Source organism: Micropterus salmoides, unplaced genomic scaffold (genome assembly GCF_014851395.1).
Source record: "Micropterus salmoides isolate LMB-PRFRI ecotype aquatic unplaced genomic scaffold, ASM1485139v1 Ms_hic_scaffold_10, whole genome shotgun sequence".
Taxonomy (NCBI): Eukaryota; Metazoa; Chordata; class Actinopteri; order Centrarchiformes; family Centrarchidae; genus Micropterus; species Micropterus salmoides.
Window position 1 is genome coordinate 10,924,178 of NW_024040041.1, and position 208,924 is coordinate 11,133,101.

General features: G+C 41.2%; 10 protein-coding genes across 14 annotated transcripts; 3 read left to right on the forward strand and 7 right to left on the reverse strand.

Annotated features, from left to right (window-relative positions):
* Window positions 1-23,597: 23,597 nt before the first annotated feature.
* Window positions 23,598-30,167, reverse strand: desi1a (desumoylating isopeptidase 1a). Its single transcript, XM_038695911.1, has 6 exons — window positions 29,974-30,167; window positions 29,685-29,706; window positions 29,026-29,095; window positions 28,341-28,450; window positions 28,030-28,152; window positions 23,598-27,102 (listed from the first exon to the last, which is right to left on the reverse strand). The coding sequence occupies exons 1-6, from the start codon at window positions 30,062-30,064 to the stop codon at window positions 27,012-27,014; spliced, it is 507 nt and encodes a 168-aa protein (XP_038551839.1). The 5' UTR covers window positions 30,065-30,167; the 3' UTR covers window positions 23,598-27,011.
* Window positions 30,168-30,725: 558 nt separating this feature from the next.
* On the forward strand, window positions 30,726-44,061 carry flii (FLII actin remodeling protein). Of its 2 annotated transcripts, none has more exons than XM_038695860.1 (31): window positions 30,726-30,879; window positions 32,137-32,247; window positions 32,973-33,044; window positions 33,231-33,311; window positions 33,511-33,758; window positions 33,881-33,984; window positions 34,238-34,413; window positions 34,523-34,680; window positions 34,950-35,034; window positions 35,597-35,744; window positions 35,873-36,003; window positions 36,112-36,219; window positions 36,412-36,516; window positions 36,714-36,893; window positions 37,148-37,230; window positions 37,446-37,520; window positions 37,775-37,858; window positions 38,001-38,172; window positions 38,524-38,631; window positions 38,761-38,952; window positions 39,297-39,395; window positions 39,641-39,730; window positions 39,837-39,976; window positions 40,274-40,496; window positions 40,671-40,825; window positions 40,963-41,023; window positions 41,130-41,258; window positions 41,616-41,722; window positions 41,862-41,967; window positions 42,090-42,155; window positions 42,245-44,061. In XM_038695860.1, the coding sequence occupies exons 1-31, from the start codon at window positions 30,817-30,819 to the stop codon at window positions 42,377-42,379; spliced, it is 3,795 nt and encodes a 1,264-aa protein (XP_038551788.1). In that variant the 5' UTR covers window positions 30,726-30,816; the 3' UTR covers window positions 42,380-44,061. The 2 variants fall into 2 exon arrangements, with proteins under 2 accessions (XP_038551788.1, XP_038551797.1); XM_038695869.1 differs by lacking the exon at window positions 30,726-30,879 and adding an exon at window positions 31,960-31,980.
* A 499-nt stretch (window positions 44,062-44,560) lies between these two features.
* llgl1 (LLGL scribble cell polarity complex component 1) lies at window positions 44,561-89,059 on the reverse strand. 3 transcript variants are annotated; one of them, XM_038695899.1, is made up of 24 exons: window positions 88,740-89,059; window positions 86,010-86,107; window positions 72,741-72,822; window positions 72,489-72,628; window positions 72,191-72,337; window positions 69,185-69,347; window positions 68,828-68,960; window positions 67,373-67,427; window positions 66,627-66,781; window positions 66,241-66,461; window positions 64,314-64,381; window positions 63,058-63,232; window positions 61,624-61,728; window positions 59,550-59,842; window positions 58,927-59,077; window positions 58,689-58,827; window positions 57,586-57,899; window positions 57,237-57,428; window positions 56,996-57,068; window positions 56,564-56,678; window positions 56,031-56,095; window positions 53,578-53,713; window positions 53,388-53,470; window positions 44,561-46,826 (listed from the first exon to the last, which is right to left on the reverse strand). In XM_038695899.1, exons 1-23 carry the CDS (start codon window positions 88,818-88,820, stop codon window positions 53,392-53,394), a joined length of 3,180 nt encoding a protein of 1,059 aa, XP_038551827.1. In that variant the 5' UTR covers window positions 88,821-89,059; the 3' UTR covers window positions 44,561-46,826; window positions 53,388-53,391. The 3 variants fall into 3 exon arrangements, with proteins under 3 accessions (XP_038551827.1, XP_038551819.1, XP_038551811.1); XM_038695891.1 differs by having other exon boundaries at window positions 44,561-46,818; window positions 68,828-68,963; window positions 88,740-89,058; XM_038695883.1 differs by having other exon boundaries at window positions 68,828-68,963; window positions 88,740-89,057.
* A 1,013-nt stretch (window positions 89,060-90,072) lies between these two features.
* Window positions 90,073-133,487, reverse strand: myo15aa (myosin XVAa). Its single transcript, XM_038695844.1, has 65 exons — window positions 132,315-133,487; window positions 131,821-131,903; window positions 131,305-131,368; window positions 131,009-131,118; window positions 130,696-130,770; window positions 128,241-128,331; window positions 128,079-128,084; window positions 127,566-127,669; window positions 127,343-127,406; window positions 127,136-127,249; window positions 126,855-127,016; window positions 126,434-126,547; window positions 122,023-122,081; window positions 121,578-121,701; window positions 121,280-121,375; window positions 120,951-121,082; window positions 119,300-119,425; window positions 118,415-118,492; window positions 118,175-118,332; window positions 118,008-118,053; window positions 117,765-117,889; window positions 116,527-116,644; window positions 116,159-116,334; window positions 115,626-115,710; window positions 115,382-115,435; window positions 115,216-115,297; window positions 114,613-114,743; window positions 114,239-114,334; window positions 113,910-114,151; window positions 112,333-112,523; window positions 111,441-111,513; window positions 111,033-111,224; window positions 110,735-110,850; window positions 110,281-110,375; window positions 108,734-108,869; window positions 106,111-106,175; window positions 105,302-105,442; window positions 105,112-105,166; window positions 104,654-104,801; window positions 104,459-104,552; window positions 104,200-104,320; window positions 103,948-104,063; window positions 103,669-103,728; window positions 103,277-103,352; window positions 103,025-103,140; window positions 102,770-102,888; window positions 102,309-102,450; window positions 101,679-101,790; window positions 101,414-101,488; window positions 100,923-101,125; window positions 100,465-100,589; window positions 100,263-100,326; window positions 100,082-100,154; window positions 97,626-97,699; window positions 97,349-97,431; window positions 97,109-97,239; window positions 96,903-96,997; window positions 94,118-94,195; window positions 92,799-92,895; window positions 92,518-92,678; window positions 92,033-92,166; window positions 91,617-91,750; window positions 91,120-91,253; window positions 90,537-90,677; window positions 90,073-90,396 (listed from the first exon to the last, which is right to left on the reverse strand). Exons 1-65 carry the CDS (start codon window positions 133,470-133,472, stop codon window positions 90,295-90,297), a joined length of 8,145 nt encoding a protein of 2,714 aa, XP_038551772.1. The 5' UTR covers window positions 133,473-133,487; the 3' UTR covers window positions 90,073-90,294.
* Window positions 133,488-150,285: 16,798 nt separating this feature from the next.
* drg2 (developmentally regulated GTP binding protein 2) lies at window positions 150,286-156,443 on the reverse strand. Its single transcript, XM_038695923.1, has 14 exons — window positions 156,304-156,443; window positions 156,010-156,102; window positions 155,608-155,768; window positions 155,359-155,448; window positions 155,221-155,281; window positions 154,803-154,893; window positions 154,396-154,468; window positions 153,892-153,982; window positions 153,673-153,770; window positions 153,372-153,448; window positions 153,158-153,246; window positions 152,993-153,051; window positions 151,875-151,928; window positions 150,286-150,631 (listed from the first exon to the last, which is right to left on the reverse strand). The coding sequence occupies exons 2-14, from the start codon at window positions 156,071-156,073 to the stop codon at window positions 150,545-150,547; spliced, it is 1,095 nt and encodes a 364-aa protein (XP_038551851.1). The 5' UTR covers window positions 156,074-156,102; window positions 156,304-156,443; the 3' UTR covers window positions 150,286-150,544.
* Window positions 156,439-158,615, forward strand: gfer (growth factor, augmenter of liver regeneration (ERV1 homolog, S. cerevisiae)). The gene is made up of 3 exons (XM_038695948.1): window positions 156,439-156,804; window positions 157,361-157,575; window positions 157,705-158,615. Exons 1-3 carry the CDS (start codon window positions 156,604-156,606, stop codon window positions 157,865-157,867), a joined length of 579 nt encoding a protein of 192 aa, XP_038551876.1. The 5' UTR covers window positions 156,439-156,603; the 3' UTR covers window positions 157,868-158,615.
* A 2,008-nt stretch (window positions 158,616-160,623) lies between these two features.
* On the forward strand, window positions 160,624-166,862 carry syngr3a (synaptogyrin 3a). Its single transcript, XM_038695934.1, has 4 exons — window positions 160,624-160,959; window positions 163,441-163,675; window positions 164,254-164,399; window positions 165,118-166,862. The coding sequence occupies exons 1-4, from the start codon at window positions 160,858-160,860 to the stop codon at window positions 165,325-165,327; spliced, it is 693 nt and encodes a 230-aa protein (XP_038551862.1). The 5' UTR covers window positions 160,624-160,857; the 3' UTR covers window positions 165,328-166,862.
* A 4,388-nt stretch (window positions 166,863-171,250) lies between these two features.
* Window positions 171,251-183,831, reverse strand: znf598 (zinc finger protein 598). The gene is made up of 12 exons (XM_038695960.1): window positions 183,529-183,831; window positions 182,276-182,388; window positions 181,142-181,271; window positions 177,689-177,900; window positions 176,114-176,331; window positions 175,893-175,989; window positions 175,456-175,643; window positions 175,146-175,218; window positions 174,163-175,058; window positions 173,423-173,588; window positions 173,144-173,291; window positions 171,251-172,863 (listed from the first exon to the last, which is right to left on the reverse strand). Exons 1-12 carry the CDS (start codon window positions 183,700-183,702, stop codon window positions 172,486-172,488), a joined length of 2,793 nt encoding a protein of 930 aa, XP_038551888.1. The 5' UTR covers window positions 183,703-183,831; the 3' UTR covers window positions 171,251-172,485.
* A 2,169-nt stretch (window positions 183,832-186,000) lies between these two features.
* slc25a17 (solute carrier family 25 member 17) lies at window positions 186,001-191,938 on the reverse strand. The gene is made up of 9 exons (XM_038695972.1): window positions 191,697-191,938; window positions 191,251-191,311; window positions 191,079-191,145; window positions 190,520-190,671; window positions 189,262-189,378; window positions 188,982-189,130; window positions 187,897-187,992; window positions 187,649-187,734; window positions 186,001-186,329 (listed from the first exon to the last, which is right to left on the reverse strand). Exons 1-9 carry the CDS (start codon window positions 191,751-191,753, stop codon window positions 186,179-186,181), a joined length of 936 nt encoding a protein of 311 aa, XP_038551900.1. The 5' UTR covers window positions 191,754-191,938; the 3' UTR covers window positions 186,001-186,178.
* Window positions 191,939-193,926: 1,988 nt separating this feature from the next.
* Window positions 193,927-199,246, reverse strand: rpusd1 (RNA pseudouridine synthase domain containing 1). Of its 2 annotated transcripts, XM_038695988.1 has the most exons (7): window positions 199,091-199,225; window positions 198,767-198,920; window positions 197,981-198,200; window positions 197,764-197,887; window positions 197,516-197,618; window positions 197,160-197,261; window positions 193,927-195,086 (listed from the first exon to the last, which is right to left on the reverse strand). In XM_038695988.1, the coding sequence occupies exons 3-7, from the start codon at window positions 198,169-198,171 to the stop codon at window positions 194,674-194,676; spliced, it is 933 nt and encodes a 310-aa protein (XP_038551916.1). In that variant the 5' UTR covers window positions 198,172-198,200; window positions 198,767-198,920; window positions 199,091-199,225; the 3' UTR covers window positions 193,927-194,673. The 2 variants fall into 2 exon arrangements, with proteins under 2 accessions (XP_038551916.1, XP_038551909.1); XM_038695981.1 differs by lacking the exon at window positions 198,767-198,920 and having other exon boundaries at window positions 199,091-199,246.
* Window positions 199,247-208,924: the final 9,678 nt, after the last annotated feature.

Sequence of the window (208,924 nt, forward strand, 5' to 3'; positions counted from 1 at the left end):
GTTGGTTGAAGATACTTGAAGACGTTTCGTCCATCCCAGGAGACTTCTTCAGTTCTGACTGACTGGTAGGGAAATTCAGTCTTGATTTTTTTGAGATTGTTGATATTGCTATAACTAATTTTGGCAAATGACACTGACAATTTCACTCTTACATAAGCACGTATGAGGGATTCCAGCTCAGGTAATGGACATTACTTTTTGGTGAAAGTACACTACTATCATGACAAAGCATTTGTTACGGGTCTCAAATGGCGAGTATCACAGCAACAAATGATTAGTAGTTCAAAAGCTCTCCAACTCCCTGAAAACAAAGGTGAAGTGATCAGGTGAATGAGGATACGAACCATGCGTTATTCTTCCCAAACTTCCTCCCAATTTATTACAAAGTCTCAAACCACCGAACACATGTGCAAAACTTCCCTTGTGCATAAGTGTCCCCTTAAAGTGTCCATTGTCTAATTTGCTGTCCATTCTCTGTCCCAATGAAATTAATTGGTATGGTCCTTCTCTTGTACTCATTGTCAGTTCCATCACACTCCAGTGTGGAACATAGATGCAAATACTCCTTTCCAGTAAAAGAACTGTTTCTAAATCAACTACTACATAATACAGTACAATCTCCCGATACGTTACAAAACGCTCATGCTAGGATCATTTCAGCTGTTAAGAAATGGAATCTGTGGTTTTCACAGCGTACTAACCTGAAAACACAGGTGAAGTGATCGAGTGAATGAAGACACGAACCATGCGTTACCCTTCCCAAACTTCCTCCAACGGGAGGGCAGAAACTCCCGCATAAAAGGAAGTCCTGGCATAGCAACACCTGACACATTGGTTCCACGCTCTCGTTCCCCAATCAACTAAGGGTTTGTTCTATAACCAATATAAATATAACCCCTTTGGTCTTCTGCATTACCACTGGTATTTTACCTCTAATAACAGCAAAGAGAACAATAAAAAAAAAGAGATTGCAGGTTTACAATGACAATCATAAACAGTGGTGGTCATATGACTATAATGCAAATGTTCACACATTTAAGTGAACCACAATTTCAAAATGTGTTAGATAACTGTTAAAATAAAGTAGTCTCTTCTTTAAAGAGTATTTAAGGTATTTATGAAACAAGCTCTGGGTATGCAGGCTATAATATATAGCATTACTTATTCCAGTTTATTTACGTAGTACAGCCAACACAAAACATCACCAGAGTGCTTTACATATTATAATAATTTGCAGCATCCTCACACCCAGAGGTCCAGTAATTTTTGTTTCTGATCTGCAGGCCCGGTTGGTTTGGAGGGATGGCTCCCTATCCCATCTGCCAGATGGTAATAGCTCATACACGCTAAATAGGGGATTTGATACATCTCCAATAATCACCTGCCATTTCTTCATCAAACGTAACTCATAGGTCATCATCATGCAATTTTGCTGTTGTCCAACAATCTTACTGGACATATTTTGTAATTTGAGGACAGACGTTTATGTATGTAAATTTTGATTATATGTGAATGTGTGTGAAATGGATAGGAATAAAGGAAAAGGCAACAACTTTCTCTGCACTCTGCATTCTGACGACATGGATGATAGAGAGATGGAGGTGTGTCCTAAGAAGAGATAGGTAAAGATGAAAATGAAGAGATGAATGAGAACAGTGAGGAGGAAAATGAGGAATAAATAGAGATGATGGAGACGAAAGTGGGGATGGATGTGATGAATCTGGCCATACAGCATTAAATGGATGTGTGTGAGAGTGTGGAGAAGGTAGGAGAAAGAGCAATCTTACAACAAGGAGATCAAAACAAAAAATGGGGAAAGAAGACAGACCGAAGCAGGACGGTAAGGGAGAGGAACATAGGAAAAGGAAGGGAGAAAAAAATCAGGTAAAAGATGCAGAGAGCGAGGAAGACGAGAGTTCCACAGACATCACGGTGCTATTAGATGGATGTCCTCCATCAATCCGCTCCATCCACTGCTTCATAAACTCAATTAAACTGCTGGCCTCCTGAGGAAGAACACTCTCTTCCTCTATCTATCTCGATCTCACTCTCCATTCCTCCCCCTCTAATCTGGCGGGAAAAATCTACCAGTTTGTGCCACTAACCCTCCGCTCTTTCCCTCTTCAACAGCACAGCCTGCCTCAAACATCAGAGACAATGTAACAAAGGAAATTAAAAATGTCCACAGATCATGTACTCCACCTTTTGTTGACCTGATTTATCATGACTTGAAGTAAAGACAGATTCAGGTTTTGCAACACTTATATCATTCTTAAACGTTTAATATCTTTGCTAGCTCTCTGTCAAAAAAAAAGTAATTTAAGGCCAAATTTTGCAGGTTATATCAAGGGACCTCCGTTTTTATTACCGCAGTGACAAGTGAAGTTCCACTTGCTTTCAGCGCCAGAACAACAGGGATATAAAAGAAAGAAAAATAGAGACAAGCACTCCGGACTACTTCATAAAAGGACGACAAGCCCCAATCAATGCTTTAAAGGGAAAATGATAGGAGATGGAGAGGTGGGCGGCAGACAGCACATAAAACCTGATGGATGGATAGAGCCAAGACCAACTGCACTGAATTAATTAAACTTGAGGAAATTCATGGTGATTGGACACATCCACAATTACTCTGGCTTGATCGTGCGTTTGTGAGTGTGTGTGTTGGGGGGGGTTTAGCTCATAATTAAATGTAGTGTGCTCTTTTAAATGAACTCTTTGGATGTAAAGTACCGCACTCCCAGCCAGTCAGTGATCATGTGGCAGGCCACTTGCGCTGTCTCTGACATGACCTGAAAATAAACCACACTGAGTGAGTGAGTGTCAGCTGGGGGCATTTGTTCCCATATGTTAACTTTTATTTCTCCAGTATAGCTTTGCTGAGTATGCTCCTGCAGCACCATTACTTCACATTCTTACTGTGCCTGCTGTTGCCCTCTGGATGGGAAATGAGGAAACAAAAGCTGTAATTGCTGGAACAGGGAAGTTTCAATTTTCCAGCCTGCATGAGGATTAAACCTATGTGGCTGAGCTCCTGTTGGCCTCCATGACTAGCCATTGCTAGCAATTTGGCTCTATGGATGGCAATGTTGTTCACTTGGTTGCTCTTGGTTGGTCCACTTTGATTGCTTTTAAATGTTGTGCCGACATTCATGGTCCCCAGAGGATGAATTAGAATGACTTTGATGACCCCCCCCCCCCCCCCCCCCCCCCCCACTTCTCCTCTAGGGCCATCATCAGGCCAAAATCGCAATTTGTTGTTTGTGAGCATATACCTACAAAATTAACAGAATCCATTGTCAACTGCTTATCCTGTGTACAGGGCCACACCTAGACAAACAACCACTAACATTCACACCTAAGGACAATTTTAGAGACACCAATTAACCCAGCCTGTATGTCTGGGAGGAAGCCAGAGCACCTGAAGAAACATGTAACCTCCACACAGAGAGGCTGGGGCAACCGGGATTTGAACCCACAACCTTCTTGCTGTGAGGCGACTCATAGCAAATTAAAATAAGCATGCTAACATGCAAAACTTGATGGTGGACATGGACATGGACTGCACATTATTCCTACTTAACATCAGCATGTTAGCATTGTCTTTCTTCACATGTTAGCATCCTAAAGTTAGCATTTAGCAAAAAGTGTTGGTGTGCCTAGCAGCCTGACAGAGCAGCCTGACAGAGCCGCTGGCTAGCAGTCTTTTTTATCAGTAAAGAGCGGTTTGAGCACTGAAATAGTAAATCTTTAGCTTCTACTGAATTCTCAAAGGGAAAGATGATTATACAACCTCAAAATTTAAAATGTTGCATTTGTGTAATTATCTGGATAGACAATCTTCTCCATGTAAAGTACTGAAAATAATTAGTAGGGGTGATCATCTAGGGGAGGTGATGGTGCGGTGGATGAGACACATGCTTTTGGTGTGAGAGACTCGGGTTCAAATCCAAGGTGACAAATCCACCAATATGTCCCTGAGCAGGACACTTAACCGCTGTTGCCTCCAGAGGTGTGCAACCTCTGATATATATAGCAATTGTAAGTCGCTTTGGATAAAAGCATCAGCTAAATGTAGTGGATTGAGTTTTGGGTTTTGTGAGTGTAATGACATCACTGCTTAACTGCAGATGCATCAACAGCCTCACAGGTTATTGTGATTAATGTTCACACAAACAGAAAACTGGAAATGGAGACATGAGCTGAAATTGACTCATTTTCAATTTGATGCTCACCTTAAATGGCATCTGCTAAAATGGCTTAAACAATTTAGAATTATATCACACATTTATCAGTACCTGCTGTTTATGTTAAACATTAAATGTATATCCCTCCTCTTCAAAGGAAAACAACTTGTCTTCCTACATTCTCTTATTTTGGTCTAACTCACAGAGCTACTAAATACAATATAAATCAATAAGGAATCACTAATAATGACATATGATTGAATGCTGTAACTCTTCATCACCACTCTCTCAGTTTTGCTACCTTGGCACCACTACAGACTCTCACCATTGCAGGTGCAGCAATTTTTCCACTCAGTTACCACCATTAATCTGCTTTATCTGAAGCTTTTATGTTCCCTCTCCACAATAACTAACCTGTGTACCACAGCGAATCAGTCAAGCAGCTCTGTAATAGTAACGAGCTAAACAATCAAAAGAACAAATAATGGCATCAAAAAACAAACAAACGGGGTATATACTGAATGATCTCATTCTAATTCTGTTTCTTACAAGTCAAATTCACAACATGTCAAGTTAAACCAACTGTTAGGACTTTGGTTTTGTGCTCATGTTTTTCCTGTGAACAGTCTGGTTTGGGATTTTGTGTTTCCCTTTGTAGCCTTGTTTGTTCTCTTAGTACCTGTCTTGTCTTGTATCTTAGTTTTAGTCCTGTCTTTGTATTTAGTCTTTGGTTCTGTATTTTAGTCTTTGTTCTGACTCTTAGTTCTTTTGTTCGGTTTCCTTCATCCTGTTCTGCTGTCATTTGTTCTGGTCCTTGTCCACTAGTCAGTCTGTTTTGTCCCTGGCCTGCTTCTACTTTCTAGTCTTGGTATGTCCTGGTGTTAGTCTTGCGTCAAGTTACAGTTTGTCTGTGTGCCCTGTCTGTTCTCCTGTGTCTTGCTTTGCTTGCTGTTTTACTGTGAAGTCGTGATCCATCTGTTTTATGTTCCCGGCCCGCTCGTTTGCCTCAGTATTTAATGCCTGTCTCTTTTCAGCCTTGTTGGCTTATTGTGGTTTGTTGCATGTAGCTTGTGGATGCTCTGTAACCTGTGTTTGTCTCTGCCTCGTGTTCCTGTCAGCTTGTGGATTATTGTTTCATCTTGCATTCTTTGAATTGTACTTTTGGACTCAGCCACTGTAAGCATGCTTGCTTTTTTGTTAATAAGTCATTGGACTTTATCTGCTCAGCTCTGGTGTCCTGCGTTTGGGTCCTCGACTAGCTCACACACACTGCAAACCATAACACCAACATTATTGGAAAAACACTCAAGGCCCCGCACACCCACAGATGTTGTCAATTACTCTTGCTGATTAGATGTCTTTTCAAGCTGACTGCTGGGTTGAGCTATGCTGCTAAGTTGGCTGAGCTACTCAGTTCTACATATTTATGTTGTACTCAAGCAGTGGCGGCTGGTGAAAAATATTTTAGGGGCTGTGCCATATCCAGTCAGTTTCAGTAACCGTCCTAATACAATTTAACACAAACTGCAGGATACCAGAGCTCTGTGAAATAGTCAGAAATTATTTAATGCCAATATTAAAAAGTTTCTTACACAAAGCGGTATGAAAAGAAAACACTCAAGTAAAGTACAAATACCTCTAATTTGTGCTTCAGTACAGTAGGCCTACTTCAGTTACCGTCCACCACTGGACATCGCTTCAGAGCTGCCTATAAACTACACAGCTTACCTCTGTAGCCAACCGCTGTTGTTCTCCTTGTCGATGTACCGTAGCACAAGCACCAACTGGCAGTTGGTTGAAATGTCAGTTGTCTCATCTGCCTGAATAGCAAGATATTTTTTACTTCCTCCAGAATGTAATCTTGAAGAACTGACAGCATGCAGTCCAAAAGTTTGTTTTGCACAGTCTTTGAGGTGCCTTTGAAAACAGTAGCTGTCTTAAGGTGCTCCTCCAACACACTGTCCAGCGAGGCACCAAGATCTACTGAAAACGCCAGGGTTTGGCCAGCTTAAAGGCCCCACAGAATTTAAGACTTAAGAAAGAAGAATTATTTTTGATAAAACGTGCCTGTTCTTATCCACCTCTTTTTTTGTGTTTCCTCACCCCAATCCTGTGGCCTTCGTCAGCCGTGTAGCGGTGTTAACTCTGCCTAGCATGGCTAGCTTCACTGTATTATCCATATGTGCCCTTGTACACTCTTAACACACTTTCTTAATCTTCTCAGATAAATGTTTGGTGCCATATACTCCTGTAACAGTCCATGTTGTATCCATCCCCGCTGTTTTAAAAAGCAAGCATGGGAAGCATTTCTACGATTGCGTCCAGCTAGCCAAGCTTTTCTATTGTACCAATTGCGGAAGAAGCCTTGCACATACGTTTTACCTCTCTCGGTAGCCTGTAACTGATTTTGATGTCAGGTTAAACATACATATACTTAAAAAAGTAATTGTTTATTTCAAAAATGTTTATTTTAAAAAGAAAAATCAACACTTTCCACCCCCTTGGAGGGCCAGCCGTGACTGTACTCAAGTTGAAAATAAATTGGCTTTAGACTAATACATGAAGAAACATTATTTTTTGAGCTGCTGACTACCATTACCATACACATTATAATCCTTTTGCCTGTTTTTTCTTTGGTTGTGCAGAATGTAGTCAACAAAAGCATCGTCTTGATGAATCTTCCATATTTGTCTGCATCTTTCCCTCGGACCCTGAATTCAACAAAAATCTATAAAATTACCTATTGAAAAATACAGTTTTCAAAAGTTGTTGATTGTGTTGAGTACTGGCCCAACCTAATCACTAATAGGAAGCGGTTAATCTGCCACAAAATGTCTAGATACAGCCATATCAATCAATGTCAATACGTAAGAATCATTATGAAGACTTGAGACTTAAAGCTGCACCACTCACTATTTTCTAAAACAACACTAGATCAAAATCAAATGACTGTACAAAATGTGAAAGTAGTGACAAACCTTTAGAGAGTCATTCTCTGACAACAGCAACAGCAGACAGACACAGTTAGCAGCTCGCCGGTGAATAAAGTGGAGCATTTAGCACCAAACGAGCCAGCTATTTCCCTCAAGAGTAAGCAGAGTGACTCTTGGGCTTACATCCATCAGGTGGTCGGCCACGTTGACTCCAGATAAATGCAAATGTTGCTCCTTGTCTGCTACATGTGTAATAAGACAACTGTTTGAGTTTATAGCTTGTTCCACCTTTACTGCTTTAACTTTAACTTTGACTTGTATTTTGTGACTCGTGATCGTCATCAACTGTAAAAGGTTTTAACAAGTATAACAAAGCAGGATGAGTCATTTAAGCATGTTCGGTACAGCCCTACAAGGTCCTGGAAAGATGTCTAAATCAGCAAAAATGAAAACATCTGTTCATGTGTACTGAGGCTGTGTAGGGGGAATCAGTGCTAATTCATTCAAAGCATCTTGCATTTCCTTTTTAGATAACAATTCAGCTATCATTAACAACACACCAAAACAGGTTGCTGCATTGTAGATTTGTCTTCAGTTTTGGAATCGGAATAAGGCACCACAGCGTTGTTGTCTTCACCTTCCTTTTTTTGTCACTTCTGCTCATTCCACTGAGTTAGGACATCAAGAATCATTGTGAGAAATGCAAGAAATCAGTAACTTAAATAGGAATACACAGTAGCTTTAGCTGAATAGGTAAGTGGGTACAGTCAAAATCAACACTACAACAAAAAATAACTCTAAAAGCATAGCTCATCTCAAACAAAACAGAGTTTGGCAGAATCCCACGGGGAGCTTTTCCTGTAACATTACAGAACACAAGTTAAAAGTTCGATTACTGTAGGCATGACTGCCTATAATAAATCAACTTCCACATTTCTTCCACACGTTTTCCATTAAAAGTGGTCTCTTTTATTTAACGGTACGTCAGATTAGATTTACATTTAGATTTACAAAGCACCATTGTTCTGATTCCCTCTGCAGGCCCCACCTTTTAATCAGCCACACTTGGCAATACATCTGGCACCTGTGAGCAGCTGAATTAATTTATTACACTCCGCTTTGCAGTTAGTTGGCCCGCCTCTCCCTCTGTTCCACAATGAACAGTTCGATCCCATTCACTTAAGTTTAAATCAGTTCTGTCCAACTGTCTTTGTGATTGCTGAATGGGAAACAATAATGCCAAGGCATTCAAGCACATAATCAACATTATTTTAGAGACTAAATGAGTCCCTCGCCACTCACAGTGGAGGTTTATCATGCAGAATATTCTGACACTTTAGCACTTCAATGTTCAAAACTAGTAAATAACTTGGTATTATACAAGTTCATTTTAGATTATCATTATCTGTGCTGTTGACAAAAACTACTGCAATGAAATGTAGCCACCATAATGTATAATGTTAATCTGATTCACATTCACTCTCTGTGAATCTCCAGAAGATATTATCCTTAAGCCTCAGTCAGTCTCTCTCATCTGTCTATCTTTTTCAACTTCTCTGCCGTCTTGTCAGTGTCTGTGTGTGTGTGTGTGTGTGTGTGTGTGTGTGTGTGTGTGTGTGCGAGAGAGTGGTTGGACAGCTGAGTATCTGTTGTTTTGGGGTCAGGTTGAGAGGATCTGACTGCTGTGTTGTGCTGAGTTTGGCTCCAATTAAAACAACAACACTTGACAGTATACTCCCTCGCTACCCAATTCTCTCTCTGTTTTTCTTTCCCTTCCTCTGTCTCTCTGTGATAAGATCAATCTTTCATGATCTAGGTTAGGAGGGAAATGCCACACTGCAGTAGCAAATAGCAAAAGGACACAGCAAAGAAAAAAAGATGAAAAGAAGAGTCAAGCTAATTTGGGACACGAAATATATGCAAGCAGCAGTCAGAAATGTATATAATGTGTAAAGGGTGAATCAAGTGGTTATTTATGTACATTTTTATCTACCCCTCAGGTCTGTTTCTTTGTGTATTATCTAATTCTCTTTGTGTCTCCTTCCTCTTATTCTTCTTCCCCAGTTATCTGTTCTCCCGTGATTTAGCAACTACAACTAGGCACACCAATTCTGTGGATTTCTCCAAAAGCCTGAAACAGAGTGCATGGTGTTGTAGTAAGAGTGATACTTTCAAAGGCACAAAAGTGTGAGGACTGAATTAAACCATGTGTTTTTCTGATATAATGTAAGCTGCAAATGATAGCAAACCCAGCTAACTAGTTTACAACCTACAGCAGAAAGTAACACAACACGTCCTCATACCTAAACGACAAAATCTGTGGATTGTCATTTGTCCCAAAATGACACATAAGACTGCTTTCCAAAATGACATGTATGAGGTTTGCAAGTACCAATACAGCAACAGACTTACCGGACCTTCAGTATGTTACGTAAGTCACGTCATCTAAGTCACATGACGTTTAACATGGGAAACTGTTGTAAAAAAAGTCGTAGTGTGGTTTTAGGAAAAGATTAAATGAGGACATTACATAAGTCATCCACAAAACATTATTTTACCTAAAACATGTCATCTTTGACTTTCTTTCAAATGGGACTAGAACCTAAGTCTCCTGAGTGAAGGGCCCATGTTTACTTCATTCTACTCCATCCTCTCTACCACTCTCGTTACAAGACAGTCCCTCTTCTACGTCACCTGACTTCTTCTGCCACTAGCAGTCATGGCCCAACTAAAAACATAAATATGGGTCACAATAAGCTGAGATATTGTCTACAACATACAATTATAAATTAAATGTTTTAGCATGAGATTATGCATATCAAGTGCACAACTCCTTTATCGCGGTTCTCCTTTTAAAAAGATTCAGTAAAAACATTAAAAAGAAATCCGGACACAGGATAGAGCTAACCGTAGCTAGCTAACTAGAGCTAATGGAATCTGCTCGGGACAGTTTTCATTTCAGCCAGCAAAATTGATGGTCTTCGGCGAGAATTGAGAAGACTGCTTTTATCCACCTTTTTCAAAAATTAAGGACTCATTGTTCCACATTTTTATAAATTGCCAGTGGAAAATCTGCCACCGTTATTTTAAACTGGATGTGTGTGGTGCAGGAAAGCAGTGGGGTTTAGCGAATGGTCAATTCTCTGAGTTGCAGAGTGAGGTGCAGAAAATGTGTTTTGGCTGCATAACAACATGTTTTTCCTGTTTTTATGTTATAACTTTGTGAAGTGAAGAAATATGTCCCCAAAAAGCTCAGACTTGGGATTCTTTTTTTGTGTCAGAATGCTGTGAGATCATCACTCATTCATGACTGCTGGAAGTCTTTTTTATATTCTTTCAAAAGATATCCTTTAGATAAATGATCATGTGGCAGGAGGATTGTGTAGATATTTTTGGCAACAGTTAAGACTCCAACTTATGTAACTTTTGAAATGTAACCATAATTTTGGAGGGGAAAATATCCTCAGTTTACATTAAAGGAATTCACCACTCAAAAGAGTGCAGAGTATCCAAAAGGGACAGATGTTCTCAAAAGTTGTTTAACATTACAACTTTGTTGTCTGTTCCCTATTTCCTCAGCATCCTTTGCCTCCATCAGCTAGAACTTCCCCTCACTGTTTCCTTCTTCTTCTCTTTTTTTCCTTCTCTATTTGGGGACATCTGCCAGTCTTTGAATGCATTCATTTAACCTTTTTAAACGTGTTTTTTCTTTATGCACTTCTACTCACTTTCCACTGCTTTGTGGAAGTAGTTTGTCATTGTCCCAATGTGTGACAGCCTTCCTCATAATTTGTCTTATCTACATTCTCTCCACATTAAGGTTTAACTCCAGGTTTTGTTCCACAGAGCCTTTAACCTTTTCAGCTTGACGTCCAAAGTAACTCCTGTAATAACTTTTCAAGGGTTGAAAAACACAACTTGCTGGGGCAGTCAAATACTGATCTCAGGCTGAGCCAGGTTTACAGCAGCCCTTCTTTCAGTTCTCTGCTGACCAGGTGAAACCATGTCTGTCAGGATGTTGTTGCATCTCGTGCCCTCGTCTCTTCGATGGACAGACTCCAAAACGTTCCATCACTGCCCACCTGTCTATGCAGATCATTACCTTGGACCTGCCTGTAACTGAATTAGTGTGTGTGTGTGTGTGTGTTTCATGTTCTTATATCCTGGTGGGGACTTTAACCTGAATGCACACTAACCCACAGGGGCTCGTGTCACCATGGGGACTAAAATTGAGGTCCCAAGAAGTAGAGACTGTTTTTTCACACCAAAGGAGTGAGGAAATGTTTGCAAAGTTAGGGCATCTTGGCCAGGCAAAGGGGTAAAGGACTGGTTAAACATTTGGGGTAATACACTTACTCTCTTGCATAGAGTCATAAGATTGTTCAACCTGGAAGACTATCTTAATGCTTCATTCATTCACAACTCTCTCTCATACAACTCTCTCTCAGACAAATACTACACCGTAGCAACGGTTACTATCCTGGAACCGGGCTTCGTCAAACCTCAGTTCTTGGACCAAACGGTGGTACTCACCGAGATGTTTCCTCGCCCACAAAATCTCATGAACCCACATACGGCGAGTCCATCCTCTCTCTCTCTACCTGCTTCAGCCTTCCCTTCATACAGAGCAAGGGCCAGAGCAAGTACTGTACTCTGTGTTGACATTTTTACATCCAGTAAGTTAGGTAGAACTACTTGCAACAAATGTATCATGGCAACCAAAGCAGTCGGAAAAAACACAAAAACCACAAAAACGCCCGCTAGCACTCCCTGCTGGGCGTTTTCTGAACAGCAGCTGTCATTTTCAGCTGGCAAAAAACGTTTTGGTGGACACGGGCCCTAAAGGCTGGAAACAGAGAAAACAGCTAGCCTGGCTCTGTCTAAGCTAACAAAATCTGGCTACCAGCTCCTCCAAAGCTCACAAATTAACATGTTATAGTTAGTGTACAAAAACGATAATTTAAAACCAACAAGTTGCGGTTTTACAGTTGCCAATTATTACTTGGCCAGGAGCAGTAATTCCCTGAGATTTAGATGAGAGCGGTATTGATCTTCTCATCTAACTCTCATCATGAGAGCAAATACGTGTATCTCTTTGTGTAACTCTCTTTATGAATATATACACCTTTAGACAAAATATATATTTTATGTTAGTTTTTAAAAGTAAGAAGTGGGATATGGTAGGATATTAGGGTTTAGGGATGCACCAATCCAAACTGTCGGATTGGTATTGGTGCCAATACTAATAACACCTGACATGATCAATCCACATTAAATACAGTTTCTTCATCAATATATAAACTTCTGTGGTTCAGTTACATTCATTCAGTCCTGGCTCGCTGCAAGTTCAGTTTTTAGTGCCAAATCAGTCCATGGCCTCATTTCAAATTGATAATGAGTTCCAACACAATATACAGATTTGAAATTTGCATTAAATTTACATTTACATTTACTCATTTGGCAGACGCTTTTATCCAAAGTGACTTACATTTGTGGAACAACATACAAGTATTACCCCGCATCAATACAGCAAGAGATCTATAAGTGACAATACATACTTAGAAGAGAGAGCAGCAATAAATACTAGTAAGAGCTATTTGCAAGTATGGCATCAATGGGGTAAATACCTAGGGAAAGAAGTGATAGTTAACAAAATAGTGCAATCAATACAAGAAGAAGAGCACCAGAAGTGAATGTTCTAGATTAGGGGTTAGAGGTGTTAAAAGAGGAAGTGTTCTCAGAAGAGATGAGTTTTCAAGAGCTTCTTGAAGTGGGAGTGGGATCCCCCTGCTCTGATGAGAGCAGCCGGGACTGAGATTACTTTGTACAGTCCCCTCCAAAAGTATTGGAACGGTAAGGCAAATTCCTTTGTTTTTGTTGTTTACTGAAGACATTTGGGTTTAAGATCAAAGGATGAGTATGAGTAAGAGTTCAGAATTTCAGCTTTCATTTCCTGGTATTTACATCTAGATGTGTTAAACAACTTAGGACATATCACTCTTTGTTTGAACCCACCCATTTTTCATCTTTTGATCTTAAACCCAAATGTCTTCAGTGTACAACAAAAACAAAGGAATTTGCCTTACCGTTCCAATACTTTTGGAGGGGACTGTATGTAGGGATGGCAGAGCCCGATGATGTTCGTTGGAGGAGCACAGTGGCCAAGAAGGAACATACTGTGAGTTTGTATAATGGAGTTTAGGTAGATGTGTGCGGTCCCATTAGTCACTCTGTGTGCAAGCATTAGTGACTACAATTTGATTCGGGAGGCCACGGGTAGCCAGTGAAGGTGGCTGAGTAATTTTGGGTTGATCAAAAACCAGACATGCTGCTGCGCTCTGAACGATTTGCAGGGGTTTCACCACACAAGCTGGAAGACCCACTAGGAGGGCATTGCAGTGGTTGAGGCGAGAGATAACCATGGCCTGTACCAGAAGCTGGGTGGCGTACTTTTGTTATAGCCTGATTTTGGTTATGTAGTATAGAGCAAGGTGGCATGACCGAGAGACAGCAGCAACATGGTTTGAGAAGGAGAGCTGGTCATCAGTCATGACACTCAAGTTTCTCACCACCCTGGTTCGAGTGATGGTTGAGGAGCCACTTTGTAGTTTGATGTTATGGTGGATAGATTGCTTGGTTGGAATGACCAAGAGTTCAGTCTAAGAGAGGTTTAGTTGGAGGTGAAAAGCCTTCATCCACGCGGATGTGTCCAGTCTGTGATCGTCTGGCAGAAAGGATAGGTAAAGTTGTGTATAGTCTGCGTAGCTGTGGTAAGAGAAGCCATGCGAGTGAATGATCGGCCCCAGTGAGGTGATGTAAATTGAGAAGAGAAGGGGCTCTAGCACTGAGCCTTGGAGCACCCCTGTGGAGAGGCAGTGAGAGGAAGACAATTGTCCTTGCCATGAGACACTGAAATGCCCAGAGAGTACAGTTCGTACGAGGTACGGTTCGAAGCACAGGAGTGCTTTGCCCGAGATGCCCATTGCAAAGATTGCAGGTAGCAGAATCCTGGGACTGACTGTGTCAAAGGCAGCTGATAGGTCAAGCAAGGACTGGGCTGCAGCTTTTGCTGACTTTAGAGCTTCTGTCACAGACAACAGAGCCATTTTAGTAGAGAGGCTACTGTTAAAACCAGACTGATCTGGATCTAGAAGGTTATTCCATGAGAGGAATTCTGAGGCCTGTTTGAAGACTGCCAGTTCGATAGCTTTGGATAGAAAAGAGGGAGAAGTGAAATTGGCCAATACTTCTCAGCTTGAGTACAGTTGAGGGAGGGCTTTTTGAGTAGGTGTGTAACCTAAGCCCTTTTGAAAGCCGTCAAGGTTCACAAAGCCAGAGAAGTATTTATTACATGGGTGATTGCCAGCACCATGGTAGGAGATACGGCTTATAGGAGACTGGTAGGAATCGGGTCCAGTGGGCATGTTGTGTGACGGCTACAGGTCAGAAGTTATTATATTTCACTCTCAGTGAGAGGAGTAAATGAGGAGGGTGAAGTGCCATTGACCTGGGAAGACAGGGGAAAAGATGTAGAAGGACTGCTACATGTTAGGCTTGGCGTCGAGCCTTTAGCACCAATGCCTGAGGAAGATGGAGAGAGACATTTACTGCTACATGGTAGGTTTCCCTGTGATATGCTCACAGAGTGGGAGCTGACCAGAGCGCGAGTAGACCGGTGGATTTAGGAAATTAGGCATTAGGAAAAAGAGAGCACTTGTATTTGATTTTTACTCTTTGTATTGTTGAGATATCAGGATCAATATTGAGATTATTGATTTATATCCCTATTAGTCTCGACTGAAAACTAAAGGGGACAGAGCGTTTGCTGTCAGGGCCCCGAGGCTCTGGAACAGCCTGCCCGAGGAAATCAGGTCGGCTGAGTCAGTGAACTCTTTTAAGTCCCTTCTTAAAACATACTTTTATAGGAGAGCTTTTCCCGATCTTATTTGACTTTATTTTATCCCTTTTATTTTATTGTATCTTACTAATTTTATATTAAATTTTCATGCTCTTATCTTTTTTTTTTTTGTATTATTCTTTACACTTGTTAAAGCACTTTGTAACTTGTTTTTGAAAAGTGCTCTACAAATAAGGATTATTATTGTTATTATTATTATTATTATTAGGGTTAACGGTTTATGTAATGACTGTAGTCATCACAATGTACATACTCACTAGAGTCTCCTCCAGGTCAGTTAATCACAACAAGAGAAGCTCCCAGCATACTCACAAGAGAGTTACCGTAATTAGAAGACCACTAGTTTGAGTCATGTTGCTAAAGAAATGCCAATCCCTTCCAGCAATACTTAAAGGACATGAAATGTTATGTTTGTGATATAACATAAGAAGAAGATAAGAAGATAAGGTGATATGCTAAGATTAGATGGTATGCACGTGGCTCCTCACTATGTGTGATAACGTTTCACTATTATGTGTGAAAGTTTGATTTACCCAGATAAAAGTGGAGGTTTGTATCTGTGATTGTTCGGCAGTTTTGTCAGTTTGGTATGACAGAAATATTTATTGTCACTGAGGCAGCAGCATAAACTCCTACTCAAAATATCTCTTGCAGAGGAAAGGAGAGCTGTTAATAATGGCTCACCAACAGCTAGACATAAAAGACAGTCAGTGTGAATATTTTTTGTTTGAAAGATCTGAACGTAAATGGTGTAGACCCTCTCTATTAATGCCAACAGAGATGCTACGTCTCTCTGTTTTGTATTCTCTGTGTATTGTGTGACTCCTCAGATTCTGTGACCTGACTTTGAATTAGAGCTATTTTGCCACTACAATATACACATCTTTACAATGGCCAGATACTTTATTGTGATAGTTGTTACCAAAATGGGTGAATTAGCAACTCTGGCATTAGAATACAAACAGACTTTCACAAACTGTGTAATTACAGGTACCACACTTGGCAGCTCTCTCTTGAGTTGTAGCATATTTGTAGCCAGTGTTTCTATAGTTGATCTCGCAGGACAAAAGAGAATAGAGGGTGCCGTTGTCCTTGCTCATTCTGTTTTCAGTGACAAGAAGGTTTTCTTTGAGGAGACATTTGTGGGAAGAATTTCTTTCATGAGGACTGCCAGCAGGCTGAACCACTCGTCTTTCTCTAAATTCCACAGAATTGGTCCACTCTCTCTTCCTCTGGTATCTCCTTCCTGTCAGAAATCTGATCGTCCACCAACTGCTCTCTTAGCCTGTCTGCATCAAGCCTCAGCTCAGGAAACATCCTCTATGTCCTTACAATATAAACACTTTTTAATACTTTTTAAAACATTGCACTATAATCCTAATATTTGTAATTTCTCTGTGTAGAACTTGTCACACAAGTATAATATAAATGGTGGTGAGCATATATAATGCTGCAATACAACACTAATAACTGGCCTCAATATGACCATAGAATTGATCATGGAGCTTCAACAAAAATGGGATTAAAAGCAAGGCTGGTGTATTAGATTGCACAGGTGTTAAATGTACAATAATACTTAGTGTAAATAATACACATATGATTAGATAGTAACTACAGCGTTATAATATCTTGCTCCTCACTTAATTCCTTTTCCACTGGACTTTGGACTGCATATTGTCTTTTAACAGGAGATGATGTCTATCTTCAGTGTGCCTCTACTTCAAACAACTAAAGCATCTTCACAGCCAACACTCCGGTGTACTCTTATCTGATGCATAATGAAGTGGAGGCTCCAGTGTCACATCTTTTCACAAGGTCTAAACTTTGTAGTGACACCTCCTAGTTACATGTTTCATAAGTGCAAAGGGATGCACATCACACAGCATGCACATCTGGTATGAGTCAGCTTGTGCAGTTTTCCTTGAAGATTTAAAGAACAAAGGTACTAGGCCAAAATTATAGTGTAATAAGGGTGATTTGCCATAGGTGGTCAGCCCGCAGCATTAGAATAAACAGAAACCTGCAGTGCCTTTGGCTTGTCTATGACTTCATATTAAGAGAACCTAAATAACATGTTTAAAAATCCTTGGGTCATATTATACCTTCCAGAAAAACACACGTGTGTTCGACTGAAATTACCACCATAACAGCTGCATGGCAGTGTTCTGAGCTGGTGCCATCAAGTGGAAAATGCGAGAAATGCAAAATTATAAACCAGCACTGCTTCTACTGAGGAATTTACAGCTTCAAGGCTTGTTCTAAATTTAGTAAGCCATATCACAGTTTGAATCAAAACAGTCTCTACTATGCCTACATGACTGAAACTGTCTTGATGTGACATCCAGGAGTTCCTTTTTGAAAATGTTAAGATTGTATTTGGTAAGGGTGATAGAAACACTTCATGTGATACAATACAGGTCAACATGTCCATTAACAAGCACTCATTTACATTTATTCATTTAGCTGATGCTTTTATCCTCAACCCTCAGCTATCGGGTAATTAGTGATACCCTCTCTTATCTCCTGCTCTTTATTCTCTCTTTCTTAACCTCCTTTTCTCCCCTCACCCCCTTCCCTGCCTTACAGGTCCACCGGCGCCAAATCAGGTCCCTGTAGACACAGACACCATCTCTGGGACTACACACTTCTCCTAATGAGGGACAAAATGGGTTTTGCAGTCTAGATTCAACTCTAACACCAGTGGATACCACTGTAGATCAATTTAGTTGTGGAAATGTGTGTGTACGTGTGGGTAGATAGCTACACAAAGGCAATTTCCTGTTCAGTGACATGGTTGCAATGCTGTAGATTCTTTGACCTACACAGGATATTTTCAAATAAATGAGTGGTTGGTTTTGACCGTGCATGTATGGATAGTATGTGTGCATGAATGCATTTGTAGAAAACTGTTAAAGGACTTGTTTGATATTTTTGGGGAATAACCTTAATCACTTTCTTGCCAAGAATTAGACAAAGAGTCCAATACCACTCTCACAAATGTCAGTTCAATATTCAGCTGCTGCTTAGCTTAACATTCACTCGCTTAAGCTATCATTAATACATTATATCTTGTGTTCAGTCCAAACAAAAACCGAAGTGTAAGAATGACATGTTGCAGTGTTTTGGGGGTTATATACTGGACCATTTCTTACTGCTGGTTGTCTTGCAAAATCACGGTGACGACAAGATTTCAGGAATTAGTCAGGCTTAAAAGCACCTGTAACACCACAACATGTCGTTTTTATGCTTTTGTTTTTGGACAGGGAGATATAACCTGTTGAGCACAATGAGCTGTAGAGGGTGTGGGTAGGTGTATTTTATTACCTTCGGACAGAGTAAGGCTAGCTGTTTTCCTCTGTTTCCAGTCTTTATGCTAAGCTAAGCTAACCGGCTGCTGGTGGATCTTTTTATCGAACATATGACAGAGATAACCGTGGTATCAATCTTCTAATCTAAGCTTGCGCATTAAAGCCAAGAAGCTGAAACTATTCCATTAAGTGATCTAATGATGATGAAGTTGAGACCACTGAAAGTTCAAAATAGTACGGGCACTTGCTCACACACATAAGCAGGCAGAAACACATGAACTCTTCGGTACACACGCAATCTCCAGATGGGACAGCCCAAGGACATTCCAGGAAACGGCTGAAAATGGTGACTGATGCGGCAGAAGGTCTCGAGGACAGTTCACATGTCCCTATATATATTTATGCATCTATGTATTTATGCAAGGACATGGCAGTTATCCTGGCCTTGGCTTGACATAGACAAGGAGCACTCAGCAGCTGTTGACCCAAGTGATTCCAAAACGGTGACCTGGCCAGCTGGTTGGACCCGTCCCCAGCTGGTTGCCTGTGGAGGGAGCTGACAAGTTGGAGCAGGAAAAAAAGGAAGGAGATAGAGGTGGTCTGAAGGGACAGATAGACATACAGCTTCAGAGTGGGAACAAAGAGCAAACAAAAGCAAGGATGTCACACCCTTGTTATCTTGCTTTCCACCGCAACTTAGTATCAAAGACTGACAATGTTCTTTTATTTAAGCCTTTATCTAACACGAGAAAATATGTTTCTGCATGAGCGGAAAACAAAAATGAGATATCTGGCTGTGAGTGTGTTTGTGTGCATTTGACCGTGTGACAAAACAATAAAACATGACAGACAAAAACCCAATGAAGTGCAGAAACGCTGGTTGTTTATACTTTTCCTTTGCATGAGTGCTTTTTTAAAACTTATCTTTAAAAAACCCTCTAAGGAGTACTTAATAGCTGTAAAGTCTAAGCCCATTACAAATACAAGGCAAAAATGGGCAATGGAATTTGATAGAGGGCAAGGGACAAAGTCAAGAAAGTTGGAGGAGGAGGCGAGCAGAGAAATGAGAGGTCTGGAAAGCGGAGGAGGTGCAGCCAAGCATAAACTCCCCGGGTAATTAAGGATTTTGAGAAAGAAGAAATCAGGAAGGACGGATGAAAGGGGAGGAAATGGGGGTGAAACAGGTGAGAAATGAATGAATAGAAAAAGAGAAGAGGTAGAGTGAGGAAAAAGATCAGAGGAATGAACAAATGACAAATGAGCTGAGATAGAAGAGGATGGAGATGGGTGATGGGTGAGAGAAGGGAAGAGGAGCAAAGGAAAAGAGGTAGAGAGTAAAAGAGTGAAAGAGTGCAAAGAACGATATCCTCATTTCGTACATGCCATAAGAGGCTGCTGCAACGAATTGACAGTCATTCAAACTGACACCTACATCAGAGATGAAACCATGTCTGAGCAAGCATGACTGGACAAGAATAATCATCACACTTACTGATGTGGCTTACAACATTTAGCCAGACTCATATGAGACCGAATTTAAATTAAATGTAGAGACAACCATTGTGACAACACAAGGAAGTATCTGTGATTGAGAGCAATACATATTTAAACAGATTATTATATCAGCCAAGTTTGTTCTAGTGCCTTGGTTAAGAGTGCACAAAAATCTGGTTCAATAGTGGATATCTTATTCTGGTTTAGCTGCATGAGATAGTTTGACTGGTTTGTTGCTTGAATTTGGTTTGACTGAGCTTCAAAAGAGATTTGAGAATCAGCAGTGCATAGTGTTTTTCAAGCGTGCAGATTTGTAAATGAGATTAGGGGGTGTCTTCCTGCAAAACACCAGATGCAAGAAACGTGACAAATTGTAAATTTTCAGTTACCCAAAACTAAGAACCTGACACTCTGCTACTTTGCAGTGCAAACATTAATTATTCCCTGCTCAAAGTGGCAGGGTAACCTTCAAAAATGGTACATGAATCCTTTAATAATGCATATCAGTGCTAAATGAAACATTAAGCCGTGGGGATGTAGTTCTCCCAGCAAAACCTTCAGGAGAGCTCACAGAAATGCAGCTTTTAAACACTTACCTGCTAAAAGCATTCCTCTTTTCTCTCACACCTACAGACATCAACACACATACACACGCACTTTGAGGACACTGTTATGTAGCATATCCAGAAACACAAATCAGGACCTCTTGATGGAACTGGAGCTGCTGTTAAATCAACTTCTCCATTCATTTGCAGTAGGGGAGACTGGGTATAGTTGTAACATGGGGAATGTTGTAACTACACTAGTTCTACCATTTAGAGATAAGATAGGAGTCATGAGATCCTTTCAGTATTTACCTGCTTCCTCTCCAATCAGGCATGGTTGTTGTCAAGGCACATTCAGAATATATAGAGAAAAAGAACAAATGTTTATTTTGGTTTTTTTGTTAGTTTTGTAGATTTATTTAATTATGTACATTGTAGTAGAGTTTATTAAGTATACTATTAAGTAAGTGTGTTCTAGTAGACAAATTTACATACACGCGAGTCATCAGACTGAGTCTGTTACAGAGAGAGAGAAACGTTGTTCATTTATTTCTCTACAACTGTTTTTGAAGCATATCACATGGTGTGGCATCTATTTTGCTTCTTTTGTCTTATTGTTACAACTTACCCCAGCATGTGTTACAACCTAACCTAATCAACTCACGAGGTATATGATATTCTTGTAGAGGATTGAACTAGTGTCATTTGTAGTTTAACAAATGTGGGAACTGTAGCTAAAAAAATTAGCGAGTTATATAGCTGCTAAAGCAAAAAGTGTTACAACCATACCTGGTCTCCCATGCCACAGTCCATTTAGGCTGTGTGGTGAACTTCTGAACTACTGACTCACACTATCTTCATTGTCACTGAGGCTGTTAACTATTTTTCCTATTCATTTTATAAGACAACTTAAAGCTTCTTTAATACTTTTTGCCATGTTAGTGGTACGACTCTATGGATGGCAATGTTGGTCTATTGGTCCCATCAGCTTCAACTGTCCTTTTTATTTAGTGCTAATTAGCAAATGTTTGCATGCTAACGTGCCAAACTAAGATGATTTGAACAGGGTAAACATCACAATGTTAACATTGTCACTAGCATGCTGAAGTTAGCATTTAATTGCTAGCATTTTCAACACATAAAATTCAACAAATAAACCACCTACACTCCCTGCCCTGCAACAAACATCAGACAGGCAAAGTTAGCGACTAGCTGGTGAACTTATTTTCAGCAACGGATATTTTCCTCAGGAGTTGGTGGAGACCAAAAACAGAGCTAGATGCTGAGTGAATATTGGATTTGGAATAATGTTGCTTTGAGTCTGCTACATGTGCATATAACCAACTCTTTGCTTACATGTTCACAATATCTACTTTATCAGATGAAACTATGTCAATGTTGTGTTTATGTCTTGCTCTAAGTGGCCCAAAAATTAATGCAGGTATCAAAATTGCACCTAAACACTCAAATGTACATCTGTGCTTTATTCAAATGCAACTGATATATTTTGTAGGCTATATGATCTAACTTGCTAGTGTTTTGAGGACAAATTAGCTGAACTGTATGACACTAGGCTTCTAATATTCAAACTTTACATCAGTAATTATAGTAAAACAAACTTTGTACCACTGCTAGAATAGAGCCTAGGAAGAGACGCCATGTCACCCCTATGTGTCATGGAAAGATTTGTCACCCCAGCAGGACGGTCACTGTGACTCATTGGGTTTTGTCACAGAGGTACTGCCATGCTAACAACTTTGGCCAGCCTGACAGTACCCTTGTAGTTGGAGAGAAGGTTAACGTTTGTCAAGTGTCACGTGGACACTCATAATTGTTCTACTAACCAAGCTGATTCAGCTACTCAGCCGCAGGGATCAAGGACAGGCTAGGTCTGTCTGCATTTATTATCTACTCTCTCGTAGGAGGGGTGATGATCTAAAGGCCACGGACCAAATCGGCTTCACATCTGTCTGCACAACAGTTTTGCTGCACAGTGAGATATCTGCCATCTGGAAAAGTGATACTGTCTTTGCCATCATATGACTTATACCACAGAGTTCAGCTGACAAAATGATGGCACGGCATGCATGGACAAGAGCTAGTATATTTTTGTAATGAAATTGAAATTACTGACCAATGATGAAATTTAATTGGTTCTATACTCATAATATATGTAAAATGGTATTAGCTGCTTTCTATTAACCTTTCGCTTTTCCCAGTGTTACTGAGCATTCACTTCCTTTAAAACACACGCACACTCACAATTTACTCAAGTTACTCAATACAACATTGTCAACGTTCATTGCTGGCTATGGTGTTTTGATAGCAATGTTTTGATATAGTTCCTGCTTGGTCCTGGGTTTTGAAACTGCAACCTTCTGATCAGGATCCATCTCTGTCCTGAAGACGGATCCCTAGCTAGAGACAGAGCAACACTGTCGCTTTGTGGACACTCAAAGAACTGCAGTAAGGTCATCACAAAGCACTGTGATAATCTTAAAACAGGTTGGTCGGTCACAATGTTAGCACCGAAACACTTGAGCATTGAAAAAGTTGATGAAATAAGAGTATGACTTTTTTTGGTATCTTTTGTGACTTATTGATTGGATATTTGTGCAACACTATGCATGCGAATTATATTTGTATGTCTATTCATATAAATTTATTTCCTCATAACAAGGTAGTTAGTTATTATCCATATGAAAATGATTAGATGATGTCATTTGTCATTTTACATTAAACAATGTATTACACCTTTCCTTCCTGTGGGTATTTGTTTGAAGAAGACCTCTAGATGGGTGAAACTGTAATTCCAGTGTGTGGATCCTCCTTGTATTGCAATTGCACTGATTTGTTTTTAATCCAGCACCTACTGCTAAGGTAGTTTGAGTAGTGCATATGACAAAAACTTCAATTCCATTACATCTCTTCTTCTTTCAACCATTGATTGTGGGTTTTTTTTTTTTACAGTAATAAATGATCAAAGTCCTCAAAAGACCTCAACATCTCACAAATTTGTATTTTTCTGAAACTTTGCAAATATTGTAGTCTTTACAATAATTCCACCAATGTGTATTTTTGCACAAATGACACATTATTTTTTTACTTCATATGTGCATGCTGTAAAAAAAAAAGATGCATGTGCACAGAGTTGCGAGTAAATAGCAAGAAGCTATTTGAAATGTTAAAAAATAACACCAGATATTCTCAAATTTGCAGTCAATGGCTTTATATGTAGGTAGAATTACAAAAACAATTACACAAACCATACAAACAATATGCATAAACCTATCTGTTTTAGTTAGATTACTTAAATAGGGAATAATATCCAGAACTATTGCAATTTCACATTACAGGTAGCAGCCAGCAACGACATATATCAGAGCAACAAAGGGGACTTCTGCAGTTATACATTTCAGCAGTCTTTTAGCATGTCAGTTAGTTAGCAGAAGGCAAAGTAACAGAACCCAGATTCACCTGAGCTTTCTAGCCTCTGAAAGGTTCAGTGTGTAACATTTAGGAGGCTCTATTGACAGAAATGCACTACGATATACATGACTATGTTTTCAGTGGTGTATAAAGACCTCATGTAAAGAACCGTTATGTTTTTATTACTTTAGATTGAGCCATTTCTATCTACATACACTGCGTGTCCCCTTACATGGAAGTCGCCATGTTGCACCGCCATGTTTCTACAGTAGACGGCTCTACAGAGTGCCTTTTGTCAACTGGTTTATTAGAAGAAACATGGCCAAATGGAGAATAACATTTTATTATTTAGCACAAGAGCAAGAGTGTGTCAGACACCGTGGTTTTGGAATAATGAGAATCTTTTTTTTACTCCTAAAATCTTTATTGTAAAAAGAGAAATAAAGCGTACATGGGACATAGGGAAGTATACAGAACTTTGATTTGCGCAAAATCATGTACTGCAAATACATATTTTGCAAACATGTAATTTGTAATATGGTTAGTTTGCTGTCCAGGTAGAGTAAACTAGATGTCTCCGTGTTGTTTATATGCTCTAATAATGCTAATCCAACACATCTTTGTAGTAGCGTCCATGTTGATTCCACATTCCGACTTAAGAGCACATGAACACACAATGAAGTCGGGAGAACGACTTCACAACTCGGGAAATGGGACCGTCCGTGGAGCATGTAAATGCACCATGAGCCAATTTGTTGCAATTCGTAGCCCTCACCGCTAGATGCCACTAAATCTTACACACTGAACCTTTAAAGGGAAATTAACATAAAAGTAGCCAAATACTTAGTTATTACTACATCATACAAATGTCAGTTTAAACCTTTTGAAAAATAAAGTTTTGTATTGTTGCACATCCAATATTCCTGTGCAGATGCACTAGTGAAATGACTGCAGAGTGAAAGATGGATGATGCAGGAGAACACTATGATAGTTAATGCTGGTTTAATCACTCTGTGAGCTCTCTTGTTTTTCTGTGCTTCTTTCATCCATCACTCTGTTCAGGCTCATGAGGTTCAATATGGTTCATGTGTGTAACACTGTCTTAGTCAGATTAACCCCCAAAAAACAGTTGATCTATGCATTATCTTTAAATTAGACAGCTGTGTGTTCTTTCTGGTGGCAGAGTCCAGTGTATTACGCACTGAGATTTTAGGCTATGAGTATTACTGGATCCAGATGTTGTATAATCTGGAGGATTTTCAAGTGTCTCCTACAGTTTCCTGCAGAATTGAATGCATTGTTAATATTAGTGAGTTGAGGGATCCTTACTACCTCTGACCCCTTTTCACCTCATTTGTGTATTATAGGATTTCTGGACCTTCATACAGTAAGCCAAGTGTTAGATTTTGAATGCAGACTGCGTAGGACGTTACCATCTGTGCTGTACGATAACCATGCCAACTCCCAACAGTGTGACTGTAGCCAAGCAGAGGGGAATGAAGGCACAGAGGTGTATTGTATATCAAACACACTCTGGTGGCTGTTAAAGGACTCAAGCAGGTTGTTATTAAGTTGATAATACAGCATATGGTCAATTCTACATTTAAAAATCTGTGGATGTGCAGTTGTTTAGGATTATCTACATGGCAACTAAAGCATGTGTTTCTCAAAGAATTGTATAACAAAATACTTCAACGATCAGCATCTCCCTGCGGAGCTGGTAACACGGGCCAAGAGGCACAACATATGTCATATAACAGAGCTGTGGTGCAGTTCACTTTCAGTTATATCAGAGAGTAGATTTAATACCAAAATACCATATTATTGATTCTGTCTGACCAAGAAATATGTTTCTGTTTTTTAAAGGCCAGGATTGCCTAGGAAATTGTTTTTACAGCACCTGGAACTGTTTTTTGTGCGTTCTTGTTGCCTTGCATGACATACACTTTTGTCTGCCATCAACAAATGTCAACAAGGGTTTACTTTCATACACGCAGGAATAACTGCATTTACAATGAACTGTCCCCCAGTACTGCTATAAAGATATACACTCAACATGTTTTTGTATGTTATGTTACAAAAGATGTGATAAATGGAATGATAATGTGAGGTACAGCAGGCAGGCGAACACAGAAATGCTGAATTGACCAGAAACAGTAAAGACACATATTACAGGAAGAAAAGGATTACTGATGGGAACTTAACTACAGGCTACCAAAAGTCAGAAAAGTGCAAAATTAAAACATGATTGACATTAAAAAACTCTCTAAGATGCAACCATCTTATTTTCCATCAACCTGAATCCATTGAATTGAATATATTAAACATATCTATGCAAAGTGTACACTTTGTTTAACACTAAGATTAATTCCATTGTAGTCAGCAGCAGATGATTCTCACTGCAGACACCTGATGTTGGTAATAATGTCAGTGGTGGAAAATGAAAAATAAAAGTGGTTAAATAAACATTGCAATACCTAAAACTGGTGAAAATAAAAAGTAAAGGAGCATTTTGTACCTCAGTACAAAAGTTAAGGTACTAAATAAGCTGGCTGCACTATGTGCAAGAGGTATTTTAATGTTGTATGTGGTTTACAGCTATCGGATAAATGCAGTGGAGTAAAAAGTGCAATATTTCTATGTTGTGGAGTAAAAGTAGAAATTAAGCTGAGCTAAATTAAGTTGCATCTAAATATAATTACAATATATATATATAATAAGTACCATTTCACTTCTGAAACAGTTTAACTGGATTTCTGACTTTCCAAAGACTTGTTTATAAGAAGGCAACATTCATCAAAGTAATTTTTTTGTGTAGGAAAGTAACTGTTTTTATCTGGCTATGCTGCTAAACCCAAAATCCCATCTGTTTTTGAAGGGCTGATCAGTGCATCCTCATGTGATTTGATGCTAGATGCATCCTCAAACTTCAAGATCTGTGAGATCTCCCTAAGTAGTATCGATAAACCTATACGTAAATCTATAAAACTACATTTTAGGGAGGAAATTATGTTAAATTATGTATTTTAAAAATTAACTGGTCAGTAATCAGTTATAGCTTCCAAAAATGCGGTCAGCTCCGGTGCTAGTGTGTCATTTATTTACAGAAAGAAAGACAATAAGTTTGAGACTCCTCACTGACTGACTACAATGGAAGTGACCTCGGGAACACTCTGGGACTCTGCTGCTCTCTCGGGTTACATGTTTCTTCCCCCGTTGATGACGTTGCCTCCTGGAGGGGCGATGTGGATGGAGTCTAGAATGGGCCGCAGTATCTGGCCGAACGGCCTAGAGATGGAAGGAGGAGATTTGATTTGATATCCTAAACTGAATCATAACACCATCATTGCACTATTTTTTCCCATGTCACTGGTATGAACAGATGGTTTTCTGTTTTATGGGGGGTTAACCAGTGATTTTACACTTTAAAACACCTAATTTGTTTTGGCTCCTACAGTGAATTTTAGAGTCACAATTGTATAACTGTTCATTGAAGGCCTTGTCCGAGGAAATATCTGAGAAAACCCCCACATTTAATGTGACATTTAGACACTATGATCCACTCTGTACACTCTAAGTCTGCTACCATGTATTGGAGCTCCTTTACAGATAATTATCGATTGTGAAGCAAACTTTTGAAGGCAGGTTTGGAATTTGGAATCCATCCAGGCAGCTACCACATAAGCTGTGGGCCTCGTCATTGTTACAGCAGCAACTAGTGCTGCCTGTTTTCTCTTAAAGGCAGATAAGTCACACTGGGTTTGTGGTAGAACTCGTGTCTGCCCCTCTGACTTGCCATGTGATGATAAAAAAAGAGCTCTATGTGAGTTTTCACAACAGTTCAGCACTGTGGAACAAGTCCAGCTAGTGCACGGTAAAAACTCCTCCGAGGGCTACATCACATTAACTTTTAAATTGTGCAACTTCATTCAAGATCGCAAGAAAGCATACTGAAACAGACACAGAACACATAGTTATAATAGTCCATATGTTACATAATTTAGCTCTACTAACAATACATCACAGTGCACCTGAGAATAGGGAATGAATGACCATTTTAAGTGTAAAGCCAGATTTGTTTAGATTTTATCAGGACACAGGCGTGGTCACATGGTGTTTGGTTGTCAGCGGGGACATATTTTTTAAAACAAGCAGAGACCTGACCTCGACCTGATGGAAGGTATGGGCAGCTGAAAGACTGAGTTTTACACTCACGTGGAGAGGACTTCAGATGGAAGGTCGGTGATGTAGGAGGGGATGGACCGTCCTGTCAGGAACTGAGCCACCTCGTTGGTGAAGGTGTTGCAGTTGTGCTCGAATAGACGATACCTGTCACCTCTTAACCGAGAAAGAATGGAAGTTAATGCATCAGATAACCGCTTTCATGCATTGTGACCGTTGAGTAAAAATGTGTTATTTTCACATGCGTGTGTGTCTGCCTTAGGACGTTATATTTAATATATAATCAACTGCTACCTTTCCTGTATGAGGGAAGGAAGAAAAATGTTGTGAAGAAGACACTAGACCTGTATGAGCTTTCTCCCAGGGAGGAGAGGTAATCCATGAAAATCTCCTCAGACACTTCAGTCTCGCCCAGCTCTACCACTGTGTCTGGAGGACCCAGCATGGTCCCACCCTGACAAGCAGACAGCAGAAAAAAAGAGAGAGACAAACTAACATGTTGTAGGTTTTTCTGTCTTTTGGTGCAGTTTGTGGACAAATTAAATAAAGGCAGCCTTAATCTTTTAAAAAATATTCTGGAAATGTAGGAAATCACAAACTGAAGTAGAGGTAATTCAGGTAGATTTAAAATGTCATCACAAAAGAACACTTGAGAGCGGGAGCATGTGAAATACTAAGTTGGTGATATGCCTACAGGCCTTCTAGTAATTGGCAGCATCTCAAAGCAATGAACTAGAAACCTGATAATGTCTTGCTTGTGCCAAACTTTTAGTACAAACAACAAACAGCCCATATGAATTTTGAGAGATTTCGTTTTAGCAGTAATGCACAATGACAGCTGAGTGATACTGTAGGAATCAAACCAAGAACTGTTCAGGTGTTAATAGGTCAATGTGGCTGTTTCACCCTCTTGGGTTTTTACATCTCATGTCCTCTGCATGTGTCCAGCAGTCTAAGGTAGATAGTCTACAGTTCCTTCATGAGCATGTGTGAAACAGCTGGGGGTCAGTCCCCTTGTTACAGACTTACCGGTGAACAGCTGGAGATCCCCTCCCCTCCAAAGAAGAACTCATCACCGTATGCCACTATAGCTGTGTGCCTGGAAGAAAAGCACAAAGTTATCACAGGGGTAAATTCAAGTCTGAATAACCCTATGTTAGTGCCAGTGCCAATGCCTCTTTAACAAATAACAAGCCACAAAGCAAAGTTAGTAAGCAATTAATCATTACAGTAATTGCAGATTGGGGCAACTGCTGAATAACTTAAATGGACAAATCAAGCCTTGTAGCCTATAGATCCCCTCTTGATTAATGTGTGATGTGTTATTTTGTGACAAAGTGTTGCAAGCTACTTCCTTGGTGTGTCCACTATCCTACAACTGCCCTTGTCTAATTATGCTTCAGTTTATGATTTCCTAAATTGGTCCCAAATTACTTTAGGCAAAATTCAGAATAAAACAAATGAACATGGACATAATTAAACACACTGACACTGGCTGTTTTTAGTATTCTGTTTCTTAGAATGGATTTATTTCCTATGCTATTTGCTGTGGGACCAGAAGTGAGTCACAGGCCAACACCTGCTGGACCCACACATTATATGAGAAGCAGTGTTTTCATGACTCAGGAGGTCTGACTTTTAGGTCCCAGGCAAGCCAGCTGTCAAATTAACAGAAAGGAGATTCATACCAGATGCCATCCAATTGCTTTCCTGTAACAAAAAAATGGGGAAAGTAATGAGAAGAAGGTGGAAGGAGATGATCTTAATTAGCTCCGTGGAGCTGTACCTTACAAGTGGAGCAGTTTGTCAACCCGCTATAACGACCTTTGTACCTTCATTAGGATGTAGGAACATAAATCAGTTTAAATTTCAAGGCACGGTCGAGAAGGCATCTCTACCCGGTATATGTCACTTATTTGTCCCAAAGGCCAGGCTGCATCGGGTTTTCTGTCTTTTTTTGATCAGTAGGCTACTTACCTAACATGATAGGACTGAGGTTGCGAGCCATTCCTTTCGACAGATCATAAATATACAGTTGTACATTGAATCGCGTAGCATTTTTATCCATAATGTCAACGCCAAAATAGCTTGTTATTTTCTGTTGGCTGGCTCGCTGACATTTAACAACACAGCTGACTGGGCGGTTCTTTGGATGACGTCATTGCGTATTAAAATACGTACAACACTTCCGATTACTCTGCTTTCAAAATATACACTTTCTTGAGAAACGCACATACAGTGCACTGTTAGCTTTCGTTAGCAATAGCTTTATTTTGAAAGAAACCGGTCCATTATCCGGTATCGCCCTCGCTATCTCTAAATGACTTGACAATTTAATTGTAACCGCTGACTGCGGTTTTGTTGCATATGTGCCACGATCAAAGAGCTTGTCACGAAGAAATGAGCAACTCGATATCCTACTAGCACAATCAAAGCCCCGAGACTTTAATCTTATCAATCTAGTGCCCACATTAAGAAAATGGAAATATTTTGTTGAATAAAGGCCATATTATATAAGCATATTACTTTTAAACTGAGACTAACCGTCACACATATTAAATATTGTAGCAGATTAACTAGCAAGTCCTTGTTTAAAAGTGGGACACCCAACCGTGGGTGTGTCGTAGTCGCTGGTGACCACTGGAGGGTGCTGACATGTTATTAAAGTCTGTGGTCCACATTCCGAAACAGAGGGTGGCGGTAATGCGCATAAAACACTGGGTTGTTAACTGCCATTAAAAATCAAAAGAAGAACAACAGTCTGCGCTTCTGAACAAAAATAGACAGTCGAAGGGGCTGAGCAGCTGACATCAACCAGAAATGGCTGCCACCGGAGTTCTTCCCTTCATAAGGGGGGTAGACCTCAGTGGAAACGACTTCAAAGTAAGTATTTTAGGCGGTTACGTTGCTGTTATATTCGCTGATCAAGTAACACGTTTAGCTTGCTAGCTAAAGCTAATGCAAGTTAGAGACTCAGAGCAACAAACGGCCAAAGGCTGAACTGGTTACAACACTAGCTTAGCTTAACATTACTAGCATTGGGCGTTAGCCAGTTGTCAGATGTTTGACATGGACAAAGTAGTTAGCAGTGTGGTCTCGGCCACAAGCGTCCTGCGTGAACAGATTTCTGATTAGGGTTAACGTTATGGGTTTGTGAAGGGTACTTCTGTACTCTGTTAGCTGTTGGATAATTCTGGGTAGTTTTATGATACGGGAGCTATTATATCCAACGTCACTTAATTAAGCTAGCTAATTTAACTTAGCTTCACTGTTGGCTAACTGTCAGAAGCACTAGCTCCGTGTCAGAATATGTCAGCGTTTAAGTTAGGTAATGCTACGGCCCAAAATAATAACTTAAGCTAAGTTTGTAGAGTTTGTTAATGTCGTCATACTTGTATGTTTTGACACACTTTGCGAGCTTCGTTTGTAAGACTGGGGGCTGGCAGCAGTGACAGCTGGGATCATCTGGCAAAATAACGGAACTATTTCTGTAACGTTACTTAACTCTAGCTGCCCAGTCAGTATGACAATACAGAACTTCAAATAAAATGACGAAATATATTGTTTATCTGTTAGTTAGTGAATGGCTGATGATTCAAATCTGATTTCAGGTGTGTAGTGTATCATTTCCTCTCCCAAATTGTGTCCTAGAATTCCTGTAATTTACACTATTCCGGTTTCTTGTGCGACTGTAAAAGATCACATAGACTGAAAATCACAGCTGGCCAGATGTTTGATGCATTTAATCATGCAGCTGAATTGTAAATAACTGAAGTTGTCCCATTTGTGCTTTCACAATTGGCATCCACCCATAATGACAACAAAGGTTATGTCAATCTAATTTTGTATGTAGACACATACTTCAACGTTATTGTTCTCATACTGTTGTATTTAATTTTGTTAATTTGCATTTAAACAGATCTCCTCATGTTATGGTATCACTTCACAAAGGATCTTATGTGAATATTTCAGATTCAAATGATGGTAAATACATGACAGTAACATGTTTTACATGCAATGTCAGCTGAGTTTTCTTTGTACCTTCCACCAACTCCATCACAATATTACTGATGTCAGTGGTAATTCTCTTTCTCCTCTTCTTCTTCGTCTCCCACCTCTCGCCCCTGTCTGTATTTACAGGGTGGGTACTTCCCAGAGCATGTGAAGTGTATGAGCAGTCTGCGATGGCTGAAACTGAACAGGACGGGACTGTGTTACCTCCCAGAGGAGCTGGCCTCTCTGCAGAAGCTGGTGAGACATCGAGGGATATTAGCAATTTATAATTCATAACATTAGTAATGCTGTTGTGTTATCTAATCGGTCTTCAGACTGAGACTCTTCTTATTTTATGTTGTTATTATGTTTTTACCACTTATATCAGTGGTAGTTTTACCACTACCGCAATGGTAGTGCTGATATGAACCTAGATTATCTAGTTTGGTGTTCCATATGTTACTGCATTGTTGATGGCAGTGTTGTTAATCTCTGAGTCATAGCATACCTTTTTTTTTTTTTTTACATGATGTGTGGGTAACTGAGGATAATCACATCAGCAGACTGGTGCGTTTCATCAGTGAACCCTCACCTGATTAAGGACACACACACAGTCCTACTTTAGTCCTCTATCACTTATAGGATTATCTTATCTAAACCTCCAAAGCTGCAAATCCATGGTAAAAAGATGATCTGTGCTAACATGCATGACATTACCAGATGTAGGTACATAAGATTAGTCTGTTATCATAGCTAGGAGTCACAGTGTCTGGGCTGTGTTTACCTGGATTCTGCTTTGATTTTTATTCTGATTTCAGTTAAATCATTTTATATAGAGACAAATGGACATCTGTGCAAGTGGTACATTGTACAGCAGTGACCTTGTAGGGCATGTTGATGGGGTTTTAGATGTGTTTATATATGTTTTGTTTGGCCAGTGTATTGTATGTGTACAAAAAACGTCCTTATTTTCCCTTCTTTAGGAGCATCTGTCAGTGAGTCACAACAGCCTGACCACCTTACACGGAGAACTGTCCAGCTTACCAAACCTACGGGTAACTAACGCCCACACATGCATAAGAAAATGCACATTATTCCCACGTACATGTTAGTATTTTTAATTTCAATCTGATGCTTTGACAAGTTCACATGGTTTTCTGGTCTAACAAGTACGGCCTGTTTCGTCTTGTACCAGTGTATAGTTATAAGGGTGTCCAAAATGTGTTTCATTATGTGTGCAGGCGGTGGTGGCCAGGGCCAACAACTTGAAAAACTCTGGAGTCCCAGATGACATTTTTCAGCTAGATGACCTCTCTGTGCTGGTACGTAAAAATCTCACACAATCCCTCCTTCTCTTCTTATCACACATATTGAGACTACCTACCCACACTTATTCCAACATGCTTCCTTTCCTTTTTTTTTTTCTGGTCCACTGCACATCACCTTACCATCTTTTTCAGCTGGTTATCTAACTTTACCGTCCCAAAAATAACTCTGGTGGCTTTCCTTCTCCTCCTTCAGGACCTGAGCTACAATCAGCTAACCGAGATCCCCAGAGACCTTGAAAACAGCAGAAACATGCTGGTGCTGAATTTGAGCCACAACAGCATCGACTCCATCCCCAACCAGCTGTTCATCAACCTGACAGACTTGCTGTATCTGGACCTGAGTGACAATAAGCTGGACAGCCTGCCGCCCCAGATGAGACGCCTTGTTCACCTGCAGACACTCATCCTGAACAACAACCCGTTGATGCATGCCCAATTACGGTAAAAAGACATGACTTTGTTTCTTTAATGTTTCGTCACACCTTTACCCAAACAGACATTCCCAGGTCTCATATTAGTCCAAATTTAACTCTGACTGTCTCTATGTATGTGTGTCTGAGCAGCCAGTTGCCAGCAATGGTGGCTTTACAGACTCTCCACCTGAGGAACACCCAGAGGACCCAGAGCAACATGCCCACCAGCCTGGAGGGACTGACACATTTAGCAGGTAACACACACACACACACACACACACAGACCATTTATTTAGGGACCTGACACCTTTTCCTTCTTACTTTTACACCTTGGCACTTGAACATGTGGTACTTTTATTTTTTTAATTAAAAAAAGACAACAGAAGAAAATATGGTCCTTTTCACAAATGTGTCACTTTATGTGTATGCTCATATACTGTCCGTCTGGGGAAACAAACACTGCTTCTTACAAACGCATGTCCCCTCTGTCCCTCCTGTCTCTCCCAGACGTTGACCTGTCCTGTAATGACCTAACTCGGGTGCCAGAGTGCCTCTATTCAATGGGCAGCTTGAAGAGACTCAACCTGAGTAGTAATCAGATCTCAGAACTGTCCCTCTGCATCGACCAGTGGACTCAGCTAGAGACACTTAACCTGAGCCGCAACCAGCTCACCTCACTGCCTGTAAGGACTACACTAATAATTACACAGTTGTCCCTAGAAGCCACTTTTTGTTTTTACTACCAGTAAAATAAGATGTCTAACAATTTGCTTGTGTGTCTCCTCCTACCAGTCTGCAATCTGTAAGCTGTCCAAACTGAAAAAGCTGTATGTAAACTCTAACAAACTGGACTTTGACGGGGTTCCACCAGGCGTTGGCAAACTGTCCAACCTCACTGAGTTCATGGCCGCTAACAACAACCTGGAACTTATCCCTGAGGGCCTCTGCAGGTGAACGTAGCACACAAACAAATGCACAGATTGAGGGTGCTGTGATTGATGAGCCACCACTGCTTGACGGATATTTTGCTGATACGACACTGACACGTTGAATTACATTTTTGTTTTTTTACCTCTCGATCGTTGTTGATTCTGTCATCAGTTAACGTGTATTGTACGCAGCTAAATTTAACAGATAACGAAATGTATGGGTAATAGCAGATAATTTATACATGACAAAAGAGTCAGGTTATGTCAATATGTGGTTTTGTGTTGTCTAGGTGTGGCAAGCTGAAGAAGCTGGTGCTGAATAAAAACCGCCTGGTAACGCTACCTGAGGCCATCCACTTCTTGACTGATTTAGAGGTACAATACTAACGACACTTGTAAAGTAAAGTACTAGTAAAGTCAGATAATACTGGACTCAAACAGCATTTATAATGGGTGTATGGTGGATTAATGTGGGTTTGATCACCTATGTAAAAGTATCAAAAAAGAGGATTAAAATAACCCGACTGTACTCTCCCTCATTACTGGAGAGAAAACATTACAGTAAATAAAATAAAAGAAATGGCATTATCTTTAATAAGGTAAATGTAATATTATGTGACATTAAACATCATGAGATTTTTAAGATTGTTACTATATAGTGATGTTGCAAATTAGATCAGATAATTTAAAATATGTTAACACAGTAAAATGAAAATGCAGTACATTTCAAATTTCTGTAGGAATATTATAGGAATAATAAGATAATAAAAAGAAGATAATAAGAAAGATATACAAGCAATTAATTAAAAGCTAGTGCTCTGTAACATCAAATTGTTTGCTTTTAATACGTATCTTTCATTAAATATTCATTTTATCTCTACAAATTGTTACAGAAACGCACACAAACCCTTTCCCCGTTAATGTATCTTTTCTATAGATTCTGGATGTGCGTGAGAACCCCAACCTGGTGATGCCTCCCAAACCAGTCGACAGAGGAGCAGAGTGGTACAACATTGACTTCTCCCTTCAGAACCAGCTCCGTCTGGCCGGGGCCTCGCCTGCTAGTGTAGCTGCTGCTGGAGGAGGTGTGTGGAGCTATGTGTACAGCTTGTACATGAGTGTATTGTAATATGCTGCGTAAGTGCCTTTTTGTGCTGTTTTCAATACAACTTTTCCCAGAGACTTTAATCTGTATCTGTGTATGTGTATCCAGGAGCCAGCCCCCGAGATCCCCTGGCGAGGAAGATGAGGCTAAGGAGGAGGAAGGACTCTTCTCAGGACGATCAGGCGAAGCAGGTGCTCAAGGGCATGAGTGACGTTGCACAGGAGAAGAAGAACTTGGAGGTAAGGAGAAAGATAAGGGAGAAGGACGTGCTAAACGGGCCACAGAAAGAAGGATAAACACAAAAGGGTTGCTCTGCATTTTATATACCAAGAAATCTTCTTTCGCAGGAAAACGGGGATTTGAAATATGGTGACCTAAAGATCCGGCGCTGGGACAAGAGTCTAGAGAAACCTCATCTGGACTACTCTGAGTTCTTTATGGAGGACGTGGGCCAGGTAGTGTGTGTGTGTGTGTGTGTGTGTGTGTGTGTGTGTGTGAGAGTGAGTAGAGCTGTGGCATTAGTCTATATATCCCAGGCACTTCTTTATTTCAATGTGTATTGAGGATCAGTTGCATCAGATTACATTTTTCTGCTTTGCATTGTACAGATATCAGTATACAGTCTATTCTGTTTCTCCCTCCTACAGGTTCCAGGTCTTACAGTGTGGCAGATAGAGAACTTTGTTCCCATGCAAGTGGAAGAAGCTTTCCACGGCAAGTTCTATGAGGCTGATTGCTACATCATCCTCAAGGTAGCGCATCTAATCTGCCATCACGTACAGGAGAAACATTACTTATGTTATCATGAAACAAATTGGATTAATCAAACAAAATTATTTTTGGCTACAGCTTGAACATTTGTAGGTTTACATGTACATGTGCTTGGACCGATCCCCTCCTCCCCGTAATTCCTCTGATCTTTCTTGCATTCTTCTTTTTGCGATTGCAGACATTCCTGGATGACAACGGCTCGTTGAACTGGCACATCTTCTACTGGATCGGCCAGGAGGCCACTCTGGACAAGAAGGCTGGCTCTGCCATCCACGCCGTCAACCTCAGAAATTACCTTGGAGCGGAGTGCAGGACGATACGGGAAGAGATGGGAGACGAGAGCGAGGAGTTCAGTGCCGTAAGTAGAAACACACTGTCCATACAAGCAAATACTGTGTGTTATGGTGCACACAGAGATTAACACACAAAAAACTAACATTAAAGAAACTTCTGATACTTTTATCAATTTAAGCTTAGCATAAGTTAGATTCACTCATTCATCTTTCTTTAAAGTGCATATTCTTTTCTTGGATGCAGAACATGAAACTAACCTCTGTACCTGTATGAATGATTAACCGCTCTGTGCTGTTGTGAATTTTATCTTGTGTGCAGGTGTTTAATAATGAGATCTCCTACATTGAGGGTGGAACAGCCAGTGGATTCTACACTGTGGAGGACACGCACTATACTGTCAGGTAGGCCAGAAGGAATTCTTTGTCTTATATTATTTATATTTGGCTTTTGTTATTGTTATTTCTTCAGAGCCATGTTTGCAGCTTCGCTTTGAAAAGCTGCACATAAATGTAGTTTATTTTCTGCCTGAATTAATTTTTTCAGCTTCTTGCACTTACAGCTATACTTAAATGATCAGTCAGTGAAGTGAAGGTTTTAATCAATGTGTGTCCATCAGGTTGTACAGAGTTTACGGCAAGAAAAACATCAGACTGGAGTCTGTGCCTGTGAAGGCCTCCTCCCTCGACCCTCGGTAACACTCACACACCCTGACTGCTTTAAATACTACATGACGCACACTTGCATATTTTGCCACACCCTCCAGCACTTCCCTTAAAGATTCAGGTCTCCTGCTTTCATACCTCAACTCTCTGTTTGACATAATCACTGAATTTGCTGTAGACCTGCAGTTGATTTGTTCCTTACTTGATCCTACTGCTATTTTATATACGTACTGTACACAGAGTCTCTTATAGTGACGTGTCCGTACCATTCTCTCTTTGGTAGCTATGTCTTCCTGTTGGACACAGGGCTGGAAATCTTTATCTGGAGAGGAGCCAACGCTACCCTTAGCAGCACCACAAAGGCCAGGTAAGACACAAATCAAGTGCTACTTTTTCTGCCACTTGGTAGGGACACAATTAAACATTAAAAAAAAAAAAAAATGAAAAGCGAGTCCATAAATGTAGCGATGCAAAGCTTTGTTTGATGTGGATTTTTTTTCTCCCATCAGGTTATTTTCAGAAAAGATAAATAAGAACGAGCGTAAGGGGAAGGCAGAGATCACGACCCTCGCACAGAACCAGGAGCCTCCGGAGTTCTGGGAGGCGTTGGGAGGACAACCAGAAGAGATCAAGAAACACGTACCAGATGACTTTTCTCCTGTCAAACCTAAACTATACAAGGTATGTTTTTTTAATAGCCTTTATACGGATTTGGATTTGATACGGTGTCGGATTTATTCTGTTTTATCACATGCTTGACATCCCGTGTAACTGTTTTTGTTAATGGTCAGTGATGATGTACTATGTGGGATAGGCCTAATACCAACAACACATCCTGAAAAGTGACTTTAAAGTTACCAAGTCAAACTGGTTAAATATGAGTTAACAGCAAGTGTCAGCCATAAAACTGGTCCAGCTATTTCCACTGTGAGTTTCTGTGCAAGTGGTAATTAACAAGGTGAAATGAGGGGAGCACTCTTAAATGTTATGATAACAAATAGCGTTGCTAATTCACTGATGTTTTGTGTGTAGGTGGGCTTGGGTCTCGGTTACCTGGAGCTGCCACAGATTAACTACAGGCTGTCGGTCGAGCACAAAGACCGCAAGATCAAACTGGACACCCTGCCAGAGATGAGACTGGTATGTTTTATCTGCTGCATAATCCCAAGAACCTTCCTCCTATCTTGTCTCACTAACTCATTTTCTACTTCACTTTTGTTATTTTTATTTTTTTTACATCCTGCTCTCCTCCTTATTTCCTCTCCTCAGGTGCAGTCCCTGCTGGACACAAAGTGCGTATACATCTTGGACTGCTGGTCTGATGTGTTCATCTGGATCGGGCGGAAGTCTCCACGTCTCGTCCGTGCTGCTGCCTTAAAACTGGGTCAGGAGATCTGCTCCATGCTGCACCGGCCCAAACACGCCAGTGTCACACGCAACCTGGAGGGCACAGAGTGTCAGGTAACACTTGACCTACACCTAACCCGTAGCTTCAACTACTAAAGATTGTGGGACTGAAAAATCCATGCAGTCTTTCTTCTCTGACAATGTTTCTTATTTTGATTATATAAATACAACTGACTGGCCACTTGCACACTCACAAATAAATGTACACACAAAATCAGTAGTACTAGTAATTAAAACTCTTTCTTTTTTATTATGAATACCAAATCAAGCGCAAAGATAAACATATTGGTTAAATAAAAATTTTATCCTGTATTGTACACACTTCCGCACTTTGTTCAGCTGTGTGTTCAGCACCTTTGTCTCACACCCTCTTTTTATTAATTTCTCTTCTTCCTCAGGTGTTTAAGTCCAAGTTTAAGAACTGGGATGATGTGCTGAAGGTGGACTACACCAGAGCAGCTGAGACTGTTCAGCAGAAGGACAACCTACAGGGCAAGGTCAGTGAAGTGGGTGCAGGGTTTTTAAAATAAAATGATAATAATACTTGGATAGCATGCTACCAGTCCAGTTGCTCATAAAATAGTTAGTTGTTCTCAAAGTATTCATTGTGTTTGAAGATAACATCATGTGTTTTTAAATAGACATTGAGAAGCTTCAGGTAGTATCTCTTTTTCCAAACTAGAGATATGTCCAATGTTAGCTGCATGTGTCAGTAAGTGTTTATCTGTGTTTTCTCTCCCAGGTGAAGAAGGACGCTGAGCAGAAAGACCAGATGAAAGCTGACCTCACAGCTCTCTTCCTTCCCAGGCAGCCAGCTATGGCCCTCACTGAGGTAACAGCACACACACAATTATTCTTCTCCTTTTTTTTTTTTTATTCACTAAAAACAAAATCTTCTTTTAGCCTCCTCCTCTTACATATTCATCTTTTCTGTCTAGGCTGAACAGCTGATGGAGGAGTGGAATGAGGACCTGGATGGCATGGAAGGATTTGTGTTGGAGGGAAAGAAGTTTGCTCGCCTGCCTGAAGAGGAGTTTGGCCACTTCCACACGCAGGACTGCTACGTCTTCCTCTGCAGGTAGGGAAGTGTGTAACTGTGCACTGATAGCTAGAATCAATCTGAGGTGGAAATCTGGGGCTTGAGTGGATACATCAAGCCAAATGTATCACTTTAATTTAAATTTAACATCAAAAAGTCATTTTTTAAACAGAATATTACAGTTTATGGAGTGTACAGGGCCTTACCTTAGCTCAGTTTTGCATTTGTGCTTAATAAAAAATGTTGATTGAAAATTGTGAGAAGTGGCTCCACTGGCTTGATACTGTTCTGTCAAGATGAGTAATGTCTTACTCTAATCTCACTCTGCTTTTGTAGATACTGGGTGCCTGTGGAGTATGAAGACGAGGAGGACAAGAAGAAGGAGGGCGAAGGTGGTGAAGGACAAAAAGCAGAGGATGAGGAGGACAAACAGCCTGAGGAGGACTTCCAGTGTGTAGTGTACTTCTGGCAGGGCAGACAGGCCTCCAACATGGGCTGGCTCACATTCACCTTCTCCCTTCAGAAGAAGTTTGAGAGTCTCTTCCCTGGAAAACTGAAGGTGTGTGGAAAGTCCCATTCTTTGAAGCTCTTGCACTGCCGTTCAGACTTGGCGTTGAAATGCTTTTATGGTCATCATAACTCAACGTATGTTGAGTATAAGCCTGACCACTTCTTCTTGTGGTTTAAGCAATATTGTGCTCAATTAACAACTACAGCCCGTCTTGCTGTTTAGGTGGTGCGTATGACCCAGCAGCAGGAGAACCTCAAGTTCCTGTCTCATTTCAAGAGGAAGTTCATCATCCACAAAGGGAAGAGGAAACAGAAGATTGACTCTGCTCAGCCCTCCCTCTACCAAATACGCACCAATGGCAGCGCACTTTGCACCAGGTAGACATACTGTAGTACTATTATCACCTATTATCAGAATTACACACACCAGCATTGTCACAAGTACGGGCTTCTGTCCTCCACTTGATGTAAAAAAATAAAAATAATAATAAAATGTTTTGCCTGTCATGTCTTAGGACCATCCAGATTGGAACAGATTCCAGCAATCTCAACTCAGAGTTTTGCTTCATTCTCAAGGTTGCTTTTTTAATTTATTTTTATTTACAATAACAACAAAATAATTTCTTCTTTTGAACTGTTTTAAATAAAGTTCTCTGTTGGGTTTCACTATGTTTTTTTGCAGGTTCCATTTGAAAGCACAGACAATCAGGGCATCGTTTACACCTGGGTGGGTAGAGCTGGTGACCCCGACGAGGCCAAACTGGCCGAGGACATCATGAACTGCATGTTCGACGACACATACAGCAAACAGGTAAATAGGCACGTGTTCACACATTAGTAAAATGTTACATTAATTCTATGTGCAAATACTCTCAAGTATAAATTCCCCCATCACACACACTATCGCTTCCACACACTTCAGCCGCTTTCATCTCTTAATCTTTAGCTGACAAATCAAAAAGTTGTTTGCACTAATGAAGGGAGACAGTAAAAGTTGAGGACAGGCTGTTTTCTTTAAACAGCACACTATTGTATGTATAAAAAAACTGAGTTAAGAGATACTTTAGCTTCTGTTAAATGTCTCCCATTGTTTTTATGTCTCTTATCAAATAAAAGATTCTGCATGAATGTGTATTTTGTCAAAGTGATTAACCAAATTGTCTCCTAGGTAATTAATGAAGGGGAGGAGCCAGAGAACTTCTTTTGGGTCGGGATTGGTTCTCAGAAGCAGTACGATGAAGATGCAGATTATATGAAACATGCTCGGCTCTTCAGGTAAGTGAACATTATCTGTAGGTATTATTTAGTGGTTAGTTAAAATACGTGTGTGGGTGTAGAACTATATAAATTGTTTGTCTGTATTTATCTGCCCTCTCTCATATCACTCTGCCACTTTTTATTTCCCCTCCCTCAGGTGTTCGAATGAGAAGGGTTATTTCTCTGTGTCGGAGAAGTGCTCAGACTTCTGTCAGGACGACTTGGCTGATGATGACATCATGTTGCTGGACAACGGCAAAGAGGTAACCACTGATCATAAATTTGTTTGATCCAGTTAGATTATAATATTTCACTCATTACAGTGTGATTGTTTTGTTTGTCATTCTTTTTTGTGTTTCTACCTCCCTTCCTTGTTTTCCCTCAGGTGTACATGTGGGTCGGTACTCAGACCAGCCAGGTGGAGATCAAACTTAGTCTCAAAGCCTGCCAGGTTAGTGAGAAACTGCATTTGTTGTGTATGTGGCATATATCCATATCATACACCTCACTAATCCCTCTCCTCCTCCTGTTCCTCTCCAGGTTTACATTCAGCACATGCGCTCTAAGGACCCTGAACACCCCAGGAAGCTGCGACTGGTGCGGAAGGGAAACGAGCCCCACTGCTTCACGCGCTGCTTCCACGCCTGGGGAGCATTCAAAACTCCACCCGCATAGACAAACACACTCTGAGTCACACAGATGCAAAGAAACGCTCACAAATACGTGAAAATGATTCGCTATTCGCCATGCAATTTTCTACCAGTAAGATGATGTCTATGCCTAAACCCAGCTTTATCTGAGCTCTGATTCCTTCCCTCCATCCTGCTCAGCACTGCTGTTCAACAGCCTCTTGACCAACAGGTTACTGTCAGTCTGCCTACAAAAACATAAAATCTGGACAGATTTAAGTTTAGCACAACAATCAGTGAAAGTTATTCTGGCCAAGAAGCTGTTGGCTGTTTCCTGTCTATGGAAACAAACGGCAAATTATCACTTTTTTTCTATACGCTTTTTTTAGCTGCAAGTCTGAATACTGTTGTCAAATGAAAGAAGAGAATTATGTTTTGAGATAAAATAGGTCTAAGGTGTACAGAGGCTTTATAAAAACCCAAAGGGAGGCGAATTTCCTAACATATCGATCTGTTTTGCTGCTTTCAGGTGGCTTGTGCTGCATGGTCAGTAGGTTTCAGTGGAGCTGACTAAAGTGCTCATTACTACAGGGGTCACCCACATCTCCATGCTTGGTGCCATTTTGCACAGCTCATTTGACTCTGTAAAATCAAGCTTTTGCTGCCCTAAACTGTTTGTATTGGGGTTTTTTTTCATCATTGAGGGACTGAACAGAAAACAGCACTATAATTGTTTTTCTGAGGAATTTTGGTTAATACATACTTTTCTGTTGTGCGGACTATACATGGTATGTTTGTGTTTTCCCCCATGCGCCTTCATTGAAATGGGGACTGCCCCTTTCCCACAGTCCACGTGGTCACTGTTCTCACCTCCTCTAACTTGTGCACTGATCTGAGTGGATCTGTTTCAATCTAACGAAATATGATTTTCATGTAAAGATGCTTTGGACAGTTATTTGCTTTTGCCATGAGAAGGTTAAACAGTTACAATTTATTTGGCCAAAGCAGTCTTGAGTAGAGATCAGGGTGCAAGTTATAGATCGTGAGACAGAGCCTTGTTTTATGTGTAACTTTAGGGACAGATGTTTAAAAGTGCGCTCAGTAGAGCCCAGGAGACTACTGAAGCTAATGTACTGTATTCTTCTGTTACAGGCTGCATTCAACTTGTCAAATGTTTATTTTCTAAGGATAAGAAGAAGAGTTTCCGAAATTTTGTGTTATCATTTTTGAAAAAGCAAATTAGACAATTTAGTCAGACATTTATTTTCAAGTGTTGCTTTCTTTTTCAAATAGGTTTCTTGTTCTGGAACAAAACACTTCACACACATTTTAATGGGAGATATTTTGAGTGTCATCCTAATAAATATAGTGGCCTCTGGTTCCTCTGGTCTGAAATCAGTAATTTGTTTGTATGCAGATGAGTTATGATCAGTTTAACCAGTGCTAGATCAGTGCCTCCAGGGTCAGCAAGAACTGCTGCAGTGCTTGTGATCATGTGACCTGTGTTGTCCAAGCAAGATTATCTGTATTCCCAAATGGCTTAAACTACCATTTGTTTCTTTATTTTGTGGGGTGAATTGTATGCCTGGTAGTGTGTTTGAGTCTTTTGCCCATGTATGTGTGTATATATGAGTATGTAATATGCACATGCGCCTGATGCCACCTGCAGATGCTTTATTTATGTATTTTATATAAAAATGTCACATCACAAATTAAACAAACGTAATATAACATGTTGGTTTGAGACCTTTTGAGTTGCTGGTAAACGGTTACCAGGCTGATCTTTCCCCGTTTCCAATGTTTATACTAAGCTAACTAGCTGCAGCTTAACATTTACCAAAAAGACATGAGTGGTTTCAATCCCAACATCTAGGTTAGCATTAACTTGCAGCAAGAAAACAAATGAACTCTGATTTTACACATTAAAGTTTGTTTACAGATCTTGTGAAGTACCACTGATGCTAGCTAATGCTAGCTGGCTAATGTGAACAAAAGCCTCACGTGGCTCCAGAGGGAGCAGGGTGAAATTTGACAAAATTGCTTTGAACTTGAGTCAGCATCTGCTGGGGAAGAAACTACAAGTTTGAAAATGAGAATAATCAGGCAGTGTGGAGAAAGAAGTGATCTTACCAGACCACTTGGCCTGCAGGCTTAAAGCTACATTAACTGCTACTAGCATAACCCACTTGACAGAACTCCATTTGTAGACATTCAGCAGACAACCATAGAGAAAGAGAGTAAATAATTTTATTAACATTCACAATTCTTCATCAGCCAAAATGCTAAATGATTCCTACACAAAAAACTGAATGACAGAGTAGAAACAAATTCATTTTAATTTTGGAAATCTTAAAAAGTAAATCGTGCCAGGTGTAGCATCAAAGGGTTAATTATTTGTGTGAACCACAGCACCAAAAGCTAACACAAAAGTAAAAAAAAAAAACGCATTAACATGACGATTCCTACCTGTTGCGCTACATTAGTTAATAGTGAGGTCCCTTTTTTACTTGATTAATGTGAGGTGATCAAAAAGCTTGAATACTGAGTGGTTTTTAAGCTCCGACAGCTTCTATAAAGTTCTAACGTTTCACTTTATCATGGGCTTGCTGTTATAAACCTGTCTTTTGTAAACCTAGCTATAGATAATGTATACATTTGTTTTTACACAGTAATTTATTTTTTTAAAAAGGGGTTAAAAATACTGGTGACCAAAGCTCTGCATTTAGCAAATATTACCCAGAATGCACCAAATCACAGAAACCCAAAAAAAGAAATCTCCTGGGTTCATCATAGTGTACACAGTACATTACGCTTAGCATTCAGACTGACTTTGCTTCCCTCGCCACACTTCCCTGAGTCCCTTCAAAAAGATTTCTGCATGAGTAACCTTAACAGGCGGGAGGACTTAACTTTAGACCCTTAAATTAACCACCTCCTTTACCTTCGCCCCCTTGTCTTTATTTTTGAATTACGTCAGTCCCGATTTTACCAAACTAGATCAGAAAATGAGAATAAAAACAAACTGCTCTCAAACGCTTATCACAGTGTACTCACTGCGTCCTCTGGGGTTGTGCTGGTGTCACCTTCATATCACATGGTCTCTGTGAGCAGAGCTTCCTTACGGTACACATGAGGGGACAGTGATGTAACAAGTTACAAGAGCGTTTCAAAACTGGAGGTGCAACCAGATGTTTCTCTGACGTCGCCGAATATGAGGCTGATTAAAACAATTCACTGCAGATGTGTTGTACCATTACACCTCTACATTACACTCTTTTGGCATCACTGCCCTCTTCCCATTGTTACACACGGCACTATCTGCCTGATAAAAAACTGAATCAAAGAGGTAAAGAATGTATTTGCAACTCAGACCATGCATTTAGCAGTAAGGTAAAAATATCACATTCTCTAAATCCGCTTTAGTCCTAAACACATCAACCTGCGTTTCCCTCACCAGCTGGTTCCCTTTGAAATCTGTTTGAATTCTTTCCTCTTGCATCCCCCACTCTATTTTCCATTCAAATATCTCTACAAGCCATACAAAACATATTTAATAAAGCATCAATATTTGCAGTACAAATCACCTTTATTATCCCATCTCAGTTTTTTTTTGTTTTTTTTAAACACCGAGAGAGTAGACAGAGAGCTGCTCAAACCTGGGTGGTGATGTGCTTGTGTGTGATAACATATTGGCTCACTGATTTGGAAACTGATTTAAGCACCATCTCAACCCACACAGGACACTGGGTGAGGCAATTCAACTGCCCTTAATGGCGCCTCGGAGGGGAAAAATACAAATGCTACAGCTGTTAAAACTCAAATATTCAAAATACTTCATTTGCTAGTCAGTTCATAAACAGGGGTCATTCACAGGGTTGTGGTGTTAAGCAGCGTGCAGAACAATCCAACACATCCACTAATATGCACGAGAAATCAACAAGCACATTTAGCGACTGGGTTCTAGTTCCAACTGTGAGGAGACCTCAGACCAATCCCAGCACACCACAAGACTGTGGATAGAAAAATAAAAACACAGAAACGTCACCGGTAGGGTCTCCTATGTCGATTGTAACAGCCCTTTCCTCAAAGGCTAAGCCATAGTCATCACGCCTGGTGAGCCATCAAGTCACCAGGGGAAGGCCCAAAGAGGAACGACGCATAGAGCATCGACATGGACGACAGAAATTCCAGTTTTCAGTTCTTGAAATCAGGATCATCGGCTCCAGGTCCATCCAGGCGCCACGCTTTGCTAACTAGGCTGTTTCCATGTGGGAGGCAATGTCATGTTTCCAAAGTGGTCATAGAAGAAGAAGTAGAGGGAGGAACCAGAGTCTTAAATGCTGTATTCCTTCTCCTCTTCCTCCCAGTTTGTGCCAGGTTAAAAGGAGAGTGCAGAGTGCTGGCTGGGGGCTCCACAATGGGCTGACGGGAGATGTTTGTGGTCCAGCACTGAAATCCGTTCCATCCAGACCACTTGGGCCCTCCCTGTAATACTTCAACAACAACCAGAAGACAGCATGAGCAAAGAACATCACCACTTTCATATTACGACAAAGCTTGTTTCAAAGACTAAGCCGTAGTGATCTTACCAGAGACTAACAGTGTAACGAAAACCACAACTCAGGAGTTTTTTAAAGCACAATAAACACAGCTTGTATTTGTATTTCAATAATGCACACATAAAACAACCCACAAAATAACGCTATGTAAAAAAAACAATGTTCAGTATTCTCTTTGTTGGCAAAAACACAAAATAGGGTCTTTTCAGTTCATTCAAAAAGTAGCTCATTCAAAGTAACAACAAATTCTTCTCAATCTTCCAGCAAAATCAATAATTCAATTAATCACAAAATTAAGGTTTAAGTGGCAACACACAAAAAATACCCAGCTGGGCAACCACAAAGAAAATGCTTTGGTGCACTTACAACCAGGCAGCCTACTGACAAAAGGATCCTGTTCTGGACATTTGGTTATGGCATTTTGGTGTTATGCCGGTAAGTAGTTGACTGTTTGATTTCTGCAGCAGAGGTGATGATTATTTGTAGAGTGATGCGGGATGATACAAACAGTACGGACCGACACTTGTGTAGGTGATTGAAAACAATTCATCAGGGGATTATATTACCTTGCTTTACACGATTACTCACAAGAAAAAAAAAGGAGCTTTTACTCCGCCGCAATCGAGGTTAATTCACTGCTCTCTTCTCTCCTGTCCTCTTCCCCCTTATTCACTGGGAGGAAACCGTAGTGGCTGTAGCGCAAAGCGATTCAGAGCGGGTGGGTGGGATCGGCGGTCCTCACAAGGGCAGTGCATGCTGAGTAACAGGTCATCACAAACTTTAGTTAAATAATTAAACTCAATTATCTTCTACTGGCACATTATATGTATACGGTGTAATTTACCTGTTGCTGAAACGATTAGTCAATTAATCAATTGACAAGATTAACTGATAGGAACCTTAATTATTAAATAACTGTTTAAGTGATTTATCAAACAAAATGCTTCAGCCTAGGGCTGCACAATTAATCGAATATTGATCACGATTATGATTTTAGCTTCCCACAATTAAATTAATATGATCGACTTTAAAATGCGTGCTCCACTCATGGAAAACTCTGCTGCATATCAAATCAAGCGCTACGTAAACTTTATAGCCAAGGGGGCGATTTGGCTGCACGCGCACCAAGTCCTTGGGTCCGCATGTGTCCGTTACACCACGGGCGCCAGAGCTGGTCAGATTGAACTGGGCAGGAAGTCAGACACAGTACGGCATAGAGAATCTGGTCATTTTTCAAAATAAAACACCCTGTGCATACTTCCGATCATAAATCAAAAATAACAGTTAAAATAGACTCAAAGAAATCATTTAAGTAGTCTACTTAATCACAGAAGAAGCACAAAAATCAAGCACTGATTACCAAATCAGCTAAATCTAAACATGTCAGCAAAATCAGGCAGGCAAAATGCTCTGATTCTGAAATGCTCCCTGTGGGATATGCAGCTGTGCAGACAACCGAACAAAACCGGGTCGCAGAGAGGCCATGCTGGTAAGCAGAGTACAAGCCATTGGTAGAAGCACAAAAGGACAAAATAACAAGCCAACAATGTGCTCAGCTCCTGCAGGAAGTTAACGCTGTGCAGAGGACGGGAAGAAACCTTGGCGCAGCAGTAGCTGGACTCCGTGGACTTTTCGGGTAAAATGTTTTTTATATTTTGCTTCTAGAAGATGATGCACATTAAGGACCAGTCTTATTTTGATGCAACGATTTGTACATTAGCAGAAATGCAGCACAACATGTATGTGAAAACAGCTGACTGTTTATTTAAATTTGAAAGTGCAATAAAAATATTTTGTCCTTAAAGAGGTGGCATTATGCTTTTTGGCTTTTCCCCTCTCCTTTATAGAGTTATATATCTTTTTTGTGCATGTAACAGGTTTGCAAAGTGAAAAAGCCCAAAGGGAGTTCCCATCTCCCACAGAAAGCTCTGCTCTGAACCACTTGAAAACAGCTCGTTTGTAGTCCAGCAGTTTCCATTCCTTCACTGTGACGTCACATTGACGTCACATTGAAAACGCGTCATAAAGCTTGCAAAGCAGCTAGTGGCTCGACTCGCCTTTGTTGTTTGGGTTTCTATTGTAGAAATGTTGTACCTGTAGCTGCTTCCAGGTACTTTTTTTCTTATCACCTCACCTCCATCGAGGTTCCGAGCGAGCTGAGGGATACTAAAATGTAACGTGAAAACACGACAGACTGCTGAGAATCGTCACTATTCACTGCATCATCATTGCGTGCGCCAGAGACCAGCAACAGAAAGTTTTATATTTTACAGTTTGAGTGTAATTTCATCACTAAATCCACTTCTGAGAAGTTTTGAGGTGAGAAATCAGCTGTGTAGATTTCAAATATTGACATCCCTCTGCTCCCGCCGTCACACAGACCGCTGCAGCAACAACGGCAGAGGAAAACACAGCTGGAAGGTTTTCATACCGCTTATCTGTCTTTACATTCTGAGGAATGCTGAAACGTTTTAACTTAAAAAAAGAGAAAGCTGTGTGGATCGCTGGTGTGTGTGTTGCATTGAACATTACATCGCGGCAGTTGTGTGTGGCGTTGCTATGACGACAAGCTACGTACTATCTCTGGGTACTCAATGGAAAACGGAGCAGGGCCGAGTAGAGTCGAGTCTATCGATTTGCACTATGGTAGCATTTTTCGGCAGCATAGATCGTCAGAACACCGGAAACAGTTCAACGTTTAGTCCTAAAAGACGATGCAACTCCGACTCTGTTTGGGCCTGGAAATTCACAATCACAACCTGTAAGTATGCTTTATTCGTTGTGAATTATATTTAAAATAAACACGGCAATGTAACTTCAGACTGTTCAAGTGCGGAGTTGTTGTAAACGTTGGCAAACACAGCTAAAGTTATAACTATAATGCTAACGTTACACCTGATGTGTAGGCTACTGAGCAAACGTTCAAATTGTTTGGCCAATTTTTATGTAAAATTGAGTTGAAATATGGTGATTTTTGTTGTGGTTTATGGTAAGATGTGGAGTAATTTATACCATCTGTTACAGTCGCAGTCTGAAGCAGCTTTGATTTGGATCACACTACCTTGTTTCTTATGACCCGCCCTTCTCTGCTTCTGATTGGCTAGTAGTCCTTACCTGGGAACTGCGCATGTGCAACTCCCAACAAAGTAAGATGCATCACTCTGTAGCTCAAGAGCGGGAGCGTACAACACATAGGGTGAAAAGAGGAGCTGCAGCAATGTGCAATATGAGAAAAATATGGTGTTTTTTGAAAATTAAACCATGTAAACCTGTTCAGGTACAACCCCTAATTAAGATTTTGAACCTGCAAATGAGCATAATACCACCTCTGTCCTTAAATCAATGAATAATCGTGTTCTCAATATACACTCACCTAAAGGATTATTAGGAACACCTGTTCAATTTCTCATTAATGCAATTATCTAATCAACCAATCACATGGCAGTTGCTTCAATGCATTTAGGGGTGTGGTCCTGGTCAAGACAATCTCCTGAACTCCAAACTGAATGTCAGAATGGGAAAGAAAGGTGATTTAAGCAATTTTGAGCGTGGCGTGGTTGTTGGTGCCAGACGGGCCGGGCTGAGTATTTCACAATCTGCTCAGTTACTGGGATTTTCACGCACAACCATTTCTAGGGTTTACAAAGAATGGTGTGAAAAGGGAAAAACATCCAGTGTGCGGCAGTCCTGTGGGCGAAAATGCCTTGTTGATGCTAGAGGTCAGAGGAGAATGGGCCGACTGATTCAAGCTGATAGAAGAGCAACTTTAACTGAAATAACCACTCGTTACAACCGAGGTATGCAGCAAAGCATTTGTGAAGTCACAACACGCACAACCTTGAGGCGGATGGGCTACAACAGCAGAAGACCCCACCGGGTACCACTCATCTCTACTACAAATAGGAAAAAGAGGCTGCAATTTGCAAGAGCTCACCAAAATTGGACAGTTGCCTTGTTACCACTGTGCAGGCTGGTGGTGGTGTAATGGTGTGGGGGGATGTTTTCTACTTTAGGCCCCTTAGTGCCAATTGGGCAGTGTTTAAATGCCACGGCCTACCTGAGCATTGTTTCTGACCATGTCCATCCCTTTATGGCCACCATGTACCCATCCTCTGATGGCTACTTCCAGCAGGATAATGCACCATGTCACAAAGCTCGAATCATTTCAAATTGGTTTCTTGAACATGACAATGAGTTCACTGTACTAAAATGGCCCCCACAGCCACCAGATCTCAACCCAGCAGAGCATCTTTGGGATGTGGTGGAACGGGAGCTTCGTGCCCTGGATGTGCATCCCACAAATCTCCATCAACTGCAAGATGCTATCCTATCAATATGGGCCAACATTTCTAAAGAATGCTTTCAGCACCTTGTTGAATCAATGCCACGTAGAATTAAGGCAGTTCTGAAGGCGAAAGGGGGTCAAACACAGTATTAGTATGGTGTTCCTAATAATCCTTTAGGTGAGTGTATATCAAAATAATCGTGATGTGATATCATTTTGGCCATAATCATGCAGCCCTAAGTGTTTAGATTTTCTGCTGTTCTACTTTTATATTGTATAATATCATAATATTGATAGTAAATTGAAGATCTGTGAGTTTTGGACTCTCGGTCTGACAAAATAATTATTTTGAAGACAATTTTATGGATAAAAAGAAAATGGATAAATTAAAAGATGACCGGCAGATTAATCAATAATGAAATGCCCTAATAAGCATTTAACAAAATCTAAAATGACTAAAACTGTATATAATATTAATACTTACAATCTCATCATTTTACAAATAGAAAATAAAGGAAATCAAGTACAGAATGTGCAGTTAAGGTGTATTATCTATATTTTCCAGATGGCACCAGCAGAGGGTAGCAAAGAATTTTAAAAACAGAAGCTTGTTGACAAACAGAGTGGGGAGATGTCAGCGACCATTACCTCCTGACTCCAGTGAGTGCTGAGAGAAATGCAACTGAATGGATGACTGCAGTTAATGCAGAGTAGGTAACCACTACACACGCATCACTTTGTACCAAGTAAAGCTCCCCTGTTTCAGTCACTTAAATGATAAAGACATCTTGTCATTACACAACCAAGATCCAACTGTGAGGACAATCATATTTCTTTTGCAAAATCTAGTAGCCCCCCCATCTCTTTTTCTCCAATATCTTTTTCTATAAAAAAATTTTTAAAAAAGCAACTTTGGAGGAAACTTGTTATAATGCTGGTAACAGCTGTAAAAAAAGCTGTTTGCATGGAGCCTCATAGTAAAGGTCAAGATGGTTCCGGTTTTGGATAAAGTGGATAAAGTGTCCTGTTCTACAGCAGGGTCAGCTAGAAATTTTTTTGATAACAAAATACAGAATAAAAAGAACTGCGAGGAACTGAATCTGGGCAAAATGGTACAGTGAATAAAGAGGCTACGCAAAGCCCAGTACAAATTGTGTGTGACCTCGATGGAAAAGTTTTCAGCTCCACTGGCGTTTCAAAGACACAGAGCGGAGGGAAAACAGAGAGGAGGGCTTGTTATTGGAATGCAGCACTCAGACAGAACAACTCTCTGAAGTTTCCACACTCTGGACCAGCTCCATTGGAAACAGGTGTCTGTGTGTGTGTGTGTGTGTGTGTGTGTCTGTCTCTCTGTCTCTGTGTGGGTGTCTGTCTGTGTGTGTGTCTGTCTCTGTGTGGGTGTCTGTCTGTCTGTCTCTGTGTCTGTCTCTGTGTGTCTCTGTGTGTGTGTGTGTGTGTCTGTCTCTCTGTCTGTCTCTCTGTGTGTGTGTGTGTGTGTGTGTGTGTCTGTCTCTGTGTGGGTGTCTGTCTCTCTGTCTCTGTGTGTGTGTCTGTGTGTGTGTCTGTCTCTGTGTGGGTGTCTGTCTCTCTGTCTCTGTGTGGGTGTCTGTCTGTGTGTGTGTCTGTCTCTGTGTGGGTGTCTGTCTGTCTGTCTCTGTGTGTCTCTGTGTGTGTGTGTGTCTCTGTCTCTCTGTCTGTCTCTCTGTGTGTGTCTCTGTGTGTGTGTGTGTGTGTGTGTCTCTCTGTCTGTCTGTCTCTGTCTGTGTCTCTGTCTCTCTGTGTATGTCTGTGTGTGTGTCTCTGTGTATGTGTGTGTCTGTGTCTCTGTCTCTGTGTATGTCTGTGTGTGTGTCTCTGTGTATGTGTGTGTCTGTGTCTCTGTGTATGTGTGTGTCTGTGTCTCTGTCTCTCTGTGTCTGTGTGTCTGTGTGTGTCTCTGTCTCTCTGTGTCTGTGTGTCTGTGTGTGTCTCTGTCTGTGTCTCTGTCTGTCTGTGTCTCTGTGTGTGTGTGTGTGTGTGTGTGTGTGTGTGTGTGTGTGTGTGTGTGTGTGTGTGTGTGTGTGTGTGTCTATCCATGTCTGTGCGCATCTGCTCATACTAGTATTATTAGTAGTATTATTTATAGTAGTATTTGTGTGACTTCAGGGGGCGATGTGCTTTATAGTAACTGGAACAAATACTCCACCTGTGTTTGTGTGTATGTTTCTCACCTGTTCAGTTAATGAGGATGCCAGTTGAACGTCCCTCCTCCTCTTTAATGTTCTTTAGGTTATTCTCTGCCTCGTCCACAGTGCTGCACAGCACACGCATAAACCACAAATTAGTTCTTGTCTATAAAGAAATCAAAAGGGTAGGAGCCCATTTTAAACCGTACGTGTACATATAAACGTGTCTGCCTACGTTAGAAAATCCCTGACGTCCTCCACAGTGATTTCTCCGGTGGAGTCGAGGGTGAGGTCAGCACAGCTGAGGGGGGAGTCCAGCGGGGTGTCCAGGAGGGGAGAGGACAGGGCGCTCGGAGGCTCTTCTGTTTGCCCTGTGAGGGAGAAACACAGAGTCAGTGGGCTGAAGCACGTGTTTACATATGAGTGACTGACAGTGGTGTGTGTTGCCACAGGACTCCAATTGGTTCTGAAATGTTTCCCAGTTATGTCAGATTGAGTCAATAAAATGTTGGGGAGCAGTTTAAAAACACAGCTTTATAATAATTTGGTTAGAGAGTGGATCCAACAAACAATCTGTCACATCTCGCTTGAATGTAATGAAGATGAACACAGATGCAGCACAAATGAAGATGGCTGAAATCTGAGTTGAGCTCAGCAGAGCACGCTTTCTTCATTTTTTAACAATGGTTGAAGCTGTGAGCCAAAACATATTGATTTAACATTAAAGTTTCTTTTCTCTTAGTTAGGTTTGCTGTTGCTTAAGTCCATCTGGTTTTTTTACATATCAAGACAAGTCTAAAACTACTCAAATTAATGTTTTTCTATTAACAAGGGGTCAAATGATTACTTGTAATGTACAAGCAGCTCTTTCCCTCAGCTCTATGGAGCTTTTCAGTGTCTTTTGGCTCATTGTTTTACTGTTTTGGTTCACTCTCACCCTTCCCATAGCATCATGTTCAGCCACAGCAGGCAGCTGTTTTAAGCAGAATAGTTCTAAAAATTCACTGTACAATACTGCTCAACACCAAACTGCTGACAAGCCAAGTTAGCTGGGAGCATCTCTCAGGAGTCGAGGGAGATCAAACCAGAACTAAAAGGAAAAGTAAATATTGGAGACAAAAACGACTCAGAATGAATGCTAATGTGTGTTAGATGTGTACAGTAAATAGGCCACTGTTGCTCAGTAGTTCAACATTACAAGGTGATAATAGGTGCGTTCGAGATGACAGCAGCTGACTTTCGCTGACTTGATAGTTAGAACGTTAGCTGCAGTTGACTGCAGGGGCGGGGAATTAAAGTCGTCAAGTCGGACACATTCTACCTGCGAGAGCTTACTGTGAGCTGAGATCAATGACTGATCTCACGGCATTTGCAAAGAAAAATGCAGCGCGACCAGGCAAAAGTGTGATTCCAACTTGGTGCAGCTGGGGAAAAGCAACTGCGGCCGCCAGACTCCGCACCTGCAGCCGCCTTGCTCCCGTGAGGTTTTAATGTCATGTGACATGGTGACGTTTTGCAGCGCCGACGAAAGTCGGACACAATTTCTAACCAGCATGCCTTATTTTAATTCCAGCATGCATCACGTTAAGTCAGCGCTGCGTAGCGCCGCATGAAGTCAAATCAGAATCGGCTTTATTGCCAGGTATGTGTACACATACGAGGAATTTGACTCAGGATTGTACAATGCTCATGATGTGCTTACTCATAAAAAATACCATAACACAATAATAAAATAATAATAAAATCATACAAACTACAGAGTAGACAACACTAATATACACACTATGAACAAAACAATATAGACATATTGACAAATAGTGCAGTGATCAGAGTGCAAAGGATGCAAGAGTAAACTATTATTCTCATTATGTACCTAATGTCAGCGTTGTATTTACAGCTTTTGCACTGCCCCCCAGTGGCCAAACTATAAATTAACGTTGGTTTTACAGAACACTCCACAAAAATCAATGTAGCAGAAGAGATATCTTTGTTATTCCACGTGTTTTTCCCTTGTCAATCCTTACATTACCCACAATGCAACTCCATTGCAGACAGTTGGTGTGTTATGCTAGTAAAGGCTAATGTCCCCCCTAGCCTCAAGCAGAGATGAGCAGCAGGGTACAGAGGTCTTTCTCACACTCACTGCACACACCACAGATTTTCATTTTCAGACTTGTGGTCTTCAGCCCCAACTGACGCCAACTCAAGACTCTCTTCACATATGCAATAGCTCTGTGTAAAATCAGCCAGTTCCCCATTAGGTATTTTGGATACGATAGTTACAGAAAAGGCAAATTCAAATATAGCTCCTAAAACACTGCCACAATTCTTTCCTCCTTTCCCTCCCTCTTAGCAAAAGGACAATGCTTTTTAAAAAACATTCTCTGTTGCCTACATGGATAGTTGTTAAAAGTCTGAATCCCAGGTGAAAGGCCCGCTAGGACATAAGTAAACCCTACTCTGGTCTCCACAGCAACCATCATTTCCTGCCAGGGAAGGAGGTGCTGGGCAGGAGAGGCAACTGGGGCATTCAGAATGGTTACCATGGAGACAGGAGGGGGACCCCTGCAAGGCCTGCTTAGAGTTTAAGAGGCTCAGAGAGAGAAGAGAGAGTGATGAAGAGGGAGAACAGGAGAGAAAAAGTGAGGGGGTAGGAGACTGAGTGACTGAGTGAGTGAGGAGACCTACCCTCAGCCTGACCCATCTGGTTCTTGTGGGTTCCGTTGGCCTGCGGCTGCGTCGTCGTGCCATCGCTGAGGAGACACATGAGCACTCAGCATTTGCTTTGGCAGTAGGTGGAGAAATAATAATAAAGCAATAACAGTAAAAGTATAATTTCTTTGGTTTCACGTGCAGCCGAGTGCCTCAGGCTGGTGGTAACCCAACAGGAATCTTTACCAACAGCAGGTTTAGTGGTTTCCAATGTGGGGTCCAGGGCACACTAAGAGTCCTAAACTAGGCTGGTTGAAGAATTAAGCAGAGGGTGCCTGAAATATTGCAAATTAATGGCCAGGTAGGCCTTGAGAATTTTCTTTAATCAATAAAGTATGTTAATTTGTCATGTATTTAATCTGCTGGATTAGCTAACAGCAGACATTCCTGTCTGATTATTTTAACAAGTTATGAAATGATTTCCCCCAATAAATATTGTATTACACATAGTGGCAGAGGATTCTATCCACATCACCTAACCCTGGTGTGTGTGCGCCTTTGTCTGTTACCTGGCAGGTGTGGGCTCTAGCGGTCGGTCCAGCTGAACAGAGCAGAGCGGTTCAGTGAGGACCTTGGCGGACAGGGAGAACCTCTCGTACTCTGAGGGAGAGATCAGGTAAAACCCTGTGTAGAAAAACAGACAGACAATTAGACGGTTACGACGTTGAACTTGTGATTCATTGGGAACGATTTTCTATTGTTTAAAAATAAATAAATAAAAAATAAATGGTGAACACTGCGCAAACTGTCTTAAGAACCACAAATGAATTTCCATTCACCGCCACTTTAATGGGATGAAGCAAGTAGACAAAATTTTTTGTTTGTGATCCGCATGAAATGACCCTTTAACCTGCCCTGCTTTGGCCTCTGTCTTGATGTGACCTTAAATGTCTGAATAAGAGATTTTTAATTTCATTTAAAATTGAGCATGTTTTCCTCACCCTGTCCGTTCTTGGTGAAGACGCAGGACGCAATGCCGCTGATGTCTTCTTTACGGATGCAGTCGTAGCGTACCTAAAGACACACAAAACAGGCATCAATTACCAGAACATCATGAAAGTGATGTAAATATACAAATCATGCACACACAAACTGTCAAAGACTTTGGTTGTTTTCCAACACACACACACACACACACACACACACACAAACACACACACACAATCCCTAAACAAACCCCACCTGTGGTCGCAGGCCAGGAATGTTGAAGAGGTGCATGTCGCCCAGGTTAGTCAGACAGACCAGTGTGTGTTCGCAGTAGTCTTCTTGCGCTGTGGAGCTGAAGACTACCAGGGCCACTTTCCTCACCCGACAGCCTTCGTGCGCCGTCAGCTTGAACTTGGTCTTAGCGCTCACCTTGGGGAGAGAGAACACCTGGAGAGAGAGCAGAGTGGGACATACTGGATTTAGAAATAAAACATTGTTGTCTGACAGGCTCTTCAGCCGAAGGAATTGAACTTTAGAAAGGAAAAGATGAGACAAAAATGAGTTTTATGTGTAATACAATATACTACAGGTTTCCAGCCTTTACCTTCAGCTGTTCCTCTGAGGCGATGAGGACAGAATGAGCATTGGTCATATCCGGAGCGATGGCAAGGTCTTGGGAGGCTTCGTATGGGTCCGGTAACGGTTTCCCCCGGCCGTCCAACACTGAGATCGACACCACGGGGGCCCTGTGCATCAGCTGGATCTCTTTACCCAATACTGCCTCCACACACACACTGCTCTCGCCCGCACCGCCACGCTCACACACACGCCCCGAGCCGACGCCAGGCACCTCCAGAGCGTAGGCATACACGCTGCCTGAGTTGGTGCCCGCCCATAATGTGGGGCCATGGTGTGTACCTGGTAGATACGGAAACACAGCACATACAGTCAGTGCTGTCGAAATGTTATTCTGATGTAATAAATTATATTCTCCCCACTAAGGCTTACCCCCTATAGTCGAAGATTTGATGCTTAGATGGGCGGAACCTGTTTCGACTGTCAATCTCACAGTCGAAGCTTCGCCGCGAAACAAGGATCATGCCATTTTGCCGATATGGGGGTGCTCAACGTCTGATTTTACATAGAACTACCAGTTTTCTCTCAATGAGTTAATATACAGCCTATTACAATATACATTTAAATGTTTAATGCTGTAAATAAACATGTAAAAAAAAAAAAAAAAAAACTTCCAATAAATGTTTTTAAAGTGCGTGAATAAATCCAAAATTGTAACCCTAACCATGGGCATGTGTGCCAGGTTTTCCGCACCTCACAGGACTTTCGTTGATTAACCACACAAAGAATATTTTAGCGTTTTTAAACAGCCGCTACTTGAAATTGACCCGCGACGAACCGCGGTGTGCATGTAGTTGTCGGCAGTGAGGCAAAAATTCTGCTGTCAATCACAGCGCACAAAAACCACACATGATTCGACTATAGGCAGGACTTGACGATTCTGATTCGACTTTGTAAATCCTTAGTCGGGGACAGCCCTCCCCACACACTTCTGCGATTTTCCTGATTCCAGGAGAAGTAAATGATATTGAGAAGTCCTACAATTTATTTAAAAAACACTGAATGAAGTATGTAGTGTTATATTCAGAGTTTCATATTCAGTTCATAATATCAGCAAGTAAGTGAACACACCGTCACGTAGGAAGGTGTCAGCGAAGCAGAGACATCGGACCACTCCGGACAGCGAGTCGTCTGCAGACCGGGGTTCAATCCTTCGTTGTACCGGGGCCACATCCTCCTGCTCTGCCAGAGCAGCGTTGGCCTCCTGGACCTGCACACAACGCAACACAAAATGCAGAACTCCAGTCAGTCTGCATGTTCTGTATGTATGTGTGTGTCTCTTACTGTCAAAAAGAGACGAGTCATATACCTTGCTGGTTGGTGTGGTGATGGTGCGTTTCTTTCCCGACACCCTGCTCTTGCGGATGCGTCGGAAGCTCTGTCTTAAGGACTTTTTCAAGGACTTGACTCTGGACAGGGGGCCCTCCATTGCCAAGGAGTCATTAGGGTGCAGGGTACACCTTAAGAGGACATAAAGGGCAGCATGGTGATGCGTTTTGGTTCACAATATGGTCAATGTGGAAGCTTATCTGCTTTTTACTAGCATTGGTCAAAAGAAATGCGATACACGTTGTTTTCAGCTTCTATTACTATCATCAAATTGTGACTGATGCTGTTGGAGCATGTGTGTGTTATGAACTGACATATGTGTATGTGCCAGTAATTTAATCAGAACAGAAGAAAAGAATTGAAGGAAAAGACTTGAAGGAAAAGACACTTGAATGGTCCGTAAAGATTAATGGTGCAGATGTATCAACCGAAAAATAATTTTAAATGCCATATCTTTCATCGACACTCTTCTCTATACCAAAACAGAAAGTAAAGGGATACTGAGGAGTAGCAGGGATTTAATATATATATTAAATGTTCCAAAATGTAAATTCTTTGACAACAATGAGTAAAAAACCTGAGCTTTGTGTTCATGTCTCAAACCTGGCCAGCACAGCATTTCGTCTGTGGTAGTCGAACAGGCCAAATCCGTGACTCGTCCCGAAAGAGATCAGGTTCCACTCGGCATGCAGAGCCACCGCTGTAACGGAGGCCGGCGGCAGGCACTGCACCAGCACCAGCGGCTGAAAGCCAGGAAGGAAGGGGGCGGGTTTAAGGCGCGGCTCCAGCCTGTCATGGCCCTTCCAAGTGAAGCCCTCCCTGTCCTGTAGCAGGTCAACCACCGACACGTCCACAAAGTGGTCCGAACGCTCGTCACTCAAACCCAGAACAATCACCTTGAGAGACAGAGGAAGTAAAGAAACATCATGGCTCATTTTCCTTTTTTTTTTTTTTATTTCAGTACCTGTTTATGTTTTAAACTATAAAAGAGAAATCTGCAGCAGGCATTAGTGTGATAATTAAAGAACATGGCTGACATGGCTGTCTGACAGCAACACTTTGACCCGTGTTGCATGACCCAGTTGCTCAAATTCTTAGCAGTGTAAATGTCTAGCCACAAAATGGAAAAGGATTTTAAAGAGAAAAAAATTATTCCTCATCACTTTAAAGAAACAGCAGAAAGGGAAGGTGGAGGTGTTGAAAAAAAGTTCATAACAAGTGTCTAACGGGTATTAATAATAGCTCGTTTATTATCAGTGGGGAGCTCGGCTGTACTTTTTCCTCTGTGCGGGGCTCACAGAAATTACAGTGCGCACTGTTCAAGTGCCTGAATATTCACTTACCAGGAGGTAGCTAAGTGCTTTTCTAAAGTGCTGCAGTCAGTGAATGTTTTTTTATTTGGTATGAATATTCATAGTCTTCATCCATATTCATGGTCTCCCAATAGATCATTGCAAATGTTATCAGATCCCCAGTCCCTTCCTCTATCAGGCCAAAGTTTCCACTTGTACACAGAAAAATCTAAGACTGAAGAGGAGTTTGTCATGAAAAATTGTCACTTCACTAATACAAAAGCTGCATTAGCAAAACTGTTAGTGTGTTGATTCTACTTTTGTTGTGGGGAGTGTAAACACTCAGGTACAGTCTGTGGGGACTTTTAGTCTTGTTAAAAATAATAAACTTCCACTTAGTCCAGCTACACCTATCGCAGCTGAGCAGCTATGAAATGTAAGAGCGCTTGTGTGATTGCAGCTGCAACTCTCTGCCTGCCAAGTTAATCAGCTAGCTTCATCTCATCCAGAGCAAACAACGCAAGGCTATTTAACTTTCAACTTAATTAGCCTCATTATTTGCATCATTAGCAAATTAACTGTTGGCAAGCAAAGATACAGTAAATTAAAATGATTTGATTGTTCTTCATTACCAACTGGCAAAGTGTGTATTGTATTAACCAGCATTATTTATGTTCTTAAGTGAGTGACTGCTGCATGTATATGGTATCTCGCCCAACAGTCTAATGACAGTAATCCATACAAATCAAATGATAACAAAACAGTGTTCTCCCACTGTGGAATTTTTATAGTAGTATCAGCAAAAAAGACTTCTCAATAATTATTTCTAAATGATAACATTTCTAATTCTATGTAAACTTAATTAAAAATGTAAAACATTTAAAAATATAGACCAAGGCTCATATAGGCGGTGTCCGAAATCCCCACTCATTCACGACTCCCTATGTAGGGAGTTGTATAAGTTTTTGTGTAAAACAACACTATTGGACACTACTCTGATCATTATTTCAGCACCGTAAATTATATCATTGCCGTCGGACAGTCAGTTGGTGAACTGTTTTTTTCTATCAGCGAAATGCATGATGGTATACAAGGCTTGGTTATTGACCATCGGATGTACACTACTTTAAAAAAATGCATTCTGGGATACACTGAGTGGACTATATAGGGTATAATAATTATCACTATACATTCGGACAGCACTACTATAGTCCACTACTCATTATATAGTCCACTATATAGTGAGTAGTGGGTGATTTCGGGCACAGCCATAGTCTTCAACTTGGAAAAGATTCTCTGTATTGTATCTTGTAAAAATGACCAAAAGCAGTGTGTGACAGAGCTCAATACATTCACGTGTGTGTAAAGTGTATGTACATCTTTACCTGTCCAGCAGTTCCAGCCACCACCAGTTTGTTGCTGTATTTGCACAGACTGATCTTCTGGATGCCCAGCCTGGGGTCATCGCTGTACGGGTCGAAACAGCCCACCTACACAGAAAACACACACACAAACACACACACACGTTGGCATTGGCTCTACATGGGTAGGTTAGTAGTTTATGGACCACATGAGTCTTTACGAGTGTTTTCTTCTAGACAATAAAAAAAAAAAGTAAACCTGAAACTTTCCATAACAGTTTTGTCTCATTCTAAATCTTAGATCTGGACCCACCACAAAAAAATTCAGATCAGGCAGACCAATGTAAAAATGCCCTTATGAAGCTCTCCTCCTTCCTTGACTAGCAACCTCTCTCTCTTCTTATTCTCTGCCAAACACAAAGGCAACCCCCCCCCCCCCCCCCCCCCCCCCCCCCCCTTTTCCCCACTCAGCAAATCATGTGCATTAATCTGTCTCTCACACACAGTAGGAATTTCAACAGAATCCCCTCTCACATGGGAGTTGTGTCTTGGCAAAACAAGGAGTAGGAGAAGTCGGTCACTAACACACACACAAAGAGTGGACTGATGGGTCTGGTTTTCATTACAGAGAAGGGGAAAAAAAGGGAAAGGCTCTTCATCCCATATGAGGGCCACATTCCTGAACATGCAGCTCTGTTACCACAGGATACATGAGGAAAGGTGGGGAGAGCCAAAGTGAGTGAATAGGAAGGAAAGAAGAGAATAAAGGGAGAAAACAGGTCAAAGGCTAATTGAATCCATTTTTACTGCTAAATGTACAACTCAAAATCAGTTTCTTCTCCTTTGTGTTACCAATTTCCTCCATTAATTTCTTAACAGATGCCTACTGAACCCACCCTAGTGAAGGAAAACAAAAAAAGGACAAAAGCACAAACACTGATATTAATCACCGAAACAGCCACACTTATGTCTCTCTTCACTATAATCTGTATAGCTAACACTGAGAATCATTTCCTAATGTAGAACCAGCTGATTTAAATATTTATCGAGTTTTTTGCTTTGTGACCCATATCCATTTCCTGTCAGCATCTACCAAAGCCGAACTACTCAGTCAGATTCCCTCAAAATGAAGTTCTGCCTCCTGATGCCAAATCAGTTTATTTAAATGTTATTCTGTGCAGAAAACAGGCTGTTAAAACAGAATCAGACTGCGGTTCCTTCAGAGTCAAGTTTTAATAACAAAACAATGAGGTGGGTCTGTCTGAAAACCAAACACATGAAAACAACCAGATGACAAAATTAGGCCACAGATGTAGTGTTACAGGACTGACTGTGTGTAAAACACAGATTGTTTTTATTCTCACAGCCTGTAAAATAAGGTTCTGTGACTGATCTCTAGAGGAAATACTCCTATTCTTACTTCAGTTCGCCTCCTCTTGTGCCTTCCTCAGTTCTCACCTTCCTGAAGGGGGGCCATTCCTCCTCCTGCTGCATGTCAGAGTCGTTGCCCGGGTCCTGAGGATCGTCGCTCGGGTCACAGTCGGTGTGGAAGACGTTGGCTGTGCTGAGTTTGTACAGAGGAGTAAGAGCAACACCTGACGCGTCCCAGAAACGAACGGTGCCATCTTCATGTCTGTAAAAACACGAGATTTAAAGAAATATATCTACAAAAATACAATCGTGATTTTAAAGCATGTCTGTGCAAATCATTCAAGACTGAGCAGGACTTAGGTATGTGTATGTTTTCCATTTTATTAGATAAACATAACACATTTAATACAGTCCAATGCAATAATTCTAAATGCATCTGCACAGACTGATAAACTGCTGACTGTGTATATTTTAGGATCTAAGTGTTATCTACAGCCACGTTAGCGGCTCTCTGAGGCTGCACTTCGGCAAATCGGTGCTTTGAGCTAAATGCTAATGTCAGGATGCTTATTATGACAATAACAGGTTAATGTTTAGCAGTTATAGTGTTTACCATGTTTAGCATCTGAGCTTAGTGTGTTATTAACATTTGCTAATTAGAATCAAACAAAGTGCAGCTCAGGTTGATGGGATTGTCAATAGTTTTGCAGGTATTTGGTAAATCGAAGTACTGCACAAAGAGGACATTTGACCTGAAGATAGGACTAGAGGTCCAATGCTACTACAATTCATTCTCTGGGGAATATGAATGTCTGTACCAAAATAGTGCCATCCATCAAGGAGACATTTCACTCCAAATGCAACCAGAGTTGCTAAAAACAATATCAACATGCTTTCTCCTCCTGGTGTCACACAATTTTTAGTTAACTTGTATTTTTGAGTTTTGTTTGAACTGTGGTATCTCCCAAATTTCCAGTCAATCCAGCTGTTTCACTTCTTTACACAGTTGTTTCTTGGTGTGCTATGCCAGTGCTAGTTCTGCCAAACATCTGTAGCTTTCAAAACGCTACCAGTTGTCTCAGGATTTCCTTATTGCCATGGTATTGCTCATAAATACTGGTTTTCAGAGTTTCAAGACAAGTCACATGAAGTCCAGTTTTATGCAGGATATCCATGTGGTTCACATCAAAAATACAGAAAAAAAAAATGTCAGCTTCTACACTTACTAGAAAGCAACTTATTTGTGTCATTAAAGAAAAATTAAAACTGGATCCACCTGCAGTGTGGACACAGCCTGTAAATGTTTATATATTCTGTATGTGTGTGTTTGTGTGTGCAGATACCCTGTCAACAGCAGCTCTTGTTGTTTGGGTAGAGGTGCCAGGTTTTTCCCTCCACATATGGGCCAACTCTGCACAAACAGACAGAGATTGGAGAAAAGTTTGATTCCATCATATTCCATCAAGCTGCAGCAGAAACATTTCCCTAACCCTTTCCATATGATCGTAACCCCAGCTCAAACATACTGGCCCTGACACACAGAGGAATGCCCTTATGGATGAGAATGTGGACAACACACAACGCTCACAACGCTTTTGTTGGGTTTGCTCTGTTATAGTGCCAGTCTCTGGTTTGGCCTCACACACACAGACAGCGATGATTTACAAGCAAACCAGCTGTGGGCCTGTGAGTGTCTCTTTGTGTGTGTGTGTGTGTGTGTGTGTGTGTGTGTGTGTGTGTGTGTGTGTGTGTGTGTGTGTGTGTGTGTGTGTGTGTGTGTGTGTGTGTGTGTGTGTGTGTGTGTGTGTGTGTGTGTGTCTAATCTGACACTGATCAAACAGCTGATCTAAGCTACAAAGCCTTTGCAAAGCCTTTAACTGCCTACACCTGCTCTTAAAGTTAACACACTAGCAGCAGCCTGGTGATCACACTCCCCTCGGTTTCCTCATAGCCGTTTAGCTGCCAGCCTGTGAGCTCAGATGTACTAGCAGCATGAGTAATAACATACATTTAAAACTCCACAATTTCACTTCACTTGTTATACACTTATTACAGCTCTCGATCCAGGAACAGAGGCAGCAGCTGAGCCTCGATATGACACCTGACAGATGTTTGGTAGAAATCCAAATAAAAGCCTGTAACTTGAATCTGTGAGCGTGCTGATTTGTATGTGCAAATAAAGTCACTGATTAGTGTTGATTGCTACATTTAAAGCATGAGCGGCCTGGCTATGAGCCATACTCTGTTTAAGGTGTCCTCAGGTTAAGTTGCTTACACGGATCTTGGATTTCCTGTAACTGAATATCCCTACTGCCATTAATAAACCAATTCACAGAATCATCCTGTCGTTCACATTGTCCTGCCAACAGCCACAGCCGTCCATCAGCAACACACAATCAAAAGATGTTGCTGCCTGCAAGCTACGTTTGATGGAACCGAAATCTGTTCTAATATTAGAAACTGAGGTCCTAAAAGAAATCTGTGCAATGTTTTTTGATGCTAAAAAAAAGAAAAAGAAACAAAAGACCAAAAGAAAATGGAGATGCATGAATAAATGACACAGCAGCAAAAGTCTTTCCCTTTTCTGCAATACAGGCGTTAACGTAACATATAGACAGTTAAAAAAATCTGCTTTTTTAAAAATGTCTGACAGTCAATGAAGCTGAAAAAACTGAAGCAGCTTGTGAAATTAGCAACTCAACCACAAAGCACTCTCTGTGACAAGGTCTATGTTGTAGAAAAAGATAACTTGACACTCTGAAAACTGTGTTTTGTGCTTTTGATTCCATAACGTATCGTATCTAATTACGATTTCATATGGTCAGATAATGAGTTTACTTAGGTTATTCTAAACAAGTGGACGTGTGAATTTATCGATTTATTGTTGAGTCAATTCATTTGTTTCTATTAATCACCTACTCCACTAAATGGTCGTTCAGTATTGGTCTCGGGTAGTCCATAACTACTGTCGTTACAACAGCCAGGAGCACTAACGAACCAGCGGTATCGACGATCCTGGCAAACGACCCCACAGAGGTTAAATTGCTGAGTTTCCCTACTGGTCGGTCACAAGTGAAGAAGTCCTTAGGATGAGGGACGAAACGTCTTCTAGTATCTTCAACCAAGTCCAGTTGCCCTCGACTTTAACCTTCTTTGGATAACTATGACCTGGATGACTGAGAATCTTCACAGACACCTCGCATCACCTGTTAAATGTGTCAGTATGTGTGGCGCCATCAAACTGTGTGCATATCGCAGTGTGCTTCTCACCCCATGTGTGTGTTGCCGGCCCTGCTGTGCTTTGCCAGCGTTCACCAGCCTCTCCCAGAGTTTGGGAGGGACGCTGGAGACGTGGAAGGAGCAGGTGATGGCTGAGGAGTGGAGAGGAGCCAGGTAAGGAGTGGGCAGAGAGGGCCACCCGGGGGTCTGGAGGTCAATCACAACCAGCTCCTCTTCTAGTAACACTACCACCGCAGACGGTTCATCGAACTCTGTAAGGAGGAGATGTGAGACAACATATGGACTATATGTTATACGTATACAGTTAGCCTAAAGCCCAGCTGAAAGAGAAACTGAAAGTAAATTCTGTAATCAAAAGGGGGGAGAAAACTGTGTCAGAAATCCATAGATACACACAATGCTAGCCAGCTCCTCACCTTCCTCTGGCTCTATGCTGTGGATGGTGAAGAAGTCAATGACTCGGGATGTGAAGTCGAGAGTGACGTGGTCTTTGTCTTGTTGAATGGTCAGACAGTGGCGGTCACCGTAGCTGGCTCTGGGCATCCCTCCGCTGTATAACAACACTGGAGAACTGGAACGAGGCACACAGAAAAGTTGTTTTATTCACATCAATTTTATCTGTCATCTAGAACAACATAGAGCAACTGTTTCTGGTGTTATTAGCCGTCCATATTTCAAATATGTTTATTAATGGACTGGCTTATTTTTTACTAAGAAATATTTTGTTAAGAACTTGGGAGAAAACCCAAATGAGATGTTGATTATGAGCCAATCTCCCTCTTTACTTTTTATTACTCTTATTAGTATCTTGCTCAAGTTCAACAAACAATCTTTCTTGGGGCAGGTGGAGAGAACTGTTGGATTTATGGGGGACATAAAATCCAGGTGAAAATGTATGTATGTATACATATATACACACATACACACACACACACACACACACACACACACACACACACACACACACACACACACACACACACACACACACACACACACACACACACACACACACACACACACACACACACACACACTTTCATTTTATATAAAATTTAAAAAGAAGAGAGAAAATGAAAAAAACTAAATTGACCGTCATATATAATGAATAAAAGACAGTGATAAAGATTTATTAGCACCCAAAATAAGTCAGACAACTCACCCCGTCTGTGTTGTCCTCCACAGGATCTTGTTGATGGCCTTACAGGGAAATGGACCTAAAACATAAAACCATGAACAGTGAAGTTAAAAAACATAGAGAAACTGGTCAGACTAAAACTAAAAAAAAATGAGTTGGGTAAGAAAAATCTAAAGCAGATGTGTTCAAAGCTTTAACTTTCCCACAAATATTCTAGATCGTCATCATCGTCTAGACTGACCCTTAACACTGACCCCATTTCTCGAGTCACTATGTATCACAATATGTCAGCAGTAGGCCTGCACGATATGAGGAAAATCTGCCATGTGTGATGACGATATGCCTTGCAATACAGAAACAAATACTGAAGTGTGCATATTAGCTATGCAGTTCAGTTACAGACAGACAGACAACTGTATAACATCGCGATTTATCACATAATTTTCTGCAATTATAAAAAATTCGATCACGATTAAATCGCAAAAAACTGAATAATAAATTCAAAATTTAATTTAACTGTACTGCTATATACACAAGAGTGTAATAACATGTGGTTTGCAAACACTAAACAAATAAGGTGCTTTTTACCAGCAGTATTCCCTTTACACAGTAGCAATAAAATATTTATTGTAAACCTCAACATTAATGTAATCAAATCAAATAAAAAAACCGAAGCTACTTGTCACTGCCAGGGCATTACCTTTTATCTAGCTTGTTAAAACAAGTTAAGAGTCCAGAGCCACGATCATAACCTGTTACTCAGAAGGGGTTAACATAATAAATATGTTTTCTTGTTTGTTTTTTTTCTTTTTTCCATAAACAGTCTATGTGTGCGTTCCCGTGAAACTGTTGCTGTTGTGCTCGCCACATGCACCCGCCCGTTGCCGAAGTTGAATTGTCTCGAACCTTTTGTACGCGACGCTCAGCACAAATCACTGGAAGAGGGACTGATCCTCGCTGTTTGTGAGTTTCCTGAATCTATTACTGTTACAAAATAGCTATCAGGACATCAACAAGAGGGAATTCGCATGCCAGAGCATCCCTGCAGGAGCGCTCGTCTCCTGTTCACCTGAGGAGCGCAGAGCAACCCCGCAGGTAAGGGGACTTCCCCAATACTAATCAGCATGCAGCGTGTAGCTATCCACTTCACTATGGCATTTGTTTGCTTGTCTTGCTTTTGTTAATCTAGAGAGACTAAAAAACTTGACATCAATCTGTCCTCCTGTCCTCCACCCTCCTGCTGCTGTTATTCACTGCCTGCAGGTAACGTTAGCGTTGGTCGAGACAGGAGTGGCTGGTTTGTCTCAGCCAGACAGCAGATAAGTTAAAAAATAACTTGTCAAATTTTAAGATTGGGTCCACGTTCACATCGCATTAAACACCACCCTCCACCAGACCTGGATGACAATGTGCGTAAACATGCCTCAAAAAGACATCAGCTGGGAAGCTCAAGAGACATGCTATGTATGCATTTCTCACCATATGGGATGTTGGAGGACACTGGCTGGTGATTGTAGGTGTTGCCATTAGTAACAGTCCACACGGAGTAGCCCCCATCGTTATGGGAACTGACAAACAATTTTCCAGAGCGTTCCCACACCAGGCTCTCCAGCTGCTGCGGGGGGGGGGGGGGCGCGCGCACACACACACACACACACACACACACAGCTGTCAGACCAGGTAGCATGAGCAGTAGAGTTACAGCTTACACACACACACACACACCATAAAACAATTTGAAAAGATTCTTAATTGCACCAGCATGAAATATTCATCATGGAGCATCGTCAGTAAAAAAGGTGCACCAACATGCACTACGCTCTGTAAACCAAGTACCTGCTTGCCCAGGAACAGCTGCTCAGCATGACGGGTGTCCAGGTCCCATAGGACCACTAGGCCCCGGCTGTAGCCAATCAGGATCTTCCCTGACTGCTGGGGATGTTCCTGAAGAGATTCAACTGGCCCCAAGGATTTTCCACATCTGTAATCATCCGGCAGGCTGGGAAAACAACACATTACCCATTAGCTCACATCTGTGATATTATATATTATTTATATTATATATATAATATTTGTGACCCAGCATGCTAGAAACTACATATGACTACAGGTCAAAACGAGGTGAAATAATTGTCTGTGAAGGAGCCTGCCTTGTTGACAGGGGATTAAAAATAATAAGGAAAGATAAAAGGTGGACCTATAGCCAAAGCAACAGTTTGAGCAACAGGCCATCATTGAATAGAGGCAGGAGAGTCATGATCTTTTTACTATTTACCTGTTATCATGCGACCAACGGTCCACACATAGGTCATGTAATGAAAAAGGTAGTAGGTGGACCTTTAAGCTTAGACTATTTTGTTATGTTCACTTATTTAAGCATGTTTAATGTTCATTTAAATGCATGTTTTGGACAGGGGCGTAGAGAGGAAATCTGTCTTAATCAATTCTGTCATACAATCAATTCTCAACACGGCTTCACAAAAAGTGAAAAGGGGAGATGATATAAGGAGTGGAGGAAACATTTGTGCATACTGATAATCCACTTGGTAAGTAGAACATGGGGAAACAACCTAAAGCAAAACTCCAAAAATATAAAAATGTATGTATGATATAATCAACACCAAACTCAAACCATCTGTATAAACTCCAATACCACCACAGGCTAATTATCCAACAACAACAGTGAAATAAACATCAAGCTGGAGCTGAGCTGCTGGAGTTTGTGAACTAGACATTCCTCTGAGGCAGAAGAGGAATGTAGAGCAGGACACACCCTCGAGATGTGAGAGGATTCCCTCAGCGAAGGACAGGGAGAAGTTAGAAGAGGACAGGAGAGGAAATGGCGACGAGAGACAGAGAAAGAGAAAAACAAACAAAGAGGGAAGGACAAGAAAGCAATGCAGCTTTCTGGTCGCTCTGCTTCAGATGAGGCAGAACTATCGCAAAAGAGATAGTCAGCCTGTGTGACACACACACACACACACACACACACACTTCTGACTGCTTTGGTAGTGCTCGTTGAAGAAGATCGTCTCCGGAAGCAGAGAGGCAGAAACATTTCCAACAAAGCATTCCATTGTCTCTGTATGTCCGTTCACAAGTATTTTTAGGGAATCCAGCATCCTGCTGTCCCGGTGATGAGCCTGTTTGTGTTGTTAGGTTGTTAGTGTATTCGTGTGTGTGTGTGTGTGTGTGTGTGTGTGTGTGTGTGTGTGTGTGTGTGTGTGTGTGTGCGCGCGCACGTTGGAGCTTCAGCTGAAACACTTCCCCAGCCGGAACACCGTGTTTTGGCAGCCGGTACAAAGCCTCACTGTCTAAGACCTCCCCTCCTTTGCACACACCATACAAATCACACACACACAAACGCACGCACGCACGCACTCACAAGCCTTATCAGGGCCATCGTTAGGCCTCAGTTCTGCCCACTTCCCTAAACAAGTTTGGTTAATGAGGGGTTTGGCCAACCAGTCAGGGCATCACACAGACGAGACGAATGAAAAAGAAACAACAGAGGCCCTGTGATACGCTGCCAGTGCATCAACACAGGAATGCAGTGAGGAAGGCTGCAGCATGACAAATAAGGAAACTACTTTTCTAGTGTGTATTTAAAAACACTACAGCGTTCATGTTTGTCGCACACAGATCATTTCATGCAGTTTTGTGTATGTTAATGTGATACGGACACATCACCAGTTTGTCCTGAAGGTCTGTGTTCCACTCATACGGTGTTCTGCTCAGATTCAGTGTTGGACTCATACATGGCTGCACACTAGGCTGCATGAATGTTGAAGGAACTAGTCAAAATAAAACAAACACCAGACAATATAATAGTCCCGTAGTAAGACAATTTAACGTCTTTCACTTAATGTTGGTATTGGTCCATTTGTGACCACAGTTCCTCTTTGTTTATGCTGTTGTAGTAGTGTTTTGGCATATTATGAATTGTAAGCCATTCCCCTTTGCCACATTATGCAAGTTGGCAATGTTTATAACTGACGCATCAGCAATTACAGCTACTATAGCCAAGTTCTATAGCCTTTTGTGTCAGGTTTAAAGCCCCTGAAAATTGTTTAATATTGTTTCTTGAGGACTGCATGGGTGTGGATTGATCAGTATTTGACCTGGCCTAGCAATAGAAACAAACATTTTAAAATCAAATGTTGCTAAATCCTGATCACATCAAACTAGTGTAAAGAGCACAGACAAAACCACAAATACAGAAATCTCATATGCAAATAACCAAAAGCTCGTGAGAAGAAACATTTCCAGGTCTGACAGTCAACATTGTTACATGTGAATTGGCAAGACAAAGTAGCAACTGTAGCCATTTCATTGTATATACTGTATTGTATTTTGTCCAAGTCCTTATTTTCCCCAAAATGTCTATTCCCAAAAATGTATTAATCAGTACACAGAGAATACTATTTTTCAGTTATATAGATGTGATATCTCTTGCTCTACTCGCCAAACAATATCCAAAATCTGACCGTTCTCATGGTCCCTGAAGCAACACGACCCCGACCTGCCTGCTGCTGCCAGCGTCAGGAGGGATATTTGTTTCTGCATGGATGTGTGTGTCTGACCTGCTCAGCTGGAGCTGTGAGTGAAAGAAACTGGAGTGTTTAGTGGTTAAAGAAAGACACACTGTGAGAGGGATGGAGAGAATGAAGACTGAGCTGAGAAGAGAGAAAGGGAGAAACTACATAGATTTAACATGGGAAGTATTTTACAAATGATCAATGGTCAATCCTTAACTTGGCTCTCTGTTTTATTTGATTTTACATTTTGTATTTATTCGTTGACCTTTGCTCTATAAAAGTAATTTACATTACACAGTCTTACCTCTGCGTGACCTGATCCTGGAGCAGTGTCTGGTTGTCCTTCAGGGAGAGGTGGGGCAACTCCAGAAAGTACACGCCCCCTCCCTCTGTTCCAATGCAGAGCAGGTCGCAAGACTGCAGCAAGAGGAGGACAGTCACCCGAGTGGCACTGATGAAGAGGAGTAAGAATGAGATGAGTGAGGCTGACATTTTTAATAAGGAACTATATAGAAAGGTAACTAATGAGTGCAATTACATTGAATGGATATAGCAAAAACAACTTTAATTCTAAAACGGTATTAGCAGGCTTAATAATGTACCTGCAGCTCTCAATTCCAGGCCTTCCTGGGAGGCTGTAGTTGCCCACTTCCTGTAGACTGACCACGCCCTCTCTCTTAACACCGGCCACCAGCTCCCACAGGTGAATCGTGTTGTCATCCAACAGTGACAGCAGGCGGCCCTATCACAGAGCAAGGTAAACATTAACGTCACTTTGGCCACCATGCTCCATCATTTTTTTTTTTTTTTTTTAAGAGTTTTTACATTCAGGAAATTAGTGGCACGGAGCTTACCTGTCCAGGCAGGAAAAGGATCTGTATGACAGCAGTGGTGTCTCTGTGTAGTCCTGTGAACTCCACACCAGGGGCCCCGTAGCTGGAAGGGTCCAGTCAAGGAAATTCACAACAAAGCAAACTAAAACTAGCCGCCTAGTCTTTACAGCCAGCAGACACACCAGATCCCCGATTCAGCTGTAAGGGTGCCGTGTGTGATACAAGGTGACATGGCAGTAAAAATAGCTTTTATTCATATTACAACTGCATATTTACACATAAAAATTTATCTATGATTCCCATCCCGCCACTCCCTTTGACTTCTGTTCCTGTCCTCTCCATCTCCCCCCTTCTCATTTCCAAGAGCCGTGGATTAAATAAGACTCATGCATTTCGATTCTGCTTTTCGGTTTTCCTGACTTTTTGCATATTTCAGTTGCGCTCTCAATTGAACTGCAGTGACCATTTTACAGTCCATAAAAGTTGCACTTATCTGCCAGGACTTAGCGTCATATTATTTGTTACACAGTACGTCAACAAAGCATGCAAGAAGAGAGTACTTCTCTTTACATTTCTGGACCATGGCGGACCACAGGACCCGGTGTTGTGCCGAAAAGTGATCGTCTGCTGAAAACTGATGTTTGGTAGGCCTACGACTAATATCTTTGTTTATATTTGGAAAATGGCTGTAGCCTAATTAACATTACTGCCAATTTAGATATAAAATGAAGACAATTTTGCAATTATCCTTATGACTCTGCATTATTTTACTTGCTGTGTAGCCCTACCAACCAAGCCATTATAATACCTTTAAATGGCCAAAACAACTCTTAAAATGCAGTATTTCACTTGCCAGAAAATGATTGAAGCCTTTTGTTATTGACTGAAAGGTTATTTCTGCCCTGAAATTAGTTGATTTCATTCAGAAGAGTTATATTTGGCAGATTATAGCTCACCTAGTACTTTTTATCTCTTAAAATACCTTTAAATGGCAAATACAACCCAAAAAAATGCAGTAGGCTATTTCAATTGCCAGAAAGTGATTGAAGAGACTGGGCAATACAGCTCCAGCAGACGGCAATCACTTTTCGGCACATGATCACTTTTCGGCACAACACCTGTCCCAAAATTTATTTTTTCAAAAATTAATAAGGTTCGAGCTTACCGATACTGCTATCGAGACTTGCGGGTCCTATGATGTAACGCTATGTCTCGAGCATCCAATCTGATTTAATTTGAAACGCAATGGATAAGAAAATCATCAGGCTGCAGTCTGCCTGCTCTCTGTGGGCTCCCACACACACACACACACACACACATGCAGCGAGAGGCTGCGCTGTCACGGTGGAATATGGTGAGGGTTAAGTTAGCTCCAAACTACTGTAACGTTAGTTGATGACGCTCGTTACTGTAAGTACGTGCAATAAAACCTTTGCAAGTAAAATGACAATAGTTAATCAATACACCTGTCTGTAAGGTAACGTTAAACATGTAGAAATGGTTAATTTAATCATCTCTGTCCTCAGTATCTCATCCTGTATGTTTTATACAAGCACAGCTAACGCTAGCTTGGCATTAGTCAAATGTTAAAAACAAGCTAAATAGAAAGCTGTCTGTCTGGAGCACAGACTGGTCTGTAGTCTTAAAAGCCAGCGAGAGAGGAGGGACTGATACAGACTGATGTTATTCTTTCTAAACCTCACTCACTACTTGTGATGTCAGATAAAGTTATTGAGTTACTTTGCTGTTGTAAACATTAATGTTGCTGCTCTAGAAACAACATTTAGCTGTATTTAAAATATTATATTAAAAACAACCAGGCAGTTAACATGTACACTTCAATGTATGTTTATTTATCGCAAGTGATATGTCATCTCAATATATAACGTTATTGGACATTGAATATTTTCCTCATCCCGTGCAGGCCTAACATTACCTCTTGCCCGTTGGGTCTGGTCTTACCAAATAACCATCACTAAATAATAGTAAAGTATCGATAAAGAATCGTATCGTTAAGCAGTCTCAATAAGGCTATCAATAAAAATTAACAATCCCCATCCCTAAACATGAAGAAGCATTTAGTTCAACACAGCGCGAATCTGAAGGAATGCGCCATGTTCACTGTGTTGCGGTCTCCCAGCTACAAGGACTCCCCGGATCTACCTAACGCTAACAGTAGCAACGTCTCACGCTCAGGTACAAATCATATATAAGCAGTAATTCAACTTCTATACTGAAGGTAAAAGAATGATGTCTACAAATTCCCCAGATACACCCTCTAGTACAGAAATTCCTGTGGAGGAATGTCACCGAGCTGTGACAAGATTTGTGATAAAGGGGTTGGAATCACTGAGATTAGATAATCCTAATAATCAAAATCGAGACAATTTAAAAAAAATACCCAACTCTAGAGCTGACCAATATTCACATAACCCATCGTATCATTTTTAACTAATTTAATGTGATGTGGGGTGTGAATGTTGGTCTCTAATAAGTTAAATATGATGTCTGAGATATGTTACTTTTCACCACCAGGAACAATATTTATTTATCTATACATGCCACTGTCACACTGTGTTTGCTGATTGATGGAGGTTCCCACCTCCTCTTACTGGATAAGATCCAACACTGCATTAGGCCACTTTTACCGTTCCTCTTGAAATATCATTTTCTCACCCTAATTATTCAGTCTCTCTCCTCTGAAGCATGCCACCAACACTGCCAGGGTTATCAGTCAGACTCCAGACTTACTTGTATGGTAGGACAGTTTGGTGAAAAAGTGACAACCAAATGTCATATTACGTCTGGCGGTGTGGAAGGCTATGAGCAGCTACCAATTACATCCTTATATCTCCTCCAGACAGTTTAAAGTCACCCCAACACAATTCATACACAGTGTTGACACATTATGTACACACGCTATGGACAGCGAGCCTTCCTCACTTACAAATCAGCCTCATCAACCCATCACCATGTTAACATGAAAACAAAAAACACACACCAGCAGGGCGAGAGGAATATCTTAAAGCATTCCTACTTTCTTCAAAGCTTTTTCTTTTAAAATAGAAACAGAAATAAAATGTGTGACTGAGTGCTACACTGAAAGTAGTAATTATGAGCTACAAACCAAAAGAAACACACTGGTTAGGTGTAATAGTAGGGGCGAAATTAGAACACTATAACAAAGCTCATAGCAATTACCAACACCAGATGACGCAGATACATAAACACCACTCTGTCTCTCTGTGTGTGTGCGTGTATAATCAACAGCAATCTTCACAGACTCCTCCCTTTGTTAGTCCAGCAAACGAAGCTGAGCTGATAAAATAAATGCTACGCTCAGGAACTGTGACGCCGTGGATACGATGCTAAATTGGTCTAAATTGCGAATTTGCACACACGCTTGCAGCCACACACACACACACACACACACACACACACACACACACACACACACGCACACTTGTGAGCAATACTGACACACTTTAGTACACTGCTTACATAAGCCTGTAGGAATGTGGATTAAAAATGCAGAAAAGTAAGTGGAAATCTGGGGAGTTCTCGTTTGTATGCGACTGTGTGGAGAGGTTCATTTCTGTATTCCTACAATCATCGTTTTATATTAACTATCCTCTTTTTATTAATTAAATATTATAACTAGATACATTTAATAACCTCCTCTTTTCATTCTTATTCATATCTTTCCTCGACTGGCACAGGTCTTTTCTTGTCCGTTTCCTGCATGCACAAGAATTGTATACAAATCCACTCATCTTCATCTCCACTCTGCTCCTTTCTTTCCCTTTATCCCTCCACTCTCAACCCCTTGTATGACACTCAGTGATCTATTAACCTTTTCTACACTTTCTTTAACTCTGTCTTTCCACTGCTATCTCACAGCTCTGTGGTTAGAGGAAAGGTTACCACAATTTGTTTCTTTGCTCTAACCATCTTTCTCCATCTCTGCCCGAAACCACTCGTTTGCCACATGGGGGTCCGGTGGAGTTTTACTACCAACATTTCTCAATTGCCTCCTTTCTCTGCACTAAGCTCCCTCTTCTTCTAACTCCTCCGCGCTCCGGTCTGATTCTCAGGCTCAGTGAAATGTACTTGCCCTCCTCTTTCTTCTCCCAACCTAAATCCCTTTTTTTGGTTCCCTCCCTATTCCAATTCCCTGGAGGCCCAGCTGAGTGCAATACTAGCATTCCTTAAGTGTTGTCACTTCCTGTCCCCGGTTTATTTCACTGCAATAACACATGCCTCAGACAGCTGGAGGTGGAGGTGTTAGAGGAACATTCACTCATGGGTCATGAACCATCAGTCCAGACAAACAGAGAGACTAAGACAGAAGAAAAGGAGAGACTAATAAAGCACTACTGATGAACAATATCCATATCAGCATTTTGGGAAATACGGTTGTTCACTTTTTTGCACAGAGTCAGGTGAGAAGATGAGCAGATTAGCATAGAGACTGAGAACAGGGAAATGGCTAGCCAGGGTCTGACTTCCAAACTTCTAAAGCTCACTGATTAACATGTTATATACAAGCAGGAATTCGCAGGGTATATAAAGTGAAGCCACGCAGAAGTAATTTAAACTTGCACAAGGCGTCTCGTTTCCACTGCACTGTGTAAATTTTACCAGCGCTGTTGAGAAACCTTATTAGGAGTCGGCCTGTAATGTTTTCCAGTAAGGATGTTTTGTTTTAAGCCTGTTTTTTGCTAGCCAAAATTTGCACAATTAAAGTGAATTACAGATGCACCTAGCAAACAAAGCCAGCTGGCTCCACCGTTTCAATTATAGACATGTCCGATCTTTTATACAGTCTATGGTTATATATCAATTGTTTAATTTGTACAAAGTTTAAAAATGAGTTGCGGCATTACGGGGGGTTACGTTCCTGACTACCTGGTCTCTCCGCTTCTTGCTTGGCAAACTCATAGCGTCGACAACATGTCAAGAAGTTACTTCACCTGGCCATGAAATAGTTCAGCACCTAACCCCCCCATAACACACGGTTCTTGGACGTTCAGACCGAGCCAGGCAAACCGTTTTCCCGTTTTCAGTCTTTGTGCTATGCTAAGCCAAGTCTCCTGGCTGTGACTTCATATTTAACAGACAGACATGAGAGAGGTATCTGTATTCTCAGCAAATTTCCCAAAATGTCCAACTACTGCTTTACGTAACCAAAGGAAGAACGGTGACGTAAGAGTGAAACTGCAAAATGTGTCAAACAGTTGTGTTACAAGGATCCGGGTTTTGTAAAGATAATAAAACCTGAAGAAGGTCATAGCCTTCTATCCAATCTGATTTATTTTTGCAATCATTGGAGTCATCATCTACAGGCCATACCAAAAAAATGCAGGTTTAAAGCACTTCCGAATTGGCTTAACTTTTATGGTTGTAAAGCAGAGCAGAGGTTGTGTGATCGCGACAACAAAAAACAAAACACTAAAAGCGCGACTGTGGCACATGATTTACAGATCACACACACAGGCACACTTTCTGGTCCTGGTGATGTCAGAGAACAGCTGGTGGAGGGATTCCCAGAGAGGATGTCATCACCTCCTCACTAAGGACAGCTGTACCTCAAGTCCCTCTTGGTGTAACCTCCTTATAAATGTGCGTTAGTGTGTGTCTCCTCTGAATTTGGTCATAATCTGACTGGACAAAGTGAAAGTTTGACCTAATGCGCTAAAGGAAAGTCACTGGATCACAAAAGTAATAACAATTAATCTTGAGGGAGACATAAATGTGTGACTAAAAACTCTCAACTTATTCCGAATACAAGGACCGATGACTCTGCGATTTCAAAAACATGCCACAAAAATGTATGTTTAAATTTAAGACGTGTGGATAAAAAACAGAAAAGAGAGATGAAAGGAATTGCTGCAAATTCTCAGGATGCCTCGCCAGGAACATCAGAGGCTTTCAGATGCAGTTCAAACACACACACACCCGTAACACCAAAGGATAAAGGCAGTCAAGTCAATTCTCTGTAAAGAGCTGTAAATACTGACTCACACCAGTAATTCAAAATGCCTCCGCAATGCAATTTGGAAAAGAATAAATAATATCGAAATAAATGTTGAGGATGTTTCTTGAAAGGTTACGTTACTTACAGGTTAATAAAAAAAGTCAGCATGAAAACAGTGCTGATCTGTGTAAGGATAAGCAGTCATCAACCTGCCTGTTCTGAGTGGAACATGCAAAGATTTGCTGGATTGCTCACCAGAGAACCCTGAAATGCACACAATGGAGGCCTACAGTAACTAATAATCACTGACTCACTGTCTCTTCCACACACACACACACACACACACACACAGTGTGATTGCCCGGTGATGCAGAGAGAAAGCGTTAGCAGGGATAAAGCGATTTCACGGTCTGAATACAGACCAACAGAAGGCATTGTCCCTCCATGCGGACACACAGACAACAGCCAGCACACCCTTTAATGCGCGCGCAAACACACACACACACACACACACATGACAGAAGATAGGGATGGACAGGAAGTTTGGATCGCTAGGCCCAAGCATGAATTTACAAGTTGACCACACAGAAAGACTTTGACCATATAGGCCAGAGTTAAAGTCAGAAAAGAAAATCCCAGAAAGCTTCAGACAACACAAGTGAAATTGGTTTAGCTCTAAACTTTTGAGGCGTCATCTGTGACCTTTTTCTCCCACTCCCTTTTCGTCCCTGCACACACAACACACAGTCAGAAACTCCTCAGACGTCTGGCAAAAGGCAGTCTACAACAAGACAAGCCAAACAACTCCACCCACCCACTAGAGAAACAATCCCGTCTCATTTGCATCCTGTCCCTCAGCTAGTACCTCTCCACCTCCCACACTTCCCTCTCTGTCCCACTCACACTGTGCACCCTCCCCCTGACACAGCAGCAGTCAAACAAGATATCCTTTACTGTTGAATCAGCGACAAAACATTGCAAATTAGAGTTTACCTCTAATACTAAAAACATTTATGGTCCCCCGGAGATGAATCCTACCTTTGGTGATCCTCTGACTTTTCCTCCAGTGCCACCAGCAGGTTAAAATTTGGGATTTCCCAGGAAATCTATTGCATGGATTACATTGAAAGCTGATACAGACAGTCATGTTCCCTTCATGATAAACTATAAGCACTTTGGGGAGCCTTTAACTTTTCAGCGCCATCATCAGATCAAAATAGATTGTTCCAACACTTTGATTTAGGACCAAATATCTACAAAACAAATGATATTCCCATCAGATGCACTTTGTGTTTAGTGATATTTAGCAAATGTTAGCAAATATGATGGTGAACCTGGTAACATTATACCTGCTAACCATCAGCATTAGCATTGTGAGCATGCCCACATGCTGGCATTAGCACTTAGCTCAAAGCACCACTGTCCCTTAGACTTATGTAAGCAGATCCTAAGCGGACCCATCTTTTACTTGTGCCAAAGTTAACACAGAAATCTGTTACAACATTACCTTAATGACAGGCTTGTTATAGCAGTGACACTACCAATGAAGGAGGAGGAAGTTTTGGCAATATTATGACATTTTTGATCTAGCTAGCACTACCATTACGCTATACTCTACATTTTTATTCTTCACTTTATTTCAGTCACACTTGACTACCAATTCAGACTTTAAGAGACTGATTGTTTTTTCACAACCTGGTTCGTCGGTTTTTTTGTTTTCTTTTTCGTTTCTCAACTCCACTATTCAACGGCCTTTTCACTGTCCAAATTGGTGAGACCACACACACACACACACACACACACACACACACACACACACACACACACACACACCCCGTATCTCTACGACACAAGCCCCTCTAACTTGTTGCCAAATGGATGAGTGTCCAAATGTGTGTGTGTCTCCATTCATCTGTAAGTGTGTAGAGGTGTGGGGGTGAGGAGACTGGCACGGACCAAAGACAGGGAAAGGAGGGTGAAGGGGGGGGTTATAGTCAGGGGACTGAGTGACAGAGACAAAAGAGACATGGTGATAGGAGAGGAATGAAGAAAAGAGAGACGTGAGAGGAAGAGACTAAAGATAGTGTGCAGTGAGAGAATAAGTGCTGTATAAGACATAAAGTAAAGGCAGAGTTAGAGAGTAGGCAGTGTGTGGGTGAGAAGCAAAAGAGGAGGGAAGAGATGAAGGGCATGTTAAAAGAGGGAATCAGAGTCTGTTTCTTCAACTCTATTATAAAGCTACCAAACAATGAAATAATGACTTATCGGTTTATTTAGGACAAATAAATAAATAAATAAATAAAAGAAGGTAGATTACATTTGAGACATCCTACAAACGTTTCTCCAATACAAACCAGTCTGTGCAGCTAGGCAAGACAACACTTGAATGTGACTTGGTACATATAAAAAGCTGGCAATAAAAAGGGCAGGAAAAGTTGTAGTACAACTGGAAGTGAAATGTGTGGCACAAACAAGCACATCAGGAATTTACAGACTCACAAACTACCAAATCTTGTTGACTGGCAATGGATAAACAATTTAGGATTCTTTCACGTTAGCTAAAGCAGCCATCAATCAGCCTCTCAGGCCACTATGTGCAGGAAATGAAACAAAATGAACTTTTACATTCTGTTCATTCACAAGTCAGTGTAATGCTGTGTGTGTACACACTCACACTACAAAAGTAGATGATTCACAGTGTGAAAGATTTCCTGTATACAAAATCAAGCTGCAGCCCTATGACGTCAGCAAGCAGTGCTTCGCAGGCAACTGCCACTTGAATATGAAGAAATGACAAATACTTTTCTGATGAATATTACAGAACAGGGTGATCACGCAGCGTGGCGTGTGTGACCGACAGGATGTCAGACAGACAGCTGGAGCACACCCACAAACACACAGATCAAAGCTCTGCTCTCTCTCTGTGTGTGTGTGTGTGTGTGTGTGTGTGTGTGTGTGTGTGTGTGTGTGTGTGTGTGTGTGTGTGTGTGTGTGTGTGTGTGTGTGTGTCTGTGTCTCTGTGTGTGTCTGTGTCTGTGTGTGTCTGTGTGTGTGTCTGTGTGTGTCTGTGTGTGTGTTACAGTGTGTGTGTGTGTCTGTGTGTGTGTGTGTGTGTGTGTGTGTCTGTGTCTGTGTGTGTGTGTGTCTGTGTGTGTGTGTCTGTGTCTGTGTGTGTCTGTGTGTGTGTGTGTCTGTGTGTGTGTCTGTGTGTGTGTGTGTGTCTGTGTGTGTGTCTGTGTGTGTGTGTGTGTCTGTGTGTGTGTCTGTGTGTGTGTGTCTGTGTGTGTGTCTGTGTGTGTGTTACAGTGTGTGTGTGTGTGTGTGTGTGTGTGTGTGTGTGTGTGTCTGTGTGTGTGTGTGTGTGTGTGTGTCTGTGTGTGTGTGTGTGTGTGTGTGTGTGTGTGTGTGTGTGTGTGTGTGTGTGTCTGTGTGTGTGTGTGTCTGTGTGTCTGTGTGTCTGTGTGTCTGTGTGTGTGTGTGTGTGTGTCTGTGTGTCTGTGTGTGTGTGTCTGTGTGTGTGTGTGTCTGTGTGTCTGTGTGTGTGTGTGTGTGTGTGTGTGTGTGTGTGTGTGTGTGTGTGTGTGTGTGTGTGTGTGTGTGTGTGTGTCAATATTAGCTCGTCCTCTGGCTGTTTGATTGCAGTCTGAAGTTTCATGGTCACAAGTTTCAGTGTGACTCAGCACATCCTGTATTGTCCAGAGTTTCATACTTTTAGTGTGTGAGGGTTACTAAGATGTGCTGCAATACTTTCGGCCCATGACTGATGCATTTCTATCAACAAACTCTGGTGTCTTGACGCGCTGAGCAGCAGACTTAATACCCTACAGGCTGCAAGCTCTTCTCATCCTCAGCAACTGCGCTGGTTGCCTTGGAAACCAATTCAAAAGCTTCCTTTATTAAGACTAGACTGAGCAACAAAGCTCTTACTCACTCAATCTGCGCGCACGCACGCACGCACGCACGCACGCACGCACGCACGCACGCACGCACGCACGCACGCACGGGAAAGGTTAACCCAGGGCAGCGCAACATGCATTCTTCAACAGGAGACAGACTCCCCAAGATCGCTCCCACCACCCCCACACATGATCTCTCTCGACATACACACAAAAACTCCACACCACATTGTCCCCTTCCCTCTGCTGAGCCCCAGTCTGTGGTCGAAGCAGAAACTCTCAGAGCGTAATACGACTCTGCCTTCATAAACACGCAGGGAGTGAGGGAAAGAGAAAAAGTGAGAAACTGGAGAGGCCGAGATAGAGCGAACATGTGAACGAGCGGAGGAGGATCTGTGCCAAGACGGAGAACAGAAGTTCAAACAACAAAAATAAATAAAACTCAATTTTTGCAATTTTCCTCTCTTCTTTGTAATTGAGTCGATACACTCCACGTCTACTCGTTGTCTTTAATCCTGAACTATTGCTGGAACTCGGCACACACTGTACACTGCTCAGGCGTCAATGTGTGTGAGAATCAAACCACTACAAGCTAGAAGTAAGTGAGTGAGTGGGCTCTATCGTGCTAGCAGGTATGCTGGCAGGCACGACTAGGTTAAACCGAAGTCAGCAAGTCTGAGATTATCAGGGAATATGGACGCACACAAAAAATATACTTGTTCAAAATAAAGGATAAGAACTGATTTTAAGAACTAAGATGAGGTAAAGTTTGTTACAGTCTATCACCAACTGCAGCCCCGACAATAAAACTGAAAAGGTGAGTCGATTAAATGATCAACATATAAAACACCTGCAAGTATTTTGATAATTGATTAATTGTTTTTCAAGAATTTATTCAGGAAAATCACCCAACAGCTTATCTTATAAAGATCATCTTTGGGTTTTGGAACGTTGGTTGAATAAGACATTTTGAAGACCTTGATCCCTGAGCAATTGTAATGGGCAATGATTCACTTTTGACATTTTATATACCAATTGATTCCTTGAAAAAAAAAATATTCTGCAGATTTATCAATAATGAAAACAACCAGTTGAAAATCTGAGAGGATCCATAAAGTAAACTCACTATATCCACCTGGTTTGCAGGCTTTGCTGACCTTTCTGATGTCTGACCTCATGAAAACAAAGATGTGTCCACTAGCTTTGCTTCATCAGGTTGCAAGGGTTATTGGAAGTTCAACAAAAGACGACTTTACCCCTTAAACTGTTTAAAGCCTTAAGAGATGATTATGATCTACTATTGTACAAAGAAATCCTTTTGACTAAAAGCCCCAAGTTGGGATCCACTGCTCTAATGCAAGGAATGCGTGAAACAAGATATGACATCGCTTTATATTCCTGCAAATCGATTCTTCCCTGATATTCACTGTGGGTATACATGCTGACTTTCCTGAAATTCCAACAGCAGCTGGGACCTTGTTAAAAATTAAGATGACAAGTCAGAGCTTTGCAGTATCAGTCATTTTGTTACAGTAGGTAAAGGCATGTAGTGGAGTTATTTTGCCTCCCGCCTCGGCCTCTTTCACACTCCCTTGTCTTCACTGCCTCGGTTTATCCATCCATCTCTCTCTGCAAGTGCCTGGTACCACCAGTCTCTCTCTCTCTCTCTCTCTCTCTGAAAGCTGCATCTCAAAGGAGTTGATTCTCCAGTCTAATGCATCTGGGCATAACACACGACCACAGCCAGCCTGCCTTCGTACACAGACAAGTGTGTACATACTGATTAAATAACCATAAAACATTGCTATGAACACGCATTCAGACTCAAACACTGGCATGTTTGTGTCCATAAATCATGTTACATGCTCTCCAGTGCAGCTCGTAAACTCACAAATGAAACACACAAGACAAACACGAAACACGCAAAACAAACACCCTTAATGTATGCTTTAAAATATCCAAGCACTTGATTTTCCTAGGATGATGATGCTTGACCAGTAAACAAGAGAGAAAGCAAACTCTCAGCAAGGTTGAGGGTTAGATTCCCGCTGACTGCAGGCTCAAAATTGCATTTATGGTATTTTAAGTCTCACAGGTATGAAAGCACCCGCAAAATAGTATATGTAATGATGTTGTTGCTGTTGTGTTTTCTGGCATTGTCTCTTATTCACAGCTCTGGCCTATCGGCAATGATTAAATTTTACTCACTATGTTAACTGCAGTGATCTACAGGTAGTGACAGCATTACGACTGAGTTCAGTCGGGCAGAAACACAAGCAGTCGGATGATGACGCAGGTAGTAAACAACCCTCCCTCTTATCGCAACCACTTCAGCTGAAATTTCACTGCAAGTGAGTGCACCTAAAATGTCAATTTCATAGAGTATCTGAAGTACGGCAAGTCAGATTGCAAAAGGTAATCAATGTTTAAAACAGAAAGTTTGGGTAACAATTTTAAAGATTGCCTTTAATTTCTCTTTGAAATAAGTGTGGTAAAAACTGAGGGCTTGTTTGCAACCTGCACTTAGGCTTCTTCCCATACCAGACTCCTTTCAAAAACAATTCAAAACAGAATTTCCCCTCTGGGATCAATAAAGTATTTCTAATTCTGAAAAAAGGACCTGATTTTTCAGATATCAGACATTCAGTTGGTGTGAGAAAAGAATGTTATTATTACCCAAAAGTGATGAAAGACAAAAACAAAAAAGGAAAAAAAAAAAAGAAAAAGGATTAAACTTTCCTCTACTGTTGTCGGTTAGAAGGAAATGACAGATCAGTCCTCTTCAGTACACTGGTGCAGACAGTGCAGCTTCCCTCAGACAGACAGCACACACAGCAAAGCACTGCTCCAGTGAACTGATCTTACATAAAACAGCTCTGCTGCAGATAAGTCTCATCAGTACTTTCTCGAGATTTGTGAAGCACTGTGAGGCATCGCGAGGGCATGAAAACCCAACAGCCACGTAAGCAACAGTAGAACAGACCGGAACTTAAAAAGCACATAATAGTACGGACCCTTTGTGTAAACATGAGGGGTTTGAAATGACTAGAATCAGTTTAACATGCCCAAGAAACAAAATCTTACATTAAGGAACATGAGATTAAAAGAGCTTTCTTTCATTGCTTTTTGTCCTGCAAGTCTTAGTCGGCAACATTTTTAATAAACAATACATTTTTTAATTAATTGGTGCAATTTAATTTCTCTAACTTCTGATTTGTTTATCAGTACAATATAACCACCACTGGACTGCGGGCCAACTGACTGGTTGAACTTGTGGTTATATGTCAATGAATTTTGTAGCAATTCTCAGTTTGAATTATATGGGATTTAAGACTATTTACTGTACATGACATGAGTAAACTTGGGCAGGCCATTCTCAGCACCCCCAAAAAACGCTCACTGAAAGTAAAAGGATACACTTTGATGGCTCCTGACTTTGTCCCGATGGCCATAAGTCGCAGCTTGGGGTCAAAGGCCAAAGCGCTGGGCTGATGAGGGAACCCATGCTCCACAGTCTAAGAGAAAAACAGACACAGAGCGAAAGGAGTGGGAAAGACAAACAGGCGAGAAAGAGAGAGATTAACAGATGACACAAGAAAGAAGACGATGAAACCAACCAGATTTTTTTGTTGACACCTCTTCCTCACATGTCCTGCTGTCTGTCTGTGAATGTGTGTGTACGTGCTTCTGCCTGTCAGACTGTACAGTCAGTGAGGCGTCTAAAAGGGAGGACTCCCTTAATAAAGTCAGAGGAAAATTCTTAAAAAGCACTAATGGCAGCCACATTGCTTTATTAGAACGTCCTGCAGACTGTGTTAAATGGGATGAACATAAATTCACAGCTTTTTCTTCGGCCCATGTCGGGACAGACAGCTGGGAAAGCATTTAGATGTACAGAGGGGGGAAAGGAACAGAAACTGAGATACCTTAACCTACTTTGAAGAGGTCGAGGGGTTCTTGAAAGTTTTGTGGCTGAAGTCTGTGACCAACATATTTGGAAATTAGTTATTTAGCTTGGAAGTCAGACATAAAAAAGGTGAAACATTAACTGTTTGTACCAGTCTGATCACACACACACACACAGATAAGTCACATCAAAGTAAGGCTCCTGTTGAGAGACCACCTCAGTGATAGCTGTGGCAGGTGGTGCCAAACAAAGTGTGTATGTGTGTGTGTGTGTGTGGTCACACAGTGCAACACACTAAAGTCCACAGTTCATGGACTTTAGATGTAATACACCAGTCAGCCGACCTGAAAATACACTGTTTAAACAAACTACACACACTAGTGCTGTAAATGGCATTTACTCTGAATTTACTTTAAATATACTTTAAGAGATGCACCAGTTAGCTGATAAATCAATCAAAAAACAATTAATATGCAATTATTTGATTTTAATTAATGGTTTCTGTTTCTTTTTTCAAGCCATAAATCTGCTTGTTCCAGCTTCTCAAATGTGAGACTTTGCTGGGGTTTTTCTTGGTCACGTCAGAGTAAACGAAAAGTCTTTGGGTTGTGGACCGCTGGGTGGACAAAACAAGTAGTATGTCACTTTGACTTTTGGGAAATTCTGATGAACATCTTACACTTTTGACATTTTACAGACCAAACGATTAATCAAGATAATAAGATAAACTGAGAATGAAAGTAATCGTTAGTTGCAGCCCTTACTTACACGTCTATAAGTTAGCACTCAATCTGAGATGTCGCCACCTACTAAAACCCCCTCCTGTTGCTGCGGTCTCTCATCAGCAAGTGAAAAACATAAATTATGAAAATCTGTATCCAGGCTGCACAATTAATCAAATAATAATCACGATCTTGGCTTAATCTGGAACCTGTGACTGCCCCACGCAATTTTTTGCCATCACGCAGTCAACACTCTTTCACAGCCCTCATTTCAACGTGCATGCCTTACTGAGACGTCTCACTCGTGCTACTCAGAGGACCGGGAGTTACACAAGTAACCTCACATTTAGAGTGGACCTCACTGGGAGTGTGAACCAGGACAAGTGCGACCCTACAAGCAATGAAAAGCTGATCAACATGTGTCAGCAGAGTTAACGGTTTGACTGTTTTACTAGCTTCACTGGATAAGACACGGTACCCACCTGTTAAGTACTTATTTTATTCAAAAATTTGTATTCAACTACAACAAGCTGTCTTAACACTCAGCCTGTAGATTTATTAACCACAGAATGAAAGAAAAGAGCAGTTTCATGTAACAATTTCCACATCATCTTGTTTAGTAGGGTTAATTTTGTCAACATCATAAAGTTTGGACAGCCCGCTCTCTGGGACACTGCGGCCTCACCTAACCAGAGTTCAAGGCCACAGCAGGGCTCAGACAGTTTCTCTTTGCACAGAAGTCTACCAAGTGCAGCACCCACCAGTGTGGCAACAGTGGTCAGTGTGACAGCATGATCTCGGCACTGGCCAGTGAGGATCAGGGAGAGACTGGTAATGTGAACTCAGGCTTCAGGAAGCTGAGGTTTACTACACAAACTGGTTTATATCCATGTGGATGTGATGCCAGAGTTGAGTAGCATGAAACCTGACACTCATGGTTTCACCCACAGACCCTGAAACAAGCGCTGGGCACCACACAAGCAGCAAGGGGAACACATCTGCAGGGTGTTGGTCCACCTATGAAAGGGGTGCAAGAGTTCAAACTGTCACCACACTGACAGCCATCTTGATCGATACCTGAAATATAGGGGTCACAGTCACACTACACGAAGCAACTCAAACTAATCTTGTTAATGTGAAGCCTGGTAATCCCACTGACTGACATAATCTGCTGCTGGCAGTTGATTACATCAATGCTGGGTCTACAGAGGTAAGTTTCTCACTGCTGTTCACTTTCAACGCGGGCCTCGTTTGGGGTGAGAGCCAATTAACGTGCTGTGAAAAACAACGCGCGCGCAGACACACACACCCCAACAAGCGTCCATCAGCAGCAATTTGCAGATTATTTCTGTTTCTAGCTGGAAACAGGCTGCAACAGAGAGGGGCGGTCGGGGGCTAATGCTGCAGAGCGCTCGACTTAAAACCCGGTCCCGTTGTGAGATAGACAGATAGTTTTGGTGAGCAGCAGAGGAGGAGGAAGCTCTCTCTCCTTCCCTCTCCTCCGTCCCGTTACTTTACCTTGTTGAAGGCGAAAAGCTCCTGTTTTATCTTCTCTCTCTGCGGGTCGGTGCCCTGCCGACGAAACCTAAACTTCATCATCTTGAAGCCGGGCGGGCGGGGGGGGGGGGGGCAGGACTGGCGGGGGACGAAGATGAAAACGCGGAGATAACAACCCGGGGTTGTCGGCGGGCAGAAGAGGCGGTGCGGCGTAGTCGGACGATGCTAAGCTAGCTAACCGACTAGCCCATACAGGCTGAAAGCGGAGCTGCTGCTGCTGCGACTCTCCTCTCCCTCCTGGTGCTGTTTAGGTCGTGGTGGGTTTGACCACAGCCCCCCCCCCCCCGGTCCGGTTCACACGGACCCGTCGTTATTAACCAATGAGGGCGAAGAAATCTGCGAGCAATTACTCAGAGACGCCCACACAGCCAAGCGCTTGGGAGAGGGGTGTTCGGTTTGTAGCGCAGGACGCACCGGCTGCACGTCCCGCATACACCCGCCAATACAAGGGGACAAACGGTCAGTCCATTATTTAAAATGAAGCTACGACACTTAAACAGCTAGAAAGAGTTAATAAGACAAAGCAAGTGAACTTGTTCACCTTGTATTGTTGGAAAAATGTTGATGTTTTACGTATGTAACTAGAATAAAACCTTTTGTGGTGGGTGATGTTAATTACTGGTTGTTTCTTTTGTTTTTTTTTTCTATTTCTTGGTAAAATGTTGGTCTCATTCAAAAACAGGACATTTTAAACCTCTAGCATCCCGCTGTTATTTTAAGTATTTATTTGTTAATATATTGTTTTGCATTTCGTCTGTTTTATTTACTCATTTTTCCTATGCAGTTTTAGTTAGCCTAAATGTTTGTTATTAAGTTTAAACAACTTCACACACCAGAATCATTTATGATACAAACTTTAATGTACAACATAATTCACATGCTTTAGTTATGTACAACAGCTATTTACAGCAACAACAACAAAAAAAATATATATATATATATATATATGTATCCATTGTATAAATAATAATTTTAATTAGTGCAAAGTGTTCAGTGACATGGCCAATAACTGAGTGTCAAGATAAGTTTCCCCTGTCGGGTCTTTCCCTTCCCTGTCCTTCATGACAGGGAAGAAAACAAGAACATTTATTAAATGTGTGGCCTGTTCCTGTGGCTGCCTTCTATTCTTTTCATTTCAATAAATCTTAATGCATCTTTATTTTTATTTTTTCTGGGTTCACAAATAATTTATGTAGGCTACTCTTGCATGTAGGCCCAGGCCTAATGAAAAATGATGCATCATGTCAAACCACAAGCATCTGTTCATGTTAAAGGGAAGATCGGGTTATATTCATTTATCTTTCACACACTGTAGTTTCTTTGTACAGAGCCAACGACAGCAAAGGTTCCTATACCCTTGTTCAGTGCAAGATCATTATCAACATCATCACCATACATTCATCACATTACAGAAACATTACCATTACATATGAAAATATCCTATTTTTAAAATAGAGGTAGATACAGTACATTTAGTAGGCATAAAGTATGACTTCTCTGTGTGTGCATGTTTGTGCTATAGCAGGGTGATTTCGCTTGGTGGCAAAGTCAGTCTCTTTTCCCTGACTGACAACATGTTCTCCATGTGCATGGCAACGACTCGGCACAGCTCCAGGCCCTGGAAAACACACACACACACACACACAAGAACATACAGAAACAGCATGGCATTTAAGGTGAGTGAAATGCACAGAAAAATTACATAAACATATTGAAACGTCTTTTATCAACACTCTAATCTGTGTTTAACACACACACCTGCTCCAGCTGTAGCTGTGTGATGCGCTGATTGAGCAGGTCTCCTATCATGATCTCCACATATGGATAACTGGAGCCTGATGTTGGTCTCTGGGTGCGAGTTGATTGGACCTCCTTCAGAGGGAAACGCACCATGGCCTCCTAATCATGCACACACACACACACACACACAAAACCGAATATATGAATGAATACACACACAAACAGGCATGCCAAGAAATTTACAAACATATCCTGAGACAGATATGCACAAATATATAAGTCAAAACACATAAAATACAACATTTATTGTTTAGGGAAATGTTATATTTCCTCTTTTATTTAAATAATAAAATGGCAGGATGGACAGAAGTAGACAGCAAACAATAACCAGCAGGGGGAGCCAAATGCTTCATTTTTAAATAATTATATTTTTGCACAGGTTTGTTTTAAATGTAACATAATCAAGGAAATGTTAAACAATGTACCTGTCCTGCTTCAAATCCATACTGTTACACACATTCAGCTGCTTATTACCATATATTGCCAGGTTGTCCTGGAATGTGAAGCATGCAACATTACACAGTCTGGATATGTCACATACGTGGGTATCCTTGTTAAGAAAGTGCAGTCCATTCAGATTTACTGCCAGGATGCACGGGGCGTGGATGGAAGCGGAGCTACAGCTCTGGATGTAGAAGAAGGAGGAGCCGAACATGGGGAAGGCACTGACCAGACCTGGGCAAAAAAACACAAAGGGTCACTTTAAATATGGCAACACACTCGAGCCAAGAGTTATTTTCAAGAAAAGTAGTTGGAATGACAAGTCAGTGTCGCTTGGAACAATTATTGCCATCATTACTTACTAAGATCTACTTTGCCGCACTGTCAATAACTTATAAAAAACAATTATGTGGGATTCAAATTTGTTTCTTTTTGTCTGTCAATTGTTCTGAGGCAGATCATTTCACTCAAATATTCATACTCGGCTAGATTTTAGAGAGCATATGAAAATGGTTATTCATCATACTTATGTGGAATTGATGAATAATATTGGCGTCTATGTCTACTGTTACACATTCACACTGTGGTGGGTCTTACCAAGGAACTGTGCACAGGCCTGGTGTGGATTTAAAGGCTGGACCTGCTGCATGTGTTGAGTTGTCATATTCAGCCAATGCTGTGAACCCTGTTTGCTGTATAACAGTGGGGGGACACACTCCTGCACCTCACGGCTAAACACACACACACACACACACACACGCACACGCACAAAGCAAATCAGTGATACCGCAGCAGTTATATATATTATAAATGTGCATGCTAGCTGGTGTTTTCTGTCTAAGTAGCCAATGTCAAAGTGTATGAAGATGCACCTGTGACTGTCATATATGCATGAGTGGGACTTTGTGTCATGTGCAAGTATTCATGGTGCTGTGACATGCCTGGGATAAAAGTATCCAACATGTGGCCTGTTGTAAATGAATGCTCTTAAGTGTATGTCTCTGTATATTTACAGGGTGGGCAGGTAGACGGTGTCCTTGGCACGGTGCTGTAGGGCAGCCAGTCTGGCGATCTGCTGCAGGTGCTGTTCACTGGCCTTTCCCTGAGGAACCACACTCAGCAAGGCCTTCAAGTAGTCAGGCAACACCTTGAAGAGAGGCACACAGAGTAACGTTTTGTCATTTTACTCTACTATATGTCACTGCTCATGTTGTGGCAGAAAATTGACTGACTCGGGCTTCCTTGTCAGACAAATGGCAAATCTACAAATGATGCCAGCTGCATAAACCGATGAAGTACGTGGATCTAATCTTACGATGGCTTATGAGGAGAACGTGGGACAAAAAATTCTGCAGTGGGGACTACATCTATCTATTGTTTCTCCATGTGATAGTGTGAATCAGCCACACAGGAAGAGTAACCAAAATGTCAGAACTCTGTAGGACTACAGAAGAAATAGGACATCAGCTGTGCCTCATTTCATACAGTCGATCTCTACCTGATTGTAGTGCATGGTGACATAGAGTTCATTGTCGAGTTTGAGAGCCAGACTCCATATGACTCTCCTGAACCACAGACTGTAGTTGGCATCCACTGGTTCTGCCTCTGTTGCGATGTCCAGGATGTACTCGCGCTTGTTCAGGGGACGCACATTCTGACCTACACAGAAACACAGTTCAGTTGTTCATTTGTTTATCTATAGTATATTATAGTGTACAGTATGTCAAGAGCGTTTGCATTGTAGGTCTTCACTACAACAACAAGCTAGATCCTTGTTACCTCTGTGTGTGACCAGAAAGATGGCATATTCATCCAAAGCCTCCACCCTCTGTAGCCCCATCTCGTAGCAAAGCTCCTCGATGGCATCCAAAGCAACCTGAAATGAAGAAATCCATCAGTTTTGTTGTTATGTATAAAAGCTATGTCCAGTTCCACACCAGCTACACGCTAGCATTATGTTTTTTTCTTCAGAATCAAAACAATACACTTCAATGGCGTGAAGGAAATTTCTGTGAGCTAGTTAACTCATATTGATGAAGGATTCAGGAAATGTCTTAAGCAGCAAGATTTATTGAATTTACTGATGCTTTTCTTTCAGTTACTTGTTGTTCAATTGTTTGTTATTATTCCAGCTCTCATGGCTGTGCTGTGTTGCTTATTTATTGTGCATGACCTCCCCAAGCCCCCCTCTCTGTTCTATTACAGGTTTCGTTGCTTTCTGCAATTGGTGTTTCCCTCTGCTATTCCCTGTTGTTCCCACCTTCCATCCCCCTTCTCTTACAGGTATTGTCCTTTCTCTGTGCTGTCTGTTTGTGCCCCCCCATCCCCGTGTCTGCCCCCCTGTCCTGCCCGGTGACAAATCAATACATAATTATATAAATAATAAAACAGACAAAGGAGTATATTAATACTCTCTTGTTAAAGTAAAATCTGTCTGGCACAATATGGTATCCAACTCATCATACTCTATACCAGGCTGCTGGGCAGGACAGGTTTAAAAAGAAAAAGAAAAAACAAAAAAAGATTTATTGAAGCCCGGCTGGGAAGAAAAGGCATCAGCAGTACAGAGTGAGAACACAGTTCCAAACCAAATCTGAAGGATGCATCCTGGTTGGGAGTATTTATCCTTCCTAGAGCTAAAAAGATTCACTTTGTGAACAATTAACATTATTATTCACCCTCTGTACATGTGTGAAGATTCTACTGGATATTGGTCCAAAACAAGACACTATTCTTACCTAAGTTAACCTAAGTCACATCCAAGTCACATGAAACACTTTAAAGAGAGCCAGACAGTCAGTCTGCCTTTAATAAAACAAAATAAAGCTAATCTTGACTTGGGTTACCAAAGAGATGGAGCACAGAGCTCATGCTTATCAAGGCAGCTGCGTCAGTCAGTTTTACCAAGCAGACAGAGAGGAGAGACATTGTTATATCGATTTATTGTTTTTGAGCATCACAAGCTGACACCTTGGGCTTGTTTTAGCTCAGCAAAAATACTATCATGACATGGGGAAACCTGTGTGATAGTAGCCATAAAGAAGGAAATTCCTTCACGACTGGACGCGTGCGTGTGTGTGTGTGCGTGCGCAACTTACAGAGCACGTCTTGATTTTCAAGTGCCTTTCGATCCCACCTGGTAGCAGGAACAGCTGTCTCTTGGAGCTCCGCCCAGCCTGTGTGCAAACAACCAATCACATAGAGAAATGTCAACTGAGCTAACACCAGGATGGATTGACCAGCCCTTGCTGACAGCAGGAAAGCAGCTGCTACACAAACTCACACATACACACAACAGATGCCTTACGTAGAAAAGTATGAATACTACTATAATTGAGTATTTTATCAAGTTTGCAAATACAAAAACATAACCCATTCTCAACATTTATGTCTAATTCATAATATAATATAGATTGGCTATATCTGTTAGGACTTTGTTTTATGTTCATGTTTTTCTTGTTTTTAGTCTGTCATGGTTTGGGGTTTTGTGTTTCTTCTGTGCAGCCTTGTTTATTCTTCTGTTTTTGTTGCATGTTTAGTCTTTACCTGTTGTTGTTATTAGCCTCTTTCCTTTTCTCATCTTAATTCTTATTTTATGTCTTAGTGCTTGTCCTTAGTCCTATGTCTCCATGTTTAGCATAGTCCTGTTTCCTGCTTGGTCCTGTCTCTGTTCAAGCGGGAAGCTTCCGGTCTGAGACACGAAGCCAATGTGGAAGTCCCTTAAACCTGCATTCTATTGAACAACCAGCAGGGGGCGACTCTTCTGGTTGCAAAAAGAAGACCAGTTCCATTTGAAATAATGGTAAAATGACCCTACCCTCTCAGCTGAATAACTACCTCAGTAAACACTTTCATGATGAGTTACTGGTCTCAATCGCTAGTTTGAAGTCTTCTTCAATACAACATGATGTTCATTTAGTAAACCATGGTCCCATTTAGAGGAAAATAAACCATAAAGCAGAGTATGCTTCAGGGCGGGATTATCTATGATTGACAAGTCGTTACCATGGCAACCTTAGAGTGAATCATACCCTTGGCGCTGTGTAAATTTAACCAGAGCTGTTGAAAAAGCGTATTAGGAGTTGGCTCTTCACTTTCTCTGGTGAGTACATCTAGTTTTAATACTGTTGTTCGCCAGACAAAATGTTCAGCTCTGTTGAAATGACAGTTAACGTGAATTACAGATACACCTAGCTAAGCAAGCTAGCTAGCTCCGCACACGGCGATTAGCTCCACCGTCTTGTCCAAATGTGGTCACATCCGGTGCCGCTGGTTGCAAAAACTCAACATTGCAGTGCCTTATCAGCCAAACTCAATACTTCAAAACGGCAGTCCACAAACCAACAGGTGACGTCACGATGACTACGTCCACTTCTTACATACATGTCTTTGTCTCTGTTCCCTGCCCAGTGGCCTGTACTACGTAGCAAGGTAACTGGCTTATCCAGGTAACTTCTGGAGTAACTTTGTGACTTCGGGTGTAATTTCCCGATTAACCCGTACTACCAAAGGTGGTCTGTTGCCATGGCAATTTATGCTGCATCTCTAAACTGCTCTGAGCTGGTTTTGTTCATGGTTAACTCGAGGTTACCCTGTGCACACGGACTACATTCCACATCTGTACTCAGTGTCAATGATGAGAAGTATTAAGTATTAAAGTATTTATTAATTTATCAATACTTGATAAAATATTTAGATTTCATTCTGACTTGTTCCACTGCGGTTGCAGCTGAAATGAAGTTTTTTCTTTTTAGGCTACATTCATAGGCCTACAGCGAGCCCTGCAGCCTCTGTGATTTTCAAGAGGAGATCTTAATTAATTAATGGGACAGTGTCTTAGATGTAGCCCATCTGTAGGCTATAATTGAATTAGGGCTGTCCCCGACTAAGGATTTACATAGTCGAATCAGAATCGTCGACTGATAGTCGATTCATGTGTGTTTTTGTGCAAGGCGATTGCGAGCTGAAGCTAAACTGAGGCTTATTGTTGACCATTTTCTCTTCTCTCTCTCTCTCTCTCTCTCTTGCCTGTCATTCACCGGTCTTGTGCAGTTTTTGCCGTGACGCGGTTCCTGGCGGGTCTATTTCAAGTAGCGGTTGTTTAAAAACGATGAAATATTCTTTGTGTGGTTCATCAACGGTGATAAATTATCCGAAAGCCCCGCGAGGTGCGGACAACTCGGCACAACACCAGTTGGGGCTCCATCTCTCCTGCCACTGCACACATGCTACGCATACACATGCGCACTGACGACCCAGGGTTAGGGTTCCAATTTTGGATTTATTTACGCACTTTAAAAACATTTATTGGAAGTTTTTTTTCTTAACATTTCTTTACATGTTTATTTACAGCATTAAACGTTGAAATGTTTATTGTAATAGGCTTTATATTAACTTATTGAGAGAAAACTGGTAGATCTATGTAAAATCAGATGTTGAGCACCCGATATTGCCAAAATGGCGTGATCCTTGTTTAGCTGCGAAGCTTCGACTGTGAGATTGACAGTCGAATCAGGCTCCGCTCATCGAAGCATCGAATCTTCGACTAGAGGGGGTCAGCCCTAAAGTGTTTTCACATATTTAGACAGACTATTTTACGTGTCCAAAAAATACGGAGCCAGTGATCATTTGTAGTGATCAGTTTCATGTGTCCTTGTCTAGCTTTGTTTCCATTCATGACATAAGCTGTAATAAAATCTACTGAATTGGTCAAATTTGTAAATATTTTTTGCAATTCCATCATACAGCAAATTATTACATTATTTTTATATTCCCTTTATCATTGTGCTTTATAGTTTCTTTTTTGGTTTGGTGCATAGAATTTGCACTTCAAGCCATATATAAGCTGCATAAGAAGACTACATGGCTGAATTAGAGACTAACCAGCATAGCCTTGAGTTCCATGCTGTTAGGATACTGTGCACGTCCACCATATTGAAAAGTCCTCCTCAGATTCTGCTCACATGCCTTGGCAATACCTGCCAATTAACAGCAGCAGCCAATCAACACTCGCATCAACGATTATCAAGAATACTGTCAAACTGGTAGTGATTGGTTTATGAGTGTTACATTGTTGGTAGACTTTCTACCTTGGTACTGCATCCCAGGGTTATCACAGGCGTCCTGCAGAAACTTCAGCAGAAATGGCTTCATAACATCAGAGCAGCGATGGAAAGCTGTCAGGATGTACAACAGCCTCCATCCTCTATGGCAACTGTCCCTATACACAAAATATCCACACAACTGCAAATTAAAAGCCTGTCCATGGCCACACTAGCAATGATTGAGTCCTCAGTCAACACAAGTTGTAAAATGTCGAAGAGTCTTACGGTTTGGAGCTGGTGTTGACCGTAACTTGTTTCATCACCTGGCAGTAGGCCTCATCCTTTATCAGGCCATGGTCGCCACTTAACTAGATTTACGAGCACATGCATGAAGGAATATGTGCAGATACACATGTAAACACATACACATTTTTAAATAAAAAGCGTGTATAAGCATACACAAATACCTGAGCTTGTTTCAGGTATTTTTCCTTCATAATCTTAATATTTTATGTGCCTATCAAACATGTGAGAGCGTGTGTTTTTGTGTCTGCCTGTGTACCTTCAGTATAGTGGTGACCAGGTCCTGTTCAGTCTGACCTTTCAGTGGGAAATCTCCCATGAACTTCATTATGGCTGGACAAAAAACAAATGATCTCATGAAATATACTGAACAAAATTACACTACACACTTTGTTTTTTCCCCATTCATCATGACCTGAACTAAAAGATCTAAGACTTTCTCTATGTATACAAAAGGCCTATTTCTCTCAAGTATTGTTCACAGATCTGTCAAAAACTGTGTTAGTGAGCACTTCTCCTTTGCCGAAATAATCCATCCACCTCACAGGTGTGGCATATCAAGATGCTGGTCAGACAGCATGGGTATTGCACAGGTGTGCTTTAGGCTGGCCACAATAAAAGGCCACTCGAAAATGTGCAGCTTCACTGTATTGAGAGGGTACGGGTGGGTCCGGAAACCAGTCAGTATCTGGTGTGACCACCATTTGCCTCACACAGTCCACCACATCTCCTTCGCATAGAGTTGATCAGGTTGTTGATTGTGGCCCGTGAAATACTGGTCCACTCCTCTTCAGTGGCTGTGTGAAGTTACAGTCAGGTTGAGACCCCGTTAAGGACAACGAGCATGTAGATGAGCTTCCCTGAGATGGTTCCTGATAGTTTGTGCAGAAATTCTTTGGTTATGCAAACCAATTGTTGCAGCAGCTGTCCGGGTGGCTGGTCTCAGATGATCTTGGAGGTGAAGATGCTGGATGTGGAGGTCCTGGGGTGGTGTGGTTACACGTGGTCTGTGGTTGTGAGGCCGTTTGGATGTACTGCCAAATTCTCTGAAACACCTTTGGAGACTGCTTATGGTAGAAAGAATGAACGTTCAATTCACGGGTAACAGCTCTGGTGGACATTCCTAGAGTCAGCATTCCAACTGCACGCTCCCTCAAAACTTGCAACATCTGTGGCATCATGCTATGTGATGGAACTGCACATTTTCGAGTGGCCTTTTATTGCGGCCAGCCTGAGGCCCACCTGTGCAATACCCATGCTGTCTGATCAGCATCTTGATGTTCCATACATGTGAGGTGGATAGATTATCTCAGCAAAGGAAAAGTGCTCACTGACAGATTTGTGAACAATATTTGAGAGCAATAGGTCTTTTATGTACATAGAGAAAGTCTTAGATCTTTGAGTTCAGCTCATGATGAATGGCATCAGCGTCACCAGGTCATTTTTCCGGGGCTTTAACACTGTAGCCCTGAATGTAACTCAACAAGAGCAACAAAAATAGTTTCCATATCTCCATATATAAGGGAGAGAGAGAGAAAGACAGAGAGAACATTGCACACAGCTTCAGGACTTGTCCGTGATTACTGAATTGTCCCTAGCAAAATTGTAATCAAAAGATTTAAATATAAATGTTGTTAGTCAGTGTCTAGTCAATGCATTTGCTACACAAACAGTTAACAGTTCCCGCATTGTAGTGAGAGAATAACATGACGCACCTGACGCTCTGTGTCCTGCTATCTTTGTCCCCCTCGGTCAGAGACACTACTGTTTTACTATCTCTCTGCTTCAGGATGCTTAATTCTCTCTGAAGCGGCTGTGAGCTGCACTTTATCAGAGATGCTGAAATGAACATTTGTGTTGATTTGTGGTGATATTTCTGTCTCATCACAAGTTTTTTCAGTTTCCATTTTTTTTACTCTGATGAAGATCAGTGCGCTCGTCTCATCCAGTAGCCTACAGTCGCAGACGGGCTCTGTGTCTGTCAGATGGTCTAAAGGAGGTAGCCTACTACCATATTAGCAGAGCAATAGCGCAGGGTAATGAACAGCAGAGGGGCAGGTAGATTTTGTTAAAATATTATGACTTCATTCTCTAACGATATTTATTTATATATTACAACTTTTATCTCTAAATATTATTCTGTAAATGTCAGAACACAGATATGTGGTGGAGATTCTGAACGTGCAGAATGTTTTGAACATGAGCAGAAAACCTGCTGAAACACAGGAGCTATTAAAGTCCAGGAGTTTCTAAATTAATTCAAATTAATTAAGCAAATTTATCCTTGAGGTGAAAAGGTGCCACATGTACATTTAAAAAGACTTTAGGCTACATCAGTCATGCCTGCATGTATGTAGACTCAGCAGGGATTAAATTAAATGAGAAAAGAAAAGAAATGAAAAATCAAAGAAAAATCAAGAAAATAGCTGAAAATAAGAAAGATTTCTGGGCTGGGCTAAGCCCCCAATGTTTCAAGAGCCTGGAAACACGCCTGATGAATGGGGGCAAAAACAAAAGTGTTGTGTTTATTATTTTGTTCATTGTAGAAGAAAAAGTAAGACTGTTTCCTTTTCTTGATCTGAAGACCTGTGTCTTTTTCTAAAACAGCAAACTATGAATTTAAAATAATAGCATCTGCAGCCACGGACTGCTTCTGTACCTTCGTCTTCTACCTCCTATCTGTTTCCATTCCTCCTTTCCATACTCTCCTCTCACCTAAGAAGATGTCAGCTGCCACTCTGTTCATCCCACTGTCGGAGAAGTCGATCAGAGACTCCTGGATCGGAGACTGGAGAGACAAACAATTAGCAATAATATTGTTAGAAATTAAAATAACATATACAGGAATACAAAGACATGGAATGGTTATGCTTTGAAGCAAACGCAGCTGCTTTACCTTGGAGAATTTGACCATGTCAGCAGGATCTCTTCCGTCCTTCCCCTTTTTGGCTTTTTGATCACTGTGGGCAAAATACAGGCAGCACTGTGTGAACTGTGTGAGTATACATGCTCAATTAACTTGTTGCAGCGAGAACCAAATTGAGCTATAGACCTTTAAAGGTAGGACATGTTATTTCGGCATTATGTGCGTGTCTAACCTTCTGTTTCTCTGTGCCTCTCTAAAGTATTTCTTGGCAAACTCAGTCATATGGTACTGGCCGCTGTGCAGAGGCAGATCGTCCAGTTCGGCGCTCAGACTCTCCCCATACATCTCATTTACTGCCTGATACACACACATAACAACGCACAGCAGTAAAAAGCTAAGCAGCACCACCACACCACTTAAAGGAACACCAAGGATGTAATTATCTACAAAATATTTGCATTTCTGCAAACTAAAAAATTCCAGCATATACTGTATAAACAGCTGCTCATACCATAATATAGGGTTACAATTCATGGTGAAATCTGAAAGTTATTCTGGCTCTGAGTGTGGAATTCAGACTTAGATATTTTTTGCCTTGATGTACTGTGGAAGCTGCAAATAAGCATCATGTTTCTTTGTTGTGTAGAAAAATGCTGCTGTAACGCAAGTAAAAAACTTCCTGCTCTGCACCTCTGTGGAGAGGTCAAGCTCATGGGCAGCTACAGCTGAGCCCATTGCCACGGCGATAGCAGCGGATGCAGCCACTCGTCCCTGTCTGTCTCGAGGCTCCACGCGCTCAGCAGGGAGAACCAGGAAGTCCGGAGCAGCCACAGGACGGACATACTCAGTGGGAAACAGTCCTGATTTTCCATACACAGCCCCAAACCGCCAGCCTATACACACAATCGCACACACAGTGAGAGGTTCATGTGCACCACAGAAACACATCAAGTGTTACAAACAAACCCCAAACTGTCACACGCAAAACACAAGTGAAGTGATGTCTTCAAACGTTTTGTTGTGCCAAAAGTATTCACTTTATGTTTTTGCATTTATAAAGCAGCAAATCCTCAATCCTCAGTTCAATCAATAAAACAAAAAAGTCAAAAAAAAGGCAGAAAAACATATGTAGAAGTTAAAATTCAAACCAACCTGTAAAAAGAAAACCCTACCAAACTCACCAAACTCAGAAGTGTCTCTCTTCAGCTCCTCCAGAAGCATGACCTTCTTCCTCACTATGCAGCCGTAATGTTTTCCTGAACATGCATACACATAGACACACACACACACACACACACACACACAACGTGCCAACCATGGCATGAGGCACAGACAAGCAGAGACATACTGTATATATACTGAAGCAGAATGCAGGTCTATAAAGATACCACTGTGCCAGTGCTCGGCCTGTGAGTGTTTTAGCTATGTTTTGGGTGTGCGTCTCACCGGCCTCCAGCCCGTCCATGTGCTGTAGTCTGATAATGTCTCCTTTGTGGAAGCTGAGCAGAGTCCTGTCCTCTGTAACATAGTTCCTCACCGCCACCACGTACTCTGAGTCCTGAAAGAGACATGACACGTTCGGCACAGACATGGTGCAAAATCCTCGGTGGTCCAAAGAGGAGGTGTGAGCGAAAAACACATCATCACATTTATAGTTTACATTTATCTGTTTGCTGTGTGAGGAACTTAATGTAGAATGACAGAGAGAAACAGCTTTGCTTTATGCTGAAGCCATTAAAACTCAAACAATCATGCTTGCATATTAACATCAAACATATAGATACTAATACCTAAGACAGTTTAAGCTCTGAAAGTACAGTATAACAAGACACTGGAAATATGTTAAAGGAGCACACAACCAATTTTACACATAACGATCAGTCCTACTGAGCCTGAGCCTGAAGTTAAAGAAAATAATCCTGATGATGTCATAGTGATGTCATTATTGAGCTGCATTATGGAAAATGTCGGACCCGGGGTTTTTGGAGCTTGATTCATATATGCACTAAAAGTAAGGATATCCCTGCCTCTGCTGCTTTGGCAAAAAAAAACACATTCACACAGAAGCCCCCTGACCTTCTTAAGCTCTGTGAGGAAGTGGTCGATCATGTGTTTGACCTGTGGCGCCTTGGCCGAGAACAGGATCAGCTTCTCGTTGGTCAGGTTGAACTCCAGCATGTTCTTAGACGGAATCGACACGAACAGGATGTCCGAATAGCTGCACGGGTAGTGACACGCAAAAAAACAGTTTTCATAAAGTTAAAGAGAGACAGAAAAAGGTGTCTCGATTCAAATCAGTGGAACACTTGACACAGAATGTTGAAAAAAGTCACTTGGTTTTTCTTGGTGTTTATTTGAATTAAGACTTTAAAGAGACTGCAATCACACTTGGACAACTATCAATGGTTAATTTCCCGTCTTCTGACTTCTTTTTAGGGGATGTTTAAATAAGAACACACAAAGGCTTGAAAAGGTGGAAATATAGATGACCTACAGCTGACACATGTCCACCTTTTTGTACAGTCTATGAGACTCACCTGTAAGGCCTCAGCACTCTGAAGTAGTCTGGAGCAGTAGAGCTGCTCTTCACCATCTTAAGCAGCTTGATGCCTTTATGAGACACAGACAGCACCTGCACTCCTGTTCCCACACTGCCCTGGAACACACACACACACACAAACACACCGTCACATAAGAGCCTATTAAACCAAGTGAAGGACGAAGGCTGCTTTAGGTTTATTATGCACTTTTCAGTTTAATTCATGCATGCCAAGAAGAAGACAAGAACTCACAGAAGCTGGGAAGAGGCGGGAGAAATAAATGTCCCATGAGTCTCTGGCCATGGCGGCTACTTTCTTCTTCACGTTCTCATCATGCGTTCCTGAAACCTGATCCACTTTGTTTTCAGCTGTCAATGGAAAAAAAGGAGTTTAAGCAAAGTATTAAAAAGTCTTTCACATGCTGTAAATGTAGAGCAGTTTATATTAAATTGTCTATGAGCCTTTAGACCACAGAGTAACATTACATCAAGTGTTTTTTCATACCAAACAAAGCCTTCATCTTCAGTCTTTCCTCCTGGGTGATGCGGATGCAGGCCTCGGAGAAGGTATCATGTACAACCTGCAGCACAAATGCACATTCAGGAATAACAATACTTATTAAATGGGAACAAGTATTAGCATTCAAGCAAAAGCCAAGTTCATAAAGTACTCAAAACTGTGTAAATGTATTCTTTTACAATAATGATAATGCTGGTCTATATTAAAAACACTACTTTTAACCTTTTCACCAGCTAATATAATTACTAAACTCTGCAATAAAGAAAAACTAAACCTGACTTATTAAGGCATACAATGATAAATGAACAAATTAACTTAATACAAAATAAATGGAGAAACAAGTCAAATTTAAATAAATAATGAATATATAAATCAACCTGTCTGAAGATCAGGTCCAGAATCAGTGGATTGTTGAAAGTCTCTTTAGGATAGAAAACCTGTAAACAGACAAAGAGAAAAAAATATTAAAAAATATTTTTAGTAAATAATGATACAATTTGATGATATTAAAGCATTATAACATTGAGTAAAAGAAGGTCTTTGTTTTTACAGTGTGTGACTGAAGCTTCAGTGTGCAATTTGTTGTATCATTTCAGGGCACTGTGGATTACTTTTGTCCATTTGTGTTAATGTGTTTGTGTGCTCATGAAACACACCTCTTTCCTCATGTAGATCTTCCAGGGGACGTTGGAGTAAGTGTAATATTCATCACTGGTCCTGCTGTGGAGTTGAGTCTGAACAATCTCCTCCTCTATTGGCAACTCTCTAGAGACTGGAAACACAAAGGTTTTCTCACCATGTACTTCCCATACATGTTCACATGCAGGAATGAAAGGAGTAAAGAGCTTTCTGTCTTTCTGCTGTTTATTACTGGGGATGTATGTCACATTAATTTGTGAAAAGTTCACCTGGAGGAGGGGCGGGGCTTATGTTGGAGCTCGCAAGACCCTCATGGCGAGACTTGTTCATCTTGGAAACCTTCAGTCCTCCCTCTTGTTTATGTTGAGAGGACTGAGGCTTCCTTTGAGTCTGAGACATAAAAGGTCAGATAGTTTTATTTAATTTGTGTGTTTTAAATGTGTGTGTGTGTGTGTGTGTGTGTGTGTGTGTGTGTGTGTGTGTGTGTGTGTGTGTGTGTGTGCACGTGTGTAGGCGGAGTTGCCGTACCGGTTGTGGTGGATTTGCCATCTGATCTTTAAGGATCTCCATCGCTTCATCATGTGGGTCTGGCTTCTTTGCAAACATCTTTCCATCACCTTTCCTACACACACACACAGTTTAAGAAGCAAATAAGTGTACGATCGAAATGCTATTATCAGAATATTAGAAGAATATTTAGGTTAGGAGTTATGAGCGTGTTACCTTTGTGTAGCAGGTCCAGTAGAAGTTGTTGTGCTGGCAGGCTGGTGATGTTTGATGATGTCTTTGATGTCGTGGCTGGGATCTACACGTTCTGTGTTACTCGCGCTGGATCGGACCACGTCCTCAGGAGGGGGGCCACGTGTTGGACCTGAAATGTACCTTTCTATTAGATCAGGTGCAAATGTTTGGACTTAACTTTGGTCCTTTCTGTATGGTTTTAACGCCTCATAAAACCCCATACCATTCACATGTTAATTCACTCAATTAGAATAATGTTGACACTTCCACAAATGTTTCAAAACCTGCAAACTTCATACGAAGGCACTAGATCAAAGAGTGTCTTTCATTTTTAAGGAAAAACTCAAGTTCCAAGAAAAGCATCCTGGAGCTTAGTCACGGGATTCGCACCACACAGCAAATCAGCCGAGGTTAATTTGAGCGTGAGTATAAAAACATACTAGTTTTTCGCTGAACAGCAGCAGGCTTGTACGGCGACTCTTCACTCTCTTTGTTCTGCAGAAAAAGAGAAAGTGATACAGCTGATGTATATGTTATTATTTTAAGACAGTATTTCGGATTTGTATACATGCTGGCTAGTGTACCCATATGCATGTTCATGCTTCGCCACACGCCTGTGTGTTTACTCACAGGGCTGGCTGTGTCAGAGCCATGTGGCAAGTGTGCGTGATGATGCTGGGAGGGTGGTGACTGGGGGGCCGGGGCAACGGGGGGGAAGGAAGACAACATCTGCTGCTGGATCGCAATGGCCTGCATTGTCATCTGCTGGGCCTGCAACACACCCACATATTTATGTATATACAGTATATATTTCACCAACAATATACCTCCATTCTTCCTTCATTTCTCATACTACCCCTTCACATGATGGATACATTTTTACTTTACTTAATTTGGATGGTCCAACATTTATCGTCAGTGTTGACATCAACTAATAACTAACAGCTGGGAATTACAAATGACTAAATGTTTATACTTCACTGAGTATCAACTTATCTACTGTTCTCAGTGTCAACTATCAATTTAACCTAATTTGTTTCATGTTAGAGAAATAGTTCAACATTTTAGGAAACAATTCCCTTTCTTGCTGAGACTTACATTCATAGACTCAAGTCTATGAGGTAAATATGAAACTAAAGCCAGCGGACAGTTAGCTTACCTTAGCATAAAGACCGGAAACTGAGGGAAATAGCTAGCCTGGCTCTGTCCAACAGTAACAAAATCTGCCTACCAGCACATCTAAAGCTCACTAATTAACAGGCTTCCAGGCAACTTGCAAAGCGTACAAGAAGTTACTGCTCCTGGCCCATAAATAGTCTGTCACACCACCCCTGGAAAACCCTGTTTAGTGTTACTATATATTTTTCATGTAACTCCAACAAATACACCAACAGTAGCATTAATATCAAAGTTATTCAGAAAAAGGATATGTGACAAACCAGAATCATAGCTTGCTGGTTGATTATGGCCTGTTGCTGTTGAGTCAGTACTGCCTGCTCTGATCCTAGAGAGGTATAAACATATAAACATAGACACCGTAAAGATGATTTTGTTGTAGAAGCACACTCAGTTCACTGCAAAAGTCCCAGTAGACAAAGCACACAACAAAATGCATCATATAAATAAGATATGGCTTTTATCTAACAACAAATGTAACTTATTGTAACTCCCCCATGCCCACATACTTCAGGCCAAACATGCTGGAAATCCTAACAGTACCTGGCACACCTGTCATCATAGGCAAGCCTGGAACCACAGACGTGGCAGGGAGCAAGGGCACCCCTGGCAGACCGGGGACACCAGTGACATGAGATTCTACACCAGTTTCTATATCAGCAGCGGGGGCAGCTGCGGGTGCAAGAGAGGGTGACGGAGTGGGTGTTACACGTGTAGCAGGAGTAGTCGTAGAAGTCTGCTGGTGGTAGGTTTGTGGGAGACTGTTGTATTGGTGAAGCTGCTGCTGCTGCTGCTGCTGCTGCTGCTGCTGCTGCTGCTGGTGTTGTTCATGGTGATGGTGGTGGGAGGGGATTGGCATGGCAGGGATGGGTGGCATCATTCCTCCTGCTACAGGAAGCACTGGCACAGCTTGAGGAGGAACAGAGTGAGCGTTAGGGACAGTGCTGCTTCCAGGACTCTGTGTCTGTTTTAAATTGACTTTATTGGTATTTTCATCCTGGGCAGCCAAGACCTGTAAAGCTAATCAGCACTTCACAGTAAGAGTAAGACAGACTCCTACAACCAGTTTTTGTACATTTTAACAATTTATTCCTTAGAAATTATTGTGGATATAACAGAAATGTTGTCAGAAGGCATATTTTTTATTCTGAATCTGACATGGTTTTATAAATGGCAATGTCAGTCCGTCTGTTGGTCTGTCTGTAAGTTGATCCACCACTTTGGTCCAGTCTGAGATATCTCAGCTCAACTACTGGATGGATTGGCATGAAATTTTATACAGACATTCATGATCCCCCGAGGATGAATCCCAAAAGGCTTTGCTGATTTCCCTTTTCATTTAGCGCCACTGCGACGTTGCGGTTCAGACTGAAGCAACAAGTGAACAACTATTGGATATATCACCATGAAATTAGCTACAGATATTCAAGGTCCATTGAGGACAAACTCGAGTGACTTTGACAATCCTCCTTGACTCAGTGATATAGCTTGATGTCTAGTTCATGTATTGGCACAACATTTTGTAATGACATTCATGGTTCTCAGATGATCCTATGTGTATCCTAATGACAATGTTGATCCCTGACTTTTCATCTGGTGCCATCAGATTTGTCCTGTACTTTGGTTTATGGCCAGATACCTGCAAAACTACTTTCTGTACATTGCACTTAGCGCTAATCAACAAATGCTGGCATGCTAACAGGCTAAACTAAGATGGTGAACCTGGTAAATATTACTTGCTAAACATCAGTATGTTAGCATGCTGCCTAGACTCTTGACTTAGTCTTCTTGATGTAGACATTGTTTTCTTGCTACCTATTTTCGCACCTTGTCCAATGGGGAGAGATGCCTTTGAGGATTGAAAATATTCTCCAAAGACAGGGTAAAAGATGAGAGTTATTTGCGTAGCAAGACATAGAATAAAGTCATCTGTGGTTACAGTGAATGGTTGTCTATGCATTATCTATGAGGTCAGACTGCTCATTACAGACGCTAAGCGACAGATTAAGGTTGGTAAACTCTACACCTGAACCTTTACACTTCACTCATGTTCAGTGTCACTAAGACACTTTAGCCTTCACATTTAAACAACATTGAAATAATAATAATAAATATTGCTGTTGCCAGTTATTTTGTTGTTATATTCTGTCTGTCTGTTGGTTGTTCACCACTTCATTTGACTATTAGCCAGAAATCAATAATTGCCAAGGAAGTGGAGGTTTAAAACTGAATAACCCAAAACAGTGTCTCTTGCATTCAGGGGAAGTACTATAGTGAGAAAGAGGGCAAAACTATTTATCAAGCTGAGACTATCCACCCATCATCAACCGCTTATCCTGCGTACAGGGTCGCAGTGGGGGCTGGAGCCAATCCCAGCTGACATTGGGCACAAGGCGGGGTACACCCTGGACAGGTCACCAGTCCATCGCAGGGCCACACAAAGACAAACAACCACTGACACCTAAGGACACTTTTAGAAACACCAATTAACCTAGCCTGCATGTCTTTGGATGGTGGGAGGAAGCCAGAGCACCCGGAGAGAACCCACGCAGACACAGGGAGAACATGCAAACTCCACACAGAAAGGCCGGGGAAACCAGGGTTTGAACTCACCGTGCTGCCCAAGCTGAGACAAATGCTTAGTAATACTAATGCAACGTAGAAGCTAAATTATTGATGTCAGTGGAGAGAAGAAAAGAGTGAGAGGCGTGACTTTTAAATTAAAGAGAGAAGAAGAGTAAGAAAAGAGTTGAGCCTGTAACAACATGCAGTTTGAACTCGCAGGAAAGACACTAAACTAAATAACACAAATACAAAAAACTACAATCTCCACTAACACCAGATATACTGTAATTAACAGGAAACACACTAATGTCAGTGTTCTACCTCCGGGATGTATTCCTGGTGGATAAGGCCGGCTGGGAGTCGCATGACTCTCCCCCTCTCCTCTTCCTCCTCCTGGGATGCCTACGCCTCCTCCTCCCTTCATCCTTGCTGACAAACTTCCAGTCTTTTTCATGTCCTGGTAGCCAGAGAGCAGCAGGTGAACAGAGATTCAGCAGGTGGAAAAGGACGGTTGTAGATGTTGAGAAAGTGGAGTTTGAGAGACATAAAGAGAAGGGTAAGAAGAGTGTGTGTGTGTGTGTGTGTGTGTGTGTCAGAAAAAGGAGAGACAATGGGCACGAGAAAGAGGAAGTGGGTTGTATAGGTTGATTCAGACCCCCCATTGAGTTAGTCAGTAGAGCTGTAGGAACTGAATACACCACAGGAAGTACCGTACACACTGAAGGAGAAGCTTCAGCGCAGCAGAAACTCGTGAAGACAAAAAAGTACTACCAGTCTCCCAAAAAATTTTCTGCAACATAACAAGCCCCACTGTCTCAACACAACACAAACAAATAGCTATAACTCTTTGCTGCACAGGTAAATCAATATATAGTCACATATATAGCTCAAACTTCATCAACAGAAAATCCAAGTAAAACGGTCTCATGTCATCACCCCCATCATTAACAGCTGGTATGGAAAACCTACGAAGATGGGGGAAAAAAATCAACTTCACGTAATGTCTTTAAGAACCGTAGTTAACACTTTAAACATACCTGCAGTGACTGACTTCCTTCCTGTTTTCTCCCAATGACGGGGCCTTTTGCCTCAATATACAGAATTTAAACGGGACAGTAACTCCCACAGAGCTGTGCATGCATGCTGCCTGCTGTTAGAGTCAAATACGGTAGGCCGCTCGGTAACCTAATCGTCCCTCCTGTCTGCTCCATTCATACACAAACACAAGCAGTGGCTCACATGTTCCCTCCATCCATCAACACTCTCAGGTGGAGGGAGCATGACAGGACAGTTTTATGCATTTCGAAAGTGCAATTAATGAGAACTTCCTTTATGCCTTAATCTGCTTTTTTACCCACTTTTTCATTAATTGATTAGCCTGTGCAATTTTGGACATTTTAAAAAAGATCATATGTTGCCAGAGCCAAAGTAGATGTCTTCAAATTGCTTGTTTCGTCTGACCAACAGTCAGCCCAAAGATGTTCAATTTATAATATGATACAATGATACAGAGAAAAACAGCTAATTCTCCTATGTGAGAAGCTGGGAACTTCTTGTATGTACGTTCTATTAATTATAGCTATTTATAGCATTTTCATTTTCAGACAGTTTCAGAACTTACAAAAACTTCCTCTCAGTTCCTCTGATTTTAAGTCTTGGTTGTTTCATCTGATAATAATGAAAACAATGCACACCATAATGAAGTAAATTCAGTCCCAACACCAGCTTGCAATGTTTTATAGTGTTTTCGAAGACCAACTAACTAACTTATTAATCAATTATTGGTTGCAGCAGTAATGTGCATCAAAAGCAGAAGGGAAAGTATGGTTAGGATGTGCCGATTCTTATAGATCAAGGTCAGTACTCACTATGCTGCTGTCTGACAGCACAGGGTCAAACAGACTGTCCAGGTAACGGTCCATTCCTCTCTGAGTCTGACCGTCACTGAACGCATCCGACTCTACTGGACACAGACAGAAAGCAGAGTATCTAAAGTAAACTTTACATCCAGTGTTTTAATAACCAGAAACCATAATAATCTAACTGGAATAAACTGACATTTTTACTGGTAGATATAGTGTAGTAATAGGATACAAGTTAAATTCCATACATTCATGATTCTACTAATAATTACTAATTACTGAAGTTACTGCATATTATATTACAACAGACTCATAGACTTGTGAATGCTGTACGTATTATTGTTGATATGTGTATGTAGTAAAATTCAGGACATATTTGTGTGTGTGTGTCTGTGTGTGTGTGTGTGTGTGTGTGTGTGTGTGTGTGTGTGTGTGTGTGTGTGTGTCTGTGTGTATTTACCATGGCTGTAGTAACCGTCAGAGTCCGGCAGACTGTAGGCTGGTCTGCTGCTGCTGCTGAGAGGAAAGGCAGGAGGAAGCTCCTCATCTGAGTCAAAGCCAGTGCCAAACAAAGCTCTGAGAGGAGAGGAGAGGAGAGGAGAGGAGAGGAGAGGAGAGGAGAGGAGAGGAGAGGAGAGGAGAGGAGAGGAGAGGAGAGGAGAGGAGAGGAGAGGAGAGGAGAGGAGCAGTAAATTCATTTCTGTGGTGTAAATATCTACAATTCAGATATTTGTACATGCCTGTATCTGTGTACTAACAGACTGGCATTAGCTCTGACTCTAGCAGGGTCGTCAGTGCTGATGACGAAATAGCTCTTCTGCTTTGGGAAGTCAGGCGGAAGCTCCAGGTCTGCAATCAGGTCCATCACATAGTCGTGACCCGCCAACTCTACCCACTGGCCGCGCTCCTTCATCAGAACTGAACTCCCCCTCCACCAGTCGGACACTCCCCTGAAAGCAAGACCACACGCTTCAAATACCTGCCTATACCTGTTAATACTGCACTCAGAAGCATTGTGTATTGTGTGGATCTTTTGCAGTAAAATTAATATTACAATGCTGGGAGTTTCATTAAAATGTAAGCAAAATTTACAAATACAAATAATGATCTACCCTAAATAAATCAAGTGAACTCGTGTCTTATACTTAAATATGACATGTCAGCACCTGTGGCGCAGTATGTCCCCTGCTAAATCCTCTCCACTGGTCCAGGAATGGACCGGACACAGGAATGATTCTCCTACGAAGAGAGATCAATGAATAAGATGAACAAACATCTTAAACTGTTTCCATAGTTTGTCACAAATTCTGTCGTGTTAACAAGCAAAATGCAAGAAATTCAAAGACAGAGTGCCCTGTAGTTCCATCACCTGATCCTGACTGGCAATAAATAATCAATGATCAAGAGCTGTAATTGATCCCACTCAATAAAACTGATGCCAGCAGTCCCTGCCACGCACTTTGAATCATGTGCTCATTTAAACTGTAGGAGAGAAAGACGACTTACATCGTATTTGATAAGCAGTTTGGATTTTTTGCTGATTTGAAAATAAATGGATAGATACGTTGTACAACTAAGCGTATAGGGAAAAATTAAAAGCAGTACATTTTGTGAATATCCAACGAAGGTTAAAAATCAAGGGCAACTGGACTTGGTTGAAGATACTGGAAGACGTTTCGTCCCTCATCCAAAGGACTTCTTCAGTTCTGACTGACTGGCAGGGAAACTCAGCTATTTAACCTCAGTGGGGTCGTTATCCCGGGTCATCGATACCGCTGGTTCGTTAGTGTTCCTTGTTAAAAAGCTGAGTTTCCCTGCCAGTCAGTCAGAACTGAAGAAGTCCTTTGGATGAGGGACGAAACGTCTTCCAGTATCTTCAACCAAGTCCAGTTGCCCTTGATTTTTAACCTTCGTTGGATAACTATGACCTGGATGACTGAGAATCTTCATAGACATTTTGTGAATATTTGTGCAGCTGCTGCCTTTGATTTCTTTGCAGTGTTCTGACATTACACCCCATGAAGAGCAAAGAAGCAGACTGTCAAACAAGCATCTCACCATCAAGACAGTGCATGTGCAACACCATGTTGGCCTTCTTCCTATTGGCTGTCCACTCCAGCAGCGACAGTGGATAGGTCCGAGCAGCCTCGGGGGCGGAGCCTGAGCCTAGCTGTGTCTTCTGATTGGCTTGGATGAGCCTGTGTTGCAGTAATGCCTGGCAACCAGCAGGGGCGTGGTCAGATACAAACCTGAGGGGAAAGGACAACTGAAGTCATACTTTTTATTTAAAGTGTTCATGTTTTACGTTACACCCACTAATTACTTCATTAAAACTGAAACATGTACTAAGGGACTACCAAAAGCCTTTAATGTATTTTGATCCATTTAATTCATTTTCAGACTTTTTCCCTGTAATCAAGGCAGAAATACAGAAACTCCCTGACAGGCAAGTGAGAAAAAAAATTCTGGTGATCCATTCTTTGTTCCAGATGATGCGCCTAGTAAACTGCAATTTTAGACAAAAGAAAGACATGACAGTAATGATAAATAACTTGCCAACAGACCATATACTGTATGTATCAGCCTTGTGTGGCCAAGATGAGTATTACAACAACAAACACTTTCACACTTTCAAACACAGGATTTTTCTCTCACTTGCCTCTCAGGGCTTCTATACATACAGGTAAAATTGAGAAAAAGTAAAAAAAAAAATTACAAAGTTGATGAGGTTTCCTTAAAAGGCCAAGTGTAATTGTCAGCCTTTAGCGGTGAGGTTTCAGATTGCAACCACTACATTCCCAAGCATGTGCTCCTGTGCGTGCTCACACTCATGATCGAGCAGTGATGTCGGTCAAAACCACAACAGGGACATAACAAGAGAGCCTCACAAATAATGCTGGAAACTCAAACTAATATTTTTATCAGCTTGACGTTGAACTAATCCATGCTCATTACACGATAACGTTACATTTACTGCATTTAGCCGACATGATACATCAGTGTTTTGTATCTTTCACATGAGAAGCTCAACAGTGTTGGCATATATACTGTTGGCATAACAGTTATGGCATATATACTGTTGGCATAACAGTTAGTGAACTAGACTGAATATTATAAATGAAAATGTTGCCACACTTTAGTATAACAGTTAGACCGTAGTACGTAATGTTACTATACTGAATGGGTTTTCCGCTGTGGTGTTGTCCTGCACTGTTATGTTGCATTATTGTATATTATATGGGTCACGTCCGTTACAGCGACTGAGACCAGTGTATCAATTGAATGCGCATACAGAAAAACAATTTCTTCATATATGATGCAGAATAGTGGCTCTTCCAAGGGACTGAGAAAGCAGGTGTGTGGTAAATTGAAAAGTGATTTCATTAAAAAAAAATTACACATAGCCCCTTTAAGTTTCATTTTGTGCTGCTACTACTTATCTGGCTTTTTAAAATGAATTTTCTCTCTCACATTAAAATTATTCCAGGAAATAAAAGTTATTTGTAGTTGTTTCTTGTGAGCTGCAATCAGATTACATATATTTGTTTTCAGTTGTAAAGGTATTACATTGCTACCTAACTGGTTTGCATGTGAACGCGTGTGAAGGTCCACATGTGTAAGAAATCATGTCTCACTTTAGTAGATATTTGTCCATCTTGGTCGACGGGGCGAAGCTGCAGACACACGCCAGCAGCAGCAGCCAGCCTCTCTCAGCGTTGTCAGAGTTCACATTCCTCCACACCTGGTTGACAACCTGAGCCAGGATCTCATCCCGTAACCCCGGAGATGGCGATGACAGGCCCCTTTGGATTATGTAATTCCCAAACATGTTCTCCTGTGCCCCGTTCAGGTGAGGGTCCCCCATGAATCGTAATACCTAAAAGCCGAATAAAGGTAAAAACCATTACAACTAACTGACATGTTGTGTAATGTTGTAGAATACGTTTTTTAGAAGTCAGCCCACCATGATGAAGAGCTCCAGAGCTTCTCCTCTCAGGTCCTCCTCTAGGCGGGTAAGAGGTGACTCCAGGGGTGCCATCAACATCCCAAACTTTGGTTCCTACAGCAACAAAAGATTTGCAGTGATTTTAGAAAGTGCAATAAACGTACACATCACATGTGATTTTCAAAACAAATCCACTTCACTCCACTCCAATTCACCAGTTCCACTCTGGTCCACTCACCCCTTCAGTGGAATCACATTCACATGTTTTTCACATGTCACATTTTTACAGACCCGTTTCATGAGGTCAAATCTGAGTAATAACCACATACATGACCTGACCTGTAGAACTGAGGCTGACTGTAATACTGTGAGTATACGGATGCACATCTCACCCTGAAGTAGATCTGTACATAGCGGTAGAACGGGTAGTTGTTGATGTCCAGAGGCAGAGTGAGCTGAGCCTCTTCCTGGATATGAGGAGCTTGAAGCAGAGCCAAACAGTCTGAGTGCAACTCCCTCCTGACTAGAAAGAGAGAGGTACGAGGGCAAAGTCAACCACCATACATGTAGTGCTGAGTACCATACTGTAGGCGCATCTGGTCCTTTAAACTATGTTTCAACATGAAAACTACCAAAAAGTGAAGTTAATCACCTAGAAATATATATGAATGTATACTGTGCTACTTTCTATTGCTACTGTTGAAGCTGATCAGACATGACATTTAGAGCATATAGTTGTTTTAAAATATTTTCTAAAAGTGACATTAAGTTTGTTCTTTGTTATTTTTCCCTTATGATTTATTTATCAGCTGATGCCACTCCTGTCCCGCTCTGTCAGAACTATTTAAATCATTTCGGGAGGTGACGCTATCAGTCCTGATGAGATGAGACACATTCAAAGAGCTGAAGACAGTGCTCAGCTATTTGGTCCATGAATAATGTGTGCGACAAACATGAATGTGGACTAAAAGGAAGACAGACAAACGTTTACTGACCTCCTGCCGTCTGCAGTAATGCCCCCAGCTCTGCAGGGATCACCAAGTGTGTGACGTTCACCACCTCCCTCTTGGTCAGCTCCTGAAAGAGTCATTGCTTTTTAATTCACCGGCAAAGTGACTATAAATGGTGAGAGAAAAAAAGGATAGGTTTCTTTCATCCTACCATCTCTCTCCTCCTTCTCTCCTCTTCAGCTTTCCTTTGGGATTCAAACTTCATCTGAAAAAAAGATCACAGAAATCATACACGCAAACTTTTTCACTTCAATCCAGAGCAAGACGATGCTAAAGCACTAAACTGAAACACAAGTGGGCAATATTTTCCATCGTATCAACAGAACAGCATGCAAGATTGCATCGTCTTTATATAAAAGAAGATATATTGTCCTTTGAAAGCAGACTTCAGGTACCTTGATGTATCGCTTGTGGTTGACGTACATGTGTACAAGAGAGCGGAACCGAACAAGACTCTCCCTCATTTTCACATAGCGCTTCCTGGAGGATAGAATGAGAGTACCATGAAAAAACACATCTCTAATAAAACTTTATGCAAAGAGGGAAACTTTGTAGGCATGCTACAAGTACTTTCTTACAGAAGTCACAGTTACAATGTGTTTTTATGGCCAGAATTTGGTTAAGTAGTTAGCTGAATAATTTGTATTTTGGATATTATACAGTTTTCACGTGATATGCAGTGATCATTACCTTAAAGGCACAGCTGTAATGGCTTTTAATTTAATTTAAATTAATTTAATTATATTGCCTACTACTTTAATTAAATTACATACTTGTAACATAATCTTAAAATTTGTCTGTCAGTACATTGGTGTCGCCCCTTTATTTGTCTTTCTCACTACTACAGTGAACAGAGGAGACAATATAATATATACAGGCTTTTATATCAGTCAGTAGTTGTGAAACTAGAGGTAGCAGAGAAGCTGACCTAGTGAGGAAGCCTCGGCACTGTGCCTGCAGCCCAATGATCTTTTTGCGAAAGGCCACAAAGCGTTTTCTGACAAAGAACATGCGGGTGTAGCGCTGCAGGGTGAGAGCAGCAAGATGACGGGTGCGCTCCCGTTTACATTCCAATAACTGGTAGATGTCTTCCTTGAGAAACAGCTGACATTCACACACACACACACACACACACACACATACGAATCATTTGGAGGTGGAAGCAAATATATCATGTACAGCATAAATTAAGCTACTGTATATATCAAAAGTTGGAGGTACACACCGACATAACAACTCAACTCTTTCTTTCATCTGTGAAAGGGTTAGTGTGAACAAATGAGAAGAAAACCTCACCTTTGTGACTCCAACGTGGTAGGCTCCCTGTCTGAGAGGACACAGCTTACTGAGCATTATCACACAGTTCTCTCCATTTGCTGCTGGAGGCTCTGGCATCCCCACCAGGGACTTATACCTGGAGGTGACACACATTCACATGCATGTATACACACAACCTGCTGCAACAGGTGGTGCTCTTTTCTGTATTTTTTCAGACACGTTAGCTATCATTTCCCATGCTAACTTTCGGTACGGCAGTAGTAGTACCAGAGTTGGGGCGCGTGGACTAGTACCTGGAGAGGTGCCAGTTCACCTCCTGGGCACTGCTGAAGGTGGCCTTGAACAAGCTCCTGAAGCCCTATCACTCTAACATCTCTCTGTGTGTTATTGCAGGTTTTATGTTGTGCATGTGTGTGTATTTCAGACCTCTGTGTGTATACTAATAACAATAATAACACCAGAGTGAGAACATTGAATTTCCCCTTGTGGGATTAATAAAGTATGTCTTCTTCTTCTTCTTCTTCTTTCCTATGTGTTCAACACAAACTGCTGAAACTTTCCCCTTGCAAAGTAAAATGCATCTTATTTTGTGTGACAAATAATTTATTTTAGAAAATCTACCAGATACTTGACATTCAGATTCAGAACAGATGAAAAAGTTTACATTGGTGAAAAGGGAAAGCATTAGAAAGTGTCCAAGTACAGTTATTGGCCAGAGCAGCTTCAAATCTCCTTGGCGGACATCCAACAAGTCTCTCAACTCTCCTGGAAGGATGAACACCGTTCTTCCAAAAGATATTCCCACATTCTGTGTTTTAATTGGTGGTTTACAGCCATGCTAGCAGCTCTTTGAGGCTGTACCTAGGCACAGCAGTGCTTTGAGCAAAACTTTAGCATGCTAACCTGCTAATGACAATCACAATGACAATGTTAACATGCTGATGTTAAGCAGGCATAATGTTTACAAAGTTCACTAATCTTACATCAGTGTGTTAGCATGCTATCAGGAAGCGATGGAGAAGTAATTTGTTTGTGCATGAAACGGCCAATCGTACATCTCCCTCGGGGTAAACTCTCCCATTTGCCAAAACATTTCAGTTAAAAGTTGAGATCGTGTCCTGACAGCTGACAGTGAAGAGGCAGTTTGTTAAACCTTTATGGTTACATGATGCCAGTAAATGGAGCGATAGAGACCACAGAGAAGTCCCAAAGTGTCTTCCACCCTCCAGTAGTTAATAACACTGTGAGTATGTTACCTGAACAGAAAGACGTAGAATGGCATTCTGACAGGATACCCCTCTCTACGGATCCTAATGGTCTCTAGGACACCCGAGTGTCTCAGCTGGCTGCTGACCAGGTCGTCCTCGAACACACCTGGTAGCTAAACACAGATGCACATTCAAAAAAACGACTGTCATTACCTACAGGATACGGGGAGACTGAACTCGTGCATGCACAATCAGTGTCATCAGTAGAAATACGAGTGTCTGAGCATCTACCTTCATGTTATTTGGCTTAATGCAGCGAACAAAAAAAGGGTTGCACCTGAAATGGAAGAATAAAAGTAAACCAAGTGAGTAATGTCAGTAATCAGCTCATCTGTGCCAGGTTGTGGACAGCAGCTGTGTGCTTTCAGTTATTTTAGTTCCACTTCTCTCAGGTTCACCTCTCCATCTTCTCCACTAGCTCCAGCAGGGACTGCTGGAACTTGCTGCTGACGGTGGGGGCTTGGTATTTTCTGGTGACTGTGCTGCTCTTCCTCATGTGACCTCCTCCCTGCCGACCCGTGACCTCTGCGTGAACCAGGAAGAGGTTTGACACCATCTGGACACACAAATACACACATGCATCCAATTGTTTAAGTTCACATCAATTAGATAAGTTCTCTAAGGGTAATGTGTCTCACCTTGTTCTTGCTCTGAATGAACAGGTCCAGGACATCCTGACGGACCTGATCGTAGTTCTTATCGAGGAACTTGTAAACCTGCATCGTTGACATGACAAATTATTGGGAGATCTGTCAGCGATCAGTGGAAGATTCCCTCTCTTCCAGCAGATTTTATGTTGTTGAACTGTGTTCACACACTTTTACTTTTACTCCGTAAATGTTTTGCCATGCTGGTGGCAAGGATCTATGAATGGCAATGTCAGTTACTTCAGTAATCACCTGACTTTTCCTGCAGCGCCACCATAAGGTGGTGTTTTGAGGGAAATATTCAAAAACTATAGGATTGTTTGTTGACACCAACATTTATATCCCCCTCAATATGAACTGGCAAACTCATAGCTTTTTTATCTAGCACCATAATGAACATGTTTTTTTTATTCTTATTCTTGGTTATACAAGACTCTACAGGCATGCTAGCAGCTCTGTGAGACTGCACTTAGGATTTTGAGCTAAAAGCTAATGTTAGTATGCTAATATGCTTACAATGCCATTGCTAACATGTTGATGCTAAGCAGGTTCACCATCATAGTTTAGCATGTTAGCATGCTAACATTTGCCAATTAGCAATAAACTTAAAGTACAGCTGAGGCTGAATTAGTTTTGCAAATGCTTAGAATCAAAGCAAATTTACCTGACAATGGTGCTTGATAAAAAGTTATAGAGATCACAAAATGTCTGCACCAAATGGCAATTGATCCAGTAATTGTTGAGATATTTCTGTCTGACCAACCAACAGACAGACTTATGGTACAGATCAGAGGCTATCAATAACGTCATTGATGTCAGTGAATCAAATAGTGGCAGGTTTTCACACTTGAGATGAGCCATTGAGGAGCTTTGTACCTGGTAGGTGACCCGGCCAGCAAAGTGCTTGATGGTGAACTCTGGGTGGGGCATCTTTGGCTTCAGATACAGTGGGCTGTTGCCATGGTGATAGTGACACTTTTGGAGGAAAGTGTGGTCTGTTGCCTGGCAACAAAGCAAAAATTACATTACATTACAGCCCCATTTAGATGTTTAGTTATGTCCACCTACTTCTCCTTTTTAACGCAAAGGACTCTGACAAGTTTTGGATTTTAAACTCAACTGTCAAACTTGTATAAATTCATTGTGTTGAATATTTGAGACTGTTGTCAGATATTTATGTGTTACTTGGCTTTTGTAAGTTAGCAGTTGAAAAAAAGGTGAGTGTGCATGGATGGTAGCAAAAGAAAAAAAATAGCCTATAGTTGCTGCGTCTTTTGAATTTGAGAGAAACTGTCCATTGTAAAGTCGAAATATGGACACAATCAACTAATAATTAGGACTGAGAGAGCACTCGGTTGAAACCGGTTGAAACGATTATCTGGTGCAGATAATGTACTTTTTAGTATAAGTGTCGTCACAGTAAAATGTGTCAGTATCTGTTTTGTAATAAACAAATATAGGAACCTTTTTAAAAAATAATCTTACTATTGGAATAAAAAAAATGCTCAGAAGCTCAATTCTGAGGCTGTTGAATGAATAGTTGTCTAACTAATATAGCAGCTTAACCCATACCAATTTCAGGCTTAAATAACTAACTTTCAGTTAGTCCCGGCCTCGCCAAGGTAAAGCCGAGTACGGATACAGATAAGTTAATTTCTTGAACAGATAACGTTACAGATAGTAGTATACTCACTCATCCCTACTAATTTTACACTGCAAATAAGTCATATATTCAAATTCCAGCGGTTCTAAAACTGTTCTAAAATCATCGGAGTGAAAAGAGAGAGACCTTAATGCCTTCTGTAACCAACAAATAGTCCGGAAGGCAGCAAGTATCACAGCCTCTCCGGGACATGCTCTGGCAGGTGAATTCTCTCTGTAGTCTTCTGGGCGTCGTCATGCACTACCTGTATGTAAGACGAACCGCCAGTCCAAATCTTTTATCCCTTTGGCGATCCAACTTTTAAACTCCCCGTAGGGTTCTTTGGGGTTTTGAATGTGCACATACTGGCTGCTTGTTTGTTGTGTGCGTTTTGTGTTATGTATTGTTGCAAACATGCTGCTCTTAACTAATTGCCCCTAGTGGGATTAATAAAGTTGATTGAATTGAATTGCCTTATACCTACATGTAAATTGAAACAAATTTGGAATTTGTTTTTTAAATCATCTTAACTTGAAATGGAAAGTAGTATCAATGTAGTTAAGTTGTTTTTTAACTTGAAACTGTGAGCTAGTATAATGCGGGAATGTATGTCGTTAGACTAGTTAAGAGAAGGTTTTCTTACATTGATGAAGTAAAATAATTATTTCTTTATGAAGTTGAAACAAGTTATAAAAAGTTCAATCAGCTAAAAAAACAACGATGAGACAACTAAAACACTGTAGTTACTGTATATCAACTTTATGAACCTAAAGGCAAAGACAATCTTCAAGTTGAGTTAACTTTGAAATGTCTCAGTGCATGTACAATGATTCAGCCTGTGGGTATAATAGATGTGTAAGTGTGTTCAGGTTTCTCATGCCCTACCTGTGGGAAACAGCTCTGGTCATCCAGAATTCTCAGTATCCCATGAGGCTTAGCAGCAATGAGGTCAATGCAAGGCTGGTTGTCACTGAATGGGATGTCCTGCCATGGGATCTGTTCCCGGCTGTATTCCTCCTACATGGGGATCCCATGCAACTTCACATGTCTTATTATTGTTTCTATCAATCAACTTATCAATGAATTTACTTGTTCCAGCACTACCTAATTGACATCTATTTGTGTGCAAACAGTTATGTGTATATTGTATATGATTTGTGATATAAAGAGTGTGTGTGTGTGTGTGTGTGTCCACAGGTGTGACGTGGACTCACCTGTTCTTCCCTGAATATGATTCTGTTGAAGAAGAACTGCAGGTACTCATTTGCATAATTAATGCAAAGCTGCTCAAAGCTGTTGAAGGCTAGATCCTGTTGTTCCCACACAAGCACACACACACACACACACACACACACACACACACACACACACACAGCTGGTAATTTGTTAAATGTCATCTACATATCTAAAGAGTGATTGTAAGAGTTATCTGGAGTCTCATTATCTACAGTGTAAAACAAGAAAGTGCCAGACAGGTCATAAAAAGAGGTGATAAGGAGAAAACTTGCTTACCTCAAATCCGTAAATGTCCAGGATAGAGATGGAGAGGGTGTGTTGGTGGGGATACACCTGAGCGTTGATCCTCTCTGTTAACCAACGGAAGAGCAGCAAGTACAGGATCTTGGCAACAGCATCTCTGGAGACCAAAGATTTGTGAAAGACAGAGTTTGGGATAGGAATATTGGAGAAAGATGAGGAGAAAGAGAAAGTGAGACAGAGAGGCAATGAATTTAAAAAACTGGGCCATACATAATGCACTCTTATTTTCAGACAAATTGCCATCCCAGATTAGGAAGTAGGAAAAGTTGTATTTGGGACTTAGTTTCATGTCAGCTTGCACAAAGATTATTTTAATGGGAACCAAATGGCAAATTTAGTGGCATTTTCCTTTCCGAATGGGATGCCATGTGAAATACATTTTCATGCAGTGCATGTTGGGTATGTAGCGGTCTGTTACCTGGCATCGACAGCACTTTCCACAGTCAGTGGGGTGTGAATCTTGTCCCTCATTGTCTCCTGTAGAGAATATAGACGGGTTTAAAAATAATTTTGTTTGAGGAGCAAATGATTAACAATTTCAACTCAAATCTGCTTTCACCCTGTTTGTCAAGAACGTTTATAAACTACTGGGCCATCTAATCTACTTTTGACCCTAATTAAATACTGCACACCCATAATCCACCGCACAGGTTTTTTGACTTATGTTGCCAGATAAGAGTGTAAGAGTGTAAGAGTGTCACTGAGTGTAAATGTGTGCAGACTGAACTTGATTGACAGCACCCTCACTCTCCTGTTAGTTTTGGGCCTGTTTTTCACAGCAAATAATTGCAACAACTTGCCAGCAAAATGTGTTATTAACAACACTGACAATGGCTCTGTTCTATTTAAGCGTCTCAGTAAGTGCTGACATTGAGTCAACCAGGACCCTGACACTGAAGCAGCTAAATGGAATAAAGCCATTGTTAATGAATTATTATTTACACCTGTGTTTTTTTCCCTACTGTGGCATGTCAAAATGTCTTCTGTAAAAAAAATCTGAGTTTTGTGATATTATGCAGTTCCCAGCAGAATTGTATTTAGTGATTGTGTAAAAGGTCTCATTAATACTTCATCTAATCATATTATTATGTAAAATGCTATATAAAAACGTTACTGGTACTATTAGTGGAAATAATAGAGAAAATAATCATCATCATTGTCATCGTTGTGCAATGTCAGCTCAAAGGCAGTGTGTCCTCCTCCTGGTTGGTATGTATTCACGGTATGCTATAGTAGCATTTCGGTGAGTTCTGCACCCTGATTCATATTCTCATATTATGAAAAGTTAAATAAATCCTATAAAATGCCTGCCCATTCTTGAGAAATTCTAACCTTCAACTTATCCCCACAAACTGACACTCCAACTCAGGTACAGTATGTTAAGTGCTGCAGGCTGCAGGCAGAGCTCATTGCCAGATACAGTATTCTGTTAAAAAAATACCTCTCTAAATGAACTGAAGCATTCCTGTGTAGCTGAACTGGAAGAGCAGAACACTATGTACTGTAGTGTTGTGGGCTTCATTATAAAAACTATAGACTGTGCTAGGGGCTATATGAACATTATTATGGATGATTTTGTGTTTTCTCTTTTTGCTGAAGGAAGGGCAGTGTACAACAGATTTAAAATGATCTTACCCCAGATTAATATTTTAATTGCTGTCCCCTGTGCCCGGTTCAATCAATCTGTAGCGCAAATTTTAACAGAATCTTCAGAAAATAGGCAGAAGAAAATGCATATTTATGGGCATTTCCACTACTGTTTTGCAAATATTAGGAGTTGGTTCATTGAGATAAGCAGTCATATGCTTCATGTGTCTCATGATTTATTCACTGAATGTGTTTTCATTGCACATTATCACTTTATCACATATATTCTTTTTATAGATACACCAACTTTTCCACCTCCCTCAAGCGGAAATGCTTTTTTTTGTGGATGGTGACAGGTGGATGGAAACCCACTACTGACAGTAATAATGTCAGTTATTGGCTCGTGTAGCAGGAATGCTGGTAAATAGGGCTGACTAATCTTGTGACGTCCACCATAATTTCTAATGTGCAATTTGGTGGATAATATGAAAAATCTTTTAGATTTAATTTTAAGATAATAAAGGAGAGGGTATTTCAGTCTTTTCAAAGACAACGAATGGATCTACTACATTTGGACCATAAGGTTCAGCCCCCCCATCCCCAGCCCAATAATGTCTGTACAGTCCTAAAGTGGGAAACCTCGTCATCATGCTGCTTAATGCCTTCATGTTAACTTTTACTAACTAATTCCCCCATCCTGTCTCCCTTCTACTCCCGTCTGTTTCACTTCTTTCTTTCCTCGTTCTTTTATCTTCACTCTACCTCACTGATGTCATCTTTGCTTCCCTCTTTTCTTTCTACTCTCCCACTTGTATTTCCTCTACTCTCTTATTCATTGACGTGAGTGTCTGGGACTTGGGGATCTGATCAGATAAAGAATGCTTTGAGACTTGAGACCTTCTCTTGCTTAAATGCACCAGATCATCACACTTACATGCGGACACACACACACACACACACACACACACACACATACAGACGTGCCTCATTCAGCCACAGGAAATGAGTGGATACGAATGACTCCTCTCCTGTTACATAGGAACCACCTTTGTAATTAGAAATTCAATTATACAAAAGGCTCTTAGTGTAAAAGAGTGTGTACGTGTGGAGGACATAAGGCGTACTTTTAATGTATTCCTCTTTGTCAGAAGCATAAGACCGACAGGACAACTGGAACCTGCTCCTTCTTTTAAACCGGACAGTAAAACAGGATGTTTTCTGATTAATCAGATACTGGAATATGAGAGTATGTGGATCAAAGAGGACAATCGTTTGGTGACAGAATTTTTTCCCCCCAATTTTCCACTTTGTCAGCTAATATGATGTAAATGGGGCAACGGGGGAAATACAGCGGACAGGGAACTAGAAAACTCATTTGGTAGTAAACATTGTGAATAGGTCTGTGTTTATTACTTTCTTGTTTTCTGACAGTTTTTGGGCTTTTTGTTGTCTGCACCTACGATCCGTTAATGTTATCAGGGTTGAGCGGTTGAGCTTGCATCCATTGAGCTGGTATGGATTCATTGTCTTTTTGCTTAAGGACACTGTGGCAAAGATCGACTGGACTGAATGTGTGCCATAGCTACTGTACTGGTGACAAAGAAGCAAAATGTCATAGATGCCTGAAGACAAGATGCAAGAGAGGTTGTATCCGGATTTGAGGTTGATGGCTTTCAAATACTGTCCCTTTTTTTCCCATGGACGTGCTTCTTTAGACAATCACATTGTTAAGATCTCCTTGGATACAACCAGCAAACTCTGGCTGAAGCAAAGGAGCACAATGCGGCAATTCATTGTCTTTATTTGTCCTCTAAAGGTTTTTGGATGTGGGGTGTAGAGACTGTGCACAGGCTCTTCTGCTGGTTCACATTAATAGACAAGACAGAATGAATTGAAAGCCAGATATATAAAAATGTTTTTTTTTTTTTTTATTAGTGGTGTTTTAAATTTCTAACACCTAAAACCAATTTATGAGTACGTAAATTGTAATTATATGTGAACTCAATGGAATTCTTCCCCTGAATGGTAACATGCTGAAGGACATCAGGAGATGAACCAATTCCTTTCTTTGTTTTGCATATGTGATGGAGGGAACGTGCTGGTATACAAGGATCGAGACAAGTATGAGCATGATGATGTGTCTAGTAAATAAGAGCTCATGACTCAAGCAAATAAAAAGTTGTCATTTTGGACAAAGAAAGCATGCTGTGATGTTTTGTAGAAACTGGAATCTTTAAAATCTAAAATCCCACCAAAAAACTTAACTTAAACATCCCATCCCTCAAGCTATACTGCACTCTCTAGTGCTAAATGAGAATTTAAAAAAATATATACTATCCAAAATGACAGACTGCAAAAAAAGGAGTCAAGAGATGCTTTCACTGCCAGAAGCATTACTCTACAGAATGAGGTATCTCAATAGTAAGTGTGTGAATATTGTATTGTCTATTATGTCTGTGTACTGTAATTGTACAGGATGAGTGTTTGCGTGGCAACATTTACATTCATGCTGGTCAGTGTGTTGTAGTCGTGTGTGCAGAGTGTAAGCGATACGTCTAAACAATCAACGCTGACATATCAAAGTCAAGCAGTTAACAGAAAAGTGTCTCTATTGTTTTATGAAGTGATTCTTTACCACATATAAAACAAAATTGGGCTGCTCCACATGAGGTCAGGTCTGACTTGAGATGCATCTTTCAAAACATAATGAATGAATGAGCAGGAGGTCAGAAGTTCGAGGTAAGACACTTCACAGGTAACAAAAATCCAATATACAAAGACAAAGTGACGTGTCAAGTGGAATGGAAGACTTTACTACATCTAAGGCTCATTATTATTTGTTCGTAAAAATCTGAAGTAATTTTTAATTTACATAAATAAGCAAACATTTCCTTGAAATTCAGTAAAAATTCAGTCAAGAACTGGTGCACTGAGCCACTGAGTGGTTAAACAGGTGGCTTAACACACTTTTGTTTTTATACTTGAGCAGGCTGAGATGCCTTCCTGCAGGGCATACTGCCTAGATCTGCACCAGTCTATGTCTACGCCAAAACTACTCTCACTAAATAATTTTGAGCCTCATTCAAGGTGATACACAAGGTGATGCTGTTGCTAATCTGAAATACAGTATTTCAGATAAGCAACAGCTTATCAATGACTTTCTTCTGAAATGGCCAATCCTTCATGAGTTAGTGGGTAGAGGTTGAAGGATCCCTAGCATAAAAACACAGTTTGATACTGACTGTGACTTTGTAGGTGATGGCTTTCTGTAGTCCCTCTGGAGAGATCTGCAGCAGCTCTGCCACTACTCTGATCTCCTGAGCGCTCACTACTGACGCCACCTCCTGGCCATCAGCCTGTGATGCAACATAGAGAAGAGAAAGAAAAAATACTTGATCTTTTGTGTTTATAATAATAAAAAACAAAAAACATTTCTGTTTATTGTCATTTTAGTTTCTGGTTTACATTATTTCTTGTTTTTAGCGCTTTAAATTTCCTTAACATAGTTGCCTCATTTGGATGGACAAAACGTTCCAAACATGTACCAAAAATATATACGCGGTATGTGACATATGTACCATGGTATTTTATTTGCCTGAATGATCTTCAATTAAATATTATTAATAACAAAAATAAAAACAAAGAGAGAAAGAAAAACACTACCTCATATCTCTGAAAGTAGATGTTGCCCATGTGCAGTATGGAAGAAAGAACTCGAAAGATGGCCGACTGGTCTTCAGGGGTGAAGTGAAGTATCTCCATGGAAGCAAGCAGACGCAGGAAGTCCTCTGCATCATTCTTTCCTTTTATCTGATAATTTCCTCCCTGTGTGAGGACAAGAGAAAGGGCACACCGGTTTGGACTTCACTTCTATCTGTATCTCCACATGACATTCCCGCAAAGTCCTTAAAAGACAGATGATTGTGCCGCACTGTCTTTTTTACCTGGTTGAGATAATAGTAGGTCTCAGCCTCTTGAAGATAGAAAGCCTGCTTCTGCTGCGAGGGGAGACCTGCCAGCATCTCGTAGAAGATGTGATAGTTCCTCTCATCTTTGGCCTGAAGGGGAAAACTCAAGTTTAACACACTTTGTTACACAGAAAATATGAGATATCAAGTGTGTGTGTGTGTGTGTGTGTGTGTGTGTGTCACCTGGAAGACGATACGGGACTTTTCCAGTAGATACTGAGAGGTTATGGCACCACAGATCACACCACTGGGCAGAGAGAGAGGCAGAAGGGTATTATATTGTATAATAATAAGTTATCTTTAGTTATATAGCACAAACTTTAATTACAACAACATAAAATGACACATAATTCACTGAGAAAGCTTTTTTGAGAATGGAACTGTTGTGTATTTATTTCATACTCACTCCTCCAGAAAGACCTCTATGTATTTCCCAAAGCGACTGGAATTATCGTTCCGTACAGTTTTGGCATTTCCAAATGATTCCAGCAGAGGAGCTGCCTCAAGTATCTACCGGGCATTCAGACACACACTGTATCAACAACCTACATCAGCAAAAATATCTTGCTCTGACAGTAATAGATGGTCTATAGCATACATCCAGCATATATGCTAAAAACAACAGAGCAAGAAACAATTAAAATGCAAAGCACCGGTTGATTCTGTGTGAACTGTAGTCAAATAAAAGGCTATTTAATGCCCATTTGAGATGAGTTAATTCAGACCCTGATCAGACAGTTGAGGGGATGCTAGACAGATTTTATATAGCAAGTGAAAGAAAAATGCACAAGAAAACACAACATCTCTACTGAAAATTGTCACACACCACAGCAAAACACAGCAACCTGCTATTCTTATGGCCATGTGTGTAGATGAGTTGCAAAATGTAAAGCACAAGTCATGCAGGCAACCCCACTACCTCAATCTGCAACGAAGAAGAGCCAGCAGAGATAAAGAGACATGGAAAAAGAGACATAGACAGGCGTTAGTCATCCTTCAAGACAGGAACGTGTGTGTGCGTGTGTGTGTGTGTGTGTGTGTCCAAATCAGCTGGCAGCACTAGCACAATGTGTGTTCGTACCTGTTGTGCAAGATTGCTTTTGTGGTGTATTGCTGTTAGGTAGCGGAGGACTAGTTTGGTGGCCTCTGTTTTCCCAGATCCGCTCTCTCCACTGAAACACAGTAACACACACTCAATGTATAAAGTATGCCATAGGAAAAATATGATACATTTGAAGGATACACATATACTTATATGGTTTTCTACCTCAGTATCCTGGCTGTGTGTCTTCACCTCAGCTAAATGTTTAGAGGAGCTTCTGAACATAACTGGCTGTAGAAAATTAAAGGCGCAGAAAACTAAGTAGCATATTTAAAGTAAATGTATTGTATTGTATTGTAGTAAATGTAAAGGATTAGTCCTTCTTTAGTGTACTATCGCAGAGGTTTCCCCAGGTCACGTTAGGATCATTTGCTGAGCTAAAGTAAGCAAAAGGTTACAGCCTGTGATGTTCCAACACAAGGTCAAGGAAGGAGAAATATCCCATGTCAAGAAGTATCCTTCAGATATGGTTTGGCATTACACTATGTTCTCACTTTTTAGTGCTGCTTGATGCCATTTCCTCCTCGGCCGAGTTTCAATAAATATTTCTGCCCTGTGAAAACTTATACATTAATAAGAGTTGAGCTCACAAGATTTTGCTTTATGGTAATCAGCCACATGTGTTTTAGGATTTTTGTTTCTAGTTTTGTAGTTTTGTAGTGTCAGCAGCAGGTCAAAATGATTTCGATCATATGGATGCTATTGTTAATATTGCGGTTAATATTGCGGTGATATTATTTCCACACGCCTACAAAATAGAATCAATAGAAACCCTTGAAATGATGGTTGATTACATCACAAACTGGATGTCAGAGCAGCCATGACAGCTGCACAGAAAATCAGAATTTGACTCACGGTTTGTGTTGTTATATCATTCAAACCATAAAACAACAGAAAATGTTTTAAATGACAATGGCAGAAACTGTATCTGCACATACTACATTTTTTGGATGCCCTCGTGACAAAACTAGTGCTAGTATTTAATATTTTTTAATGGTACACAGGATGAAATTTCTCAATTGGCATAGTGGGCTGTGATATCCCATTTGCTAAAAGTGGAAACTCACAATGGCCAAAGAGTGAACATTATCTGCACTTTAAGCACCACTGCACACAGCTTTTAATAATCACTTAGAGCATCCATTATTTGATCCTTCTCACCCCCTACTGGTGAGTTTGACTTAATTGACAAAGTGACGTGAGACCAGGCTAATCTTGCATTAGGTAAGGCCACTTTTACGTTAAACCACCTGAAACGATCTTACACGTGCACACACACACACGCACGCACGCACACACACACACACACACACACACACACACACTGTGCTTCACCACTGCCAACAGCTTAGTGCTAAATACCACTATTATGTAAGCTTGGCCAAAGGGGGGCAGAGGTGTATGTGTATGTGTGTGTATGTGTGTGTGTGTGTGTGTGTGTGTGTGTGTGTGTGTGGTATTTAGGGACACCGGCACCTTGACCACATTCCAGCATAAGGTTTCAACTCACGGGCTGGTTAGCTAAAAAACGGGCCATTACTGGTCACTGTACACCAGACCTCAGTTACCCCTTATCACGCACTCAGTGGCTCACACACAAACACAGGGTTTGCACACGTGCACATGGACACACACACCTTGGAAACATCATCTGCTCCTGGCACAGACCTGGCTGGGCTTTCTTTACAGGTGTCTCCTTCCGAAAACGGCTAGAGTGTTCCAGGTGTGTGCGAATGGGTACATGTGTAGGAATTTTTTGTATTTCCTATGATTGTTTATGGTAATATCTAAAAGCACACACCTGTGTGCAAGTGTGTGGATATACTATATATGCGTCTATGCTTTTACATCTGAGTTAGGTGTAAACTTGCTAACTAACTGTATGTGTGTTTGTGGGTGTTTGTTTGCTCCTCCAGGAGATAAGTCATGACATGGAGTGAGGCGCCTGTGACAGATAGACGGAGCTTGAGAGGACTGAAGGATGGCTCTGTCTTAAGTTTGCTGGCCAGAAAACCACAGACAGACACTCATGAATTTACAAACACTAATCCAAATGGAGATGGAAACCTAACTGTCCAAGAAGCTTCATGGACACTGTGTGCACCAAGGTTACGAATGACATGCAACTAAAAATATGTTGCTGCTGAATGCAGGATTTTTATGTAAAAACTATCTTTCTATCTGTTTAAATGTCAATCTTGTGTACTGTGTGATCAATGGTATAGAAATTTTTCAGGCACATATGATGAATAGAATTTAAAAAGTGAAACACAAACCAGCAGGGAGTGAATTCAGGAGTGGTGAATGAAACTCCTATTTATAAATCATACATGGCTGGTAAACATTGAAGTCTGATTTACAGGTACATGGAAAGTAATTAAAATTCGCAGATGACGGATGATTTTTGAAGGACTATAGAGAGCCAGCCCCCTACCTGATTATTATGACCTGGTTGTGTTTGGCATCCATCATTTTGGAATAAGCAGAGTTTGCTATGGCAAACAAATGCCTGAAGGAGAAAGAATAGCTGCATCAACAATCTATCAGATATCTAAAGAGATAAAAGCAATGAATTGAGCCAACAAAAGCTTAAAGATAGAACATGATAATTAGTAATAATTTATAGTACAGATTAAGCTAAATTTTTGTGTTTTTAAAGTGTGAAGGTATTGACAACTACAACTAGTGCTCAGTTTGTTTGTTTTTTAGTTTATTGTCCTCACAGTTTCAGAGGGACCAGGACTTACGGAGGGTTCTCTCCAAGAGCATGACCCTTGTACAGCAGTACCATGTCCGTCCCATAGATGTTGTACATCTTATAGGGGTTCACAGACACCAGGATACTACCTATGTACGTCTGAAAGTAAACAAAGAATAAGGAGAAAAAAGATACAGAGAGATAAATATATAGGCTTGAAAAATCATCACAAACTCAAAATAAAATGATTTGTCTTTAAATGTATAGATTGAAGACATTTTCATTAGTATAAGGGTTATATGTAGGTGGTTGCATGTTGGATGCTCGTGTTGCTAAGATACTTGCATAAATAAGCTCCCTCTCAAATCTTTTCCTCAGGTTAAGCAGAACAGCCCCTTCATGCATCTCCCTAGACAGAAGCAATAAGACGAAGGTATTTAAGAATAACAGAGAACTTTTCCTTTCACTCCATCCAGACCATTTTTGCATCTTTGGACTGTGCTGAATTTAAATATGGCCTTTATTCACTAAGGAATTTGCCAATCTCTTTGATCAATCCATAGGCATGTCCCATTCCTGCACAGATACATTACTCAATTTTAAGAACCTGTCCAGAATCTTGAAACCCATTGTGTATTTGAAGCTACAAAAATTATTATTGGTGTGTAAGACTGCCCACTGAGTAAAAGATGTGCAGTAGCATTCATTCTCTATACTGCAGATTATTATTTCAAATCATGATAAACGAAATGGTAAAGTAAAAAAAAGTATCTTTTGTTTTATACATTTTACTGTTGCACTTGACATTATAGGTCTCTCTCTGACAAAGTTAACTCAGGTGTGTGTGATATTTTTACTTACTCTAGCTGTGTCATATCTTCCACTCCATCTTCCTCACGTTGCTCCCGGTGAGTCATGGTGGGCAGGCTTCTGATTGAGTACATCTAAAACATGCACATATACACTCTAAAATGAGGACATGAAGCCCTTAGCACAATCGGCTCATGTATCAATACATGCACACACTTACATGGATGATTCTAATCTTGATTGACTCCAGTACCCCCATTTGCCCTTCTCTCACCAAATATATGTGCTTTACACATTTTACCTATTTAGCTCATTGTGCCCACTACCTATCATCACTATCATGCTCTTTCAAAAACCATCAACATATAATTAAGCTACCATCCCTCATAGTACTCTACCCTTCATCTCCACTATTGTGCCAGGTTTTCTCCCAAATATTTCATGTGCAACTACAAGATTGCATTAACATAAAGACATATAATATAGTGGTCACCATTAGCTATTGTGTCTACTTGTAGTGTGTGTCATGTATTCAAACCTTTTACCTTGTCAAACCAGTGCCCCTGTGGTTCCCCCTCCCTGCTGAGATTCCACTCCCCTGGTTCATGCCCCACATGTCCTTGGCCCATCAGGCTGTAGGGATCAAGGAGCTCCCCGTCTCTATACATGGACCACTTATTGAGGTTCTGCACTGTCCCGTGAGGTAGAACCCTCTCTGCACCCCACATATCCATATCTTGCTGCAGTCCCAAGCCTTCAACCCCGGAGCCCTGTGCCCAGTGCTGTTCAGGGTTGGATCCCTGGACCTGGGGTGACACTACAGCATATGAGGAAGGTAGGCGGAAAGTGGCACCCCTGAGATGAGGGTTCTGCAGGGCACCAGAGAGGTTAAGTGTGCGAGGTTCTGGGGTGCTAGGGGCACCAAGCCGTGTCATGATATTACCATCGGGGAGACGGTACTTTGCCCCACGAAGGTTTGGGTTCCTTGACAAAGCATTAGACAAGTCAAGTGTGCGGGGTGCAGTACTTGGTTGAGAGGGGGTCATCAGAGTTCCATCTGGCAAACGGTAGGTGGCAGATCGGAGGTTCTGGTTGCGGAGAGCCTTTGAAAGGTCGAGGGAGCGTGACTCAGAGGTATCAACAGAACCAGGCTGCCTTAATAGTGATGTGCTTGGGAGTCTGTAGGAGGCACCACGGAGGTTTGTGTTAAGCATGGCACCAGAAAGGAGAGGACCAGAGGAGCCAGAGGTGGGAGCTTGGGTTTGGTTTCGTGAAAACAATGCTGATCCATCTGGGAGCTGAAACTTTGCCTTACGCAGGTTAGCATTCATTAGGGCGCTTGATAACCCCGGTGATGAGACTGTAGTCTCAGCATTCTGTGTCTCCTCATCTGGACGTTTTAGAATGGAACCATCTGGTAATCTATAAGATGCCTTGCGAACATTAGGATTGAGAAGAGCAGAGGAGAGCATAGAGGAGGAAGGGATGACAGGTTCCGGTGCTGGCTCGTTTCTTGTAACCAAAGTTCCATCTGGCAGCCTGTATGTGGCTTTACGTAAATTGGGGTTCAAAAGTGCAGAAGAAAGCATAGATGAGGAAGGGGAGGGTGCAGGTGTGGGCTCTGTCCTGGTGACAAGAGTGCCATCAGGCAATCGATATGTGGCCTGTCGCAAACTTGGATTGAGCAAGGCAGAGGACAGCATAGAGGACGAGAGGGGTGATGGACCTAAAGAAGGTTCAACAGGTTCAGTTCTGGTGACAAATGAGCCATCAGGTAGTCTATAGGTTGTCTGACGTAGGCTTGAGTTCTGCAGGGCATTGGAGAGGATAGAGGGTGACACCCTCCCACCACCACTGACACCACCTCCAACATCAGTGGTAGTTGGAAGCTCAAGAGGTCCCTGAGACATTGTCAAAGTGCCACTTGGAAGCCTGAACATGGATCCCTGAATTTGGGAGGTCCTCAGTCCACCAGAGAAAAGTGAGGAGGAACCTCTGATTATACCTTGTTGAGTTGTGGTGGGTGCAGGGACAGGAGAGGCAAGAGACGTGGGAGAGAGGTGTCGCTGAAGGGGTGAGGTATAGGAAGCATTGCGCAGCTGAGAGGTAAGCATAGCAGAAGACAAGTGTGGGGAGGAGGGTACAGAGGGGGCAGGAGGGGCTGCTACCTGTGGGGGAGAGAGGACAGCTGTATAGAGGTTGGCATTGCGTAATAGAGGAGATGAGTAGGAGGTGCTGCGCAGGTGGGAGTTCTGTGTCAAAGCATTGGATAGACCAATAGTGGAATATGGGCTCAACCCCTGGCTCACCTGTACATCAGCTGATATCTCGCCCTGACCCCCGGGTATGGGGGAAGGGCTTCTTTGTAAAGGTGTGGTGATGCTGGCATTCTGCAGATAAGGGTTCTGGGGCCTGTGTCCCAGATAAGGTGATAAGGGTGCAGTTTGAGGGAGGTTTTGAGAGTAGACTTCATACTGTGTTTGGGGGGAAGAGGATCTCTGCAAAGGAGAAGAGTAAGCAGTGTTTGAATGAGGGATGAAGGAATTGATAGGAGAGGGAGGAAAGGGAGCACCTACAAACTGGGGGTTTGGTAAAGCATTTGTAAGCATTGGGGATGGGCCTGGCTCCATCATTGTGTAGTCATACTGGGTGATACTGTGAGATGGTGGGAGAGTACCAGGAGAAAGGCTGGGGTGAGGTCCTGTAGGTTGAAAAGATGTTGGCCCTGCATTCTGGGGACTCATAGCCCTGTGTGGAAAGGGGGACGGCGGGTGAGATATATGGTGCATGGGAGAGGCTGAACGGGAAGGCAGGGGAGATTGACGGTGCAGTGGTTGTGGAGAAGGAGGTCTACTCTGCAGCCTACGCACTGATGGCTGGGGGGAAATAGGGCCACTGTGTTTCAAAGAAGGCTGTGGAGAGACAGGAGGCACTGGGGGAGGAGCTCTGAATGACTGCCTAGATTGAAGAGAGGGCTGGTTTCTGGACATTCGGACTAGCGGCTGGCCTCTACCGACAGGTCTGTGGAAGCCTCCTTGAGGAGTGCCATGTCGCGTTGACTCCCTTAACCCTGTAGGACGGGAGCCTGTCCTGGCTAACATAGTTGAACCACCTACACCCCCCATCTGTCCTGAGGGAGGAGCTGGGCCACTGTGTACAGAGGACCTGAATGGGGCTACGTGCTGAGTGACAGGGGGTCCATGTCTACTGCGTCTCTGTAAATAGGGGTTAGCTGGGGAGGGTTTCACAGCCCCCATGGGCACGTGACTTCGACCTCCAGCACCACCTCTCAGCCTGCGAGTAGATGAACGGGTGGGGAGGGGGCGACTACTGATGCCTGATGGGGAAGGAGAGGGAGGACGATGGGGGGAGGTTGGGCGGAAGGTTTGGGGAGGGGACTGAGATCTCTCACGTAGAGGGGGACTCTGTCTTTGTGGGGATGGTAGGGGAGGAGAGGGAGAACGTCTCATCGTGGACGTTTGTTTTCTAGCTTTGAACAAATGCGGTCTGGTAGATGGCAGAGGCACTGCCTCCGGAGGGGGTTTCTGTCTGAAAGAGAGTCTTGGGGAAGGTGGTGGGCTTGATCTCTTCCTCAGTGATCCCTGGGGTGAAGCTAGGGGGCTAGAAAGTGGGGACTGGGGTCGGATAGTTGATGGAGCCCTGCTCAGCCCAATTCTCCCCCGTCCTCTTGTCAGGGATGGCTGAGCTCTAGCTAACATCCCTCTCCTGTGGTGTGGTGGAGAAGCAGGTGGGCTGGGTGGTCTCTGCCTGTCAAGTACGGAAGTTGGCCTTTGGCCTGCCATTGAAGCCCGGTTAGTGAGCCCTCTCCGATGGAAGCGAGGGGAGAGGTGGGGGTCTGTCTGGATGCCTGTTTGGAAGTCCATGTGATGTGGTGAGAGGCGGGGAGAAGGAGGTGCCATTGCCCTAGCTGATCCTGGCCTCAGTGACGGGGATGGAATGGGACTCATTCGTCGCACTGGCCTAGATGAAGCCACTGGTGAATGCATTGGTGAATGCATCAGTGGAGGCATCTGTGGCTGTCTTCGTGGGACCATTGGTAACATTTGCCCCATCTGGAACATTTGTGGGTCTTGGGGTTGGTGCATTTGTGGAGCCAATTGTGGTGGTAAGGGAGATTGGGACAAGTGACTTGGAAAAACAGAGAAAGGAGGGTGAGTAGGCTGAGGCAGAGAGAAGTGCTCCTGTTGAATGATCTTAGGTGTTGGCGAAGGGGTTTGTCTAGTAAGAATGGGGGTTTGTTGTTGGTTCATGACAGTGGGGTAGTAGGGCTGTGCAGGAAGGTATGTGGGGAGGGACTGCTCATATTGCATATCTGACATAATTGCCAGATTGTTGAGGGCATGACCTGGGGAGGGAGGGGGAAACATTGGAGAGGAGGCATGAGAATGAGGAGGAGGTGGTAGGGTTTCCACGTCTAGTCTGTCTTTTCCAAATAGCCTAACCTGGGGCCTGGGGACCCTGAACTGCTCTGCTGAAATTGGCTCAGCGAGAGGGTAAGACAGCTGCTCCTGTCTATATAGCTGTCCCGTCTCAGCTGGATGCAGCCCAGCATCCATATAGAAAGGTTGCTGATAGGAGTTAGAAATAGCAGCAGGGTCTATATATCCCAGCATTGGGTCATTATATAGGCCTGGCACAACATCATAACCACCACCCATCATGCCATATGGGTCTGACATCCCATAGATACCCATATTGTGGTCAAAGTAATCTCCATACAGCTCAGGGTCATAGGGGTCATCCATGGCACTTTCATAGTAACCGTATGGCTCTGGCTCCATTGCATACAGCATTCCATCTTCACCATAATAATACTCCGTCCCTTCATCACCATAGTACTCTTCATACTCATCATCATAATAGTCATATGGGTAACTGTAGTAATCCACGTCATCATCATAGTAAAACTCATCATCATAATAAAAGTTGTCCTCTTCATCATAGTAACCATATTCATCTTCCCACTCATCATCATCATAGTAATCCATTTCTTCTCCATATGGGTCATATGGGTCATAGGTCATGGGTTGTCTCAGGAAGCCTCTAGGTCTCCACCTGTCATGGTAATCTTCCTCATATCCATACTCATCATCATCATACTCATAGGCTTCATCGTAATGATGTGTCTGTCTTCCTCTAGTGTTCCTGTTAGCAAATGACAGGTGCTTTCGTTCCCGTCCTCGTGCTGGTGCCCCCAGCCGACCTTGGCCCTTAGCAGTTAGGAACCTCCCTGTTAACCAGTTAGTTGCTGCAGCTATCCTTCCTACCATCCAGCTTTTATCCTTAAACCCTGATCCTGCATTCTTTTTTCCAAACATTCCTTTGAATTTCCCTCCCAGTCCCTTTGCCTCTGTTGCCATTTTCCCCTTGCCTCCTAAACTGGATAGATTTATAGTCTTTTTAGGTGGTGGGGTTTCTTTTGTAGCGCCATCTTTTTTATTAAACAAGCTGAAGCCAGACAGACCTGGCTTTTTATCAGCGGAAGGTGATTTAGCCCCAAACCCAGCAAATAGCTTGCTGGCGCCCAGAAGTGGTTTACCACCAGCAGAGGGCTTGTTTTTCTTGGAGAGTCGTAGGAAGAGACGGGAGGTGCTTTTAAGGTTTCTCTTTGGTTTTGCTTTCTCTGGCTGCTGTTGTTTAGAGGGAAAGCTAAAAGGAGAGGACTTCCCTGTGAGGCCTGTGAGGGCTTTGGAGGCTCCTTTGAGGTGAGACCTAGGATCTGCCTTTTCTGCTTTTGCTCCACCTGTGTTCTTCTTCTGTCCCTCTGCAGCAAAGCCTATCATGGCCTTGGAGGCTCCTTTGATGTTAACATCACTCATCTTTTTCAGGTTTATGGCACCCATCCCTTTCTTTGTCTGGGCCCCCCCATTCTCTTCCTCCTCATCAACAGGTGAGTGTTTAGGAGGAGGCTTAAACCCCTTTACAGCCATGGCCTTAGATGCACCTTTTAGAGCTGTTTTTCCTTTCCCTTTATCTACCTTTGCTGGCTTTTTAGAAACTACCTCTTCTTCACTGTCATCTTCCTCATCTTCATCAGTAGACATCTCCTCTGACTCTTCCTCTGACTCCTCCTCTGACTCGCTGACAGGTTTTTTCCCCTTTCCCTTCTTTCCATCATCCTTCCCTTTCCCCTTAGCTGGTGGCTCCTCTGCTTTCTTCCCTCCTTTCTTGTCATCTTTCTTGTCTTCTTTTCTGTCATCTTTACCTCCCTTTTTATCATCCTTTCCTCCCTTCTTTGGCTCCTCTGACTTGCCTTTCTTGGCAGCTGATTTTGGGTCACCTTTTTTAGGTGGCATGATGTCTCCTAACTCACATCATTCTAAACAAGATGAGGAAGAACACATTCCCAAAATGTGCAAATACAGGTCAGTATCAATGTCAATAATGATATGTACTCTTGAGAAGAAGAATCCAAATTGTAGCTACATCCTCTGATTCCCAATTTTGTTTTTCACGTCTTCTCTCCTTTTTCCTCCATCTGATCTATACCTGTGACACCCCAGAAACACACACTGTGACACACTCTGTCCCAAGTCAGTTGTTCTATAATGCACACTGAGACAAACAGAAACCACAGTCCTTCAAAATACGATCTAGTAATGGAGTCGGAATCTCAGCCATCAGTGCTCGCTCGCATTACAGTACGTCTTCAAGCCTGAGCAAAAAAACAGTTTTCTCTGTGTGTGTAAAAAGAGATGGATACACGTTTAGGAGTGTTAAAAAAAGCAGATGCGTATTAATTTAAAAAGTATCTTACTGGTTGTCTCTCCAGTCAGTCCACCCACCATAGCAAAAATACTTGTTGATTCCTGGTCTTGTTCTTCTCTTTAGGTTTGTAAGTAACTTCTCAGGGTCACATGATGGGTAAAAGACCCTGCTATCCCAGTGACAGAGTGACGGTGTAGTCCTTTGTGTGTCTCCTATTGTTGGTACGTCCTGTGAGTCCGGCAGTGAATCCTCATCTTGGCCACCGCACCAACTTTGGCAGGATGTCCCTCTAACAAGGAGAGCCGATGTGCATGTGTCTGTGTGAGTCTCGGCCTTCAGGGGTGTCCTCCTCTTTGTCCCAGAGTGAGTATGTGTGTGTTGCATTTGTGGTTGTATCCTCCCATGTCCACGTCAGCTTGCCTTTGTGACCTCCTGCAACCTTCTGCATCTCTCTCTGGTTACCTCAGCTTCATCCGTCCCCTGTTCATTCATGCGCATGTGCATGCACATATGAGCATATGTATTGTATGTCTGTGTGTGTACGTGCATCAGAGTGAGTGTATCCCTAGTTATATTTACAATGGGCACCTTAATGCACAAACTATACTGCCTCGGGGTAACCCTATCTGCAGGCTCACTCCAGTATGAATAATGCAGGCTGGCTGAGCTGTTGCTAAACTGTGTCTGAGAGGCAAAGCCACGCAGAGCCAAAACACACACACACACACACACACACAGCAGTAGCAGCATGGGCCACAGCTGAGAGTGCTGTATGCTAAAAATGTCCACACAAGCATTCAACAGTATATCTACACACCAATATGCACATTCAACGCAGGAAGATGCAAATTAGGACTTCACAACTTACATTGGTTAGTCCAATACAGCAAGGATTTAAAAATGATAATTAGTCAGTGTTGTACTCCAGCTAACCGAAGAATAAATGATGAATTTACAGAAACTTTCCACTGAAGTGACCACCTAAATCAGAAACCACCCCTCAGAATGTATATATTAGAGCCTGATTTTGGCGCTAAAACAAAAGACATGAACGCACCAATTATTTCTTATAATTTTCTTCATGTTGAGACTGCCAAAATCCTCTAAATGCTCAATCTGTTTCATGATCCGACAGTGACTATTAGGAATCTTTTTAAATATAATCATTTATAACAAAAACAAAGTTTGTCTCCTCATCAAAAAACAAAACAAAACAGACATATATCTCTGCCCTGTCAGTGGAAGTGCAAGGAGTACCATGGGCTTACATGTTAGCTCATTTATGATGGCCTGATGTTAATTCATTGATGACGGGCTGATATTCCAGGAGGTCATCTCAGTGGTAGATATGAATGTTTAATGACTGCCCTGTGTTGAGCCTACGCAGCATGGATAAAACATTCATCGGGGGCCGCTCTAAATATATCACAAAGGGTCAACCCCGCCCTGGCCTGCTCCCCAACCAATATATAATACATACGGGCTAGTGTCAGGGGTTAACAGCCAGACACCACAGAACAGATGAAGGATAGAGAGCAAATAGCAAAAGAAAGAAATGCAAACAATAATTTTTGTTTGTTTTTCTTTCTTTTGCTATTTGCTCTCTATCCTTCATCTGCATACACATAATCATTTTCTGATGACTGCAAAATGAACACTAAAATATTTAATACAGACATTTAACCATGTGTACATTATTTCTTTTAAGTTATCAAAAAGACAAGAAAGATCTTGATCACTTTTGTCAATTACAGTTAACAGGTCCACCTCCAAGTTTTCTTTCCGCTAAATGGAGTTGGAAGAACTAATAGTCTTGACCTAAGATAGGATCTGAGCAGAAATCTGTCTCACGTATCCCCAGGGGCAGTGAGCATGACAAAACTCTAAACTGCAGGCTGCACAGCAATAACAACAACAGCAATTGTTGGTATCGTCTAACTGCAGACTGAGATAAGAGGATAAAGAAAGACTGTGGGCACAGAGGAAAGTTCAAAAGTTCCTTCCTGCTCATCAGATACTCACACAGTGAACGTTGTTGGTCACCAACACTTGTATAGAGGCACACAAAGAGATCTATTTGATATGTGTGATATGTATCTGCTGTCTGGCTGATGTGGTCTGTTGACTGAGTGAACTAGTAATGAATAGAGGGCAGATGACAGAGATGGACGAGGTGGAGAAAGAGGAGAGGGAGTTGGGCAAAGGTAAGGAGGGAAAGGGAGACAGATGCATCAACGAACTGCTGATGAATGAACTGCAGATAATATTATTGGTGAAAAGATGCTGAACGAGAAGAAGTCAAAATGAAAAGAGGCCGAGATGGACAGAAGAAGACCAAGAGGAACTGATAAAAGGATGCGAAAGAAGAAAATAACTAAAAGCAAAGAGAAGGAATGAAAAAGAACTAGAAAAGAAAATGCAGAAGAAGAAAATGAGAGAGAAAGATAGTTATTGGGAATAACAGAAGATGGAGAGAGATGGAGGGATGACAGAGAGTGAAATAGAGGGACACTAGGGAGCGAGCGTGAGAGTAGGGGAGAGTCTCTTCATCTTTATGCCAATCACTGACAACACGCTTTCAGCAGACGCACTCAGCGACACAAGACTAATAAAGGAGATCACCTGAGCAGAGCAACTCAAACAGGCTCACTTAATGGCACACACACACACACACACACACAGAGGCATGTCTCACAATGGAGATTGCATGCGATCACTGAATGCAGGATCTACTCTGAGGAAACTATCTAGAGATTGACAGCTACACACACACATTAATTGGTGGATTGAAAGCATGCCGCCATTATGATTGCTACATCACATACACTAGGGGCTTGGGCCAAATGCATATTATATATTTTACATCCACTTAACAATGCACAGTCTAGTGACGCAACACACACACACACACACACACACACACACACACACACAAAATAACATCCTCACAATAAATTGCGGAGAACACAAGCCCAGAACCAGCTAACCCTGCACAAGACTAACAGTCTTAACCCATGCTTGCAGCTCTGAGAGGCTGTGCTTTGGGCTAAATGCTAACATCAGCATGCTAACATACTCAAAGTGACAATGCTAACATGTGGATGTTTACATTTAATGTTTAGCATGCTAACATTTGCTAATTAGCATTAAACACAAAGTACGACTATGGCCGATGTCATAAGTTTGTCTGGTATTTGGTCATAAAAAGTATTAGACAAATTAAAATTGTCACCTGATGATGGCTTTACATGAAAAGTCAGGAGATCACCAAAGGCATTGGGATTTAACAACTGGGCACCATGAATTTCTGTCCCAAATTTCATCACAACTGAGTTGTTTCATTCATGAACAAAGTGGTGTATCGACTAACCGACATTGCCATCCCTCGGGCATTGCTGCTAGCGTGACTTTTAACTGTGACCGAGATGACAGTACTATAATATGCTATGAGGGTCAAAGTCACAGCATGCACACAATACTTGGTCAACATTACTCTGCCTATGGAAACATTTTATTTGATTATGAAAAATGTATGTAAAATATTTAGGAAAATGACAGAGGGAGAGTGTCTTTTAGAGACAAGAGGACATGAGGAAGCTGGACTCAGGTTTCTTGTAAGCTTTTAAGCCCCATTCAAGTCTTAAACTTTGCTGCCAGATTAACCCGCAACTTGACAATGGAGCGATGCCAGCAGCTTTTATCACACTGACGACCTGCCACAGAGGATCAAACGCCAACACTTGGCTGGATAGACAGCTATTAATAGACCTGAGAAGATACTCACTCACCGTAATGTATTTGTACATGTGAATTTAAAACAACATCATGAAGTAATTTTATCTTAAAACAGCTTCAAAATTATTTTAATGGTACACTGACTTGCAATAGGGAGAATTGCGTCTCTATCATTACCACTCTTGGCTCGGAGCGCCTGGTTTTGCATTATGTAGCACTGGAATCCTGGGCATGAAACCTATCATGTGAATGGCGGGATGCTTTACCGCACCATGTAACTCACCAGCAAGACTCTTCAGCAAGCAAGCTACAAGAAGAGGTTGTGAAGAGAACGAAGAAGATATAGTCGGAGGAAGAGAGGAAGAGAAAAGAGAGAGTGACCGAGCGTAAATATTGGACTGGCTTTTTTTGCAGGACAGATGCGAGCTAGTAAGTAATATAGTTTTGTTTGTTTGTCTTGTTTTATTGTATCAACTTGATGTTTGACTGTGTTCATTTGATTTTGATAGTTGTCCACATCATAAATAATAAAAGGTAAAGGTACTTCACTGTCACATACATCACAATATACAATATTTTGTTCACAAGAATGAGATGAAAAGATTAAACCGTTTTAAAGATCCTAAATGCTGAGATACATGAGTGGGGGGTCTAAGGGGATCCTCCCCCTGGAAATTTTGATCATTAAACACTTTATTTCCTGCATTCTAGTGAAAGTTTCTGCACCAATTTATGGTGGAAATGTTTTATTTGTGTAAAAGGAAACACAAAATTCAGGTAGCACATTACATTTCAAAAAATATAAATATAATAGAATCTAAGTCAGTGCAGCTCTCAGGCATTCTGTGCTGCTTTCAGATCTGTTCCTCCTGTAAATTAACTTTTCTCATGTAATATCATCGCTGCTGAGGGAACACATAGGTAGGTATGATTTAGTCTTCCCTCCTCTTTTGTCATTTTCAAAGGGAGAGAACGAAAAGCTTGGCCAAAAAGAAACTGTGTCAAGACGTTATTAAAGTTACTGATTGGTGCTGCATGTTTTTGGAACATTTTATAATCAGTAGCTTGTTTTTTTAGCTTAAGTTACTTTTTTTGGACAATGCTCATTTATTTCTTCTACATTTTAATTGCAATTCAGGTTTTCTTAATGTGCAAATAAACCTAAAAGCATTTTCATTTATTTAACTGCAAGCTATATTTCAGAACTTTTTTTTTTTTAAATTATGCTTTGAAAAAGTGGTGGGGACATAATCAGCCATTTAAAATAGCGGTGGGGACATGTCCCCAGCATCCCCAGTGTAAATGACACCTATGCATTTACATACACGTGGCAAAATTCATTCTCTGTAAGGAGATTCATTCTCTTTAACCAATCCCTCAAGGGAGCAGTGGGCAGCCACTGTACAGCTCCCGGGGACCAACTTCAGATCCATGCCAGTTGCACTGGTCAATGGACCTAACATGTTTTTGATGGTGGGGGAAACATGCAAACTTCACATAAAAAGGTCTGGGACAACCAAAATTTTTATCAAAGAGCAGAAGGAGTGGGGTAAGACGCTATAGAGTTCCCACGCACGCACCCGTTGAGACAGGCAGACTCACCACTGTCATACCAAAGTGATTACAGCGGCCACTACCAATTTCAATCATAACATTTCAAGACCAGTTGATACATTTTTTAAGTCAAAAACATAATTCCTCCAAGCTTAAGCATTGGATGCTCACACCCTGTCATGGTAATGTACATTACTTTTATGAATAGAGTGTTTGAGTTTGGTGCAGCTTACCTTATTTGTTCTTTTGAGTGACAAACATTGATTTATCCACAAATATCCACCAAAATGTCTGATGAACCCACTCCTTGTCTATAGTAACAATCTATCTTACCGGCTTCTATATGGCTACACTGACTTCTGGTGCACTTCTGGACCCTCTGCTGATGTTTTATAGCTGAACACACACACACACACACACACACACACACACACACACACACACACACACTTCATTTACAAAGCCCACTTGGACACACAATGGGACTGGTGCAGGTATAAGACTCTTTAGATCAATCAGTGCATCAGTCATGCAGTGATTGGGTTTCTTAGCAAACATGCTGCCCTTGTACATGTGTTGTGTGTGTAGCAATACCTTCTCCCCGATCTGTGCCTAAGTAAACAATTGTGCAGGCCCATTGTGCATTAATAGCAGGACACACACACACCTACACACACACACACACACACACACACACACACACACACACACACACACACACACATTACGCTATCATCCTCCCACATTGGCGTCCCAACGTCAGAGCCAGAAGGGTGATTTGCTATGAAACCCCTTTAGTGACAATAGGTTGTGAAACATTTGTGTGTGTGTGTGTTTGTGTGTGTGTGCGTGTGTGTGTGTGTGTGTGTGTTTGTGTGCTTGCTTGTTTGTACATCTATCGTTGTGAGGACCAATTAGATTTTTTGAGGACATTTTGGCCGGTCCTCACTTTCAGACAGACCTTCAAAGGGTTTGAGGGTTTGAGGGTTTGAGGGTCCAGACTTGGTTGTAGGGTTCAGGTTAGAATTAGGTTTAGGTTAGGGTTAGGCATGTGGTTGTTAGAGTAAGGAGCTGGGGACGCATTATGTCAGTGAGGGTGCTTACAAGTATAGAAAACACGTGTGTTGGGGAGCCTTATCAGAACACCCACACACACACACACACACATCACAAAAGGCATCTCTCACACACAGCAGATGGTTAGAGCTTAGTTAAATGTTACCCTAATTTTCACTGTGCATCTTCCAGTGGTCCGCATCTCACCCACAAATAAATATTTGTAGTAATACAGAATGAATAAGTTCTGTTGAGCCAAAAATCTTAACTTAATCTTTGCCTCCCATGATCCTCTGAATGTGATTTTAGATTATAATACATTGTGGCTGCCTGCCAAACCGCATGACTAACGCAGGTTTCAATTTGCTGTGAAGACAAGAACATAGAAGGATGGTTTATTTATTGTGAAAGAATATGACAGAACCTTGAAGGCACTCATCATAGTTAATCAATAAAAGTTCAGTCTTTAACAGAAGTAGTTAGAAGTAGCATGCACTTCTCTGGACCTCACAGCTTAACAGACTAATTTAATTACTTTACAGGAACCAAATACCATATTCCTTACACTGCATGTTGACAAGCTATGAAAGAATATTATGTTAATGATATAATGTGTGCTTATAGAATCACTTTTCAGGTTTTGTCTTGATTTCTTATGATAAACAAATCGTCTTCCTTTGTGTTGGTGTGCATCTCAAACCTGAACGTCCTATGACTTGTAGCAACAAATCATGGTCTATGTAAAACCCCTGAATTTTTCAACATGTTGTCTGAGCCTTTGCAAGGCGGTTTACTTTCTACTGATGCAACATGTCTCTTTAAAAGAACAAATTTAAAGTTATGTTTCTCTGTATAGCCACCCTTCTTTATGTGCCTCAATTGGCTAATTTATCGCCTAGACAAACATCAGTACACAAGAACAGAAAACAGCCCGACTATTCTAACTACTACTCTAAAGAGATTAGCTTAACACAAAGGCAAATGAAGTCTGTTAGCCTTTGTCTTATTTAAAAGACTAAAGTAAATATATACTCTTTATCCCTGTTTGTTCATACAATATACAGTAAGCTCCATACAGAGTCTTTTTTAAATACAAAATCTACTCTTAGTTTGGTGTGCAGAGAAGAAAACATTCAATATGAAGCAGACAGCCTCCACTCTTGTAAACTTGTTTATTTGGATGTTCAACTTGGTCACCTCATGTGTGTCATCTGCAAAATTCTTCCTTGGACATTATTTACCATGAGTGGTCCACTAAATTTAACGAAATCTCATGCAATTTTAATTTACCCTCAGTGAGTCCATACTTGGTTGAAGAGAAGTCAAACGTTTCCCTCTGATGTTTAATTATTCACTGCTGAATGGACCAAATGCTGAAATAACCTGATTCTCGGCTTCATGTAATGAACTGGCTGAAGCAGAAGAGGGCAGAAGAGACCAAGTAAACAGGGTACTGATCCATCTCTCAACTGCTGGTGATGTTCGTCTATGGTTGGTATTGTTTCTATTCTACCATCCAGAAAATGTAGAATTATATGTATTAATTCAACACGAGAAAAGTGCTATATGTGCTATATAACGATCACATATGATCCTGGGATGCAACAGTAAATCTCAGTGAGGCCACAACAGCATACAGCAGGTGATAACTCGTTGATTATAGTTGTTTGCTGGCTGTTGGATGGCTGCTGAAAATTAATATGTATTTTTAATGTTAAATAACTCATGTGCGTAAATATATTTTATGGATTTTGCACTGCTGGTACATTTTTGTAGAAGTACGACTGGAGAATCGATGAAAGCACAATAGAAACACAACAGTACACTGTGACCATTGTCCTCTGGTCCAAATCTGTCCAGTCTCCTGAAAATCAACAGTAACTGTCTTTTCTACAAAAACAAAAAAGTGATGCAAGGTAGTATTAGCGAAAACGCAGTTTTCTAGGAGGAACTGAAGCAAATTTGTGCAATTTGTATCACAATATGAAATCTGATAAGTAATCATTGTTAAAACAAGAGGAAAGGAGCTGTTAAGTTAATTAACCGTGGTGTGCAGCAGTTAAGAGTCATGGGGGCATTGCTTCATTGGTTCATTTAATACCAGTCACAATTACTACACCAAGGAAAAGTCACGTGATATTCAGTCAGTTGGAAAAAGAGATAAAGTAATGTCATGGTTGCACATTTGGTTGCACACATTTTTGGATTGCTTTGTATCTAACAAAAGTAACCTTTTAGTAGAATTGACTTTCCACCTGATATGACGTTCAACATCACACAATTATTGTTGTAACACTGAGAGAGGAGCTCTTAGGTTTCAGTAAAGTAAGACACTGTGCTGTGAAAAGGATTCATAGAAGTACTGCCTCTGGCCTCTGAAGCTCATAGCAGCTCAGTCTCTCTAATGTTGTCAAATAGGACTGCAATTAACCTTAATTTAATGTTCATTATCAAGTAATTCTGATTATTTTCTCAATTGATGGATTATTTGTTTGGTCTAAAGCATGGAAGGCCAAACAACAGCATGCGGACCAACTGTGGCCCCCTGCTCGATTTTAAATGGCCCACTGCGAATTTTTTAAAAATAAACTACAATATTGCTTGAGGTTATTTCTAAAAAGTTGCCCTGTATGTGCATTGCACTTCTTAGTTTGAACATTAGAGGTGCTGCCATTTTAATAATTACTTGACCTACTAAAATAGCGGGACCGAAAAGGCAGTAGACAGCCAGATATTTCAGAATTTCACAGTGGCTTCTTATATTTTATGGTCCACAATCAAAACAGCTGGGTCACCCCTGGTCTGTAGAATGTCAGAAATTAATTTAAAAAAATGATGATCACAGTTTCCTAGAGTCCAATATGACATCTTCAAATGTATCTTTTGTCCAACTAACAGTCCAAAACTCAAAGATAGGCAATTTAATATGAAACAGAGAAAAGTCTGAAAACAGATTTGTATTTTTGTTTTTTTTGCATTTTTGCTTGAAAAGGTACTTGAACAATTAGTTGATAATCTAAATAGTTGCCAAGTATTTTTCTGTCAGTGAAGTAATGAAATTATCGAATAATTTGCCATAGAGCTGCAGGTCTATGGCAAATAAAAAAAACACTTGGTTGGGTTAGTATTGATTACATTGAGAAAACTGCCAGGTCACAATGAATCTGTTTAAAAGGAGCTAGGTGGTGGGCAGCAAGTCTGCAAACTACTTTTTCTCAAACTTGGACATGCTACGACCAGCCCCTAAAATTTAGATTATGGCTTTAAACAACATACTGATGGCACAAAATTACACAAAAGCAAGGCTTATAAGAGGACTCTAATTAAAAACCCAATTCTTGCTTATGTGTACTGCCAGGCACCACACACACACAAACTCACACTTAGCCATGCCATATGGAGCCAAGCAGCATCAAGTGTCATGCCTGCTCCACACAATGCACACCCAGTCGACCATACCTTTGTTTCTTCTTCTTCTCCACAATAGTATCCCTCTATCCTTCCTCTTCTCTTCAGGTTATTCCAAAGCAGAATCTCTCCATCCACAATTCATTCTGGCGAGACATCTTTAAGGCATCTTTAAAGCCAGCAGTGTCAACTCAGAGCCCCTCTCTCTTTCTCTCTCTCTCATAAAGCCTCCCACTCAGTCCCCCTCTCCTAGACTAAAGAGATGCTTGTAAATATTTAATGGTGCTATTGTGCTTGTGTGTGTGTGTGTCTGTGTGAACTGGAAGCATTGGCTCAGAGTCTATACTTTCTGGTCAGCCTGCTTTGGAGTGCGGAGAGTGTGACACAAACAGCAGGGCAGCAGAGGTGGACGCAGCGGGGAGGGGTCAGGGGTGACTAAGCCTTACCTGCTTTACAGCTGAGTAGGGATACAGGTGAAAAATCTACACTGTCTTACAGTCATGCCAAGCTGTGCAGATATTAATACTTGGTGGTGTTACCTCAATGTTACCTCCAGTCTATGCGTTGATAAATTTCCTATTCATACAGGGGAGTTTTGCAGCTTTATCAAAGTCCTCCTCCACTCAAAAATGTGTTTTGCTGGGATGTTTGTTCTTCACAGAATGATGTATGCGATACCAAAGTTGGAAAGTTTCTCTGTGCTCTGAGTTTTAGACCGATACATGTAAGCATTGTTTTCTGACAACTACAGTGCACGTACACTGGGAAAGTACTTTTTTAAGTTAAATAGGAGACATCTTGTGTCCAGCAGTTGTGGCTATAATCAACATCTTTATAATAACAATGGATCAAATGTGTAATGCAATAAGGGTCGCATGTAGTGATGAACTCGCAGAGAAGTTGGCCATTAGCATCTTTCAGCTCATTTCAGTTTTTGTTTTAGGCTGACAACCTTTCTGTTTTGGTTACATCTCACCACTCTTTGTATTTTAGCAAGTTCTGAAAAACCAATTATAGCCTATAGCAACAAAAAGTTAGAAAGACGTTAAGAGTTAGCAGCTAACAGGCGAACACCGTGGAGGATTTAGCAGCTTTTGCACATATTTGTTAATTGTTATTCTCCTATATTTTTTCAATTTATATATTTACATAAATACAATTTCCTCTTCCGCTGCATTACATCTGCACAACACAAATCTGGAGTAATGCACATGTAAATATCTGCCATGTTGTTCTTTCTCTGCACAGTTGTATTATTATATTATATATTCTATTATTTTATTCTTCTTTTATAACTTGCATCTGTTTATTCCATATTTATATATTTCTAAATGTATTTATGTCAACTGTATGTTTGTCTACGTGTGGCACCTTATCTCCAAAGCAAATTCCTGGTACGTGTAAAAAACCAACGACTTGGCAATAAAGCTCTTTCTAATTCTGATACTTCAGAGCCAGCTATTTCCCTCAGGAGCTGGTGGGGACCAAAACAGAGCTAAAAGAGTGTGAATTTTGGACTTAAATTCATCATGTAGACCCTAAATGACCAATAAACTTACTTATTGCAGGTTTAAACATTTGAATTTTTCTGTTTTATGTTAAATGGATAAAAGATGTTATTTTGTGTGTCAGTTTATTTAAGGCAACAGGTAGATAGTTTTATAATTCAGAATTACTTTGACATTGAGAGGGTGGTGAAATCACTAATAAGAAAAGTCACATTATGAAATATAAAATGGCATAAAGAGAAAAAATAACATTGTACAATAAAATAATATATAGTTTCTAATATGAAATAAAAATGAAATAACACTTCATAACAATTGAGTCTAAATAATTTCACAATAAATTTAATTTGTACAGAAGTTATTGATTATTTTGTGATAATTACTTTACTCAAACAGCAGCGTCATGCAAAGGGTTTATAGGTGAGGTGTGTGCATGTGACAGAATCTAATCTGGGTGAGATGCAGTTAAATATTCTGCTAATACATAACATCTGATCAAAATAAAACATAAAACAAACACACGGGCTCATTTAACATTTTATGGACTTTATTCCTTCTCCTGCTCATCTTAATCAAAAGGTAAAACAAACCATTTCCTGTCCACAACCTACTTAAATCTGCTCTCATCCATGCGTTTTGTTAATTTTCATATACAAAATAAGAAAGGCTGCTATTTTTCATTGCTGTATATGTACTGTACAGTGAATCTTTTTCCATTATAACTCCTCCAACAGCAGCCTGACTCCTCCTGCTCCGTCTCTCCTCTGTCCAATCAGGAGCTTGTTTTACTTCTTAACGATCTGGATGACGTCCTCGTGCTCCATGATATGCGTTAGGCCGACCCTTTGAGGGCTGTACTTGGTGCTGGTTCCCTGGAAGAGCAAGACGATACAGTTCAGACCCTTCCTTTTTTGTTTCTTTGTGTTTCAAATGTAGTGAATCACTTAAGACAGTGAACTAGATTTCAGAATAAAAAAGATGACTGATCGATGACCAGCAACAAGATTCTGAAGCAGTGAACATCTTCCTGGAGTTAGATATAAAAAGCTCAGAACAGCTGAAACAATGCCTACATTTGTTCGTAGAGTCTGAGAATTAAATTTGTTCTTGTTCTTCTTCTTCTGTATCTGCTTCTCATGTATCATGGCAAAAGGTGAATTTAATTTAGGAAGTAAATTGAGTATAATGGACATTTAATGAAGCTGAAGCACAATGACATTGCTTAGACTGTGTGCATACTAGCCAGCTCTATACTACATTTAATAACAAATATACATTCTGCACTAATGTTGACAGCTCACTGTTTTGCCTATGTGAAAGGAATTTGTGTACCAAGATTTTGTACAAACACAAAATAATACAAGATATGAGCCAGTGGTTATATATCAAACAGACTTTGAACAGCAACAAAAACAAAAAAGTTTTCCCACAGATTTACTGTTTAGTAATTTTCCTAGTGAAACAACTACGTACTTGAAGGATGGCTAGAATTATAGTGATGTACAACTGGCACACTCAAAAGGGAGCAAAGACGTTCACTGGTGAATCCTGGGACTGTCCTAATTAGCTGAACTTTCAATGTACTTCCTCTTATCTGATTTGCTCACCACTAACTACTCGTCTCAGACTGGAGACACAACTGCTCATATTGGGAGAAACATGACCACCATACCACAATGTATTCATCATTTGTAGAAGGGTCACAGTCAGTCGCAGAAAACATAAAGCACATAAGGCTGCTCTAATGTTCTTTCACAAGTCCAACTGCTTTCTTTTAAATTACTTAATGGACATATACAAATTTTACAGCACGAATTATGACCAAGTAACCACCGTTGCTGATAAAAGAACACGATGCTGTGTATTTCTAAATAAATTGATAATATTTTTTCCTGGACAAAAGAACATACTGAACGTCCAAAACAGGTTACAAAGGCCACCATTAAAAAGGCACAGCAGTCACTGAATGTCTAAAGCCCCCCCCATACATGAAATCTACAAACAGTCTGTGTTTATCCTACTCAGTAGGTCAACATTGGAGAGTTAGTTCAAACCATTTATAGGACAAGAGACAATTTAGTTTCTGAGGGTCATTGCCTCTGAAAACTTACTCACCCAAACCAGGGCATATTTGAACTGGCTGGCTAAGGTTCTGTGGATTCGATGGCACTGCGGGTAGAAAGCAAAATGGGCACATTTGTAAACATATCATACAGAGTGCTTATACAGCAGGTCTGCTTACTGTAGTGTGATCATTTATAGGGATGCACCGAAATGAAAATTCTTGGCCGAAGCCAAATATAATGAAAAACTTAAAAACCGAATACCAAACAAGGTTTTTTTACATTCTTATCGATTTATTTTGACTATTTTTTTTTAACCACTGAATAAATTGAATAGTCAAAATGTGCTTTTTACTCAGTGTTTCCCACAGGTTTTGGAGATGGTGGGTTGGTCCGAGGCCCAAGAGGGTTCGGTAAAGTAAATTACATGTGTGCCTTTACTTTTAATGGACACATGTAATAGGTTTTCAACTTTCTGTGAATATAATCCAATTAATCTTATTTCCATACAGTATAGACACCTTATTTTGAAAACTGGACGTTGTCACATGTGTATCTTTGTGCTAAATTCATCAAGTCCAACCCAATTTGATAAATAATGTTTTATGTGGTTCTCATATCGCGTAACATGAAGACTTCATAGCCTCTCTTCAGGTAGGACTCTCATACTGCAACACTTGTCTTTGTAAAGACAAGTGTTGACAGGATAAAGTTGCTCACCTGCCTGTCAGCTCGCTCTGAGCCGTTTCAGTGGATTTACCATAAAGGCTTGAATACGTGTGCACTCCAAATATAGGTGCGGTTAGCTAAATCGCCTTCTCACAAACGAGTGACAGAAACACTCAAAGCGGGTCAGACTGTTGCCTTTTCTAAGAAGTCAGCCACAGATGGAGTGGATGTGCTGGGAGATAATTCAGCAGAACAGTGTCTGCATGATGATTTTTGACACTTTAAAATGCTTCTACGCTGCCGATGTGTCAACGTAATTGTTCAGTAAAAATTCTTCGGTCTTTTGACTTATTAGGCCGAACACTAAAGTGCTTTTTTTTGCTATTTTCGGCTGATTAATTTCAGTTGCCGAACATTCAGTGCATCCCTAATCATTTATGTACAAATGTTCTAAAAATGTTGTATCAAAAGCAAATGTGTGAATTAATGTGCGTAATTTACCACATGTTCTACACTTGCTGCTCTTCTCATAATGATCGCATCATTAAAGTCTGGGCGCTCTAATGGAAAAAGAAGAAATTAATACAAAGTGACTTTAGACGAAGGGCATCTGTGTGCATCTGCATCTCTTGTGTAATGAGCGAATGAGGGAAAATGTGGTTGTACCTCCTCTTTTCTTAGTATAAATGCAAATGAGAGCCAGGTATTCCCACAACGTCTCCAGGAGGTAATCCAAGTTCAACTTCATCCCACAACTGAAATACACGTTTGGACAGAAAAAGGAGGAAGCCGTTTAGCTCCCACATACATACATACATAAAAAGAGTAAAGATGACAGCTACCAACAAAGACTACTGTTATTCACACACACGTATCTGACCTGATGACAACACTGTTAGGTCTGCGAGCCAGGCGGTCCACCTCCTCGATGGAGATTTGATCCACCTTATTGTACACCTGTTGATATCACAAATGATATGAGGGGAAGAAAGAGACTCCAATCTAATCTAGACACAGCTAGAGAGATTAGCCAAAGCCTCGTAACTCCAAATATTGTGATTTTTTTCTTGTTTTCAATTCACAAAGTTTCAATAAACTTTCAGAAAAATATCTTTTGACTTTCAAACCAATTTTAGAGGTACAAGGCTTTGGGCCAATCCAGATGGTAAGTACTGGCATACATATAGGCAAGGCATGTAAACTCTGTTCCCAACAATGACGTCGATGAACTCGTCCGGTGTGCTGTCCTCCCTGAAAAGGACTTCTGCATTAAAGATTTCTGAGGAGAAGGCGTTAAAGAAGTCAACCAAATGCTAGTGTGACATGCTAACAAGGAGATGACAAGGAGATGACAAGACGAATGAGAAGTCAGGAACATGTTTTCCTTCTGTGAAGGATACTGTACTCGTGAAGGATGAGCTGAACCAGTTTCTCTGAGCAGTGGGTGAGAGGAACAGTGGAGTTGTAGGAGAGGCCGCCACCTTTTTTGGGCTACAGAGAGAGACAAATCACACTTCTTTAACCAAGTGTAGTAAAAGAATTTGAGTAATAATTTCTGGAGCTAACAAGGTAGTGTGGATGTTTTGCAAATAATACTAAGGATGTTTTTTACTCCCGCTACCAGCAAGGCCCAATAATGCCACTCTTGTTGTGTCAGTTGGGTCTGTCCATCCAACACAACAAGAGCAAGGTACCTTGAAAGCAATTAATTGTAATTTAGTATTAATATACACAGAGTCCGCCAGCGGTTGTTTCCTAATTGTTATCATTTACCACCATCAGGTCGAAAGTTTTTCTCAACCCACATTTTACTTGCGACAATATCTCAAAAACTACGAGCCATATCTCTTTGCAATTGGCTGCTGATATTCATGGTCAGTTTAGGATGATAACAGAAAATGTACCTTGAAATAAATATTTGGTTTCGTCCTGTTGAGTCTGATGCCCACTGACTCCAACTCTTTTTCTAGAAGTTCTCTGGAAATATATATATATATATATTTTTAAAGACGTTAAAGGCAAGAATCAAGGCAAGGCAAGTTTATTTGTATAGCACCTTTCAACAACAAGGCAATTCAAAGTGCTTTACATAAAAGCAACACAGGGGAATATAAAAAAAGACATTTAAATGTAATTTTTAAAAAGAGTGAAAGAGAATAAAACAGGACAGTAAAAGTTACTGTGCAGTGTAAAATATTAACCAAAAGCCTTAAATTTGATTTAATAAAAGGCAGTGGTAAAATCAGTTGATCAAAGTACTCGTATGCCCCTTAAATCCACTATTAAAACTCAAACAGTGGGCGTCACACACCTCTGAACCTCTCCTTTAGTGGCATCCAACATCATGATGACGACGTCCGCTGTCCTGGCAACAGCAATGACCTGCCGACCTCTACCCTTACCTATAAAAAGGTCAAAGAGTCGGTGTGTTGCTGTCACTATGAAGCTTCAAGCTTGATCTTTTTGTTTTTTCATTATTGTGAGTGGCAGCATCTAAATTATAAACTGGAAAAATCCTTACTCTGAAACAGGCCCCCCATAGATCAACAGACACTCAAGGGTATTTTAATATACACTTATTATTTATTTTGCAGTTTGTCATCATTCACTCATTAATAATTCTGATATAACACTATAATAACAAAACAGACATACTGTACTACAGATCTACAAAGTCACTCACTTTGGGATTAAGCAAACAAAATACAAAAACATGAACCTAAGCATACCTTGGGCAGCACCCTCGATGATTCCAGGCAGATCTAGCAACTGGATGTTTGCCCCTTTGTACTGAAGAGCAACAAAGTGTAAATGACAGAGTTTAAAGCTGCAAGTGTTAGGATCTGCAGTGGTGTGAATGTGTGTACCTCTATGACACCAGGTATGCAGGTGAGAGTAGTGAACTCATAGGAAGCAGCTTCACTGGCTGTTGATGTCATCAAACTAAGGAAAGTGGACTGAAGGACACAACAGAGGATTAAATTAGATCAGCGCATGTTGAGTCTTTAGATTATGAGTCACATGAAGAGTGAGAAGAATGCAGACTTGGCTCAGGTATTTTGTTATTTGTATGTATTTGTGATACAGTACAGGATTAAGAAAACTTGTTGACATACCTTACCCACAGAGGGGAAACCGATGAGAGCAACACGAGCATCTCCTGATTTCATGACATCAAAGCCCTCGCCTTTGGCCCCCGATGACTTGGAGGGCTCCAGGAGTTGGGCTCTGTATTTGGCTAGCTTGGCCTTGAGCAAACCAAGATGGTACTCAGTGGCTGCGGGAATGAACGGGAAAAATGTGACTCAAAAAGAAGTCTTACTGTGACTTTAAAGGCTTCAGTGCATTACAAGTTCTTACTCTACAATAATGTATGAGAGGAATTAAGAAAGGCTGCTACAAAACTGTAACACCAGCACAACCGCAGCTCTACTTCAATTTCTGAGATATTAACGAGTAAACACACACACACACACCTAGTTAGCAGTACAGTTAGCCCCGCTGCTGTCCTCTCTCACCTTTGTTTTTCTGCGTCCGAGCGATTTCTCGCTCTATTTCCGCGATTTTCTCCAAGATCCCCATAGTGGCAGTTCAGATGGGCTACAGCTACACTGACAGGGAGAGAAAATAAAAAAAGAAACGTGTCACTCCACAGTTGTTAGCTTTGTTAGCCACCCGGCTAACCAGGGGGACTTAACAGTTGACAATCCGCGTGAAACACAGTGAGACAGCACATGCAGCTTTGAATGAGTATCCACATAAAACACAGACAATGTCAACAAATAAAATGCTGTCAAATGGTAGAAATTTACACTTTGACAGATGGTACACTCCGCGGCATGCACAAGTGACTAACATCACAAACCGGAACACGTTCCGTGCCCACTGACGGTCCGGGTGAAACAAGGAGATGTTATCCCATGTATCTTTACCGCTCACATCAACCGGGGGTTGTGTAACCATGACATTGTCCACGCGGTAGAGTAAAATATTAAAAAGCTATAATGTGTCCGAGTCGGAGGTAGCTGCCTTTCAACAGCCGGACATTCCTGAAGTGTATCGATATTAACGTTAAAGGTCAGTCAGAGTTATTAACTTTGCTAATAGCGAACATGGCTGCGCCCACAGGACCAGGGGGACCATCAGCCGGGTTTGAAGGCTTTCCGTTCGCAGTGGCCGGCAAACCAGCAGAGGACAGCTCTGGTAGAGAGCAGGAGCAGACAGGGGGTGTGAAAAAGAAGCCATGCAGGGCCTGCACGGACTTTAAGTCGTGGATGAAGGTCCAGAGGAAACAGACGACAGCTGCTGTACAGGTGACATGAAGCCAAGGAGGGATGCTGAGATCAGTACTTTCATAAAGTTTGGCCTGACAAGACGATGGTTTATGAACTTCTTTTTTTAACGGTCAATGCACCAAATTCTGGCTTAACTTTCCATTTGGGCGACAGATCTTTCTGTAACAAATGCCAAGTGGTTAGTTCTCCGTTGAGCTTTATCAGGAAGTCTGTTGTTTCATGACGCAATGACCCATGGTTGTTGAATTTGGTTTCACCCTGTAATACCAAAGGCCCTTGGGAACCACTTTTCAGAATAAAATGTCACCACATTTGGTCTAAAGCGTATAATCTTTATAGTTATTTTATACCGATCTCCAAGGGACAGTGTGTCTTTCCCGGCGTTAGTGAGAAACTTGCCTGTAGAACAGGATATGAGCAGTGCATGTATATCCTTAAAACAACCACAGATCAACATTTAAATCACTCAATGCAACAGGCGTTCCTGTCTATTCGCTTTGAATTAACGTCTGATTGACTCTGCAGTTTGTGGCTCGGAGTGTGTTTGAATACTCATGTCCGTATGATTCTCCAGGAGAATGGAGCTGCAGAGTCGGAGCAACAACCAGACCCACAATGTCCATTGGACAGGGAAGAGTTAGGGCGTAACACCTGGTCGTTCCTGCACACTATGGCAGCATATTACCCCGACCATCCATCGTCCACCCAGCAGCAAGAGATGGGGCAGTTCATCAACCTTTTCTCCAAGTTCTTCCCCTGCGATGAATGTGCAGAAGACCTCCGGGGCAGGTCAGACCACAGCTCTTTTGTCTTTGAGTCTTTGGTTTTAGCACAAGCAAGCAAACAGATATGCAGCGGTTTTCACATTTGAAGATAAAGAGCAGGCAATTTCTAAATTCACCCTGTCCCCCTTCACAGATTAAAAAACAATCAGCCGGACACCAGGAGTCGCCATGCTCTTTCTCAGTGGCTCTGTCAGCTCCATAATGGCATCAACGCGCGGCTGGGCAAGCCTGAGTTCGACTGCTCCCGTGTGGACGAGAGGTGGAAAGATGGATGGAAAGATGGTTCCTGTGACTAAGGTGTGAAGAAAACGTCCTTCCTGTCAGTGCAAAACTTTCTTTGAGTGGAAACAGCACAAAGTGGAGCTCACATTGTGGTGACACACTGCGCATAGAGAGTGTCTTTTCTCGTTTTGTGGTTAGTTAATATAACTGATCTGGTAATAAAATTAAATGTAAAAAACACACAAGTATTCCTCTCTGTTTGACAGGCCTCAGAGTGAAACAAAGCAAAGTTTCACTGAACTTCTTGATGTGGGGAGTTTTAAAAGTTCAGGATACAAATGTTTATTGACATTCTACGTTCAGTCTTGTGTGGAATACAAAACACATTAGATTTACCTGTTAAAGCAGTAAATTTAGCTATTAAAATGCTGCCCTGACTGAAGTTGGGGTTTTGATGTCAACCCAGATTTACCACCACAACAACAATCGATATCACTTTCTTAAATGTGTGAAAAATATTTATTACAGAGATGTCATTATATCAGTGATTAATTGGAGCTTTCACTTTTAAATATGTCAGATAAATATATGTATAAATTACATAGTGATGATTATAGAATGTTTTTTCATTGTAATACCACACTCAGTTTTTGTGTTTGTACGGTGGCGTATCTGCCGAATGTGTTAATTTATTTGCATAATATAGTGCTTGAATTAGTAATGATGTCATTTTCTAATTACAGCCATGACTGATTGATCATTTAAGTAATTAAATTAAGTATAAATACATGTATTTTGTAGCTCATAAAAGGCGGTTATTTACTTGTGTTTCTCTGTTTCATGTAAATATTTTGGCTGTTGGTCAGACACAGTAGGTTCTTTTTAACCACTTTGGGAACTCTGGTAACATGTAATGGGCATTTGTCATTGTTTTTGACATTTTATAAGACAAACAATCCACAAATTTAGAAAATAGGTTAGTGGATGAAACACCTGTTAGTTTTAACACCATGTGAAGCCCTTGTCGTGAACGTCAGTCATGTCACCTGATCAGTCTGTGAGTTAATAATAAACACTGATCATTCATTTGTTATTTAAGGAGCCAGTAAAGGACACACTGACACACTCACACAAGTCTAGTGCTCCAATGCTACTGTTTGTTTTACCGCTATCATGATCTACATTCATCCTCTTTTTGTTTATATGTATCAACAACCAGTATTCATCCTCAATGTTCGAATTACTTCCTTTCTAATACTTGTGTTTGTCTCCTTTACATTTGTCAACATTACTGTTAAATGATTGGATTTTGAAGATGTCACTGACCTCTAGTGGTGTGAGCCATGTGTGCATGAAATTGTAAAACAGCAGCTTTAGTTTCCAATTTTCACAACACTATTCCTGTTTTTACAAAACCAATATAAAGGACAACTTCGATTATAATGATACCTACAGAGCAGCAGATAGTGTGAAGGATCAGCTCTGTTCTCTTATGGATAATCTCATCTCCTGCCTGCGTGTGTATGTGGACTTTATCCACTGTTAAGCAGAACTGTACTTAATCTATGATATAAGAATAATATTGTATCAGTATTCAGGATGCATGTATTTGACAGTCAAGTTAATTTTATTTATACAGTATAAAGCCCAAAACCAGTGTGGTGGGCCAAAACACAGTAATCTGCAGCACGAGCGTGGTGAAGCTCATAATTTTATGTTGAGACAGTTTAGTATTCAGCTAAATGGTCATTGCTGAGTCTACAGTAATTGGCGCATATCCCATGATGAGCGGCATGTGACTATACTGTGCTGTTGTATTTGGCAAAGCAACATCATCATCATCATGAGACTTTTCTCCATGTGGTATTTTATCATTTGTAATGTTTGTGGCTGATGAACGATTCAGGCACATTTTTGCTCAGTGTATTGTTTGTAACCTAGAGTCCTTGAGGCCAGTATTTAGATGTCCAGCTTTTACTGAACTTCTATAATACCTCCAGGGCTGTATCTGCCATTTTGGACAATGAGGTTGTGTTCAGTGTGTAATTCTGAGTGGAGTTTCATTATATTTTATAGGCCCCTAGTACCCACACAGGCGTTTTCACTTAATTTGATTAGACTTTGTCTCAGGGCACAGAGACCATGCACCTGTTAAGGTGGCACAGTTTACACCTTTATTATTCTTATTAGACCGATGTGGAATTTTTAAGACCAATACCGATTTCACTATTTGAGGATTTTAAAATCCGACCATCAGATATATCAGCCGATATTCTTTTTTTCGTTTCTATTTCAGAAACACATAACGTTAACATTATTCCTAGCATTTGTTATGTGTAGTTATGAGACCTCAACAAGATAAAAATAGTTTAAAAATATTTTTTTTTATAATAAATAATCCCTGATGATGCCATAGTGACTTTTTTTTTTTTTTTTTTTACCAGAAAGACTGCATTTGGAAGTTTGGGAAGAGTTTGGAACATGTGGATGACTACTAGTCAGGGAGGGGCTTACCAAAGATGACAACTTGCATGGAAGTGAACCATTGTTATTAGAGCTTGAAAGTCAGGATATCTCAGCTGTGCTGCTTTGATTTTGACCATTCTTTTTGTAATGTGCATCTTGTGGCTCCCCAATTTATAAGGAAGTAGCCTAGGATAGGCCTACTAAATTGCTGGAGGCCACAACAAATGATGGTAGCCTACCACAAACATTGTTTGTTTGTTGGTTGGTAGGTCTGCTCATTAGGGGCCTGCCTGGTTTTATTTCCCCTTGTGGGCCTATAAGCCCCTATCATTTTAATATCTGTACAGGCTACAATATTCCATATTAGCATGACAGTATTAAATTTGGTCTAAATGGCTTATCCCACCTCAGCCTGTAGCGGGGGTACTTCGGCCACGCACGCTCCGCCACTCGCGGCGCCCTCCTCTGTGCCCGCGCGCCTCTGGGTGCGCGCAGGACCCTTCACTACAGCAGAGAGCAGCAGCGCATCCATCCTGCCGTGGAGCCGGGAGCGTGGACCCGCGAGGAGCGCACAGAGAGAGAGACACACACACAGAAGATGGACGGAGTCGGATCGTTCGGAGCGGGCCGGGCCGGGACCACTATAGACCCGATTGCCTTCGCCAAACAGCCGCAGACCATCCTCAGAGTGCTGTCCTGGGTGAGAGCGGGTTTTTCCGGGACTGCTGTTTGCGCGCTCGCGTGTGTATGTGTGTGTGTTTATGTAGGGGGGTCCTCTCTGTTGTCGTTGCTGCGCGAGACCCGTGACGTGTTCTCACTGCAAATAGACCCCAGAAATCCAGAGATAATTGATAAGCAGGGTGTGTTAATGGCAACCATGGAAGGAATGGTTTATAAGATGAGTGTACTGATATAGAAATGTACCGTACAGGGTGTAACCAAGGCCTGGTGGTTGTGTGACACCCTGACCATGAAACTGATCTCACTACAGATGTTTTTTTTTCTGGCAAAAACCGACCTATCCTCATTTTACAAATCTTCTTTTAAAATTGCTTTATCAGTAGGCCTAGGCTACAAGCTGAGATGTGCAGTGGACCCGGACAGTGTAGAAAAGGAGAGAGACAGAGCCTATTGGTTCCTCAGCCTCCTCCTACTTGTTATTCACGCCAACCAGACTATTATTTTCTTCTCTAAAATATAACAGTGCTATTTACCACGCACACCGTCTTTGTTTAAATCGCCACTCATATTTTCAGCTAATGATTTTGCTGATTTACCCTAAACGGTCGTCGTTTATTATCTCACCCGTGATTGGTTCGCGATCATCATTACGTGCCCTGACGTTTGATGTAACGCATCACCTTTGGGTGACACACAGAAGGTCTTTTTTTGCCAGTGCAGGGATCTCTGAAACACACAGCGGAGGGATCTTTCCAGGACTGTGCAATGTGTGCAAATAATTCCTGATGAGTCTCTGGCTACCTTTGGGTGTAGGCAATTATATCTAGACCTATTGTACACATACTGATATGGTTTGAGTTTTTGTTGTGTAGGTTAAAAAAGCTATACTGTAGTGAGCCTGGATATGTGTGAGCCTATTATGAAGGAAGAACTCACGCTCCAGTTCAGATAGCCAACAGCAAGCATGTTTTAAACAATTTGGGATGATGTGCTTTAAAGCTTAATTGCCCATTAAGTTGTTTGGGTGTATTTTTCCCATGGCAGCTTAAAAAATCTTCAAAATGTAGATCGTGCCACATCACATCTTGATATTCAGCCTGCAGCTGCAATCAGCGGTGGAAGAGGCACTCAGATCTTTAAGTAAAAGTACCAATACCACAATGTAAAAATACTCAGTTACAAGTAAAAGTCCTGCATTCAAAATCTTACTCAAGTAAAAGTACAAAGTATCAGCAAAATGTAGGCCTACTTATATTATCAAAAGTATATGTAGGCTACTTTATGGAGAAAAATGGCCCATTATTGAGGCCTACTAATGTGTAAAACTACTTTATATAAATGTTAAACCAGTGATCCTTGGGGTTAGAAGTAGCCTATAAAGCAGCATAAAAATGAAATGGAAATACAATCAAGTAGAGTACAGTAGTAGGCCTACAGTACTTCTAAATGTACTTTAAATCACTTGCTACAAAGATGAGAAGAGATACCAGAAATCCATTTCCAGAACAAGAAGAGGTGCCACCTTGTCCATCCTGGGTATCCTCAATAAAAAAACAGCACATGCTGCTTTTTGACTTACTCTCACTTTCTCTGCTGGAACAAGGGCATGTTCCTCTATTTCTAGATCATACAGCAGACTGCAATAAGTGACAAGGAAATCAAAGTGTAAAGCAGATATGCGGGAAAGTAGGGGTAGAGTAAAAATAAGTAACAGATTGATAACACAATATCAGGATATTCAATAGTGGAATTTCCCCATTGAATATATCTTTATCATATCTGTAGCATTTTTATTTTATTTTTAAGTAGCTTTCTCATGCTGATCTACTAAAAGCACCTGAGGTTGTATCTGCACAGATTATAGCCACACATGTGATTAGTTTCAAAGGAGGACCTGACATTATCCCATTGTGTGCCCCTCCGCCATCATATGACCCACACCCAAGTGTGGGTGCTTTTCTGCGTGTGTGTGTGTCACATGACCCTATTCTGCCATCAAGTGTTAGTCAGCTGATCAGTGTCAGTGTGTGAGTCCAGAACAGAGGTAGAAAGAAATACACACTATTACAAATCAGACCTAAAGAAGGGTGTTATTCATGAAAATGGGATGAACTAACAGGGGGAAAAAGTGTGATGGCATTAGCTGTATCAACCTTTATCACACAACCTCTTTTGGTGCACACACTGCCTCGGGACGAAATGATTCTTGAGGGGAAGTGAAGCATCCACCTCTTCAGTCAGTCAGAGAGAAAGAGAAAGGAAATTAGGTTAATGCCTTTATTCTGAGCATGCTCACAGACGTTCAGCCACAATCCTGGTTCCAGTGAGCCTGCAACAGTGTTTGTTAAAGAGAGGGAGACAGTAGGAGGATTAAAGAGATACGTTTATTGTTTGTTTTTTTGGTTACTCGCTCTGGTGTTCCTCCTTATTTTACATCCTCTTCCATGTCTCTCACTTTCTTCATCTATCCCTCTCCTCTTCCTCGTGCCCCCCTCCACAGATATTTTCGCTGGTGGTCTTTGCCTCCATCGTGAACGAGGGTTATGTCAACCTGGGCAGCGAGCGTCTCCACTGCATCTTCAATCGTAATGCAGACGCGTGCAACTACGGTGTGTTCGTGGGCCTGGTGGGCCTGCTGTCGTGCTCCTTCTTTTTCCTGCTCGACTACAAGTTCTCCTCCATCAGCTCCGTCAAAGACAGGAAGAAGGCTATCATGCTTGAGATCGGCTTCTCGGGTGAGGAGGCAATCGTGTTTGGTCATATTTTCACACACAAGTAGACTGAGGTGACAGAAATGTGTTTTATTTCCAGTTTTTTATTACATAATTCTTACAACTTACCAAGAGTCAGGAAGTGCAAGACACCTCGTTTTGCACTCTGGACATTCATTGTTAGCCTGTGATTTGTCAGACTGCTAAGAGACAGTGTCAGTGATGTGAATGATCTTTTAAAATGAGACAGGACCTTACACATTCAGTGAGTATTACTGTAAAGACACAACTGGCAGGATTCAAAAGGCTGAGTTTCCCCAAAATGCCAAAAACGTAGCCCAACCAGGCTCAGTTCTCAGAATTCTGCTGTTTTGCACCACAAGACATCAAGAGAAATGAAACCTGTAGACTTACATTGGAGAAAGTATTGGAGAAATTAAAGTATTTTTAATTTCGAAAGGGAACAAAGAACTGCTGTAGCGGGCTGGGATCTGAGAACTCAACCGCTGCAGGTCATTTTGTTTCATGCAGAAAGTCAACTTGGAAATTACCTTTCTTGCAGTTTTAACAACGTGTCTCATTGTTCCGCCGGTTTCTGGCAGGTTTCTGGACCTTCCTATACTTCGTAAGTTTCTGCTTCCTGGCCAATCAGTGGTCTCAGACCACGGCTGATGAGCTGCCACTCAATCAGGGGGCAGATGCAGCCCGGGCTGCAATCGCCTTCTCTTTCTTCTCCATAATCACTTGGGTAAGAACATGCAGCTACACAGAAAAGACGAGAAAAGTTAGTAACACTTCAAGCAGAGGCTCTGGATTAGAGGCAGCCTGACCAGTTGGGCCGCTGTGCCTGGTAGACCCGTTTAATAATCCATCCATGACCTAAACAATCGACAGTAGGCCTAATTCCTTTCTGACTAAATTTAAAGAGAGAAACTGGTCATGCCTCTGCTGAACCGTAAGTAGTTTGTGACTTCTGATGCTTCATCGATTTTCTTTTTTTTTTTAAGTGAAACATTGGGTGAGAAGATTTGACTCTCATAACTGTCTGTTAAATATGAAGCTGCAGCCAGAAGCCGGTTAGTTTAGCATAGCACAAAAACTGGAACTGGGTGGAGACTGTATAACAAAATCGGCCTACCAGCATCTCTAAAGCCAAACTATTACTTCTTCTTCTCTCCGCTGGTTGCGTGGAAACCATAGACTGTATAATATTTAATCCACAGACATGAGTGTGGTATCAATTTTCTCTTCTAACTCTCCCAAGAATGTTATTTCCCAAAGTGACAATTCGTTTAAGGCAAGTCAAGGTAACTTTATTTCTATAGACTAAAAGAAACTGCTTTAAAATCCTGCCAAATATCTGGTTGTGAAAACTGAGTCTTGATTTAGTCTAGCTTACTTTGATAACGACTTGTTTTTGTCTGATCTCTTCATCCCCACCCCCCTTCCCCCTGCTGCCCCTATAGGCTGGTCTAACAGTGCGTGCGGTCCAGAAGTATATGCTCGGCACGGACATGACTCTGTTCACCACGGAGCACATGGACGGCGGCGCGCCCACCCAGCCATACCCCTCCAATTCACCTGTAGGCGCCACCACTGAGACCGCAGAGGCCTACCAGAGCCCACCATTCACCGAGAACAACGCAGCACCCACGTACCAGGTTCCCATTTACTAGATAGGTAGACCTGATGGTGGAGGAGGAAGGGATGAGAGGAAAGTGATAAAAATTGCTTTCTGTGATGTTACACCTGTTGTTGTTTATGTGTTGATCTGGGCTGAGTTTTCAGTAATTGTTCAAAAACGGCCTCGCCACCTCCTCTCGTTCCCTTTCCTTCCTTAACATTCCAGCTTTACCTCGCACTTTTCCACACCTGTATGTTGAACTCAATCTTCTGCTTTAGCAAATCCAGTGTTGTCAGATCAGAGCAGATGAGAGAAAAAGAGAACAAGAGGAGGAAATGTAGACGAGGAGGCCACGGTGCAGTATTCAAACATTATTTTGAAAAAGAAGAGATCAACAAGTGAGTGACTCCACCACAAAGCAGTATTAGATGACTAAAAATAGTGCAGAATCCACTCACATACAGCACCTTCATATTATTCTCTTCATTCATTTAAGTGTCAAAATCCCCTTTCATGCCAAACAGTACGGGGAATGTTTTTTTTATTTATTTTTTTTAGCTACAGTATGGTCTGGTCTTTCCTCCCCCTCTCTCTGCTGCAGTTAAAAGTGATCATGTGTATTGAATCTGCATGTTTCCAAACTTAGATATCAACTAAGTGCCATACTGTACTGTATCTCTCAGACAGTGACTTAATTTAGTAGATTTCCACATGCTGTAAAAAAAAAAAAAAAATACAACAACAATGTTTTGTGACCAAGTGCAATATCTCACATTCTTATGTAGGTAGGTATATACTGTACTGTAGGTAGGCTAGTTACGGTCAGAGTAGACCAATTTTAGGCACTGTCTCAAATTACATACTACTCTTTGAATTGTACTAACAAATCTCAGGCATTTTTCCAAATTTAAAGTGTCGATCTGAACTATCCTGGTGAAGTTTGCAAGATATGGAAGTTACTGTATATCCAACAGATCATGACATAACTTTTCATCTACACAACAATTTAAATAAAATTAGTATTGGTCAAGAATCCTTTATATCATCTCTTTGAGTATTTACTGTATGGTCTTCCTCTATGTGGTGGAATGATTATTTTAACCCTTTTTAAAGATTAACAGTGTCACAATGCAAAATATTCCTTTGAGTACATTATCACATTAACTGTGTGAATGTAGTTCATACATGTACAAGGGTCAGTTTTCCAGGTTGATTGTTCTTGATTGGTTGATTGAAGATTTAAGATCACTTTTCAGTCTGTACCAGATAAGGGGGAATATAGAATGGGCCTACTGGGCACAGGCTGAGGGCCCAAGTGGCCCCTGGGCCACAGCCTCTGTTTGAAGTTACCATTAACATTTACATCTACAGAGATACAAAAAGACTACAAAGAAACACAAAAAACCCATAAAAGGTACCAAAAACAAGAAGGAGACAAAACTTAGAGAAGCAAAACAAGCACAGAGATTCAAAAAGACTAAGAGACAAAAAGCAACCACAAATAGGCACAAAATTACTACAAAGAGATGCAAAACTAGAAAGAGAAGCAATACAACCACAAAGAGTCAAAAAGACTACAATGAGAGAACAGACCGCAAAGTGATGCTAAATTGCTACAATGAGACACAAAACAACTACAAAGAAACACAAACAGACCACAAAGAGATGCTAAATTGATACAAGGAGACACAAAACCATCACAATCATCAAAAGAGAGATTCAAAATGATGCAGCCATTGTTTAGTCGTTTTGTGTCTCTTTCAGCCATGGGGGTTCATGCTTCTATCTAGTGGTGTAGGGGAAGGGGAGGTGGGGGCTTTCACATGTCTGTGCCCAGGGGCCCATTGTCTCATAATCTGTCCTGGGTGCCAGAGAGTAGTATGTGTAGTGTGTCACTTGAGACAGTGTCCTTTGTTGAGTGGTGAGTGTGTGTAAAATTGGTCGAGCGGGGAGATTCTAGGTAAGTCAGGTCTGTTTATGTTTACGTTTTAGAAGCTGCCAAACTGCCCTGTGTTCTTATTGCTGTCTTCTGATTACCATGTTAGTAGTATGTTGTTAATGTCTATAGGGTTTTATGTAACCACAAAGCAGGAGGCAACAGATGAGCGTTCATTCAGTGTGGGAGGTCGGGTTGCTGGAGCATTCAGTGCAGTCTCAGGCAAAAGAAAAATCTTTAGGTGGGATGTCAAGGATCGCTAGCTGGCTAATTCATTGATCCTTCGATCCTGCCATTGAGGGGGTGGGTGGTGGTTGGAATTTGTTGCCATGGTGACAGGGACAGGGTTGGATGGATGTGGGTCACTGGGGGCCCCTGATGTAGATAGTAACCATGGTGTGTAGCAGTGTCTGTGTCGTGGTTCACGTACACTCGCTATCAGTGAATCTGTAGTTTAGGTGTGTGTGTGTGTGTTTGTGTGAGTGCGTCCACGTGCAACAAGTGTACATGTGCACGTGTGTTAGCAGGCATGAGCGATGAGTGGGTCTGTTTGTGTGAATGTGTGGAGTTAATTCAATTTTGTGGAGCATAAAAGTTCATTTCTTGAACATGTATTTATGCAGAGGAGGAAATAATAAGTCTGTTACACCATTTAATCGTTTCCCCCAAATAAAAAATAACATTTATGCTATATATATTGTCACTATCACTGTTAAGATATCTGAAACTAAGAGTTGTTGTTTTTGTTGATGGACAGAGCCAAATATAAAAATATAACTGACCTGTAGCCTTGCCTACTATTCTAACTGATCCTGTGTAACCAGACCAGAGAAGGAACTGCAGCACCGGGACAACCGGGGCTCTCAGAGTTTAATCATGACAATAATGCATGAAAGTGTTGTATAGAAATCATCATATATTGAATACTATGTCATTCTTAAGTTGACTCCAAGATGTTTTGCAAAGTGAGATTCGCCTACCATCAATGCAGCTATCAGGATTCTTTCTTGTGTTATATTTGTCACAGTTTATTGTCAGAATTGAGACCATGCATACAAACAACGCCTTGTTTCTTCAGTGATGTTACCTTAACCTCATGATCTTGTCGGTGTGTGTACATGTCTCAAATATCCAGGTCCCACAGTGCTGACTGTAACAGGAAGGTAACGTTAAACTGTGGTAAAGAAATCTAAATGTGACCCCAGAAACCTAATCACACAAAACAGGTGATAGTGAAGTAGTCATTATTAATGAGGTTAATGATCACAATGTAACCATGCAGATGACTTTAGTTGTAAAGAAGTAAGCCCTTATTTTTAATGCAGTCTTAAGGCAAGGACTGAAATAATTTCAAAGCCGTCAGTTTAAAGAATAACAAGTTTAAGATTAACCTGTGAGCATGATTTTTTATAACAAACATTTTATTCAGACTGTGTCAGCAAGTTATATATATATTATAAGCTGATGGCTAACACAGGAGTATTTTCAGGATTTGGTGTGGGACAAGGTCCAAATGGGTGCTGGAATATTACTGGGGGTTTCAGGTACTCGGTGGTATGGGTTGTTACCGTTACGTCTAATGGTGCACTTAAAAGGACTGTACTTTGTGGTTTTTCATGTTGTAGCCCATTACCTGCAAGTTGTGTGCATCGATTATTAATCTTTAAAACAGCCACTGGTTTTAGTCTAATATGATATCAGCTTGCTGAGACAGTAATTAGACATTATGCAACGACCTCTCAAATAGTAGTTTTCATTAGTTAGTGGCGGAGTCCGCCATTCACACACTGAATTCAAATGAAGTCGTAATTCTCCATGGAAGGAAATAAATTAAAAATCTTCTGGCATGCTCTGGAAAATGCCAAGAACAAGTATGCTAAAATGTGAAAAACCAGCAGTATAGTTCTTTAAATCTTAGGTTGTTAGTAACCTGTTAACTGTGGTTAGGGCAGACTGGGGTATTGATGATGGTATTAGGTACTTATGGGGTGCTGTCAGATCAGGTTGTATTATTGTTCTCTGTGCTTCGGTCTCTTCTTCCGTCAGTGTAGTAGATAAAAATAATAATACAAGCATTCTCTATGTTTTGTGCTTAAGCCCATGTACACTACCGTGGTATTGGTTGATTGTCAAATTCAGTACGTTATTGAAGTAAATGGAACCTGTGTGTGATGCTGTCTAGGGTCTGGTTTATCCTGTACTACTGAAAAAAAATATTAATTATTTATTAACTAGAATGCACTCTTTGTTGGAAATACTTTGACTACTCTAAAGGGGCCGTCGGCACCAAAATCAAAGGTTTATGTGATCATGATGTCGTTTTGTTAGAGAAAATAAAAGGTGATATGTAGTGACGCTGGGGCCATCAGTTATGTGGTTTTCAGTAAATACATTGCATGGATGTTACAATATCTTCCCCTATAATGATAATGAAAATTTAACCCTCATCGACCAACAAACAAGTTAACATTGATTTAAACATGTTTCTTCCGGTTCTGAAGGTGTTTGATCTCTTCAGTGTAAAAACGCTGTGTACAGAGATGTGTGTCACTGTCTATTACCTGAATGTCTCTGGACTGCGGTCTGACCGTCACTCTAATAAAAAAGAAAACATGTTTTGGACTGGCTGTTATGTCCCTGACTTTAATGTGTGAAGATTTTTATCAACAAGCAGCTATAACCTTTATCTTTATAATAATGTTGTTTATGGCCGCAGCAGGCAGCTTTTTAGTGAAAAAGCAACATAAAACCACTGTACATTACCTGCTCAGCATCAAACAGTACAGACCCACAGTCAGAGACTAGCTGGTGAACATTTAGCAAACTCTTCCAAACAAAATTTTGCAGCCGACGTGCCGGATCCAGTTGGTAGGTACCAAAAAGAGAGCCATATAAGATTGATTACTGCACTTACATTCATCAAGTGGCCATAAACACAACTCCAGATGAATAATAATGTTGCTCTGTAACTGCTGAGTGTATAAATAAGCAACTGTTAACAAGTTCACCACATCAACTTTGGTTTGGTTAGAGCTGCAACCAACAATTTTCATTGTTGATTAATCACTATTTTCAAGGTTAAATCAATTCATTATTTTTGGTTTATAAAATGTCAGAAAATGTCCATCGGTGGTTTTCAAAGCACAAAACAACTTCTGAAAATGTACAGTTTTGTCCACAATCAGATATTCAATTTCCTATCATACAGTAAAGAAACCAGAAAATAGTCACATTTAAGAAACTGAAAATGTACTCCCCCCCCCTCTTAAAAATGGCTGTTGTTCAAAGCTTGTTTATGCTCATCTGAACTGGCCAAAAAGATCTGTTATTGCAGGTTTAAATTAGATAAAATGTTCAACAACTAGACACTATAGTCACTTTAAAAACAAATGCATTATGGTAATTTGTGGACAGTCATAAATCAAGTAATTAGCCAATGTTTAGCAAAATATTATTACTTTTGGATTACTTCTCAATATTTAAGAGTATAGTATGGATCAGAAAAACTGAAAATGGAAAGTTCAGCATAGTTAGGTTAGGTTTGAATGCAAAATGTAGAACAATGGCTTCCTGGGTACCAGTACAGTATGTTTTAGGTAAAACAACAAGACTTTACTCTCTTATCCTGAATACTTTTAATACACTTATCTAATATACCTAACACGCAGCAGATTATAAAGATGCACAATCTGTTTGTTGTAATATATTGTGCAGAAATGACAGGATGCTTGAAAACACCCGACTACCTATAAATGTCTTACTCCATTACCACAAATCTCTCCCCAAACTCTCACACACGTTACTTTAGAGGACATTACACAGTCTTACATTAACTTCGTGGAGATTTATCCTAACCTCAACCACTGACCCAAAAATCTCCTTTTTCCTCAATTGGACAAGCCGCCCCCGATTAACTGGTCTTTGGCCTGAAATGTAGTCCCCAAAGGAAGCCTAGATCTCTCTCTCTCACTCACTCACACACACACACACACACACACACACACACACCCCACCTGTAACAAAGATACAGAAACAGTGCTGACAGACACAGCTTTATTGAAGCCAGACAGAAAGAGTAAGCTGTTGTGTGATGTACAGACAGACTCTGTATACACACTTTCATTCAGACACACAAGACAGACGCACACCCAGACAGCTAAGAGTCCTGAGAGAGAAGATGAACAGATTGTGTGTTGGATGTTACCAACTAACAAAACAAAGTAAACGTGCCCATTGTGTCAGAGCTGGAATTCAAACAGAGGCAGAGTGGCGAGCGTGTTGGGGTTGGAATGACGATGCTTCTTTGTGTTGCACGCATTTTGAAAGCAATAGGAGTTTCTTCACGATAACTCAAAGAAATGTTATGCTAATAAAACCTGGAGACTATAAAATGAAAACCCAGAAACCGCAGTGGTTTATTGTCCCATTGATCCTTAAAAAGCAGATTATATTATTTTAACACGACTGTGGAAAAAAAGGACACACTCTTTCATAGCTTAGTATCCATTTGAAAGTGCAATACCACGGCTTGGATTAACCAATTCATCAATCAGCCAATAAACCAAGATGCATTAAAACCATTCAAACTTTGAACCAATATTTGTTCTAATTCCTGAAGCAGTCGCCCATCCTCCTACAGTACATGACAGTCGATTTACTCACACACTCAGCATGTAGCAACGGACAATTAAAATCAGTTACACTTAAATAAATATGGAGCTAAATGCTTGAACCGAACATGTTTGTGTTTATTTTGTTATTTAACCAAGCAGCCCCGCTGGGGAAATTATACATATTTCATCACCTTTGATGTTAACAAAATACATTTTTTCATCTTCTCTTGAAGTGAAAATGCAAAGCAAGGTAAAAAAATTTAAATTAATACAATTTTTGTATTAAGGAGCAATGCATTTGAGCAAAGCCTTTGCTTGTCTCTCCTTATTCATTAAATAAACTGACTAGTTGGACGTAGCCAGTGCCAGCTGGAGACGTCCTCAAAGGATGTAAGTGGAAACAGAGTTGAGATGGGGCAATCATGCATGTCTAAAGTGTGAAACCTTTCACACAAACCTATCGACAGGATCCCCATAAAAGAAAAAAAAAAATAACACCATAAACCATCTTAAATTCCAAGAATAGATATAAGGCCCGATCTCCACTGGGAAGTGGTCACACAGGAAACAGGCCACTGCGTTCCACACTGGCTGCTGCAGGGGAAACTGAAAAATTTCCCCACAATGGCAAACGGAGGAGAGGGAAAAAACAAAACAGGGGCTAACTGATGATGCGGCTAATTGACTGCAAGGAAGGGAACTCCTCGTTGTCCCTGATGTGCAGGGTCTTGTGGGAGTTGAAGTCTTTAGGTGCAACTACCTGTCTGCAAATGGGGCACACCCGGCACTCCAGCTCAGCTGCTGCTGCGTTTGCCACCGTGGTCGGCACCTGCCAGGCGTTCTTCTTGTTCTTGTTTTTCTTTCCTCCTCCAGTGCCTGACTGTTTCTCCAGTGCTTTGCAGTCTCCGTGGGCAGTGAGGAGCTCCTGCTGCTTGCCAGTGTCTGGCAAGAGGACCAGCAGCTCGTGGAAGATGCAGTTAAAGTCATCCCCAAGCAAGTCCTTACAGCTGCGGTGGTACTGGGCTGCTGATATCACACTCTGGGAACGAGGAGAGGCGATCAGGAGATGGATGAGCAGACTAAGGAAGTCACCAAGCTATCAACACATAGCCATTTATTTGGGGCTTTATACTGTTATATGCCATTATATCTGCTTTGTTCTCCAAATTTAATAACTAATGAGTTTTGGCAGGTTGATCGAATACAGTCATGTAATACAGAATTCATTTGTTGTTCTTTTAACTATTAATGTACAGTTAAAAAAGTACACAATTCAATTAATAACATTTATGATTAATGATGGAACGTGTGGTGTGTACCTGTCTGAACTGTGCAGAGTAGTTTTTGAACTCGTTGAACTTTGACTCATCGTTGTGGAGGTACTTTCTAATGGACTGGATCAGCTCCAGGTTCCTCTGATGGAAGTCCTCTGGCACCAGGTAACCACTGCTGGACAACTTGGGGGGCCTGGGAAATATAATTAAAAAATAAAATGCATTCACCCACTTGGTAGGAGCCAACAATGACATCAACAAAATATTTGTCGAACACGGACAAATCAAAAGAAGATTGTGCGCTAAAAAGGGAGATTGTCTCACAGGTTGACGGCAGGAGGAGCAGGCTCCACCACATTGCTGTTGAGGGGGATGCCAGTGAATCCTGGGGGAGGTTTAGTGGCTGAGATTCCCAGCCCGGGTGGAGGGGGGGGCAGAGCGGAGGATGGAGCAGGAGCTGAGGCCTTCAACGGGAAGGGGGTCTTGAAGCCTGGGAGACAAAACACGGTATGAGCAACTACTTGTATCACAACAGGATGACCCCAACAACTGACCTCCCAGCAGTTTAGGAAACCTTGGAGTTAATTTGAGGCAGCAATCAGCACAGCTGACAGCGAGAGCCAGACAAGCTGTAAATTCAGCAAACACTTCTCCAGACACAGACCGCTTTAAGACTTAATACTGATGAAACAATAACTTTAAAAACACAGACGAGAAGTGAAATTAGCTATCGAAACTCTAATTTCCTATTTTAAATTTCCATTGACTTTTGAGAGATAAGTTGGAGCATTTCCAATTCAGTTCAAAGTCTGTCTGACTCGTCTTATTTTTTTATCAGTCTATCAGTCACTAAAGCAGGTGCACAGTGAGCTTTCAAGTCAAACTCAGTCAAGTCATTGTAAATTATGTTGTCAAGACGGACCAACATAAAAATAATGTTACTCGATGAAATGAGCAGCACACAACAGCCCAAACATTTGATCATGGTATACAGTAAACAATATAACATAAGGGGAGAAAAGACAATAAATTAATATCATGGATATTATCATGGAGTGCTATACCTGGTGGTGGGTTCTTGGTCATGAGAGCAGGGAACTCTTCCTCCTGTTGAAGAGGAGGGTCTGTGCTGGGAGGAGGGGTCACCATGACTGCCTCCTTACCAACAGGTGGGGATTTCTCAGGGTGGCTATTAGCCAATCCACTCGTCAGCGCCGCTGTCACAGGATCGGAAAGGGGTTTGCTCCAAGTTTTCTCTGGGACGTTCTCCTTCTGCGCTGCCGTTTCCACTGAGATTGCACTTACAGACTGCGTCAACCCTGATGCTGAAGACACAGACGTAGAGGGAGCAGCCGGGTTCTTCTGCTGTTTTTTCTTCTTGCTGGCTTTAGAGGTAGGAGGATCAGTGCTGGGGTTAGGGGTTGGGTTTGGGTTTGGAGGTTTGGAGGTCACAGTGGGGGGTTTGCTGTTGCCTCCTTTAACGGTGAGCAGAGAGGAGATATCCAACATGGTGGGCACTGAACGGAACTCCTGCTGTGTCATTCCTTTGATATCTTCATCAGAAGAAGGAGGGGACCGGGTACATGTCGCTTTCCCATTCTCCCCAACTTTCTTTTTCTTCCGTGAGGATGAGGTGGTTGAGGAGGAGAGTAGCTGAGGGCCACAGGAGGCAGATGAAAGAGGAGGGGCAGGTCTGGACGAAGGAGGAGGATGAGTGGTGGGTTTAGCTACTGCGGTATGGTTGGACCACGCAGATTTGGTGCCGGATGCAGTTTTGAGGGGCCGGATTTTGGACACGAGAGCGGGGAAGTCCTCCTCTTGAAAAGAGGAGGTCTTCTTGGGTTGTGCTGAGTAAGCCGGGGTCATGGGGGATGTAAGAGCAACAGCTGAGAGGCTGGGGAAGTCATCTTCCTTCAAAGCCGCACGGGGAGCTGTTACCGCCGCAGGAGCTGGCTTTACACTGGAGACACAACAACAGAAATGTAACATTTCAGCACGCCATGGTGTATGAGGAGGATTTTTGTTTGTACTATGTATAAAACGTTACATGGATGGGGCAGCTGTGGCTCCCAAAGCTGGGAAGTCATCTTCTTCTGGATTACTGCTCTTCATCGTTCTTACTATGAAAGAAGTAACAATAAAAATGTTAGCACAGTGAGTTAGTTCCCGCTTCTGCCGTACTTGTATCAGCACTTACAGCTAAATTACAGGCATCACATAATGCAACAAGACTTTTTGGGGGGACAGCTATGAAACTAGACCAAATGGTAAACACACGCACACACACACAAACAAACAACTTTCCCTGAAAATGCATTAACTTCTACGTATGTTTTTAACATTTTTTCCTTTTTCACCTGGAGGTTTGCTTGTTGGTTTGATGTTTCCGGTCCTGTGTCTGGGCTCTTCTGGTTCTGTTCTCTCCGGCCTCTCCTCTCTGCAGTGTTTGGGAGCGCTCCTCTCCTGCACCGCCCCTCTCTCCTCCTGTCGATGCATGGCCAGGGATGCCCTCCTAGCGGCTGCCACCTCCCTGTCCTCCTCCTCTCTGCACAGACAAGCACAGGTTCACAAACGTTCAAAAGCAACACAAAACCAAGCACGTGACAAAAATGCGAATGAAAATGAGCACTAGTTGCCTGACAGTCCTGTTATGAGGCTTTTGTTAACATCCACATCTTTTTCCTTCAATGTATGCTGTTGGTGCACAGATACAATTATTTCTCTCAACATACAACATACTGATGCTTACTTGTGGTACACAGTCATAAACACTGCATTGCTAATTCAGACTCACCGGGAGTACCTCCAGCTCTTCTGTCCCCCCTGAGGCCTTCCTCCTCTTCCTCCACGACTGTGACGCATCTCCTCATAGTCCTCACCTGTCACCATGCCTAAAGGAGACACACTGCACCCGTTATATTCACGTTCACTGCTTTCAAAGTACACTTATATCAACAATAACCCTCCAAATATCAGACCCATGCACAAACACAAAACAATAACATTCTCACCAACCTTCATTTCTCCTCTGTTGTCTCGGGGCATAGTTAAACTGCAGGTCGATGTGGCGGTTCTGTCGAGCCTCTGCTCGGTTCTTGCTGTGTTCTGCAGCCTTGTGGGCCTTGTAGTCGATCTCGGTGCGGAATGCATGGGTGAACTGTTCTGTGGCACAGCGGCCCTCCTCACACAGATAGTGACTCTGTCGGAAGTGCTCGCTCAGATACGGGTAATCACTGTTGACAGCAGGGTTAAAAATAAAATTTAAAGGGAGGTTTTTTCTCATTTTCAGGTTCAAAACCTTATTTAGGGCTTATACCAGAAGATGTTTACATGGTTTAATTTTCAAAAAACAACATATTTTTTGTCATACTGCACATTGCTGCAGCTCCTCTTTTCACCCTGTGTTGAAGGCTTCGTTTTAGCTACGGAGTAATACATCTTGTCTGTAAATGATCTTTGTTGGGAGTTGCACATGCACAGTTCCTAGTTAAGGACTACTAGCCAATCAGAAGCAGGGGGGGTCAGCAAGAAACCGGTAAACACTGCTTCGGTTCAGCTGTACATGTTGCCGACCAGCTTGGAAACATATAGACTGGAGCTAGAGTGGTGAGTTATTAATCTGTAACAAAAGTATCTTTCATCCATAAAGTTTTAACTGAGCTCTGTCTCTACATCACAGTAACAACTTCATGTCCATTGACTGCCTGGAGGGTAGCTAGTGTTTGGAAGACAGAGGAGAGGTGTGTGCTGCAGCCATAGACAGTATATTACTGGACGAAGTCACCCCGCTGATTTGAATGGAGAGGAGTGAAGCTAGTTTTGGACCAATAAAATACTACTAGAGGGCTACTTCCTGTTGGCACTAGCGTCTACTGCGCATGACCGCGCAGCATAACTGTGGTCTAATGACGTAGAACAACGGCAGAAACACCGTAATTCTGGTAGCTGGTAACTGATTAATCAGCCCACCTACGAGGCTCACCTGTGAAACACCAATGCAGCGTCACTGATGGCCGAATAGTTTTTTGAGATTGCTGAGAGCTTATAATCTAAGCAATACGGTTACATCTCTCATGTGCGAAGGGGTGTCACAGGGTTTTGACGTCATTTTTGGGCCTACATGTATCCCTCCATGCAGGCTTTGGTCTGCTTCACTGTCTGATCTCTGGCTTACCCCCTTGGCTGCAGCTCAGTGTTTTTCCTCCGGTGTTTTTGAGGGCGTGTCGGTGTAGCCGCTTGGCAAGCGTTATATGACGCACATTTCGCTTTCATCCCTGTGACATCACAGGGATGAAAGGGAAACAGCTGGACTACAAACGAGCTGTTTTCAGGCAGTTCAGAGCAGTGTTTTCTGTGGGAGATGGGAACTCCCTTTAGGGTGGACATACGGCTTTTTCACTTTGCAAACCTATTACATGCACAAAAAAACAGATATATAACTCAAAGGAATAAAGGAGATGGAAAAAGCCAAAAAGCACAATACCACCTCTTTACACCGCTTGAACTACAGTCAGAGGTGCCACACTCCCTTCGAAAAGGCTGATTAATTACCAAATGCTGTTTCTCTGTGTGTGAGACAGTTATACGTACCTGTAATATTCCTGGGAACCGTCTGCATCACAGAAATGGCAGAAGTAGTGGTCCCTGCGCAAGTGTTTCAGCAGCTCATCATTATCAAGGTAACGGTCGTCACAGAACTTGCAGAGCGGGTGTCCCCTGTGACTGGTGTCATCTGGGTCTCCATGTACTCTGTGACGTGCCAGTTCCTTGCGGGTGTACCACTTGCGCTCATGGGAGAAGATCTGGAGGGAGAGGTAAAATTTAGTCTGACAGCACTGTGATCTTGATCTTTGGTAATATTTTGGGGGGCGCTTTCCACATGGCTTACTGAAGAGTACAAGACTACATAATGTTCACTGATCTTTTTTTTTTAAATATGTAATGACCGTCATCTAGACATAACACATCTTCAAAGTGTTCCAATAAGTATTTCCTACTTTATTTACAAGCCAGTGCTCCATCGAATGGAGGACCTGGAGAGTCTTGCAGTTTAATGGGGCAAGAATCAATCTGTACATAAATAAATACATATCGTAGATCACATTGCAAAGAGAATTATAAATAGCTACAAAATAACTTGTGCTGGGAACAATTAGACAGATCAATATTTACTGATATTTCTGCAATATCAATATTAAAATAACGCTTCCTTTCCTGGAGTTGTTGTGAACCTGACGCCAAACACTTGCGGTTCTTTTATAATAAGCTTGACAATGTTATGGTTTCATCATACTGTGTAAGAACTTCTGTTGATGACTCGTGTTGCAGTCAAGTAATGCTTTGGTGTCCCCGGGTGGTGCAAAAAGTAAACTGCACATTGTGACCAGAACTATTTAAATACCTCACTGGGCCTGACAGTAAGCTTTTTCAGCCACTTGCCCGAGATAGATCACTTTCCCAAATTAAAAAATGTGGGCCTATTAAAAAATAAATAAAATCCACAGGGATTTTAACAATTATTATAATTTATTAACATACAAAAGATCCAATTAACAGGTAACATTAACAATTACATAGCTTGGACAGTTCTTACTTAAACATCGCCCCTACTAATAAGCCACACAAACCAGCTAGGCCCATACACCAATACACACACAAAGCCACCAGATTCTATTCATAGTTTTCATGTGACGTCACATTCCAAAGAAAAAAAGACGTTATTTTCCGCTGCCTGCCAAACAATAAGCAAGTGATACACTGTTACTTTGAGTTGCTGGAAATGCTGGATGGTTGTTAAAGGGATTCCTCACAAGGTAAACGGAAACATACCGCAGTTGAGCGGCGGCAGGGATCTGGCGGTTTTTAACGGCAGAAATGCAGCAGAGGATGCTGTAACGTTATATGGATTGGAAGTGTCCAACACTTGCAGTTTGTTCCTTTTTCTTAAGTTGAAAGGTGAGCCAAATAAAATTTGACTGCTTTTGCGGCGTCTCTACAGGGGAGTCGTGGTGTGAGCCGCTATGTTGGTCTGTTGTTTTGCCCTCCAGGTCACCGCGCATGTCATGACTGAAAACTATGAATTGACAGAAACAGTCCTTTTACCTCGCTGGTCATTGTAAAACACACTTCATTCCAACTCAACAGAAACAAACACACACACACACACACACACACACACACCCCCACACCCACCCCCCTTAGCAATTAAGAGTAATAATGTGTTTGATAAATTTTTTAAAGGACCAATGACTTTCTTTTTTTGTACATGGCATTTATTTTTTGCGTTGTGGTGACACAGATTGCAAGAACAGATTAGTTGGCTTGGTGGCATCGCATTTCCTCCAAGCTCCCAGGAAGTGCTCCAAGCTTTGAAGCCAGTTTTACTTGTGGCCAAACAAGTAGATGGAAAACGATGGATCCTTTATTTTGAGAATCACAACCCCGCGAACTGACTCATCAGCATTTGACTATCAGAATTTGATCCATTCTATCGATAAGATTCAAGTTAGCAGAGAGCTAAACCAGTGATTAGCCGGCTCACCAGCAGAAGTCAACACAGTGGAATTTAGAAACCCCACCGCCATCTAGTGTTTTGGTGGTGTAATTGCAAAGCGACTAAGACACCAACGCACAAGTATAAATGCGAGGGTATGTGCATTGTCAACGCCATAGGTATCGGCATTGAGTCACCGCACGAGTATAAATCCATCGTCCCTGCTCTGCTTTTGATTAGCTCACCTTCTTCCTCGAGTTAGTTTGGGGGAAAACACACAGAGATGCGGCTGACAAAAAAATTGTCCTGCAAAATGTTAGGTGCATCAGTGCGACCAGCACATTTTTTGTCGCAGTCTGGAGCCCTGAATTAGCAAATGAAAAAAATCTCAACAAAACAAACCTGTGTGTTGTGCCGAGTTTTGTCTGCCTCCCTGCTAAGAATTGCATGCACCGCAAGCAAAAAACTACCAGACATTGTAACTTCTATGGCAAAGTATTGTTTAAAAATAATATAATATTCTTTGTGGGGCTCATTAGTGATTATAAATGATTCAATGTCTACTGATAGTATATTTTAGAAGTGTTTAGAGTCAGAAGTAGCATTTCCTTGATACAACTGGTCTGAAATTTGTGAGGTTTCCTATTAATCTCTCAATATTTCTGAGGGTGAATGATCTGGTGTTCTTTATTGATATGTTTAAGCATTTCAGACAGTTAAACTAAAGCCTAGTTCACACTACACGATTTTTAGCCCCGATTTGCCGCTCGGTGACCATCAGGCTGTGATCGGAGTTGATCGGCAGTCTCCAGTCGTCATGTGCAAACTACTCAATGACGCATCAAAATGGCTCCCCGACACATTTCTGACACATCGCACATTCAGAAATCTAGCATTCCCAATATCTGGAGGAGTTGGCCAACTCAAGATCCACGTCCAGCCAATGAGAGCAGACAGCTACTTTTTCACTGCAAAACACATTTTACTCCCCTCCAGCTCTCTCTGTAGCTCAGACAATCCCTGCTACCTGCATGTGCTAATCCATCCTTTCACCCATATTCTTTGTCTTTATAATTGCTATCTTTATAATAACAAACAACAGCAGTTTCGTGTGTAGGTTCACGTCATTTCCCAATTTAACATTTCACGTGTTTTCTTGACAAAACATGGTTTGGAGATCAGCGTCGGGTGACAGAGCTGCTGTCAGCTTGTGTAGTGTGTGACCCCCTGTCACCGATCAGTCACGTAGTGTGAACGCCACAACGACTTCAAGACTCCTGTCACAAGACGTCAAGTTGTTTAGTCTGAATGACAAATTCACTCTGTCAAAGTCGATAAAATAAAGTGTGCTGATAAAACTATTCCTATCACAGTTTGATATCAAGTGTTACTGAGTGTTAAGGGGTAGGCTAAATGCAACAACATTCATAACCGTTTTCAACACCGACGCTACTGCTTTTTTAAAAAACATTATTTTGTAAAAGAAGAAATTCAGAACTGCTGAGTATTGAAGTACTGAATATTTTAAGTGTAACTTTATGTGAGTATACCTTGAGATGCTTGGTGCAGAGCTTGCAACAGAAGAGCTCGTGCTGCTTCCTCATGTGGTAATCCAGCTCCTCAAACTTGGAGAAGACCTTGGGCTCTGAACAGCGGAGACACTCTGGCAACAGAAGATGCCTGACAACACACACACGGGAAGAAAGTTCAATCAGATTCGAGTAAGAGCAAACACAATCAGAAACAGTCAGCATTAAAACCAAATCAAATGAGTTCCTGGTAACAGAAATTACTCATGGTTATAAAGGAAAATCAATGTAAGAGTAGTGAAACAACAATTTTATTAATCATTATATCAGTTAAGTTGACTTGAAAGTTCAGACAATGGCTCTTTTTCTACTACTGATTTTACTTATGGTTGACAGACTCAAATCCCTGCATCTGTGCCTGGCTGCGATATATTTGCACTCACTCACTTGTGGTCCACACAGATACTTCACGGTGAACATTAAGCTTTTAAAAGTGGGAGAAAGATGCAGGAGGAGTAAAAGCAAGAACACAGCACTGCCATTTACCCGCATACTTTTAGTCACGCTATTTCTGTGTGGTTCTATAAATCTTTCCACCATGATGAACTCATCAGGCTACTGCACGCCGAGATAAGAGGTGCTTTTCCGACCATACGTGTGTGAGGCATTAGTAAATAAGTTGCATGTATATACTGCCAGTTAGAAGTTTACTCATGTAGATTTTACCTTTTATCTTCAGAAGGAGAAAACTCTGGATTTCATTATTTTGGACACATAGATGCATTGCTCCTGAGTAATGAGCTTTCTTTTCAACTATCTACACTGTCACAGCAATAGTCTGAAATTTCACCATGCACACACATGTCAAAACAGTCAGACACATGATAGGCATGTAAGTGCCATGATATCAGGTTCATCCGTGTTTTTTGTTTTCCAGAAATCAAGCCATGTTACCAGAGTTTCTCCTAAATCCCTCACCCTGAGTATGACTACTTTATCAAGGTAGCACAAAATAAAAAGACACAGCCAAATGTTACCAGCATTTGATTTGTGGTTGAGTCTCTATGACCGTACTTTGGTTAGAAATTGTTAAAATTATTAAACAGCCTATGGACAACACACTGATAAAAAATGGGGAGTGGAGCAGAGCGGTACCTGTACTGGGCATAGATCCTGTCATCACTGAAATAGATATCATGCTTCTTCTCACAGGAGAACTGCTGGTAGGGCAGACACGAGAAGGCCTCCAGTTTTTTCACAAACACCACCTGAGAACAACATGATGTAAGAGCTGCTGAACATCTCACAGCACACACTCTTTGGAGAAAGTGGAGGGATAATAAGGCCGTACTGTACTGTTGAAAACATTATTATAACAAGATTTATACTGGGGCTGAACAATTAATCAAAATATTGTCGAAATCGCAATATGGCCCAGCGCAAAATCCAAATTGCAGGAGCTGCACTTTAATATATAGAAAAGGTAAAATGTGTCACAACATACCATTATAAATGAAGAATAGTGGTGCTAGAGATGCCCTGGCTTACAAATCCTTTCTCCACGCAAGGGAACATGCTTATTTGGTACAGACTCCAGCAAAAATCACATCATCATTTTTTTTTATTTTTTTCAGAGAAAATGAAATACAAATTCTGTCAAAACAACATTTTTTTTTGCATATCGTTCAGACCTAATTTATATTCTGAGACAGGGTTTGGTTTGATAAAGACTTTAGTAAAAGTGACCATTTTTAGAGGTTGTAAATGCTACTCATGTAACGTTACCACTACTCTCACAAAGATCTTATGTAATGTGACGGTTAGCCTATGGAAATAAGGGAAGGCTGTCACCTTATAAACCCAAGGCAGTACAGAAGTACTTAAAGGCCTGCTACAGTAAGCAATTCAAAACATTTTCACAACAGCACCGGCGAACCATTTAACGTGCTCACGCTAGTTTGTTTGAGAGGTGACAGTAGTGACATGCTCTACTAAATGTCTACACTGTCAGCCAACTGAACCAAAAAGTCATAACCACATAAAATAAACGGGATGAGGCCAGTTGGACTAAGCACACTGCCAATATCTCAGGCCAACCTGTTAGCTAACTCTACCTGTGATAAGGTAGAGTTAACTGGCTAACCTACATTCATAGACTTGCTAATGTTAGCGTTAGCTACCTGAGCTAAGCTAATGACAGCGAGAGAGAAAAAGTAGCCTGAGCAGTTTGTAGGCAGTTTGTTGCTATGTCGTGTTTACCAGCAATGCGCGTAATTTATTATGAATACAGCTAAGGGTTTATCATCCAAATTCTGCGGGTTTAGCTACAATAGAACTACCATAGCGATGCGGCCTAGCTAGTACCACCAGGCGCCATCCCCGAGCCACAGTAGCGGAAGAACGCGTACCTTGTCGAGCTCCTCCCGGCAGACGGCGCAGTATTTCTGCTCGCACAGCACCCTCATTTTGGTGGAGCAGCGGTAACAAACCGGGTGGTCGCATCTTCCTAAGGCGAAGATTTCGACTTCTTGGCAGCACAGGACGCAGTGCTTCTCTGGTTCTTTCGTGGTTTTTGAATCCATGGTGGTGAAAAGGCACAAATTAACTTTAATACAATTTGTTATTAGGGAAGAGCCTCAGTCACTGAAGTGCTTACGTAATTATGAGTCTGCCCTACTGCCGCGTCGCGAAACTGTCGTACCTCCGATTTGTATAGCAGGAGGATGGGCGAGCTCCGCTCCGGTGAGATGCTGCTTATCCCTATCCCACGCAAGTCCATTTGTGCAGACTGTTCCACGTGTGTCCCATGTGAGTGCCTCACGCCGGTCTGAACCTATGGGCTGATGCTGATAAGAGGGAAATATTAACTAATAATGAAATATTAACCTATGTGCCCCAAAGTCCGGAAAAGTACATTTACACTGTTACATTTCTAGATGATTATGAACTGTTACAATTAGGAGAGGAAACCATTTTATTCACTGTAAATATCATTTATTTTCGTTTAGATTTCCACCTTACTCATCTGAGCTGAAAACCAAACAGGTGTAAAGACATTAAAGATGTCTGAGGACAGAAGAGGAATCAGACACCCTGTGACAAGAACAGCTTTGTGGCCCCTAAAATGTAATGGTGTTTTCTCTCAATCCATTTTAAGTCGTCATCATTGTCATTTTAATAAACAGATTTAATAAGTTTCTATGTCACACAACAATTTCATATCTTCCCAAGTCATTGCCCCTTTTCAAATGAGTGAAACAAGGGGCGTCGTTTCACTCATTTGAAAAAGGGCAATGAAGGAAAACAAAACTCAACAGGTAAACAGAATAGAGGTGGCCCGTGGGGCTCGTTCAGTCCTGTGGTGGTTCCAGTGTGAAGACCATGAGTCAGCTCTCCTGGGCTGGTGAAGCATAGGTTCAACTCAAAAGGGGGGTTAAAGAAGGTGCTGCAGCTTTGATTCGGTTTCATTTCTGTTCTAATGAAACTCACTTTAAGTCTTTCTATAATGACTTTCTTGTTTCTGTTCAGAGCCTGATGTCATGTTGGTGGGAGGAGCCAGTCGCTGTGCCGTTACCCTGAAGATTAAACAGAAGTAAGTCTAGAAACTAGAAAATAGCTATGAAGGGAACCTAGACTCAGCAGCTGTGGTTTCCACAGGAGGACCAAACGATTCCTTGTACAGACGTGTGCAGTGGATCGGCTCTTACGGTGTTCAGTCTGAATCTGAACTGAGGGATTGGGTTTCATTAGATTCCTCTTTCTACAACCTGTAGATCACCTGCTATGAAAATAAGACAGTACGTGGAAATGAAAAACATTCTTTGTATAATTTCAAATATGAAATATGACCACATTACTTCTATTTTAGCTTCATTACACTGTATGTTTTAGAATTGACTTTAAAATTTTATTGATCACTTTTAAAGCTCTTCATGGCCTCTCGCCTTGTTATATTTCTGAACTTTTAGTCCCATACACACCAGCACGTACCTTGAGATCCTCGGGCAGAGGTCTGCTGTCTGTTCCAGAGTCTCGAATGAAAACTAAAGGGGACAGAGCGTTTTCTGTCAGGGCCCCGAGGCTCTGGAACAGCCTGCCTGAGGAAATCAAGTCCCTTCTTAAAACATACTTTTATAGGAGAGCCTTTCCCGATCTTATTTGACTTTATTTTATCCCTTTTATTTTATTGTATTTCACTAATTTTATATTAATTTTTCATGCTCTTATCTTGTTTTATTATTCTTTACACTTGTTAAAGCACTTTGTAACTTGTTTTTGAAAAGTGCTCTACAAATAAGGATTATTATTATTTCAACAAGACATCAGGAGAAACTGAGCAGGCTTCAGTTCATTCCCCAACAACTACTAAAACAACTATATGTTTAAGTGACTTCAGTAGCTTCAAGACATCTAAGGCCAATAAAGTTTAGGGAGCTCAAGTTCATGGGAGCTATTGTACTCATGTTTAATGAGTCTGTTTCGGGATTTCCAACACCTTTTCTCATCAGGCTGCCCCCCCCCGCTGCCTTTTATTTAGTTTTTTTTTAATTTATTTTTTTAAGGACTGTAGCAAAATCAGCATATTTTGAGGTGAGTGGTTTACTAAACCAGTGGTTCTCAAACTTTTTCATGTGAAGGACCCCTAAACTCAAATTTAACCACAGACCCCCATTTGATAAGATTTTGTCCCAGGATCAACCATCTGATAGGATTTTGGCTTTTATTCGTTTTATTCCAGAAAGTGTATGAAATCCATGACCAAAATAGTCACATTCGGTCACTTTGTTATTTATGGATGGAATAATAGTGAAAATAAATGATTCCCTTTTTGCTGGGGACCCCTTGAAACCCACTCAAGGACCCCAATTTGAGAACCACTGTACTAAACGTTTGTAATGCTTTATTGGTTAGAGTATTTGCAGGATGATGTCATCATTAAAGTTTCACTGTTTTTCAAGAAGGTGACAGATTTCAAGGAAGTCCCAATAAGGGGCCTGTAAGCAGTGATTAATCAGTGTTTTAATGTGGTAAAGTGTCCATTAGCTGTGAAGTGTCTAGCTAGCGTTTCTTGTAGTGGTTGCTCAGTCCCATGACTCTGAAGGTGCAGCTGGCAATCTTCTCATAGAGAAGGAACATGAGGGCAGCAGTCAGCACAGTCTGAAGCAGCTTGGCCTCCAGGCCTTTAAACAGACCCAACATGCCATACTTCCTGTAGAAGGAAACCAGGAGCAAAACATAATCACTATGTTAAATACGAAAGAGTAGAAGTCTTGTTAACATCATTCATGCAGATAATATTTCATGCGTTGCCTTTCTGCACACACACAGAAGCTAAAGAGCTGTATGACAGTTCTTATAAGGGATTTAAGAAAATTTGTGGCCATCACCAATTTTATAATACTACTTTATTAGTACTAATTTATGAGTGATCCTGAAACATGCAGAAATGAACAAAAACACAATGCAAAAAGAGTTTTTTCCCCCCTCTTTACTTTATTGGCATATTTCAACACAGCAGTTAATACTTTAGTAGATGGCAAAAATTCCCTCACTCTGACAGGTGCGTAACATCACAAGCTGTAGGCTATGATATTCTCTTGTTTAATGACCACCTCTCGCATTAGTCATGGACCGCTTCCCTTTTATTAGGCGTTTTCCCCTCCAACTTCATGTCAAACCATTAATCCCACTTTATTATTATTATTTCTGTCACGGTACAGAGCTGCATTGATGACACATCGTTGACAGCTGTACTATTCATATTTTCTAACCATTTCAGGTCCTCTAAAATGACTACCCACTCTGCTAAACTGCTTTTTTTGTCTACCGATTTCTATAAGCAGGACTTTACGGTTGCCTTATATGGCAATTTTAGGGCCGTTGATTATGCCAATGATCAAATCTCATGAATGTGCAGGTACTCATGAACAGGTTGTATCTGATAAGTTGAAAGGAGCAATTTTGGAACACTTGTCCAAGTGAACCTCAAAGGCAAAAGTATGAGATTTGGGGGATATGAATACAAAAGTTTAAATGTTCAATTATTTGCAAGTGATCAGGCTAGATTTGTGTATTCAAGCACTGTTAACTCATCTGCAGTGGTGTATGTGGTAACAGACACAATATTTACATATGCCAGCTTGTATTAAGGCCATAAGAGCAAGGTTAAGGCCAGATGATGGAGATGTGTTTTCTAGTTGTACTTCTTCATGGCAAACAGATTTGAGAGGCCAACTTGTGATATACCCAGCTATTGATGATGAATGAATGTTAATCTGTACTTTACTGGCCAGATTGCATCAAAGTGAGCCAATTCTAATCCAGATAAGACATAACCAGATTTGGGCTGCCAGTCTGAAAACAGTTGTAACAAATTCCTTCACATCAACTGCTACAAGTGCAAGAGTTAAATGTATTCTTCATCATTGTATTATGCACCGGGTCTACACAAGAGGACCTTCTATGGAGCCATGAAATTAGACAAAATTAAAATTGCAACCTTATTTGAAAACATGTGTTTGCACCCACCTCACTCTATTGACCAATAGATACTTGATAGTCCTTAGACTGGAAAGTAGTTTTGACCTGTCCGCTGAATCACTGAACTGACCAAACTGTAGGGATTTTAACACAAAAAAACACACATGTTCTTAAAGCTCCAATGTGAAGTATTTGTGTGTGCGTCTTTTAGATTATACTGGCATTGTTTTTTGTTTGTCTCTCACTTTGCATGTGTGCACGAACAGGAACAGACATAGTGTGGACACAAATCTTACCCTAAGAATGGATTGTATTGTCTGCAGTGGGTACGTAACAGTGGTGGCAACCGCTTTGGCAACCGCACCAATGATGAAGACCTCAACAGATGACAGCTTGGAGGGGAAAGAAGAAAACATTTCATATTATTATTAGTAGTAACAGGGGCAGCCTAAAGGTCTTAGGAGTATGCTTGCCTAGAGGCTTTACAGGGTTCAAACGTCCACACCAACTCTCCCCTCCTTTACTGTGAGCATCAGATGAACCTTGACTAACACAATTGCTCCAGTAGACCACGAAAATGTCAAAATGCACGTGGTATGAAATTTGGCAAAAACACATGTTCAGCCATATAGCCTGCTTCTGCGGTCTCTGTCGCCTCTGCTTAAGCCACACAAAAATCATGTGAACAGAATTACCAAGTCCCTGCATACTGAGTGTCCACTCATCCAGATGACGGGGTGACCTGAAGTTACATCCCCCTTTACTTTTCCAGTGGCTAACTACAAGCACATATTGTCATTTGCCTTATAACCATGATGTAAATGTTAATATTACTGTTTTGTTATTAAGTATAAGTCAACAGGTTTACAATGATTTCTATGCCCATAGAAACAATGGAGGCACGCTTAAAATGTTATTGATACATTTTAGGTGCGGTAATCTAGGCAGTTCTCACTGAGTGCTGTCACTAATGGCAGAAAATGGTTTCTCCTTACGTCTAATCTTTTATGCATGTACTTCTATTATGTCTTATATACTATATATATTGTCTTATCCTTAACCTTTTATTTTTGATCCTTCTAACTCAAGTTGAACATATTTGGGCTTTTATATATAGTCTATATTTTATGTTTCGACTTTCAGTGATGTTCAAATGTGCTGTTACGTTGTCTCAATTTTGTTTGATAAATGACAATGCAAATTATTTAACACCACATTTTCAACTTTGCTCTTCCTATATCATCCTTCTACCTGCATCTGTGCCCTTACCCAGCATTCCTTCCACTAAAATACTGCTCTGATTTCAGCACTCCTTCCCTATCCTTCAAAAGTTTTTACAAACCCCTAATGCCTTCCTCATCTCGCTCCATTTTTCACTCACCTCCCTGGGTACTCCTCTCCTCAGCTGCCTCTTCAGGCCTTCATAAATCATGAACTGGATGGCCGGGTTGAGCACCAGGAGGAGCGACGGGAAGGTCCCGTTCCACAGTGCACCAACGCCTTCATCACGGATGATCTGCACAAATGCATCTGGAGAAACAAAAGCCGTTTTTTAAATCAAAGAGCATCCAGGTATGGCACTAAATGCCACATACTGTTTGTAAAAATACAGACTTTTCTGCCTTAAAGAGCATAAGGACGATCAGTCTATGACTGTTTACCCAGAATGCCAGAGTAGTTGGTGGGCTGTATGTCAGCATTGCGAAACTTGGAACCCTGAAGCTTCAGCCTGGTGTTCACCACCCACAAAGGAGTGGTAACCAGTACGTTTACAACACCTAGAGACAAGGAGGCATGAAAGATGAGGTAGAACAAAGCAGTACAAAATAGCTTTGTTCCAGCAGCCACCACTCGGATGAACAAGTAGTAGTCTTATCTTATTTATTCTAGTGGCCATTTATTTAGTGTTTTGTTATTTTCATTTTTCTTTTTCTGATTATTGGAGCCCTGAGTAATTTTTATCATTTCCATCCTGTCTGCAACAACCAAAGCAAACACTTGCTCATCTTTTAGCATCATCATATCTATACAGAGAACATCACGTAACTGTTCCACAAATCAGAAGATCAGCGGTTCAATCCCCGGATGGCTGACAGATGGTCGATAGTTGAGCAGGCATCGTGATTGTAAGACCCCAACCTCTGGCAAAAAACCCCTAATTTTTCACACAATACCTCTGTGTAAAAGCAGGTTTTAATCACCACAAATGTTAATAAATTTTAAATATGCTTTGCACCTTCCTCGGAATTCTCTTCTCCCCACACACAGACACACAAGAGGCCTACACCTCAGGTAAACACCTGTGACACCAAAATGTGTGACCTATGCACGTAACACATGCACAGACATCGTCCGATGGAAATTTTGTTGACATCTCCCAACCCTTACCCCCAGCCTGACATATTGAAAAGTCGCGTTGAAAAAAAAAAAAATAAATATGGTTATAGGTTATATTAGAGGTCACCCTGCTCAGTCATGAAGATGTGGACTCTAATCTGAAATTAGATGGACTTTCTTCTCCTGGGTCACTGAAAGAAGGCATTTATGATCTGGACCCTCTTAAGGCTCGTGCAGACCGATGGCCGTGCTGTTTACACTACACAACTTGCCGTCTTGTGACGGGAGTCTTGAAGTTGTTGTGGCATTCACACTACGTGACTGATCGGTGACAGGGGGTCACACACTACACGAGCTGACAGCAGCTCTGTCACCCGACGCTGATCTCCAAACCACGTTTTGTCAAGAAAAAACGTGAAACGATGCAAACCTACACAGGAAACAGCTGTTTGTTATAATAAAGATGGCAATAATAAAGAAAGAATATGGGTGAAAGAATGGATTAGTACATGCAGGTAGCAGGGATTGTCTGAGCTACAGAGACAAAGAGCTAAAAATTGTGTAGTGTGAACTAGGCTTTACCTGCAGCGATGCCAACGATTAAATCAGTGCTGGGTGCTGACTGCTTTCCCTTCAGCCAGCTAGCCTTGAGGCTGTGGAAGAAGTAGAAGTAGACAAAGTTGGAGCAGCACAGGCTGCAGATGACCGGGAACCAACCTCTGTAGGGAGATAGTCTGCAGGGGGGACAGCAAACCAAGGAACACATCTTAGAGCACTTCTACTTCTATACTGTAGTGGACATCTCTTGTCTTTGCACCTTTTTCAGTGTGTGTTTTAGGGAGGTCAGGATTCTAAAAAACAGTATGATCCTGAAATGTGTCTCAAAAGACTGCAATAACCAACACCGCTTTGGGGTAAAACATTAAAGCCACTATGAAAAAGATTTGAGAACTTTAACTATTGCTTCAATTTGAGGTATTCAAAATGACTATGGGTACAGTGTGACAGCAATGCATATACAATACTGTACATATGTAAACATATGCTTTGTTTTTACATATATGAACTGACAAAGCTAAGACATAGAATCGAGACAACTGCAACTAAATCTAAGTCAGTCTAATGCAAAAAAAGCACTTACAGTCCTTCCTCTCTGACAATTTCTGCCAGAATGGCTGGAGTTGATTTGGCCTTTCTATTTTCATCCACTGAACACAAACGAAAGACATGTTTTGAATAAACACATTAACGTTACACTGATAACTATAATTACTGCAAATAAGACTGCATCACTACCTGCTTGCGTTTCTTACCTTGAAGCCTCAGTCTGGCAGTGTCAAGAGGGAAGAACACCGTCATGGCAGTCACACTTCCCTAAAACCAGGTAAGAGTCACACGGAGATTTGCAATGCCTTTTGGTTCAATATGGAATATTACACCAAACTCCATTGAAAAAATTTAAAAAGACACGGAAGATACTGAATTTATTGAATGGTCATAAAACACTATTCTTAGTGTAGGTAGGTTTGGCAGGTTGCCGAATAAAAAGGTTGATCAAAACATTTCAAAATGCACAAATCATGGTCTATTCACTGTAGTTTGTAGCGCTATCGTGTCGAAAACGTCAGGGCACGTTTCATGTGTAATGGAGTTTTGTGCCGCAATTTTACAGCGTTAAAGGGCACCAACTACACAGCTAACATTACAGCAATTATACATTCAGCTACAGATATTAATAGGGAAAGTAAAGCTAACTTACCACTGCTCCTGAGACAGCGTGAACCAAGCTCTCATACGAGAAAACGGGGGAGCTCATTTTAAACGAGATTATTGAAGTTTTATGCTTCCACTATTTGAATAAAATAAACCCAATGATTAATTTCTTAAAACCCCCATTTAAAAAAACAAAACTAGACAGTAGTTATAACCTCACTCTGCTGCTGTCTGTTTTTGAAGCCTCGCTTCCTCGTAGCGGACTTGTAGACGTTTTTCTCGAGAACTGGGGCATTATGGGTAATGTCGTTCTCATCCCGCTACACTGTGGACTTTCTTCCCTCGTTTAGGCCTGTGGTTTTAACTTTATTTTAAATTAAACAAAAGCACGTCAGTTCAACATATAATTCCTAAGGTAAAATAACCTTTTAGGAATATTTGCAGGACCAACCATGGGCATTCAGGGACAACATCCTAATAGAAGTTGCATTATAAGCTCTGATAGATCTTTCTGCATTTAACCAGTAGGATTTGTATTCATGATGATGCTGTTCAAGCTACTGAGCATAGTGGAAAATAACTTTCACCCTCCACAAACCCATTTGGATGAACAGGAGCACCTTGGTCAGTAGTGTTTGTAGAACAGATGCACATTCCTGTACATTTTATTTGATGCCAACTTAGTCCCCAAGAAAAGCCTTCCCATTCATTTATAGCACTTCACAAAATTAGAGATCCTGTCTCTGGTCAAGTAGTAGCCCATGCCGTTTACAAAGGCTACATCATTACATGTGCATACAATCCGCTTAAGAGACATTGAAAAGGGGCCAGTTATGGTCAGTTTAATGACAGGCATCTCAAAGCTACCCTTCATGCATTTGCAGCAGTCTAAGAAAGATCAACTGTGGGTAGTCAATGACTGGGGGGAAAAAAAAGGTTTTATCTACACCACCACCATGGTGGTCTCAGGGTGCGGCAACAGAACATGAGAACAACCTGTATGGAAGGATTAAAACTGGACAGGTGTGCCACATGGATTCATGATATGCATAATGGAGACCAGGGGTTCCATTACCTGAAATAGGTAACCAAGTATCTATGTGGGGATTAATGATAAAGCCATAGGCATTCTTATTTTGATTGTTTATTTAAAGTAGTGAAATATTTGAGAACTTTCTTTGCCGTGAGTAGTTCCAGAGGAGGTTGAGGAAGCACAGGGGGGGGGGGTCTGGCCATCCTGCCTGTGTGACAAGAAACCTTAATCATTAATAGTCAAGGTTCACAACATAGTATTAAGTGATTCTACTCTAATCCAGTTAGATATCAAATTAGCTCACACAGCTAAAGCAAACAATGCTAGTACTTACCTCTTCCTGGTTGTCTTCTCAGCAGGGGGGCAGAAGAGTAGTGTAGGCCCAAGCACCTTAAGAGCTGCAGGAACAAACCATGAAGCTGAGATTAAGGGGAGTAAAGACATCAACAATGTTGATTTATGTGATTATTTTCAGTGTATGTGTTTTTGATTTATTGATAGAAATTTGTATTTATGTCAATATTCATTCTTTGTGCTATATTTTTCTACAGTGTTGGGTTTTAGGTAAATATTAATTATTCTAAATGATTGTGGTCCCACCCAAGTAGTTTTACCCACTTAATTACCTGCAGGAGGGAGTGTACATAAGGCAGCTAGTTGCTTTCAGTATACGTTTGTTGCTGATTTGGTGTCTCATCATGTCTGTATGGAAGCTAATAAATACCATGTTTGTGCTTTGAATTTTACCTATGTCTCTCTCTCTCTGGCGAAAACTTAAAGCCACCGCCATGCATTCGGACAATATGAATTGCATAGTTCTGTCGCCTTATACTTTGTGCAGCAACAGGTAGCAGGAGCTGTGAATAAAATGTTTCTGGTGATGTTTATTCAAGTTGAAAATTCCATCATTGCCGCCATGGACCTCTTGGTGTCCTCTTTTCATGGAGCCCTCCTCACCGACTTTGTTTTTGAGTACATGCTGCTCGAGCCAAATTAACACCTGTGCCTTACTCTTTACATTTTATATTAACGTTACTGTACTCCCAAAGATATTGAGTGCCCTGGAAATGTCCCTCCATCCTTCCCCTGATTGCTATATTTTTAGTACACTACTACATATTTGTTTGGTGTATTCCTTGGTAGTGTTTTTTTTTGCCAGGACATAGACAAACCAGCTTTTGGGCCCTTCCAGTTGCAGATGCATTTAACCTACAATTTCTTGACAACTAGCTGCAACAGTGATGATTTAGTTAGTTCAACCATTTATTCAGCTTTTTATGTTATTATTGAACGAAGATACATTTTTACATTGACAAAAGCTTTTTCGTTAAACAGTGAGATTCAACATTGTAAAACAATCAGACATAAAAAAAACAAGGAAGGGGGTTGAATACAGTGACTGTATGTCAAAATGCAAAGAAACATACAGGCTATATGATCTTACATAGGATTCCATGTATGTTACAGCCACGCAGCATATGTGACAACACACTTGGACTTAACCAGCATTTCCTGGACAAATTCAGATCAACTGCTCCTTTTCAGGCCCCCCTACCAGGTTTATTTCATCTGACAATATCTGGCATAAACTTGTGACAAAAATCCCCAATTAAATAGTTACTCTTATTACAGTGGATTTATATTAAAATAATGAATGGCATGAATCCCTCACTTATGAACATGAACTTGAGCAAGGCACTTATTTCTCAGCTACTGCAGTAAAAGTCGCTCAGCGGCTCATTGTAAAGGACTGGTTATAGCGAGCAGCTATGAATTGTTTACGAGAGCAGTAATTTACATACTCACACACACTTCTTTTGTAACGTAACTGGCTTGTAACTGGCTTGTGAAGGAACTAAGGTTCATGTCTGTGTATACCCTTTTAATACAAGGCAGGTGGTCAATGAGATAGAGCGTGCATGCTCAACATGGTCTTCATAAGTAAACAGCTAAAATAAATTAAAATAAATAATTATACAAAAAAACTCCATCAGTCTCCAGCCCATTCACTCAGCCACTCTTGACACTCCCTCCTCTGCTCCTCACTCTCCTCCTGAGTGCTCTGTTCCCTGCTTCCTTTCCTCCTCTCCTCCTTCTTTCTCGCCCTCTCTCTCTCCTCCTCTCTGATCTTCCGGCCCTTCTCCACCTCGTGCTCCAGGAGGGCCTCCACAGTGGCTGTCAGTGGTCTTAAGGAGCGCTGCGGGAGCCACTTGGGATCCTCCGTGGGGACAAAGGGGTCTCCGGCAGAGACGAGCAGGGGCTGAGGTTCCAGGGGAATATGGAGGAGGTGAGCATGCAGCATCATGCGGTAGGGGGCATCGTCCACTCCCGAGCTGTACGTGAAGTCCCCAACGATGGGGTGGCCTATTGCGCTGCAGTGCACCCTTAACTGGTGGGTTCGTCCTGGGGGGAGAAAGGTGGTGGCGAGGAGCCAGAAAAGGAGAATTTTTCACAGCTATGCCAGTGTAAGGTATCTCAAGGTCAACATAATCATCTCTATAATCCTTTCTCCCAAGTATAAATCTAGCAGTATAGTGAGAAAGATGCAGTGGTGTTAGATATATACCAATCATTCACAGTGAGATAATACAGTATGCTTAATTAATCAGAGATGGGTTATTTATATTTTACATCCACGTCAATCTACTTTTATTTAGGTTAATTTGGCATGTAAATATAAGATGAAGGCGTTGTATCTCAGGTGAGCTGTCCCCAACACCAACAACCACGATCAAACGGCTAGGCAAGATTAAAAGAAACGATATAAATATTAATTATAAATATATTGCACTGTCTTCATTTCTTATTTTAAAACTGAACAAAATGTAAATATAAATTTCCTCTAGACTTGTCCAGATAAGATTTATTTCTAAATAAGGTTAAAAAAAAAAGAAGGAGGAAGAAATCAGTTCTCTTACAGTCCCCTCCAAAAGTATTGGAACGTTAAGGCAAATTCCTTTGTTTGTTGTTGTTTACTGAAGACATTTGGGTTTAAGATCAAAATATGAGTATGAAACCTACCACCCTTTGCTTGAACCCACCCATTTTTCAAGTGAGCAAAACTATTGGAACATGTGACTGACAGATGTTTCTTGTTGCCCAGGTGTTGCCTTTTAGGTTGATTGTCCAAACATTAAATAGCTCTGCATGACTAGTCTAAATTTTCATCCTATAAAGACTGCATTTCCTGTTAAAGAGGATAAACCAACATGAAGACCAGAGAGCTGTCTGTGGAAAAAAGCAAGCCATTGTCAAGCTGAGAAAAGAAGGAAAATCAACCAGAGCCATTGGACAAACATTGGGCATAGCAAGCACAACAATTTGGAAAGTCCCGAAAAAGAAAGAAACTACTGGTGTACTGAGCAACAGACGTCGAACAGGTCGGCCAAGAAAACAACAGTAGTTGATGACAGAAAATCACAGCTCTCACCTACGACCTCCACAGTGCAGGGGTGAAGGTATCACAATCCACTGTTGGAAGAAGACTCAGAGAGCAGAAATATAGAGGCCACACCACAAGATGCAAACCACTCATCAGCAGGAAGAATTAGAAGGTCAGATTGAAATTTGCAAAGAAAAACAGAGATGAGCCGCAAAAGTTCTGCAACACAATTTTATGGACTGATGAGACCAAGATTAATCTCTACCAAAGTGATGGAAAGGCCAAAGTGTGGAGAAAGAAAGGAGAAAGAAAGGACCTGCTTATGATCCGAAGCATACAAGCTCATCTGTGAAGCATGGTGGAGGTAATGTCATGGCTTGGGCGAGCATGGCTGCTACTGGAACAGGCTCATTAATATTTATTGATGATGTAACTGATGATGGTAGCAGCAGAATGAATTCAGAAGTGTACAGAAACATTGTGTCTGCCAATTTATGGAGAAACCCAGTGAAACTAATCGGGAGGAAGTTTATCATGCAGCAGGACAATGAGCCAAAGCACACTGCCAACAAAACAAAGGACTTCATCAGAGGGAAAAAGTGGAAGGTTTTAGACTGGCCAAGTCAATCACATGACCTTAACCCAATAGATCATGCATTTCACCTCCTTAAGAGGAGACTGAAGGGAGAAACATCCCAAAACAAACAAGAACTGAAAGAAGCTGCGGTAAAAGCCTGGAATAGCATCACAAATGAAGAATGCAACAGTTTGGTGATGTCGATGGGTCGCAGGCTTGAGCCAGTTATTGCAAGCAAGGCTTATGTTACCAAATATTAAATGTTATTTACTTTAAGATTATTTGTTCCATTACTTTTGCTCACCTAAGAATGCTGTGGTCTAATACAAACTGTGATATGTCCTAAGTTGTTTAACACATCTAGATGCGAATACCAGGAAATAAAAGCTGAAGTTCTGAACTCATACTCATCTTTTGATCTTAAACCCAAATGTCTTCAGTGAACAACAAAAACAAAGAAATTTGCCTTATGAGAACAAGGGGACTGTACATGAAAAGAAGCAAATGAGTGTTTTACCAGTGAGTGGCTTCAGTAGCACCTTGGTGACAGGGTCTCCATCATACAACCCATACTCCAACACCGTCAGTTCAGTTTGGCAAGGCTTGGGGTTCTCACAACCTGACAAGAGAAGAATGGGGGAAGATCAGCAGGAAAAATTAATACTCAACAATAAATGTACATCACTACTAATAATTTTAAACTAAGTTTATCAAAGACAAATTTCCATTGCCTTGTGCTGACAACGTAACATTTTTGATTCTGATCTTTCCCATTGTGAAAAAACAGACCAGCAAACAAAACTTACTGAACAAAATTTTTTAACATTTTTGAACATCACAAAACACCCACACAGGCAAGCCGGGTTCATGTACCTTCTGTTCCCTCAATACACATCATGTGTGTTTTTCCCTCTGAGGAGTTCTTGCCGATGGAGAAGTCCAAAGTTTGTGTCTCTTCTTCTACCCAGCCACGTACCTGGGAAAGAAAACTTTTTCAATTAGTTGTATTTCCTTACAGGTCTTTCTAATCACACATCAAATTATTCATTATGCAGCGTCACATACTAAAAGATATACAATAATGACTCTGCTGTGTGCATGTGTGTCACTGTATTTCACACCAGGGCGAGGTAGGCCTTGGTCACGGTACGGTCCTTGAAGCAGCGGTAAGCCCGGCCGGCAGCAGCCTTATTGAGGGCAACACAAAGAGCCCCACTTGTGGAGAAATCCAACTGATGACAGAACCTGTTGGTGGGGGGGTGGAGGGTGATGAGACTATTACTCTTTGTGAACATGATGTGGGTGAGGTGATACAGTTAGCATCAATGAGACTCTGACCTAAATCCATAGTAGGTGCTAGGGTCTGCCAGCTGAGGGAAGCGGTGCCGGAGCTGCGCCTGCACTGTGTGTTTCTCATACCACATCTTGCTATCAATGCGGATGTCCCAGTGCTTGTCCACCACGATGTAGTCATCGCTCTGGTACAGCACACACAGGGTCTCCAGGCTGGCAGGCTCTGCGGTCGTCATGTGCAGCGTTTAACTGACACAACTCGTACCTGCAGAGACAACAGGGTTATCTTGATATTGCACTGTGCAGCTTTTATTATGACTGAATCAGGCAGTGGCGCAATAAGTGTTAAAAGTGTAAATACTACAATGTATTAATATTCTATGAAATGTATTAATATTATCAGCAGGTGTAAATACATTTATAATGGAGAATGTCCCGTTAATGATGCCTTGATATGTAGGCAGGAGTCCCCAATTTGAGCTACACTTTTGGGTAGTTTAATCTGTTACAATGTGTCATTTATTCTAAATTAACAATATGTTTTGTTTGTTACATTTCTATATGCAGAGTAAGGTCCAAACAAATGTAGAGTAGGGTTAGGGTTGGCTAGTAAGTATAAAGAAGCATAAAATCGAACCACTTCAATAAGTAACAAGTAAATACTTTAGTATAGTACTTGACTAATGTACTTATTTTCAACAGCCAGGCAGTGGGTCTGGTTCAGAATTAAAACACTGGCATCAACTCATGAAATGAACTAACACTGACAAACAAAGTTGTAAACCAGCTTCAGCAACATTAATGTCTAAACCACAGAGCTTCAACACTGACACTGTTTAGGACTGTGAGAGGAACAGGTAGCTGGTAGAAGCATCTCTTGTGCCGGACATAATTTTCTCGTCGTCTCTAATAAACAAGTGACTTCTTCCTTATTCTCATAGGACACGCATGTCCCGTAGTGTCACCACCACAGCTGCTGTTGCTTCTAATAGGAAAAGTATACACAGGTTAGCATGTTAGCACATCTGGTTAGCTAGCTACTGCAGCTACACTGTAAGATAACTTAATAATATATATAACATAATACTGCGACAGTTTAACTACCACGTGTAAGTAGCCAAGACTAATATGTGGAATATTGTTTTATCTACATACCGAAAGTAAGCGTGCTTCGATGTGGAAACAGATGTAAACAAAACAAAGTGCTGCCGTGACTGCGCAGCCGCTCCTGCTTCTTCTGCTTCTGCTTCTGCTTCTGCTTCTTCTTCTTCTTCTTCTTCTCCTCCTCCTTCTTCTTCTTCTCCTCCTCCTCCTCCTCCTTCTTCTTCTCCTCCTTCTTCTTCTTCGTCTTCTTCGTTTGTTACGGCAGATAAAATGACTACTTGAAAGGTTTACAGCGCCATCTACTGCACTGCAATGTGGAACAGAATTCAATTCAGTTAAATTGTATTTATATAGCGCCAATTCATAACAAAACTTATCTCATTATCTCACTTTTCATATAGAGCAGGTCCAGGTCTCTCTGTATTATTATTTACAGAGAACCCAAAATTCCCCTGGCCTTCATGCAATCATGGCCTCGTGTCCTAGCTGGGGTTTCTTTCAAGAAGTGGGATTACGGAATTATATGACTAACTTTCCTGAGTTTTGAGGGGGTCTGGGTTTCACTCAAGAAAGCTGATAAACAACCAGTACATATGAAGCTTGGTAATAAAAAGATGCAAAATAAAGCTCTCCAATAGTTCCCAGCTCTGTCTTTTCACAATCTCGGTGTGTGTTATGTGGATAATTTTTATATTTTCTGGCAAAGAATGTCTCTTTTTAAGACAGACGGACTTCACCCAAACAAACGGGGCTTAGAAATGTTAGCTGCGCACATGCAGCATGTGGTGCGGTCCACACATGACTTACGTGAATGACTAATCATTCATGCAGCACACCTGGATGCACCACTGGTCACTGAACAGATCTCTGCCTCACTGCCACTAACAACTGTCTCCACCTGCTGGCATGTAAAACTGTCTGCTCCCAGCGCTGTTCCAAAGACTTCTATTCTTGTCATCATCACGCATAGACCAGTAAACCGAAATGTGCACATCCCACACAGAAATGTTAGTAATCTCTTAAGGATTAGGACAACTGCACCAACTCCAGCACCCAGAACAAACTCATTTAAAATGGCTCTCTTCGATGTGAGATCTCTGTCAAGTAAGACTTTTATCTTAAATGATTTTATCTTGTCAAATCTAGATTTTATGTTTTTAACTAAATCCTGGTTGCAAATGAATGACTATAGCCAGCTAGCTGAACTGTGTCCGCCTCAATATGATTGTTTTAGTCAACCGAGGGTCAGTGGTCGTGGTGGTGGGCTAGTGAGCGTGTATAGGAAATATTTAAAATGTCATCAAGTACGCTGTGATGAATTTAACTCCTTTGAAGTTCTCACTCTTAAACTTGGAGGGCTGCAACCTATCATATTTGTTATAATTTATCGCCCCCCAAAACCGCCTGGAGGATTTTTATCAGAACTTCCTGAATTTTTATCTACTCTGGTTTTAAATTATGACAGAATTGTTCTTTGTGGCGATTTTAATATTCATGTTGATGACCCCAACAATGTTAATGCAACTGACCTTTTAAATATGGCCACTTCTTTTAACTTCAAACAACATGTCAAAGGGCAAACACATATCCGTGGTCATACACTGGACTTGGTTTTTACCCTGGGTGTCAGCATTTCCTCTGTGGAATTAGTGGACATGACCATATCTGACCACAGATGTATTATTTTTAGCTGCGATTCTCCTGTTACTCATGCCGCCTCACCAAGCTCCGTGTGTTCTCGCATCTTTAATGAACAAAGTGTTTCAAAGTTTTGCGCATTCTTTCAGAGCCAAAGCCAACACCTGTCTGATTCCAACACCAACAATCTGGTCGATCACTTCAATCATATCTGCTTGTTGTCACTAAATATTACTGCTCCTCTAAAGGTTAGGCCTACGTCTAAAGCTAGTAAGCAACCCTGGATAAATGACAGCATTCGCAGCCTGAAAAGGGAATGCAGGAAAGCAGAGCGCAGATGGAAAAAATCCACTCTCCAAGTCCATTACCTCAGTCGGAAGGATTTATTAATTAACTACAATAACATGGTTAAGGATGCGAGAACACACTATTTTTCTGAACTCATTACTACACATAAACACAATCCCAGGTTTCTGTTTAAGACTGTGGATCAGCTGATAAACCCAACCCCTCCTTGTGCCTCAGCTGGAAGTAATGATGACTGTGAATTGTTTTTATCTTATTTTACCAATAAGGTGGTGTCAATCAGAGCCTCTATTACCCCCGTGGCCTCTTACTCAGAGGTCCCTCACCAGCAACAACAGAGTTTTAACCAGTTTTATCCCATCGACTTGTCTGAGCTTTTAAAAACAATATCACAAATGAGAGTGTCCTCCAGCTTGATGTAATACCTACAAAGTTTTTACTGAAAGTAATGGATTCTGTTGGGCCCCATTTGATCTCTGTTTTTAACAGCTCTCTATCTACTGGTTGTTTCCCTGATTATTTTAAAACGGCTTGCGTGAACCCACTTTTAAAGAAACCTGGTTTAGATCCCTCCCTCCCACATAATTTTAGACCAATTTCAAAACTGCCTTTTATTGCAAAGATTCTAGATAAATTGTGTCCAAACAGCTGCTCACTGTACTGGAAAATAACAAAATATTTGAAAAGTTCAGTCTGGTTTCAGGAAGTACCACAGTACTGAGACTGCCCTGCTTAAAGTCACCAATGACCTTTTAATGTCTGCTGATGAAGGTATGTGCTCAGTCCTGGTACTCCTGGACCTTAGCGCTGCTTTTGACACCATTGATCACAACATCATGTTAGACAGACTGAGGCACTGGGTGGGGATCTCTGGTACTTCCCTAGAATGGTTTTCATCCTACCTGTCAAATAGGAAGTTTTGTGTGTCTGTAAACAACTATGTCTCCTCGTTCTGTCCAGTTAAATATGGTGTGCCTCAGGGGTCGGTCTTAGGACCCATTTTGTTTTCCTTGTATCTGCTTCCCCTTGGACATATTATCCATAAACATGGCATTTCTTTTCATATTTATGCTGATGACACACAAATATACTTGCCAGTCAGATCCATAGACCCTGGAATGCTGAGTTCACTTAACAACTGCCTTTGTGAAGTTAAAAAATGGATGTCAAATAATTTCCTCCAGCTGAACTCAGACAAAACAGAAATCCTGGTCATCGGGTCCCAGCAGATGGCAAACCAAATACTGCCATCTGCTGGTTCCCTAGTAAATCACATTAAGCCTGTTGCAAAGAACCTTGGTGTTTGGTTTGATAGTAATTTAAATTTCGAGCAGCACACCACAAAGCTTGTTCAATCATGTTTTTATCAACTTAGAAATATAACAAAAATTCGATCTATGTTAACTTTTAAGGACACCAAGACCATTTTACACGCCTTCATCTCATCACGCCTGGATTATTGCAACAGCCTTTTCACTTGTTTAACCCAAAAATCTACTGATAGACTCCAAACTGTCCAGAACTCAGCTGCCAGGCTTTTAACCAGAACAAAGAAATATGACCACATTACTCCTGTTTCAGCTTCATTACACTGGCTCCCAGTATGTTTTAGAATTTACTTAAAAATTTTATTGATCACTTTTAAAGCTCTTCATGGCCTCTCGCCTTGTTATATTTCTGACCTTTTAGTCCCATACACACCAGCACGTACCTTGAGATCCTCGAGGTCTGTTGTCTGTTCCAGACTCTCGACTGAAAACTAAAGGGGACAGAGCGTTTGCTGTCAGGGCCCCGAGGCTCTGGAACAGCCTGCCCGAGGAAACCAGGTCGGCTGAGTCAGTGAACTCTTTTAAGTCCCTTCTTAAAACATACTTTTATAGGAGAGCCTTTCCCGATCTTATTTGACTTTATTTTATCCCTTTTATTTTATTCTATTTTACTAATTTTATATTTATCTTAAACATGTATTTTAGTCTTTTCAATGTTTTCTTGCTTTTATCTTGTATTGTTTTTGTATTATTGTTTTTTGGGTATTATTGTCTTTACACTTGTTAAAGCATTTTGTAACTTGTTTTTGAAAAGTGCTCTACAAATAAAGATTATTATTATTATTATATTATTATTATCTCAAGGTCCAAATAGGGCCTTTCTGTGGTCAGTTTGTGACTTTCCTCTAGTTTAGCTGTTATCTACCTTTTTACCTCATGACCCATTAAATGAAGCAATGTATACTTAAGCTATGATTTGTGTAAGTGAACTATACATTTTCTTCTTTCTTATGCTTAAAACAAACCCTTGTGACCCCGCTGGCTCAGATTTATCTTGTGACTCATTAGGAGGTCACGATCGACAGGTAGATGTTTCCTCTCATCGTCCAAAGACATACAGGTTAGGTGAAGTGGACCTTTTATAAAAGCAGTAACCTTTTGACATTATTGTAGCAAAAACATGGTGTTACTTCAACATTGCAGTTGCAGGGCTTTAGCTCAGTGGACAGAGCAATCATTAATGTAATCAGTTTCATCAGTTAATATCCTGCTATGACAAGTTCCAGTGTGTGCTGTTAGAAAAACCCCCTGACTGTAACTGTGAATGTGTTTATTTGTAGCAGATTTCCTAAACTCTCCTGAACAGTTTACTAAAATCAATTAATAATGGTCACGTTATGGAGTGGGGCAATGCTATTGAACATAAAATGTAGGAGTCCATTCTCTTGACACAGGGGATTATGTCTATTGCATTTGTTTCATCTGTTTTCTGCCCTGTCATTAGGTACTGATCCAGGTTACTCACCCATTTTTTGTGACGTCCATAATCCCTCACCTTAACCTCACCTCGACACTTTTATCTGCCAGGGGTCAGCCGCTCTGACGACATGGTAGATCCGGTATTATAAGCATGTGGTATTTGAGATGACGAAATGCTCTTGGGTTTTTCAACTTATTTCATTCATGGTTCACAGGTTCATTTGTTTGTCATTTTACAACCCGGATGTGCCCAATGACATGTATGTTGTACATAAATTAACAAAAAATTATTTGAATAGAATACAATTAAATTTAACTATATATACAGTTTCTTACATACATAGATGTATATATACATTCAAGGTATATTTATACTTTCTGTTACACTACAATTTTGAGGGACAGCGGGGATGCAGTTTTCTTTCACTGTGGCTTTAGTTGGCTCACACACACATACACGGATCAATCCTTACCTCAACTTTGTTCCCTGTAGGGAGGGACATAATCTCTTTGCAGCCACCTGACCAGCATGCACCGCAGACACAAACACACACACACATGAACTTACAGCCACCTCACTCCCCTTCCCTTGCATGTCGTTTTCGCCTGCACCCAGGGGAAGATGTCAATACTGCTCACTAAGCAAACATTTAGCTGTCTCTCCTCTCTCAGGCATGGACACACCCACCGCAGTCTTTGTACACATAAAATGCAGCACGGTGTAATGAGATGCCTTGCTCCAGGGCACATCAGTGATTTGTGTCACCATACTGGAAGCGAGGGTATAGTGGCACCACAGCCCATCCACAACTAGCCAGAGTTTAGGGAGAAAAGTGATGCTGGATAGAGAAGAATAAACAGAAGAGCAATAGTCATGTAAGGGAAGCGTTGTGTACTGGTCAGGTCCATAGTGATGGGGCCAGGAGCCTCATCACACAGCAGGGTCAGCCTGGTCACCTGGACATTAGTTACAAACACCAGAGTTCCACAGTTCCTGTTCACACATGGACTTTCTCACAGGTTCTCCTGTTCAAGTTTCAACCTCCCACAGTTTCTTGGTTCAGCACTTTGACCCTTGAGAATCATTTAAGACCATCCTCCAGAACGCCATGTGTTATTCACATCTATCTTGCCTTCACCCAGGTTGTAACCCTGGTGACCTCTGAATGTTTTAAAAGATGTGTAAAATTTTCAACTGAAACGTTGAATTGTGCACAAGACAACTTTATGAACAGTTGTAGAAATAAGAAACTGAACCCTACACTTATATAGTTTTTCATTTCTGCAGCTATCAAAGATGTTCTCCTACACAACTTGTTAACAAAAACAAAAGGCAAACTTGATTTTAGTAAGATCTAGGTTGAAAAAGACCTTTATGTTGTTGTTATGGCTATGGTAGTTGGTAGTTTTTTATTGATATGATTTCATGCTAGAATAAATAAAGTTGTGTATTTGGTCTTTCTTCCTCTTAATGAACAATTCAACCACTAATGATGTGCATTTTATTATTGCCCAGAGGCAAAAATGAGTTTAACATATTTTTCTTGTGTACTCCAGACCTGCAGAGTTTGCTGGAAAGATTTGCCACAAGGGACTTTTCTCTGTAACCGTTTAAATGTCTGTAGATCCATATTTTCATCTTGTTCTAATTATTTCTCCATCACACTACGACCTCCTCATAGCTCAAAGCTAACAAATTATTAGCTTATTTGTTTTGGACGTACTGTGCCGAAACACGTTGGTTGAATGAAGTGCAGGCTCTTCCAGCGAGTAATCCCTGAACAGAGCCAGGTATGAATTTGTTTTCAGCTAAGAAGATCAAAAATTATTATATAATTGGCATTTCATAACCCAATCTGCTTGCCACTGTGTGTGTGTGTGTGTGTGTGTGTGTGTGTGTGTGTGTGTGTGTGTGTAAATTAGACAGGTGTTACTACAGAATGGGATTCAAATGTGGCGTTGTGTCTCTATTGTTGAGTTTCTGGTTATTGTTGCATAATATTTCAGAGCAAATCATCTCAGAGAGCTGAATGGTAGATTAGCATCTTTACCTGGGCATGGACTATGACAAGAAAGCATCTCTCACACACACACACACACACACACACACACACACACATACACACATAAAGAGATGCACGTGGCCCCACGCAGTTTCAGTGAAAATCACAAACGTGTCAGTCAGATGACAGAGAAGACAAAGAGGAGAGAGGATTAGCTGACAGACATTCATGATTATCCCTTTCACTAACGAGGATCTATTACTTTTCCTTGATCGAAAACTGGATATTCTTTTGCTCTCTTAACTATAAAATCTTGACCATTGGCTGGAAACATTGACAAATGTTAGATTACCACTTGAGAAGAGACTAGAGGAACAGGGTGTTTCATCTTTTGTTTTGTGCTCGGTGAATGAAAACCCACCTGGATGTTGTATTTCTCTGGATTTAGCTGACTGTGTTGGCCAAGGTGACCTTCTCCAGCTTGGATTCATCTTTTGAGCTTGTTGGATCTTTTGATGAGTTTAAAAGCTGGAACCAGTCCGATAAACGTGCCTACAACATCAGCAACAGTGTCTTAGGTCTTTTCTCAAACTAGTGTGGTCTGTGTTCCTCCACAGGTGTGAATATACAGGCTGGAGAGTTTTTTGAGGCACCACAAGTTGATCATTGAAAGTGTAGGTTTGACTTTACAAACTGTGGCTCTCTTGCATGTATTTCTGTGTTTTGTTACATTCTGAGACTTTTCTCTTTCACCTTGCCACTTCACTCATGTTGTGATCTGTCACCATGCCGAAGTCATTTCTGCAAGCTCGCTGCGATGAGCCTATAATGACATCTGACTGGGGCATCCCTCTGCTGCTGGCTCTGCTGCTGCTGGCGCTGCTCTATGCCTTCCTTTACCTGCCAGCTACCGCCCAGCGAGCCCTGCTGGAGCAGGCGCTCAGCAGCAACAACACAACCACCGCAGTGACCACACCTGGCGGGGAGGACTGGCTCACAGATGAATAGGACAGATGGAAACAAGTGGATGAAGAGCTTTATCAGTGGACAAGTAGACATGTGACAGCAGAGAGATCACAGACGCTGCCCTTGAGTTGATGGTGTGGATTACCCTGCTGTCAAGTACAGTTTTTACTGTCCTGTAGGACAAAATGACAATATGATGCATATTGGTTGAATTGTCGATTGAATGAGTACTTTGGATTTTCTGCACTCCCAAAAGCATTTTCACTGCAAGTGACTGAATGTCATCAAAGGTCAATAAAATGTCATAAAACATTAAATTAGATGACAGACTTAACGATCTTAACTTTTTGACGAGAGAAGTGTGATTTTCTCAGTAGTTTTAACTGCTATTGATTGCCAGTAGAGGTGGAGAGAGATAAAAAATTACTTGATATCCCTCTTAAGGGGGTGTGAGTCCATCTCCTGTCTCATTGTCTAATGTCATTTCAAATGTAAAAACAGCACTGGAATATGCATAAACAAATACGCTCAACAAAATCATACAGACACTAAAGAGTGCCATGTGCATCTATATGAAAGGCAGAATGGCAATTAAAAGCACCATTGGTATTTGATAACCTGTATGATACAGATAATGAGTCACAGTACTATCACAGTATTTCAATATGAGCCAAATTTTGTCTTCTGAAACATGTTGATCTGCTAAATGGGCAGAGGGGGTTAATGGGTTTGGATTTGAATGAGCTCAGTGAGTTCAGCTACCGTGAGCTTCCTTTATACTGTCTTTCATTAACTACCAGGATTTGCTTCTTGTTTTTTCTTGTAGAAGTTATTTTTGAGCATGGTAACAGATACTGGAGGAAGTGTTTTTTTTTTACCACTTTAATTTACCATATTATTATTATTATTACTCTCTTTATCACCTACAATTACAGAAACTCCCTTATCTTCAATTAAAAACGGGGTGAGAATATGCATGTTGTACAACTCTGATGATATGATGTTAATACCTTTTGTGTTATTTCAGACTGTAGCATAAGGTGGCACAGGTAATTTAACAGGCACCAACACCGCAGTGTCTCAGACTATGAGAAAATAGTGTCCAAGCATTATTATTTCTTTAGTTCAAAGTTTGTTACTTTTTATATGCATTGGCAAAGGATTTACAAAACCATCTCTCTGAGTTACATGCATGAAATTATATGAAGGATGTTAAAACAGTCACCAAGAACATTTCTGTGTGTAATATTTTACTTATACCTGTATAGTGTAGTTGAAAATAGCATAAATGTGTTCATATTACAAACCAACTGAATCATGTCATATAATAAAACATCTGTTCATAAATTACCTATTTTACCTCATTACCTCTAATTTCTTTTATGTTACTTCCAACAAAAAAAAATTGTAACTGAGTGAAAGCTGTCTCATTTAGCATGTGTCTGTCCTCTACAAAGCACTTAGATGTCAAGTTGAACTGTTATCATGATGAGCTGCCAGCAGATGGTTATATGCATATGGATATGTTTCACCTGGGTCTGTGGGACCTGCAAAAATATTCTGGACTGGGTCTGTGCTGGTACTGGCTGATGATAAAGTATCTACTCTACTGACAAACTTAAGCAAACCACTATAAATTATAGATATTTTCTATATATTAATGTTATCAGCTGCATCAGGCCCATTCAAACTGTCTCCTCCAATTTCCTTCAATGCATTTTCAAATATAAAATACTGTTTATAAAATGACTGGGCTGAATATGTGATGCTTATTATTTACTGAGATGTGCATCCATATTGCCCGTCCAGCTAATCAACATTTTTATATTCAATTTGAATCCACTGCTTCCCATCTTGCATTAGTCCAGAGTTATAACTAAACTCCTCTGTGTTTTAAAATGATGTATGAGGAGTGCCCTTGAATCCTGACTGGACTGGTCCCACAGATGTTTCTTGCTGGAATGCGTGAGTTTAATTTCGTGCACGCGCATATGAACGCGTTTCCACGCGCAACGCGGTCATCCTTCCGAGCTACATTTTATAAACACCGTGGCCTGTCGGCGTTTATCAAACGTAATAAATAGTTGTATTTTGCTCAGCATTGTTCTGTCACAGTCTGGCAAGAAACCAAGACACGACAGACCAAGACTGCTCAGCTGGTTAGCAGCACAGACAGACAGAGAGATTCACTGCAGCTGCACATTTGGCTAAGTGTGATCTACATG

Bases quoted from the DNA above. Each gene is read 5' to 3' on its own strand.
- desi1a (XM_038695911.1), bottom strand. From the start codon at position 30,064: ATGGATAAAAATGCTACGCGATTCAATGTACAACTGTATATTTATGAT. The intron at 29,096-29,684 runs GTATGAATCTCC...CTTTTCTTCCAG, and splicing joins AAGCAATTGGATGGCATCTG to GCACACAGCTATAGTGGCAT. The intron at 28,153-28,340 runs GTCTAGTGTCTT...TTCTCGGTTAAG, and splicing joins CTGGGAGAAAGCTCATACAG to AGGTGACAGGTATCGTCTAT.
- flii (XM_038695860.1), top strand. From the start codon at position 30,817: ATGGCTGCCACCGGAGTTCTTCCCTTCATAAGGGGGGTAGACCTCAGT. The intron at 34,681-34,949 runs GTGAACGTAGCA...TGTGTTGTCTAG, and splicing joins ATCCCTGAGGGCCTCTGCAG to GTGTGGCAAGCTGAAGAAGC. The intron at 39,731-39,836 runs GTAACAGCACAC...TTTTCTGTCTAG, and splicing joins CAGCTATGGCCCTCACTGAG to GCTGAACAGCTGATGGAGGA.
- llgl1 (XM_038695891.1), bottom strand. From the start codon at position 88,820: ATGATGAAGTTTAGGTTTCGTCGGCAGGGCACCGACCCGCAGAGAGAG. The intron at 72,629-72,740 runs GTAAGCTCCGTG...GCTCTGTGATAG, and splicing joins TCCTTTTCCTGCCTGGACAG to GGCCGCCTGCTGTCACTGTT. The intron at 58,828-58,926 runs GTATATGACTCG...CGTTGTGTGCAG, and splicing joins TCACCACACCAACCAGCAAG to GTCCAGGAGGCCAACGCTGC.
- myo15aa (XM_038695844.1), bottom strand. From the start codon at position 133,472: ATGCTGTCCTCTGCCTTGCTCAATCCAAGTTTGCGACAGGCCACATAT. The intron at 104,064-104,199 runs GTGAACTTTTCA...TTGTGTTTCCAG, and splicing joins AAGCCCCGCCCCTCCTCCAG to TCTCTAGAGAGTTGCCAATA. The intron at 97,240-97,348 runs GTAAGACTCTTC...TTTTGTGTATAG, and splicing joins GTCAACACCAGCTCCAAACC to GGACAGTTGCCATAGAGGAT.
- drg2 (XM_038695923.1), bottom strand. From the start codon at position 156,073: ATGGGGATCTTGGAGAAAATCGCGGAAATAGAGCGAGAAATCGCTCGG. The intron at 155,449-155,607 runs GTATGTCAACAA...TGTGTCCTTCAG, and splicing joins GTTTCCCCTCTGTGGGTAAG to TCCACTTTCCTTAGTTTGAT. The intron at 151,929-152,992 runs GTAAATTACGCA...TTCTACCCGCAG, and splicing joins CAGCAAGTGTAGAACATGTG to TGCCATCGAATCCACAGAAC.
- gfer (XM_038695948.1), top strand. From the start codon at position 156,604: ATGGCTGCGCCCACAGGACCAGGGGGACCATCAGCCGGGTTTGAAGGC. The intron at 156,805-157,360 runs GTGACATGAAGC...ATGATTCTCCAG, and splicing joins AGACGACAGCTGCTGTACAG to GAGAATGGAGCTGCAGAGTC. The intron at 157,576-157,704 runs GTCAGACCACAG...CCCCCTTCACAG, and splicing joins GCAGAAGACCTCCGGGGCAG to ATTAAAAAACAATCAGCCGG.
- syngr3a (XM_038695934.1), top strand. From the start codon at position 160,858: ATGGACGGAGTCGGATCGTTCGGAGCGGGCCGGGCCGGGACCACTATA. The intron at 163,676-164,253 runs GTGAGGAGGCAA...GGTTTCTGGCAG, and splicing joins GCTTGAGATCGGCTTCTCGG to GTTTCTGGACCTTCCTATAC. The intron at 164,400-165,117 runs GTAAGAACATGC...CTGCCCCTATAG, and splicing joins TCTTCTCCATAATCACTTGG to GCTGGTCTAACAGTGCGTGC.
- znf598 (XM_038695960.1), bottom strand. From the start codon at position 183,702: ATGGATTCAAAAACCACGAAAGAACCAGAGAAGCACTGCGTCCTGTGC. The intron at 177,901-181,141 runs GTATACTCACAT...CTCTCCCTCCAG, and splicing joins TCTGCACCAAGCATCTCAAG to ATCTTCTCCCATGAGCGCAA. The intron at 173,292-173,422 runs GTGAGACAATCT...TATATTTCCCAG, and splicing joins GCTCCTCCTGCCGTCAACCT to GCCCCCCAAGTTGTCCAGCA.
- slc25a17 (XM_038695972.1), bottom strand. From the start codon at position 191,753: ATGAGCTCCCCCGTTTTCTCGTATGAGAGCTTGGTTCACGCTGTCTCA. The intron at 191,146-191,250 runs GTAAGAAACGCA...GTTTGTGTTCAG, and splicing joins TGCCAGACTGAGGCTTCAAG to TGGATGAAAATAGAAAGGCC. The intron at 189,379-190,519 runs GTAAAGCCTAGT...CCTTGTCTCTAG, and splicing joins AATCGTTGGCATCGCTGCAG to GTGTTGTAAACGTACTGGTT.
- rpusd1 (XM_038695981.1), bottom strand. From the start codon at position 198,171: ATGACGACCGCAGAGCCTGCCAGCCTGGAGACCCTGTGTGTGCTGTAC. The intron at 197,262-197,515 runs GTACATGAACCC...TTCTCTTGTCAG, and splicing joins GTGTATTGAGGGAACAGAAG to GTTGTGAGAACCCCAAGCCT. The intron at 195,087-197,159 runs GTAAAACACTCA...TTCTCCCCCCAG, and splicing joins GCTACTGAAGCCACTCACTG to GACGAACCCACCAGTTAAGG.